The sequence below is a fragment of the Haemaphysalis longicornis genome, unplaced genomic scaffold (genome assembly GCF_048455015.1).
Source record: "Haemaphysalis longicornis isolate Haplotype H1 unplaced genomic scaffold, Haemaphysalis longicornis Haplotype H1 scaffold_2, whole genome shotgun sequence".
NCBI classification, from domain to species: Eukaryota; Metazoa; Arthropoda; class Arachnida; order Ixodida; family Ixodidae; genus Haemaphysalis; species Haemaphysalis longicornis.
Window position 1 is genome coordinate 136,718,832 of NW_027526295.1, and position 288,358 is coordinate 137,007,189.

Below are 288,358 nucleotides of genomic sequence, written 5' to 3' on the forward strand. Positions count from 1 at the left end.
CCGTGCTAAATTTGTCATTTCCGCACGTCGTTCGCCAAAGCAGGCAATCATGGTGCGTTTTCAGCACTCAAAAACGATCGGCGCGCACGTCGGTCGTGCCTGCAGACATGCCGGCGCGCCTGCCCGGAAGGCACTAAAACCGGCTCGAACCGGCACAGACCACGGCAGCAACAGCTTGTCGCCGCTCTTCGAAATCAATGTGATCGCGGAAAAGAACTTCCACATGCGAGAAAGTGGATGTTAATGTAGTGAAAAATTGTGCTATGAATTGTAATTCGCAGTTGTAGAGATAGCGGCGGTCAAATATCCACCGCGATGCTAAGCCTAATGTTCCCAACCCCGAGCAAACGCGAGAAAACCTAGCCGGTTGCGAGCTGTTGTGGAAGCCCCTCTCGCCGCGCGCGAGTGCGTTGCGTTTGGGTCTAAAGCGACTGTTTTAACAATATTTACTTTTGTCTACACTGCTTCCATTTTGTTTTTTATTGTCAAGTTAAAAGTGTGTTAATTTATTTTTGTTACGCTCACAACCAAGCGACCGCGGTCACCACACTTTGAATTTCGCGTGTAACAGCCAAAACCGCAGTTTGCCATAACCGCGGTTAGAGTTTAGTAACCGCGGTTAGACTTAACTGCGGTTACTTAGCTGCCGAGTCTCCGTACAATCTCTAACTCTATCAAACGGAACTCCAAGCCGCCACCTCGACCACGCCCGCTTCACAACTAGCAGCGAGAGCAGTCTTTCTTGATATTTACCCAGCGGAATGAACCGCTTCCGCTCATTGACTAGCCAGAACAACCACTAATTAGTGATCACCATTACGAACTACAGATGATCGGAACTCTGTCGAGGGATACGTCGGCCTTGGCTCTAGTGAGCGGTAGCGGAGCGGCCGGTTGAGTGCAGAATCAAGACCGACTGCTCTCACCGCGTCAATTGTAAAGTGGGCACGAAGTTAGCTGCTACTAAACGCTGGCACAGCCACGCAAAAAAAAAGAAAGCATGACCGGGGGGAATCGAACGTGGTACAATAGCGCCATTATCCGAGGCGCAACCTCTACACCAAATCTGAAGAGATAGCATGGCCTCGAATCAGCCGTTTTGCTTTCGTCTGGACGGAACTGTACAAATTTCACGCCGGCTCTGTCTGGACGGAACGCCAAGCTCTCAGTTGTATTCCGTCTGGACGGAAGGATAACCCGCACAGCTCTGTTCCGTCTGGACGGAACTTTAGCACTTGTATATCGTTCCGTCTAGACGGAACGCTAGCCACAGCTTTCTTTTTAGGCAGTGGCTATTTTGCCGGCAGCCGGCAGATTAACCTGGGAGAAAAGTTGCCGGCAGTTCCTTCCCATTGGCTGGCCCAGACCACGTCATTATTTTGCCGGCACATTTTCACAGTTGCTATTTTGCCGGCCGTCGGCAAATTTTAGCGGGTCCTATTTTGCCGGCAGCCGGCAGATTAGCCCGGGAGAAAAGTTGCCGGCGCCAGTGCTGCCGCAGTCGGAGATGTCAACTTTAACGTTGGGGACAGGTTTTCGAGCTTTGGCGAGCTTGAGGACAATGTTGATTAGTACTGTTCAGTGAATTACGTCAATTTATAGAAAAAACGAGTCGGCAAGATTGCGGCGGGCATGTCGAACTTTGACGCTTTGATTACAGACAGTGGCTAGTGGGGGGGGGGGTGGGTGCTGCGAAAGCCGCAATTAAAGGCAAGCAGCTCGATGAAAGTAATGTTTGATACACATGACCGAGTCATGTGTGTGTCAAGATCATCAAGATCATGTGTGTCAAGATCATCTTTACACTCTTACTGCTGCAATTGTTGTTTATATGTGACGACACTCTTCACTGCCAATGAAACATCTTCGGTAAAATAACTTCGCACAGCATTCACATCAGCGTTTGTTTCCAAAATGCGGCAGTGAGCATGCCCAGGCCTCTGTTCAACATCACTTTCATCGAGCTGCTTGCCTTGAATTGCAGCTTTTGCAGTACCCTCACCCACTAGCCACTGTCTGTAATCAAAGTGTCAGTGTTCGCGGCATGCTGTCAAAGTTCGACATGCCCGCCGCAATCTTGCCGACTCGTTTTTGTCTATAACTCGGTGTAATTCGCTTAACAGTACTAATCAACCTCCTCCTCAAGCTCGGCAAAGCTCAAAAACTTGTCCCCAATGTCAAAGTTGACATCTCCGGCTGCGGCAGCATTGGCGCCCAGGGGCGGCATTGCCGAGGAAGTGCCGGCAACTTTTCTTCTGGGCTAATCTGCAGGCTGCCGGCAAAATAGGACCCGCAAAAATGTGGCGGCAGCCGGCAAAGTAGCAACTGTGAAAATGTGCCGGCAGAACAATCACGTAGTCTGGGCCAGCCAGTGGGAAGGAACTGCCGGCAACTTTTCTCTCAGGCTAATCTGCCGGCTGCCGGCAGATTAACCCGACTCTGTTTCCCCTTAACCTAATGCATTCGGATAAACCGTAGTGCCGGTAAGTACGTAGGTTCTTCGCGTCTCCGTCAGCTATGGTTTAACGAGGTTTTACTACATTTATCATCGTTTCGCGCACTTCCGTGTCCTTGCGTTTGTTAGCCGACAATGGGCTTTACGGCGGGAAACCGCTACGGGACAAAGTTGCTTGTTTTCTTAAGATCGTGCAATCTTAAAGTTTACTATCTTCGACTCTCACGACCTCTGTCAGTGTTTCAATGGTTTTATCACACATGTTCCGCAATCGCCTTGACGTCCACTAAACAACATTTTTGTTACGGCGAGAGGCATTCTTGTAGAAATTCTGAGAGCGGCACTGAGGTGAGTCTGTTTGCCTGTTCCGTTGGATCACGAATTACCGTGTTGTTTGGAAGAACAAAAAAAAAATTAAGGAAGCTCACACTAACGCGTAAGACTTCAACGAAGCGGAGCTGTACACAGCCTCAGGACCATCACGACGGTTTAAGTCCACGATTGCAGCCGATTTGCTTCCTCGCTGCCGCAACGACCGTTACTCCGTTATTGTTTCTATAGGTGTTAACTGCTTTCACTATTTTGGTAGGGATAATCATTGGACATCACTTTGGCGGGGCGTATGCAATGACGCGCTTTTCTCGTTTCCAGCGAGTGTTGCCAGGATTACGGCGAAAGCTGCGGGTTTTTTCGCAAATTTTCAGTATTTCGCTTGACAAACGTGCGCTTGGGATACTGGGCTGTAGTCGCAAGGCACGGACATGCGAGCGCTAGGCATTTTCTTCATTTTGTTAACAGCCGGGCTGTCGGCGCGAGACCCGTGGTCACGTGCCCGCGCTCGGCCCTTTCTTTGTATTTTGAACTGCGGACGCGAAGAATGACGATTTGATAAAGAGCTTTGCTCTGAAAACGTTTTCGTTATTTTCAGAGGTGTCAAAGGAGCGAGTTCAAGGCCGTTCCTTCCTGTGGGCCCATCAGCTGCACGTGATCTTGTGGAAGAACGTGTACTTGCGGCGCCTGGTCCGCCACTACCCGTCAACCATTCTAGAGATTCTGCTCATGATCTTTCTGCTGTACGGCATCCAGGAAGAGTCGGTGGTTAGGGAGCCGCTCTTACGCCGACCTGACATGATCTACCAGCCGGTGCGACCACGGGAATTTTGGAACCAACAACCGGACATGTCCAGGATAGAGCAAGTATGGCTCGCAAGTTGCCCACGCATGACCACGATGGAAGCGGGGCAGGGAGATGCAGTGATGAAAGTGTGCATGGGTAGCAAAAGTAATTCGTAAATGCTTACACTGTCTAAAAGCTATGGCAGCTCTCGGAAGTATCTCGGGTTGGTCCGGTAGCCCAACAGGCGCCGCACCTCCTGCGGAGTCTGCAGTGCTTCCGGTAGTCAAACACCGCTGGGAGCCATGCCGCGCCTTCCATTGCCACTCCGCCAGCCCGCAGTACGCCTGAAGGCACTGAGGAGATGGACAGACGGGGGAGCCCGCAGCAGCTCTCATCCTCGCCCTTCCGCTGTCCCACCCGTGGCGCTCCCAACGCCCATGGCGGGGCCAGCTGCGACAAAGGGCATCCGAAAGGGTGCTAGGTCCGGGGGCCCCGGTCCCCTGGGCACCACTAGAACATCTGATAATGAGATGGATGTCGGAACCTTCCTGTCTGCGACGCAGCGAAAAGAATGGGTGCCTTCATCCAAATCTTTAGAGAAGCCGAAAAATTGCCCGCCAATCCGCTCTGTTAAGGTCGTTGGAAAGCGAAGCTGTAAACTACGCCCACAACGATTATCCATGCGACATCACTTGAATTCACACATGTGGCTCTACAAAGAGTGAAACCAGAGACGAGTGAAATTCATTTAACCACACCCTTTATTATTTCAAAGATATGTCCTTTGCTAAGGTTAAATCAACCCATGATTCTTGAAGGGTGGTTGGTTGAGTTGTATTGGTGAAGCACATGACTTCAAACTCTTTTTTTATAAAATTATAGGAAGCTCAAACCCGGTGTTAGACGATCTCACTTCTCCGTCTCTAGCGCCGCCGCCGTAGGCGACGAGATCAGCAGCAGAGACGGACAAGTGAGATGTCATTCGTTGATGCGAGCTTCCTTTAATTTTTTGAACCTAGCGCATGCGCAAGGCGCGCACACGGCCGCTACTTGTACTGTGGCCGAAGCGACAGCGGCGGGAGAGGTCGCGTGACGGCATCACATGGCGTTCAGCGAGAACGCAGGAGGTAAACCCGCAGATGTGCTCGGTGATGCATCATCTGTCTCCCCGTCTCCGCATGGGCTCGTAGCTGAATCGGTAAGAACACGGGATCGCTTCGTTTTTCTATTCGTTCCAGGCTCGATTCCTGGCTATACCATTTGTTTCTTTTATTTGTTCATGGGAGCTTCCTGTTGACACCAACGTGTGCGACGGAACCCTTGGGGGTAGAGGTAAAAAGCTTCGCGCTAAAAACCTCCTCCTAGAGTCCAAGCCCCGAAAGGCGATACATAACACACTCCAGTAGCTCTGAACACTTAATAAAGGGAAAAAATAACATTGTTCAGTGAAATTGTACAGGCCTTCTGAAAAATGATGACGATGTGTAGGAGATATTAAATTCTAATCAGCCGCAAAAATCTAGTGCCTACAAGAAACTCATCTGAATAGTAAACAGACGAACTTAATCAACAGTTACACGGTATTCAGAAAGGACAGCAATGGCTGCACCCACTGTTCCAATGGCGTGGCCATCATCACCCGAAAATCCCTAGCATTTCATAGAACCGCCTTAAACACTGTCCTTGAGGCTGTAGCAATTCGTACTATAATATAAACTACATCAATAATCGTATGCTCCCTATACATCCCTTCTGACTTCCATCTCTAAAGCTGTGATTTCGAGCGAGGGGAGGGTAGATCAGCTGCCCCAACCACTCATTGTGATATGCGGCGTGAATGCTTAAAATGCTCTTTGTTGCTCTTCCCGCACAGATGCTTAAGGTCGCCTGGTTGAAAAATTCTTAACATCATCGGGACCATGTTTTTTCAATTAGAAACAGCCTACGAACCAAAATATAGGACACAACACATACTCACATCTCGACTTTGCTATTGGATCTGCAGTGCCCTGTCCATCTCGAGTGGTGTGTGAACACGAACCCATATGACATACACAAGCAAGGGCTATAATAGTTCGCCTTTCCGTAGTAGGTTCAATGAAGCAAGAACGATCTGGAATACATGTACAGAAGCATCCAAACTACACCACATTCCTATAAAACATCCACACATAGAAGAAGCTACCCAACTAATCACGGCGCACCTCCTTGACGCCGCCGAAAAGTCCATTCCCCAGGCCTCCGGTGCTCCGCGCAACCCAAGAAAACCTTGGTGAAACGAGGACTGTAGGCGGGTGCAAGAGGCCCAGAGCAAGGCGCGGGGTGGGGTGTCCTTCGCCGGTACCCTAAGTTGGATAACTTAATTGTTTTCAGAAGGGCAAAGGCTTTTCGAAAGCGTGTGCACCGCGAGGCAAAACAGAAATTGGCGCTCCTTCATAAAATTCATCAATTCATACACAGACACACGCAAGGTATCACGAATACATAAACTCGAAGGACAACAGACACAGAGCATGCCCCTGGTTTGTACAACAGGGGACGCACTTGGAGACCAGGCTAACACCTCAGGGGGAAAAAAATTCCCCCACATTTTCCCGGAAGGGGAGCATGAGGAAGTGCGAATGCACGGGTGATGCTATGAGGGGGAGTTTGTTGAAATGTGGTGGCATTTGCCCGTTAGTTACATTAACACCCCCGCGTGATCACGTTCGGGCCGCGACAGCCTCGCCTTTAAACCCTCGCGCAGCGCGACGGCAGGCGAACGAAGCGGGAGAGAAGGCGAGAGCGCGCAATGGCAGGCGAGTGAAAGGGGAGAGGAGGCGAGAACGCGCAACGGCAGGCGAGCGAAGGGGGAGAGGGAGGCGAGAACGCGCAAATGGCAGGCGAGCGAAGGGGAGACGGAGGCGAGAGCGCGTGACGTCACGGCGAGCGGAAGGGGAGAGGAGGCGAGAGCGCGCGACGTCACGTCGCCTACTACGTCATGCCGCCGTTGCTACGCACGCTCTCCCCTCCGCTCCGCGCCGTTGCTAAGGGTGAGGAAGTGCGCGCGCGATAACACCTGCGGCTGAAGACGGACGGCGGCAGAAGCGTGACTCAGGGTAGCGTAAGAAGTGCATTCGCACTTAAAAAACAGCGCAGAGACGGGGACTAACGCACGAAAAGACAGTACAAGCGCTGACTAACAACTGGGGGTGCTTTATTGCGTTCTGCAATTTATACATGAGGAAAAAATGACGTCACAACCATAGGAAAGGAAAAAAAAACACGCTGAAATGATTTGCACTGTGAGCGAACAATGAGTTTTTCAGAACCTGACAAGCGCTATCTGTCGATATACGCTATTTCTTTTTGAAGAAGTGCGACTGAAGCCTGACTGACACATTTCTTTCTTCCTTTTTTCGCTATTGTGTAGGCTTCGAAAATCTCGCGTGTGCGTGATTCCGTGTAGTGCTTTAGAACCTTGGTTCTATCTAAAAATGGGACGCACCCACATGCCTTGCAATGCGAGACAAGGTGGCTCCCGCTGTCGACACGTAGAGCATACGCATGCTCGCGCAGGCGTTCATTGATGCATCTTCCCGTCTGTCCAACGTACACAGCTTCGCACTCTAGAGGAATCTCGTAGACCACGTTGGTGCGGCAGGGGACGAAGCGCGTAGCATGATTAGTGCTGCAGTCCGCCTTAGGTGGTGTCGTGTCATTCACGGCTTTGCACATTCTCCCTAGCTTGTTTGGTGCGGAAAACACTGTTCTTATTCCAGGCTTTTGTGCTATCTTCTTGAGCCCGTGCGACACTTTGTGCACATATGGGATGACGTTGATGCGCCCACGCCTCGTTTCCTGCGTTTGAGGTGCTTCCTTAGATGTCGTCGACTTCAACACACTCTCCGCAACAGTGAGCAGCAAAGTCCGCGGGTAGCCTGCGATGAGAAGCCTTTCGGCCTGCGCCTGCAGACTCTGGAACATTCTGTGGTGACAAGATCGAAGCACAGAATTTTTCAGGGCTGCCCGCACGATGCCTCGCTTAACGAGCTTCGTGTGGGCGGACGAGAACGGCAGAAAACCTTTCTGGCTTCTGGGGGCATACTCCCAGCATACATGGTGGCCACAGAAAGTCAGGCTCATGTCCAGGAAACGTATGGTTCCACGCTCAGGCACTTCCGTGGTGAGTGAAAATGGATTCAGCACTGTGGAAAAAACATCGAGTAGCTCACCCACTTGCTCCGCCTCTGCCCCACATTTCTTTTCGAAGACAACTAGGTAGTCGTCGACATAACGGAACGTCTTCACGACGCTCTTCCCTTCCAAGGCCATCTGAAGTTGTCGGTTCAACGATGCCAGCAGGAGGTCACTTACGACCGGCGCAAGGGACGACCCGATGCAGACACCTTCCTTCTGCAGGTAGAGGCTGCCACTGTATTCCACATACGTGGAGTCCAGATAGAAGTTCAGGGCTTCTAAGAATTTGCCAGTGCTGATTCCGCACTCACTTTGGAATCCTACATTGCCGAACTGGTCCACCGCATCGCTGACCGCCTTCAGTACTGAGCCACGTGGGAGATTGTAGTACAGGTCTTTGATGTCGATGGAAAACGCGTCCAGAGTTTTTGCTGACTGTGACTCGAGAAAGAAGTCAGACTTCGCAGGAGGATCGCACAAGGAACGGGTCGTCCACGCCGAGCCTTGCAAGGGGGGTCTGAAGAAAGCGGCAGAGGGCGCGCTGCCAGGAGCCTCTTTCTGTCACAATCGCCCGAAAAGGGCAACCTTCTTTGTGAGTCTTCGCTGAGAACACTTGAAGGGTGGCACCCTTACTCTTCTTGAGTATTGACGCTAACTTTGACAGTCCCCACCTCTCACACATCTCGATTGCTTCCTTTTTCTTCCGGTCAGGCTTTGCTCTAACGATTTCACGGAAGTTCCCCGATATGGCTAGGTCTGCTCTTGCCTTGTACTCAGACTCGCTGGCTACTGCGAATCCACCTTCCTTGTCTGAGAGGAGCAGCTTTGTGTTGGTCGCCCTCAATTCTCTCACCACGTTTCTTGTGCGGGAGGAACGGATTCCAGAGGGTGGCAGAACGTCCACACCTTCATGGATGCATCTTTCTTCATCCTCACACTTGCACAACACTTGCACAACACACTTGCACAACGCTTGCAACACGTGTACAGTTCTGCACACTACACGAACACCTTCATGAAACAGGAAAAATCCAATGAAAAGAAGTCCTCTTACCGCCTCTTACCACACTCCCTTTTCACTTCATGAGCCGAAGATGGCTCTCAGTTTCGTGTAAGCGTTCAGCTGAATGGGCAGACAACTTTACCTACACCTTGATGCAACAACACTTACGCGCAGACACTTGAAACACTTCTGCACCTGTAAAATAAAATATGGGGTTCGCGAAACCTTCCAATGTCTTGGAGTGTGGCCGTATCAGTGGCGTTCCTAAAGGAGGCGAAAGACTCTTCCTTGAGAAGATAAACCGGAGGCTCGTGTACGTTTTTGAACACTGGTCTTCTCAAGATCTGCCAGGCAGGCTTCACGGCGGGGCGAATCACCCATGATCAACTCGTTGGATAAGAATCATATATTAAACATGCCTTTATACACAAACAGTATTGCATGGCCGTATATTTTGATATCCAGAAAGCTTATGATACAGCATTGCGTTACGGCATTCTTGCAGACATAAAATCCTATGTTGTAACAGCAACATGTTGAACACTTGATAGTTGCTTATCCAATAAACATTTCGTGTAGGAGTCGGGTCCGTACAGTCAAAGGTTCACGTTCAGGAAAATGGCGTGCCTCAAGGCTAGGCTTTGAGCTGGCCGTTGTTTATTGTCAAGGTGAATTCGCTTCGGAAACAGTACTTCCATCAATCTCCTGTTTAGTGTATGTGGATGATGTACAAATCTTTTAAATCTTGCAACATCCCCTATGTGAACGTCAGGTCCAGCTCTGGTTAAACACTTTCTCGCTGGGCAGACGAGAATGGTTTGAACCTAATCCTTTCGGCTGTGGGGCGCTGCGGGCAGCAGTACGTAACGTCGAGGTAATGCTTTTGAACCCGGTGGGTGCTCCTGCTGCCCTCATAAACGCTGCGCACAGCTCATGCATATGACGTCGCCTTAGCGACGGGACGCGCAGGCTCCGGCATTGCAATGTACACACATGGTTGCTGGAATGCGCGCAACGCTATTGAATACAACCTATAACCACTGGGCACTAAGACGACTCTGCCGAGTTTCAATTGCTTGTCATAATTAGTTAATTCGCAGGCAAGTTGTAAACGTAACGGGATTGCTGTATTGGTGAATACAAGGCCTTCTACAGAGAGTATGGTCGCGGAAAAGGGCTGTAACTGTTATTTTACCGGAACTATCCGGAAGCAAATTCTATGACAACAATACCTTAGAGTGCTCTAACGTCACCCACATGAGCTTCGCTGGTCATCCTTTTTTCGCAGAGTAAAAGGGCGCTTCATTTTATTGTAACTTATCAGATTTTATTACTTTATCAATGACTTGTTAGCATGGAATATGGTGTACTTTTGATATTACGCAATCTTCGAGAGCTAACCGTTCCAGAATGAACGTCCTGACCGTTTTTGAATTCATGTAAAAGGAAACCTGAGGGCAATTTTGTAGTGGCGAACGACAGCGTATTAGACCCCGTTTGGAAAAGACGAGAGTGTGAAGGAGCTTGTTCAAAAGTTCAACAAGTTTGAAAGCTATTTCCTTTCACGCCTTGAAGGTAGTGCTTCAATATAGTAGAACACTTGTTTGGGCTAGTTTTATCCGGTCTCAACTACCATCCTCCTTCCTTTTCTTTTGTGGGCAGCCGCAGGAGGTGGTGTTTTTTCTTATTATCAGTTCAGTTATTAATAAGAAGTGCTGGCTGAATTGTTACGTACCAGCATTTTGGGTTTAGTGTGCGCAAGCTCAGCGAAAATAGATTGACGTTGCCTTAGCTACGCTAGGGATAGGCCATACACATGTAACACACTCACACCTACTAACTGGTTCTTCAAGGCCATTGTGTAGCCGGTGTGGAGGGGGCCTATCCGTAATACACATTCTCACACAATGCAAAGCACTAGACGCCACACGACATAAACACTTTCGAGAGCTATACTGATGCCACTTTCCACTGCATTCAGCATACTTTCTGGGAGATAACCCCATGTTTTCTCCTAAACGCACTTTTAAATTTTGACAGAGATTCACTCTTTACAACTCATCTCATATCATGTGTGATCACTAACGCGCCCTGTACACCAGCCATCTTCATTGCTTTAGGTCATTTCACGTATGTTCTTGTTAATAGATTTTAGTGACTCATATATAAACATTCTCACTAACTTCTCTTGGCGATCTTTACCCTTGTTGGCATTGCGCCAAGAAACCCTTAATTATCGTCATTATTCAATTTAAAGATGACGGAAGGAAGGAGGTGGCTATTCTAATACAGGATTCCACTGGGCTGCGTGGCTCTCTTAACCAGACATCTCTCGGAGGAAGGGTCGCCACGCGCAGGGTGACCTGCATGTGCTGCTTTGGTTTATGACTGGGTTTGGAGTTCGTGTGCAATGATATGCATATATCGTTTGGTACGCGTCCACCCTCTCCAGGCAGCGCAGGAGAAAAGGATAATATGGCTTGGTAACGGAAGTGTAGTTTAGCGACTGTGGGTAGTGTTTGCGTCTAGCTCCCTAAGGGTTCTCTAGTGAGACTTTTGTTCGGGGGTTGATACGTTCTTATGAGCAGCTTCAATATGCTTTATCACCTTTTGAAGCAATAGGTATGGGCGTAGATGATGCTAACAGGTGATTGGTGTGTGCACGCGCAAGCACACACAGACGCACTGCTGTTCACAGCTGCTGTTCCGAAGAAGGGATAAATGTCCCTTTCTCTTTCCCTGCCCATCCCGGAGACAGGGATAGTGATCCCTCTCCCCAACACGGCCAATGACGGGTTTTTATTTGTACTTTAAAGTGCACTCATTTGTAGCTCTTTTTATTGAGGACTGATGGTCTGGGCTCTGGCGACTTCTTTCTTACCACCTAAATTCACTATGACCTTGCCGTTACACTCTAAGAACTCGAGGAGTGCCGGGCACTCTGTCTAGGAGTAAAAACTTTTGTCCCATATTTCACTCCCTTTGGAAGCATTGGGCGACTCTTCCGAGGAGTAGCGCGTGGCGGCCGAACGAGAGGCGAAACACTCCCCGTGGGATTTACTTGCTGCTTTCGAAGCGGAGTAGTTGAACCCTGTGTGGGAATTGCAATGCCATCTCCAAGGCAGCGTTCCGTCACTCCCTTTAGGCGTAAATAAGCTCTATTGGCGGCGTTCCCGGATACTGCAGACAGGTACTACTAATCTCTCTTGGAAAGCATCTCGTTACGCCTCAAGAGCGTTCTGCTATTCCCCGGGAGGCAGCGTACTTTCGCTCCGCCTGCTACTAGACCCCCCCCCCCCCCCCTCTTCCCCACGATGGTACTATAGGCAGTTACATGCAAACAAAACAGGACAAGCTATTTTGAAACATGGAAAAGAAGAAAAAACAAGCTCAGACTTTATTTTTCAAAATACCACAACAATCGGTTCATTCTGCAATTTAACACAAAATGCAATTTATTGGGAATTAAAATATCACGGCATAAAAACGGTTCCTACTCCACATGCACACAGGAGACGTAGCGCCTATTCAGAATACATCCAAGAAAAATTCACAAATAAAAATGCAGCAAAGCAATTGAAAACACTGAAATACAAACATTAAAATATGACGATAAAAATGACATTAACATCCACAAATAAAAAGGTACTGGCATTAGCACGAAAAGCGTCAGTAGAAATGCAGCAGTAGGAGAATAGTTATCAGTATTAACATAAAACAAAATGGCCTTAGTACATCAGTGAGTGCTTCACATGGACTGGAAAAGCCAGCTCTTATTTAGCACACATAAAAAATATTTACAAATAAATTTTGCGAAAGAAAAATCTGGGACTAAAAAAATTCACCGTGGATTACTATTAACGCATTACAAGGTGCAATCAACACAAAGATACAAAGCCATTGACACGGCAACTTTGCAACAGATATATTTTGGTGGTACAATAGGAAACCGCAGGAAACATTCCCACTGGGTTTTTTAGGCGGGTGGTTCTCAAATGAGGATGCGCTAGTAAGATTTAAAAAGGCGCAACTTGGTATTAAGAACAAACACGTTCGAGCTGGCTGCTTCATTATGTTGGTGGCGGCCTTCAGAACAGTACCGACCAGGGCACCGTGCTTGAGCCAAAGTAGCGTCTACAGAAGCAAGAAGGTGCGCTTCGCCTTTGAAGCGTATTACACACTGAACGGCCAAAACACAGACAGCAGCAATAGGAACCCATCCACGATGGCCAAGGGTGTGCGGAGAAGTGTCTTGAATGCGACGGCCACTGCTGCTGACGCCTCGGGGATCTCCATCTCTCTCTCAAAAAAAAAATCTTCGGGCAAGTAGCGTCTTCCGTGGTTCCTACATAGACAGAAAGGGGGGGACAGCAAAGATAAGTTCTACAATGAAAAAAATATTAACGAGTTTGACAACGTTAAATAAAGTTTATTGGGTGATAGATTAGTTTTTGCGCCGAGAGCACGCACTGAACCCGTATTGGAATGCCACACTGCTTGGCGCAGTAACCAGTCTAGATGCGGATGTGGTGACCTTGGATGCCACCACGCTCATTGTACCACTTGGCCAATGTCATGTCAGACAGCGCGCACTACAGCTGTCTGCCTACGCACTGCGCCCCAAACCCATTAGTGCTTACGTGTCCGTAGCTTCAACTGTTTACCCCGCTATCGTTCCCGGTATAAAAACATTGCACAAAATTTAAGAAAACATACCTCTTTTTTAAGGTTATAATTCCTAAATAATTTGCATTGGATTTGGTCCTCAGCCGACTGCAACGTAGGGCCAATTATACGTTCACAAGACTAGCGTGGAAAAGTTGCTAATAGGTCATATAGCTACTGTTTTCTTCATTCTCGAGTACGCTTCGTTGCATGCACGCTGCAGATCGCAACATTTGATGAGAACCAATAGGCTCGTTATTGAACGATCAGAACGCTCGAACGCTCGAGCGACGGCGACAACCGACGCGAAAAAAGTAATGTAATGGGTACAACAAACAGTGTGGGCGACAGCGACAAACGAAAAAAAGTAATGCATTGCTGCCAATGCCCTTCGTCTCGTTGCTGCCGCTCGCTTGTGGGCTGCTTCTGTCCGGGAATAAACCCGCGACGGCGACGGCCCGTCGCCTGCCGCTGTCGCAGGTGGTGTTCTTCGCTCCTAACAACAGCTACGTGGCCCGACTCACCCACGAGGCGTTCGCTTATCTCGGCATCACCAACGTGATCGAGGTAACCACAGAAAAGAAGCTACGGGAAAAGGCTCGCGACGTGGAGATCCAAGGGATTCCCGCGCGAGTCCTTGTACTGCACTACACCAACATCCAGGAAGACGAGATGGGCAAGGGGATTGACGGACTGCACGTGTCCATCTTTGCGGGAGCGCTGCCCTTTGACATCCATGTAAGACAAACCTGCTCCACAGTCACGCCTGCTTCTAAAGTGCTCTTCATGACTTCGAGTGGGCTTGTAGGCTTGCATCGTGAACGAGACCGGGGTAGTATAGTGCCTGTTGCGACGTGGTGTGGAACTGTCCCTGAATTCATCGTTGCTTCCACGCAATAATTAGCAGGAGAGCTTTTAAATCGTGGGTGGTACCTAAGTTTCATGCGTGATTTATTACATAGCGTGAGGTTGAGGGCTACCAGGAAATGGGGACTTCTTAAAACAGTTGGACTTAAAATGATCACTGGCTGCGGTAGTATGGTGGTATTAGTATTAAAGCGGCCATGAAGACAAAAAAAAGTTTGCCTCATTTGAAAGACTGCCTCGTCGGAATAATACTCGCACCATATACATGGTGTCCCACCTATCATGCGCCGAGATTTAAAAAAAATGGGGGCAATGGATGTACTCGAAAAAAACTTTGTCCGTGATGTTTCCAGTAGAGTCGAGTAGCGGCCCGTATTTTTTCGGTAATGTGATTTAGTTAATTGTAATAAACTATCTAGTTTCAAAAGTACTGTCTTAATTATTAAAGTGTCAGTGAGGCACTTGTAGGTACATTAAATCCATGAGCGGCATGTAACTTCGGTAGTTTGATCGACGTAATAATTGCATGCTCAATTATGCTCAAACAGGCTGCCTCTGCGTTAGCCAGAATGAAGTAAAAAAAAGATATAAAGAAGAAATTGCGACCAAGTTTCTGCCTTATATCTACCACATGCGCCCCACGAAACAGAGTTTCTGAAGAAGTACACTAGAGAGGAAACTGCGCCTGGGAATCCATGTCGTCGTGGGGAGTTATGGGAAGACCCCCGCTTCTAGCTTGGCTTGGCATGACAATTAGATACTTCAGCGGTTTTCTGTATTTGCTTTCTTTACTATTCATTGACACGTCTACGAGGTAGCCGAAAGCTCCCTGTTCTGTGGTGGCCGTGAGCCGTGGTAACTGCGTGCTTGGTTCATTGATTAGATGGTAGGGTTTAACGCGCCGACGCAACGCTCGCATGACTCGCGCCGTAGTGGAGGGCTCCGGATTAATTTTAACCACCTGGGGATCTTCACCGAGCGCTGAAATCTCATACACACGGGCGTTTTTGCTTTTCGCCTCCGTCATAAAAGCAGCCGCCGTGGACGGGAATCGAACCCGCGTCCTCGTGCTCAGCAGCACAACGCCTTAGCCACTAAGCCACCGCGGTGGGTCTGCGTGCTTGGTGAAAGAGCAGGCAGTCCGTGATCGTACCTAAGGTTGGTCATGCCGGAGTCAAAGGAATGTATGGCTGAGCGGATAATAATCCGCCGCGAAAGTTGTAGCTGACGAAAAAAAAGAAACCAAATGTACTTCGATGAACACCAGATACGGCAGATACGGGCGCTTGCGGCCGTCAATATCTTATCTTCGATCACGGCTGTTTAACGCCACGTTTTCCTTTTTCTTCAAGTATGAACCATCTCACTCAGCAGCAAGTTTTCTTAAACTGTATCTGGCAATCGGTGCACCGATTCATAAAGAAGGCGACGTTTTCATAGGCACGCTCAAAAACATTTTTTTAAGCCAAGTTGAAGTTTATTCACCAAAAGTAAACGGTTACAAAAAAAGTTTACAGACAAGGGTCCCGAAATCAGCGACTGCACTGGGACCCTCGATGGTGAAGTACACGAAAAAGGTTACAGAAGCAGCAGTGGAAGCGAAATCAAGTACAATAAAACATTAGTGAAAGAAACAAATAAGCAAAAACATGCAGGGCATGGTTTTCATATAAAGTTTACTAAAATATTAGGCTATGTACGTAAAAGAGGCATTCAAAAAGCAAATTATCGTTATAGACTATTAAATACTAATGGTTTAGAAACGAACAGAAAAAACTACTGCGCAAGCAAATGACGAAAGTTAAACCAGCAAAACCAAGAAATCAGGATACATATCAGGTTAGAAGAAGATTTTTCACAGATTTTTAAAAGCTGTGATAGAATGTTATGGCTTAATATGAACTGGTAGGCGGTTACGCAGATTAATGGCGGCAAAAAGATGTTTGATGGCCATAATTAGTTTTTACCTTAGGTAACAACAAGTTGGTATTCAAGGCAAATATAGTATTGTTATGATTCATTAAAGTACCCACGTCAAGAAATTCGAAACATAATTGGTTGTTGAGTAATTTCCGAGGTCGTCAAAGAAGTTACTTGAAATATTGGTAAAATTAATAAAATGAGAGTCTCTCCTAAATGGGTTTTCTTAAAATATTAACCTTGTTCGTAACTACAACCTTGGCCTGCAGAATAATAGGCACAACCGTTCCGGCAAAAACACGCATTACTTCCTTTTTTCTTAGCTTGAAAGCAGCCTGCTTTATTTTACACTTATATAATGCCACACCAATATTTGCGTTTCTGTGGCACTGTGTTCTAATATACGGCAACTAAAACGTTTCAATCCAAGCCAAAGATGAAAGTAAGGCGAAGCGCATGACATACTGGCAGTGCATGACGACACAGATGGCCTTGATGTGAGCCGCATAAACGCTAGCGCCAGATTCCCCTCTAGTGTATATAGTAAGAAACTCTATGCCACGAAACTCGCCGTGGCTGCTCCTATCCTGCCATTATCAAGGTGATGCTCTGTTTCCCCGTGCGTTGGACAGGCAAAGCAATTGTTTTCAACCGGCGTATTTGTGGTGCTGGATTATAAAGCGGGTGGGAGTTCCGTCAGGTTGTATTTTTCATATTTCGCGGGGTTTCTTTATCAGTCGGAATAAATGGGTACGCAATAATTGTGCTGCTGAAAATACCGCAGTTAGATGCCTCTCCTGGGTACCTACAAGTGCCTCGCTGACACTTCGTTGATTGGGACAGCGCTTGTCGAGTTAGATAGATAATCATAATTAATTAATTAATTAAACCTTATTAACAAAAATTAACGCATTGCTCTTTTTTGAAGTCTTAGTGCATAATAGCTGAGAAACCCTGTGTAACGCAACTTCACTGAATTGAGGTACGTAGTGAGGACAACAGACACTAAGTACGCGACTCACCTGCGACTTTCCCGCCCTAAAGTTATGACGTATTACGGTCCACTTTTCATAATGGCTGAGATTTACAGAATAAAAAGCGAATTAAGCGTGGAATGTAAGCTTGCAATACCAACCACATGCTGGTAAAATTGAGTGCACATACTCCGCACGTAACCTACACGGACTGCGTACCCAACTGTTGGTGGCCGACGCTACGAATCACCGTTATCCCGCATAGTTTTTGGACACGCTGGGTATATCCGATACGAGAACAGCCAATTACGTGAGCCGGCTAGTCGCACCGATTCTTTCACGAAACGATAGCTACGAACCGTAACAAACAGTATACTGCAAGTAAATTTTCGATAAGCAATTAAGTCAACATGAAGTGGTGGCCTGCAGCGCTAAAGCACTTAGAACAGCGTTTAGATCGCTCAGGCACTCTTAAACCGTGGCCTTTGGCGAAGCGGCCTTGCTGGGGCCACCTAGGAAGGCGAACGATAACCAAGCGTGCTCGGCAATTCTTTATGCGGTTCCTGTTGGATTTTAGCGTTTGGATGCTGCGTGGAGTTAGCGGACTGGCTCTTGCTTTTAGGGACGTCGAATACGTCATTGCTGACGTCACTAAACATGAGGCTTGGAAGGAGAACTGAAATTTTTCCATAATGAGTAAATTTCCTAGCGAATAAAGCTGCTTGCTGCGGGAAAAGCGCTGACGGTATGATGTAGCTCCAAACTTTTTGGATAGAAAAAAATAAAGCATGGATGTTTTAAAGGCCGCATTTAGAGTTCTGGCATATATTACTTCATTCCTGTAGCGTTGCATGAGTAGTGCACAACGAGACTGTCACCTTTTCGGAGAGCGTTTCGGCACGACAACAATTTCTGCCACAACTTCATGCTCACGGGAAAATTCATTCGTATTTCTGAAAATACCATGGGCTTTTTTTAACGATTTAGACCTGTTGCACCTAGAAACAATTCAAGCATTTACGTTGGTGTGTTCCCTGAAGCCAATTGGGCTATACAACTAGCGGTTATAATTCTCGATGCCTTGGTGAAACAACTAAATTAGACGCTGCCAGAAATTTCTTCAGGGCAATTTAATGCGTCCTGAACCTGACTCCGACAGCTATATTTGTTGTTTTGCCCGAGTGTCCAAGCCGGCGCGACTGAACTTGCGGCCGCGGATGTTGCCTCGACGCCACTACTGGTTCGTTTTTAGGCATACAAAATACGAGCGCATGGTGCCGAGAAAGCTTGGTTGCAGTTTAGTGTGCAAGAATAGGTGCAGGACCTTGACCCATGGTGTGTCTTGCTGTTTGTGTGCAACAGTTGCACTACCCACGGCGACTCGTCGCTCAGCCCGAAGGTCCCGCGACCCAGGAGCGATTTCCGGAGATGAACACTCTGCTTCCTGTGGTGGCAGCTCTGCAGCAGCGACACCTGCAGATGCAGGCGGCGGTCTTCAACTACAGCCACCCGATTTCTCCCGTGACGCTTCAGCGCTTTCCCTACCCGTCGCACATCGAATACAAGGACACCAAGAACAACGCCCTGGTACTCACCCGGTTTTGTATCGGTATGCTCATACCCTTCTCGGTGCTCGTCTACACGATTACCGACGAAAAGTCCACAGGTGAGTGTGTTAGACGCGTCACGAAGCGCACAGGTCGCCAATTGTGTCCTGTGTTGTCCGACAGTTCAAAGTAAATGAAGCACAAGCGCAGATCCAATTCCCAATTTTCTCCAGTGTAGATCGCCGCGCCGTAGTGGCCGATAGGCGATGAATGCGTCGCACAGCCGCAGTGAGAAGAACACCGAGCTGACAGCGCGTCGCCGCCATACAGCGACAGGAAATGGCACTTCTGTTGGACTCTTAATTCCAGTTCTTGCAAAAGAACTGCTAATGCGGGCAGCGACTTGCATCGCCAGTACCAATAGTTAATTGGACTGCTTATTCTTCACATCGTTTCGAAGCTCCAAACGGCAAAACATGTCCACTGAGGTTACTCGAAACGACCGCGCGCATTGCGCGCAAAGCAAAAGCAACCCTTAAATACCTGCAGAAAATCCTCGAGTACGCTGCGGTCGGGCCTTGCTCCTGTGTTAGAACTTAACGAATATATAGTTAACGAATGTTAACTAATAAATGGTTCATAACGCATTTACCACCTCCTTCCCCTCTGCTAATTCGCGATATGCCGCTTTTTAGGTCTGAATAAACACAGGCATCCCGCTCTCGTTTTGATGTCTACGCACGCGATACACCGGTATCCTCTCCTGCAGGCTTGTGCAATGATTAACCATAAAACCGCCGCTAAGACCAATATGTGACCCAGACGTTTTGTGCGGTCTAAGTCCATTTTTTTGTTGATTGTATAGATCTGCTAATGGCCTCCTCTAACCTACTATTTGCCGCTGCCCCATGAAAAGAAAAGCAGAGACATGTTAATATCAGCGTCTGTTGCGTTCGCGTGTATTCCGTAAATTGCCCCGTTGGCACTATGCGTCTTTGCACAAACGCGCAACTTGTGTCGGACACCAGACTGCCAATTTGTTTTTCCGCGTACGATTTGCCCGTCCCCAACAACTTAGCATGGATGGTGTGAAGATGTTACCCACATAAGGAACATACTCGGGTGGAAGACACTCTGGTTCAAATTAAGCGAATAAAATGGGCATGACCGGGCCACGCCCTGCGGCTGAAGGACAATAGGTGAACCATTCGTTTAACGGAGTGGCTGCCAGCAAACCGTAAACGCATTAGGGGTCGGTCGTGTACTAACTAGGTGGAGGGATGAACTACCAAAATTAGGGGGAAGGGGATGACTCAGCGAGCACTCGATAGACGTGGCTGGAAGTTTTTGGAAGAGATATTCGTCCTGCAATGTAAACGACCAGACTGATGATGATGCCAATGAATGATACGAAGGATTAATTACAGTTGCGGATATATAATTCCCAAAATATGTGGGAATTACAGTTGGAGCTTTCTTCTCGTGTGGTTTTTACTCACAGCATTGCTACATAACACATCATGAACAGCTGGTGCCGCGCGCAGCGTCATCGGCGGAATGTTTACATTGAAGTTCGTCTGGCTATCTGCTCAATTTCTCGCTAAAATTTAAAATTAACGTTTAATCTACAAACGGTTCGGGCCGTAACAGTAGAAACGTGGGTAATTGTTCCTGTCACAAGCCAGCTGCGCAGTGCTTTAAGACGGCATAGAAGTGAACCCACACGCACAGCAGTTCTAGACTGCAACAGTGCGAAATAAAAATAATCTTGAAATTAGCAGTGTCGTGGTCCGGAAGATGTTGCTCTTGACTTCGCAGCAACCGCTACGCCATGCGGTGGTTGATCTACTGCGGGCATATGATTCCGCCTTGAGTGACCAACAGCTGTCTTGGCTCACCGCAGGAATGAGGGAGATGCTCAGACTGATCGGCGTCAACGACTGGGTCCTCTGGATCGGCCACCACCTGAGCGCCTTATTCATGCACACCATCATATCAACGCTGATGCTGCTCTTCATGATGGTCAAGAGGAACCAAGAAGGCAAACCCTTCATCTACTACAGCGACCCGCTCTTGCTGTTTTGGATCCTCATGCACTTCTGCCACTCGTGCCTGCTGCACGCCATGCTGCTCTCTGTATTATTCGCAAGCCGTGAGTAGCCACCCCAATTGAAATGTAGTTTTCACGTTCTTTCCGAGGCGAGCAATAATTTGCGACCACCAGTACGCGTGGTAGTTGTGTAGTTTTAAGGGATCAACGACCTTATTCTGATGCGCTATTTTGCACCGTTGGGCCGCGTGGGTTTGAACGAGTACTCTACAGAAATCTTCCAACCTAACTCTCCTCTGTAGTGGTCGCGCTTCATCGCATTTCTTTTATGAATACGCTCATGTTAACGAATAGTTGGCTGTTCGATATTTTAATCGTTCTCTCTGACATACCCATGTCTACACTGCACTCCATTGCAGCCTTCCTTTACCTGCCCTTGGCCCTCCTCTCCTTCATTAAGAAAACTGTCGGTGCGACAATAATTCGTGAATGTGCGAAAATATACTGTTTCGTCTGTCCATATGTACTATTATGAGCAATATGAAAGGAAGCACAGGAACGCGTGGCAAACAGCCTCGAAACAGACTCGAAGAGATAAGCGGATGGTGCTGTGAAAAACAGAGGGAAAGGAGGGCGCTCTTCCACTAACTGTTGGCACTCCCACCGCGCTGGCATTTATACAGAGACATCTTACGTCATTTCGACAATAATATGGTATCGTGCAACAGCCGATAAGACGCACAGCGGGAATGGGAACAGTTAGAACAGCGTCCCCCCTTCCTCTTTGTTTTCGCCGGCAGCCGCTGCGTATCAGTCATAGCGGGGTCTGAGGGTGTTCTCAACTCGTTCCTGTGTTCTCTTTCATATTGCTCATTTTTACATTTTTACATTTTTTACATACCTTACATTTTTCATGTGTGTGGGTTAACGCTTTCTCTAGGAATGATTGGGTCACTTACAAGGAGGTTTACATGATGGCCTATAACTACAACGTTTACTTATTGAGTGTCATATTGTGCTCGGCGAATAAACCTGTGTAGTTGGAGGGAGATGTGCAAAATCTTAAAATAGATGATTTGTTACATTTTTCTCCCCAAGCACAAAAACTTAACCGAAACACTAATGACTAGCTAACAAGCCCTCGACAACTGGGCCGGTAGTGGTTCTAGTATTAAAAGTTTTGTCCGCCTATCTGTTCCCTACACAGAAACTGTCGCTCAAAATGCTATGGCGCATAGCGCGTCACACAGCACGCACGTACTGTTGTATGCAACAAAAGAAAGCAACGGACGACACCAATGGTACGAAAATGGCCGCCGCTGTAAAGAGGAAATGAATTGGCTTCTAGTGGGATTTGAAACCAGGTCATCAGCCAAGTTCTCTAACAATACGTACAGTGCTAACCCGGCATGAAGCCGGCATGAAAAAAGAAAAAAATCCTGCAGAAATTCAGAGAATTATCTACTAATGCGTAGTATGCTTATGCCGCTTGCCTTGAGTGTGAGTTTTTACAGCCAAATTTTTGTGTTTTTGTAACTCCTGTCGGACCAATTATCTCCAATTACGCTATTACAACGATCAGAAGTTCCCGGCCGAGGCAGCTGCTTTTCTGATGGGGGCGAAAAGCAAAAACGCCCGCGTGAACGAGATTTCGGCGCACGTTATAAAGATCCCCAGGTGGTCAAAATTAATCCGGAGCCCTCCACTACGGTGCGCCTTATCGCCTGCGTTGCGTCGGCGCGTTAAACCCTACAATCAATCAATCAATCAATCAATCAATCAATCAATCAATCAATCAATGGATTTTATCTCCTGGTCCCATGTATGTGCCAAATGTGGCCATACATGTGGCCATAAATGTGGCCATACAAACATGTGCCAAATGTGCCCAGCATGATCATCTCTCCGACAACTGCACTGCAACCAACCTTACCTGCCCGAATTGCCAGGGTCCACATGCAGCATACTCTCGCGCGTGTGAAAAGTTTCAACTAGAGAAGAAAATCATTAACATAAAGGTAACAGAAAACATCGACTTCCCCGAGACGCGAAAGAGGTTCGCCTCTTTTCCTCTGGCGAGGTACGCCGACGTAGCTCGCGGGGGGGCGGAGCGGCGTCTGGTTTCGGCGGGGACCCAGTACCGCGAGTCGGACTTGGTCCCGCCCCCGCCTCCACCCCCCCCCATCTCCCCTGGGTTGCCTCTGGCAGCCCAGCTCGCCTCCGCACCGCTCGCTGAGCCAGCAGCGGTTGTGGTGGCAACCTCTTCCGTCGGGACCGGTGCCGCTCCCCTCCCTGCTTCCCAATCGTCCAGTGCGTTGGAGGGTGCCATGGACACCACGGGCCCCGGACCGGCTTCCACCACCACCGCACCGCCCGTGCCACTTCTGGTGCCCCCGACACCAGCGGCGGTGGCGGCTCAAACGAAGGGCCCCCGAAGGGGGGCCAAGTCCGGGGGGCCCGGTTCCACGGGCACACCCAGGACATCGGATGACGAGATGGACGTGGTGCCGTTCTTGCCTGCAACGCAGCGCAAGGAGCGGCCTCCGTCGTCCAAGCCTACAGATGGGCCGCCCAAAAAGCCCAATCCAAGAGTCACAGCCCCGAAAGACAACACATAAACATACACACTCCAGTAGCTCTCACACTAAATAATGGGAAGAGAAAATATTGTTCCATGGAACTGCAGAGGCCTTATGAATAATCTTGACGACGTGTATGAGATTCTGCATACCAATCAGCCAAGTGTAATGTGTGTTCAGGAAACACATTTGAATTCTAAACACACAAATGTCTTGAATAGTTACGTGGTATACAGGAAAGACAGGGATGGCTGCACACACTCTTCTGGCGGTGTGGCCATAATCGTCCGGAAATCCTTATCATGCCACCTTGTCACTTTAAACACTATCCTTGAGGCTGTAGCAATACGCTTAATATTTAATAGGTTGATAACGGTATGCTCCATATACATTCCTCCTGATGTTACACTTTTGAGCTCTGACTTCGAGGCGCTGGTTGACCAGCTGCCCGAACCGTACATTCTAACAGGCGACCTTAATGCTCACAATTCTCTTTGGGGCTCTTCTCGTACCAATGCCCGGGGTCGCCTGATAGAGAGGTTTCTTACATCCTCTGGAGCATGCCTTTTCAACAATAAACAGCCTACATACCATAACATAGGTCACAACACATACTCGTGTCTTGACTTGGCTATTGGCTCCGCAGTTCTCTTTCCTCTTCTCGAGTGGGGTGTGGGAACTGACCCATATGGCAGTGACCACTTCCCCACCTCACTTACATATATAGGTAACGGCCCAAGCAGTTCATCTTCCCATAATAGGTTCAATGAAGCACGAGCTAACTGGAATACATTTACAGAGACATCCAAACTACACCACACATCCATAGGACACCTACACGTTGAAGAAGCTACCCAACTCCTCACGGCGCACATCCTCGACGCCGCCGAAAAGTCCATTCCCCACGCCTCTGGTGCCCCGCGCAACCAGCCGAGGCCGTGGTGGAATGAGGACTGTAGGCGGGCGCGAAAGGCCCAGAACAAGGCGTGGGGTATCCTGCGCCGGTACCCCACGTCGGGAAACCTTTTGTTGTTCAAAAGGGCTAAGACGATGGGGAAACGTGTGCGCCGTGAGGCAAAACGAGAGAGTTGGCGCTCATTCGTAACATCCATAAACTCTTACACTGACTCTCGTAAAGTCTGGACACGAATACGCAAACTAAAAGGACAACAGACACACAGCCTGCCCCTGGTTAGTACAACAGGGGACAAACTGGAAGACCAGGCTAACACACTCGCACAACACTTCCAACACGTCTCCAGTTCAGCACACTACACTAGCACTTTCATGAAACACAAACAATTGGCTGAAAAGAAGTCTTTACGTGATAATGATAAGTCAACCTCCTCTTATAACTCGGAGTTTTCACTTTATGAGCTGAGGACCGCTCTGAGCACTTGTAAACCCTCAGCTCCAGGCCCAGACAACATCACATATACAATGATACAGCACCTACAGTCAGACACTCTTCTAACACTCCTCCACCTATATAACAAGATTTGGCTTTCGGGGCACATTCCTCGCTCTTGGAGGGAGGCCATAGTAGTGGCTTTCCTAAAAGAAGGGAAGGACTCTTCCTCTCCTTCCAGTTACCGGCCCATTGCTTTGACAAGCTGCCTGTGCAAGCTCCTCGAGAATATGATAAATCGTAGGCTCGTGTACTTTTAAGTGCGAAGGCACTTCTTAAGCGACCCTGAACCTGCGTCCACCGGCGATGTCCGCATAGCATACCCACGTGGGGGATTGGCCAGGAACCTCCTCGTCTTCCTTGGCAACGGGGGAGATGGGCGCGCGCTGCCTGGCCGCTGACATGGCACATACCCACGTGGGGGATTGGCCAGGAATCGGGCGTGAGAAGGGCTAATGCACCCGCTTAAAGGAGTACTGACACGAAATTTCAAAGCTGAGATCCGCTGTAGCAATCAAGTACAACGACAACACAAATAGGTGTCTGTGAATAAATGCATCTTTCTTTCTTTGTAGTTGTGTGTGTGTGTGTGATCTCTCTTTCGCGAACATTACCGAACCGTGCAAATTCAACTCGTGCATTCGCACTTTCACATTCTTCCCCTCGGGGAAATGCGGGGAATTTTCTTGAGTACAATGGTCTTCTCGAGAGCTGCCAGGCAGGCTTCCGGGCAGGGCGATCCACAAACGATCAATTAGTTGCACTGGAAACTTACATTAAGGATGCCTTTATACACAGACAGTACTGCATGACCGTATTTTTTGATATCGAGAAAGCTTATGATACGGCATGGCGTTATGGCATTCTTGCAGACCTAAAATCCTATGGTGTGACAGGTAACATGCTGAATACTCTTTCAAGTTACCTTTCTGAACGAACATTTCGTGTCAGGGTCGGTTCGGCACTTTCAAACGTTCACGTGCAGGAGAATGGTGTGCCTCAAGGTGGCGTATTGAACTGCACCTTGTTTATAGTTAAGATAAACTCTCTCCGAAAGGCACTGACGCCAACCATATCCTGCTTGATGTATGTTGATGACGTTCAGATATCTTTCAAATCATGTAACATATCCATTTGTGAACGTCAGGTCCAGCTTGGGGTAAATAAACTTTCTCGCTGGGCAGATGAAAATGGATTGAATCTTAATCCTTCTAAAAGTACCTGCATTGTATTCTCAAAAAGGCGGGGCATCCTGCCCGATCCCGACGTAAAACTCTTGGTGACTCGATTCCAGTAAAAAGAGAACACAAGTTTTTGGGTGTGGTGTTTGACGAGAAACTCTCATTCATACCCCACATAAAACGACTCAAACAAAAATGCCCAAAAACAATGAATATTCTAAAAGTCCTGTCTCACCAATCGTACGGTGCAGACAAACAACTCCTGCTTCGACTTTATGCCGCGTTGGTAGGGTCACGGTTGGACTACGGAAGCGTTGTGTATGGGTCAGCCACAAAAACAGCACTGAAAATGCTAGACCCAGTGCTTCACTTGGGGCTTCGCCTGTCTTGTGGGGCGTTCCGTACCAGTCCTGTCCACAGTCTTTATGCAGAGTGCGACAAATGGTGCTTAGCGTACCAGCGAACTTATGTTGACCTCCTATATGCCTCCATAATCTCATCAATGAATAACCATCCCTTTAAACCGGTTTTTAATGATACGTCCACAACCAAACTCTTTTTAAACCGCCCATCCATTCCTCTTCCTTTCTCGCAGAGAGTGAGGGACGAGGTGACTATTCATGACGTCTCCCTCTTAGACACATTCAAATCATCTCACACTGACCTTGTAGCACCATTGCATCTTCGTCCTGTGGCATGTGAATTGTCTTTCGTACAATACAATAAGAACAGGACACCAAGAAGTGGGATTTCGCAGCATTTCATGCATCTGCAGAATAAATACAGGGCTGCAGAGTTTTTCAGCGATGCATCTAAAACGTTCACTGCAGTGTCTTGTGCTGCGCATAGTCCCAATTTCGAAGCATGTAGAACAATGAATGTTAATACAAGTATTTTTACGGCAGAAGCATATGGCCTATTTGTGGTTGTAAGTCACATAGTTGAACATCATATTCCTACATCCGTCATTTATACAGACTCGCTGAGCGTCGTCCGTGCATTATCATCCGGAAAGTCATCGAAAAACCATGTAATTAATCTTGTCTTCAAAACAATTATGGTAGCTTACTCCTCAAACCTTGGGATGACTGTGTGTTGGGTGCCAGGCCACTCTGGCATTGGCGGTAATGAAGTGGCGGATGAACTGGCCGCCAATGCTGCACTCCGAAACACAGTAGACATGGCAACACTACGTTACACAGACCTCAAGCCACACATTATACAACAACTCCGTAAAACTTGGCAAGCAGACTGGAGCGAATAGACAGACAACAAACTACACCTAATAAAACCACACTTGGGACAATACACTACTGGCTCACACAACAGGCACATTGAAGTTACCTTAGCTAGGTTACGGATAGGCCATACGCATGTAACGCACTCGCACCTGCTCACGAGATCTCCAAGACCCCTGTGTAGCAGGTGTGGGGAGGGCCTATCCGTAGTCCACATACTCGTACAATGCAAGGCACTTGACACAACACGACACAAACACTTCAGAGAACTCTACAGACAACATATACCCCTACACCCATCGTTGTTTCTGGGTGACGATGCCATGGTTTCCGTGAAACGCGTGTTTAAGTATTTGTCAGATGTTAAGTTTTTAAACCTCATCTCCTATCATGCATAATCAAATCTGGCCCTATACACCAGCCATCACCATTATCTTTATCGATACCTACCTTTTGTGGGAATCACTTCTTTTCATTAAATAACTTCTCTGGCGCTCTTTGCCCTCGTCGGCCTTGCGCCAATAAACACCATCATCATCAAAATCTGCAATATTGTGGAAATGCAGGGCGTTAAGCGGTTTGTGATTTTCCGCAATTGCTTAATATTTTTTTTCTCTTTTGACTTTTCAAGATTTTGTTCGACGAAGTATCTCCATCTGCGCTGTTATAACGATTGCATTTGAAACTTTCGCGAAATCTGCATTATTGTGGACATGCAGAGCGTTACACGGTTCGCCATTTTTCGTATTTTTTATATAATGCGTACTATTATTTGCCGAATAACCCCACAGCCAGGACAGTGTAACGCCGTGCATTTCCGCAAAAAAAAAAAAAGCAAATATCTTGGAAGTTCCACCTGTAGTCGCTAAAATAGCGTAAATGGAGATAACTGGTCGCACGAAATCTTGAAAAACTAAAAAATAAAAAAATTACGGAAAATAGCGAAACGTGCAACACCCTGCGTTTCCACAATAATGCAGATTTCGTGAAACTTCCAAATGTAATCGTTATAATAGCGTAATTGGAGATAATTGGTCGCAGAAAATTTTGAACAAGTACAAAAACAAAAAACATATAACAACAATCACGGGAAATGGCAAAGCGTATAAGGCATGACATTTCAGAAATAATGCAGATTTCGCGAATGTTCCACTTGGAATCGTTGTAATTGCGTAAATGGAGATAATTGGTCGGACTGGGGTTAGAAAACAAATAAATTTGACTAAAAACTCACACTCAAGACAAGCGGCATCAGAATGCCAGGCATTAGTAGATAATTCTCTGAATTTCAGCAGAATGATTTTTTTATTAGTGTTTCAAAGTTTGAATCGACCAATTATCTGATTTACGCTATTATAACGACAACAGGTGGCACTGCCCTGAAATCTGCATCATTGTGGAAATGCAGGGCGTTACATGGTTCGCAATTTCTTGTAATTATTTTCTATTGTTTTTTTGTCCCAGTTTCTCGAAATTTCGCTCGACAAATGATCACCATTTACGCTATTATAATGGGTACATAAGGAACATTTGCAAAATCTGCTATATTGTGGAAATTCAGGGCGTTGCACGTTTCGCCATTGCCATTATCGGTATTTTTTTATATTAGTGCTGTTCCTTGCCGAGTATCCCCACAGCCTGTGTAAGTCACGGCATTCCCACAATAATGCAGATTTGGTGAAAGTTCCACCTGTAATCGCTATATTAGCGTAAATGTAGTAAATTGGTCGAACGAAATTTTGAAAAATCAGGAAATAAAAAATATGTAAAATATTACGGAAAATGGCGAACCGTGTAATGCCCTATATTTTCACAATAATGCAAATTTCGCGAATGTTCCACTTCGAATCTTTATAATTGCGTAAATGGAGATAATTTGTCAGACAGGAGTTAGAAAAACCAAAGAGTTGACTAAAACTTCACACTCAAAACAGGCGGCTTAAAAATTCTACGCATAGTAGATAATTCTCTGAGGTTCTGCAGACTTTTAAAATTTTTTTAGTGTTTTAAAATTTCTTTCTACCAATTATCTGATTTACGTTGTTATAACGACAACAGGTGGAACTTTACCGAAATTTGCATTATTGTGGAAATGGAGGGCGTTACAGGGTTTCTCATTTTCCGTAATTATTTTATATTTTTCTAGTTTTTCGAAATTTGTTGCGGCCAATTATCTCCATTTACGGTATTATAACGGTTACAGCTGAACCTTTTGCGCAATCTGTATTACTGTGGAAATGCTGGGCGTTAGAGGTTCGCCATTTCCCGTAATTATTTTATATTTTTCTTATTTTTTTAGCTTTTCAAAACTTCGTTTGCCGAATTATTTTTATTTACACTATTAAACCGATCACAGGTGAAGCTTTTGCGAAATCTGCATTGTTGTGGACATGCCATGCGTTATACACTTTGCCGTTCTCCATAGTTTTTAAAGCAAAGCACTCTACTTCTGCCAGCCAACGGTACTTTCGTGGTGCGCGGGAGAAGAATCTCCCAACGCGGCTGCGGAGGGAAGGGAGTTTTTCACTCGCGGAGCAGTGTAGATGGCGCGGCGAAGTTACCCCGTGTTCCCCGCGCGCTCACGCCGGCGGGCGCATGGGCGCGATCCGGCTTTGTCGTCTGCTTTTGTAACGGTTGTTTTTGGGCCTGTTTAGGCGCAGCTTCACCTCCATTGCTCGCTTCTTTGGCGCGTCTTGATTAAATTGTTCGACAGCACCTCCTGCGTTACTCGGGCTCGACGGAATAAAGTTGTCGTACGGAATTTTTTCATGTTTTTATGGCTTTGTTCTCCATCCCCCCAAAAGAACTGATCGGCCCTCAAAACTGGGCCGCATCGAAGTCCTGCAATTACAAAGACCCAGCACTAGTTTTGCAAAATTTCTAGTAATACATTCTACTAATGAGACCAAACAAATGAACACTGTGTTTCTCATTGCAAGAAACATAGGAAACATTGTAGGCAAAGAATATGATTCCAAGAAGCTGGCATCGGTGGACCTTCTCGTTGAGGTAATGAGGTTCGTAATGATGGGACTCGTTGAGGTTCCTCAAGGTGGCGTATGAAGCTGTACTCTTTAGTTAAAATGAATTCGCTTGGGGAAAGTGTTGCCACCCACAATCTCATACTCATTCTATGATGACGATGTTCATATTAGCTTTAGGTCATGCAACCAGTCCGTGAAAGGTAGATACAGTTAGGCCCCCGCACGGGGCACCTTGAGTATTCATGGTGACGGTGAGCAGTGACACCGCGGACCCCGAGCTCCCATACATAAGCCGTGTCCAACCGTGGCGAGGTGTTTAAAGGTGAAGGGTAGAAGCCGTAAACGGTGGCCGTCGGAGCCTTGGTGAAGCTTCTGCCGATGGGCTCCCTGCCTGTCTACCAGGCTGGGAGCTCCGGGACCTCTTTGACTACCAGGGTAAGGCCAAAGGAGAAAGTACCCCCGTCTCCCTGCTTTCCAATGTATCATATGGCATTTTCCAACACCCCCCCCCCCAAACGTGATTGGCCCCCGAAAAGGGGCCGCACCGAAGTTTCCTTTCCACCACTTCCCAACTTGAGTATTCCGAAACCGAACAACTACTCTCGCTTCTTAGGGTTAGAATCAGTTGACGAGTTGAACCCTCTTGCTTCAAAGTCTGTATTTATCGTCTCCAAATTTCTGGACGGTGTTATCGGCGAATCATATAAAGCCAAAAAAACAAAGAACCGGTTAAATCCTTGTTGAAGTCAGTAGCCAGGGTCAGGCTGATAAACTACTTGCACAAACCCTCATCGCCGATCTGGCCATCCGAGTCACGCCCCACCGCAGCCTAAACAGCTCCCAGGGCGTGATTTTCGAATATGACTTAATCAATGAATCTGAAGCTGACCTGCTGAAGGGCTTTCGTAGTCAGGGCGTAAAAGCGGTCAGGCGCATAACCATCCGCAGAGACAATAAACAAATACCGACAAAGCACCTCATCCTAACCTTCGACAAGTAGACCCTTCCAGAATTCATCAACGCAGGTTACATCCATTGCTCAGTCCGGCCTTCCATCCCGAACCCACGGCGCTGTTTCAAGTGCCAATGGTTCGGGCACGGCACAAACACCTGTCGCGGCCTACGTACCTGCGCAAAATGCGCCCAGCACGATCACCCGGCCGAAAACTGCAACGTGCAACAACTTCTTTGTGTAAACTGCCAGGGTCCACATGCGGCTTACTCCAGAAAATGCGAAAAGTTTCAATTAGAAAACAAAATCATTAACATCAAGGTCACTGAAAACATCACTTTCCCAGAGGCGCGGAAGAGGTTCGCCTCTTTTCCTCTGGGGAGGTACGCCGACGCAGCTCGCCCGGAGGCGGAGCGGCGTCTGGTTTCGGCGGGGACCCAGTACCGCAAGTCGGACTTGGGCCCGCCCCCACCCACCTCCCTGGGTTGCCTATGGCAGCCCAACTCGCTTCCGCACCGCTCGCTGAGCCAGCAGCGGTTGTGGTGGCAACCTCTTCCGTCGGGACCGCTGCCGCTCCCGTCCCTGCCTCCCCGTCCTCCAGTGCGTTGGAGGGTGCCATGGACACCACGGGCACGGCCGCTCGATGGAAACTAGGTCCGGCCTGCCCATTCACGCGCCGCCAATGGGCAGGCGCGTGAAAGCGGAGTTGTCAGTTGCCGCCGCTACTTTCGGCGGGGGCGCCACACATCGGTGACGGCTCCCGCGTCCCTCGCTTCACGGCGCCCTAAGGAATATCGACGATCATGGTTCCTTTAAATGTAATTCACTCGCGTTATAACACACCTATCTGTAAAATAATAACACCACGATTTACGGCAAAGATATGTCTTCAATGTCTAAGAATTTCATCTGTTTGATGGCGGTAATTCTTGTTCGCTGTTTAAAAAGACGAGTGCGATGCGGCCGCTCCCGCAACCCCGTTCTCGCGATGTTGGGGAATATGACTGTCCAACATGTTACAATGCTAATTCGGTTTAAACACTGCAGCCCGTTTGTGCTGGAAAATAAAGCTCCATTACTGCTGCCATTCACCATGCTAATTGAAGTGAAGTGAAGTGAAGTTTATTTTCCTTTTCATAGAAAAGAGGGGACCGAGGCAAAAGGCGGTTAAGCCTGACGAGGCCTCGGTACCCTAAGCCTGTAAGTAGTACAGATGCAAACGCAAAAACACTTAATACATAGAATGGGCAGCAATCAAAATACAAAAGTAATATATAAGCAGTAACACTAACTAGAATATAAAACATGTGCACAATCATGGGCAAATACAAATTGATACTTGTACGAGTTCAATTTCGTACATACGGATGAAATAAAGTAAATCATTCGACTTAAGTACTTGTGTGAAAAAGATAGAACAATAGATATATACACTTACATCCATGTACACACATACATACACATACGCATATATATCAAAGACGGTAAGCTGCATTTTTACATTAGAATTTCACCTTCGATCAGATGCTGTTTGGTCTTTTTTTTTAACATGTTTCCAGATAGAAAAAACTCATCAGGAAAGGGGAATTTGTTTAGCGCATTGGGTACCTGACAACTCAGTTTTTGTTCACCGTAATTTGTTCGCGTTCGCGGAACTCTTAGTTTTACTACGCGAAGATTGTAACCTATGTTGCTATCAGGAGCAGAGTACAAGCGATTCTGGTGAATGTATTGAAGAAGCCGCAGATAATACACTTGGTCGGCTTTTAATATGGAGTGTTTTACAAACAATGGTTGCGTGCGTAAGTTTCGTGGTGCACCATAATATCCCTCAATAGCCCGCAAGGCTCTTTTTTGCAGGACAAGTAGTTTTTGGTAATTGGAAGACGTGGTCGTACCCCAAACAAGATTACAATAAGACAGTCTTGAAAAAAACAGGGCATTATACATAGACACTTTTAACCAAACAGGCAGTAGATTAGAAATCCTATAAAATAGGCCAACAATTTTACTTAGTTCAGAAGTAAGTTTGGAAATATGAACAGACCACGAAAGATTTTCATTAAACTACACACCAAGAAATTTTTGGGAAGAAACTTGATTGATTGTTATACTGTCATAATGAATATGTATACAATTAGTTTCCACGGTGTTGATGGGCTTGAAAATAATATATTTCTTTTGCTTATATTTAAACTAAGCTTATTCCTCTGTAACCAATCACGAAGGTTCATTAAATAAGCATTGACCATATTTTGAAGCGCCGGTAATGAACAGGAAGAGAAGAAAAGATTAGTGTCATCAGCGTACATCACTAGATCGGGAGAGTTATGTATGCCAGCTAGGTCATTGATATATGTAATGAATAATAACGGCCCTAGTACTGATCCCTGTGGGACACCATGCTTAACCACCTGTATTGAAGGACAATTTTAAAACGGTCGTGTTTTAACCTTGCCAAACACAGGCTGAGCAGCCCCAGGGCTGTCTCACGTTTGAATTCAGGCACGGTACTTTTACTCCGAAGCAAATGTCCCCAAAATGCCGAGAAATTGTAGAAGGTCACATTTATTAGTAAACCGGATATTTACTCGTTAAACAGGGATGTAAAATGCTTAGATGCACTGCGCACCTGATTGCTTTGCGTGAGAGGAACACCTAGCTGTGTACTCTCAGTAATGGGTTTGTGATTTGCTTTTGTTCTTTCCGTATTTCGTTTGAATTGTGGTTTGATTTCGCATGTGCGGTCGAGTTTCCCGTATGTGTGAAATCTGATGTGTGAGGCTAGCGTTGTGCAGCTAGGCTGCTTGAGTGGATATTCATAGATTTAATAAAAACTGCTTGGCAGTGAGAACGTTTGCATATTTACGTGATTCTATGTTGTAGAGCGTTTACGCTGCTTGTCGTTTTTCATTATGAACAGCACAGAATAAGCTCAGCTTTTTAATAATCTGTACACGTTAACTTCCGTAGGGTGGAATCGGAATTAACGCGGGCAAGCAACACGGTTGGAAGGATTAATGCGGCTTGCAGCATCGCGTGTCGGCGACGGGCGATGGCATGGAAGCGCAGTTTACGGGTGCCGCTTGTACTAGTGTGCTCCTGGTTATGAAATGCCCAAAACTACTGCGTGCCGCGCTGCAAGTCGAATTCCTCAAAAACCCCGGACGTCTGCTACCACGAGTTCCCTGCCAAAGAGCGACTCCGAGACGCCTGCTTGCACATCTCCCGTCAAGGGATCAACAAGGGCAGCCAATGGAAGCCAAACTCCTGATCGGTCGTTTGCTCGCTGCACTTCAAAGAGGATGACTACACAGGGGGACTGAAGCGCAAGTTGTTGCCAACAGCTGTGTCGGCAAGATTTCCGTCGTACCCAATGTGCATGCAGCCGGGAAGCCCAAAAAGGAGGAGGGCGCTTCTTCGGCCGCTGCTCGAGGCGTGTGCGTCAGCATCTCAAGTACGCTATCAAGGTCAAGTGATCACAATGGTTGCGGAAAATGAAACGATTAAGTATTCAATTCTGGGCCTAACGGTTAATGAAGAAAGAGGTCAACCGCACTCACCGACAGAGGCAGACCCAATCCTGTATGCTCTCACGGACACGTAATCATGCGGCCAACGTAATTTTGAGACTCGAGAATGCCAGACTTCGTTCGATCTGACAGGCTTTTTCGATAACACCAATTGAAATGCCCGCCGCCTTAAAATAAAAGCAAACAGACTAAGCGAAAAACTACAAGAACTGCAAAAACGCTGCGACGAATTTCGCGAACGAGTGAAGAAGTTCGAGGAGGATCGCGCTGTAAAGGCAGTTCGGCACCGCGGACAAATTTGTAAGCTCCTTTCAAACACCATATTCCCACACCTCACAGACTGTCCGCTGATGTGGTGCGCCAGCAACAAGGACCCGTGCCACTGTCATGAGCTGTGCGAAATGTTCTTGAAAAAGCTATTGAAACGGCTTCTTGCCAACTGGGCTGGCGACGTTAATAGCTCCTTGGAGAATCTACTGAAGCTTTCGTGAAAACATTTCTCGCCGAAGGTTTTCCGCTTGTAAAGATGATTGCCGGTGAACCTTACGCGAAGAGGACTTACATATTTTCTGATAAACCCAATAAATCCCCCTTTAAATGTTGTATTAAATTTACCTTTTTATGTCCCACCGACTTAATATAGTTTAATTTACCTTCCAACTGTATATTACGTTTGCAACTAGTGTAAATTAAAGAACGACTGCCGCAGTTTTACAGCATTCCAAGTACTCATTTCCGTGTTTTGGTGGTTCCCATGTAAATAGTGTTCTTGTTGCAATAAATCAGTTCATAGTTGTGTTCGCTCTGTCCACTTCATTCGTGTGTGCTTCGTAATTTTGGTACTCTGTAACCTAACGCGCAGTCTAACAATATTTACAAAGCAAATGAACCAATGCACCCTAAAAGGTATTAATATTATTCTAGTTTTCTATGAAAACGCAGTTAAAGCAAGGTGTGAAAATATCCAGTCATATTTGTCAATCCCGCATTGAGAAATGGGCGTGTAAGACACAGCATGAAACGTTTATGCGATTTTTACGTATGCGCAAGTTATAAGCTGCTATGTAATAAACAGAAATGCGGTTGCTCAGACTAGCTTGCCGCGCCAAATATTATTCCTGAAAGCCTTTGTAAAGTCTTCAGAAACAAATCCACCTATTGCGCTCGACGTTAGCAATGCGCCACCTGCGAACGTCGCATGCGGCGCGCAAAAGGAAAACGAATGCAGCGCTGTGCCTGCTTCGGAAATTCTAGTTAGTCCGTGACGCCTACATTGAGTTTCCGTCTCATATATCACCACATATTATTATACATTATGAAGATGCTGACTTCGGCTGTCGGTGCAGCCAGGAACAACTTACACCGCATTGAAACCGTGACCGCGGCCGGCAGCCGCCGCTCTTCTTTCACCGATGATTAGCGCCACGACTGACGCTGCGGCGGAAAGGGAAACTAACGCGGTCACCGGCGGAGAGGCGCGTTCGGCAGGCCGGACCTAGTTTCCATCGAGCGGCCGTGCCACGGGCCCCGCACCGGCTTCCACCGCCACCGCACCGCCTGTGCCACTTCAGCTGCCCCCGACACCTGCGGTGGTGGTGGGTCAAACGAAGGGCCCCCGAAAGGGGGCCAAGTCCGGGGGGCCCGGTTCGACGGGCACACCCAGGACATCGGACGACGAGATGGACGTCGTACCGTTCTTGCCTGCAACGCAGCGCAAGGAGCGGCCTTCGACGTCCAAGCCTACAGAAAGGCCCAAAAAGCCCAATATTAGAGTCACAGCCCCGAAAGACGACACATAACATACACACTCCAGTAGTTCTCACGCTAAATAATGGGAGGAGAAAACATAGTTCAGTGGAACTGCAGAGGCCTTCTGAGTAATCTTGACGACGTGTATGAGATTCTGCATGCCAATCAGCCATGTCTAATGTGTGTCCAGGAAACAGATCTGAACTCCAAACACACAAATTTCTTGAATAGTTACCTCGTATACAGAAAGGACAGGGATGACTGCACACACTCTTCTGGCGATGTGGCCATAATCGCCCGAAAATCCTTAGCATGCCACCCTGTCACCTTAAATACCGTCCTCGAGGCTGTAGCCATCCCCACAATAATTTTTAATAGCTTGGTAACGGTATGCTCCATTTACATTCGTCCTGATTATGCACTTTCGAGCTCTGACTTCGAGGCGCTGGTCGACCAGCTGCCCGAACGGTACATTCCAACAGGCCACCTTAATGCACTGAACTATCTTTGGGGCTCCTCCAGAACGGATGCCCGAGGTCGCATGAGAAATTCCTTACATCTTCAGGAGCATGCCGTTTCAACAATAAACAGCCTACATACCATAACATAGGTCACAACACATACTCACATCTTGACCTGGCTATTGGTTCTGCAATTCTCTGTCCATGTCTTGAGTGGGGTGTGGGCAAGGACCCATATGGTAGTGACCATTTCCCCACTTCATTAACCCATATAGGTACAGGCCCGAGCAGTCCATCTTCCCAAAAAAGGTTTAATGAAGCAAGAGCTAACTGGAATACATTTACAGAGACATCCAAACTACACCACACATCCATAGGACACGTACACGTTGAAGAAGCTACCCAACTGCTCACGGCGCACATCCTCGACGCCGCCGAAAAGTCCATTCTCCACGCCTCTGGTGCCCCGCGCAACCAGCGGAGGCCGTGGTGGATTGAGGACTGTAGGCGGGCGCGAGAGGCCCAGAACAAGGCGTGGGGTATCCTCCGTCGGTACCCCACGTCGGGAAACTTCCTCTTGTTCAAACGGGCCAAGGCATATGGAAAACATGTGCGCCGTGATGCAAAAAGAGATAATTGGCGCTCATTCATAACATCTATAAACTCATACACAGACACACGCAAGGTATGGACACGTATACGCAAACTCATAGGACAACAGACACACAGCCTGCCCCTGGTCAGTACAACAGGGGACACACTGGAAGACAAGGCTGACGCACTCGCACAACACTTCCAACACGTGTCCAGTTCAGCACACTACATGAACACTTTCCTGAAGTATAAAGACTGTAGTGAAAAAAGTCCCTACACCACAACAACAAATCAGACTTCTTACAACTCCCTGTTTTCACTACATGAGCTGAGGGCTCGTCTGAGCACGTGTAAACCCTCAGCTCCAGGCCCAGACAACATTACATATACAACGATACAAAAAATACACGAAGACACACTTGGAGCACTTCTACATCTATATAATAAAATATGACTTTCGGGGCACATACCACACTCTTGTAGAGAGGCCATTGTAGTGGCTTTCTTGAAGGAGGGAAAGGACCCGTCGTCCCCCTCAAGTTACCGTCCAATAGCCCTGACGAGCGGCCTGTGCAAGCTCTTCGAGAAGATGATCAATCGCAGGCTCCTGTACTTCCTCGAGTACAATGGTCTTCTCAAAGGCTGCCAGGCAGGCTTTAGGGTGGGGCGATCGACGAACGATCAACTGGTTGCACTTGACTCATACATCAAAGATGCCTTCGTGCATAAGCAGTACTGTTTAACTGTCTTTTTCGACCTCGAGAAGGCTTACGACACTTCTTGGCGTCATGGGACCATTAGTGACCTCAAGTCATTCGGTGTTTCGCGTAACATGTTGAACACCCTTGTTAGCTATTTGTCAGAGAGAACGTTCAGAGTAACAGTTGGTTGTGCACTTTCAAAGGTTCACGTCCAAGAAAATGGCGTGCCGCAAGGTGGCGTGTTGAGTTGCACTCTCTTCATAGTAAAGATGAACTCTCTTGGAAAGGCAGTGCCACTAACAATCTCTTATTCTATGTATGTAGACGACGTGCAAATATCTTTTAAATCATGTAATATGTCAGTATGCGAACGTGAAGTCCAGCTTGGTGTCAAGAAGCTTGCCGGCTGGGCAGACAAGAATGGGTTTAAATTGAATACTGCAAAAAGCTCCTTGGTTGTATTCTCTAGGTAGCGCGGGATCCTTCCGGATGTAGACATTACTCTTAATGGCGTGTCGCTTCCTGCGAACAAGCAGTACAAGTATTTAGGTGTTGCGTTTGACCAGAAACTCACATTCATTCCACACATCAAGGAACTTAAACATAAATGTCTGAAAACAGTGAATATTCTGAAGGTTCTCTCCCACCAATCGTATGGTTCCGACAAAGAGCTCCACTACGGCTCTATACTGCTTTGGTTGGGTCTCGTTTGGACTATGGCAGTGTGGCTTTTAAGATTTCATCACTGAATAACCATCCTTTTTATCCTGTTTTTAACGATACATCAACGTCTCTGCTCTTTGTAAATCACCCATTCGTTCCTCTGCCCTTTTCACTTAGAGTGAGAGAGCGAGCCTTGGATCTGAGTGCTTTGTTTTTAGATATGTACAGGTCATCCTTTTCAAACATTTTACCACCTTGGGAAGTTTTCCCTGTGTGGTGCGACTTTTCTTTTATAAAACTTGACAAAAATCGGGTACCACGAGGTGCGATACTGCAGCAATTTCTGTCTTTGCAGTTTAAATACACATAAGCAGAATTTTATAGTGACTCTTCTAAAACCTCCGCTATGGTGTCGTGCGCTGCTCATGGGCCAAATGTCAATGCAGTTATAACTATGAGTGTGCACACAACAATTTTTTCAGCAGAAGCGTATGGAATTTTACTGATTGTACGACACATTCTTAAAAATCAAATTCCCAATTCCATCATCTACACAGATTCTTTGAGTGTTGTTCGCGCACTGCCATCGCACAAGCCCCCCCAAAACCACATAGTTAATCTTGTATTCAACACTATCATGTCCGTGTGTGCACAAAAGCATGGGCTGCTCTTCTTCTGGGTCCCAGGACACGCTGGGATCGCTGGGAACGAGTTGGCAGACGAGAGGGCCGCTGCTGCTGCACTGAGGAACAATGTAGACATAACAACCCTACCATATACAGACCTCAAGCCACACATAAGACAACACTTGCGCAGTACATGGCAAACACACTGGAACGGACAGACAGACAACAAACTACATGAATTAAAGCCACACTTGGGACGGTACACAGCTGACTCGCACAACAGACACACGGAAGTCGCCTTGGGTAGGCTGCGGATAGGGCACACCCATGCACGCACTCGTATCTGCTGACGGGATCTTCTAGACCCCAGTGCAGCAGGTGCGGAGAGGCCCTATCCGTAGTGCACATACTAATCACATGCAAGGCACTCTACACAAGACGACACAAACACTTCAGAGAACTCTACATACACCATATCCCCCTACATCCCTCGCTGTTTCTTGGTGACGATGCCATGATTTCCGTGAAACGTGTTTGAGTATTTGTCAGACGTTCAGTTTTTAAACCTCAGTTCCTATCACGCATAATCAAATCTGGCCCCATACACCAGCCATCACCATTATCTTTAACTGATTTTACTATGTTCGGTTGACACGTTTTTTTACCTATCTTTTTGTGGTAACCACTTTACTTCATTAAATAACCTTTTCTCTGGCGCTCTTTGCCCTTAGTCGGCCTTGCGCCATAAAAACCAAACCATCATCATAGATACAGTTAGGCGTAAACAAGCTTGTGGAATGGACAGAAGAAAAGGGTTTTAAACGGAATCCTCAAAAAGGTACATGTGTTTTATTCACAACACCCAGAACCCGACGTCACACTGAACAGAGAAGGATACCCTTCAAGAAAGAACATAAATTTTTAGGTTTTATACTTGACGAAAAGCTAACATTCATACGGCATCACTAGACACTCAAACAAAACTGCTTGAACACCATGAACATTTTAAACGTGTTGTCGCATCAGTCTTACGGTGCTGATAAAGACTGCCTTCTACGCCTCTTTGTCAGTTTAGTTAGGTCACGTATTGACTACGGAAGCGTAGCGTAGGGGTCTGCGTCTAAAACTGCCCTGAAAATGTTGGACCCAGTACTACATTTGGGCCTTCGCCTTGCCTCGGGAGCCTTCAGGACAAGTCCGATAAAATGTGACCACTGATGCCTAGGCGTGCTTATACAGCACTGATCTATGCTATTAGGACAATGTCAATGAAGAATCACCCGTGCTGTTCTATTGTGAATGACGCCCTGTCTGCCCGTTGTTATTTAGCACGCTCCTCGATCCCTGCCCCTATATCTTTGCGTGTCAAAGGCCTTGCAGAGGAAATAGGGGGGTCTTTTGATGAGGGCATGAAGACCTACAACGCCGACGTAGTCCTGCCTTGGGAAAAGTAGACGATTCGTTGCGACGCATCCTTTAAACCCAGCTCCGTGAGCTCGTGAATTGATCTTACAGTATTTTTACATTTACAACACACATATCCATATACCGCATTTTACAAGGATGCCTCCAAATCTGCTCCCGCTGTGTTGTGTGCTGCACACGGCCCGGATTTCGCTAGCACAATCACCTTGAACAAAAATAACAGTATCTTTACAGCAGATGCATATTAAATTTTAATCACAATGGAGCACATTACACAGAACAAAATGAAAGAATCAATTATCTACGCAGACTTCCTAAGTGTGGTTACAGCACTAGATTCCTTTAAACCTACAAAAATGTTGCCCTCAATCACCTTTTTTAAGTTCCTGGGACTGTTTATAAATAAAACTAAAAATACTTGTTTGCTGGATCCCTGGACACAGTGGAATTCTGGGTAATAAAAGTTTCGACCAGAACGCCACTTTGGCGGTCCCCCATAGTGGTGTTGATGTAGCGCAAGTCCCTTACCTCGAGTTTAAGCCAGTGATCCGAAGGGGAATCCATAAATTCCTTCAGCACACGTGGGACACATAGAGAGAATAAGCTCCACTCAGTAAAACCACACCTGGGAAGATACACAACAAAACAAAAAACAAAATAGATTCAATGAAGTATCGATTTGCAGACTACGCACAGGTCACCCTTACTCTACACACGCATATCTTTTAAATGGCACACTCCTACCAGATTGTGATAAGTGTGAGGACCGACTCTCCGCCGTCCATGTGTTAGTTGAGTGCACATCCTGCAATGAGGTTAAGAAAATGTCATTTCAAATCTATACCTTAAACACTCCGCTACCCCCGTCACTGTGTTCAGGAGATGAACCTCTGTTCACAAACAAATCTCTTTTAAGTTGTCTTGGAGACATAAAATTTTTGAAACTCATGTTGTACAGTGCGTGACCTCAGAGCCTGCGAGTATTGAGCAAGGCCCTGATGTTTTCTTTGTTCGCATGAGAGACCCGCTAACGTAGCATGATCCTCGGCTCGAGTTTCAGTCACGTTCCATCCATAATCCCGTTCATCCGCCATTATGAACATCTCTATGTTTTAGTCTACGGGCCCTCTACACCCATATATAGTGTTTTAGAATATATCATACTTATTTCATACATATTTTAAGCACAAACATGACTATTGAAAGGCGACGTAACATAGTTTTGGCTCTCTTTGGTCTTAGATACCCTTGCGCCAATAAACACAAACATACCAATACTACTATCACTTGGTACTCACAAAACAACGTTTCCTTCGCGCTCTTTGCCCTTGGTCGGCCTTGCGCCATGAAAAACGAATAATCATCAAATCAATGTTTTGGGGAGCGTGAACGTAAAAAATTACAGTGCGCTGGCTGGTACCAACACCCCGTAACCTCTGGAAAGAACTCATCCTTGCCTTGCTAGCTGCGCCTATTTCTGTAGTGTTTAAACGCAGGGCGGCTTGGCTGTGCATCATTGAAGGTGTAACTATTGCATTTATGTCTTCAAAGATAACCTTGTTGCTACCTTTCACAGCAGTGTGTTGATGCGGCTATCTTCTGCAGCAGCTTCTGCATCGCTTAGTGAAGAGATGAAATGGGAGCCCGTTGAAGTCACGGCTGATAGCGCGTTTTCGCAAGATGTTGGTTGTATACCAGGTGTTGGGTGTGTCAGAAGATCCCAAGAGACCACTCTTGCACTCATTATTCATGTCAAGCTGATATTTATTTTGATATGCTATTGATATGCTGTTTGATTGATATTCAAGTTTGATCTCCCCGGGTGGAGCTCTTCAACCAGTTCATCTTCAGTAGTAGAAAAACATTGAAGAATTCAAATCTATCTAGCTGTGCCGCTACAAACGAAATTCAAACTGCTTTCAAATGTTGTGCTCCTGGTTAACAACCCAGGTCTGTATTCTAAAACAAGGCGGTTGCTCCTTCAGCCTTAAACCAATGGTTATTCTCTCTCCGCATGGACAGACTCATAAAAACTCGTGGAAACGTGTTGCTATGCCACACGGCTGCATGACCCAAAAAGGGTGGCATATGAACAGTGCTAGACCCTGATATGGTATGTAGGCTGTGTGTACCGGGACGCATTGGTCACGAGGGTGCGCATAAAGTTATTTTCGCTTACTCTGCCTCTCTTGCAGTAATAGCCATGTATGGTCGGAGAGATATCTCCAAGAAATTGTTACAATAAAACGAGGAACTGGATTAAAACCGACAATTAGCTGTGCGAAAATGGAGAGAAGTTGATTTCGCACGCCTTTTTAACGTCTTGGTACAGTCTTAACACTCGTATGGGTTGGATGACAAAGCCATCGCCCTAAACCCCCGCTCTACATCTGCGGCGAAAAATAAAGCGAAAGAGCCGCATGCTGCACTTGCACAAATCTACGCATGTGAAAAGTGCCCCCCCGATTGTCTTGTTGCGCATGACTCCGGTGGCATGTGCGCCTTGCAGGCCAATCTGCTGTGGCCGTTGCCATGCTGTACTGGATATTCTCCTGCACCATGTCGTTCGTCACCCTGGAAAACGCCAACGGCATGGGGTACCACTATATACAGCGGAAGTATAAGCTCCTGACCAGCATCTTCCCAGGAATGAGCCTGCACTGGAGCTTCCGCGTGCTAGGGCGGTTCGAAAAGTTCGGTACGTTCTTGGCACGTGGCCACGTTTGAAGTTGCTTCTAAAACTGGCGGTCTATCTGCATGCGTCACTGCAAATGTCGCCATAAGACGGTAATCCCTTTTCAGTTTCTTCTCCTACCCTCCACGCTTTTGCTCTTCCCTCTCACCCCAATTGATGACGAATTTAACGAAGGTTTGTGCAATACAATTAGATTTTCCCCAATTCGAAATGCGCGCACGCCATCTGTTGTTACCGCGCGTGCCGTTTTCTTTATCGCTTGTTTGAGTGTTCCTTAAAGCTTGAAGGAACTGGAGTTTCGTTTCTTTCTTGTCCCCCTCTATACAGCTGTGAACGAATTGTTTTATATTTGCATTCGTTAAGAACTACTGCAGCGCGTATTCTGGGTTATAAGAATGCTGGTGTTGTCGAGTATGCATTAGAGGTTTCCTCAAATATGCCTGAGGTGTTTCTTTTGCGCTGAATATTGTGGGTATATGCGGGTAATGGCAGCAGATCATTTGCAGCGAAGGAAGCGGCTACGCGGCAGATTGTTGCGTGAAGTCATGTAGGGAAGTCAATTGTTGCGTGAAGTAGGGAAACAGGGAAGTAGGGATTGTTGCGTGAAGTCAAGTCAGATTGTTGCGTGAAATCGTCAGATTGTTGCGCGTTTTGCGTAGGCTGAATCGAGTGGCCTACAAACGGACGGACGGGACGGGACAGGACGGGAGGGCGGGAGGAGATAGACGTATGTACAGACGGACTAAACGTTTCGCGTTTAGCTAGCCTAAAAGGACTATTGACCTTCTAACTGACCGCTGTCTGAAGTGAAGATGTTGATGCTTCATCTTCGGGCTATCGTGCAGGAGGTAGTACTTTGGGCATCCCGATTTGCGTATTTCATGCGGCGATAAGTCAATACGGAAGACTTCGTTACGTTACACAGCAGTGCAATACTCCTTCTGCGTGTGAATTTTTGCCTCGCTTTGGCGCATGTTTTCTGCTGAACGTACCTTCTCTATATATTGTCCGGTGCTGTCCTTATATTGTCTTCTCCGCTGAACAAGGCCTCTCTATATATTGTCCTCTTATCCCTGTGGTATCCTCAGTTGAGATTCAGAGCGCGTTCTTGTCGATTCCTGCCGTGTGTTTTCAGGGTTGCTTTGCGCTGTAAGTTTGTAATAACTAGAACGGCTTAGTCGGCTTCGGGGCTTTTTGACATCAAGCATATGGACATAGCATCGGGAGATAAAATGGATAACCCTCGCTGTTAAACGCACGAAGAGTAGAAGTAGTATAGTGTCTGCTTCGGGCTACGTGTGAAAGTATTCTCCCTAAAAATTATTTCGTCCTTTTTTTCAACATTAGCAGTAATTGTGGAACGGGGACAGTAAGCGTGTCCAGTAGTTAGATAGCGCGCCAACAAAATACGCTAGTCAAATGTTCTACGCTACGCATTCAGCATTCGCGATAAAATGCGCAACGCAGATTTTCCCCACTTTACGCCATTGTTTAAATTCTGGGAATTCCTCGTGGACTATGGATCGTCACATAAGCAATATTGGAGCAATCGGTCGGCACCCTTCAGTTAAAGCAATAAAATGTTTAATTGCGGCTTTAAAGAAAATCTTTGAAAAATAAAGCTCACTCAAGAGGGTATCTGTTGAGGCGAGCAAATGAAGAAAAGAGTCGTTCTGTGGTAACTGTAACAATCGCGTTGGACAAAGCAAGTATGACGCTTTTTCTTTTCTTGCTGCCTAGTAGCAATAAAAGTTTTTGCTCATCCCCAGTGATAAAACTAGGCCAGAAATTCTATTAGAGCGTAATGCACTAGAACTTCTATGCTTCGACAATTTTCTTCCTTGGTTCAAATAACTTGGTTAACCAATAACCAGAATGATGCAGTTCTACACTAAAAGCGAAACCCTTTTCTCTTGTTTTTGTGCGTATTTTTGCCAGCTGAAGATGGAGCCAACTGGTCCAACTTCGCCGATCCCGATGCCACGCCGGATAACGTGACAATACTCGAAATTGTCCTCGTCGGCGTCTTCAGTGACTGCGCAATTGTGTTTCTGATATGGTATTTGGATAATGTGCTGCACACCGGCCCTGGGATACCTAAGTCTTATTTCTTTCCATTAAAGGTGAGAGTACGTACGATTGTTGCAGCGAGTACTGAAGAAATGTTAGATGCATGTTTAGGAAGTTTGGCGATATTTTCTCATTGAATCTATTCTATTCCACCGAATGGCATCCGAAGAAAAAGAACAATGACGTTTGTAGTCACAAAAGCACTGCTGCTCAGTACTGATGCAGGAGACATCAATACATGACTGACGGCTCTGAGAGAAAGAATGCATTGGTAGTGTAGGGAAATTACCGCGTGTTTTTGCACCCCTTGGAAGCTTGCTGGCTGGGAGAAAACTTTGTTCTGTCAATTTGGAGGTGGATATGTTTGGATAGCTTTGCAATCTAAAACCAAGAAAAAAACGTTTCGGCTTGAGTACAGAACCGTTGTTAACAATGGGGCAAAAGTGTGCATGCTACAAATTATTCAGCACCACGTGTAACGCGTGTACGATGGGGGAGGGTTTTTCATTTCGAGTAAGCGCGTGACGAGTTGATTGCACATACAGGAACTCCAAATAAAGGTGCCATTTCCAGCTCCTTCTTTCGCCGATCATTTTCAAGCTTTCTCGGCTAATCCGGTGGTCTGTAGCGTCGGCGGACTTTGGAAGAGCATTTGACACAGTTCTTTTATTTTTGAGGCTTGGACGCCGTTTTTGTGTTTGTGACATCACTTTGGTTCTGCCTCAGCCTCTGACTGAAGAGAAGTAGCCGGATTCAGCGATGCAGGCGTAGCCCAATTCTGCGCAGCGTACCTCGTGCTCTACGCCTGGAAAAGATTGCTTCAGACGTCTTTCCTTGCCGCACAGGAGCGTGTGCCTCATCTTACATGCACGTGTGCCTCATCAACGTCATACTTTCGCAGCACGCCGGACAAGATCTCACATATTTAAGGGACGTAAGGAAGGGCAGCGCGCTGTTCAGGTCGGGGAGTATACACGTACGAAATGCGGCGAACAATGTTCAGCATCATTCGAAAACGCTGTGTGATAGCCGCTTTGCGAGACATCTTTTTGCACCCTGTTAAAGTTGAATAAATGCAGGTCCCACGTTTCAGCACGGAAGCAGCAACAGGTCTCACTACACCTATGCCGGTGAATGATGGGCCAACGTTAGTCAGAGGATGAGACAGAATCAAAGCGATGTAAAAATTGTTCTGAAATGTTCAGAACACACAAACCACATCAAATGAAGAGATACAATTCTCGCAGTACCATTTGACTACAGAAAATGCAAAAAAAAGAATTAACATATTTGTGACAGTGTGCACACGACACACAGAAAAAACTGAATGCAAGGGAAAAAAATCAATGGATTGAAAACATCGCAAACATTTCAAACCCCTTGCCCAGTGAAGGAAACAAAATAATGCCTAATTACATGTGCTGCTCTGCTAGTGCTCCTGTAGAAGATAACGAAATTTTTCCTGTTCATTTTCTGCAGCAATGCCATTAGGAAGACTATTCCACAAGCGAATGGCCACAGGAAGTGCAGAGAAGTTAAACGCATGTGTGGAACCATACATACGGGAAAATCGTAAATGGTTATTTAATCTTCGGGGCGTGTTTGATGCGATTTGGATAGGTTATGTGGAACGAGTCCAGTTATAAACATATTTATGGAGAAATGATACAAGGGCGATATTGCGGCGAAGAACTAGAGGCTGGAGGGAGAGATCAAGCTTTATTTGCCTTACGCTTGAATGGTGGCTGTAGTCACTGGAGACAGAGCGGGCAGCTCTATTTTGGATCGATTCGATCATGTCGATTAGATAGTCAAGATGATGATGCGTATTCGAGTTGTGGGCTAACAGATGTCTGATAGGCCACTTTACGAATACTCGAAGGTGAATTACTAAGATTACGACGTGTATAGCCTAATGTCTTAGATGCTTTAGCACATATGGCTGTAACATCGGATGGCCATGAGAGGTTTTCGGTTAGGTGAACGCCTAAATATTTATATGAAACGCTATGCAACAGTTAATTATGATTGACATTGTAGGAAAAATGGGAGTTGTCGTCCTTACGGCTAAAAGAAATTACCTAAAATTTTGACACATTTAGAAACGTTAACCAAGTGTTAAACCAATGGAAAATTAGGCTGAGAACGTTTTGAAGCGCTTGGTGGTCATCAGTACTCTTAATTGATCTGTAAATAATGCATTCGTCAGCAAAGATGCAAATGCGAGAAGAAGTATTTACTGGCAAATCGGTGATGTAAATAAGGAACAGCAAAGGGCCCAGAACACTTCCCTGGGGCACACCGGACATATCGTAAGTTGGAGATGAAGGAATATTGTTTAATGTGAACTGTTGACGATTGGAAATAAAATTCCGAAGCCATGGTAGCGTGAAGGAGTCGAAACGAAGATCGGTTAGTTTTGTAATGAGGCGACAATGGGCAACGCGATCAAAAGCTTTGGAGATGTCGAGAAAAATGCAGTCATTCTGTATGTTATTGTTCATGTTAAAGTACAGGTTAGTGGTGAATTCAAGTAACAGTGTTTCACATGATAAGCTTTTCCTAAAACCATGTTGATTACGAAAAAAAAAAGATTTGACTCTAGGTGATTGAAAACATGGGAAGCTATTATGTGTTCGCTAATCTTGCAGCAAATGCAGGTCAATGAAATGGGGCGGTAATTTTTCGGGTTATTTCTATTTCCAGATTTAAATACGGGGATCATTTTACCTATTTTCCATTCGCTGGGCAGCTGTCCAGAGGAGAAAGACTGCGTGAATATCATACACAGAATTATACTACACGCAGATATGGTGTTTTTTAATATTTTGGAACAGATGTTAACACCAGCTGAAGTAGATAACTTTAGATTGTTGATGAGGTATGCTATGCCCTCCACTGTGACATCAATACTTTCCATGTATTGCCAGTTATAATCATCGACATTAGGTAAATTGGTATGATCCTCCCTGGTTGAGAACCGATGAAAAAAATGCATAAAGGCAGAGGTACAATTCTTATCTGAGAGGAGTGCTTTGGATTCACTAGGTAAAGATATCTGGTTTGAGTTGCGGTCTGGGGATATTACTTGCCAGAACATTTTTGCAGTCGTTTGAAAAAGAGAAGGTAAATCTTTGTAAAAGTATTTATTTTTATCTTCAGTAAGGGCAGAGTAGGTTTTTAAGCATAGCTTTTACCTTTCCCAGGCAGGAGCAGGGTTTATACGTTTAGCTGTATTATACAGACGTTTCTTTTTGTTCCAAAGCTTACAAATAGCTTTAGTGAACCAAAGATTGGAATTGTCGTTAGTTATCGAGATCAATGGGATATAGTGGTTAATTAGAGCAGGCATTTTATTCTTGAAACAAACCCAGCAATCTTCCCAAGAGCGATTATTAAAAGAGGGCAGCGCGTATTGTTAAAAATATTTTCAGTTCGTTTATTTTTAAAGAAGTTAGCTTTATTATAGTGGCGTACGATATTCTTTGAGATGCCTGCAAGGTAATGGAACATTTATGACTTCTTGAAGTAAATCGTGATCACTAAAGCCTCTTAGGTATGCTATGGTTCTGATTGTTTTGGGAGCGCTGGTGAGTAAATGGCCGACAATGTTACTACCACGGGTAGGTTCGGGAATACCCTGAAACAAGCTAAAATCTAAGGCGAGGTTTATAAATTCAACTGATGTTCGAGAGGTCGACGATAGGTTATCCCAACTAATGAGCGGAAAGTTGAAATAACCGAACAAATAAATAGAATGAGTGGGACAGAGATGAAGAGCCGTGGCTAAACTACTGCGCAGTTCGGAAACGAATGCTTCACTGGCGTCAGGCGGGCGGTAGTGAACAACGATTTGTAGTTTGGTTGTATTTATCATTACTGCCACCCACACAATTTCAAGAGATGTGTGAGAGTCGACAAGAAAAGATGTTAGATTTCCTAATGCCGTGAAGAACGCCACCGCCTAGTTTTCCACTTAGATATTTGCGAGAGATTTTGTAAGACTGCGTATGTGGTAGAATAATAACGTCTGTTATGTCAGGATTAAGTCATGTTTCCGTGAAAACAAGAATATTAGATACGTTATCGTCAAACAAAGAACAGACAAAGTGACGTTTAGGCAGAATGCTAGGAATGTTAGCAAAAGATACGGACAACAATGTCCCGGATATGGGTGGCTCCGGCTGAGCATTTGCCCCTGGGCGCGTGCTCATGACTAGCTATCTATCTGACATGACAACTGCATCAGTGACTTTGTCGTATGTGTAAGTATTTTTATTATTCAGCAAGCGATCAACTGACAGTTTGAAAGGCACTTTTTTTGGTTTCGCAAATTTAAGCAGCTTTCTTCTAGCTTGTCGCGTAGCTGGCGAGAAGTCTTCGCCAATTGAATAATCTAAACCTTTAGGTTGTGCGCAGACGACAGGATGCGTTGCTTATCTTTAAAAAAGGTCAGTGTGGCTATTACAGGTGTGTTTTTCCCTTATTGATGCTTCCCCAGCCTATCTACCCGCTCAAGTTGCGAACTGTTAATATAGACATGTTCACGTGACGTGAACAACATGGCACGCTTGTAACAATTAAGCACTAACACAGCCCACCGACTCATACAAAGTGTCTCAGTTAGACGACATTACGCGTAGTGCCCAATGCCCCATCCTGGCCACAGTGTTCATAGGCGCCTCGTTCTGCTTCTTTAGTTTCGAAGCTACCGTGGACCTGCAGCAGCGCGTGAAGGCCTCGCGCAATTCTGTGTCTGAGTCGACTGCTCCGATCGCGTTGACGGTCCATTGTGTTTTCTGTACTAAATGCCGCCGCGCTGTCTTGGGGATGGAAGCACACTCCGCAGCGTGTACCTGCGTTCTCCATAGTGAGTGGAGGCCTAGGGTGAGCACGCATTCGCAGAGTACCGAGTAATCTGTCGGGACGACTAGGTACCCAAGGCCAGACCAGTCAATGTCCCAGTATACGCCTAGAAAACACTGCACCTCGTCCGGCAAGCAACGTGTGTTGTTGCATTCCCAGAACACGTGTTTCGCCGTCTCCAGGCTTCCACACAAGGAGCAGTCTGCACCGTGCGGGAAGAAGCCAAGTTCCTCCTGTAGGGATCCCCCCGGGAAAGCCCCACTGTGGAACCGGAAGAAAACGTTTTTGGAACCAGTTGGGATCGGCAGGCACATGGCCCTTTTAAGAACGCCCTGCTTAGCCACCTCGACTGGTGGTTCCTGGTAGAGGGGGGAAGAGTGGAGCTTTGCAAAAAGGTCGTGGTATAGTCGACGAGGCTTAACCGTAAGAAGATATTCCCTCAAGAACTGCTGTTCTAGTAGGGCGCCAGCGCCAGCGATTTTCCTATAAAAGGGGGCGGCTCGGCCACCACCGTGGAATTGTACTTTTGTAACTAGCCACTTTGCTGTGTGGGCTGAGCTGACGGACTGCAGTGTCCCACGTAGGAAAGAGTTAGGTTTGCCTCGGAAATATATAAACCGCTGCACTGTGAGCTTAATCTCCACGTGGACGAAACCCAACCCGCCGGAATGTAGACCCCAAAAGAGGTTTGTTCGCCTCATAGGCTGGTATGAAAAACTCTAGGTAGATACCGCCCACTGTCGGTGCTACTTGTTTACTGATTTTGTGTCGATAGACGTGACTATATGTGGCTGTTGGATAGACGACAACGTTGCATACGCGTGGTCTGGCGACGAAGGTGATGTGGCGCACTCTCCAGGGGTGCAACAAGGGTCCCGCAGCAGCCAGCTTAGGTCTCCATGTGGTTGGGTGTTCGTACCCGAGAGCCAAGCGGCTCACTCCCTCGGCTGTGACTTTGGGTAGAGGAATCATGCAACCTGCTTGACACGTGTGATAGGGTACACGTTGCACCTGCGGGCGGCTAGTTTACGGGCGCGCGTTCCGTTCGTTCGTTCTGCTACTTCGATTTGCTCCTTCTTTGCCGTTATAGTAACAAAGATGGAGCAAATGTCGTTGCAGCAGCGAAGAAGCAGAAAATCTGCTGGAATCGTGGACTTAAACTGTCGTGATGTCCTGAAGGTTGCGTAAAGCTTCGCTATCTCCAGGTCTTCCGCGTTAGTGTGAGCTTCCTTCATTTTTTTATACTCTTCGGACATAGCGTCATACTTACGAAATAAATTCATTCATTCATTCATACAACCGCAGACGATTTTATTTGCGAAGAAACCTCGCAATGAGTGCAGACAAGCCAAGTAAATGGCCTATTTTGGTGCGGGAAATTAGGTGTTCGTGTACTTACAATTTTACTGGTTATTTTTTTTCTTCACATTGAGTAAACGTATTCCCGTGCACACATGCGTATAACACGTTTTTCCGTTTTGAAAATATAAACGCAGCCGGGCAAAAGTAATTATAAGCGGATCACCTTGCGTGCCAGTAAGAAGCTTCCCCGTTGTTTTTTATTTGTGGATCATCTGTTCAATGCAGGCCGGGGCATTAAGGTGACGTACAATCGCGGAAAGTTTTAAAGCTGGACACATGTTACCCGAGCACACTGTTAGCGTGGTTTCTCTAAGTTGAAGGAACATTGATCGCACAATCGTGTTCGAACCGACGTACTAGGTTCAATGCCTGAAACGCCACTGCTGAAGCGTATCAATGACGGCCATGGTAAGATGTGCAGCGTCGCAAGGTACGCTATAGAAAGTGGGAAAGCAGTGTCTAGAACACTCTCGAAAAATAGGCTTCGGAAACTGCGCTGAACTTTGTATTTTAAAATACGCGTTGTTTCTCTATTTGCAAACAGGGAACAGCGCAAACTCAGACAAGACACAAGAAGAAGGAGGTGACAAACACGAGCGCTGACTTACAACTGAGGTTTATTCCTTGGCTTTTTACATATATATGCAATAGTCAGAAGCACAAGAAAAACCGAACATTTCACGATAGAGGGAGATACGAAGCCGCTCGTCACGCTTCACCGACGTCATGTGCCACAAACACTTGCTGTACTATTGAGGGACAGATAATTAATCTCTTTCTGCGAGAGGGACAAGGAAGGGACGCTGACACATTTATCTTTTCTGCGCAATATTTCTGCGGCCTCAATTATTTCTCTTGTTATTTTATCTTTGTGTCGTGAAATGACCAGCGTTTTTTGAAATATTGGGGCGCAGTCGCGGCAATCCCGACAGTGGACACCTAAGTGGCCACTAATCGCCGTATGGACGTTATAGTTATGTTCTTTTAATCTTTCATTGAGGCATCGTCCAGTTTGGCCTACGTACGTTTTACCACAAGACAGCGGAACGAAATAGACGACGCCTTTAACACATTCAACAAACCGGTTTTCGTGCTTTACGGAGCAAGACTGCACTGTTCTTTTGGTTTTATTTACTCTCGAACACATGGAGGAAAGCTTGTTGGGAGCGGAAAACACAACATTTACGCTAGCTCTTTTTCCTGTCTTTTTCAAATTGTGCGCTATCCGGTGCATGTAAGGAATAACCGTAAGTTTGTCACGTTTGTTAGTTTCTACATCTGCTTCACTCTCTCGTCCCTCGCTTTTTAACCTCTGCAACATTGATTCTGCTTTCGAGGCCAACAGATGCTGTGGGTACCTCGCTATCAGAAGCTGATCAACCTGCTTACAAAAACTTTCTTGTATCGAGTGGAAACAGGACTTGTTAAGGGCGTTTTTAAAACACATTGTTACGATAGACGATAAAACACATTGTTACGATGGGAGCGGAAAACACAACATTTACGCTAGCTCTTTTTCCTATCTTTTTCAAATTGTGCGCTATCCGGTGCATGTAAGGAATAACTGTAAGTTTGTCACGTTTGTTAGTTTCTACATCTGCTTCACTCTCTCGTCCCTCGCTTTTTAACCTCTGCATCATTGATTCTGCTATCGAGGCCAACAGATGCTGTGGGTGCCTCGCTATCAGAAGCTGATCAACCTGCTTACGAAAACTTTCTTGTATCGAGTGGAAACAGGACTTGTTAAGGGCGTTTTTAAAACACATTGTTACGATAGACCTTTTCACGAGTTTAGAATGGGATGAGTAAGGGTTAATGGAGAATACCTCAGTAACCTCAGATTTGCTGATGACGTTGCCTTGCTAAGTAACTCCGGGGACGAATTGCGAAGCATGCTTTCTGCACTGGGCGAACAGAGTAGAACCGTGGGCCTGAAAATTAATATGCAGAAAACTAAAGTAATGATCAATAACCTCGGGACAGCACAGCAGTTTGAGATAGATGGCGAGGCAGTGGAAGTGGTAAGCGAATATATATACTTAGGCCAAGTTGTGACCCCAGATCCCAACCATGAGGCAGAGATAATTAGAAGGATCAGAATGGGGTGGGGTGCATATGGCAGACATTCTCAGATAATGAATAGCAGCCTTCCATTATCGCTGAAGAAGAAAGTGTATGACAGCTGCATCTTACCGGTACTCACCTACGGGGCAGAAACTTGGAGGCTCACTAAGAGGGTTCAACTTAAATTGAGAACGACTCAGCGGGCAATGGAGCGGAAAATGATAGGTGTAACATTAAGGGACAAGAAGAGAGCGGAGTGTGTCAGGGAGCAAACTGGTGTTAAAAGACATATTAGTAGAAATAAAGAAGAAGAAATGGACGTGGGCAGGGCATGTAATGCGAAGGCAAGATAACTGCTGGTCATTAAGGGTAACAGAGTGGATCCCTAGAGAAGGCAAGCGTTGCAGGGGGCGGCAGAAAGTTAGATGGGCAGATGAGATCAAGAAGTTTGCGGGGATAAATTGGTCACAGTTGGCACAGGACCGAGGTAATTGGAGAGTAATGGGACAGGCCTTTGCCTGCAGTGGGCGTAGATAGGCTGGTGATGATGATGATGATGATGAGTCAAAAGGTAGAAGCGGTTTGCTGGCTCGTGGTTCGTACGCCCAGCAGATGTGATTGGGCGAAAAATGAAGCTTTTGACCGCAATTTGCATGACCAATTGAAGATTCCACAAATAAGCAAAATTTTTCGTTACGTCGACGACTTTTTAGTAGTTTTTAACACCGACGAAGCAGGCCTTGAATCGTTGATGTTCCAGGTGTTAGATCATTTCCGTCATTGTTTTAAACCTTTGGTTTTAACTTTTGAAATTCCCGTTGACAGAACTATCCGGTTTTTAGATCTTAAGCTTCATTTTTCGCCCAATCACATCTGCTGGGCCTACGAACCACGAGCCAGCAAACCGCTTCTACCTTTTGACTCATCCCATTCTAAACTCGTGAAAAGGTCTATCGTAACAATGTGTTTTAAAAACGCCCTTAACAAGTCCCGTTTCCACTCGATACAAGAAAGCTTTCGTAAGCAGGTTGATCGGCTTCTGATAGCGAGGTACCCACAGCAGCTGTTGTCCTCGACAGGAGAATCAATGATGCAGAGGTTAAAAAGCGAGGGACGAGAGAGTGAAGCAGATGTAGAAACTAACAAACGTGACAAACTTACAGTTATTCCTTACATGCACCGGATAGCGCACAATTTGAAAAAGATAGGAAAAAGAGCTAGCGTAAATGTTGTGTTTTCCGCTCCCAACAAGCTTTCCTCCATGTGTTCGGGAGTAAATAAAACCAAAAGAACAGTGCAGTCTTGCTCCGTAAAGCACGAAAACCGGTTTGTTGAATGTGTTAAAGGCGTCGTCTATTCCGTTCCGCTCTCTTGTGGTAAAACGTACGTAGGCCAAACTGGACGATGCCTCAATGAAAGATTAAAAGAACATAACTATAACGTCCATACGGCGATTAGTGGCCACTTAGGTGTCCACTGTCGGGATTGCCGCGACTGTGCCCCAATATTTCAAAAAAACGCAGGTCATTTCACGACACAAAGATAAAATAACAAGAGAAATAATTGAAGCCGCAGAAATATTGCGCAGAAAAGATAAATGTGTTAGCGTTCCTTCCTTGTCCCTCTCGCAGAAAGAGATTAATTATCTGTCCCTCAATAGTACAGCAAGTGTTTGTGGCACATGGCGTCGGTGAAGCGTGACGAGCTGCTTCGTATCTCCCTCTATCGTGAACTTTCCGGTTTTTCTTGTGCTTTTGACTATTGCATATATATGTGAAAAGCCAAGGAATAAACCTCAGTTTTAAGTCAGCACTCGTGTTTGTCACCTCCTTCTTCTTGTGTCTTGTCTGGGTTTGCGCTGTTCCCTGTTTGTAATCATGCACCAACTCGCCAAGCCTTAACCCTTGCATTCTTTATTTGCAGATTGGATATTGGATTCCTAATATGACTTTTGAAGATATGCCCAAGAAATCGGCGGAGGAAACGCACAACTTCGAAGCTGAGCCAAGAGACAAAACAGTGACAATAGAAATCGTCCGTATAAGCAAGGTAATACTTTTTCCGAGGAGCTGTATTGAAATACCTTTCCATACCTTTTTCGATGTGGGCACATCAAAACTCTGAATGCCTTTCAAGCGCGGGGTGTTCTGCAGCCGGAGTTGCCTGTAGAACTTCCCTTAACTCGGCGGTGACTACTTCTGCTACGGCGGCACGACACACCATCCACCACTCATATTACCTCCATCTATTCCCTCGTACTCCCCTCCCTGTGCAACGCCTTGTGTGCAAGGGTACGGTTCGTGTACAATTACATCCGCAGCTATTACTTTAGAGTCAATAAACATGGAATAACGGCATTAGGGAAAAGAAATGAACAACGGCGCAACGTTTGAGACAGACCGAAGTCATTCGAAAGCGTAAAGCGGATGCGGATTGCGAGAAAATGGTGTAAAGCGGCAACTGAACGAAGCCCTCCGAGAACGCGCGGCGGAACCAAACAATTACGGCGCTTAGTTCTACAATAATGCTTTCGCATTGATAACATTTAGTGATTAGTTATCCTCGGACCACGGGTCAGTTACGATTACAGTCGGCGACCTAAATGTCGATGTAACAGAACCGAAAATGGAGGTCTTTTCGTGGTTCGCGCTGGATACATTTATTTCGCGATATCCTATAAAAACCGGTTCAACAAAGTGATTGTGAAGCTCCGCTTGTCATCCGCATTAGCAGGGCAGAATGGCCTTGAATATTTTCATCAGAATAAAGTTTGCTCTGTGAATTTTCGAGTAGTCGCCGACCGTTTATTCGGACACCGAAAACTTGGACACACTTGTTTATTCGGACACTTTCGCGGCGCGGCTACCTGTCCCATTGAAGTACATGTATATCCACGACCGATATTTCGGATGCCGCGCAGCCCGCCGTTCGATTTTTCGGACGCCAGCTTCGGTGCTCTCACGGTGCTCTCACGGGACCTGTTTCGCCACCTGGCGGAGGCGCGGACAACAGAAGGCAGTTGTCGGACTGCCCCGTACGTGGTTGCGCATTTTGGCCGTCGTCATGGTCAGTCGTTTTCTCTGCTTTGTGTACCGTTGAGTCTGTTGCTTGGCGGGCTGAGACTGATCTTCTGAAATGGCTCCGACACCACCCGCGCCACCACGGCCACTTGCACCGTCAGGACTGCGCCGTCAGGAGCTATCCCGAGTTACAAAGAAACGAGGCAACTACCAGACAGTCACGGTGGAGAAAAAAGCTAACCTTATCTGTCGAGTTGAAAGCGGCCGAACGCAATGCGAAGTCGCTCGCGATTTTTTGGTTTCAAAGCAAACCGTCTCCGATTACTTGAAGAACAAGGAGAAGATCCTGCAGGCAGCGGAAGAAGTGTCTGCGGTAAAGCAGAAGAATCTCCGAGACGGCAGCCACCCAAAGCTGTAAGAGGGACTTAACATGTGGCTGCGCGCAACTTTGGCTAGAACGGTGCCAGTTTCTGGAGATATGCTTAAGAAAAAGGCAGAGATGCTCGCCCTGCGCATGGATATTACTGACTGCAAGTTAAACGATGGCTGGCTGCGCACCTTCAAGAAAAGATATGACCTGGCCTTTAAACGCGTGTGTCGCGAAAGCGGTGCAGTCGACGTAACCCTTCTGCGAATTACCGCACCGACAAGCTGTGTTCCCTGCTGTACCAGTACACCCCAGACAACATATTAAACTGTTATGAGACTGCCTTGTTTATGAGACTGGCCGTGTTGTGGCGACGGTGCAGTGCGTTCCAGTGCCTGCGGAGGCTGAGAAATGAGCTTCAAGTGATCGCACGTGGTCCTTTGTCGTTTAGACAGGGCTGTGGTCGTTTGTTCCGTTTAGCTGGCATTGAGCGTCAGATGCCACCCTAAGGATTCTCTTCATTGTTTCCGTTGAATGGCACATAGAGTAAGCACAGTTACAGCGAGCGAGTACTGTGTGATGTGCAACACACTCTGCGTCGAAACCGATGGCGTTAGTGATTTGTGCAGAACCAACATGTCCTCATGATCATCATCATCCTCATTTTCCCCTTAAAGGCCCCTATGGGGTATTACATAAGAGAGGGGGGAGGGGTAAGGTCACGAAGGAAGACATTAAAAACATGGTTATAAAATAAAACATACCTGTTAGGCGAAAAGCAAACATGCAATGAAAAAAGATGGTTTGGAAGATTCGTGTACATAGTACCATGACGCATAGATAGCAAAATGTGCAGTCTAGAACTCGCGTTCCCTTCAGTTGCTTCAAGGCTGGTACAATGAAGACAAAGAGGTTAGCATCTGGATCACTAGCATCGAGGTGCAGAAACTGAGCACGGGTGTGAAGAAATTGGAGGTAAAAAACACGCACGGGGTGCGGTTGTAGGCAGTATGTGGCGCGGTCCTCCTTTGTTCGAAACAAAAACGCGGCGACAAACTTGTATTACCTACGTTAAACAACAGGTGCCCAGTGCACACAGAGCAGTTGCTATGTGAGGACACTGCCCTAGGTTTGGCAGCTTTGAAATGCGGATAGCCACAATTTTAAAACGATCTTAAAGGGGGTACCTCTTACCCTGTTTGTAGATGAATGAGTAAATGGATGAATTCTTTATTTCCACTTTTGTACATCTATATATACAAATATTTCGGTATAAAGTGGCGGGGCCAGAGAAAAAAGTTGTACTAAACAGCCTCACTAGCCCTTGGCTCTGTCAGGTACAAAGCAAAGACAAGGTGGTCAGACAACAAGTAAATCACACAAGAAAATCGACAAAAGGCAAAAAGGGGCCGCATTGCTGCACAACCAAAAAAAAAACTGTTAATGAGTCTGTAGTGAACTTCTCAGCAAACTAATATCTTGTATATTGGAATACATGGTATCCATGTTATGTTTACACAACCGGTTTAGCAATGAGGGTAGCAATAAAAGCCATAATTTTAGCAATAAAAGGCATAATTTGTTCTGTGGCACATTACAATACATTTTCAGGTTGCCGTGTAGGATATGAGGTAGATTTCGCTCGGTAAGGTTTGCTGGTGGGAACGGGAAGCTTTTCTATAGGCCGAGAATAAATTGATTTCGCAGAGTCAGAATACTGAATTTACTTAAGGTATTCAAGGCGAATTTCATGGATTGGTCTATTTAAATATTGAAAATTACTCCCAACGCTCTTTTTTGCAAAATATTTTTTGTTTATTTGTCTGCGTTATCAGGCCCCAGACAAGTTGACAACAATTTAGATGAGACTGAAAAAGACAGTGGTAGAATAGTATTTTTACTCCAGTTGGTATTACGAATCTCAGTTTTGATAACGCGCCCACAATGGAAGATATTAAGAATAGTATTTTTACTCCAGTTGGTATTACGAATCTCAGTTTTGATAACGCGCCCACAATGCAAGATAGCTTATTTATCACATAGTTTACTTGAATGTTCCAATTAAGTGAATTGGAGAAATGTACACCTAGAGTTTTAAAGTCGCTCACGACCTGAATATTTTGTGAGTTATATGAAAGGGTACAGTTGTCGGGTAGTTGCTTATTTTTAGCGAAAAAAGAACATAGCATCTGTTTTATACACATTAACTGGTAATTTATTGTTGTCGGACGATTTCTCCGGCGCCAGAAATGTTTGGTTCGCAATAGTTACTAAATTAGAGTATTTTGGTCCAGAGAAAAGATGGCGGTGTCCTGTTTGGCTTGCGGGGTCGCAGTAACTATATCATTAATGTGGATATTGAACAAGAACGGTCCCAAAATACTTCCTTGCGGTACTCCGGACATGGTCCGTTTTATCGCAGAAGTTACGGAGTTAATTTGAACGTATTGGCGACGTAGGCTCAAATTTGACTATCAGAAGTAACGCGTGTCCACGAAACCCATATGACTCTAGCTTTTTAAACAGAATATAATGTGATAGGGAGTCGAAGGCTTTCGTAAATCTACGAAGAGGGCTAGTGCAACGTTTTGTTTTTCTTGTGATTCTAAAAGAAATTCCTTCTGAATAATAGTATAGCCCGAGGGTATAAAGCCGTACTGCCAGTCTGTGAAGATTTTGTATTAGCAAAATTGGAAAGTCTCAACAAAATAACTTTTTCAAATCCTTTTCCGAATACTGGGAGAATTGAGATAGGACGGTAATTACTAAATTCATTTTTTACTTTTTTTATGTATAGGTATAGCTTTCGCAGTTTGCATTCGTGATGGCAAAACTGCTTGCTAGATGGCAAGGTTGAAGATAAATGAAACCACTGGGGCAATCTCTATGATAATATGCTTGACAGGTCCTATCTGTATATTATTGCTATCACAGGCATGGCTCTTATTTATACTTTGGAAAACGTGCATTACTTCGGTGACGTGAACTGGTAGTAGGCTAATAATAGAATTTTTATGCTTTCGACGTTGTCATATGAAACAGAACTTGTGGTGCCCTGAAACATTCTCGCAAAATATTCATTGAAAGCGTTTGCAAGGGAACATTTGTAAGCATAATGTACGATCTCAGACAGCAAACTATTGGACCCGCGCCGGTTTAGGAGGTTGTTAAATATTTTCCGTGTACAGCCTGTTTTGCCTCTAGAAGAATTAAGGTTATGGTAATAGGCTTCTTCTCCTTTAGTTCCTTTTAAAGGTTACTTCTCAATATTTTAAATTGAGTAAACAATTTCTTTCCTATCGACGGAACGCTTAGATAATTTGGTTTCTTGCTTGATTTTTGCAATGTCCTCGACAGTTATCCATGGTTTTTTATTTTTACTTTTACGGCGATTGCTTGAAATATTACATTGGCAATAAATGTCCTTGAAAATCTCAGTGAAACATGTATAAGCACCCTCAGCAGTGGATTGTTTTTATACGTCTTGCCAATCTATTTGTGATATCAGAAGCCTAAATCGAGCGAACGTTATCGTCGTTATAATATGAATGGAAGTACGGTCTTCTTTACGTTGTCTGACTGGTGGGGGCTGGGCTTCTAAAAAAACAAATGTGGTCATGTGGTCACTTACTGCTGTTAGTATCGTGCCTGAGAGCGTTGGTAATTTACTATTGTCGATGAGAAAAGGTCAAACGAGGTTCTGGATTGACGAGTGACTCTAGTGGGCTCGCGTATAACGTTTATGTATCCGTAACATGAAATTGTTTTTCTTAAATCACCTTAAAGGGTAGTATCTGTAAGCATGACGATATAAAATCCCCTCCTTCTACCAGCTGGCATCGATTCTAGTTTGCAAAAATAACTTTGTCTAGTATAGACATAAATTGTTCAAGGTTTCTGTCTGGGGGCGGTAAACTGTTGACAGGATTAAGTTGTTAGTTTTATGGGTTAGTAAGATTTAATTGTTGGATTTTATGGTGATCCACAGGGCATAGCTACCACATTTGTAGAACGTAGTTCACCTCCCTAGGAAGACATTTTTTGCATACCGAGTGAAAAGTGGGCAGAGTTCGCATCCCTTTAAGGAAATGCGTACCTTCCGATTGCTTTTTCATTCTTAAAAGAAATGTAAGGCCTTGTAGAGGAGGCACTGTGCTCAACTTGTACATTGAATTATCTCCCGAATGATTAAAAGTGCTTAGTCGGTATCCTAACAGACATTTATTTTAGATAGCAGGATGTTTAACTTAATACATGCGATATATAAGTTATGTGAAAACGCTCTAGGGCAATATATACCACTGTGAACAGTTATGCTCTATTAACATACTATTGTTAGAATTGACATGGTGGAACGCTGTAATGTAATTCTTACTTGAATTACTTGAAATAGTATACGAGCTATTTTCGACAAGTCATTGCTGACCTCAAACATACGAAATTCGGCGTAGAAAGATTGTGCGCTTGGGACACGCTGAAGTAAGGTAGTGTAGACACTCTGCCACTGAAAAGGAAGGTACACAAATGCATATAGCGGGTGATAATTTGTGGGGCTCAGAATTGGGGCGTTACAATATACCTTGAAGGAAAACTGACGTCAGCCTAACGAGCAATGGAATGTATGACACGAGTAAAGATTTAAAACAGGTAATGAGCATGCCATGGGAGGGAACAAAATCACGTAATGACATCGTAGCTCAAATTAACCGTAGCAGCGCCTTTTGTGCTGTGAATGCAAGCAGAAGAACGGACAACCGGTGTACCATCAGGGTTAGCAGAGTGGATATAGAGAGACCAACCTAGGAAAAACTCCGAGGCAAGCTGATGGATTCGGATGCAAACAGACGGGAGAGATTGGAGCAACAAGGCAGAGGCCCTTTTATCTTGTTGTGGTAACAAACCGTACGTTCCTGCTGATAGTGAAAATGATGGCGAAAAGAATATACTACCTGAAAAGATATCTAAAAATGTCCACGTATTCATCAATGCGCACGTCGAAATATTCGAATGACGGCGCGCCACGTGTGTTTACGTGAAATGCAGTCCATCGCTTGGCTTTTCATTGAATTGTACCAGGAATATTCCCACCCCCGTACGTTTGGCTATTTCCTGTTGTTGAGTTGTTATGCGTCCGACTATTTCTGCGTAGGGTGTGCCAATCGTGGATTTAGGTTGCGCTCGTAATACCATTTCAGTGGCAGCTAGGTTCAAGAACATTGTTTCCCCGATATAACACAGATATTTCGACATTTTGGAAATGGCCAGAAACATGTGACTAATGAAGTTATTTGCTTCATTTTCGGCGTCGTGCCTGCAGTATTATGATGGCGTCGTCGCCGTTAACGACGTCAGCCTACGCATCTATGAAAACGAGGTGACTGTTCTGCTCGGCCATAACGGCGCTGGAAAGACGACTTTGCTCAAAATGATTACAGGTGAGAGCAAGTTTCCCCTAGTCGTGAGCAGGGGCAGCTTTAATGGTGGTAATTATTTTGTGGCACCTGAGTGCAATCGGTTGAGCGAACTCTAATTTGCTACTGTATCGCGTAGAGTAACTCGCGTCGTCCTTTATTTAGCTTCAAAGCCGTATTTTTAATTCCTGCAAGTCGGAAGAGGTCAAAACATCGTGTTCCTACCACGGCTGTCCGGTCGACTGCCTTTGAAGCTACAAATAAGATCCTACAGCAGGAAGTTTTGTGACGACTTTTAAAGACGATAGTCTTTCTTGGGCTATTGAACGGGAGAATTTTGGTAGGTCTATCTGTATGTGTGTCTGTCTGTGACTTGATTCAGCCAGCCGGGCAATGTAAAACAGATGCTGCGCAATAGTCCTATATACCCACAGCCAAATCTAAACGTCTAAAGTCCGGTGGCAATGTTCATCCTTCTCAACATTGTTGAACGAGATCAAGATTAGCGCTTGTCCTGTCATCTCTTCCTTGTGCGTCGTCGTGTTTGTGCGCTGTCAACCCCTTCATGAGAACATAATAACATTACGCAAATATGAGAGAAAATGAATACGCAAGGGATAATTGCTGTGTTTCTTTATGGATGCTTGATTTTTGCGATAGCAAATGAAATACTATATCCACTGCAGAAAAAAAAATCACTCCGCCGCCCGCTGTCGTACGCGCCACTATAAGTTCTGGCGGTATTTTAAGAAGTCAAATGGCAGTAGTTAGGAAAGGTTCCACTAGTTAGGTTCCACGTTCGGCTTGGAACGCACGCGCAGAAGAGCAAGGTAGTTCTATTAGCGTTGAAGTAGGGGCGCCTCGATTCACACGCGTCTCCGGCGTACGGCAACGCTGTCATCGAGGCACCCGGCCTGGAGCAATAAATCGCGGTAAATTTAAATTGACTTGAGCAAACCTCTAGCGTCTTTATCTTAGGAGGAGTGTGACGGGAGAGGACCAGCATAAGAGGCAAGCGGGAAAGCGAAGGGTGGCATTTACTTTGCAAATATCGACGATCGTCTTTCGTCGACATTTTCAACGAAAGGAGCAGATACGCAGCCAAATTTTTTGTCTTAGCACAAGATGTCAAACAAATTGAACTGTTAAAATGTAGGTTGCAGCTTAGTGGAACCGCAGCAAGTGTCTTTATATTGACGTGTTCACTGTATTATACTGTTCGAAATATTATTTGTGGTAAAGCACCCGTAGAGAGGGCAGGTTCGTTGATGTCCTGTATTGCAACAATAAGCCACATGCTGCAAAAATATCAGATGCACCTAAATCATGAATGCTTGTTATTTTTCGCGCCATACGCAGGATTTCTGGGCTCCAGCAAGGGCAACATCATGGTGGGTGGGTATGACATCGCGACTTGCACCAGGGACGCTCGGGAGAGCATCGGCTACTGTCCGCAAGACAAGATTCTCTTCGATGAGCTGACGGTGGAAGAGCACGTCATGTTCTTCGCCATTGTACGCGCGGATTTTACGGTTATATGTATTCATTTTTTCTGCTGTTGACATCCTAGCCCGCCATTTCTTGACAACGATTTACAACTGCTTTCTGGACGTGGTAGCCGTCCGGAAGCTGTACACCCGGACTTAGGGTGCTTCGGTTCACGCATGGCCCCCCGTACAGGATGGAGACACGTATACGTTGACACCGCCATTTTGGGTCACTCGCTCTATGCCGCAATTATTGACTGCCTGAAGTGTTTGCCGCAAGGCAGTTACTCGCGAAGTTTAAATCATCTTATCTATTTCGCGTTGCTTTGTCTTGTGGGAAATGAAAACAACTATGCGTTGAGCACTTTGACCCATTAGCGGCGGCACGGGACCGTTCAACGTGTGTCTGCACCCTGGGCGGCAGCGCTGAAATCGAGGCACGCTACCCGAATTTGGTTTATAGCGTCATCTGGTGCTTGATGGTGCCTCCGCCCGGCGCGTGTAACCGTTTAAAGATCGAACTGCGTCCGACGGGTCGTGCCAGGACCTATATTATTCTGAGGCCTCAGTACTTAGCGGCAACAGTAATTACGCATGCTACTAAAGCAGTGTAATGTGAAGTGGAACAAACAGATTGGGTCAAGACCAAAACAACTTGTGTGATGTAAGAAGTTTCCCTGCAACTTCCAATCAATCCGCATGTTTTTTGTTGGTGAGCATAACCGACAGTAGGCTGACGCCGTCGGTGGCACGCGCACATTGCGTTGCGATTAATTTTAAAAATTTGACTTTTTAATAATAAATGAGCGAACACTTGTTGCGTGTCTACAACAAATTAAAGTGCAGCAAAATTTAAGAAATAAATGATTCTTTCCATGCACTTCGTTTTGTCTCTTTGTCTATGCGGCACGTCGTGTAGCCAATAATAATTTACAGCATCGCCACAAGCCAGACGTTTCCAGCTTTGCCCACAATTTAGGGATTGAGTGATGCTGTTTAAGTGGAGAAGGAAGATGGTGTTTGATGGCTTGGGAAATTACGCGGCTGTAGTATCTTAAAGTGGAGAAAGACTGTGCAGACGTTCGTCAAAAATGAAAATGGAGGCACACTCGTAGCAAATGTGTTTTCGTGAACAGAAGTAGAGTTGTTTGTTATTCATGAGCTCACTATGGTTGCTCTGTTTATTTTACTTTGTCAAGGGCTACCAAGGGGGTGGCTAGAAAGACAGCGATATAGCCTGTTATTACGCCTAGAGGTTGGGATTGTAGACAACTGAGTTTTGGTGTACCAGCTAATTATTGCACACTGCATGGCAAAGCATCCCGACAGGTGCGAGCGGCTGTTGGTGGTTGCATGGCATCTTCAATAGTATTTCGTGGCAGCAAGCGAATTAAGGTCGATTAAACTTCCTTACCTCGCAGTGGTGAAACATTTGTCCACAAAATGTGCCCGGTGGCCGAATTGTATCAAGAACAAAGCACGAAGATGAAGAATTCTTCCGAAAGTTCAGATCATCCATTTGGAGCTGTAGGAGCGAGCAGTGGGTTTCAAGAGCAGAAAAACTACGCGTCAAAGACAAGGCAATGATGATATGGGACAGGGCGGCGGGCGCAGTTTCGTTGTGATATTGCTTTGTCTTTGACCTGCAGTTTTTCTACTCTTGAAATGCAGTACCGGCTATCCCAGCAACACGCTGTACTGAGTAGTGGGGTGTCGTGTCCAAATGATGTCCATGGCATCGTTTAGTTCGGAAACAGTTTGGGAGTGTGAAGGCGGGCGATAATATGCGCCGGTAATCAATTTCCCGTGCCCAATGTCGACGTAAAACCCCATGATCACTATCAATCTGAATTGAGCGAGGTTGATACGCCTTTCCGACACCAAGTAATACATTACCATTCTGACACAAGATGAAATCGCAGTGATGTATTAAAGCAAGAAAAGGCAGAAATTTCGCTGTCATAAAAATGAGTGTGCAAGTGAGTTCCACCTAGCGCAACCATAAGCGCTAAGGCTATCAATAACAGAACTAGGACATCCACGTTTGTTAGTTACTCTGGGAATGTTTGCCGTAATGATTGATTCTGAAAACATCGATGCACCGCGTTCTTTCCGCCTGTTCAACCTAGCAACGCTGAAGGGGAGCTGGTGCATCGCACTCCAGGCAAGAAACATGAACACGCAATACCCCACTTCCACGCGCACACAAACACACGCACACACGCATCGTCATAGGCATCATCATGACTTTTCTTTGCAATTTCCAAAACTCGCCGAAAATAAAACGAAGTAATTTTCTGTAACTCCAAGTATCTTTGCGAGTAATTCTCCTAAGCCGCAACATTTTTCATGCTTGAAGAAAATTAGATGTGAATTTACATGTGGTTTTGTGATGACGTTTCTTTTCATCATTGTGTTTATGCTCTTCATTGGTATTTTACTTTGAGGCTGCATAACTTCCGATTTATCCATTCTACTTTACACATGCTTGCAGGCGAAGGGAGTACCGCGTCACAGGGCCGGGCTTGAAGTGGATACACTTCTATTAGACACAAGTCTGGCTGAGCACCGGTCTGAGATGGTGTCCACTCTCTCACTGGGGCTTCAGAGGTGCCTCTGTACCGCTCTGGCAATCTTGGGCAGCCCGAAGGTGCGCGCGTCACCCGGTGGTGATGCACCTCATTACATATTATTTGTGGCTCCTCCGATAGAAGCAAGGCTTGTTTTGCAAGAGAACGCAAGCAGTGAAAGGCAATGGCTTCGTATGAGGGGAAAAGAGCACGCAAGCTATAGCATGCACAGGGAAAACAAATATCACTCACTGATTTTTTGCCGCACTTTGTTGTTTTTGCAGTGGGCATAAGTGCGACAATTATAATAATTGTTATTATTGTTAATTTTGAGGAAATAAATTTGTACTGCAGGAATTTGTGACCGTGATGTGGCATTACTGGCTTGAGCCGTTTTTTGTTCGTGTTCAGCTCGAAAAATTAATTGTGGCAAGGAAACAAGCTGTACTTATCCTAAAAAATGTGCCAGCCTCTCATTGCGCCCAAGGCTATGTGTGGCGAAGGAAGTGGATAGAAGCATAATAATGACTGTTTCCGAGTGGAAATTTCAGGGCCAAAGTGCCGGCCGATTATTCTGCTTCAGTACAATGTTATCACTTAACAATGCATACGCATTCTTAGAGCAAAACGCAAAAATGATAAAGCGAAGAAAACCCAAAACATTAAACGCATAGAAAAAAATGGCAGCATCTCCACTCCGTGGATGATGGCGAGGGTGCGGAGTACCGGGACTTGAAATCACATCCAAGTTGCACCCTGAGTGACATCCGATTTGTGCCGCGACCGTCATTCGATTTGAGCCTTCGATTATTCCCTCAATGAAACTGCCGCTCATGGCTCAAATCGAATTTCGCTTGATTTTTGCTTGATGGTGGTATACGCACGGATGGACGCGGACGGACATTGTGCGTTCCTGAGGTACTCCGTACCTAAAATTGCTTCATTAAAATTTGTAGAGTTAGTCTAACCTATAACACACTAGCCAAGGCCTAACCATAAGCTAATGGACGAGTACTGAGTGTAAAATTTGGAATTCCTGGTTCGGTTTAATTAATTAGAACAGGACATGATTTCATTCATATACATTGCATTCCGTGCTCAAAAATAAGCTTATGCACATATTGAGAAAGCCATCCGCCCGTTATCTTGCCTAGGTAATTATTCTGGATGAGCCAACAGCCAACATGGACCCCGATGGACGGAAAGAGGTCTGGGAACTGCTGCTCAAACTTCGTCGCAGCAGCACTATCCTTCTCACAACGCAGAACCTTGATGAAGCTTCCGTACTTGGAGATCGCATCGCCGTGATAGCGTGCGGGCGCATAAGGTATTGCATTACAAAGCTTCTCGGTGTTTTTACGGACCTTTGGTGACATCTACAACACCTTTTGTTAAACATGAAAGCCTTATACTAGCCCTGAAAGAATGCAACCGAAGGGGTAACTTTTCATGTCCGTCTAATCATCTTTGAAGTTGAAGTTGAAGTTTATTCATAAAAAGTAAACGGTTACAAAGTAAATTTACAGACAAGGGTCCCGAAGTCAGCGACTGCACTGGGACCCTCGATGATGAAGTACACAAAAAACGTTACAGAAGCAGCAGTGGAAGCGAAAGCAAGTGCAATAAAACATTTGTGAAGAAAACAAATAAGCAAGAACTTGTAGTGCATGGTTTTCATATGGAAGTTACTAAAATATTAAGCTATGTACATAAACACGGCATTCAAAAAACAAATTGTCATTATACACAATTAAATACTAACGGTTTACAAAAGTACACAAAAAACTACTGTGCAAACAAATGACGAAAGTCAAACCAGCAAAACAAAAAAATTAGGAAACATATCAGGTTAGAAGAAGATTTTTTAGAGATTTTTTAAAGGCTGTGATAGAATGTGATGATTTAATATTAAGTTGTAGGCGGTTCCATAGATTAATTGCGGCAAAATGGAATGTTTGCTGGCCATAATTAGTTTTTACCTTAGGTAACATCAAGTTATTATTCAAGGCAAATCTAGTAGTGTTATGGTTCACTAAAGTACCTACGTCAAGAAGTTCAAAACAATTGGTTGTTGAGTAGTTTGAAAAAAGAAATACCTAAGTTATAAGCAAACAATGCTGTGACCGATAAAACTGAATTTTCGCGGAGTAGAGGTGATGCACTTGAATGGCGAGGGCTGCTAGTAATGATACGGATAGCTTGATTTTGAATGTGCTGAATGGATGATAGGTGGGTGTGATATGTGTTACCCCAGGCAGTGATTCCATAGTTGATATGACTGTGCATGAAAGCGAAGTAAAGTGATAACAAAGCTTTAGTTGGAAAGAATGGTCGTTCCTTCAGCAATGCCCGGATGCCAAATGCCATTTTTTTTCTGATATGATCAACGTGAGATGTGAACTTAAGGTTAGTGTCAAGAATTATACCAAGAAATTGGACGCAGTCGCATGATACGATCCGATTAGAGCCAAGTCTTAATTGTGGCAACATACCTAACACTTTCTGGTGGCTTCTAAAGATCATAAATTTAGTCTTAGTAGGATTAATAATTAAATTATTTCTGCAGCACCACTCAGTTACATCCGTTAAAGCAGCGTTTAATTTATCAGTTAGAGATACTATAGATGTGTCTGATAATGTTATTGTGGTATCGTCAGCATATAAAAGACAATTGTATCGGTGTAAAAAGCTGGGTAAGTCATTGATATAAATATTAAACAATAAGGGACCGAGAATGGAACCCTGCGGGACACCTTGGTTAATAGTTTGACAGTCAGAGAACGAGCCAGCTGCAGCTACCACGTATTGCCTATCAACCAAGTAGTAATTTTTTAATAGAGTAAGTGCTGGACCGGTTATACCATATGCTTCCAGTTTCATGAATAAAATTTTGCGAATAATGGTATCGAAAGCTTTTGTGAAGTCTAAGAATACTGAGCCAACATATTTACCACAATCAATAGATTTTTTAATAAAATCGGTTAAGGTTAGTAAAGCCAAGCTAGTGAAACTTCCCGCACGAAAACCGAATTGTGAATTATCTATCACGTTAAATTTTTTTAGATAGTTAGTTAAGCGTTTTACAAGTAACTGTTCGATGATCTTGCTCAAACTCGAAACAATTGAAATTGGTCTGTAGTTGTTAATTAACTCCTTGTTACCTTTCTTAAATACTGGAACAACCTTCGCCATCTTTAAGTTTTTAGGAAAAATGCCAGACTTAAAAATAGTATTAGTTATGATACTTATTGTTTCTGAAACGATATGAGCAACAAGTTTCAAATGACTCATGGAAATGTTATCCAAACCGGGACTGGTATTTTTGAGGTTACAAATCGTTAAGTACACTTCATTGGCAGTAACGGGGTACAGATAAAACGAGTGTGGGTAGCGGGGTAGGGAGTGCTGATCAGTAGTGGTAATGCTTGGGGTTGATAATGAGAAAAAGTTGCTGAAAGCATTAGCAACGTCGGATGGCTGAAGAAAGACGGTTCCGTTAAAGTTAATTTTGTGAAAATTATTACGCGAGGACAGTGTATTTAAAAATTCACCGATTAGTTTCCATTGTTTTTGGGGGTTATGGCTATTATTCGTAAATTCAGTTTCATAATATTGCCTTTTAGCAAGCTTAAGTAGATTACTGAGAGTATTAGTATATTTTTTATAACGTTGGGCTAAAGCAGTGTTAAAAGGTTGACATTTTGTTTTCCAGTAAAGGTTATCTTTTTTGCGTAAACTGGTCTGTAAGGCATTCGTCATCCAAGGGTTGCATGCGTGTTTGAACTGATTTTTACATTTAACAGTTGTTGTGCTCAACGATACAGCCTTCAAAAACAACGTACAGAAGTCATCGACAGCCTTCACAGGGTCAACAGCGGCATTAACAGCAGACCAGTCAGTACTGAGAATGGTATCAGTAAATTTATGTTTAGAAAAAACAGAAGTAAAGAAGGATTTATCAGGGAGTGAAGCTGAACGATCTAATGAAACAAAAGTAGGATAATGGTCAGTTATGTCAGTGCACAGTACACCAGATACTGGAGTCGGGGTTAGATTAGATAATGCGTGATCTAGAAGTGTTTGAGAACCCCTTGGGCTGCATCTTGTGTAGGTGTTAATTAGGGATTCGAATCCATAACCAGAGAAGCAATCAGTGTAGTCAGTATATACTTTAGCACTTGTATCGAGAAGGTTAATGTTTATGTCACCTAATATCAAAACGTTCTTATTTTCGAATGATAGCTTGTTAAGAATGGTATCAAGAGCATGAAGAAATTCAGGAACAGAAGAGGACGGGGAACGATAGACTGAGCCAAGAACGAAATTTCATGTGCAGCTTTCCCGCTCATGGCAGTCCTTTCAACAGTGATTACTCTGCAATTTTTTAGCGAAATGAAAATGTTGTTTTTCACAGCTAATATTTGAGGTAAATACTTGCTTTGTGCACAGTTTCAAGTCGCGCACGTTGTGCGACTGGGTTCCTGAGCCATGGGAACTATCCCATAGAAATGCATGGGGAGTTAGATTTGACAGCGAATTACACAAAAATATATTCAGAAACCTGAAATGTTCTTTTAGCGTTTTAATCTTCACGTTGACTTCTAGCTTTATGCCAAATATCATTTTCCTAAAGCGGTTTTTCTAGGTTCCGGAGAGGTTGTAATTTTGAGCGAGAAAGCTGGGTATGTTTACGATTATATGCAAGTAAAGGATCTTCTATTTCTAACCAAACAGCTTCGCAGTTGCTAATATTGAAAGATAGATCATGCCTGCGGGTGTAAACGACGGTGGGATCAAGAAAAATGGCAGCCCCTCCGTAGCTATCGGAGGGTCGATGACAGTATTCAGCCTGATAAGGTGAAAATCCATGCAAGTTATTATCGCTATCAGAAAGCCACGTTTCAGAAATGCATATTGCTGAGAAATGGTGGTCGAGGGACGTGATAAAGTTATTGACATCATCATTATTTTTTCGTAAGCTTCGCGCGTTGAAGTGAATCAATGAAAAATTATTTTTTGGTAGAATATGATTAAAGTTGTCTGGAGATAGCAGCGACATGAAAGTTTTGGGCGCGCAGTTGCGCGGGGGAAGCGGCAAGAGATGAGATGAATGATATTAGGTGAAAACGTGCAGGTCAGATTCGGATGAAATGCGATACGTCTTACTGTCGCTTGTCTTGCGCGCCAAGATGTGGCAGTTATCAGTCCACAAGAACTGCCAGCCCTTTTGCTTTTTGAGAGCAAGTGCCTTGCCGAATAGCCTTTTGTTGTCAGCGGTGAGATGGTCATTTATGAACACTGGCGTCTTAAAGCTTTCCGGAAAACCAATCTGGTTGGTACACAGACGAGCCTTCCTGGCCTTGCACAAGAAATCGTTCTTCTTTTCGCGACATAGAAAGCGGGCAATTATATTTTTGTCACCAGATTTCGCGGGAACGCGCTGGACGATGTCTAGGTCGGATGGCGCAACAGGACACTCAGAGACCTCCCCTATCAGTTGAACGATCGCCGCACAGTCCTCTCCCTGGGTAGAGGGAACACCTCTAATCTCTACATTGTTGCTTCGGGAGTACTGTTCTAGGTCGGCAACTTTCTTTTCTAGTTCGTTGTTGCTCAATACAAGTGCTTTGTTCGTGGAAATGAGCTCGACCTGTTTCTCCTTCATCTCATCAAATAGGTCGCTCATAAGCTGAACACTTTCAGCCAAGGAGGCCTGCTCACCCAGCCCTTGTTCGCTAAGCTTTTCTTTGATTTTTGTTGTTAGTTCAAGCACTAATGCATCTAAGTTCCCCTTGAGTAGACCCTCGAGCAACTCAATCCTTTTTGCGAGTTCCACATTCGTCGGCATCATTCAGCGCAGAGCAAGTACGGCAAAACAGAGATCTGGGCAGCAGCTGCGGCGTAAGCAAACAATAGAGAGACCTCTGAACCTCAAATTTCGTGGAACCAACCTGGATTGCAGAGCGCGAGAATTAGATGCGTGGACTGGTCGCCGCAACCACCGCTGCCGCCTTCAAGTTTCCTCATCGTTATAAAAAAATTCCCCTTCACCTGCGCCCTGCGGCAAGATAAACGCTTTGGAATAAACTGACGTTTTAGAGGCTTCAAGTTGGGATGAGAATAGATAATACTGCAGGGAAATGGGACGGATACAGGAGACTCTTACGACTACAATTCCTTCGTTAAACGAAAGTAACTGTATACATGTAAGTACAGACCAAATTACTTGTTCGCTTACCACCATCCTTTCTCCTCGTTACTTCTGCGCAGGCCTTTTCGTCCTCACGCGGATAAATTTTGAGCAACCTTCATTCCCTAAAGAAATAATGCAACAGTGGCCCAATGGGTGGTCCTTACGTATGTAGTGGCGCTTCCTGTGAGGGATTTTGTCTAGTTCTCCTGCAAAAACAGCCGCCTCTCGGAGTGTTCTTGCATGTATTCCCAACTGTGGCGATCAGCAGGCAAAGCATTTCGTTAGTTCCCATCGCGGGCGTGCTCTTTTGACCAGATCGGATGCTGCCGCGCCCATGACACTGACGCCTGCCGTGTAAATCCTGCGCGACTGACATTATCACGTCACGTTCGTGTGTTATGTTTAGGACAGCTTGAAGGGAACGGTTTTCCTTGCCGGAAATCCCTCTTTCATGTTTCGCCTTCTTACGCTGTCAGTTTGGCCGACATCTTACTAGCTATGGCTACTTTCGATGCTGTTAGGTGTAAACGTCAACTGGCCTGGGAACGTGTCGCTAGCAATAGTGGCGTCACTTCTGTCTGAGTTGTCGTTCCAATCGGTAGGAAGTACAGTTCTTGCTGTCGTACGACAGCAAGAATTTAATTGCGCTGGGAGGTCCTCCTGTTGTGAAAAGTAATGCGGAGGTTGCAGCTGGAAATACGTGGATGAGGGAACTCTTCACAAGGCGGTGGTGCTGTGTCACTTCACTGTACGTCAACTCAGTGGGGTGACGTAAAACGCTACACCGAGGTGCTCTGGTTGCAGGTAAATCTTGAGCTGTGGTTCAGGTTTGATAGTAGTGGACGGGATCGGTTTATGTAACTTGGCGTCGTTGCTACAGTCCTTCGATGTGGGTCCACTCAAAAACGACTAACTAGAAAGATTCTTAAGAAAAGTAACTCTCACTAAAAACTGCGAGCAGTATTTGCTTTGGCTCGTGATAGCTAAGTTTACAACTGTTCTATTTTTGGAATTTTGTACGAAAGCAGTTAGTTATGAAGAATACGAAATTACGTTGTAGGTGCGTCGGCTCGCCCACTTTTCTAAAAGAGCGGTTTGGCGCCGGCTACCACCTGCACATCAACAAGCGGCCAGGTTGTGAAGTCCACCAGGTCAAAAAGTTTCTTCTGAAGCATGCTGCAAAGCTAAGACTCCGAAGTGATTCAGATAACGAAGCCGTGTTCGTGCTTGGTCAGATTGTGTCATCACGAAAAATCATCGAGATGTTTAAGGTACGTTCTTTTTCATGTTCACTTGTTTACATGTGTATACATGCTAGCAATACTATGGGTACAAGGCAGACATCAAACCGAAATCGCTGGAAAGCGGCGAACAGCGTAAATGGGTGGAAAAATGCTTGCAGAAGAGGAATTCTAACTTCAGGAAAGCCCGGGAGTTTGGGCAGGAAAAAAATTTGTTGAAATGTTCTCTTTTTGCAAGATGCCCTCTAACACGCTAAATCATCAGTCAATTTACAGGTGCTTTGACATTCGCATTAAACCCACAGGGGGATGTTCATTGCCCACGTGCAGATTAGAAAATCGTAGCATTGAGGGTATCGCGTGTTCGATTGCAATTACCATTGTTCTACTACACGAGTGCGCATGCCAGCGCCTGTGCCGTATTCCTTTTCTTTAACCCGCGACAAAATATCTATGCGCTCGTGAGTGTTGTTTTTATGTCGGGCAGCAGAAGGCCGCAGTGAACGTCGTTTAAAGGAAAATGCTTAATATTTCTGGAATATGCCTGGCCCAGCCTATACCGCACCTAACTCTACAGCTGCCAACCAAATGTTCCAAAACACGACTTTTTTTAAAAAAGAAAAACGAGTTTGAAAGCAAAGGGTCGGAAACACGAACTGTGGACGCCTGAGACTTCGTCAAGCTTCGGCGCAAAAGCGTTAGAGTCCAGGAGACAGCTGGCAACGGGACCGTGATGAACGTTAGGGTAGCCTCAGCGGACTCTGAGTGGCGTAACCTGCTGGTAATTCCGCTTTATGGTAGATTGGAAGCTCCCTCGCCAAATGAGCAGAGCCACATGCAAGACAATCCGCAGCCATATAGTTTTTCGCACCGCTATTTGCATCACTTTTAGTACAGCGAAAAAAAATATTTTTTGTTATAAAGCCACTGGAATAAGCACCAATAAAGGAATCAGTTTTTTAATAGCGAATGTCACCGAGAAGGTAGTTTGTGGCAGGTACAAGGCGGTGTATGTTTGGGGTAATTAGGTGAAGAAGCTTAAGAGATCATCAGGTAGCCTGATAGACCTTTCGACAAATGCCTGGAGCGCTAGCTCATGAGCAGGAAATAACTCCGCCAACACCACCCCGCCATCATAAGGGAAGCCAGAAGGCAGCAAACGCAAAGAAGCTACCGTCCGCCGCGGCGCAATAATGGCATGCGCTTCTCGTAAAGTTGTTTTCCCCATAACTGGGTGAGAAAATAACCTGTTGCTCTTCCTCTATTTCAAGAGCACCATATTCTCGACTTTTAATCGAGAGGGTCGCCGACTGACAGACCCTACAAGATCTTAGAATTTCAGCGTAGAATTCTGTCGTGTGTAATGACGGACTGCAGCAAACGAATGCAGGATTTGTTACTAAGAACGAATACCGCTGCTTGCTTACCTTACCGCTGCTTGCCTGTTTAGTCATCGAGTTATAACTGTGTTTATTCGATGCGCCCTTGCCACGTGGCAGTGCCGGCCAGCGGCTATGAACCGACTATGAGGGGCCAGTCATGTGTTGGTCGCTTACTTTGCGACTGTCAGAACCTTCTAAATCACTCGCGGAAAGGACGATAGCATACATGAAAACACTTCTCTTGTTTCCGCGCAATGTTCCTAAAGCTTTCTTAGCCCTTCAGACAGTAAAATATTGTTGCTCATCTCTCTTGATTGCTGCGATCCACGCTTCCTTCATCTGTATTTCAGTTGGACACTGTTGATAGGGCACCTGCAAATAAGTTATACAAGGTATAAACTTGCAGGAATTCGTACATAAATAGCTTTATAGAAAAGCACGATTGTAATTCAGTTGGAGTATGTCGGGGTAGCTGAACGCCCCAAAAGATCGCAAAATACACTGTTAGTTCGCGTTTCCGCGTTCCCTATCTACTGCCGCCAAGGTGTGAAAACAAGCAAAGCAAAACACGCCTGCAAGCTAAAATGTTTGGCTGCACCGCCACAACTCTTCTGCCTGAACGTTCGGCGTTAAACCTGCAGCACTCGGGACCCGCACGTCAAGCTGCTCCACAAAACAACTATTCGCGAAAAAAAACGGCGGGCGTGTTTGGGGTTCACAGGTGTGCAAACGTCCGTCAGCGCGCTGCAGGATGAAGTACGCACGCAGTCTCGAATTCGCCTGCACCGAAACAACGCTGCTTCCTAAATTTTCATCGCTTATAACGGTGTCGATAGGAACCGGCACGTGAAACGCAGCCATGCAGCTCTCATGTAGACAACGATGCATTGCTTTGAACATTAAAACAGGAGACGCTGAAAAGACGAGCGTCGTACGAACCTTTTGCCCGTCATTATACACGTATCCGTACCGCTTGCAAAGATGTACGCAGCAATGCGTTGGCATAGTGCTTTTGAATGCTACAAGCACATTAGGAGCGTATACAAAACAACCAATAAAATCCTTTTATGGGGTGAAGCGAGAGGCCAAACCGTGCAGCCGCAACGGCGTTCCTGCGCCACTCTATATCATGGCATCGTCACGTTAACCACCAGTTTTGCCACAGCTGAATGATTAATGTTGCCAGACTTTCTGCAAGCGTCTATACAAACGAACAATCTAGGAAACTTTTGAGCCACGCTGCTGCTTTTGGTATGTCTTATCTTGACGCCAATAAGGTAGCTGGCGTGAAATGTCTGGTGATTTCGTTGGAGGATGAAGTCCAGATTCAAATTTTTGGTGTTTTACGCAACGACGCTACACGTGGGCTATGAGGCGTTGTGCAGTGGGGAGCTCTTGGATTAACTTTGAACACCTTACAATGTTTAACGTGTGCCGAAATCTCGATACCCGAAAGCTTTTGCTTTCGTCTCCGAATGATAAGAGGCGGCAATAGCCTGAAACCTACTTGTCGTCCTTAGGATCAGCAGCACAGCCACTGAGCCACCGCGGCTGGTGAAGACGATAGCTGCTTTATTATGATCTCTTCCCAATCATCACCTTACCGTTTAGGAATACTAACTGCACAGAGCAAACAAGTAGAGAAGGGGGAGAAGCCCGGTTACTTTTATATTCTCAACCTGAGTGTGGCTGGGGCATTGTATGCAGACCTGTTGACCTGTGAACATCGGCTCATACCCGCGCCTTCGTTTAGCCCTCTTCGATGACCGAAATGGTCACCAAAATACAGGGTTATGGAAGCATTACAGAAGGTATTTATAGTGTAATTATTTTTTCTATCCTGCGATGCCGTATTAAGACGAATGCTTTACCAATAAAAACAGCGTTCGCATAGAAGTATGTAGTGGCCGGACACGGTGACAAAAGTACTTTCCGCGTTTCCGCTGTATAGGATATTGAGAAGTACGGAAGCAGTCTGGGCATCGAGTCCGTGGGCGTCAGCATGACTTCTCTGGAGGACGTGTTAGACAGCGTAGGCGAGGAGCAGCACGTTCACCGACGCCACACAAAGAAGAGGGCAGCGGCTCATCGTGATGACGGAGGTGACGACGGGTCCGAAACTGACGCAAACTGTGAGTATTGAGGTCAAACATTCAGAATTTCAGGGGAGAGAGAGAGAGAGAGAGAGAGAGAGAGAGAGAGAGAGAGAGAGAGAGAGAGAGAGAGCCTTTATTCTAGCAGGAAACTGCAATATGAAGCTGGGGAAGCGGCAGTAGAGGGTGGGTTTTTTTTTTGGCTTGGGACATCCTGAAAATGGACAGTTCGAGCCGACAGTTCTGCTAAAAAATTAATGAAGCTTCAATCAATCAATCAAGCTGGTTGGCTCATGGAGAAAGCGGGAGAGCCCGCGTAGGATGAGGAGAACAGTGTCACGGCTCTAAACTGCTCGCGCTCGACCGCTTTTGAGCGAGTAGTGTGCAATTAATGTCCAGCGTACGAGAGTCGATGTATGAGGAGGAAGAATTTGGAGAAGAGTTGAAGGTTCTGTAGCACATCAATTTCGGATAATGCGAAATGAGGTGGTGGAGACTTTATTAAAATTTTTAATGGTTTTTGTAGCCATGTGTTCAACGCGGGGCTCCATCATCCACACCTGTAGAGGCCCTTTCGAAGTAGCAACAAAGCAGCTGATGAAAGATCCGTTATAATTTGAGATTTTCCGAGCCTTTAAGAAGAATTTTGTCTGCGGTTTACAATTAACGGAACTGCAACAAGTACTGATGCTTTCGCACAAGAGGAAAAAGAATGTCGTTTGTTTAAAAAACATCGCGGAAAACGTGGATGGAAAAGGGAAACCGCAAGCGCTGATGAACAACTAAAGAAAATTGTATTGAATTTGACGACGTAAAATGTTTTGGAGTCCACCAGCGCTTGTGGTTGACCATGTCTCCGTCCGTTTTCCTCCCTTTTTTCCGGCAGTTTGTACCCAAATCAGCTAACGTGAAGCTCTAATGCCCCTTGTCATTTTGGGGTGAATCGGAGATGTGTTCTAGTCTAAGTAGGCGAGGATTCTATGGGCATGAGCTCCGATGATTGAATCGCCTAGCACGCTGAGGTGAGGGTAACACTTAGCCTCTTCAATTTGCAGTTTCTGACTGACGAGATGCTACCACCGACGATTGGGGAGTTTTTTCTTCAGCGTTTTGTCAAACTGCCAGTAAAGTTCATATCCGTGCGGTTTATCCATCATGTGCCCAAGCTTTCAAACAATTGAAAACCACGCGTTTTTTTTTTTACTTTGCCAAGGGACACGCCGAGAGTGATAACTAAAAGTAGCTTCGTTTTTTCCTGTAAACAAATAAAGGTAGGGGTACAGATACAAAATGTTGTTGCTCAGGCTTTCCTCATAAGAAATTTTAAATCGAATTGAGGCGTTTTGGTGTCAGCGGCGTTTGTAAGTTTGTGAGACTGCCTTAAAGAAACCTGCAACATTTGTCTTAGATTTTCTCTAAATTCTAAATGCTTCCAGACTGGCCAACAAACACACCTAGCACTTATAATCAGGGAACGAAGTTCCTTAGCCCTAATTGAGTTATCTATGCCCATCAGATGCCTTTGAAACTTGCTCAAAATATTTTCCTCTTTCCCGTTGCTTTCTTGAATTGCTTGCATTACGTCATCACAATAATGTAGCGACTATTGACCGGCTTCATTTCAATTGCAGGAATAAACGTATTCGGTAGCCACTTTAAAAAACCGCTACAAAAGCCAAGCAGGACCGGAAGGTGGTTGTGATGCGACGAGCAAATCACGCATTGCCGCTTTGTGCTGGCGATAACTAAGCATTCACAGTGCTTTCAGACCCAAAGGATGGAGTGAAAGCTTTCACTGAAAGTGTTACAGGGTACTTTTAATTATGAGCCAATGCCCATAAAATTTTACAAGCTGACTCTTTCAGTCATCGTTTGATACAAACAATCCCGGAGCGCATAACTGAATCCTATCAATTCTGCGCGCAGCAGAAGAACGCCCGCGGCCACAATGTAACTTTGGCACCTTGAGATTTTCACCAAAACACATTTCAATGATGTAATGAACAATGAACTGGGGTCCGTCTTATCCACATGATAAGTCAGCTCGATCGAAAAATTCCGTTCAGTTTCGACAGTCGGATTTCAGAAACAGTACGCGTGTCTCACAGGTCCCAGAATTGGTGTGATTGTCTCTCACTCGCTTCTTTGTAGCGGAAGATCTATTACACAATTGTGGAGGTTGCTTCTTTGTAGCGGAAGATCTATTACACAATCGTGGAGGTTAATTAATACTGGCCTCACGTACGGGGTGTTGACGCGGTTAGTTGTCTGTTCATCCAATTGTTTGTTGCTAAAATGAATTCGGAGGAAATGCCATATTGCACTCTCATTATCGGCACTTCAGTTGCGGTGATCCAGATGATGGCCAGAGAGAAAGACAGACGACCAACACTATGCTCACGCGTCCGTGCCATGGTCGTCAAGCGCTCCATCCACGTGTGGCGTGAAAAGAAGATGCTGCTGTACAGTTGGGTGATGCCGCTGGTACTTCTGCCTCTTCTGTTCATCCTTGAGAAGGTGGCACTAAAGGGAACCGGCCGCGTGGTTGAGAACACAGGCAGCGCCCTGCGGTACAGCTTTCCCGGCGTTGTCGACTTCTCCGAGGTATGTATGAGTTTGAAAGTGGGTTACAAGCAGAAACATTCCGTTTCCTAAACGGTGCAGAACAGAAAGCATCTGGCGCCATCTATTGGTTCACTTTGAACACTAACATTCTCTTGAGCAACTGCTAAAAATGGCCCGGTGTCTGAACACTGCAGCTTTGAAGTAAATTTTTTTGTTACTCTATAACGGGCTAAGTTCGATCGATCCTCTGCAGTGTTGCACGATTTTTTATGTTGAGTGATTTTGATGTGAAAGTGTACTTCTAGCCCTATTTTCAGGAATAACATCGCTTCGGTATGCTTTGGGCGCAGTTTGTTGCCTATCGCCTGATTTATTTGATGCTTTCCGGCGCGAAGGAAGGGTCGGTTCTGTACTTCTGACGAAATGAGATGTCGCCTACCAGTCTCTCCATTCGGCAGGGCGACGCTGATTTATCTGAGACAAGCGGTACTCACTTCTGCGACAACTGCAAGCATGATGAAATCTGCAGTTATCCATAAGTGATATAAGCGATGTCGACAAAAGCTTTTACGAACAAAATGTCCGACCCTCGTGCTGGTGGTAGATTTGCACGAGCGCTTTCGTTGGACAACGTTGGGGAAATCCGGTTTTTATTTAAATTTGAAAAAAAAACCCACGTTCGAACAGATGCGACATAATGGTAGCGTTTAGGGGTCATGTTTAAGCTTGCGCAGGATAGGGGCTAGTAAATATAATTCTGTATCAAGGGATAGTTTCATGAGAGCTAGCTATTAATTGCTGCTTCGTGTCATGAAAATTTCGGGCAGCCTCGATTTAAGAGTCAAATCATTCCCATAAGTGCAAATAAGCACATTGCATAGAGCGATCGAGGGACAACGGAAATATTCAGGACCAAATAATTTACTGTTGCTCCTATTAGTTACGAAATCAGGGTTGCTTCAGCAAGCAGAGATAAAGTTATGTTTCGTTATGTAGTAAGCTTAAGTTGGTGCAATGCAGAGCCATGTGGGAATGCTGAAGAACGATGGTTTATGCAGCCAAAAACAACCCGAACCACGAGGTGTCATTTATTAAATTGTTTGAGAAAAGTTGAGCAGGTGATGTTTTCACTCCATATAAAAGAGCTGTGTAAGAACGCTCTTCCTTAAGTGATCGCCTGTCGAACTCAACGCCAAACCTCAGTATAGAAACAGTGCGTAAAGCACCATTCACCAGTCTGTGTCGTAAACACGCACGGGGCACCTTGAATAATCGTAGTGATGGTATTGGCGACACCGCGGACTCCTAGCCCCCAAACATAAGTTGTAACCTACAATGACGATGTGTTGTAAGGTGAAGGGTAGAAACCACGAACGGTGGCCGTCGGAGACCAGGTCAAGCTCCGGCGGATGGGCTCCCTGTCTGTTTACCAGACAGTGAGCTCCGGGACCTCTTCAGCTATCAGGGTAAGGCTCACGAAGAAAGTACTCCTGCTACGTTTTGGCTGAGCTGCGCCCGAGGCCAACGCAGAACGTCAATGCCGGACGCTGAAGAAGCCACGTTTATTGCGGCTCACTTGCCGACAGTTAAAAAAACCCAGCGGTGGAGCTCGGGTTTGCTTTTAAGCCCCGCCGTCGCGAGAAGGAGAGTGGGAAACAGCACAATCATAGTTAGCCCACGTGCGCTGCGGCACGCAAGAACGCCGCGCAGTTTTGGTCGGTGTCTCCAGTATTTAACGAGGATAGTCTTTCTTGGGCTACTTAAACCCATAAATTTTGGTGTGTCTGTCTGTCGGTCTGTCTGTCTATCTGTCTGTCTGTCTGTGACTCGATTCATCCACCCGGCCAAAGTAAAACAATGCCTATGCAATAGTCCTATATAGTAACAGCTAAGTCTACCCGTCTAAGTACGGTGTAATGTTCATACTTGTCAACATTGTTGAATAAGAACAAGCATTACGCAACTATAAGGCAACAAATTAATACAGAAGTGATATTTGCAGTGTTCCTTTATAAAAAATTATACATGCTTGACTTTTGCTAAATTAAATGGTTCTTCAACTGCAGAACAAAAATTCACTCCGCGTCGCCTGCTGTCGCTCGGACCAATATAGCTTCTGGAGCCATTTTAAGAAATCAACCGGTAACAGTTACGAAAGGTTCCACTAGATAGGTTCCACGTTCTGCTTGCAACGCACGTGGCGTAGGGAAACGCGGTTCTATAAACGTTGAAGTAGGGCGCCTCAATTCACGCGCGTCTTCCCCGCACGGCAGCGTTGGCATCGAGACACCCGGTTTGGAGCAGTGGAACGCGGGAAATTTAAAATGATTTAAGCAAAACGTTTGGCGTATTTACCTTGGGAGGAGCGCGACGCAAGAGGAACAACATGAGAGGTGAGCGAGAAAGCGAAGGGAGGCATTTACTTGGCAAAATTCGATAAAGACTATCATCTTTTGACGACATTTGCAACAAAAGGGGCAGATACGCGGCCAATTTTTTTACACCTGTGCTCGACTGCGGTTGGTTTGGAACGATGGTCTTTCTTCGACGCTGGTTGAACGCACATACAAACACACACACATGCGCTTCAGCTCCCCAGCTATCGGCCGGTTTGGCGGGTTCCAACACGAGCATTCCAGTGCAGACGCTTCGCCAGATTGGCTGTTTGGCGCGGAGTGAAGGTACGTCTGCGCTACAGCGCAACAGCTCCTCCTGCCGGAACATTGCATAGGACGGGGGGGTTGCCTACAAAAAGTTTGCCAGATGAGCCGATGGTAGGCAGAAACGCACCACGTTTGACTTCCGACACTTAGGTTGAAAGCTCTTCGGAAGGGGCACCACAGGAGCACCACCGACTATTTGTATCACGGTGCTTGAAAGGGGTTGTCTTCGGGATTGCAGGCGACCACATAGCGTCTGACGACCTTTTAGTTCATGAGACGTCAACCCTTGTGGGTAGAGGCTGAGAACTTCAGGCGTCGCGGGATGTCTGTAGGAGACGTGCTCAAGACCAGTATACTGGACATAGGCAAGAAAGCAAGCCCCCGGAAGCGCCACAAACAACCGCCGAGCGCGGCCACGCAAAAGCCTGCCCCATGCAAAGGCAGGGGAATGAATTGAGAATCGTTGTAGTGCTGCATTATTGCCGTCTTAGGCCAAGGAAGAGAAAGCCCTGCTCAAACCTTCTGCATTTGCGTGCAGGGATCCTTCCGTATATTTAACCACAAATGCATACGGCTGCAAGCCAAGGCTCCAACGCAACAATCTGCCGATTTTATTTGATATCTGTTAAACCACGTGAGGGGGCTGTGATCGGAAACAAAAACAACTTCGTAACCCGCCAAATAACATGGAGGCTTCTCCACAGCCCTTATTAGGCATGCGCACTCATTTGCGATGGCACTGTAGGCCTGCTTTCGAGGAGATAATTTTCGGCTCACGTAGAGAATTGGGGGTTCGTGTCCATTTTCGTCTTCCGCGCTTAAAACTGCACCTAACCCTCTTTCGCTCGCGTCACATTGCACAAGAAAAGGCTTCGAGTGGTACGGGCTGTCTAGGACTGGCTGACTTATGAGCGGAGCCTTGAGAGACACAAAAGCAACCTCTTTCGCTGCCCCGCATTCTACCCGAATAGGCGCGTCTTTCTTTAAGGCGTCTTTAATCGGGCTGGCAATCGAGAAGCTTTTGACATAGTGCTGATAATAACCCACCATCACTAAGAACGTGCGGATTTCTGTTTTCGTTTCTTGGCGGGGGAATTCTCATATCGCCAGAATTTTTACATCTGGTGGGCTGCGGTGTCCTTGGCCAATTCTGTGTCCCAGGTAATCGACGTCTAAGCGACCCGACATGCATATTTGAGCCTTCAGTGTAAGCCCAGCCTTCTGTAGCCTCCAGAAAACTTTGCACAGGTGATTGATGTGCCGTGGCCAAGAGTTAGAAAATCCTGCGATATCATCCAGATAGGGGAGTGCGAATGCTTCCGCGCCTGTTAGTATTTAATTCATCAGCCTTGCATGGCAATTTTTTCAGCATTTTTCAGCCCGAAAGGGAGAAGCAAACGTAGGAAGGTACCGAACAGCGTCGAGAAAGCAGCTCATTTAGTGGCTCGTTCACTGTGTGCAACTTGCCACTAACCACACCCCAAGTCGGGCGTTGAATTGCACTTTAAAGGCCTTGATCACTCACTCTTTTAAGTCAGTCCTCCACGTGTGGTAGGGGGTACACTTTTGTCACTGTCACTGAGCTAAACTTACGGCAATCTATGCAAAGACACGGTTCTTTACCTTTAGCTTCCACAATTATCACTGATGACACTAAATCACCTTCAGCCGGTTCGGCAATCTTCAGCGTCATTACCTTGTCGACGGCATGCCTCATCAGTTTTCGTGCAATGGTGAACACCGTTACGCCCTACATCTTGTGCTGCCTTGAGATGCTACCTCTATGTAATATGTCATAAGAGTGGCGCGACCGCGTACCTTCAAGAACAACCGTGAGTGTTCTGGTATCATTGATTGATTGTGGGGTTTAACGCGCCGACGCAACGCAGGCGATGAGGCGCGCCGTAGCGGAGAGCTCCGGGTTAATTTTGACCAGCTGGGGATCTTTAACGTGCGCCGAAATCTCGTACACACGTGCGTTTTTGCTTTTCGCCTCCATCAGAAAAGCGGCCGCCGCGGCCGGGAATCGAACCCGCGACCTCGTGCTCAGCAGCGCAACGCCTTAGCCACTGAGCCACCGCGGCGGGTGTGTTCTGGTATCAAAGCTATGAGATCTGTTATCTGAATTTCGCTAAGAACTGCTCTTTCTACTGCCAGATCCAGAATTTGGTCTTACAGAGACATCCATACTTAACACACATCCATAAAACACCTACACGTGGGAGAAGCTACCGAACTACTCACGGCGCACATCCTCGACGCTGGTGAAAAGTCTATTCCCCACGCCTCTGGTGCCCCCCGCAACCAGAGGAGACCGTGGTGGAATGATGACTGTAGGCGGGCGCGAGAGGCCTAGAACAAGCCGTGGGGTATCCTTCGTCAGTACCCCACGTCGGATAATCCTCTGTTGTTCGAAAGGGCAAAGGCGTTTGGAAAACGTGTGAAAACAACATAGTTGGCTCTCATTAATAACATCAATAAACTCATACTCATATACGCGCCAGGTATGGAGAGGAATACGTAAACTTATGGGCAACAAACACACAGCCTGCCTCTGGTGAATACAACAGGGGACACAATCGAAGAGCAGGGTGACACACTTGCACAACACTTCCACACTACACAAATACTTTCGTAAAACAAACAATCGGCCGACAGAAGCCTTTACTTGATAACGACTGGTCAACGACTTCTTATAACTCAGTTTTCACTGCATGAGCTTAGGGCTGCTCTGAGCACGTGTAAGCCCTTATCTCCACGCCCAGACAACATCACATATACGATGATACAACACCTACATGCACACACCTGAAACACGCCGACATCTATACAATAAAATGTGGCTTTCGGGGCACATTCCATGCTCTTGGAGGGCAGCCATAGTAGTGGCTTTCTGGTAGGAGGGAAAGGACCGGTGGTCCCCCTCAAGTTACCGTCCGATAGCCCTGACGAGCTGCCTGTGCAAGCTCCTCGAGAAGATGATAAACCGAAGGCTCGTGTACTTCCTTTTGTACAATGGTCTTCTCCAGAGCTGCCAGGCAGGCCGAACTGCCGTCCAGAGGTGGGGTGATGGACGAAAGACCAACTCGTCGCACTTCACACGTATATCAAGAATGCCTTCGTGCACAAACAGTATTGTGTAACTGTGTTTTTTGACCTCGAGAAGGCCTACGACAACGCTTGTTGTTACGGGATCCTTAATGACCTCAATTCATTCGGTGTTTCGGGTAATATGCTAAACACCCTTGTTAGTTACTTGTATGAGAGAACATATCGAGTGAGAGTTGGTTGTGCACTCTAAAATTCACGTGGCAGAAAATTGCGTGCTTCAGAGTTGAGTGTTTAGCTTTATTCTTTTTATAGTTAAGATGAACTATTTGGAAATGCATTGGCACCCACAGTCTCTTATTCCATGTATGTAGACGTCCAGATATCCTTTAAATCATGTAATATGTCAATCTGCGAACGTCAAGTCCAGCGTGGCGTCAAGAAACTCTCCGTATGGAAAGACAGGAATTGTTTTAAACTTAATCTTGCAGAGAGCTCTTGTGTTGTGTTCTCCAGGAATCGTGGAGTGCACCCAGACGCAGATATCATTCTTAACGGCATGTTGAGCTCCGTGAACAAGGAGCACAAGTTTTTAGGTGTTGTGTTTGACCATAAACTCACATTCTATTCCTACATCAAGGAACTTAAGCATAAATGTCTGAAAACAATGAATATCTTGAAGGGTCTCCCACAAATCCTATGGTGTCGACAAAGAACTCCTGCTGCGCTTGTTTACTGCTTTGGTTGGGTCTCGCTTGGACTATGGCAATGTGGTGTACGGGTTGGTTACTAAAACAGCATTGCGAATGCTTCACCCGGTGCTACACTTCGGGCTTCGTCTTGCGTCGGGCGCTTGCCGCACTAGGCCTGTCCAAAGTCTGTATGTCGAGTGTAGCAAGTGGTGCCTTGAAAACCAACGGTTGTGAATGAACTCGCTTTATGCTTTTAAAATTTCATCGCTGAATGACAATATTTTTTATCCTGTCGTTAATAATAGATCTACATCTCTGCTGTTTGTAAATCGCCCGTCCGCTGCTCTCCCCTTTTTGCTTAGAGGGAGAGAGAGAGAGAGAGAGCTTCGGATATCGCGTTTCGTTTTTAGATGTGTACATATCCTTTTCATACATTTTACCGCCTTGGCAAGTTAGCTTTGTGTTTTGCGAAGTTTATTTTATAGAACTTGACAAAAATCGGCTACCACGAACTGCAATACTGCACAATTTTCGGTCTCTGCAGTTTACATACCCATTTGCAGAATTTTGGAGTGATGCTATTAAAACGTCACTGTCGCTTCTTCTGCTGTCATAGTGCGAATGTCAATGCAGCCAGAAGCATGAGCGTACACGAAACCATTTTGCAGCAGAAGCATATAGAATTTTACTAATTGTATAAAATATTATTGAAAATCAAATTACCAATTCCATCATCTATACAGATTCCTTGAGTTTTGTTCAAGCATTTTCATTCCATAAGCCCAGAAAAAAACAGAGTTAATCCCGTTTTCAACGCCATTATGTCTGTCTATGCACAAAAGCAGGCGCTGCTCCCCTGTTTGGTGCCGTGACACACTGGGATCGTTGGTAACGAGTTGAAAGACGAGAGAGCCGCTGCTGCTGCACCGAGAAACACTGTAGACAAAACAGCGGTACCCTATACAGACCTCAAGTCACACATAAGACAACACTTGCGTAGAACATGGCAAACGCACTGGATTGAACAGACAAACAACAAACTACATGCAATAAAGCCATACTTGGGACCATACACAACTGACTCACACAACAAGCATAGGGAAGTCGCCTTAGCTAAACTACGGATCGGGCACATCCTTGCACGCAACGCACTCGTATCTGCTCACGGGATCTTCAAGACCCCAGTGCAGCAGGTGCGGAGAGGCCCTGTCCGTAGTCCACATACTCATTGAATGCAAGGCACTCAACACAACACGACACAAAGATTTTCCTGAATTGTACAGACAACACATCCCGCTACACCCATCACACTTGGCCGACAACCCAATGTTTTCCACCAGACGTGTCCTGCTGTTTTTATCAGACGTCGTTTTTACAGCTCCTTTCGTATCATGCATAATCATCCTGGCCCTATACCCCAGCCATCTTCATAAATTTTAAGTTGCTCCACTTTTGTTTTTACTGAGAAAATTTCGTAGTGCATTGTACATCTGAGTTATCTTCAAAGACCCTTGTTTTTAGCGCTCTTTGTCCTTGCTGGCCTTGCGCCATTAAACCCAAACCATCATCATCAGTCGGTGTCCGAAATTGTCACGAGGTGTAAAGTATCAAGACAGACGTTTGCGCCTATTTGTAAAATATAACACAATATTCTAGCATGGGTTTAATTAGGCTATTCCGATTTATTTGTATGCATGACTTCACCGTTTCATTTCTTTGGTGTCAGATATGTTTTTGAATGTTAGTGTTTTCATACATTTTATTTTCGGCGTTTTCATGTTTGGTACAAACATTTACCTTTTCGTGGAAAACTAGGCCCAAGATTCGACGTTGTCTTCTTAATTGGATGCATTTCTTGCCAACCTGCACAAAGCGATCTCGTCAGTTGTTAGCCGGTCATGGAAATAAAACAGAAATAATTTTATCACTCTTCAACTTCAAACCGTTGCTGTTCGGTGACTCCAAAATCCTGTTCACGGAAACGTGGATTTCTGTTTTGCATGCAAACAAAATGCAAGACCTGAAGGTTCCTTAAACTTTATCGAAATTAGTTGAGAGACCAGAGGACGGCGATAGAGCAGCTTTTAAAGAATTCGTCTACGCAAAAATGTGCGGGACACGTAAAGGGACACCACTTTATTCAGTATATTTTTGGCATAAAATATTGGCCACATAAATATTATTTGACGTGTTGGTGTCTATTGGTTTCCGTCTATTGGTTGAAAAAATTGTAATTGGGCCAGCTTGTGCATTGTGGAATTTCCGCATCAGCCCTACAGCGTATAATACACAGGACAGTTCCGGGGTGTCTGCAAAACGAACGAGTGAACGGAACGCTTTACTACAGCTGTTATAATACACTTTCTTGAACATACGAAATAGATGCAATGTCCACACGGGACTTTGCTTACATGTCAGCATGTAGAAAACAATAACCCCTTGAAGTACAAAAATAAGAAATAGTGGGACTTTGTAGATGTTATGTTCACGTTTTTTACACTTAACTGTTTGTTTTCCTGAACTTTTTCTCTTTCCACAGCGCGCAAATTAAAAGCGATGGTATGCTCGTTCGTTCGAGTTCGCGTAGTGGGAATGCTGCAACGATGTTTGCGTCTCCTATCTTTGGAACGTGATGTCATTACACTTTCCTCAAACTACAACATGCAGATGCGATTTTCACGATTTTCTTGATTTGTGTTTGTGCTCCTGCACATGCCAAGGCCAATATATCAACGGGAGCACAGGTACAATGGTTGGCATAAGAAATTCCATGAATACGAAGTACATATAGGAAAGACCCTTACAGCATGTTTACGTAAAGGAAATCTGGCACATTTAACAGAAACACTGGGTGCATAAACGAACATAACAGCGTATGAAATGTCGGGTAAAAGCGACATTGAACAGAGCGCCATAGAAGTCTAAGATTAAAAATTCCCCGCATTTCCCCGAGGGGAAGAATGTGAAAGTGCGAATGCACGAGTTGAATTTGCGCGGTTCGGTAATGTTCGCGAAAGAGAGATCACACACACACACACAACTACAAAGAAAGAAAGATGCATTTATTCACAGACACCTATTTGTGTTGTCGTTGTACTTGATTGCTAGAGCGGATCTCAGCTTTGAAATTTCGTGTCAGTACTCCTTTAAGCGGGTGCATTAGCCCTTCTCACGCTCGATTCCTGGCCAATCCCCCACGTGGGTATGTGCCATGTCAGCGGCCAGGCAGCGGGCGCCCATCTCCCCCCGTTGCCAAGGAAGACGAGGAGATTCCTGGCCAATCCCCCACGTGGGTATGCTATGCGGACATCGCCGGTGGACGCAGGTTCAGGGTCGCTTAAGAAGTGCATTCGCACTTAAAAGGATGCAAGTTTCAACGGCGCTGAGTACAAGGGAAACAAAGTGTGAGAACAGAGACGCTGGGTCGCTCTGTAGGCTCGGTTTGCGCCCATAGCAGCATTCGGTTTGATTAATCCGCATTGATCTGATGAAATTCAGTGTAGGTTTATTTAAACAAATTTCCGCGTATCTGCTCGCCTTGCAGCAAAATTTTGTTGAAAGACGGCCGTCTTCTGCCGCCCCTGTCGTGTAATGTCCGCTACCTGCCCTCCCATCAGACTTACATGGTCTTATTCTCCCATCTGTTCCCTCGCATGATGGATATGACTCGCTGAATTAAAATAATTTTTGACGTGTTAGAAATCGCGTGCCATCTTTCGGACCTTTTGCTTCTGTTGTACTTGGAGAAGCTAGAGACGACATGCTTTGTTTTTCTATATGCATTTATCTGGACTCTCTTTGACACCGCTTCTAAAGAGCTGGTTGTTTTATTGGTTATCACAAAAAAAACTGTGCTTGATTTTTCTGTCATAGGAATCGGTAAAACACGAAAGTGAAATGTGCAGCGAATTTTGCAGCTGAGCATGATTAGCGGGACGGCGGCTGTCTTGTGGGTGTGTTTGGCGAGCGACGTCCTGCTGACGGGTCGCTTCGGCAAAAGTGTACTGGCGTCATTTTCGGGACGGATATGACGTCAACAAAATCTTGGTGTATCCCGACATGAAACACTTTCGTGTCAAAATATGAAACCCGAAAACGAAAACCCGAAGTATAACGTAAACTTTAGTACTAAAGTTGGCTTCCCCGCAAAAAGACCACGTGTGCGGTGGCGCACCCTTTGCAGGCCGCTTGCATCGTTCTACTGGCGTCACTTACGTGATGGATATGACGTAGGTGACACCTTCGTGAATCCCGAATCAAACACTTTCGTGGTAAAATCATTCTAACCTGTCTATTTATAAGAAACCCTGGTACTCTCGCTGACGTTCTTATTCTTACCTAAGATTTACTGGAGCTTTTTTGGCCTGTATAATGCGGATATTTTTGAGCCGCTACAGTTCTTTCAGTAGTTTGGAACCGCATTGCCCTTATGTACTTCTTGTTCTTGTACACGTTAGTCCTTTGTTGTTTTATTTCTATTATATTTTCGCCCTTATGTTATATTTCTGCCGGTACACGTGAGCGGTAAAGTGTCTTTTTTGAACATGTGCTCCGAGTATGCGTACAAGTTGATTTTCTCAACACTGTGTTTTGAGGGTAGGCTTATGGGAGAGGAAATCAGGTGCTGCTGGAAACCTTTACCACTTGTTTAGACCCGCACCCACGGTGGTACAATCCACCCTCAAGTAAAGCTAAAATTACTAAATATGTCCAAGAGTTCAGAGACATGATTTAAAAGACCGGGAGTTTTTAGATGGTTCTCTAATGCTACCATTTTATTTGCAGGGATTTCTTCAAAGCGATGTAGAAAAGAAATTTGTTGACCGGTGGCTGATGCCGATGTTTGACCCCGAAAATTTCGACGTGGTGCAAATTCCTCCTAGTGTTGACATCGCAACGGAGCTGATAAATGTGGCCAAGACGGATCTCAAAAAATATGTTTTTGATGAGCACTTTGCTGTGCAGATGACAAAAAAGACTGGGTGAGTTCCCTAATTCGCGCATTACAATATCGACATGTTGAAGAAACCAGCAAGCAGCGGTTTGATAGCATATGTTACCACGAACTTTAAAAAAGTCATTGTTGTGGCGTCCTTTTTGGCGTTGTGGTCCAAGATAACAAAAACAAGTGCTTGTATAGATTTTAATCTAGTAAAAGGCTGCTGCGGAAAACACAACTGACACTGGTAAGCCGCAAGCCCCTGATCTGTGGATATAATTTGAAAAAAAAACAGTCAACTCCACTGATTGAAGATTTGAAGTCAAACTAGTAAGTTGAGTTGTGAGGCAGTATTCCTAGCTTACCTGTTCCTGCTTGATTCCGGACGATGCCGTACGTGTGTTCATAAGTTAAGGTGTCAATGCCTCTTCAGCATCTTTACGACCAGTGCCACGTTTCGTAACCAAAAGTGCTTTTAACACGAGTGAGAAGAGCTTTCGAAATCGGTATGCAGTACTATTCTGACAAAAGAAACAGTTTGGTTCTAATCGTGATCAGGCAATGTCAGATTGACAGGATGATAAAGCTGCAAGAGCGTTACCTATATCTCCTTTCTACGATAGTTATATGCATCAGTGTTGCCGTGCTTTTCAAATAGTTTTGCCGAATACCAATCTCGATGGGCTTCCACTCAACATTTCGTGAACGTTAGATACATTTGTCAATGTAAGCATTGTTTGCTTCCTTTAGAACGCACGATCACAACCTGATCATATTTTTGTAGCGTCAGCTACACTGGCCGATGTTGAGCAGCTTCGCGTGCACCTTGAAGGAGCGTGATACGCAAGCGCGAGAGGAATTGGCTTGGCTTGACTTGGATTGGATTGGATTGAATTAAATTGGATTGGATTGTATTGAATTGTAAGTCCACCCAAATTGGAGTACGGGAGTGCAGAGAATTGGGTGTGCACATTCGACGGTCTGCGCAATCCAGAGAAGGGACGTCATAGCCGCTGCAAACGCACTACCGCCGGCGTGCGCCCAGCTGTGCGCCTCGGTTGCGCAGTAGCCAAGTCTGACGCTGCGCCGGAGCCGCTTGATAGCCGTTTCGCGTGGCTCCTGGACAGCCGTGCTGGGCATACTCGAGGAGCAGTGACTGGACTGGACTGGGCTGGACTGGATAGGACTCGACTGGATTGGATTCGATTGGATTAAATTGAACTGGACTGGACTGCACTGGATTGGATTGAATTGCATTGGCAATCGTTTTAGCGGCAGTAAGCATGATAATCAGCTAATCCTAGACACCGAGGAAACCTAAGAATAAACAGCTGAACCTTAGTTCATGCTACGTATATCCTGGCATAGCCGAGCTAAGCCACTGTTTTTTTTTTGGAACAAAGCCCGCGATAAATATATCGATTCAAAGTAGTCGTACACGCCATGGTGGCTGAGTGGCTGAAGCGTTGTGCGGCTAAGCCCTAGGACGCGGGTTTGATCCCGGTGGTGGTGGCTGCTTTTCTGGTGGAGCGCTAAAGCGAAAAATCCATTGTATTGAGTCTTCACTGCATGTTAAAGATACCAGGGTGCTCAAAATATACCCGGCTCCCTCCACTACAGCGTACCTCAGGGCCCAGGTGTAGCTTGAGCGCGTTAAACTTATCAATAAATCGAAAAAAAATTACGTTGTCTGGTTTGTTGGTGAGCGCTTATTAAACGTTTTTCACCTTTTACCTCTCTTATCTCCTCAACCTTAATCGCTTTCCTCCTCTGGCAGTCACAAACGGTTTGAATTCGTTTCTCGTGCAACCCTGCGTAAAAAGAAATTATTTTCGTCGATCAGTATAACAGACGTTGAATAATTATTTTTGAAGTTAAATTTAGCTAAAAGAAGCTTATTTCGACATCCAATAAGATTACAATACCTTGTAGAAGGCAATGATTCACATCTAATTAGTTAAAGAAGTAACAGTTACTTATCTCTTTGGTCGTCTTTAATTTTATGTAAATATTGCCATTTTTTTGTAACGCAGTTCTTTAGGTAGCAACCATGTGTTTATTAAGCCGGGAAGTGAAACAATATTGAAATGACACTCTGCCTACTATCTGCTCATTGTTTTCTACATCGGTCAATTTATAAGCTTCCTCCATTTGTTGCGGCAGCTTTGCTTCTTCTACGTAAGATTTGTTCGGCATTGTTCACCTTGAAAATTGTTATTAACAGTATGAATATTCTAATCGTTTGCAAAATCGTACCACTGAAGACTAAGTGCAAACTTCACATTGAAAGTCGGACTAATAGATGAACGAAAGTCACGGGTGTTCAGGTTGAAGTACTCCTATCGTCGTCTCTTTAAGCTGAGATAGAGCTTGCCGTGGTTTTTAGCTCGTCGTTTGCCACCCTATGTTGTCATTTTATTGGAATGAATAAGGAGTACGGTTCAAATTTACATACGCAGCCCTATTTGGTGAAGAGCTCGAAGAAACAGGCCTGTGTAGAGTTCGAAAGGCGACATGCGCGTGTTTAGCATATTTATTAAACTTTATGTTGATTAGTTCTGTTAGAATAGAGGAGGGAAGTAATTTTTTTCCGCAGTTATAAAAGGAAACGAATTTAGACTTAAAGCGCAAATTGGATGAGTGTGTTACTTAATTAATGAACTCATACTTCTAGCGAGCGTGGCACTATAAGGAAAGAAAGGAAAAAGGGACAACATACACGCGAGACTTCAACTCAGTTTATGCCATCAGAAACGAGGAAACACGCATACGTGTACATAAAACGAGACAAAATAGACACGTTCGTTCGTGTTAACAATGCCCCGCAATCTTCACACTCTCATAACCATTGTATTGCTGAAGCACAGGGACAGTGCCCGTCCTCCTCCGTATTACAGCACATGCCTTTTATTGTCACGTGTACACTACAGTGACCTATCATTCATCACCTAGAGCGTTTCATCTCTTCTTTTCTACCTCCAGTGTGACGTTCGCCAGTATGAGCTCGAATAGAGGTCTCTTGCTGCTGTGCTGCGCCGCCAGAAGAGAAATACGACCGAGGTGGCGGAGATTCCAGGGCTAAAGAGTCTAAGAACATATAGTAGTGCAATTACTCTGCAGAAAAAACTGGTTTAAGTAAATCAGTTATTGTTTGGAATGCTTCACCAAAACCATTTTTTGTTGTACGGGGACAGAAATATATTATCTACCTAGTTTGTTGTTTATGCAAGAAGCTATGCATTCTTCATTCCAGCGGTCACCTAAGAACACTTCTCGGTCTTCTCGTACATTGAGGCACTTTAATTACTTGCGCTAAAGAGCAATTACTTTATAGTCACGTTATCTCACGTTTTCAGTAAGTGTAATCACATAAATGAAGTTTTTCTATAACTCTATTTACCCGATTTTCGCGGACGTGGCTGAACAAGATTGGAGGGAAAGGTGTCAAAGAACTAGGTAAAGCAGCCTAACAGTGCAATGTAAAACCAACAAAACACATAAATAGCAGAATAAACATTTTTAGAGGGGACTATCGAAAACATTACTTGCTTCTATTTTTGCAATGCAATCAAGTTTGGGGGAGCCATAGTTATTTTTGTGCGGTAACTTTTCAAAACGACGTTATTTGTGCGCTTTCAAATTTTGAATGGCTTTATGCTCTGCCAAAGACTATCTTTGCCAAGTACTATTTCCCCCTATGCAACTTCTTCCCTCCACCTTAAATGTACACTTTATTGACATTTGCTCCTGGTGCCTCCTCCAAACGTGCCCCAAATGCCGTGTAACCTCACAGCCCCTCGGACGCTCTTATCCTGTTGCCGTCATTTTTTACACCATCTCTCTCTCCCTTTTTCTTTTGTTTTGGTTCCCCGTTTCACGCTTCTTTTTTCTTGTACAGAAGCAAGGTTTCTCATTCATCTCCCCCAATGCAATGAAACCTAATTGCGCGAAGAGTTGGAACTCTGATGCGTGCACATGACTCAGCGAGCAATGGAACGGAAGATGATAGGTGTAACATTAAGGGACAAGAAGAAAGCGGAGTGAGTCAGGGAACAAACGCGTGTTAGGGACATATTAGTAGAAATTAAGAAGAAATGAGCGTGTGGGGGGCATGTAATGCGAAGGAAAGATAACCGGGGATCAATAAAGGTAACAGAGTGGATCCCTAGAGAAGGGGAGCATAGCAGGGGGTGGCAGAAAGTTGGGGTGGGTGAAGATGAGGTCAAGAAGTTTGCGGGGATAAATGGTCGCAGTTAGAACAGGGCCGAGATTATTGGAGATATGTGGGAGAGGCCTTGGCCCTGCAGTGGGTGTAGACATGCTTATGATGATGATGATTTATCTTTTGATGATTTATTGATTAATTCACTCAAACGCTCAAACACAAAATGCGGGCGACGGAAGTGCATAGTTATGTGCTTGCTTGCATTGTTACGTTTGTTCAGACCCTTTGGCTTCTCCCTGAAAATAATTCAAAGCAAGTCATGGGATGTTTTCCGCCGCAGGACCGTGCTATGGTACAATGGTGAGATCGAGCACATGGCTGTTTTGCTCACGACATTGTACAACAATGCTCGTCTGCAAAACATCACGCAATCGAAACGGGCCAGCTTTACGTTCGACGTGACTTCAAGTGGCTACGAAGACGCGCTTCACGAGTCCGATGAAACGAAGTACGATTCACTGAGCGTGTACCATGTTCTGCTACCGAATATTCTTCGATCCGTGTTCTTCCCGCTGTGCTCGAGCCTCATGTGCAGCAATTTTGTTCTCTTCCCCATCGCAGAGAGAGTGCTCCAGGTACGTCATGGTTGTACGCTCAAACAGCCAAAACTTTGCCCATGTTACTATGCTGTTGTCTCGCCTGATACTACATGGGCTCCAGGAACACTGAAAGTCTCAGTGACACGAAAAATGCGTTTTTCTTGAAAGTGAAGGAAAACTTACCCTTTTATCACAAGGGTGCAAGACATATATACGTCCTTGCGTTTAAGAAAAATTTCCTTCCTGTCCAACCGTCATTCATCAAAAAACGAGGAAACGACTTACTGAGTGGCATATTCCCGCAATTGTGAGCTACACGCACCCCATTTTTTCGATTGCTTCGATTGCTGTGGTTGTGCTCACTTTGACTATATCAAGCCGAGTTTATATAGGAAACCATATATAGGAAGATATCTGGGGAATATAACTTACATGTCACTCTTGTATCAAACTTCTCCCAGTATCAAACTTCGCCAAGACCGTCGCGTTAGCTCAGAATTGCGAAGATATAGAGGCTGCATCAAGGTGAGGGAAGTGTCACGAAGCCGCTGGTTGAAATATTGTCCGTCTTCTCGAATGGGGCTGATGGAATTCTGTAATGACATACGTAAGGTTACAATTACGAGTGACGTATTAATTTATAACTTGGTCGAAATCACGCTGCTGGCGTCTGTAACAACGTATCAACCATTGGCGACGCTTTGGGAGTGGTGTGCAGTGGTGGTAGCTACAGGTGTTGATTGCAGTGGGTCCTGCGGAAGTAAAAAACACAAAAGCGAGAAGATAGGGCACGCGACGCCGCGCAACAAATTGCATATCAGGGGGATATTGTTGTACCCACGCTTTTAATGCGAAGATTTAGTGTTATAACTTACGGCTTCGGTAACGTGAAAGCGCCCTGAAGGAAAGCCAACTTTCTCTGACGATCATTTATCGTAGGCGAAGTGAAAAAAAATGCTTCAGGGGCAAAAGCGAACGAAGCCTATCCGATTGCTACCCGATTGCTCTCGTGTTACGAAGCCTATCCGATTGCTCCATTTATGAATGTTCAAAACTTTCTCCAAACTCAGACGACAACCAACGAATTCTTCTCCTGAGACATTCGCGTTCAACCATCGTCGTCGTTAGGCGAAGGGGTGCATGAAATTTTTTCAATTGCATTTTTTCTGCCGGAAGATACAGCGACGGTGAAAGCAGTGGGCGGAAGGTGTACGCCGGTAGAAACGACAAATGATAAAGCGGCACAGGACAGAATCCTTTGCGCCATTTATACCACGGATGCAAACGTCTATTCTGAAAAAAAAAAGACATCGAACAGCAGCATGAGCTTGCTGATTTTTTAACAGTTATTATTCAATTTGCCATTCTGAAATAGTGTCGGTGGTAATGAGCAGATACACCAGAACCTCACACCAAAGATTTCAACTTTTAAAATAATAATAAGCACGGAATAAGCTGCTGTGAAGAATATACGGCGGTTCCTGGACGCTCCATAGGAGATGACAGTTTAAACTTATATTTAACACCAAAGCCCAAAACGTGCGATGTCACAGTGCCCTGTTACTTGTAAATCACTCGTTACTAACGTTGTGTCGTCGACACTGTTGCAGAGTTCTGCAGGCAGCGTTTTGACCAGGTGCCAAGAAATACACGAGTAAAATTTTAAAAATGGCGAAAACTGCAAGAGATATTATACATCTAGTGTAAAAAGATATCTTAAGTTCACATGGTTTGATTTGAAATTTGTGGTTTTTTAATTAGGCTTCTGTAGCTTTTTTTGCGAGTTATATCGAAATATATTGGCAGTAAAAATGTCCAATGTATTTACTAAATGAAGAGTTCTAAGCTAAGTCAACACAGAGCATCAGAAGAAAGCAATTCCTCTTCTGCAGATTTACACAAACGTGGCAATATCTTGTTGTATGTGATATAACATTCACTACTTCAAGTTCACGGTATCACGGAAGGCGACCGTGTGGAAGCCGAAACGTCATGTTTCGGACGTACGTTCATTGTGGTCGGCGTTTTTGCCACTTATTGTCCAAGATTATTCAGTTCGTGGCAAAGTTTCTGCATTGCTACAGTGAGAGCTCATGTATGTGCATTGGTGAAATGAACGAATTTGGAATTGAAACCTTATACGACGCGTGTGTTTATTATCTTTTCCGGTTATTATAATTTCAATTGACATGACCAAACTGAAGAGTTTATGATACATTGGATACATTGCTTCCACAAAGCGACTGTTAGTGAATATGCGGGTATTGCTGTCTGGGTATTGGGTGTTGCTGTCGGTCAGTTTGCTTCCTACAGAACCTTTGGTTATGAGGAACCAAGGGGTTAAGGCGTAAGCTATAGATTGAGCGCCCATATAAACTACATACTAGCTAAATGTAGTTCCGAGACATTAGATCGTAATGTACCCTAATGTCCTTTGTGTATGGTCCTTAAGGGTATTAACTTTGTGGCTTTTATGTCCTGCTGTTTTCTGGGTTCGGGAGAAGTTGTCGTGACGATGTCAAACTACAAAATTCAAATCTATCAGGTTCAAGTTCTCGTAGACGGTAGGTTCCAAAAAAACGCAGTAGAGACATTTCAAAAATTCAAATTTTTTCTCCCACATAAGCACGCACTTTGTTCAAATGTGGCAGCAATGTTTTCTTACAACTTTGCGGGTTTGAGATTATGCAGTATGGGGCGAGACAACCAAGGGCGAAACTGTAGAGCCTGAAAGTGAGTCGGCACCGGTGCCATATTCTCGTGCAGGTAAAACACTTGCAAATGGTCACGGGTGTGAACCCCCTGCTTTACTGGACCACAAACTTCGCTTTTGACTTCGTGTTCTACATGGGCACGGCGCTTTTGGTGCTGCCGCCCGTGGTCGCGTTTCACTACGATGTATTGACCACGCACGACATACGTGAGTAATGTCTACGAAAAGTGCGTTATTTGCGTCACTGCGCGCTTTATTTATCTTGCATGCAGGTAATGGGTGTTACATTTTCACAACTGAAAATCCTGCAAAAGAAAGCGATTCCGTAGGTATTGTGAATCCGGCGTCATCTTGGTTTTCATATTTGGCTTCGTGTATTGAACTTGCTATTGGTGGACTATCATTGGCAACGTAGTACATGTAAAAAAACTATTCAAGAATGCAAGATTAGTGCCTTCGAAGCAGTATTGGCAACGGCTATAATAATGAGAATGGTGCTTTTTTCTTGATTGGCCTTTGGTAAACCCCATTAGTTTTTGGTATTTTATTCAAGAAATGGCGGCCGAGTAATATATACCGTAGAATTAACGCAAAGTACAAAAAAAACGCAGTGCGGGTTTTTTACCAAGCATCAACGGCAGAATTACCCTGCAGCGGGGCAAATACAGCAGCGAAAATAGCAGGATTTCAGCAACTATTCCAGAAGATTATTTTGCTCCTTGCAATTTACACTTTTACAAATTTTGGTAAAATGGCACTTCGATGTGAAGGCTATGATTATTTTATATGAAAACGCGAAAAATGCACCACGCGTTGCTGAGAAATATTTGCATTAATAATTGTTTTTTCCTTGCAATTTTCACGATTGCAAATTTAGTGAAATAAAATGCAGTGCGAGGGCTATCATTGTTTTATATGGGAATGAGAAGAAAGCATTATTGAATACTCTAGAATTTTTATATTTATACTAACCGAATTGCGAACCGTTGGCGGCACATTTTAGTGGGCATGTAATTGTTATAGAATACGCTTGGTCTTCAAGAACTCCGCCAGTCGTTCTTGTGTGTTTTAGTGTTTGGTATCACAACGCTCTGAAAATATTAGAAAGGCGTTAGGAGAAAGAAAAATTGGACGGCATGGAATTTTCACTCCAAGAATTTTAAGCAGATTGCGGAGCTCTTAGTTTCAAATATCTATCAAGCCAGCTGCCGTCTCCGACTACCCCAAAAAAGGAACCGTTCTTTATTGTTGTGCTGCGGAGCCTCTTGAAGCGCAGGTTTCACTTTTTCCGATTGGAATCGGGCTAAAATAAGTTAAAGCTCACGCTAGCAAGGATAATGGTTACGTGTTATAAGAAGCACCGCAGATAAGATGTTATCCTTACCTTGTTTTTTATTTACTCGCTACGCAGGTTTGCTATTTTATCTCAACTGCCTTCATGGCGTTGCCGTCCTTCCTGTTGTCTACGCCTGCTCATTCGTCTTTGACAAACCGAGTGCTGGTTTCATGATACTGGCCATGTCAACCTTTCTGCTGGGTAAGTGACCGCTTATCCACTGTGTGGAGAAACAGAGTAGCGAAATTTCTGATCGCAAAAGCATGTTCGTGGTATAGCAAACGTGTAATCTAGACAGGGTAGCCCCAGGTAACCCTTTGGCTTTGATTAGAGGTTCTCATGTGGATGTCCTTACTTGTGTCGATAAACGTTGCGAAATATGCATGTCTCAACACCAATGTGGGGAGAATTAATGGGTGGTAAAAAATGCGGCTTAGCTGAGCTAATCCTTGATATGCAAGGCGAAAGCTTGGCTTAGTCTGGTTAATTCTTGATTTCACTTGGTTTACCTTTGATTTAGCTGTATTTGTTATACTATTCACCGGAAGTTTGAAGTATCTGGCACTTGCCATCACGCAATAAATCGTCCGGAGGTTAACTCTGCGTAGGTGCTCCTAAAGCAAGAGCGCAACAATTATCAGCGTCTTTCCTACTGCCAGATCTTGTTTGCGTCTTTTAGAGCGAAACCTTTCTTAGTTGTGCGGGTGGCGTCTTGCCAGAAAACTAATGCATTTCCCCATGGACGCGTTGGTTGACTGAAAAGTCCTGATAGTATCTTTGGACACACGTCGCGTGCGTGAAAGTTGGCTTCTATTGTGTCAAAACTGTTTCTTGAAAATCGCGAAAAAGGAATGTTTATGGATAAAACAATACACCCATTGATCATGAAGGAGTATACGGTTAAACCTGGATGTAACGAAGTTGAGAAAAGCTCGCAATTTTTTTCTTACATGCAGGTTTTCGTTAATATAGCAAAACGTTAATGTAACGAACCTCTATGTAATTGCTGGATTTAACGAAGATTTTCAATGCCGCATTTCCAGGCCCTTTGAAACCCATGTGTGTGTGACCTCTATGTAACGAAGGCGTTGTGACGGCTAACCTTATGAGCCGTTGTTTGTTGCACTTTTTCTAAAATATCGGCTGGAGGAATGAACTAAGTTAGCGAATTTGCCTGCGCCGGAAACTAGCGTGCGTTTCCAGTGTGAGTGTGGGGTCGGTTAGATGCCAGGACGGCCTGTCGTCGTGTAGTCGTGCTTCTTTACTGCCATCTGTGGTGTCGGTTCATTGGTGATTATTTCTGCTGCCAAAAAACAAAAACTTGGTCATCTCAAGACACGCCCGCAATTTTAAATGCCCTCTCTGCCGGCGAAAAAGAAGAACGTCACCACTCGGTACAGCATCCCAGCAAGCACCCTCTCAACACATTAGAGTGCGACAAAGAGCATCAAGTTCGCGAAAAGGCGCTTTTCAGAAAACGTTTGGTCCTTGAAAGGGTTAAGGCACTCAAAAGTGTCAAAGGGCAAAAGTAATAGTTAAGTTACGTTTGTGAACACGGCATAAGTGCCTTCATCTCTGGAGGGCCGTGTTCGTGGTAAAGTAGCAGGCAGAAATCACGCAGTGTTTCACTGTGAAATGCACTGCATTTAATACTTTGCATTGCGTTTGTTTGCAATGCATTGCGTCTAATACTATAGGGTCAGTTCAACATCACTCATGCGTAGTATTTTGGTTTCGTTTCTGTTTCGTTCAGGCGAGCGTTAACTCGAAACCTTTATGTAACGAGAACCTGCATATAACGAAAATTGCGAATTTTCGCCAATTTCGTAATATCCTGGTTTAACAGTACATGAAGGTTTTCAGTTAAGGCTCGCGTGAATGAACCAGATACAAAACCGAAATACTAGACATCAGTCAGTGACCTGACCTTTCAAAGATTTATTTCACGGTAAAAGACTGCGTGATTTGTGCCAGCTGCTTTCTGACGAGCTTGGGCACTACACGACGCTCCACAGTAGCATGGTCGCTTACCCTCGTATTCACAAATGTAACTTAGTTATCACTTTTGCCTTTCCTTTCGGCACTTTTTGGTTACAAGCGCGTTTCAAAAAGTAAACTTATGTTGAAAAGGCGCCTCTCTGCGTGCTTGATGCTCCTTCCGCACTAAATGTCGTTGAGGTCGAAGGTGCTAGCTGGGAGACTATACCGGGCGGCGATGGCGTTTAATATTCCGAGCTTGTTATGAAAAGAGAAAACGTTTCATTTTCATCAGCAAAACTCATCCCCTAGGAAGCGACACCACAGATAGCAGCGGAGACGCTATACTAGACGGTGCCAGGCACGCCTAGCAACTCAAAACACATCTAGAACAGACACCGCTGGCAAATGTAGAAACAGTAGTTTGCGGTGCGGGTGAAAAAAAGTGTAGTTACTCTTGCCACCTAGTGTCACGCTGTACGAACAAAACATCAACTGGGTGCTACGCTAGCCGTGGGACGGCGCTAGCGGTTCTGTTCGTCATCATCAGCATGAAGAATTTTGTTCTTGGCGATTCTATACGTTTTCATAGCTGCTTTTCTGCGGATAATTTTTCGTAGTGCCATTCTGCGGCCAATGTTTCAGCGTGAGTGGAACAAATTGTGACTGATCAGTTTAGCGAGTTCGTTACATGAAGGTTGCAAACACATGGGCTTTAGATCTAATAGGGGTTGCAATGGGGAATCGAAAAACCGGTAAATCCAGGAATTCGTTGCAAAGAGCTTCGTTACATACAGGTTTAACTGTAATACTATACCGTTATATCATGATCCACGTATCGGTGTACATTTAAATCGTTTGTAGATTTGTTAACTTAGTGCGCGCAAAAATCGTCGCATGGGATGGTTCCTCCTTTGCGATTTGTGTTTTTGAAGGTTTCACGATCGATTGGACGCACTTTCAGCGAAGGTTGGATGCACTTTTAGATTTCGCGCTTTTACAAATTTTTTGTAACAATCGATGGTATTTTTTTCTTTTTTTCTGGTGGTAGCTTCCAACACCAAGAATATAGGGAGCGGAAACAATTTCTGTTGTATTATCAAGAAAATTTAAAGCGAAAATTTGGTGAACACGCGACGAGCCTTCAGAGCGACGACAATGGCTGGCTCCTCCTCCTGTCTCCTGTGCGTCCACATGCTTTTAGGGGTGAAGTCCCTCAGGGGCTGGTGCTGTTGGCATCTCTTGCCGTCGTTGTCGTAATCGTCGTCGTTGTAATCGTCGTCTCATGTAGTCACGTTGCTAGAACACCGAGACAATTGTTTACGACTCGCGCTAGAACGCTTCGTAACGCGTACTAAAAAAATCGCAGGGACACTAGTGTAAGCCTTGTGCTGACACGTTTCGTAACCCGTACTAAAAAAACTCGGACACTCGTTTACGCCTCGCGCCGGAAAGCTTCGTATTTTCAATGTGCTACCACGTTCATACTTTGCATAGCAAGCAAAAGGCTAATTACTCATCTCCTATGGTCAGTGTGCCGAGTTCAAACACTGTAAACTGACCCTGCTCCTCCTGCCACCCGGATTTAAAAAAAAATCCCACAAGAATACAAACGTGTTTTCATCTGAGTTTTCTTTTCATAGCTTTTTATTATCATTCTGTTAAGCCGACGACGTAATTTTGACGTTTGGTGAGACAACTAAGGCTTTCGCCTTACAGGAGGAAAAACCAGCCACTGTCGTCACTCTGAAGGTTCTTTGCGTGTTCACCATCTGTTCGGTTTACATTTCCTTGATAGTACAACAGGAGTTGCTTCGGCTGCCTATACTCGGGTGTAAGTATGTACGGCAATAGTTCATGTAGTATATCACTCCACCGAAGCAAATGACCAGGACTTCACGATGCCTGTATATTCCGAAAGAATATTGCGTTTATTCCGTGATAACATCTGATCTTCTCACACAGTTTGTTTGCCGTCGCTGCATTATTGTATACGCAGATTATGTCAGGAAAATCACGTTAATGACTCGTGTCAATTTGGAAATACTCGCAGTAACGCACTATTTGTGCCGCATGGAGAAAGGGTTGGCTGCGGTAATGAGGCACAGGGGCAACTTTTGTTGTCGTACTCAAGCTGTACGCGAGTATAATTAGATATCGGTCCAGTAGGTACCACAGCGACAAAAGGATTTTAGAACAAGCAGGACATGTCAATGACGGTTTTCACAAGGCCCAAAATATGTCATTGGTCCATCAGAACCGCGACTGCTTATGAAGGTATACATGGGCTTTTTCTCCTGCAGGGGAGATTCTGCGCTATGTAAGTTGTGTCTACAATATGCTGCCTTCGTTATACAGCTTGACTTGTTGTCAAAACTGTAGTGTCGTTGCTTAAGTGACTCTGCAGCTGCTTTGCGTCTCCTTATGGGACTCCTTATGTTTGTTCTGGTAGCTATCAACAGCAGCATGAATGTTTGTTTATTACCAAATGGTGAGCATTGACTTCTGGTCCTTAGAGCCGTCAGTGAGAGCTACAGGAAGAACCTATAGTTTGATGCATTTGCCATTTGCATAAATAGATATTTGCCATTTCATTGGTAGTCTGATTAGGTGGAAGCTGCAGTTCAGGTTATGGCTATGTTTGGTTTAATTGTTGTATAAAAGTGTATGAACTCAGTTTTATAATTTTTCATTGGTGAAACGAGATAGACAGCAACCATTGAAGGTGCCATAGATCATGCGCTTGTTTCAGAGGCTATTTAATAAGCGTGTGCTGCTTAGTGAATATGAAATTCTGTATTTCATATCCTAAGGGTATGGAAAAATTTCTATAAATAGGAAAGAAAGCTATTTTAATCTAGCACAAGAACGTGAACATTTAGTGCTCATGGAATCCTGTCTAATTATTGTTGTTACAACTATAAGCACGCCGTGTTCTCTGAATGCTTCGTAGGCAACTAAAATTTACTTCAACCAGTAATATTGAGAAATGATATCTCGAGCTTCTTGTTCAGCCACCACTGCGTTGGCACAAAAGCATAGCTTCACTAAGACACTTCCACTGTGCAGTTACAGGAACACTTCTTTAATGGCATACTTCCCAGACAACGCCCATACATTTTAGGTAAGTGCTAGGGATGTCTCACCTGGAAGTTTGGGAACTCCTAGGGACATCCCCCTGAAGTTCCAAAACAATTCCAAGTGATACAAAAAAGACCTGTCTGGGATGTCCCAGATTGGGACTTTGCTGGGCGGTCCAACATCCCATGTAGAACAAAGACAGGAAAGTTTTGGGATGTTCCCAAAACGTGCATGAAAGTCCTTTTCAGGACGTTCGATTAATTTATGTGGTTATAGCTCAACATTTCATTGCAATGAATGTTTTCCACCATTCGGACGCAGTATTACAATTTTGTGCAGAACCTTGCAAAGCCGTTTTATTGAGCGAATTTCATTCAAAACAGCCTTCAGTGGCAAAATCAAGCAGCGCTCTAAAGGTACAAATATACTTCTAGTACCGTATATAAAAGTTCGTTGTAACATCATGCAGGACTTGTGCTTCAGTTTATGACAATAAATTTTACTAGCTGACACAGAAGTGAACTATCACATAAAAAAATTCAAAAGTTCGCACTACTTATGTACAGAAAGATAAGAATCATCTCTTTTACATCAAAAATGAGCCATGCATCTGAATAATTCATTTAAAAATAGGAGCAAGCCTAAATTCTATGAAAGTTATGGCATGAGCACTGACGTTTGAAATTGCTGCTCTTTCTGAAATACCAAAACGTGAAACATGTTATAGGACACAGGAAAAGTACGCTAGTGCACGGGAAGTTACTGAAAACCATTAAGGGAGCAGTCATACCCTCCCAGGGTGCGCAGCCACTTTTGGACAATGCGGGGCTGCCGTGGAGCATCACTGTGCACCACACACATTAAAATCATTTGAAAGGCCAGCTCATCTAGTTCTGGGTGATATAAAATATTTAAAAACCTATTATATGATAACAAAACTCATGATTGTAGACTTGGAAAGTAATAGTTTGGTTCACGTGTACCTACACTCTAAAAATTATATAAAACTATTCAATGTTAATGGAGGACGTTTCCTGTGTACTTAGAAGACACGCCAGTTAACCGCATGTAGACATCAAATTGTTTTCAGCCAAATAGTTTTTCACCTGTCTTTTTAGGGCAAAAGCTAACGAAAGAAAATTGATTAACACGTAACATTACAGCGCTCACAGCAGAAGAATAACGATGTACACGTGCTGGCTGTACGCTTATTTTCCTCCCTTTAAAATTTGGCTGCATTTTGTTACCTTTACGTAATTAGGTCTAAATGTGAAAATATAAACGGATGCATACTTAAGAGTTAGCGTTGAAAATGTAGGATCATGTATGGATGTATATTTCGATATTTAACCTTGGCAATTAACATGAAAATAAATGCAGCCAAATATTGATGGGAAGAAAGTAAGTCTACAGCGAATGTGCATAAAGACTATCATTCTCTGCGCTGAGCTATGTAAATATCTTGTAGTCAATTTTTTTTTTGTTTAGCAGCCACAAGATTAAAAAATTTTGAAGCCAATTTACTTTTCCCATGCCGCCAGAGGTTGGTATGTCTTATGAAGCAACAGCTAACTCTCCAACTTCTGAACTGTTTTCTATAACTCATAAAAAATGCAGCGGCAAGTGAACCAAAATAGGATTTTTTGAGTTGGAAATCTGAATTTGTCTCTCATGCAGTAAGATGAAAAATATTGCTACCACTCAAAACTAGACAGGGTGCACTTTGTAAGGGTACATTAGCCTTGTATGTGGTGCAAGCTGACGCACAGCAGTTACCATACAAACGTCCAAAACGGGCGGCACACCCTGAGGTAGCACTGGCCCATGCGCCCTAATCTGGGAAGATGCGCTGAATTCCGTAGTTTTTTGTCACGTAATAGCTTACTGCACAAAAATGGACATGCTTTATATGAGTGTCAGGCAAATAAACACGAACAATCACGAAAATGATATTATACGACTTTAATATCATTCCTCGGCAGTAACTGCATTCCAGCTCCACAGGTTTTTTTCAGTGCCGCAACTCTTTCCGCAGTGCGTCGGAATCGTGTTGCTGCCTCATTATCTTTTGTAGTTCGATGTGGCTAGGGTGGCTTTACATTGTTCGTGAAGCTGCATGCACAAAATTTATAATAAAATCGTAATAAGGTTTAATAACATTGCTGACACACAAGCTTCAACAATGCCAATAAGAAACACAGCTCAAGCATTACCGAAGTGGTGGGGTAAAAATGGACGCTTAGCGAGACTTTACAGCATATAGCTAAGAATATGTAGCAGCAATAGCCACAGCAAACAATGTTAATGCAGCGATTTCACACCATAGATAAAACGGCATGTTTCAAGAGTACATGTTAGTTTTAGACGTGCTAAGCTTCGCTGACCTCTCTTAACACCCGTCCTTATAAATGCTGCCGTGATTGTGCGGCAGTCAAAATAGATCTTGCGGCCAGAACTCTCACAATACTCTGACAGTCCGCTGCCATGGTCAACCCTGAAGAGCTTGCGGGTTCTTTTACGCAGGCGTTTGTTGTGTGATAGAAATTTTGCATTCCGGATTTGTGGATAATCACGTTATTTCTGTTTGATAAACGTGACCTTTACGTTCTGTGATTGCTTAAATATTTCGCCTGCTTAAGATAGAAATGAAACAGATTTTACGAAATAATTTTAGTCAATAAAATGCAGGTTTCAGATTTTCAGCTGGCTCTTACAAACAATCATGTTTGTTGGCGCTACGAATCACGCACACGCAAGATACTGCGACCATCTACCATTCAAAGTTTGTCGTCATTACATTAGTCTTCCTTGGGATCCAATGGTGCAAAGCACAATGAAATATGACAGAGTAACAATAACAAGGAAGACACTAGACACGGGAGTCTCATTTCCAGTCATTCCCACCAGGTTTATTGCTGCCTGTAAAAACTGCTAACTGCATCTCCAAGTCTCTGCCTATCGAAATAAGACTACACGAAACTTTCAAAAAAAGCTGCTCGCAGGTGAACACTGACAGCGAAACCTATATTCACAGGACACCGCACAATCTCAGAAGGATTACAATTAAAATGAGTGAAATCCAGTTTTTACTGCTCAGGACAAATTGATAAGGCCCCTTAACAGTAACTGCAGTGTAAAGACAGTCTTCGCACCCATTTATACATGATGCGCAACTACTTCTACATTGCCCAGTTCTTTAAAACGGTCGCCACATAGGTGAGTGGAGACTTGAGTGCTGAAAATAGCCTGTTCAGAACGGCCCACATCGCGTTGCCAATTGATGCAAATTTCGCCTGAATTCTCTTTGCTGTGGAGGTTTTGCAGTCGCCAACAGGCCCATTCACAAGCGCCCATAACGTTGCGGCTGCAAGCCACATTTGCAATGAAGCACAATCATTAGCACATACAAGGGTAGGCGATCACGCGAGATGAGTAAATTGAGCACATCACACACTGAAACGGTACTCAGCGAAAAATATTACACGCGTAAATTATAGCGCATAATACTTGCGCTATGCCGCTCTATCATTTCTGAAAAACACCACACTCAGTAGCGAGCACAATCTCTGGACTTTGGCACGTACTGATAAAGCCTCAGACAAAGTTTCATCTTAATACGTGCGAGAAACGAGTGATTGTGTTCCGGGGAGTGCGGGACTGGTACTTGAGGCCTATAACCACTAAACTACGCTAAAAGCTTTATTTAGTGACACCATCGATGGCCAAGAATGTCTCTTTGCCTATAGCCGTCCATATTCGGCTTTCCGGCATCTGCGGCGTCTTTTTTTCTTGCTCTGTTGCGGTGATGCCCCTACTACACTATTTGTATAATAAAGTAATGTAAAATAATCAACAGCTAGAGGTACAGAACAAGTCTAGCAACGAAAAACAAGGAAGCACAAATGCCCGTGTGTACGAGATTTCGACGCACGTTAAAAGATCCCCAGGTGGTCAAAAGTAATGTGGAGCCCTCAACTACGGCGCGCCTCATCGCCTGCATTGCGTCGGCGCGTTAAACCCTACAATGAATCAATCGGGATGTCCTTAGGTTGTTTAGTGTTGTCTGTGTTCGCGTTTTGATTACGGACACAGAGGAAATTTTATTACCAATTTATTTGTGTAGAAATAACGGCACTGTTTACACGGGAATATTTCAGTTTATTTGGGAAAATGTTTATCTAATGTTTTCTCTCTCTACCTATTTGCTTATCGTTGCACGTTTCACCAACAGCCACGAATTGCAATTTAATCCCATCTCAAAATGCGAATGTGTGACAACGTCCTCGAAAGAGCGACATTTCATTTCATTTCATTTATTTACTTTCAGGGCCCAAGGGCATTGCAGAAAGGTGTGGGGTTTTAGAACAAAAATGTGCAAACAATACATTCAAAGCACTTCTTGTTGGGTGATGACTTTGAAGTTATTTACGTCCGTGATGGAGACGGTGGCGGCGGGAAGGTGGTTCCAGTCCCTGCTAGTTCGTGGGATGAAAGAGTCATGATAAAGATTAGTTCGACTACATGGCACACCAACTTTTAAACCATGATCCAAACGGGACGAAATATAGGAGGGGTTTGTGAAAAGCTGTTCTTTTAAAATGGGGTTTTGATGAAAGATTTTGTGAAAGAGTGAAAGCTGTGAACACTTACGACGCAATTACAGATCAGGCAAATTTAGCGACTTCTTCATTGCAGTTACGCTAGAATGGCGATAATAGTAAGAAAATACGAAACGAGCTGCGCGGTTTTGAATCGATTCGAGGGCGAGGATGAGAGTATGTTTAGTTTGTTTAGACATAGTTCTTCCATTCCACGCTCAATAGAGTTTCAGCATTGCTTAACTCCACAGGTTAGCATGCATGCATAACGGCATAGCTGGACCCGCTGGAAGTTCGCCATGCGTTATTCTGCCCACGTGCACACAGTGGAGAATGCGGTTTCAAAGCCGGCTTGCGACGCGCAACGTCCCTTGCGTGCTTCCAGCGGTTCTGGTGGCGCGGTACGACGCGAGATAGCTGAGGCGACGGGAATGCTAGAGGGACGCATACACGATGCTAAAGAAAAAAGAAGCATACCACTGTGTGGCTGCGTTAAAGGGGCCCTGAAAGGCATTTTGAGCACTCTAAATGAAGTAGCGCAATCGTTAGATCGGGTCGTCAAGGTCATCTGGGCCAAGTATTACTCTTTTACGCGCAGCGGAAGGCTCACACTTTTGTTGCAAAGTTTGTCGCTTTTTTCTCACCCTTTCCTTCGTGTTTTTGGACGCCGCCATCTTCACATGTCTACATCATCGATTCCCAGATGTTCGTCATGAGCTAGACATCCTGCTATTGGGCGGCTTTTTCACGCACTTCCGGCAAAGAGATGAGTCGTCTGCTCAGCGTCGACTCGCCGGCTGATCTGCCAGGGGAGTGTCGGAGTGCTTGAACATTTTACGAGAAACGAAACAAGTGTAAACAAACGCTTAACCGTTTGTATTGAATGCAACACGGCCATAACACGACATGGGTATTCTCTTACCGGAGTACGTTCCATAAAGAAAGCGTTGAAGCCCCGTGGCACTTCTTTCGTGCAATCGCAGAGAACGCCCTGAGCCGAATGCCCGGGTTTGACGGATACATTTTTTTTCACTTCAAAACAATCCAGAGATGCGTTTCGAACGAACACAACGTCACAACATGCGTTGCAAGTCTGAACCGCGATTAACAGACGATGGGTTGCCTCCTCCTGCCCGTCGTAAATTGGGCACTCACCTCGCGCGCGGTTTGCGGGGACGAACAGCAAGTCACTTAACTCGGCGCGCAAGCCGAGATGGCTTTTAGCCACGCAGACTGCACATACCCCATGCGAGGTTGAGTCGTACGTCGCTCGAGAAAGATAATCCAGACCATGGGAAGCACTGTCCACCCGCATAAGCACAACTTCGCATTTCATCGCGAAACTAAGGCGTCCACAACACGCACACACCATCGCCTCCTGTAATGCCAAACACATCTCACACTTCCTAATGAGAGTGAGTGGTACGCCTGCAGTGCCCACATGTCGCGAGGTGGGGCCCCGAGCTGAACCGGGATCACGCAACCGTAACTGACTTATGGGGCGGTTTGTGCGTTGTTGCCAAGGCAACCGATGTTTGAGATCGTCAAAGAAAGGCGCTCGCTCCAGCGCTAGAAAGCTCAGAGTTTTGCCAACGTTGCCGCTCTCCACCACGCGACGCCCCAAGCTGAACTGGTCACATGATTGAAGCGTTTTGTGCACGGGTTCTGCATCGGTTTAAAATGTCTTTTTCAAATGGCGCCGGCAGAAATTACCACCACCGCAAAATAAGACCCGGCACCAGCGGGGCCACATCTGATACGGTGCTTTTTGGATAAACAGTGCGCGGTGCATGAAAGGGACCGAGCGCAAGATCCTCCCCAGCGGCTGCGAGTTCGCCGCCGATTAAAAGTCACGTGCTACACTGCAGCAACGCACACCGCCAAAGGGCAAGGCCAGGCCACCGCACACATGCGGCCAGATTTTTCGTTCGCTTATCCATCCTTGAGCGGAGTGCGGAATTCATGGTGTCAACAAATCTTGCCCGTAGCAGACGGCAGTCGGAGGAGCGTAATGCGGAAGTACGTCACCGCTGACTAGCGCAGCATCATGGGAGGGAGTGCTCGCGCGCCGTCAACAGTTGAAAAGAGGAGGAAACGCGGCGCGACGATAATGCGCGGTTTTTGATTTACGATTTCTCAGCTTATACTCATCGCTTTAACAAAATTCTTGCGAGAGGAGATTGCTAATACATTGTCTTATCTGGTTACATGTACATCCATGAATCGGCGGAAGGTATTTCAGGACCCCTTTAATAAATAGTGCGCAAAAGTTATTGTCCTGGGAGAGAATGAGCCATTATCTCACCAATTTACTATTTGTGGTCCGGTGTTCCGCTGGCTTCTAAAGCGATATGACGTAACGATGTCGTCTCAGCTTGAAGGTGAACATTTTGACAGACTTCTGTCTGGTTGGGAAGTTACTGAACCGAGATTTAATTATGCTCCAACCAATACATAGACAAAACCCGACGTTTCGAAGCCGGCTCCGCTTCTTCAGGGGTGACTGGGGCCACGCTGCAGCTGCGTCTTATAGTCTTTCACTTTTGCTGGCCTCGCACAAAGCCCTTCGCTGCGGCACGTAATCCGTGTGCGTACACCGAAAGAGAGAGTTTCAAGCGAGCGAGCGTCTCAGCTTGGGAAGCCGCCCTTGTGCATACGTGGGTGTGGATATAAGCGCAAATGACCTTACCGACATTCGGTATGCCCGTTTCGGTCAGCCTACCATGTCAATATAGGTCGTGCGTGTGGTCATAGGCCTGACGCGAGCAATCTCGCTTCAGGCATTTCTGAAAGTGGTACCGGTCCCTCCGGATACTCATTTCTGACTTGCGCAAGTGAGGTGGCAGGTCTGGAGCTGTGACAGGGCCGCTAGTTAGAGCGGTGCGTTTGGAAAAAGTGCGGAGACGCTATTTTAGAGCTTCGTATTGTTCCACGAACCTTCCCGTTGTTGTCTTGCGCTTGCGGGCGTTCCGCTTCAGCCCCAAACACGTAATGTCAATTTTGTTTCAAACAATTTTTGCAGCGTCTGCTGGCAGTCTTGGATCGGTGCTGATGGAGTACTACGCCGATGACATCGAGGGCGCATGGTGGGTCGACATGGTACAAGTGCTTCTTCACGGGTCGCGAATCATCCCTTCCAATGCGTACTCCCGAGGTATGACCGATATCCTGCAGTTGGCCAAGGAGGAGGAACTGTGCCGGAGCGGAGTGAAAAACCTCAGAAGACTCTGCACCAGCAAGGTCGCCACGTTCCAGAAGTCGCTTTTGATATGCTGCCAGCGTGAGTTTCCCCATGATGTTGCTGTCAGGGCAGTCACAATCGAAGCAACGGCAAACCACGTGGCTCCTAGTTAAGATGATGGCTGTAAAAGAGACTACTGCAACAAGTGCGAGTAATCTGCCCACCAGCTGCATTACACGTGCTACTCATGCACTCAGTGGTTGAGGTTACGGGTTCGCACAGCCGACCGTGGCTACCAGGACGGACACCCAGCCGTCCAAGGATTCAGGTTTCCTAGCGTCCGTGCCTGGAGTCCGGCTGGAAGACTGACTGTCCCGTGCCAATGCCCAATCCCCGTGGCGTTCCGCGCGTGGCTCGCGCATTGTGTCCACTTTATCGTTTTCTTTGTCTGGTCCGCAGTGGGGTGATTAGCCACCGCGTACGTTGCCGGTGTTGCATAGGACGACCGTGCCCTCGGTTGCTGCAAGGTTGATCCTTGAAGTAGTTTATCATCTATGAACGCGAACTTGAATACTGCTGTGCAAACGATGCAGCCTCCACTACACATCGTTCATTACTGACGTTTTCAGCAGGGGTGCTTAACGATTGATTCTGCAGTGTCTTCGCACTAGAAAAAAAAGTTGAAAGCGCGGTTCTGCGGATGGGCTTGATAATGCAGCTCCATTGTGCACGAACACCACCCGGTGTTTTCCTGGTTGTACGGCGGCAGATAGAGAATGAGCTCCCTTATGCGCATGAATTGTTTCATCCCTGAGCGTGTGCCTTTTCCACTAAGAATGATTTTAAATTGGGGGCTGAAACTCCCAGATCCGGAATGGCTTATGCATTGCTAGTATGGCCACATCGCTCAGCACCGCCGGCCTTGAGGTACACGCTTAGGAGTTCACTGTCAGACGGCCGTTAGGTGGTCGGCTGTCGTGTCCGGGAGAAGAATCCGCTGCCCGCTGGCTTCACGCATCTGCGCTTCTCGAAGCCTTTCTGGTAATGCGGGACGGGCTTATTAAGAGGAACGGCTTGGGGCCTTCTGTGGTGTCTGTGAAAGTAACGGATGGTAGTGGTTCGCTCTCCGCCAAGTGGTGTCAGCTGCTGCGTAGCGTGCCTACGTGATATGGCTGTGGTTACGTCTGTAGCATGAGCAAGCAAAATTAACAATGCTGTCTGCTGCGCCCTCACCTAATGCTGCTATACAGGAGTGACCCTTTTCAGTATTAGCCACGGCTGTGTATCAAAAGTTCCATACAAGATTAGATCATACGGATTAGGGCCGGACAATCACAAATAAAATTAACATATCTTGCTGCAATCCGACGTGGAGGACAGAGCTGCGACATCACTTTGAACATTAATAAACGCACAACTGCTTAAAGCTCCCACATATGTCATTTTCTGGGTAGCAATTCTGACGCAGAAACTATTACTGCACATTTCATGTGCACTCTGCCATTTTTAACTCTCGACTAGAGACAGCAGAGCTGGCTGTGTATGTTCCCACAAGAGGACGACTCGATGCTCCAGATTCTCGTCCGCATTTCATTGCGTTACTCAGCGGTGCGCTTGTGTTTACGGTCTAGAATTTTTCTTTCCTACAAGGTGTCGTGGACAGCTGGCTCATGAGTCTCCGGCAGCTTCTTCAGAAACAAACCAGTCACAATGATTGACCTTGAAGCTGTATTCAAAGTGGGCTCTTCTACCGTTATTATCACGCACCATATGACAGCTGCGGTTTCTTGCGGGTGCAATATGTCTGCCCCTAATTCTCTGTTACATTTTTTCTTGAGTTGTTGTTTGTCCTCTTTCTTTCTTGTATCGTAAAGAGCACGTATCAAGCCGACACCATTGCCTTTGGACTGTAAAAAAATTCAGTCGACAATCGTCACATTGTGCATAGCATTTATACTTGAATGCTTCGTGGCACTTTCTTTTGAGCGAGCAAATATTTTTGTGCGCGATACGTGCTAAATCACAAACAGCAGTGGCGTGAGTCGCGTAACCTGAACCACGTCAGCAGCGCCGTTTTGCGCGTAGCGGCAGCGGCAGTGATTGCACGCCGCGTAAAGGGACACTGAAGTTAATTTAGCAGATTTCTGATTTTGTTTTCATTGCATAGATTTGCTCAAATAAACCGACTTTTCTATATTTATCCGGTCTATAAGGCAGTGTTTAATTTATAAAGCCTGAAAGAAGAAAAAATACGACGCGACATTTGCGCCGTTCACACCAACCAACAGGAGATGCGTATTCGTGTGGCCATTGTTTTTTGGGTGAGGGAGTTGTTTAAACCAGTTTCAGTTTCGGCTCCGTGTAACAATATGCTTGGCATCCGACGTTATGGTTGATTGAACATTCTCGGCATTGTAAGAATATGCATACTGCGCTTCTGCCACAGTGTCAACTGTGAAATGGGTTGCATAAGGCCGCCAGTACCGTTCAAAATCTTAACGTTCACTAACAGATGCAAACGCACTGCATGAAGCCCTTCGCGTCATCAGATATGCTCAAATGCAAGGCGCTTCGCCCTACCGTTGGAGCTTGCCGGGCTCATCCCTTTGTCGTAAGAGGCGTGTTCGCAATAGGCCGACAATCGGCGCATTCGGCATATTCGGCACTGTACCCGTAAGCTGTCGGTGCTTATATCAAACCACGCTTACGAGAACTAGCCATCCCGGCAGTGTCAGTCGGGACGCATGTCGGCAAACTCGCTCGTGGAGCACTGAATGTTGCCGCGCAGAGTAGTGAATGCAGTATAGAAAACACTACCTAAATAAAAAGGAACCATCGAAAAATAAAATAAACGCCCAAACGATGATTCGGACCTGCGAACTGCGACGCACCACAGTTAGGCTTCAAACCATTCGGGAATACCGCCCACTGTTGCCGGGAAGAAAACATTAAGTGTCATAGGAGGCTATGGAAGTATATATCGCGCAGGTATGTATTTTCTTAGTTTCCGCATTCCCAGCACTCAAATGAGCATTTGCTTAAATAACTCTTCAGCAGTAAGCGTCCCCCAAACCCTCACGAACAACTTAGCAATAGCGACTGCGTCTCTTAGGCAGAAAAGCTATAGCAAATGTGTGGTCGTGCTGCTGACCGCTGTGTTAGTTCACCTTGCGTGAGAATTATTTCCAGTACCTTGGGTTTACGAATTACAATAAAAGTTCCGGCTGATTTGAATTCTTTATTGCCTATGTTAAATCTTAATAATCATCATTGCGGCACCGATTCAATTATCATCATAGGCGCCGATCATCACACGCAAGCAGTTCTCATCTTGGCTTCTTTGTTGTCCTCTCATCGTCATCTTTGTAAATAAAAGCACCACCGCATCACCGGGACGTCCGGACCTGGGTCTTTCCTCTTAATTTATACCATGCCGATACCCGGGATGAAGGCCTTTCTGCAACTCGGAGGCTCCCGAAAATCGGCCTTTTGAAGGAGGACCCATCGATGCCGGCAACGGTCAAACAGACCGTTGTGATGATAAGAGCGAGGATCCAGCAACGATTCCGTAAAAAGGTGAGGGGAATGCCGCAGCGCATCGCACTATGAAGGACGGACTACCTGTGTAGCACGAAGAGAGTATTTATGTGTTTGTGACCCGTTTGAATGGACTAAAGACAAACAGAGAAAAAACGTGGTTGTTCACTCGACGACTCTGGAGAGAGGCAAGAAAGGAATTAGAACAGTTCGTAATGACTACTGATGTTTGCGACGCGTTGAAGCGTTGTCTGCTTGACCTAAGGAAAGCTGAAGTTGAGTTGAGATGATTGGATGAAAAAACCGAACTGTTTATTGACATCGTTCACTTAGACCAGGAATTTGCAAGCAACGTTGAATATGAAGACGAAATGGTTCACGTTATGATCCAAATATGCTATTGATTAAAGCCCAAAAATACGACACCACACAACTGGGCCATATTATAGAGAAATTGCGTTCATCTGCAAACTTCTTGGAAATTGTCACATTGACTGAGCAATCCTCTGAACCAGAAGACTTGACAAACTCTAACGAAGCTTCGGTGACAGGAACTGCGTATCTGTCACACGTCCTACCCCAAGCAGAAAGTGAGAAGACGACCTGCTCGTTGGCAGCTCGTAACTTTCAGTCAAAAGATACCAGATATTTGTGTCCGTTTCAAGAGTTCCAGCAAAGGACCGCGATTGAGACAGTTTGCTCACCTAGTGCCGCAACACTGGCACATGTGCCGTATGCCATTTGTGCGCAGAATAAAACCACGCACACTTTTCCTCAGACAGGGAAACAGCAAGATAAATAACAAATATTTGTAATAAGCAGTCAAGCAACGCACGAAACTGAAAATCTAAATTAAGTTTTTGAGAGATATCCTAAGAAGATTGCCACTGCGCGAACACAACCTATTCTAAAGAAATCAGTACACGGCAGACACCGTTCGAAGGACAAGAAGGAATATGGCAACAACCGAACTAGGAAACTGCAGAGACCGAGAAACGACCGCAAACTGATCAAGACACAGTTTTCAGGCCACAGTGAAGAAAGCTGAGGAACTTGCATGCGAATACAAAAGCGCCGAAGTTGCTGATACATTATAAGCACGCCATATACGTAAGGGTTGGTGAGTGCCGGAGTGAAAGGGAAAAAAGGAGGCTTTCTTTCTCCTTGTTAAATTTTCTGTAGACCCCGTACATCACGGCTCCTTTTATCTGTGCCGACCGCGTCCTTCACAAACAGAATGCAGAAAAATCACGCATTAATAGCAAAAAAATGTACAGCGATTACAGTACCATAGTAGTTTTTTTACAGTAGGCCATGTGTAACACATCATGCCTCATGAAAAACTATGCAGACCTCAAAGAACCTGACCCCGCGGAGTACGCAATTCAGCCACTAGACTCCGACCACACTGACTCCGCCTACTACGAATTTCTGACCTTGAGCATCGAGGGCCCAGTGGTGTTCGTACTACTGCTGTTGCTCGAGTGGCTGCTTCCGAAGCTGGACCGGTTCATGAACGCCCCCCCTCGGTCCGCTGACACCGACGCTGCCTCGACAGGTATACGTTCGCCGGCCCCGTCCGAGGAAGCCTTCCAGATTTCCACAAAGGTACTGTGGTTTTATTATTTAAATAGTTTAAGAGCCCAGAACGTTTTCAATAAGGGCGTGGGTACATAAATGAAGTTGTAACAGTATACCAAAAAAACTGCATGTCAGGGAGCAATACTAATAATAAAGTGACCTATGACGCCAAGCAACAGTACTAATAACACAGTGGCTAATAAAACAGTGCATAATGACACAGTGAGCAGTCAGCGGTAACGGAATACATATTTACACAAACAGCGGTAAACATTGTCGACGCATATAATACACATACAATAACTGTCAGCAGTGGCTACAAAAAATTGTGAGCTTCAAAGTAAGTTGAGCAGTTTGGAGACAGGATGAACCTGCAATGGCGATGATGTTTGCGGGTAGAGCGTTTCACTCGTTTAGTGATAACAGAAGAGGTTGAAAATGGTATTTCTTGATGCGTGAGTGTATTGGATCAACCTTATGCACATAAGCAACGCAAGCAGAAACGTAGGATGCCGGGTAGAGCGAACGTTCGGGCAAATGTCGTGTCACTATGATATAAGCTATGGAAAAAAGTTGGCGGGACAACTTTCTACGCGGGGCAAGTGCTTAACTAACCATCTACTTTGTTTGCGACAATACTGAGAGGAAATAAGCGTAGCTGCTTTATTTTGCACAGATTCGACCATGTCCGATAATATAGCCGTATGTGTGTGCCATAGGGTTGACGCATACTCTAGGGAAAGCCACTTATATGAGTGAAGTTTTGTGTTTCAGTTTATCCACCTCAGGCGACCTTTAAAAAGACCAACTTTTTCCATCGATTTGCTAGTGATGTATTCGATATGTCTGTTCCTGGTTATGCCGAAGCTAAAGAAAATTCTGAGGTATTTTATTGTTGAACGCTTTCAGTTATGGCGTTGTTTAGTATACATGTGGGCGTAGAAGTAAATCTAACGTGTTTAGTTACGATTTATATACAGTGAAAAACGCCCTGAAAGGAACACGAGCGCGGACTATAGTCTAGGTGTTTATGAAAGCGAAATCAACTATTTACAAGCGTCCATTTAACGAAATGAGATAGAGAAATTATATGCAAAAACGTTGCAGATGACGTTTAGGTTTAGGTGGTAAGGCCCGTTAACACTTGCGACTGGAGGCGAAGAATGCGAGCTCTGTGTGTGACGGGAGCGACTGCCACCCTTTGTGTGCGCACTTGCACGCAACCCGAAACACGGCTGACTGCGGTGGCAGTGTTCTCTTATATATATATATATATATATATATATATATATATATATATATATATATATATATATATATATATATATATATATATATATTTCACCACTTTCTTTTCGACTCAACAAATTCTTCATCTCTTTCTATGACCCACGAGGTTTTCTTGACTGCCAACCCTTATTTTCTGTCTTATATATATATATATATATATATATATATATATATATATATATATATATATATATATATATATATATATATATATATATCGTGGGATCGTGGGTTCGGATCCCACCTGGCGGGCATTTTTTCTTCACTTTCTTTCTTTCTTTCCAAATTCTTAATCTGTTTCAATGATCTACCACATCCTCCCCTTTGCTTTCCGAGGTTTTCTCGACTGCCAACCCTTATTTCTGTGTTATTTTCAACGAGCCCCTCATTTCCTATTCTGATTCGCTATATATATATATATATATATATATATATATATATATATATATATATATAATATATAAAACTACTATTGTAATATATATATATATATATATATATATATATATATATATATATATATATATATATATACGTATATAGATATAGATATATATAAATTAAAACTACGCCCTTCGGAGACTTTATTTCCAACGTTTCGACCTGAGACCGGTCTTCTTCAGGAATGAAAGGTTTGGGAAAATATCGGGTGGATTCAGGGTGGGGGCGGCGCCCCGAAGCACAAGCAACATGGGAAACACATACAGAAACGACCACACGCACCATACAAACCTTATTCTGCTAAAGGCAAGCGAAAAGACCACCAAAAACAAACAAACAAACAAAAACGAAAAAGGAGGGGGGGGGGGGGGCGAGGAGGAACATACCGCGTGAACGCGAGTGGTGGGGATGATAGGAAATGCGACAAGTTCATGGGTGGCGAAAGCCCGGAAAAACATCCGGTGTCTGCAAGACGGGAAAACTACAAAGCACATGCCGCCACGAGCAGTGAGTGTACATGGGCGCCGCTGGTAACAAGGATTGACTACCGACCGTCTTCAGCGGCAAGTTCAAGAGTGCAAGCGGGGCCCTTTACTGTATTTAGAGCCCAGGCAGCTTCCGCGACTTTGGGTGGTCCTAGAAAAGCCAATGGGGAGCCCATTTGAGGTGTCCCCTTCCCCGCCTTCGCCTCCCTCTCTACACGGCGTCGCGTCGTGTCGCGCAAGGTTAATGTCCTCGCGTATTAACTGTTAGCACTGGGCCTGTCGCCCGCATGCGTGGACCCCTGGACTTATTCCGCGAAAAAAATTTCGCGGAATAAAACTATGGGTCCACGCGTGCGGGCGACAGGCCGAGGCAGAGAGATAGACAGGCAGAGAGATACAGATAAACATTGTTTTCAAGGCAACCACAGCAATTGAATTTTATACTGCGTGGTAAAGAAGCATTTATATATTAGATTCGAACAAAATTAATGCTCCACAGCACGCGGGCCCCCGTGAAAGTGTGCACGTAGTGGGGCGAAGTGTTGTTCGTTGCGTCCTCTTCGAGTATTGGGATCGGGAGGTATCTACCACTGCTAACGGCCGTTTAGAGCAGGTGATGCGCTTATTAAAGAGAAAGGGGTTATTCGGACCAACGAAGATGCGGATGCGTCATAAGACAGAAGCGTAATAAAAACACTGGTAACAGAGCTCTGGTCTGGTATAGTTGAGTAAAACTATAACTCCTTTTAAAACAAACGGTGTGTTTTAACGCTGAAAGACTTAGTAGTGTCAAACATTTCAGGCGATTACGGCGGCAAAAGCGGAGAAATTTATGATAACAAGCAGGGGGCCGATATCGAATAAAGGCGGAAACGATAACGACGATGGTTCGTCATGAGCACGCCGGCGCCACACTATTTACTTTGCAAGCTACATTGTTAGACACACGTCACCCTGTAATAAAACCTGTTGCTTCCCGTGTCTGGCGCGCTGCAGAACGCAGGTCAGTTGGAGGACACAGGCGTCGCCTTGGAGCGGCGACTCGTGTCGGCAGTGATGACAAGCGGAATGTCGCCACCACAAAGCCGGCCGCCCTTCATGATAGTGCACCACTTGCACCGTGGTCATGGTTGGAAGGATTATAACCAAGTTTTGGAGGTGCGTGCCCTCTGTTCGATTATTCCGGAAGTGACGTATAAAAATTAAAGCCAGTTCCACGCCTCTGATATCTGCTGAAACAGCGGAGGCAACAGTGCCTACGCTGACGGCCACGTCCTGCTGAGGTCGTTGGCAGCGCCACTCGTCGCGGGTTGTACCCTCGAAGCTCGAGCTCACCTACGGGCGTCTGGTAGTTCATACAAAGGGTACCTCGGCGGTCAAGCCGAGAAGGCGCACTGGACGGCCGTCGAGGCGGCGGCGCCATTTGCCGGCCCAGCGGAGTAACTTCGCCTGGCGTGACGGGCATCATCAGTGGACATTGGGAGCCCCTAAACAGGTCCGCTGCTAAAACCTGCCTGACGCTTGTTAAAAATAAGTTTTAAAAAATTCATACGACACCTAAACATTTCTATGAGTTGGGAGTGCGACAGCATGAATGCCGAGTTTAACGCCTGAAACACTTGGTTAGGCCTCGTGTTGTCGAAAGGCTTCGCAATCTAGCCGCTGGACACCAATAGAGGGATCCTAAATAGAATTGCGAAGGCAAGCAGGCCGGGCGCTTTTCCTCCTTGCTCGCGCCTCAAAGCGTTGTGGATTATACGACCTTATAATCTCGAAGCAAGACTACCTAGAGACTCATGTCAGGGCCCTTGCGCTCCCACATACGCGCAGTCATTGGCTCCGCTCGGCGTACGTTATGCTTTCTTTGGCAGCTCACCCGCATGCTCCGTCTACTACTGGATGCGCAACGCTGCTTTTCGCGTCGGCCGTGTTTATGTTGGCAAGTTCATTTCGAGAATAGGGGACCTAAGTGTTTGAACGCCAGATAGGGGGCCCAAAACATAACAGGCTCGCTGGCGACAATACTTGAAGATTTCCACCAACGTCTAACGGCCCGCTTACGTCTTTTGCATGCGGTGCTGTCGCGGCGAACAGGTCCCTCCGAGGCAGAGTCCCGCCGAAAAGGCTTAGCATTGCCGCAGTTATTCGACCAACGGTCTACGAATCCGCTACGACGACGAACACAGCGCAGTCTTTCGCCGCACTATCACCTCCTTTCACGCGTTTGTAAACTGATTTACGCCAATAGTCCTGCTCTAGCGGACGGCAACTTTTAAGTTCTGCGGTGTGTGCAGATTCATGCACGTTCTTTGCCCACCGTGCAGGAAGAGGATTCATTGATTGATTGTAGAGTTTAACGCGCCGACGCAACGCAGGCGATGGCAGGCAGATGCTTGCGGCGGTCAGGCAAGCAGAAGACGCAAGCACGAGTTGACCCTTGCAGAAGACGCCCGTTCTTTTAAGCGTTATTCACATCTTGTAAACGATGCCCTATATGAACAAACTCAACTAGGCTCGTTTGACCGATGTCGCCGATCCACATTCGTTCCGGCAAAGATACGCCGTGCCGTAGTGTCGCTCGCATAGGCGCTCCCCGAACCGCCGAAACCAGTGCGGCTTCCCCAGAGCCGGAAGCGTTGATTGGCTGTAGCATTTGATGGAAGCCGCCAATAGCGGCGTCGTAGTCTCCAGCTCAGATTTCAAACAACCAAATGAACAAGCATGGTTTCGTAAAGGCTATTCAACTATAAACCATATTTACACAAGCAATGAGGTGATAGAGAAATGCGCGGACTATAATCAACCCCTATATATAGCCTTCATAGATTATGAGAAAGCATTTGACTCTGTCGAAACCTCAGCAGTCATGCAGGCATTACGGAATCAGGGTGTAGATGGGCACTACGTAGGAATACTAGAGGATATCTACAATGGGTCCACATCTACCATAGTCTTCCATAAAGAGAGGAGTAAAATACCTATTAGGGAGGACGTCAAGCATGGAGGCACAATCTTTCCAATGTTATTTACAGCATGTTTGAAAGCGGTATTTAAACATTGGATTGCGAAGAGGTGGGGGTAGGGGTTAATGGAGAATACCTCAGTAAGCTCATACTTTCTGATAACGTTGCCTTGATAAGTTACTCGGGGGAAGAATTGCAAAGCATGGTTACCGCACTGGACAAGCAAAGTAGAATCGTGGGCCTGAAGATTAATATGCAGAAAACTAAAGTAATGCTCAACAGCAACATATAGGTGGCATGGAGTTGAACTGGCAAGCAAATACATCTACTTAGGCCAATTAGTAACCCCGGATACCAACCATGAGGCAGAGATAATTAGAAGGACAAGAATAGGGTGGAATGCTTTCGGGAGGAATTCTCAGATAATGAATGGCAGCCTGGCGTTGTCCCTGAAAAAGAAAGTGTATGACAGCTGCATCTTACCGGTACTCACCTACAGGGCAGAAACTTGGAGGCTCACTAAAAAGATTTAACTTAAATTGAGGACGCCTCAGCGAGCAATGGAGCAGAAGAAGATAGGTGTAACATTAAGGGACAAGAACAGAGCGGATTGGGTCAGAAAAAAAAAACGCGTTTTGAGGACATATTAGTAGAAATTTAGAAGAAATGGGTGTGAACAGGGCATGTAATGCGAAGGCAAGATAGCCGTTGGTAATTAAGGTTAACAGAGTGGATTACTTAGCAGGCAAGCGTGTCAGGGGTTGGCAGAAAGTTAGATGGGCGGATGAGATCAAGATGTGTGCCGGAATAAATTGGTCGTAGGTAGCACAGGAGCGAGATAATTGGAGATCCATGGGAGAGGCCTTTGCCCTCCAGTGGGCGTAGAGAGGCGATGATGAGGATGAGTCTCCAGCTCCCGCTGCGTCAAAGAGGCTACGTCACACGCGAGGAGCTACGTCAGTGGTCCCTTGAAAGGCGACGAGAATTCACATATTAGGAAGCAAAGACAAAACACGTAATCTAGCGATGTCGCGTTTGCAATCACCACCTGTTAGCCCCTTTACGCTTTCGAGTGGCTTCCTATGAGTAGCGCCGCTGCTCGTTCAACTATCGCGTAATGAGAGAGTTGACGACTATGGTGAATTTCGACAGTTGTCTCCCCTTTCTGGCTTTTAATATGTGGTATATTGGTAATGACAACCTTTCGCTACTGCCGACTAAGCTCGTGCTGGGGATCGCCTTGTTAAAGGGGCGTTTTCTAGTAGGATCGCCAACCCTGTACGCCGGATTTTTCGCTCAAGCTCATCACTTGGAACACCTGGTGATCCACAACATTTTGTACGATAGCACGCTTTCGAAGGAGTCGTTTTTCTGTTACGGACCCGGGACGTCATTTTTTTCGCTTAATGGGCTGTTTGAAGCTTTCGCGTAATGTGACAGCGACCTTAGGTGAATACCCGGCAAACTGCGTATTTATAACACGTTTCGTGTGGCATGGTAAAGTATTATCGTCATACCTTCAAATACCAACAAGGGAGTGCGTGGATTTCAGTACAAGCCGCCCATCAGAGCAACGAGCCGCGTATGCGCAGTACGAACAAGTTAGGAGAGTACATTTATAGCATTTCATAATATAGCTGCGTTAAAGGGCGGGCACAGCTATATTCCTCTATTTTTTTTATTTCGTCCCGAGCGCCCAACAGATAATGAAAGACGGTGGTCTTTTCATACCAAGGTTGGTAATGAACTCTGGTAAATTGTTTCTACTGCGCATACGCGGCCTGTCACCGGGATGCGCGGCATGTAGTGAAAACCATGCGCTCCATTGTTCGTATTTCACTGTGTCACAATAGTACATGGATAACAGAACCGTATGAGTGAGGCAATAAGTGTCTGCAATAAGGCCATTTGCTTTGGCAGATGCAGAAAAGATTATAATGAGCGTATTTATATCCACTGGATGAGGCAGCTCCTCTCGTAGATTGCCAAAAGCTCTTTTCCTGCTGTGCAAGAATCTGTTCTTAGGTCCCGAATTTCGTCATTTCGTCTCCTCGGCTTCCGAACGTCCTTTCCAACATCTTGGCCCGTACACTGTTAATTGGATACCATTCTGATACTCTGTTCCCCAGGGGGGTTCTCAACACAAGGAAACCGAACAGGAAATAAATCACTCTTCATAGTTATCTCGTTTTGCCTTGCACAAAAAAAGCTGGAAAAGTTTTAGGTTTAACTGGGTGTACGTTTTGCTAGCAGCAGCAGCAGTGATGTGCCATCGTTGAACAGTGTCAATTCGACCAGCAACCGTAAAGCTACACCCAGAAATGCAGTCCTCGTGCCCTTATTGGATATAGCCGTTCGGTGCTGATCAAACTTATTACTTTAGTCGGGATATGTGGGCCTGAGTCAACCACACAGGCTATCCCACTTCGCATGCATTTCGCGCTCCCAGAAAAGCTTTTGCTAGGACTTAGATCCTGGCTGAAAATTGCGGCGTCATAGGCGAAAAAAAATGCCGACATGGAATCAAGGAAAATTAAAACGGTCAGTGACGCGTGTTTTTTAAACTGGGGCTGAAAATCAAAACAGGCGAATTTACGATGCTACGGTTTGAATGAAAGGCATTGGGGAAATGCAATTACTTTGAATGAAAAGTCTACAGCCAGGTGTCTAGAGCCTGGGTGGCGAAATCGTAACATAGGCGGATGTGTGCGCCTTATACGTGGTACGGTTTGCAATACCATGCGCCACTATCCTTGTATCAGGGCGTCAGCTTCACGGTGCGCAAAGGCGAGTGCTTCGGCCTGCTGGGTGTGAATGGTTCGGGCAAGACAACAATGTTCCGGATTCTCACGGCAGAGTTGCTGCCTCACGATGGTGACGCCTACATTAGCGACGTCTCCTTGGTCAAGAACCCCAGTGAGGTGAGTACCGGACTTTCCGACAAATGGGGACAAAATATTATCTAAATGGTCAATAAAGCGTCAGTAAATGTGCTCCAGAATCAGGCTTTTCTTTCTGGGTTTCTAGGCAGGCCAAGGGTTTCTGCCTAGTAGTTGAAACCCAACACAATATAACAGATGATAAAAGGGGCCCACATCACATTACACTGTCTTCTTTAGGGAGGGTTTAAAATTAGAGGGATTCTTACCGCTGCTATCACAGGCCACGCACTAGTTGACATCAGTTTTTGTCTGTGCTGGGAAACGACTATGGAAAGGATTTTTATCGGAGGTGATATGGGTACGGCGTTCCAATATTTTGCATGCCTGCGAACGTAAAGTGGCTTGTTTGACGCACAAGATGCTTAAAGGAGCCATGAAGACAAAATACAAGTTTTGCTTATTAGAAAGAGTGCTTAGTCCCGATAACAATGATACCAATATCATCGCAATCATCGAACAAATAACGGAGATATGAAAGAAAACGTGCGAAGCAGTCGCGACCCCCTAGCCAATTTCCCGCAACTTTTCTATGACGTCACGGAACCTTGTGTGTGCGATTGGCGGCCGCTTAACTGACCTGTCGCTACGACACATGACTGGACGTCTGTAATGGGGCCTCTAGTTCCATTTGACCGCATCACTTGAATGCTAACGTGCAGTTAACGCACTGAAAATTATGTTTTATTGTTGGCCCGTGTGACGTCATTCTTGCTCATAACACGTCACTGTGGCGCAAAATTTGAAAGTTTTTAAATACTTCTTGCTTTTTTTCGTTAAAAAAACATCTTTTGGGGCTGTAATGGAGCTGAGTGAGATACTGAATCCTAGTTCGTTCAAATTAAACGAACTTGTATTTTCTCTTCATGGCTCCTTTAATGGGCGAGGTGTTGAGTGTTCCGGTGTGTATGCTATACTATCACGCGGTCATCATCAAAGTAGCACGCCGCTCGAGAAACATCGACCGTAAAGCCCAACGACTTATCACAGCATTTTGAGTAGGTTATGCAGTAGGTAAGACTTCTTTTCATGATCCAATAAATTTGGCTGACGAATAAGATACGCCCTAATGCGAAATTTGTGCGCAGCACCAGCTGCATAATCTTCCCGGCAGGGATGCATAGGTGCCGCTTCGGCGGCATGCACCGCTGAATTCTGGCGTCGGCTGCGCTGAGCTTCTGCTCGGGCAGCAAGGACTTCGTTTCAGGATGTGATCGCGTCATCAACTAACACAAGACCGCGCGCTACCCTGCCATTACCTCGACGCGTCGTTGCCGCGGAACACATCTCGTGCGCCCTCGGCATTCCGCCTCCCCCTCACACTTTCACTATTCTCTTAATCTCCGCTTGCCTCATCTTTTTATCTTTGGTGTCCCCTTCATTCTCTCGGTGAGAACGAGGCTGACGACAAGGGGAGATGCGAAAACTTAGTAGCGGGCGCTTATGAGCTGCATCTAAAATGATTAACATGTGAAGCGTGTACGTCTCGTCACGTAGATATGCATTTTGAGTAGATTAGTTATCATTAGGCACCATTTTGTAGATAAGAAGAATATCAGGTAGATAATAAAGATTTCACAAAGGCATACCGACGTGCGACTCGAATCGGCCATGTAAGCGTTCAAACCGCCCTCTGTTTTCCGGCGTTCCATGTGCTCGCGTGTATAGTTTCCTCAGGTGCCTCGGGGCAGAGGTTTTGCCATCAATACAAATTACAGGTCTCCATTTGCAATTTCACTCTTCTTCTGTACTCGCACCGGGCAAGACGCGTATGGCCCTTTACCTACAAAGATATGTATCAACCATCTCCAGTTTCAGGTTTCAAACATTACTGTTCATCCATCTTCACAGAGGCTCATGAATATTTTGACATCGTCATTTGCAGAAATGGATGCCTCACGTACATCCGGTGTGCTTTAAATGTCGCTACTTTTGTTTTAGATAGCATTACTAGGTTTCTTAACAAAAGTTCCTCTGCCTGCGTTGTTCGTTTTTATTGGTGTTTGAAAAGGAGGACAAAAATAATCCCTTTGTTTACAATTTAACATTAGTGATGAGTACGGTGAGATGTCCCTGCCCTCTACTAACAGCGTCATCAGTGTGCGGTTCCTATGCTGCCACTCTCGCGTCACGGAAAAGGGAGGATCATGCCCGTGCTCTCGCTGTGACTTGTCATAATATTGTGGACCTGGATAATATTGAACCATGTTACGACACTGGTTACATTGATGGTGAGCAAATTCACAGGCAGGTTCCTAATAAACAGCTTGAATTTTCTCCACGAACATTGCTGTAATCCAGGTCCTCACGCTCAGTATTTTAGTGTTCATGGCATATTTTTTCGTATCTGCTTCATAAGTTTGCTCTGCTACTTTGGTTGTGTGGGAGGGAGTTGTTGTTGTTCTTGTTTTTTTTCCCTCCACAAATACTAACTAAAGGTGTGTGTCCGTCATGAGGTCCGCCATATTAAAATTGTATTGCATCGTTTGAACCAAGTTTATATATCTGCGTTGAAGTTTCTATTTTTATGTTCACGTAACAATTGTTGGTGGGCGCAAAGAGATTACCTTTCTAACTGTTGCTGGGATATGCGTAAAGGTGTCGCTGATAAATTTAAGGAATTCATTCAGGAATTCATTAATTCGTAGCTGTATTTTATCTGCAGCGTGATGTGCTACTAGTGGGATTTCGCATTTGCTATATCATCCAAAGCTTCCAGTGGGCTAGTAGGTTTTTGAACATTTCGAAGCGCAAGTTGCGCAGTGTGAGACAATGACGTACGACGGACCGGAAGAACAAGAACTCGGAAGAAAATTGAGTTGCGCTTTACGTCGTGTGTTTTTGTTCTTCCCGTTCGTCGTACGTCAGTGTCTCACTCAGCGCACCAAACGCTTCTATATGCTATATCCCCTCATGGCGACAATATGGTAAGCAATCCGAATTGCCACTAGTTCAATCAACTCTGAACACGTTGCGTCAATTAACGGTTACGTTACGGGATGCAGTTCTGCCGCTTCCTTGGCTATTGTCCTGAGAAAGACGGTCTGCTGGACGTGCTCACCGGAACAGAGACGATAAGGCTTTTCGCCCGTCTTAAGGGCGTCTCCGCGACGTCCGACTATCTGCAGGACCTTCTAGACATATTCCGCCTGACCGAGATTGCTGACCAGCTCGTCAGCACATACAGGTGGGTGCGTGTATGCTTGCGTTCAGCAAATGGCCACGCTGCTCTGTCAGCATAAAGCTGGTATGGTGGGGAAAACAAAATAACCCCGACTAACCACTGGTCTCTTTTCTGTCAGTCATTTAGTTGACTTAAATTGGAGTGATGTTGAGGAACTTGCAACCGAGAAGGTGCTTCGGCGTAGCCAAATTTATTTCTGAAATCTGAGCCCCACAAAAAACGCAGAGAGACTATGGAGCCATGAAAACGAACCAAGGCGTACTCCCACTTTTCGCAAAAAGAGGAAAAGGGCGTTGGCGATCCTGGGGTAAGATATTCGATTGATTGATTGATTGTAGGGTTTAACGCGCCGACGGAACGCAGGCGATGAGGTGCGCCGTAGTGGAGGTCTCCGGATTAATTTTGAGCACCTGGCGATCTTTAACGTGCGCCGAAATCTCGTACACACGGGCGTTTTCGCTTTTCACCTTCATAAGAAAAGCGGCCGCCGCAGCTTGGAATCGAACGGCGCCCTCGTGCGCTGTAAAAGATTCGAACAAGTCGCTTTACAGAATAACGCTGCGTCAACTGCGTGATTTATACAACACATTATTTATCGTTCACATTTCTTTAACGCTCTTCTCGAGCGGCCTCTTTGGGTCGTTTTGAAAGCAGGTGTGAAGATGAAGCTTCTTAAGACATTTATTTCACACGTACATGATGGAAGAGTTCTGTTATGCTGTTCGGCGTTTTGATCGGTGTGGGATCCCGTGGAAAGGGATGACGGTGGAGGCCATCTCCAACTCAGTCGCCGCAGAAATTAGCACTACGAAGCCGTACAGTGGTGCAACTCTCCTCTTCCTATTGTACAAGGTCTCGGTCATCTCACTGGCACCACCGCGCAGCGCCAACGAAGCCTGACTGGACACACTCTTGCTTTTAAGTGCGAAGCATTTTAGGGGCCCGGAGTTCGTTTGGGGTCACGGCGTCACGCACCCAAAGAGAGTCCTCGAAAATAAACCCGCTTCTCCTTATTCATATTTAAAGCGCAGACGGTAGATACACAAGAACACAACATAAGTGCTTGTGTATCGTCTCTCTGCGCTTTAAATATGAATGAGGTCCAACTAGCTACACTTTCCATTGGGCATCCCCTCGTCTTGATGGAACGTTGGTCCGTCGGGTTACGAAGCTAATGTCTATCCTATTGCTCCACACGGGCACACGTTACTCATATCAAAATTGTTGGGGGTGAACTTTGCGCTGCGCTGTTGCCATGAACGCTGCTTTTGCTAGGTTGGAAATAATTATACAAATATATAAAATAACAAAAAAGCATAATAATTGACGCAGTAATTGCCCCACATTAATAAAAACTCAATCCAGTGTTTCTCTTCGTTGGCCCCTTCAGGGGCTGCGGTGCCCCTCATGACTAATTTCGTTGTCAAAGCCTGGATGATACTGGAACTAGTCAAGAAAGGGCCCCACAGCCCTCTCGGCGCGAAAGTAGGAGCAATGCCACCTGTGTCAGGCAATGGTATACAGGCGGCGTTCGTTATTAAACGTACGAAAATTGCAGAAATAACACAAACAAAAGATACAAGAATAACAACAAAACACTAGCAATCACTGCTCTGCACTTCCGACAGCATTGGCGTTGAGTGGAACTGCTTTCATTTTAAGTGAAGAGCACTTTAAGGTCCAGCGTTGTCGTCATAGCTCGTTCGCTGTCACGCTGGCTAGCCACAATAAGGCGGTGAAGCCATTTAATGGAACCCAAGCGGATCCCCATGGCGTAGCGGTGTAACTGACCCAAACTGAGGCTTCGAAAACAAGCGGTTTATAGATTCATAACCGTTCGAAACTCTTGAACCGCTGGCGCTTATCATACGTCTCCCCGTTGTTTAGCGCAAAGAACTCTGCAGGTACATTTGAGTGCAAAATCGTGGTAAATAACGGGCAGTTCCTGCGTCTATTTAGGTAGAAGGTTCCGTTGGGTTGGTTTTTACGATAATAACCAAAAAAGTGGCTGCCAAAAATCGACGCGTTGCAAGCTGCGAGTAAGGGTCTGCACGTGCGAGATGACAGCAGGTACAAAAAGAACATAACTCCAGCTTGCGTTGTTCCAGGTAGGGGGTGCAAGAGTACTGCGAAGGCCGGAAATTCGAAATGCGTTGGACAAACCTCCGTCCAATTCGTCAAGAGAGGAGCGAGACAAGAAGGTGAAGAGAGTGAGGTGTGGTAGCAGTGAGGGAATAACGGCACCATAGACCATTATGGCGAATCACTTCTCTGCACTTCCGACAGCTTATACGTTGAGTGGAACGGGTTCAACTTTTTATCAGGGACCCCATGGTGTGGACCAGCATCTTTTACCTGCCTAAGGGCTGGTGATGGGACTCGCACTGCGGAAGTTACCGCCGTTATTGAGGTTATGGCTCACTCCAGCTGTATTATATATTTCACTGCCGCAAAACGAAGTACAGTCCTGGATCCACGTTGTATCTTTCTTTTCTTACTTTGGGTAGGTTTGTTTTAAACCAGTTCATGCGAACCGACTTCATGACGATTTTACAAGGCGCGAAGGCAATCGTGGACAACTAAAATCGGCTTGGGTTTCTATTTTCCATGTTAAGATTTTCCAGCTGGCACAAAAAGGTTACAAAACGCTTGTGATGGGATGTCCGTGAACGGGCATTACGCCCGAGTTTCGCGGCTATCAAATGTTAAGAAAGTTCTGACAGCTGTGGCCGCTTCTCGTGCTGGCTTTCCTGTTTAACGAAACACACTTCGTGATTACGAAATAGGACACGAGAGAGTCAGGACTTTTAACAAAACAGGGGATCGGGTCGTATTCCTTAATTCTTCCGAACTAAGCGTGTACCTCATGGATATGGAAATATAAATTTGGTGCGTACCTGGTGGGTCTGATACACAAAAGAACTGGGAAACTGGTATTGGGCAAACAGACTGGGATGTATATAGTAACACAGCAAAGAAGCGAAGGGGCTAAATTAGAGATCTCACTGTATTACATCATTTTATATGGACGGGGAAACCAAAAAGGCCTGGCCAATGTATTGGAAGCTACACACGCGCGCGCACACTCACAGCACACACACGTACGCGCGCACACGCGCACAAACAGGCACACTCGCACACGCACACACACGTGCACGTGCACACACGCGTGCACACGCGCACACGCACGCACGCACGCACAGCGCACGCACGCACACTCCAACTGGAGCACACAAAGATGATTGGTGGGGCAGAATAGGACGCCGAGCAGGAGTGGCCGGGAGGGTAAGAACGGTTTCTACACGAAAAAATAAACAGCAGCGGAACAACAGCACTGGAGATGAACTTTGAAACCGACGTCGTAGCACGGCGTTCTGTTTCTTGTTCAGATATCAATCTCTATCAACCAGCTTTCTATTGTTCTGAATAGTTACATAGTACATACTTTATCCTTCGGCTTATTACACAGGGCTGAAATCGGCACAGCGAAAATGGGTTTCAAGTAAAAAAAATCCTGGGCCATCTCCACTAAAGTGAAACCGGGGTAGTGGCGAATTATGAAGTTTATCGGTGTATTTAAACATTGTAAGTATCTTTCTTGCCACATGGCCCGCGCTGATTGGGCGCAGGAGAAACGCCGGTGGTAGGTGCAATCGTGTGCTTGCTGATGCGGTGGCGCCACCTCTTCAGGGGTGAGATAGCTCCGCATATTGCGCAGTTTTGATACAAATTTGTTTTCCTGCGCCACGCTGCTCCAAAAGCTTGAAAATTGCAAGAATTGCGCCAAACTGCTTCAAAACAGTCTGAGAGCCTAGGATTTTAACGCTCAAGTCAGTTTCAGTAGGGGAAAATGCATACTGATGGCACAATTTTTCAAGAACCCCAAGGTGATGCTGTTTGTAAAGGTTTAATTGATTTATCATTCAATAAAAATTGGCATTATATTGTCCTCGAGATAGATGTTTCAAAAGTCATGATGTCGAGCTGCACGTGTTATAATATGTGTGTTTTTAAGGTTTTCCCATCGAAAGCCACTGCAAAGTCCCGTAGAAAAAATACTTATGTGTACTGAGGCGACAATAAAGTACTTGTGCAACTTGATAAAAAAACGGCAGTTTTCGGAACGCCGTATCTCCGGAACGACATTACCGAGCACCGCTACCTTGGTGTGGTGAAGATGGGAAAACATGGCCGCCGGGCGAAGCTGTTGCTCGTGGTTCAGGCAGAAGGCTCTTCGCAGATTTATACCGTGGTTTTGGTTGTGGGGGTGGCTGGGTTTACATTTAGTCATCTGATGTGTCGCGGGAAGTCGCGTGACTCGAAATACGGGAGTTCATTGAAAACAACGAAGTTCCCGCGAATTCGCCGTGTTTCGGCCTTGAGTGTGAGGCGCGGTGCGTGCTTGAAGGAAAATTTCAAACTCATTGCGGTGTTATAAAACGCTCAATTATTGCTGCCTTTGACGGCGAGCTTGCGAGCGGCGCGAATGACTCGATCGACAATACCGAAGTGGCCGCGCAGGCTACATCGCCGCAAAACGTTCAAGCAGGGTCCGATAATGGGACGGGCAATTATCGTAAGCTAGTAATAATGGTTCATCGGCCTGAAGTGAAATTTAATGCCAAAAGTGAGGTGGCTTAAACATTAAAAGCTCAAATTACGGTCGTAGTTAGCGTGAACCTTGGAGATTGAAATGGGAGGGCTGGTGGGGTGCGGCGACTGTCACCTCGCTTAGCGCAACTTTTGCCATGGCTCTACAATTGTGCGTAAAGCCGAGTCTGGGATTACATAAATAATTTCGGCATACACATGATAATAAAAGTGCCGTACGATTGCTTAGTTTTTTTTTTTAATTCGACGTTTTCAACGGCATTCCATACTATCTATGCATAGAGCTTTAGAATTTAAAAATGGTTTGTCAAAAGCTAATGCACGTCGTGCCTTATAATACTCTGGTAGAAAAAAATTTCTTGAAAGGCTTTTTTGGTAAGCTAAAACCAATTAAAAAGTGCACTTTTTCCTCCTAGTGGCCAAAAATGTGATTTTTAGGCTCCTAATAAACGTCGAATGGGGGGATGAGCGCAAAAAAAGACGAGGACGGTGGCAGACAAGACAAGCGCCTGTCTCGTCTGCCACCGGCCTCGCTAAGCCCCCATTAAATATGTCCCAACTAGCCCAACAGCGAGTTTTAATAAATGTCGTTCTTCTGCTCCAAATCAATGTTCTTTTGCTCCAAAATCGAGATTTCGCTGCTCTATAAACTGCTCCCAAATCTGGCTCAGCTGTCTCACCCCTGCCTCTTGCGTTGAACTGGATTTAAACAATTAAATGAGAGACGAACTGGCCGTAAGTTGTCTGCATGTCACCCGCCACAGCATTCTAAGAAATATGCTAAGTGGCGCGAGGCGTTGGAAAACGAGTGTCCCAGTGTGTTTTTGGTGCACGTTTTTTTCCCATGGAGAAGAAACGTTTTAGCGCGAGTCATTGGAAAACGAGTGTCTAGGTGTGTTAGTTTAGTACGAGTTAATTTCCAGAAGGAGGCGGAGAAAAGGAGTGTCCCACTGTTTCAGTACCGTGAATATATGAGATGACAGGAGATGCCGACAGCCCGGGCCCCTAAGGGGCTTTGCCCCTAAAAGGATTTTGGTGTTATAGAGATTAGAGGACTTGGAGCGAACGTGTGCCCCTTCTTGTTTTTATTTGGACTTGTGGTTGGGTGATGATATTTATTGGTCCCTCAGCTGCCTATTTCGGACAAAGCTGGGCCCAGAAAAGCTGAGCACGACCTGCACGCCACTACACTGCAAGACAGGCAAGCAAAGAAAGTACGAATATGGCCTTGATATCGGCGGTTAATAAACTTATCCTATTCTTTCATTACACGCTAAAGTTATAAAAAAAACCATTTTCGGTGCCTGAATATTCTGGTAAGGAATTAAAAAGGGGAACGCATAGAAAAATATAATTTTTACTAATGCGTAACAATATCTATAACCTCAATTTTTATCAGGGTATTAGCAGTTGGATGCCATTATTTTGCAGGACTTGAAAGGAGACCGCCTCCAAAATCTTGTTATAAATCTTGCAGCTTGCCTTTTGTTTATTAAAGGTTCATAAGGTCTGGCTCTTGAAGCATACAATGAACTTTTTTTGTAAGTAAAGCAGACTGCTGCTTTATTATGCGCCATTGAAAGGAAGTCGTTCTGTTATAAGTTAAAACTAAGCCCCAGAGAGCATATCTTGAAGTAGGTGTCAAGGTCATTTTTGATGAAGTAGGATTTGGGCGTTCACGCAATATAAAACTAATGAAAAATTAAGCTATAAACGTTAAACGTTTTAGGCCAGATTTATTTCTTCGACCGCTTTAGCCTATGCTCTCACGCGCAAAGCACGCTTAAAATGTTCGCTTCCCATCCGCCGTCATCCTTACAGCTTTGGTGGCGTAAGCAGTGACGACGCAACCAAGTGTCATCGGGGCCAACTTTACCAGATCGTGAAAAGATTTAACCGGTGTGTAAAATAAGTGTGATGTTATCCGAGTTACGGTCTAATATCCTGAATTTTAAGACATACCGAGGCTCCAAACGGGTTTGAAATACGTTTGACGTGATTGCCATGGTGGGTGGGGTGGACAGGAAAGAAGCCAATTGTTTTTCTTTCTGAAAGCTTGGAACATGAATGGAGCTGGAGCGGACGGTTGGGCTAGTAAGCGCGGAACGAGTGACTATTATCAGAGCGAAGACAAGAAGCTTAAAAGGCGGCGCGAACATGATTCTTAAGCAACAGCTTCACACGACCCCACCTTCAGTTGAAATTTAAATAAGTGGTTGCTTGAGTTTAACAATACAAAGCAGCCCACTATCACAGGTAGACAGGGCTTTTTGATTTCCCGTGCCATTGAAACGACCGCTCCGACTGTTTTGGCTCTGCAATACTGGTCAAAATGTTTATGTCGTCTCGCTCAATTCCAGTGGTGGAAACAAGCGAAAGCTGTCGCTGTGCGTCGCAATGATGGGGCTACCTCAAGTCCTGCTGTTGGACGAACCGTACAAGGGTATCGGCAGCTCCGCCCGTCGCCATATCGTCAACTACATCAGCGCCTTCCAGAGGTTGACCAAGGCGTCCATCTTGATGAGCACACACAAGTGAGGCGTCAATATGTAGGGCACCGCAGATTTTTTTAGGCGGCCACGTTTAGTGGCCTCTTGTGCTGAGTAGAAGTGGAAAAATTGCTGAGCAGCAACTGGTTGGCGCATCTACATGGCAACAACCTATTGAGCGGTATCAGAATTAACAGCACTGTCCGCAAACAAGTTGAAGGCGGGCCAAAAAAATGTCGGTTAGTGGACGCAGCATAGCAGTAACAAATGTTGCAAGGCTGGTTACCATGCATAGGTTTTATTTATTAACCCACCTTATGAAATTCAGGTCAAGACAAAATGGGAAAAGCCAAGCGGGCTCTAGCGTAGGGCATAGTAGCTCGACAGAAGAAAGGAATCAGAAATTAGAGGCAAATGAGGATTTAAAATTTTGAAGTAAGACCTGCTTGTTGCGCTCCATTTATGTGCGTATTTGTGAATGGTTTTTGTAGTGTTATCGCTTATTTCTGACATCGTATGACATCAAACTGGGCAGATGAAATGACTTTATTTGATATTTGTGACGCTGTCACTTGCCTACTGGTAAATCCTGGAGTAATAGTCATGTCAATATTTCTAATTCTCAAGTATACCTGAACATTTCCACAACGAGGGCAGTACTAAAAATACTTAAAACATGGTCACTTGATAATGTTGCGCAAGGTATTCGTTTTTGAGGTACAAGTATTGCAGTGGGTATGGCAGTGTGTAGTTTTACCAGTCTTCCACAACGAGGTACGTCATAAAAGTAAGTTAAAGTAATTCTTGTATACTGGCATGCCCCTACTTGGTAGCCACCGAGTCACGGTGTGAAAGATACGAGACTTCACGTGGCTATTTCCTGCTTAAAAAATTACTGCGATAGATTATAAAAGTACCTATCTTTTACATGGTTTGAGCAGTACCAGTCACAATGTCACTTCTACCGTCTGTAATAGTGGCACACTTCGATAATTTTCCATATCCATTGTGAAGTGCAAACTCGGGTTGCATTAGTGTGGTGATTCGAAGCCGTAGCACGGAGTTTCATATTTGAACGCTATGTAGTAACATCTACGTGTTCATTGTTCTTCTCCAAAGAGAGCCATATCATCTCATCGGCCACTGAGAAACAGTGTTAAACGCCTTCATAGGCTAAACATTCCAATTCTGCTTTCTGACAATCATAATTTATACAGATGCGCATCTAGTGCAGCATACGCTCATCGGCGCAGACAGGGGCCAACGAGCAACAAAATACACAAATATGCCTTTTTTTCAAAAATTACATGGTGCCTCTTTTGCACAGTCATATTAAATTGCATTCACGACCGCCATACGTTAGTGGTTGTGGAAAGTGGGAGGGTAAAGTCCCGCATAAAAATATTGATTTCCGAAAATAAGGGTTGTTTGTCAATCAAACCTTTATTTCTAGGTTTGCAATTTGGCCCTCTGTGATCGGATTGCAGCAGTAAACGTGTTCGAAGCGTCTTCAGTGCAGTACGCAGGAGGTTCAATGCCGCGAGGAGTGTTGTATTGTAACTCTCTTTCTGACCCGCAACGCGTGTTCTGACCCAACGCGTGTCAACAGCAACTGTCTGTCCACGTGCTGTGTACTGCCGCGATGCTTTTCCACCCTTTGCCATGGTTAAAGCAGCAGCAAACTTCGTCTAACTTTCCGGGCCACTGGAATTCTTGCAGCATGACCGATGTGGAGTTCCTGTGCAACCGCATCGCGATCTTGACCGAAGGCCGGTTGCAGTGCCTCGGCACGCTGGCGCACCTAAAGGACAAGTTTGGCAAGGGCTACACCATCACCATTAAGACCCTTCCCGATCGGCGGGAAGACTACGACTACCAGTATCAAGTGATCCATGGTGTGTGCCGACTATTTCCCCACGCCGAGCTGGTCCATAATTACGAGGTACTTCCTTACGAACGCCAATATGCACGGCGCTACTTTTTGCTGGGCACGCAGTTAACACTCAAAGAGGCTTTCGTTATAACGGACACTGAAGATATGAGTAAAGTTTTAACGTTTTAAAGATTAAAGTTTGGGGATAAGCAGTTGGGGTTTGAAGTTCGCTCGCCAAGTTCGCAGGTATTCTTTGCAAGGAGTAATCCTGAAAAAGTGCAGTTTTCTGTTCTTTAAGTTCCTTGGTGGTTTGCGGGTGGCCGCAGCAATAGAGTTTTAGCTGACCGTTTCTGACAGTCCGCTCCGCTCCGATAGCAAGCAGGAGCGCCATTGCGCATGCGTGGCCCGCTAGCGCGCTACTGGCGATACCGGAGCGGGGCCACGCTCGGCTAACCGGGGCCTCCTAGCGGACCGTCGCGGCAGCTTACGCTACCGTGCGGAATTTTTGCATGGCTGCCCCCGTGGTGCGAGCGCACTAGGGCGAACTTCGTTTCTTCAGTTGAAACGCGACCGACGAAGACGCGAAAGCGATTCCAAATAGGCAATGGTGCCACACACCTCATAGATCTTTAGAACGGAAGCGAAAAACGTCGACCGAAGCGCGGGGCTGCTTCTATGCAGCGCCGAGAAAGACAGCCTTGGCTTGGCTATTGCAAAGTTTATCGGCTTGTTTGTTGCTATTTAGAAAAATTATACCATGTCGCGACTACATTATACAAAAAAAGGTTAAATGAGGCCATGAAACACGGTATTTTGCTTTGTTTGGGCGACCAAATACAAATTCCTATATTTGCTGTAGGATGAAGTTTTGGTTTACACACGCGCGCGAAACGACCAGTCACGCGAATCATTCCGCGTCGAGGGAGATACGGTTATCGCTTAGCTAAAAGCCTTTATATAGGGTGTCGCAGCTATCATGCTCCCAGGTTTTAAAAAAGAGCAATGGCGTTACTCAAAGAAAACCGAGAGCACAATGTTTCCACGGTGGGAATCAGCTTGAATAAAACGAACACAAGAGGAAGACGTAACACGACCAGCAATGTGTCGTGTTACTCCTTCTTCCTTTTGTGTTCGTTTTATTCAAGCTGATTCCCACCGAAGATGTACCAACTAGCACAGACCAGAGCCATTTTACAATGTTTCCAGTTCAGTGTAGTAGCGGTCAGTAATTTCGTCGTTAATGAGATATAAATATAATTAGTCATCTACCCCGAGAATTACTGTTCTAATCAATAAAGTCTCACTGAGATATTTGTAGGTACCCACGCGAGGCATCTAACTGCGATATTTTCAGCGACAAACTACTTGTGGACTCATTTATTCTGGATAATAACGGAACCTGGCGAATTATGGAGAAAAAAAAACACGTGACGGCGCTGCCGCCCACAGCTTAAAGCAGTGCCCTCAAACAGGGTGCCTCTGAGTTGGCCACAATGAAATAATGACAAGAAAGAAAGAAAGGAAGGAAGAAAGAAAGAAAGAAAGAACACGTGAGCTGTTTAGCCGGGCCTTTGTCCCTCCATTGCGCCAGGAAACCTCGAAGAATGAAACAAAAATGTGGCTAGATAGGTCCCGGGAAAAGAACCCGGGACCTTTACCCCGTGAAACGGCGACCTAAGCACTCGTACACCCCGAAGGCCCGAGAGGTACGGGGTTAGCAGCGTCGGGGAAGAATAACATGTGAGCCATTTGGAAAGGAAAAAGAAAAGAAAAAAGCTTCCCGTGGTCTTAATACAACGGGGCCCCCTCGCGTTATGAAACCGGAGTCTATCCGATTGAGCGGTCACCGCATTCCGAGCGTGCAGCGTTTCCGCTGGGTTCGTAGTGCGGCGTTGGCTTTGGACTTGGCCGCGGGTTGTATCGTGCTTACGCGGTTCCCCTGGGAAGAGACGCATAGCGTGCGGACGAAACGATGCAGGCCTGGCAGTCATGGAGAACTTTCAGCGGAATGTTGGGAAATAAATGTAAAGGGCAACAGCCGTGACTCCGACGAAAAGAGAGGAACCGCCAGCTCTGCTGTTTCTACAAACTTGCACCATTAGTGCAAGCTGCGCCAGTTGGTGTCAACACAAAACTTATACGAACAAATAAAAGACGTTACTGGCAACACCAGGAACCGAACCTGAAACTAATAGTGAAATGGAGGGAGTCTTATCAATCGAGCTATGAGCCAACGCGGACACGGGAGAGACAGACGGCGCACTCACCGAGCACATCTGCGGGTTCACCCCCTGCGTTCTGGCTGAATGCTGCGTTATAGCGTCACGCGACCTTTTTCGCCGCTGTGCGCTCCGCCCACGGCTTGTGTAGTGGGCGTGTGCGCGCCTTGCACATGCGCTAGGAGTTATTAATTGCTGAATTGCTTAGAAACAGTTTAACAGAACTTTAAAAAGGATAAACCAAGGCGTGTACGTCAGGATTAGTGTTTAATGTTTTGTAATATCTTAATTTGTTTTCTGATACCCGATGAACGGAGGCGACATGAGCCTGGTACAACTCAGGGGTAGTAATGATTGCGAAGCCTGGTTGAGGAAAGTTTCCAAAAACACAAGGAAAGCTGCCTCATTCTTAAAAATTCCCATCGACGATTTTGCATTCAAACTAATTTTTACTGGAGACTGAATATGTCATGTGAAGGACAGCGTGTTGGCGCATATTTTATTGTTCTGTGACGTGAGACTTAAAGTCATTGCGAAGACGAGTGTGTTCGAATATTCTGCAGGAGGTGTTGGAGTTCCGCCTGTCCCGAGTGCAGATGTTGTGGAGCGACATGTTCACACAAATGGCACGGATCAAGAAACACTTCAAACTACAAAACTTCTTCATCACCGATACCTCTCTCCAGCAGATCTTTATAAGCGTCTCGCGCAAAGAGGCCACCCAAGCAGCCGTCGCAGCGGCGGAAGCCGCCGTCGCTAAAGCCAAAGCTCCCACACTCCCACCCAGCGTGGCGTCTGTACTGGGGATATAATTTGAGTTAGAGGAAAATAAACGCAAGAAAAAGTTGTTCGGGTTGGCTGCTTCATTATTTTTATAACTGGGCATCCAATGAAAAGTAAAAAAAGTAATTGTAGCTTTTCTTTGAACTTGCGAATTTCTGGTGTGCCAATGCACGATACATTAGGCATATGCTTACCCCCTTACGTATTGCGAAAGGAATCGATTTAGAACGACGCTTATACCAAAACAAACTCTTCTTAAAGAAAAAAATTGGAGCATTTACGTTGTTGTGGTATATTAGTGCAGCGAAAAATCAGTTTCATCTACGTCATGAATGGGAAGCTTGTTGCAAAATCGCCGGGCTCTGGTTGTCCTGTTGTGGCTGCAATCCCAACGCCGGGTGGGTAAGTAATGAATGAATGCAACTTTTTAAGATTCATTCATGGAGGACCATGGGGTTATGAGCGCCTTGGTTCGGTCACGTAGGTTCCACGGTCACAAGGGCCAGGGCATTGCTTCTATGGACAGGCTGACAGAGAAATCCTTACAACTGCTTAGTGTGAAACATAGCTTTTGCGGTAAAGTTCACTCCGAAAGTGACTGATCTCCATTGTGGAGGCAGTGCTTTGGTGTGGAAGAATTTCATATGAAGTACCCTGCCGTACTTAATGGCACTTGAGAAGGACGTGCTTCTGGGCGAGTTGGTGCGAACTTTGCGACATGGTTTTAGTGCTACAAATGGACGAACACAAGATAGAGGACGGGACAGGCGCTGCTAGCAACTGGTTTTATTGCCATGACGTGCAACGAAATATACAGGAAAAAGAAAGAAGCAAGATGCGGAGAAGAGGTGTGCGCAGACCTTCACTAACCAATGTAGGAGGCTACAGAAGGGTGGTGTCAAACCAACTCATCTCGCAGGCATACAAAGAAATACACAGTTCGATAACACAGTCGCCCCCTTTTCTCTTTATGTGATAGGCCTCTAAAAGTTCACGGGCTGTTTGGTCCCGGCTTCTGCCCAGAATTTTGGCCTGGCGAAACATCGGCTTACACGTTGTGCATTTATGCATTTGCGCGTCTCACTACAATAAATGCACAACGTGTGATCCGATGTTTCGACAGGCCAAAATTCTAGGCAGAAGCCGGGACCAAACAGCCCGTGAACTTTTAGAGGCCTATCAAGTAAAGAGAAAAGGAGGCGACTGTGTTAGCGACACGTCTATATCTCCGTATGCCTGCGAGATGAGTTGATTTGACACCACCCTTCCGTAGCATCCTACATTGGTTAGTGGAGGTCTGCGCACACCTCTTCTGCGCATCTTGCTTCTTTCTTTTCCTATATATTTAGTTGCACGTCATGGCAATAAAACCAGTTGTTAGTAGCGCCTTTCCCGTCTTCTTTCTTGTGTTCGTCCGTTTGTAGCGCTAAAACCATGTCGTACTTAATAGCATACATCGCACCGTAAGAGCGCCATAATGGAAAGTTACAGCCTAGCGTGCCGCCGTGTTAACGTACCGTTTCTGTTGTACCGGGACCTTACTGCAAATGCCTGGTGGGGAACGTCGAGGCGGGCCACCGCTTACAAGAACGAATGTTCGAACACGGCGAGGTAAGTTCCCGTACCGGAACGAATGGGTACATGTCCAGCCGGGTCCCGACACTACAGAAACGGTACGGTAACAAGCTAAGCTAAAACTCTATAATATCGGCGATGGGGAAATTTCAGCTATGGAACTATCATCGGCACTGATTATTTTGTGCTACGTTTTAATACGTTGGACTACTTAGACGGTGCGAATGATGAAAGTTCGGTAGAATAAAAGGCAAAACAAAGGAAAGGGTGCAAACAAGCCATTTTTGTTTGCAGCCTGAGGCTGCAGGCCAGATAAAATAAAATGGAGAAGTTGACTGCGAAGCTATTTCTTTACATTACTTTCATCCATTTTGGCGAGGGCCATAGCGTGTTTTGCAAAAATGCAATTTCGTAGTTGCCTAGAGGCGGTGACAGAGTGCTAACACAAGCAAGCACCGGAGTCGCCAGATACCTTGCTGTATACCTCTACAATCTCTCCTATGGGCTAGTTTCTTAAGGGAAAAAAGTCCTGTATCTGCTCGAAGACAAAGCCAGGGATGGGTTCGCTCACTTCGCCATGCGTCGCCAATTTCACTGGTTCGCTGTTTCCTACAAGCGTAGCGTTGCTTTTTTAGCCCAGTGTTTGGGCACCAGCCTGCCTTCCCAACGCTGCTCGTACAGTAGATAAAACTACACAAACGGAGCATTTTAGAAATTTTTTTGGTCTTGTCTCCAGCTAAACTTTCGAAGGAGCCTTACACTACTCCATGGTGCACTTTTTGCACAATATTTTCGTTGGTTGGAGATAAAAATACTGTTTTTACTGTTACTATTTAGTTTTACTATCACTATTATTATTACTATTTGGTATTACTATTATTATTCCCAATTAGTACTAATAAAACACTATTTTACCTATTTTAACTTCAAATGTTGTGCAACAAGTGCACCAAAAGTAGTGTAAGGCTCCTCCAAAAGTTTAGTTGGAGACAACACTAAAAAAAATTTTTGAAATGCTCCGTTTGTGTAGTTTGACCAGCTGTATGGGCAGGCTGATGCCCAAACACAGGGCTAAGAAAGCAACGCTACGCGTGTATACGAAACAACGACCAAGGGAAATTGTGGGCGCAAGGCGAACTGAGCGAACCCCTCCCTGGATTTTTCTTCGCTCAGATAGAGGTCGCTTTTTCCCCTAAAGAAACTAACCAGAAATACATAGGCCGGGCCTATGTATTTCTCCGTTTATGATTAATTTTGTGTTTTTTATTTGTCATTCTTAAGGCTTTTTGTTTGGCTTCGACGCCATGGACACTAACGGTTTGGACACACTACATTGCGAAGAATATAACATTGATAGCAAATGTGGCAAATGTATACGGAAGCTGTCTTCTGAGAAGACACTAAATCACGGTTTTAGGCTTGGAGGAAATAAACTATAGCTATGGCCCTTTTCACTAACTGGGCGGCCTGAGTTGTAAGGGTGCATACGCTTCTGTCCTATCGCAGTGTACGAACAGGATGTATGGTGTTTGCAAAAGTGTTTAGATATTGTCATCATTTTAACGTCCTTTTCATATTTTCAATGTGGTATTTAGAGATTTTTATGTCTGAGTAATGAAGCCTTCTGCATTCAGGTGTCCCAGAAGTGAACTGCAGCCCTTGTGAGCTATGCGGAAGAGTTCAGTGTAACAGGAAAGTCTTAATACACCACAGCTGCTCACCTGGTGGCTGAACTGGCTGCCCTATTTTGCAATGTACAAGTCAGTAATACACGGTACGAAAAAGGGCTTGCGTATTCTTCCGACACTTCCATTGGCCTCACCCGCGCCACCCCCTTGGTAACTCCCGCCTGTTACTGTGGCCTACCAACGAACCGGTATCCTCTGTTCCCATCCTGTTGCCCGTGCGAAAGCACTCCAGCACGTCCGCACCCCGAAATTGCCAGATGAACACGGCCTCCAGCCCTCCTCCGTCTCATATTGGCCTCGCCTGGCGCCGCTGCCCAGCTCGAAGGTACTTCGCCGGCTCTGTCACTTGCCCAGGTAACCACTCGTCCCTCTTGGAAGCAGCCCTACAGAGTAGTATGACAGCTGTGGATCACTTGGCTCAATTACAACAATTGGATCAATATTACAACACCGCGTCCTCACCATTTTTGGATTCTTACGGAGTTCCATCACCACTTCAAGAACTCTGAAAGTCCTTCAGCAATCACCCAGCTATATACAAAATACAACGCATGATCTTCATTCCGACTCGTAATGGTATCCGTTTGGCATGGCTTTCGGGTCACATGGGCCAGGATGGGGGCAACCACGCTGCACACGATGCTGCACGGGATTGTCTCGCTAGTTCTCTCCGTTGGACGACGACGCGTCGCGCCCTTCTCCTGACTCTCGTCTTCAAGTTGACCACGCACGCCATGCCTGGAAAGTTCGTCTTGAGTCCGTGATTTCCGCTGGCTACTTGGTTCTGGCTGCCGCGATACCTCTCTGTGTGAAAATCTTCGTCAACAAAACTATTGCCCAGGGATCTCTCTCACACACAACATGAGAAAATGAAATCACCAATCATGATCACCACCTCCTTACTTGGCCTACTTTTAAATGTCAAGAGTTCGCCACCCTGTAGAAATCCAATCCGTCCTTTACACTGTAAATGTATTTACTACGATTAAAATCAGACAGACTGTTTTTCGGGCAACATATGCTTGAAGGTATTCGAGAACCATTAAGGAGATTCTACTTCAGTTTTTGAGAACTCTGATAGCTCTGACAATCTTGAACCGATAGCGTGAATGAGTGTTATCTCAAATTGTTGTGTTGTCTTTTCCTAAAACAAGGTATTTAACAAATCCCTTGAAGCTACTAGCCCCATTTAAGTACCTAAACATAACCAGTGAAAAGGAGGCAGGACGAGAAAAAGGAGGCACACAAACACCTACAACAACCAACCAACACCAACGCCTAGATCCTTTTGGCTGCTTCTTTTCAAGTACATTATGCACCACCTTGCCCAGCCAATCACTCCTCATTGAGGTGATCGTAAGTCCGAACCAGAAATGAGCATTATTTGCACGCAGCAGAATTGAAATAATGCTGTCTGCAAGCTTCGCACTTGCAGTAATCTGTGTCGGTGTTTGGTGTAACTTCGCCACCACTGCTAAGGTACGAGAAATGACCGACGACATAGCCCGATCACTTAGACATGAGTTGGCGACATTGGTTGACGAATTAGCACGCTCGCTAAGAGAGGAATTGCATCAATTTAAGGGCGAGCTGACAAAAGATAGGCAACGATTCCAAAACGATATGCAACATGACAGAGATCAACTGAAACAAGAACTTCAACAATACCGGCAGGAGTTGTAGGAAGAGCTCAAAAATACCCTCCAATATATGTTCGCGGATCTCGCCAAAGAACTTAAGCAACAGATACGATATGAAAAGCAAGCAATCCCCTATGCCAACACCCATAGTCGCACCCGGACTAGCACGCAGGACACACTTGATGATACCATAGTACACCCATACGCACGCCCTCATCCTCAAACTGCACGCAATAAACCATGGCTACACATGAAAGAAAAGTACAGACAGAACCGATCCGACTCTGGCAGTGGAACTGTCGCAGTTATAACAGAAACGCGGAATTCTCACGCAATTCATACACGCACAAACACACACACCAGATATATTGGCATTACAAGAAACATACGTGGAACCAAAATTAGCAGGTTACATCAGTTTCGTGTACACAGGCTCCCAAAACACTCCTATTAAAGCGGCGACACTGGTTTCAAAGAAATTAACGATAATAAACCATACGCTCAGCACCAAACGTATACCGCACGTGCTGACTGAAATCTTACCAGCGGATAGAAATAAGTCAGCTTCTTTGAACTCAACGTCTATAGTGCGCCTAAAGATAGGACGGACTCTTTTGGCCGACGTTTCACATACGCTCGAACAAAAGCTAAGGAGAGGTTCGATATTTTAGGAGACTTTAATGCAACCCACCCTACATGGGGCTGTCAGACAGAAAACCCAAAGCGCCGGCGGCTAGCTTTAACGATTGCAAAGCATGGCTTGACCATCCAAACTGACCCCACACAGCCGACAAGGGTGGGCAATGGTGTCAGTCGGGACACGTGCCCGGACCTGACACTCATCAAAAATGAGATATTAGGGATGGCGTAACCTGTAACCTAGGCGAGACCCTAGGCAGTGACCATAATATTATAGTAGCTGAACGTATGGCAGCACGATCAAAAATCAAATAGCGCAAAGTAAAAATAACTTACTGGGGCAAGTTCCGGGAACTGCGCGAGCTCCAACGTGATAACGAGCCAGACGAGGATGAAACAAATAGATTAACTCTTCAGAAATGGGTCCGTCAGCTTCAAACAGACTTAAGCTAAACAACCAAAGTCATAGAGACGTCCCCGGAGCACCCGGATGTAGAAAGGCACTTGAGGCAGATGCACCTCTGCGATGTCCGCAATAGCCTGAAAAAACGATGACAAAGGCAAAAACACAACAGAAAGCCGAGGCAGCGAATAGCCGCAATAGCAGCACAAGCAGAAAATTACGCAATGCAACTGACGCGAAATAATTCGAAAATCTTCTGCGATCGCATGCAGGGATCCCTCGGCACGGCTAAAACGTGGGCGCTGCTTAGAACCCTTATCAATTCCAATCAAACAAAGGCAACGAAGACCAAAAGTCTTCAAATGATTCTCAGACACCCGGGGACGAAGCAGGCATTACAGAGGAGCTAAAGAACACCTACTTAGACGCTGGCGCCACAACGTCCGACAAAGATTATCCGCACGCGGAGACCACAGAATTAAAGAGAGGCGGAACAGAGCAGGAGAGAGCCACTCCCCCGGATAGCAAGAAACACCGCGCGCCGGGGGCAGGCAGACGGCATAAAATATCGCCTTCTAAAACATCTCGAAGACAGGTCGAAAAAGGAACTAACCACCTATTATCAATACCACTGGCAGGAGACAACGCTACCACAAGAGTGGTGCCACGCTGACATAACCATGATACTGAAACCGGGCAAGCCACCGTCCCTAAAACAACAACGGCCCATCTTCCTTACGTCGTGCGTGGGAAAGTTACTTGAGTCTATCGTCTTAGCAAGACTGCACCCATACCTAGACGAACGCGCGCCGCTGCCACACACAATGTTTGGGGTTCGACCGGGGTTATCCACACAGGATGTACTAATACAAATTAAAAAAGACGTTACTGACCGAATTAACAACAAACAAACGACAGCCATACTCGCCTTATATCTTAATGGCTCTTTCAACAATGTTGCTCACGGTCTTATACTCGGCAACCTCGCAGGAACCAAGGGTGCCCCAAGAACGCACGAACAATTCTAAAAGATCGCACAGCAACAATACGGGTGGGGGACATTTGATCAGACACCATCCCTCTAGCAGGAAAAGGCACGCCACAGGGGTCGGTTCTTTCTTCAATGCTGTCTAACTTAACAATGAGCTGACTTCCCTCGCCCCTACCCTCATTTTAGATGTCATACCGGGATGATATTACCATTTGGGCCTTCAGCGGCTCTGATGGAGGAATACAAGACGCGTTACATGAAACAGTGAACGCCACCCAACAGTATGCAAGGGCAACAGGACTAACCTGCACCCCACAAAAATCAGAACTGCTCGAAGTCAGAAAATGCCGCTGCAAAACCGACCCACCGCCCGACATTACGGTCACTGTCGAGGGCGCGCGAAATTAACAGATGGCAGACTACGGTTGCTAGGGATGCATGTGAAAACGAACGCGAAGGCCACATTCACCGTGGAACTACTGAAAAACAAATTAGTCAAATATTCCACATGATACGAAGGATAACCAATCGCCCCCATGGCCTTAAAGAAGCGGACGTATTACGCATCGTGCAGGCTCTAATCATAAGTTACCCCGACGCCCTCTATACGGATGCAGAAAATTATCCAGCCATAAACGCCAAGGTGGCAGCGGTAGCCGACTGGCCGGGTGAGGCGATAACATCAGCCACCATACGCTCCGGGAGCAGCACGGAAGCGGAAGAGTGTGCAATAGCACTCGCCCTTCAGGAAACCCAATAAATATTACGTCCGACTCGCAAGAGGCATGCCAAAATTATGCGCAAGGACGTATCTCCGCGACCGCCCATCACATCCTCCAGCGAAACCGACACATTCCACCAGTCCGTCTGATCTGAACACACCATGCTTGTCTACCTTGCAATGAACGCATTCATGCGGTAGCCCGAAGCCTCATCCTCCGGGTGCCAGTGGAAGACCAACCCAAACCAGACAAGACAAAGCATCCCACTCACATACACACATATAATACAATAGTAGAGATTCTTCCGTGGGACACTACCTCCGCCACACGTGCAACTCACTCGTGAGATAGCCGCTCCATGGCGCCAGCTGCAACTAACACGTTTCCTAGCCGCTCACTCGGGCACACATTCTACCCTGCCGTGTATTAGGGAAAGATGCCCATTTTGCTGAGGGCATCGAAACCTGTATCACTATACATGGGAATGCCCCAACACCCGACCTAATTACCAGTTACCTATGCCCAGCCCCCCTCCCCTCTCTGTATGGAAAGCCGCCGTTTCCAGCTCAGCCTTGGACGACCAGCGCGGACTGATCGACCGGGCAAGACGGATCGCAGCAGTAAATGGGGTCCTGGAGTAAGGGCAGCACCCTCTGAGAGCTAAATAACATGACTTTTTAATAACAAAGTTTTCTACTACTACTACTACTTGCAGTAATATCGTCTCCCTTGCACGTGATTAGGGTGCAGCTGTTGCAAATGTAAGAAACTCGAAAAGCAAACTTGGCGATTACCGGATACCGAAGCTGACACGACATCAGCCTTAAGTGGCCATCGAGGTCGGGCCACCTTGTGGCGGTACAGGTGCAGTCGACGGCGCTCTTGTGATATCACCACAGAACATCTTCCGCCGGGTAACAAAGGGTAACATGCTCGAATATAATTCTGAATGATTTTGGGCACAAACAGTGACTACTGCCTCATTTTCCAGTGCAACTTTAGCTGCCCAAGTCGCGCGGTTCCAGCTAACCACGACTATTTCATGTCGCTAGACGTGAAGCAAGGCGTTTGCGAGCAACCCCTAATAACGGGATGTCTTACAGTAATCCGACCTATGGACCACTTTACTGGAGAAACTACTTGCTGGATGCAGCCGAATTTCAGGTAGTACCGGCGCCACTTTGATAATGTTATAATGCCTGCAGTGACTCCGCCCGATTGAGATGCCGCTCCCGCCATTCGCCCAACGCACCTTTAAATTTGGGAAATGACTTCGTCAGAGACGTCATCGCAAGTTTTATGTCCCCAGTGGAGGCAAGTTACAGTCAGTAATAATAATTAGTTATTAGATATAACACCTCTGATTATATCATTGCCCACAACTCACGACGTTGATAATATGCTGATCTGCTGATAACACAGCTTTCGTGCGTATAAAAATTGTTGAATAGTGTAGCGTCATTCAGAAGTAGTACTCGAAGAAAATGCGTGGCCTTTTTGAGTACAGCTAAAATAGGAGCAAAGATAGTGACTTTGAAGAAATTTATCTGCATGCGCGAAATTTGTCCTGAGGAAAACTTCCAGGGCCGTTGTAATGCTATCGATGAAAGAAACTGAATGTACTAAAAAAACTGGGGTAACAGAGGGTGAGTAACTGCTCACAAGGGTAGCGGTGGTGACAAGACCATGTCTGCGAGTGAGCTTCAGTGCTCTTGTCACGGCCGGAACCGGCATCGACGGCTCGGTACTGAGCAACGCGGCTTCCTACGGCATGGTGTAAGATAGTTCCACACCGCTAGGAGTGCTTAATGAGAAAATGTTTAAGCATGTGCGAAAACTGTTGTAAGTTCCCACATCTGGGCTAGTTGGTTCAGTCCCGCTGTTTCAAAGCGGCGCAAACAAAAGAGAACACGAACGGGTGTTCGAGCACGACCCGGATTCAATGTTTAATTTTTGTAAATCAATAATTTGAATCTCATTTTGTTTCAGTAACCTTTGGCATACTGTGTGTACGTGTATGCCTGGCATGCCTGCTTTGCTTGGCTTGGATATAATATGCACAGTACAGAAGATTGCGGAGGCTCTGTTTTGTCAAGAACTCCGAATTCGGCATCTGTAAATTCGCCGACTAATTCTGATTGAAACCCTTTCCTAATACCTTGTAGAGCAAGCCATTTATTGAGCTTCTTCCTGGCTGTGCTGGGTTCATTGCGAAGGAAAATTCAGCCCAATAACTGCAGTCGTCCATTACGTGGTAAGAAAAATTGACGAACCCCACTCCTACGAGAGAATTGACCAAAAGCGTAGTAGCGGCGAGTGCGTCAAGAAATATCAGTCGTAACAACAAAACGTTTGATGTCTTAATCCCCCCGGCGAACACATTTTGATTGTCTATCACGCCATCGGTTCTTGACGTGTGCACACATGAGTGACAACTCATGGTGAGAACTAAGACGACGTACGTGTAGATGTTTGCCGCAAAGTGTGTAACTACCGGCCTGATAGTTTTACAAGGGATGCTCTAAGCAAATAAGAAAGTCCCAGTTGAAGGGCCGTATTTCTTTGTCAACAGTTGTGGCATTCATAATTAATTTTTCTTGCTTAATGACTGGAGTCATTAAACTCCTAATGTCAAAGACAGTTAGTGCAATGAAATAATGGTCAGCGACCTTCTCTTTGATAACGCATCCAAACTTCTCATGTTTCGGCAACCCAGTGACAATGTGATCTACGCAAGTCTGTGTTAATTTGCTACCGAGAATTTCTTCCCTTGTGTAATCTTGTATAACGTTCTCCAGACCATGACTTGCTATAAGGGTGAGGTAATCATTTGCTGCTGGGGTACGTTTGCCAGAAATATTATTGTTGAAGTCCCCAGCCAGTATAACCTTGTCTTCTCTTCCATGTTTTTTCAAGAGGTTTGATAGCTCTTCCAGAAACAATGCAATATTGGTGCTCGGAGGTCTGTACAAGGCATAAACTACAACTTCTGGTTACACTTACTAATGGACACTGCAATGATTTCTGCCTCAGTGACCAGAAGTTCAATGCTTTCACAAAACTAGCCACTTTTAACGAACCCAAGTACACCACCTCCTTTTCTGTGTTGCCTACACAAAGAAAAACACTGAAATTCAGGTATTGTAAGCAACGCGCACTCTTCTTCTGTGATGTTGATCTCCGTCAATATCAGAACGTCTAACTTACGCAGGACTCTACCTAGCAATACAAGTAGCGTGTCCCAATTTTTCTTCATACTGCGCATGTTTAGATGTAATAGTTCTAAAAATAAATCACTGGATTCCTCCTTCGCCCATTCTTGTTTTCGTTTTACCCAATCAGACACTGTTTGAATTGTCTCAGCCATACCTAGACTATTTTGTTTAGGTCATCTTAAGTGCTCGGAAGCATGAGGTGTAGTGCTCGGAAGGGTGAGGTGTAGTGACCACCGTATGGTAAGATCCGAATTAGGCTAGATTTAAGGAGGGACCGTAACGAACTAGTACGAAAGAAGCCGATCATTGAGCTAACAGCAACTCGGAAAGTTGAAGAGTTCAGGATCGCGCTGCATTACCGATATTGAGCTCTAACCGAACAAGCAGAATTTACGACACAGGAAGCCAGCGACAATGTTACACGTATTATCACGGAGTGTCAGTAGAAATCGGAGGTACGATCACTAGACAGCGATACTGGTAAACTTTCCCAGGAGACGAAAGAATGAATCAGGAAACGGCAAAGCATGAAAACATCCACCTCAGCTGACAGAATAAAGCAGCGGAGCTTTCGAAGTTAATTAATCAGCGTAAGGCAGCTGACATACGGAAGTATAATATGGAGGGGATTGAGCATGCCGTAAATAATGGAGGCTGCCTGAAAGCAGCGAAGGGGCGTCTCGGCGTGGGGAAAAAACAGATGCATGCAATTAAAGACAAGCGAGCCAATGTTATCGCAAATAGGGATAAAACAGTTATAGTAGCCGATGAGTTCTATAGAGATCTGTACAGTAAGCGCGACATCCCAATACCTTACAAGGAAGTAGTTCAGAAGAGATAGAAATCCCGCCAGTAACGACAGAAGAAATAAATAAGGCTTTGAAAAAAATGCCAGGTGGCAAAACACCTGGTGCGGATCAGATAACAGCAGACCTTTTGAAGAATGCAGGGCAAATCTTACTAGAAAATCGGGCAAAACATGTATACACAAGGTCTAACGACCGCGAGTATACCGGATTTTAGGAAGAACACGAACATCATCCCAATTCATAAGAAATTCACATGAAGGATATAAAAAATTGCAGGCCAATCAGCTTACCGTCAGTCGTCTACAACGTACTTACCTAGGTAATCGCTAACAGAAGCTCTTCCACATTAGATTTCAGTCAACCTAATGAACAAGCAGGGTTTCGTAACGGCTATTCAAAAATAGACCATATTCACACGACCAATCGAGTGACACAGAAATACATGGAGTATATTCAACCCCTATATATAGCCTTCATAGATTATGAGAAAGCATTTTGAGAAACCAACAGTCATTCAGGTATACCGGAATCATGGTATAGACGAGCATTACGTAAGAATATTAGATATCTACAATCGGTCTACTGCTACCATCGTGCTAAATAAGGACAGCATTAAAATACCTGCAAGGAAGGGCGTCAGACAGGGAGACACAATCTCTCCAATGTTATTCACAGCATGTTTACAAGAGGTATTCAGAACATTGCATTGGCATCGGGTAGGCGTAAAGGTTAATGGAGAATACCTGAGTCACCTCAGATTTTCTGATGACATTACCTTGCTAAGTACTCGCGGGACGAATTGCAAAGCATGACTACCGCACTAGACAGGCAGAGTAGAATCATCGACGTGAGAATTAATATGCAGAAAACTAAAGTAATGCTTAATGACCTCGGGAGAGCACAGCGGTTTGAGATAGGTGGCGAGGCCATGGAAGTGGTACGCGAATCTATCTACTTTGGCCAAGTAGTGACCCCGGATCCCAACCACGAGACAGATAATTATAAGGATAAGAATGGGGTGGAGTGCGTTCGGCAGGAATTTTCAGAAAATGAATGGCAGCGTACCATTGTACCTGCAGAATAAAGTCTATGAAAGCTGCATCTTACCGGTACTCAGCTACGGGGCAGAATTTTGGAGCCTCACTAAGAGGGTTGAGGACGACTCAGCGATCATTGGAACAAAAGATGATAGGTGCAAAATTAAGGGACAAGAAGACAGCTTAGTAAGTAAAGGAAGAAACGCGTGTTAAAAATATAGTAGAAATTAAAAAGATAGGTGTGGTCAGGTCATGTAATACGAAGGCAAGATAACCGCTGGCCATTAGGGGTAACGTAGTGGATCCCTTGAGAAGACAAGCGGGGCAGAGGGCGCCAGAACGTAAGATGGGCAGATGAGATCACGACGTTTGCGGGGATAAATTGGTCGCAGTTAGCACAGGCCCGGGATTGACGGAGGTCCATGGGCGAGGCCTTTGCCCTGCAGTGGGCGCAGATAAGCTGACAATGATGATGATTATGATGATGATGACGATGACTGTTAAGCTGCCATATCACGAAATAAGAGGTATTGCGCTCGAGTTGCTATGGAGTCTTTTATCTAACCGAAGCAGTTTGAAGTTTTTCATCGTATGTTGGCAGATATTGGGTATATAAAATTTGGTGTCCCGAAAAGCTCAATATCGAGACCAAAATAACGTATTTTAAATATCAATTGCATAGTTACTGTCCCACACGCACATGAAAGTGTGCTTCACGAAGATGACACACGTCTTCTTTTCATTGCGGAACGTATCCTCTCTTGCTACCTGAACAAATGCATGGCTCGACAGCCTATCGCGTCGGTTTAGTTCCAATCAGCTTCAGCTGAACATTAAATAAACGATATATTTATTTTTTTGCTCTAGGAAAAAAAACTATTGCTCTTACTAATCCACTTACTTTTGAACCTACACCTTCGGAACGAGATCCGGAACACAAGTTTCTAAATGCAGTCTTTCATTAGAGCAGTGGTTGGGGATGTCATACTACTTATTTAAAACGGAATATTGCGTAACACATTGGCATGTCGAATACATTTAGAGCACTTTTTCTCACGAGAATAAAAAGCAAATTTCTTTTGCCTATGTACACTCACAGTTACATTATTGCTCACTTGTATGGGGAGTTGCGTCAAAATCGTTCATGGTTGGCTTGAATCGCATGTAAAAGTATGGTTTGCGGTTTACCCATTATTTCTCAAGCTATGCCAACACATTTCTATACTTTCAACGAGATTGCATACATGATGTCTAGCCTTTGTTTAATCAACGACTGGCTGAAACGATTTTTGTGGAGTTCAAAGCATATGAACTTTTATTTTTTTACACTAACACTGATGTGGCATATAATATCCGGATAAAAACATAAAGGTACAAACGATAATGAATTACGACTCTCAAACACTTCGATGGCAAATTTCTAATATGCTGAACAATCAGCCTATACAGTTTAAGGGATATTCGTACGACGGAGAAATCCGCCGTTTTGCTCCTAGGAGTGCGCGCCACGTGACCCCTACGTCACTGTTTCTCTCCAGCGCACCGCTCCGATTGGAAGTCGGAGTTTCTGCTCGCGAGCCACAAAAGATCCGATGCTTGGCGGCGGAGGCGGCGGGATTTCGTCGGCTCGTCGGGCAGCTGGCCGCGACTCAGGTTCTAGAGCGGTTGAGGGACTCTATTTGTATTGCTTCTTATTACATTGGAGGCGGAAATGCGCCGCGCACACGACAGGCGCACTGAGTGAGCCGCGTATACCACCAGCACGGTCGCTGGGCGAGCGGCGGCCACGGCCTCGAAGTGGCGCAGTCCGGCGCAGGTAGCTCGAGCGATCCAGAGCTGCAAACGCTCCAGCGCGCAGACTCTTACTGTCGCATTTTAATCGACCGCCTTCATGGATTTATCCAGCCACCCAATAGCCGCTTGCGACGTCAACTTCATCTATTTCGGATCATTAATGGAGTTCTCTACCGCGCCAACCACCACCCTGCCGGCTACGAATGGGTTCCTGTTGTTCCCCGTCACCTCCGGCGACGCATACTCGAGGCGCTTCACGATGATGCCACTTCTGGACATCTCGGGTTTCAGAAGACATATGATCGCGTTCGCAGTCGATTTTTCTGGCCCGGCCTCTCTGCCAGTGTCGCACAATACGTGGCCTCTTGTGATTCGTGCCAGTGCCGCAAGCGATCGACGTCACCCCCTTCCGGTTTGCTTCAACCAGTTCCATGCCCCTACGCTCCGCTTGAAGCCGCAGGCATAGACTTGTACGGGCCCTTACCTCCAACAACCGATGGTTTCCGCTGGATTGTGACGGCTGTGGATCATTTGACCCGCTACGCTGAGACCCCTCCCCTTAAATGGGGTAGTGCTCATAGGTCGCTGAATTTGTATTACGCAGTATCATCTTGCGACATGGCGCACCTCGGGTCCTGCTGAGTGACCGTGGCAAGACATTTCTTTCCCACGTCCTTGCGGAAGTGCTTCGGGCTGCCGACACCGTCCATAAAACGACTTCTAGTTACCATCCCCAGACGAACGGGCTCACCGAGCGTTTCCACCGCATTCTGCCCGACATGATCTCGATGTACGACAGCCCGGACCACCGCCACTGGGACATCATCCTACCTTGATTGATTGATTGATTGATTGTGGTGTTTAACGCGCCGACGCAACGCAGGCGATGAGGCGCGCCGTAGTGGAGGGCTCCGGATTAATTTTGACCACCTGGGGATCTTTATCGTGCGCCGAAATCTCGTACACACGGGCGTTTTTGCTTTTCGCCTCCATCAGAAAAGCGGCCGCCGCGGCCGGGAGTCGAGCCCGCGACCTTGTGCTCAGCAGCGCAACGCCTTAGCCACTGAGCCACCGCGGCGGGTCATCCTACCTTTCGTGACGTTCGCATATAATTGAGCTGTCCAGCGCACCACCGGTTACTCGCCCTTCTTTCTTGTTTACGGCCGTCCCCCCTCTTTTGCTCTGGACACCGCCTTTTTCTCGGCTCCGATCCCCGCCATTTCGCCTTTTCACGATCAGTTCACCCAACGGATCGCTCACTGTCGTCGTGTGGCCAGAGACCGCGCCGAATCCAGCCAGCTAGAACGGAAGGCCCGGTACGACTCATCACACCGCTCCGTTCAATTATCCAAAGGAGACGAAGTTCTTCTTTGGACCCCTGTTCGTACTCCAGGACTCTGCGAAAAGTTTCTTCACCGCTACCTGGGCCCCTACGTTATAATCGAACAGACCTCCCCAGTTAATTATCGCGTGTCTCCAGTGGGCACTTCACCGGACCGTCGGCGACGTGGAACTGAAATAGTGCACGTTTCACGGTTAAAACCGTTCACCCGTCGCCAGCTGTAACCCCGTACGGCCAGGCGGCCGCCTTCAGCAGCGGGGGGAAATGTGTGGGCATTGGGGGTGTACTGTTGTGATATTTATGCGTGGAAGCGACATGACCATTGTTATATCCAATGTGGAACACGGCGGGTCACTCCCTCTGTTCCTTCTACCCATCCAAACCCATCGCCACTGTCATCTGTGTATAACCATCATCATCCCCGGACAGTTCCGTCTTTCGGTGGCCTATGCTCGGAAGCCTAATTAAAAGTGGTCCTTCAGCATCTCGGAGCTCTGTCTCTCAATATATTTTTTCTACGTGATGCGTAAGGTGTTCTTGTAATTTTGTGTTTTTGTAAATGTTTACGCTATTTTTGTTTCCTTTGCAAGAGCCGAGTGGTTGCACGGTAATCTTATTTTAATTTCGTTACGCAAGAAAAGCATGTATCTCTCGTCAGTTATATGTCTTTGTACTATGCATTAAAATTGCGTATGCATATTTCTATTTATTTAGGCATGTATAGCTGCTTCTGTTCGTGTTGCTTGCACTGTCAGGTGGTGGGGGCCTATTCAGGCGGCTATTACAGCGGCCCCTTGCCTCAGTACCTTGGCAATTTCTGATTGTCAAAGTTCAATAAACGTTGAGTGTTGTTTTTTCGCAGACAATTATCGACTGAAGTGAAGTTCAATTACAACCCAAAATCATTGAGATGGATCCGACTTTCCATGGATTCTAAGCGTTACTTTTGTTGTCAAGTCACCCCGCATTTCTAGTGAAGCTGTTGAAATAGCAACTCTTGTGTTTCTACTTTTCACAAACTAGCCGCGGAGGCTCACTCCCTAAAGCTTTGTGCAGCTGAGCCCGGCAACACGGGTTCGATTCCCGTCCGCGGCTGCCGCTTTTCTTATACAGGCAAAAAGCTAATACGCCCGTGTACGTGTTCAAGATTTCGGTGCACGTTAAATATCCAGAGGTGGTCAAAATTATTACGGAGCCCTAGACCACGCATGCCTCACCGCCTGTGTAGCACAGGCGCGTTAAACCTCACCATTTTTCAATCAATCAAATAAATAACATTACTCTCAGTACAAAGCGTACCCGATAGTTCTGCTGGAAGTCAAAAACGTTTTGTAAAATAAGCTTCTAAAGTAATGATGAAGTGAGGTTATACGTACTTAAACGATAGTATTTGGTGCCTCTCAATCCATAAATAGAACTTTTCAGCGCCTAATACAGGCGCCTAAAACCTTGATTTTTCGTGCCTAATGTTCCAGCCTCTACTCATGACCTGGAAAGAAAACTTTGGTAGGCCTAATTAACCATGGAAAGAAGTAGTAGTAGGAAAGAATACTGATAAATGCTGAAAGATAGGAAGCGACCGTCTGTATTAAGGACGACACTTTCGTGGACCGGGTAGCGAGGCATGTAATGAGAACTGATAACCGGTAGACAGCCCAAAGTGGCTACCCCTTAGGCGGATTTGAAGAATAGGAAAAGATAACTCGATGGAGGGATAAGATTAGAATATTTGGTTGCAAAGCGTTTATGCGGGTAGCACATTGCGAGGAATGAGAGGAGGTCATCCTCCAGTACACGTAAAACTGAATAACGATTATGTAGATTCTATGCAAGTAGTAAACTAGGTTTTTCTGTAACGCCGAAGGCAAAGGGGAAAGATTACGATGAATAGGCCCGGAATGGCTTAGTCCATCGCACGATGGAGTCTTGAATACGCTTCTCGAACGCCTCTTGGACAAGAACCCCTTCACCGCGCAGCCCTTGGTCTATCGAACTTTAGGAGCACACTGTAGATGGCGCGGCGAATTTACCCAGCGTTCTTTGCGCGGAGGTGCCTTCTCGCCGGCGGCGCTTCGTCGGAACGGCTTTGTCGCCTGCTTTAGCGACGGTTGTTTTCCTTTTTTAACGCAGCTTTGCGTTCATTGCGCGCTTCCGTCACACGGCTTGATTAATTTGTTCGACAGCACCTCCTGGGTAACCCGGGCCCGACGGAATTAAGTGGTCATGCGGCAAAGATACGTTAAGGATTGTTTTGGAGGGTAGGAAAACAAAATGTAGAGAACCACATACAGATATCTGGCCGCTAGAGAATAGCTACCTTTTGCGCACTGCTTGCCACGCATGGGACTCCGTTTTCTGAATTGGTGATTACCAATTCGGTTGTGCTGTAAAAGGTATTACAAAAGGCGAAAGTAGCAAGTGGTTCTGATAAATGGCGATTATAAGAGCTTCCTCAGCTTTCTCGCAATTCTCAAACTTACTAAACTAGCTTGTTTAAATCGGTATAATTCGGAATCACTAAGCTAACATGCCTAACTCTTTCGGTGTCTGCGCTTGTGCCTCGCGGTGCTGTAGCTCGAAGCCAGCACATCAGGATGGCTAGGTTCCGCTGTCTAACCATTGGAAAGACGGTCCTCTCAGTTTTCTTTCACCCCACTCACGGCCGGGATACAGCGGCGGCGTCCGCCACTCTCGCGCGCCCGTGGCCGATGCTGCTGCTGCGTTCGGGATGCCGCCCCCGCGAATTCCAGGTAACGGCTGGCAGAATCTCTGGTTTCACTGTTTGTAGAGCCACGTGTGTGAATTCAAGTGGCGTCGCATGGGCAATTGTTGTGGGTGTCGTGTAAAGCCTTTCCAACCACCTTTTTTTTTCTTCGTTGGCGGTCTTTCACACCGTTTTTCTTTAGTTTACAGCACCCTATATAATTTGTAGCTTTACTCCCTCGCGGGAAAAGGGTGCTGAAATACTGAACACGTTTCTGGGTGCGTGCCGAAATGGTGTGGAATAGGTGTGTTGTATTTAATAAACTTCTATGACAATTGAACATAATATCCACCTCAATATTTAGACGTTTTTTTAATTCCCGGTGCTGACATGTACCCGTACGCTTACATTACAATGTATAATTCCAAAACTAGCGCTAAAATACACGATTTTCGCGAAAAGCTCACCGACTGTACAGGAGGACTTTCCTCTACTGGCTATAAAAGCAAGAACAGCAGATGTATTTGTATGTACCCACTTTCCTCGTGCATCCCGTTGGTTTCCTTGCTCAATTCATTTGTGGTCCAAGTGTACCTTGTGCGTGTTGAATGTGTCTATGTCATGCTGCGTGCTCAGCCGATCCTAATTGTCACGAATAGCTGTGCTACCCCACCCTTATTTTAGGCTGTTAAGCAATGGTACACCCTTTTTTCAGTCCTACATCGGTTTTTAACCAAAACACCTGTTAAACGTATGCGCCATCGGACAGGAGTTTTAGGCCCTTTTTAGCCAAAACGGGTGTAAAAAATTTTAGCGTGTGTTTATTAAGACCTGAAAATTATCTTGTATGAATTCGCAAGTTAAAGCCTGGTGTTCTGGAAGGTGTGTCGAAGCAAGATCGAGTGGGGAGTGCGGGCTCAACGATATCGGCACAGGCACTCAACTACTGCCATCTGGTTCCCGATACATGCCCCGTCGAAGACACCCAGTGTGCTTTAGATGCAATCGTGACTGCGAAGGAGCTCGCGCCCACATGAATGTCAAAGGGTAGCACTCCCGCAAAGATGGACACGTGTAGGCTTACGGAAGCCTTGCTTCTATTGTCGTCAGCGAAGCTGTTGTAGTCCAGCACGAGGACTCGCTTGGGCATGGATTGGTTCGCCACTTCGCGTACCTTTTCTTGCCCATGCTTCTCTGTGAGGACCTCGGCCACGTTGGTGACGCCGATGTCAGCGAATATCCCGTGGGTGAGCCAGCCTGCGTTGCTGTTATTCGGGGCGAAGAACACCACTTTCCTGAAAAAGGCCATAACAGAGTGGCGTGCTCAATATGGTCATTTGCGTGCAATCGTTTTTATATGCAGAAGTATTGTGGAGAAACTGTCGGGACTTCACCTGGTGCCGTCCTGTGTGACGGCTACTTGAGCTTGCCACCAATTCAATTATTGCGAAAACACTGTGAACGAAGTGCTTCTAGTTGATGAGAAGAACAGCTTGCAAAACGCTTGCGAGCGGTATGTGTTAATTTGTATGCGCTTCGATCGGTTTGTTGCCTTGCTGTGAAAAGAATGGTTTTTAAATGCTTAGGAGAATCTGTCATTAGATATGGTCTAACTATTTGTGGACACCCGCCGCGGTGGCTCAGTGGCTAAGGCGTTGCGCTGCTGAGCACGAGGTCGCGGGTTCGATTCCCGGCCGCGGCGGCCGCTTTTCGGATGGAGGCGAAAAGCAAAAATGCCCGTGTGTTCGAGATTTCGGCGCACGCTAAAGATCCCCAGGTGGTCAAAATTAATCCGCAGCCCTCCACTACGGCGCGCCTCATCGCCTGCGTTGCGTCGGCGCGTTAAAACCACAATCAATGAATCAACTATTTGTGGACATGCATCTTCCTATAAACTGAACACTCTTAATAGCATCCCGCACAAAAAAAAACCCACAATATTATGTATGGCACTAGACATCATGGAGACCGAACAGAAATTGTTGTGAAAGAATCAGATATTGTACACGTGAGAAAACAACTAATTTTTGATATCTTGTTAAAAAAATTCGTTTACAGTCCTTTCAAAGTTGATAATGTAAAAACAAGATGCCTCCGTTAAACTGAACGTTTAGTGCTGCCTCGAGTACTAACCGGCTATGGAAAGAAAACACGGTTGTTCCACATTCCTTTTTACTTTAATAAAATAGACACCCCCCCACAAGCAATAACTGTCCCTCCCAAGCCAAAAAATACTTGAAGGCGTGGGTCCGCGAAACTGCTGTTGAACAAGACAATGGTTTTAGACTGTGCTTCAATGGGATTGGGCTCCTTTTATTCGAATTGCAGTTTGGGAACCAAAACAAACAAACATTTTATTCTTTATGCTTTTATGGGGTTTATCATCATGCATCGCAGTGTGTTTCCTTCTTGCTTGCTTAAGAAGGCTTAAGAAGGCTACGAAATTGCCTTAATCAGCGCGCCTGATGCAGTTGCGATCGCACCGTCATGTGGAGAACCGGCGCAGAAGAGGCACCTTGTCTACCGAAGCATGGACGAGGTCTCTAGGGTTAGCTCGTGGCGTGTACATGCTGGTTCTAGGCCCGCAGTGGCCAGGGGCGTGGGTGATGCAGACGTGCGGAGAGGAGGAAGTGAAATGTAGGCATCTGAGCAAAGTATACCAGAGTAGCATCATAAAACCTTGCTTTGCGTCGAACTGTAAGCTTGGGCGGGAAAGGGAATGCCAACTGTTCAAGGAGAAATTCTATGGTATCGAACGATTTCGTAGAGTGTACTTATACAATAAAAGCGCTATTACGAGCCTTTTGTACGTTTACCGCCGTTATGAACTGCCGTAGGAGCTGATTAGGGCGTTTGTACAGAACGGCAGTTTGTTCAAGATGAGGCCTACATGCACACGAGCGACAGAGATCAGACAGTAGCGATGTAGGAGTTCACTTTAAGGAAGTGAAGTATTTCCTGCAGTGCGAGTTCGAATACTGGCCCCTGTGGCCAACATAAGCATGACCACGTGGTGAGGGTATATGTTAAACAATACAGTGCAACCTGGGGCGTATTTGACCAAGTGGTTGACCGAATTTATGTAGCCGAAACAGTTCCAAACAGCTGAATCTGGAAGCACAGTCGCGGGAAAAGTTTCAAATTTAAAGTTTAAACATTGCGTGTTGTTCGCTAAAAAGAAAAATATATTAGAGGCAACACATAAATTCATAACAGGTACATGTAGTATTATCTTTTTATTAAACGTGTTGGTGCAATTCCCGCGATAGAAATCAGAAAAAATACATTAAAGTTATAGTTTAGTAGCAAAATAAAAACAGACTTGCCGGCGTGTCTCAACCTTGTACATTGACGTTTGGGCTCGGGGCTCGAGTGCCAGGCGGAGCATTGACAAAAGATCTGAACAGGTGGAAGTGGAGCCATAGAATGCGGGAAAATCCAATTGAATTGAGCAAACGTTCACCGCCTTTGTCATTGGACTGGTGAGATGGCAGGGGAAGTACGTGAATGGTTTAAGGGAGAAAGAATAAAAGAGGCATTTACGCGGCAGAGGTGACGGAAGACTATTGCCTTTCGATGACATTTGCAGATACACCAGCAATTTCTGTTCGTTGCTCTGCTTGCTTCTGCGCGCCATGCTTACTGAATCCTCTTGTCATTTTTATAAGATTTTCGTACACTGATACCAATGTACTAGTTGAAAATACTGCGTCCTTTAGTTTTGTTGACCTCTCCCGTGAAACGTCAGGCCAACCGAAGGTGCACACGACTTTAACAAAGCTGAATAAAGGCTCAAAAAGGGTAAAGAATTCACTCAGTTTTTATGTCCTCATTGGTAGTTTACCAAGAGCTCGAAGGATCTTGAGGGGAATATGGCACGGATCGAAGCTTTGCAAATGGCGGAGAAGCCCGATAAAACTTTGTTTTATGTCTTCAGAAGTGAAGGTTAGCCCTACACTTCTCTCTTTACAAAGTTTTATAGCATCTACGTTGCTCTGAAGGGCGCCATTTTTTTCAACAGGAAATAAATAATCATTAACCTATCAGAAAACGTTTCCCAAGGCTCGATCTACGTTACTGAGAAAAATGTGACGTAATAAAAAAGCAATTGTCACAGCAATATGTACGCCAGATTTCTGCAGAAACGCCTCTTCAATAAAACCCTCCTACGTAGAACTCACGCTTATGTCTCCCTTTTTCCAGAACGCCAATTTGTCATTGTCAACTTTAAGATATTTTTTACAGCAACAATGACATAGTTTTGAGTCAGAGAATAATACATGGCTCTCACGCAATACTAAGAGCACCAACAATCGCATGTTCCTCGATTTTGTGAAATTCTGACTACTGGTATCCGAGAGGGCCACTTGGCAGCTTCATTTGTCTATTTTCTTGCTAGGTTGCCTCTCGCCTTTGCTACTTACATTAAAAAAAGATGAAAATGCAAACGTCGGTGCCCTTAGTATTATTATCATCTACTCTCTGCCTTTGTATTACTGTTTACCTCAGAACGACCCCTCGGTTGCATTAGCATGATGTGGTAATGTTAACAATTTTATGAGGAGAGAGAGGAAAAACTATCTATCCCATTCATTTAATGCAGTCACTCCGGACCAGTTAGGGGTGTGTCAGTCCAGGACTCCCTGGCTGTAGCCGGCCTATCGTGCCCTATTCACCAGCCAAAGCTGGAAGCAGGGGTCGGAGCTGGTCAGCGCCGTCGCCCACTGTGTAGGGGTTGGGCAGGGATTAGGAGGAAAGTCTGGGATGTTCGGGCATGCCCACACTATATGGTATAGTGTTCCTGATGTGGGGCAGAAGATGCACTGAGGGGAGTATTGGGTGGGGAATATTTTGTGCCAGAGTGTATTGTGGGGGAACGTGTTAGTTTGTATCTGGCGAAGTATCACTCCTTCCTCTTTGGTGAGTTGTTTATGTGGGGTAGGAAACTGTTGGCGGCATAGTCGGTAGCGAGAGAGGACGTCGTTGTATGTTAGCAGGGGTTTGGGCGCATAGTTAGTGGTGGTGGTTCGCAGAGGGTTGTGGCTGTACGCAATGGCCTGGTGTACTGCTTCTCGAGCTGCGGTATGTGCCGCTTTATTGCCGACTATGCCTGAATGACTTGGCGCCCAGATAATGCAGAAGTCAGGTGGGTGAATCTTGTTTTCGAGAATATGGAGGGGTGCTGGAGAGATAGTGTCTCGCAGGAAGTTGCGACAAGCTTCTGGGGAATCTGTCAGTATGGTAACATTGTAACGTAGTCTTCCTGTGTTGTGGTGGCTGCCATGGCCATTGCTGCTTCCTCGGCAATGACAGTGTCCGTGGTCAGGACAGTGGTTGTGGCTTCGGTCTTAAATGTATTATTCACCACTGATACTGCATAAGCGTTTTTGGTTACGTAGGGAGATTCATCTGTGTACAGCACATCCTTTTGATTTTGAATTTTTGCCTGAAGATACTTGGCGCGGGCCCTTCGTCTTCCAATGTGGTAGGTAGGGTGCATATTTCTAGGAATTGGGGTAACGCGGATGTGTTTCCGTATAGACAGTGGAGCACGTATTCTGCATCGGGAGACCGGAGGCGATGAATATCCAAGGCGCACCAAAGTCGCACTTCGAGCATTAGTGAGTTGGATCCGTTGTAGTTGTGAAGTGCGTTGCGCCTCACAGAGCTCTTCCCAGGTGTTGTGCAAGCCTAGTTGCAACAGCTTGGCGTTTGACGTGCATGTAGGAAGTCCGACGGCCGTCTTGTATGTTTGTCGGATAAGAATATTTAGCGTTCGCCGTTCGGCTGGGTTGAGGCACAGGTAAGACGTACCGTACGTAACACGACTGGTAACAAAGGCTTGAATGAGACGGGTGAGGTCTGGTTCCTTCAGTCCGGTCTGTGTGTGCGTGATACGGCGAATTAATTGGGTTAGCGGAGTCATGGTGCGTTGAAGTTGTAGGATTGTATGGGAGCCCAATCCGTCCTGTGGGATGGTGAGTCCGAGTATGCGCAAGTTGGTAACTGTTGGAATAAGAAATATTTGAATATGGAGTTTAGGGTATGGTACTGGAGAGATTCTTTTGTCCTTTGTGCATTGTCGTAGGGTAAGGAGGGCCAATTTTTCAGGTGCGCATGTAACGCCGCGTTCCTGTAAGTATCTGCACCTGCAATCAACAGCTGTTTGAAGGGCTTCTTGCTCGTCTCCGATGGATCCTGCGGTTGTCCATAAAGTTAAGTCGTCTGCGTACAAAGCATACTTCACGTCGGGTATGGTAGAAAGTTGCATAGATATATCTTTGAGAGCGATATTGAAAAGGGGTGGGGAAATGACGCACCCTTGTGGGGTACCGCGTGGAATAGCGGTAAACGTAGGAGAGCGTAGGTGTCCAAGTCCCACTGTCGCCGTGCGCTCTGTTAGAAACGCTTTAACCTAGTTGTAGGTGTTCGTACCGGGGTTGAGGGTAGAGAGGCCATGTAGGATGGCGTCGTTAGTGACATTATCGAAGGCTCCTTTGATGTGAAAAGCAAGAATGCAGTATTTGTGGTTTTGGGGAATACGAAGGGTGATGTCTTCCTTTAGTTGAAGTAGAACGTCTTGAGTGGACAGGTGGGGTCTAAAGCCGTATATGAAATTTGGTAGTAATGCGTTGTCTTTTACAAATTCAGTCAATCGAGTGTGAACCAAATGTTCCATGAGCGCACCAATGCACGAGGTATGAGAAATAGGACGAATGTTGGAAAGGGAGACGGATTTCTGAGGTTTTGGAACAAGTGTGATGTCGGCACAGTGCCACTGTGGTAGGAGCGTGCCGTGGGCCCAGTTGTCATTGATGTATTCGAGGAGATTCTCAAGAGCCAAGTCGTCCAGATTGTGGACGAGCTTATTGGGGATGCGGTCGTGTCCGGGCGTAGTGTTTTGAATGAGTTGACTCAGTTAGGTTTCGAGTTCTTGCATGGTGAAGGGTGTGTCAAGTGCGGCATTGTGGCTGCCCGAGTACAGCGGATATTGAGAAGGTTGTGACGGGTCACGTGTGAATTTCCTTTGTAAGGAGTCAAATAATTCTTGCTCGATGCTTAGATGGTTGTGTACAAGGCGGTGTATGCGCTGTTCAGTGCCCGATTTTGTCTCTTTCGTTTCCATTTGGGAGCGTATTACGTGCCATGTTTTACGGGTGCCCACAGTGCCCTGTAAGCGATCGCGGCATTGCATCCAGTTGTGTTGCCTTAAGGATTGTGCATATTCTTCAGCTTGCCGTGTAAGGTGTGCAATACGTAATTTCAATTTCCGATTTGTTTCGTTGCGCTTACAACGCTTGATGAGGCTCTTTCTCGTAGCCCACAAGTTGTTGAGGCTTTGGTCGATGGCTGGATAGTCGGTGGTGAGAGGGAATTCTTTTGAGTGGGCTTTCAGTACGTACGAAAGAGCGGCCGTCCATCTATCGAGGTCGTAATTTCTTCCGCGGGTAGATGTTCGCGAAGGGCTTTCCAGGCCGTGAGTCGGGTTGTGCGTATGCGTGAAGGGGCTGCATATGATGTGGTAGTCGCTACCAAAAGTGTCAGGGAGGCATTGCCACATGTATTCCGTCACGTTGCAAACAAAACTGAGGTCTGGCGTAGTAGCCCTTGATACACTGTTGCCTATCCTTGCGGCAGTGTTCGGGAGGTTGCAGAGCGTAAGCGGTTGTTGATTCAGAGTGTCCCATACGATGGTGCCTTTGCAGGCATTACGGGGGTAGCCCCAGGCCATATGCGGTGCATTAAAATCTCGTGTGATCAAACGTTGGTGGTGTTTAGCAAGGGAAAGTACTTGTTTTAAAAGGGAGGGGAAGTCGGCCAGAGTGAGTTGAAGGGGACTGTAAACGTTTAGCACAAAAATGTCGTGGTCACTTATTCGAGTTGGTAATATTTTCACGAGAATATTTTTCACGAGGTATACTGCTAAGCACTATATCGGTTGTGGACTAGCGTCGTTTATGAAGTCGTCGTTTACGACGATGAGTCGTTTATGAAGGTAGTGTAGTCTCGAAGGGTCGGCTTATGTGCGCCAGCTTCTTGAAGGGTGATGATGGCAGGGAGTTGTTGCGATGTATATGGTTGGAGGGAGGCTTTCTTTTTACAGAATGATCGACAGTTCCTGTGCCATATTGTGAAGGGTTGGGCAGGCGCGCGGCGGTTACGCGTAGTGCGCGGAAGAGGCATCGTCGTCCATAATGGCGTCTGCGCATGAGGTAGGGGTGAGAGCAGTGCCCGGTTTACGTTGTTTCTTCCGTTTGGTGGTGTCAGTTGCTTTTTCTTCCAAGGCATGAATTCTGACTGGAACAGTAGTTTAAGGTCGGAAATGGAAGAAGTAAGGGCTGCCAGAGGTGAGGTAGAGGGAAGGGCGTCGGCTGGTGTGGGTGGGCGACTGGTGTGTACGCTGGGTGCTTGTGTGAAGTATTGTTCGCAACTCTGTTATTTGTACTTGAGGTAGGGTTATTTGACATTTATTGTCAGCTATTTGCGCTTTCCACTGGGCGTTTCAACGGAGTAAGGTGTCTAACTTTGGAGTTGGCGTTGTTTTCTGATGGGGATCAAGGGGTGGGAAGTCGGCTGTAGTGGGAGGAGGGGGGCGGCGACGCATAACCAACTGACCTGTGATTTCCGTTGGGAATCCGGCTTCAGAGGTGAGGGTCTTCTGGTGGTGGAGAGGGCGGGATGTCGAAGTTCTTGTGTTTGCTGACGGATGCGTACGTGTGCAGGGAGTGGAGGTGGTCGTAGTTTTCAGTGGCATTCCTTACTGGCAGTAAGGTGTTCTAGTCCGCAGAGCTTGCACGAGGGGCGGCAAGAGTGGTCGCGAGAAGGATCCTGTGTGTGGCACTGTGGGAAGATGCTCGGCCAGGGAGAGGTGTTCACATCGGAACGTTGTCCGAGGTCATTAGAGCGCGCACAGCACTGGTAGGTGTTACGGTAGGGTTTGCAGCGCACAAGTGTTCCGTAAGCACGCGCGTAGAAAGGCACTTGGGGGCCGTTGAAGGTGATGGTCGCCTTGTCGGACATACCGAGCATGCCAGCTTCCAGTATCTGAGGTCCTGTAGTTGTGATGAGTGTTATGATGTGCCGGTATCTATGCCTTGTATGACGCCACGATAAGTACCCGGAGGGTGCTTAAGATACGTCGTGATTTTATATTCGGGGGTGCCCAAGTGAATGTTAGCAAATTTGCGTAGTGCGTCTGCGCAGGCTTCGTTGGGTGCGCTGAGCGTGATGAGGTTCTAAGCGGCTTGAGGAAACGTGATGACTTCTGAACAGAAGACCTGTATAGGAATGTTGCTTGCTTGCTGAATACTGGTGGGTAACTGTCCCGCTGTCCAGGCGTCGACTCGCAGGCCGGCTCGAGGTCGAATAATGGTCTTGTATCGTTTGCGGGCAGCTTTGGGAGTGTGGGCTTGCGTGGGGCGGGAGTAGCTGGAAGCGGTTGATCGGCTAGCGGGGGTTCTTGCGTTGATGGCGGGCATGGAGCACTTGGTGCCACGGATCATAGCGCGGGAGTGTGCGTCCACTGGCGGGATCATGCGTTGATGAAATATTGTTCGATTCATTCATTGCAAGTTGAGGCGTGAACGAGGAGTATAATGCTGCCGATATGAATCGCGACGTGCCCGGAGGCGTGCGGAGCTGCTGCGCGCACTGCCAGGAAGAAATTAGGGTTAACAGCGTTCTCTCACCTCAAATCTTGAAGCGCTGGTTGTGGTCCACCGGATGCTCACACTGGGTAATGGGTGGTATCGGCGAATAGCTGGTGACGCTACAAACACCTTCATAGTAAATTTGCTGCGGTGCCAGTTGTAGTTTTGAAACCAAAAAGTCAAAAATAATGAACAAGGCATTACTGTAGAGTGGACTACTCCCTCTCTCCACCACCCTTCATCCCTAACTTGTGCATGCATAAAGCGGTAACCGGTGATGTCCGCGTGTTTAGACGTGAAAAACACCGGCGAAAATGTCGCCCCGGAAGCTTTGAAGCTGCACAACATGATAGGCATACGTCGGAGTTCCAAGCGGACAAATTGCTCTTTACTCACAGGCGCTCCTGCACATACACCGCCCGAAGAACCAGCCGCATGTACTGCTAATGATGGCGGTATAACAGGTAAAACTCACCCTCTCGCAAACACACCGATGTCTGACTGACAAGATCTGTGCCCCGCTTTTTTATGTGATACGCCTCCAAAAGTTCGCGTGGCTCAGTATCTATGCTGCGGCCCCGTACCTTCAACTCAGAAAATAAAGGCATACATTTACACACTAGTCCAGTCTATTTACACGTCCACTCTACTTGTGTTCCTTAGTCCTCGTCCTTTGTGCTTTTCTTCATTTCTTTGAAGCCATGAACCAACTCGCCGAACAAAGCATTTTGTTAAGCGTTAGTTTTGAAAACAGTTCTGTGTGTCTGTGCTTCACCTACTGCAATGGACTGTGAAGGGCCTGCTCCAGCAGCAGATTGGGGACGTAATGGTCCCTGGTGGTGCGAATCTACATGGCATAGGCATATATAGGAGCACACAAATGGCCCACTGCAAACAAAGAGGAAGGTGCTGTCTGCAGCCGAATAAACCATCCGCCGACACCACCGCATCTGTTAAGACATAGGGCCTCCTTGATTAGCAGCCCCGGATCGTTCGCCGACTGCCGCAATTTACGACAAGCACGGTACCCAAAACTGCCAATTTGCCGCATTTTATGTATCTACAGGAAAACTATGACACTGCAGAATGTTTTAGCGATGCGTCAAGAACTTTCACATCGGTGTGTAGTGCTGTAGACGGAGCCAACCTAAATGCATGTAAAACCATGAAAGTACCAGCATTTTTACAATTCAAGCATATGGGAATTTCTTGTTTTGTATAATATTGTCGAAATCATTTCGCTCAGTGCTTAATTTTTAAAGATTCACTAAGCGTTTTGCGTGCATCATCATCCCATTGGTTTTCGAAATATCGTCACCACTCTCGTTTTTAGCCCTTTTATGACGGCATATACCTGAAATATGAATGTGCCTGTGGTCTGGGTTTTAGGCCACGCTAGCATTAATGGCAACGAGTTGGCCGATGAGGGAGCCACTGCTGCTGCACTCATAAACACAGTAGACAAAACAACGGTAGCCTACACTGACCTAAAAACACGCATTAGACAACACCTGCGCAAAACACGGCAAACTGGCTGAAGTGAACAGACAGACAACTTACTACATGTAATAAAGCCATACACAACGGACCCACAAAACAGACACACGGAAGTGCCAACAGAAACGTTACGGATAGGCCGAACACATGTAACACACTTCCACCTGCTCACTGGATCACCAAGACCAGTGTGCATCGGGCGCGGATATGGCCTATCCATAATCCACTTACTCATGCTGTTGAAGAGCGCCATTTACAAGTGCTCTCCATAGTCTCCTGCTTTGCTGAATGCCTCTTTGGCTTTTCTGATTGCTTTCTCTGGTACACGCGAATATATGACGTGTGTGATGGCACATGATACATAGAAACCTGCAAATGTATTGAATCACAAGAGATCGGCATTGCCCGCATAATTAATTCGCAGAAATTCCTTGAATCGACACCAACCACTCCCATAGAAGAGATCGAATAATGGGCACAGAGGATGCTAGAAAACGCTAGAAATGCCCATGACAGAGCAGTCCTTCTCCAAAGTGAAGTTCTCGGAAGTCCGTGAACTTCTGTGTTGAAGGATGTACTTGCTGCCTCGCTGGCCAAAATTACTGTACGTGCTGGATCATGCGCTGAAGGATGGGGTCAGCAGCCGTCTGTTGGCGGATGAGGTTCAGCGTCTCACACGAGGCAATAACACGAAGGCAAACTCACTGGCCAGTGGCCACCAATAATGTTTCTAGGAGCTGCTCTGGTCACTGCGCTTGCTTGAAACCTTAACAATACAGCGCTACAGAAACAACGACTTAAGCTGAGGCACACAGGACGAGCGCTGACTTCCAACTGAACTTTTATTACAGAAACATGCGATACTTATACACACGCATGCACACACCTGCGATAAAACATTCGAACCGATAAGGAATCTACATCAACTGTGCCGGAAACATGACATTCAAAACACCCCAAAATGATTATGGACCAATACTACACTCTACTGTAACAAGTTCTTTTTCAGGCACGAACACTAGCTGTGCGAAATAGGATTGTAGGCGTTTCAGGGGGCGTTACAGTCTTCGAGACACAGCATCAAACGGCTTAGGTAATAAACTCAGAAGAAATCGATTATCAGTTTCCACGGCGAAAGGTCGTCCATACAGAAGATAGAGGAAGTGTTCTGCACCATAGACTATGGCCAAGAGTTCCTTCGTGTTCTGCGGGTAATTTTATTGAGCCCTTGATGGCGTTCCAGATGTAAAGGCGACAGGGTTACCAAGCTAGAGCAATACCACTTCCAAGCCGTACGAGCTGGCATCAACTGACAGTGCTGTTTTCTGAGCCGCACCATAAAATGCGTGGAGAGTGATAGTTTTACCTCTTGGATGCATTTCTGTGTGTTTGCGTTCCACGGCCAAGGAGTTCCCGTCCGCAACAGCTGCCTGAGTTGGTGAGACCACTGAGCTAGTTGTGGGGCACACTTGGTCAAGAAAGTAGCCTTGCTCATGAAGCGGTGGAGGTCTTGCCAATTTGTTGGTTGAGGTCACCTGTGGTGCCTTTTCCGCCAAGTGTGCAGCCTTTGCGTTGACTGCTTCTGCAGTGAGCACGTGACCAAGGTAGTTGACCTTTGGCACTACCAATTTCAGCTTGTCCTTGTCGATCTTCAAGCTACTTCTATGCAGCTTTTATCCTCGGCCATGCGATGTACTAAAGACAAAATGAAATAAAAGATACCTTACCCAAAAAACGTTGTCACTCCGGGCCTTCTTCAACACCTTCCTAGGTGCGTGTGATGGTCGGACAGGAAGTTTGAGGCGATTAGGATGTCATCAAATTATGAGTGAATTTCTTCGTCCGAGGTGAACACTTTATCCATTTTTTGCTGAAACATCCCCGGCACATATTGCATGCCAAATAGCAGGACCAGAAATCTGTACCGTCTATACGGAGTTGTGAATGTACACAGCCGAGAGCTGGCATCATCGAGCCGCATGTGATGCCTAGGCCGCATCCAGCAGAGTAACTACGGTAGAGTCATGTCGCCTCGATAGAAAATTTTTGAATGTCGGCATCTGGTACTGAGGGCGCGTACGACCTCGTTGAGTTTCTGGAGTCGAGGCAGATCCGCAGGAAGCCATTTTTGTGCACAACAAGAGGGCTGACTTATCCAGGGAGCTCAGTGACCTTAACGATCCCTTGCTCTTTTTCCAGACGCTGCAGGTCCTGCTTCATCTTATCTTCTAAGGCTGAAGAAACCTTCTGAGGTGCCGAAATCACAGGTTGTGCGTTTTCTGACAGAGTTATTGCAAGCTCTTTGAGGAAACAACCTATCCCTTCTAAAACATCCTTGTATTCGTCGATGATACTTTCCGCTGTTTTTTTCTTTTCCTGAAGGTGCCCACCCGTGTTTTAGTCAAGTTTGTCAAGTCGCTGCATCAGATTAAGTCTTTGGCAGACATCCAAACCCAAGAAAGCAGCAGTTGGCATGCCAACTATGCAGAACGTAAATGTTGCTGATGCAACGGGTGTGATGCACTGGAGAAAGCATTCCCCTAGTAATGACAGTGGCTCCCCGGTATAGGTGGGTACATGGGCTCCAGGGCTGCGCAAGGCTGGTGGATCTCTCCACCTCTGCAACTGCCAAGCAGGTACAAGGTTGACATATTATCCGGTGTACAGTTTAAATAAGATGGGGTACAGATGACCGTGACTGGTTGAAGCCATGAGGAGTCCCCTGCACAGCGCAAACCGTCAGCACGGCCAGGAACAAGGGTCTATCTTCCTGCATCTCTCGAACGACACCAGCAGCGCGCGGGTGGCTCTGGTGGGGCAGTTGAAACAGTGCCGCATGGTGATTGGGTCTGCCGCAGTTGTGGCACTCTTGTACAAATGATGGGCACTGCCGTGCGTGATGTTGCGGGCCACACAGGCTGGAGAGGTTCCTCGCACGTAGGGCTGGTGCTGTGGAGGCAGGCGGCCCAAGGCTGTTGCTGCTTGGGATTGGTCCTGCATGACTTGAGCGTCTCCTGGGCTCGGTGGTTCCCGAAGATACACTGCGACCACTTCTGGTCTCGAAGGTTGGATATCCTTGGCGTAAGCTCTGGGGAGCTGAGCGGTCATGCACTGGTCCATTACCTTGTCGAGAGTGAGCATCCTGTCGCGCAGCAAGTGCTCTCTTAGAGCAGTGCCCCGGATACCCTGTTGAGCTGGTCGGTGATCATTCTGTGGCGTCCTTCGCCGAAATCGATCAGCTCCTTTGTTGAACGCCCGTGCGAACATCTCAAATGTTTAATCTGTTGTTTGCTTCATGTTGTTTTAAAAGCCGGATGGATGCGGTGTATTTTAGTTCCTTTCAAAGTGAAGGTCGAACCGCTTCAGGACGTGTTGGAATTTCGTTGGTCATCAGAGAGCTAGAAGGTGTTGTACGTTAGACGTTCTTCCCTGCCGACATGAAGCAGCAGCGGTATCCGCGTTTCATCCTCTTTCTTGTGATATTTCATGGCTCGCTCGTACACTTTGTGCCTTTGTTTCTAGACGCTCTCACGCCTGTGCCGGGTCGGAGCTCTCCAAGATTGGGTAAATCAACGGAAGGAAAGACGCCATCGCTGGAAAAAATCCGTTCACTTCGTGGCACATCCCACTAATGATACCACGTTATGCGCGGTATCACCTGCCTCACTTGCAAGTCACCCAACTGCCCTTCCCATCCGTTATACGACACCTTTACTAGGCGGACTATCCATCAGACGTATCGCTCCACCACAGCTCCCGCATCGCTTCCTCGTAGCACTGACTGAAATCGGGTTAGGGCGTACCGTTCGTTGGGTCGACCCAAGAACGCGAGGCTGCCTATTGTTTTAAGTTTCGTGAGAGACACTTGGAGAGGTACGGACCCGCCATGTTCTAATGAAGAGACTGTGGCACGACGGCCCGGTCCAGAACTGTCTAAACAATAAACTTTTCTATAGCTCTGTAAAAAATAACCCATCCTTTGGTATATTTCGCAGAATATCTGTTTTTTTTCTTGCATAGTAAGCCCAACTTCTTGAAAGAGATGAAAAATATTCTGTTTTTATTTTCTGTGGAAGAAAAGCCGTTGTGCGTGTACCAAAACCGCAGCCGGGTGGTTTTCACTTGGAAGAGTGTATTTTACAACTTTAATTCTCGCGAAAAAGTGCCTGTTATTTCGAGGAAAACGCGGACTGCAGAACGTGGAAACAATTCGTAGAGCTAATGTTTACGTGACAGCTGAAAATCATCTATTCCCAGTATTTCACCAGAACAAAAGCTGATGACGTAGTGCGAATGGATACTTTAAAACAATCTGAATAAATACACAACTAATGTAAAGTCGAAAGAAAGGCAGCTGCGCAAACTGATACCATCAGTGATTGAGTGCGTTGTCTGACGGGAAAAACGTATTGAAAAATCAGTTTGTAAAGCACATCCACTTGTTGAAGTCAAAGCCTACGAGGTAATCCTGACCCAACGTTCAAAACCATTATTCTGAAATATGATTAAACGCTTGAAGAGCCCTGTGACTTGCGAGTATATTGCACTGGGTAAAAAAGGGTGTACCAAGAAAAGTAAAAGAATCGATATATGATAAGGAGGCAGGGCAAGAACCTTTGTGATGACCACTACAATTATTTGCCTAGCACCGAAGTTTGTCGTGTGTGCAGTCTCGCATCAAGTCTGTGAATGCCCCATATTTTAAGTGCAATGTTGAAGCGCGTTACAGTCGCTTGTTCTACCGAGGCATACTCACAGAATTTCTTACCGGCTATTCTTTTTATAGGTATCGTGACGGCACCGAGAATGTTCCGACAGATGTGAGCCGCTCGTTTTACGTCCGCTGTTATTGAAGCATTGTACCCTGGGTAAATCACATAGAAGATCCATTGTCCTTCTTGCAATATAGGCGGGAACAATGGCGAGGCGCTGACTTTGCGGAAACATGTCTCTTCAACTAAGGTTCGGTCTGCTCATTTTATGTTTGTTCATTTCGCTGACTCATTATAACGAAGCAAAGCGCCGACACCGAGGTCTTGATGGCTGGCACGTAAGTAAAACCTTATTATGCGATCGTAAATCATGGGGCAAACGCCTCCCGAAACACACTTGGTCAGTTACTCGTCAAGGTTGCTCAACTGTGTTACTCAAGCTACTTTGTTACTCAACATCAAATTGACGGTTCGTTTTTGTTTGAGATGCAGTGCTTTTAATTGAGATGAAAACATATCATTGTGCCAGACGACCCATGTGGTTCGAAGAATTCCGGAGGTGCCACTTCCGAGAGGCTTCATAGACCACTTGTAGCTGCGGTCCGTAGAGTACATTTTAGGCATTGTTTAGAAGACTTATCGGCCCACGAAACATTCAAGATTTAATATAAGAATTTACCATAGGTCGGCGTACTCATTCATAAGCACACTCATTTGTACTGAAACTCACAAGTTAGTACGACGATGAGTGAGCACAGACAGACAAAAAACTGGCTACGACGATGACTGAGTACAGACACAGACAAAAATGTAGGTATGATGACGAGTGAGTACACATGTGAGTACATGTACCCGCGAGTACAGTACTCATGGGTACTACTCGCGTGTGCATGTACTTGGGATGACAGTAATCGAAAGTACTGTACTCACGAGTATAGGCACATGAGTGCAGTACGCTCGCGAGTACTACTCACGGGTACATGCGCTCGCTAGTAGTACTAATAAGTACTGTACTCGCTAGTAAAAAGTGGTAAGTTTGGTCCCGCACTCTCACCGCGAGGTGCCCGCGCTAGTCTCACGCATTTCGCGACGCTCCTTAAAAGGAGGTAAAATAAAGTGACATGGAGGTAGTCTGCAGCTCTCTCCTTACCCTCGTACGTGGTGTTGCAGATCTCGGCAACCGCTCGTCACGTGGTTGCCTAGTGAAAACCTGGGCAAGCATGGGTGGCTTTTCTGCCGTGTCTTAGTTCAAATTGTTCGAACTGAAGGGAAGGGGACGCTGCTTGCATGTGCAACGCGCGTTGAAGCCACTATTTCTCCGTTTTCAGAATAGGTAGCCAGAATAGCTTTTGCATCTTTCAGTTAGGTAAAATTATGCAAACAGAACCGGGAGAACCAACTGGGGCAGGCTGGAAATGATCTCTAACTATGGCTTAGTGCAGTGGTTAATTGCTAGAAAAATTAGTAGAAACACTTGTGAATATGAGTAAATGTGAGTGCAGATTGAGCGCAAGTACAGATAAGTCTGAGCGGATACAGAGTGAGCACGAGTGAGTACACATTGTGTACGAGTGCAAATGAGTACGGATTCAGTACGAGTAAAAGTAGCTACCGATTGAGTACTAGTACAAGTGAGTACGGATGACTTCAAATGTATGAATGCATATTGAGTATGAGTGCTTAGAGTACACATTGAGTACGAGTACTTGTGGGGACTAACCAGTTGAATGAGTACGATTTCAAATGAGGATGTGATGAGTGAGTACGAGTTATTTCTAGTACAGATGAGCTTTTCGAGTATGAGCTTGTGAAAAAAATGTGAAAGAAATGTTTGAGTGAGTTATTTATGTTTTGCCTACGTGTGGAATTTACAATATCTGTTTGAAAGCGTTGGTATCACATAGGGTTAAAGAAAGCCTATCTAAAAGCGTAATTATTGAGGCTTTCTTTTGCTTACCTCCTAGTTGCATAAGCAATAGATAGAAGTTTTTACAACACCTACTTAAATGAGATCAATGTTTCCCGCATAATTACATTGACTCACCGACGATATTATCTAGACTGAGGCTGAATTACAATGCAGAATAAACACATTTTGCCTCATTAGCCAAATTTTCTCAAGTTCCAGAGGGCTGAAAAACGTAAAAATGTTTGAAGATCCATAGTAGCGCATTTATTAGTGCCTAAACGTCTCATCCTTTTCACTCTCAAACGGGATGCTCAGAGCAAAACGCACGCCTTCTTCCCGCTTTCGAGGTCCGCAATGCGGCGTTGCTCGCCCGTCCATCGTACACCTCCAGAACCATACTTAGTGCTCATTCCGTCTCAGTGGTTATATTTTCTCGCTTTAGCAGCTGCGTTTGGGGCCTCTCGCCCTTTCGGTTTGTCATCAGTATGGGCATATTGTCGTCTCCATTGCCATCACTTTATGTTTTCCCGACTTGCATTGGCCCTGGACTCTATTTTACAACGCGCGTAGTCACTGAAAAAAGTCACGACACCCGTAGAGACGGCGCACGACAGAGGCAGTGCGTCAACAGAGGCTGGTGTCAAACTCTGTTTCCAATTATATCTCCTTGGCAACGCCGCTGTGTTGACTTTCGAAGGCGGCCCTTCTACACTCTATTTCCATATCTACAGTCTATCGATCTGTGTCTTCGGTCAGTCGTTCGATTGCAAAGCGACGTGATCGACGCAAAAATGTTTCCGTCGGGCTCTACGTATCCCTCAGGCACTAATAAATTCGGCGGAATCGCCGCGCACGATGTCCGTGACATTGATACATTCCTATACAAAGAACCACTGACCACCAAATTGCGCATAACATACGAGACGCCGCATTTGAACGCGGCTGTATCACCTCTACCTTCCCATTTTCAGTTGCTAATGGTTTATACCAACGTCCAATATCGTCGTTTACAGTATACTTTTCTGTGGCCATCCAGATCTCTCAGCTGATCCATAACAGCCATTTATTTCTTGCCACACTGCAACAGCATACACCGACCCACCGGACAACAACAGCAAAAGAGTAATTCACAACATTTCCTACTGCAATAAAGCATGTGACGTCACCCGCAGCCTGGTCTACTCCACGAAAAAGCTCGACGCTTGGGAAGGCAAACTCAGACCTCATCGTTTTTGACGGCCGACGACTTCCATTTTATGTATGTTATAGATGTGCTGAATATCGCTTCTTTATTCACAAAAACAAGCTCGAAGTATGCACGACCTGCGGCGAGGCCTGGTACAGGGCGTACGTGTGCCCGCATCCCTCCAGTGAGTACCGTCGAACGTGCAATAAAACTGATACGCCACCAGGTCATGCCTGCTCACCGAAATGTGCCCTGATAGGCAAGAAATACTTAGCTGGGGACCGCTAGTGCCGCCAACACTACAAGACGCCCTTCATAGAAAGCCAGCGTCGAGGGCGTTAACCGTCGCCACGTGTCCGTGGATCCAATGAAAGGTCTCGCGACTCTTTCAATACGGGCAGTACTGCGGCACCACCAGACGCGGGAATGCTAGTTAGGGACGCCCAATTTTCCTGTACCAGTTCGGAAAGCTGCAACAATGTCTAATGTGGCCTCGTTGAGCGGACGACGCTCCCGCTCTGAGACCTGTGCTACGAGCACAAAGGAAATTGGCTCGAGGTCCCCTTCGGCCAATGAAGCAAGAAAAATGCTTAGGTAAGCTGGGCGAATCAGGTGTCCCACTCTCACACCAAGCAGTCCCCGTCTACCCACACAGTACACGACCCTCTCGCTACGATCAAGGGTGAACCCAGGCAACTAAAACAAATGCTAGAGATATTGGCTCAAGATAAAGAACTCAAACAAGAAAACGCTCGACTTCGCGCCAGAACACCAGATGCCTCCCTCATAGACGCAACAGCAACCTCCCCACCAGTCACCACACCTGCTGTTTCTCACCCCATGGCTATAGCAACGGCATCCACATCCGAGGCGCCTCGCCCGAAAAACGCAAAGCCGCAGCACCTGTTGCTAACGCTCAGCAAGCTCAAAATCTGGGACAAATGGCTGACAAGTGGGATAACCGCTTGTGCAAGCTCGAAGCCATGCTGTCCACACTTGCCGAAACGTTTACGAAGCAGCAACATGCAAATCTCAGCACGAGGAGGGATTCTCGCCCGAGAAAAGCGCCACGTGGTAGGGCACAGCCCATCAGGCGGCGGCCTGCATAAAACCAAGACGTACCACCGGCCATCAGTAGTCGACAATCAGACACCACAGAATACCCCCGGCACCGAAAATGGAGCGGAGAACAACTGAAAGTCAGAACAAAATCTGGCAATGGAAGTATCGAAGGCACAAATTTAAACGAGGGCTTCTGCAAACGTATCCTAATGCCATCGCACTGGCGAAACAGAAGTCATTGCGCTGCAATAGGAGGGGAAATCCTGCTTCATTATCGGGATATGCCTCATTTAGTAACCGTCCATCCCCGAACCTTCATCAGTGGTTAAGCACCCGTGTAAAATGTAACAAACCGGTCATGCATCATCCCCCTACTGAAGATAATACTGAATGCGTCCTCGCCGAAGTCACATCCAACAAAAAACGAGGAGGATAGAGCCTATTTATTCTTAACTTGTACAGTAGCCAAAGCCAGCAACATTCTTTTGCGAAAATATTTTGGCAGATGCTTGATATTGCGCAGCTTAACACACTGATTGTTGTTGAGGGATTTAACTCTCCTCATACAGCCTGGGGCTACGTCAAGGACGCCAAAAAGGACGCATCTTATAGCAAGAAGCACAACAATTGGGTCTTACGGTTCTCACTGATCCCACATATGCTACTCGTCTTGGCAATAAGGCACCGGACACTGAAGTTTGCCCGCGACTGCAGCGCCGCCTGTCGCCGCCGCTTAGCAACTTTGGGCCGGTGGATGTCGCGACCGGCCGTTCAGCGCACGTGAAAACATGCGCGCTGCGTGTGGTTCGACGATGTGTGGCAGACGTTTTTTTAAGAAACATAGTTATAATGGCAAGTTGCAGTGTTCGAAATGATCAAACTGCTACAGGAAAGAATTTTGGCAGCGCAGCTTCTGCTGCGTGAAGGACTGCCACAATCGCGAAGGGCAGCCTGGCATTGTTTTGTACAGGTTTCCCCAGCAGCCGTGGGAGAAAGAGCATCAAAAGAAATGGATTTCTGTAGTACTAATATTCAAGCAAGTAAGAAAGCCATGGGAGTTTTTGTCAGTGAAATGAGTAAAATTGTGCGTACGATTACCGTTTATCTGTAGCGAAGGCGCGAAGTACTGTTAAACTAAAACGTTTGCTTTCAGTGTTCCATGCACATCGCAGACTGCGATATTTGTGAATCTCATGCTGCAGTTTTTGCATAACACAAGGTTATAAGGTTTCTGCCACTATTGTTTTACCAGCAGTAACCTTTTTTTCAGCGACATTCACGGCACCGAATGGACGCCAAAAGACAGCACAAGAATATGCTCATGACACTTCGCAGGTGGTGCCAAAAGCAAAGTGAAGGCGCATCTCGCCTACTGGCCTACTTTGTTCCCCAAAGTGTACACAGTTCGGCCACGTATTTAGAACTAGAGCGTGTTAAGACATCAAAAGCAAGGTGGCATTCACACGCGTTATTTGACTCCTTCAATGCGATTTGCGTACTCTGAAAGTAGAGGTTATTATATTTTAAGCCAGAGGAGAGGGAGGACGAGCAAATAATTTTATGAAGAATTCTGAATGCCCTGAACAAATTGTATCACAATTCGCCGCTTAGACGACTCTAAGATTACTCACAAGAAGTCTAAACTAAACGTAATCTTCGTAAATAACGCGCAGCTCGATCCGCTGTATCAGCAGATTTCACACTGGGTGGAACTTTGTTTTGGTTACTTTGTCACCAGCTAATAACGTTTAAAATGCGTTGTTAGTTAGTGACAACACCAACCGAGCTGAAGAAGGGCCACAGAAAAAGTAACTGTAGGGTGGTGGCGCGCGAACAGAGAATACAACACAAACACGCCGCTGTCGTGGAGCGCCGTTGTATACACTGGAGTCATTTTATTAGGCCGCGATACACAAAAAAATGGTACTGACCTGGATAAAAGTGCTGCAGATACGCTTTTCGCTTGCTGAGATGCACACTTCGCAACGATGTCTATGCTGTCAATTTCTTTCACGGCGTACGCGTGCCGAGCGACGTACAATTTCTATCCCTTCTCGTGCACACCAGGCCTAAACTGGTAGCCCAGCCCCGTAATTGTCCGGAAACCGCACAGAAGCACTTGAGACATGGGGAAACAATTTGCCGGAGCAGTTTTCAAGCACGAGACAGTTTTCAAAAACAATTGCAAAATTGCAAAATCATACAACCGAGTGGTGTCGAACATACCAACGCGCGGCCGGCGTCTGGCTCTCACCGACCCAAAGTTTGCTCAAGCTTCGACGAGGCGGCTCTGGGTGTGCTTATTCGTCGCGCCCTCTGAACAGTGACCGGTCCCTATAGGGTCACGCGAGATAATACCCCAGATCTTACCTTCACCAAAAATGCCACAGAAGCCACCTGGAATAATAGTTACGAAAACCTAAGCAGTGATCATCACATCGTGGAAACTTCAATAGTGGCGGCCCACCCACGTCTCCAGCGTGGCAGAAAGCTGTACATTACCGACTAGGATACGTTCCGACTTCTGCGCTCGGCGGTCCCCGACCGTATGGTGGCCCCATCAAGGATATCAAGAAATGGGTAGCAGAACTTCAGGAACACTTCAATCTGGCAACCAAAATCATACCAAAGAAGGCTGGGCTGACAGAAGTTGATAGTCGTCTAGTGCACATGTCGTAATTCCGGGCAAGCATACAGAGCTGACTATAACACCAAAAACACAATCGCTCTCACAGGAAACGATTGCCTCGGTCCCATAAAGAAACTCAAGCCCATGCAAGCCGGCTAACCGAGCAAAATTGGAAGGTTGTTTGCGATCGCATAGAACATAGTATGGCAGTTGCGCTGACATGGAACACCTTCGGCTCTTTATTAAACCCATAAGGTCGCAGAACTACACAGTGGAACAATATCAAAGCTCTGCTGCACAGTTGTTACGACTCCGATAAGGAAAGTGTGCGGGAATTACAGCGCCGGTTTGTGTGTGCTCAGCCCACACAGCCCCTAACCAAATACACCGGTAGCCCTAATCCGGAACTGAACAGTTGTCTCACCGTGTCAGAAGTGCGCGTGGCAGCACGAGGGCTACGCAGCAAATCCGCCCCCGGAACGAATAAATTTCGAACAAAATGCTTCCTAATCTACATGACTCATCCCTGAAAGCTCTCACACAGTACATGAACCATTCCTGGGACTCTGGTACCCTCCCACCGGAGTTGAAGGCAACCAAGATCACTCTCACACGAAAGCCCAGAAAGAGCCTTCACATGTATAATTTACGGCCCATCACGCTGACCTCCTGTGTAGGGAAACTTATAGAGCACGTCGTCTTGACCCCCCTACATCGTTACATGGAAACTTGGCGGCTATTTCCACCGTCTGTGTTCGGTTTTCGGCCACGACTTTCTGCACAAGCTGTCACGCTACAATTTCAACATCAGATCACTAACCCCGAGTGATGCTCAGCAGGGGACACTAGAGCCATCGTGGCTCTCGACCTAACTAAAGCTTTTGATCACGTACGGCACGATGCGATCTTAAACAATCTGATAGACCTCCATGTGGGCCCTAAAACGTACGAGTTCATTAGGCCTTTCTTACGGACCGCACGTGAGAACTTGGGGTTGGGGGCGTAGAATCGGCTACCATCGCCCTAGGTAATCATGGCACCCCTCAGGGATCAGACCCATCGCCATTTTTATTCAATGTACGAATGATAAAACTCCCTCATCTTCTCTCTATTATCCCGCATGTACATCACAGTTTATACGCGGATGACATCATAATATGGACGGCTGGAGGCAGGGACGTGCACATCCAAGACCCCCTACAACAAGCTGTCTACATAGTGGAAGCTTACGCCGAAGAACCCAGTCTAATGTGTTCTCCGCAAAGTCCAAACGTCTAACGTCTTCTTCACAGTCATTCAGGCAAGCGACATCGTCCAGGTACTCCAGACATTCAGCTGACATGACAAGATCGCGTTATCCCCACCGTACCGTGCGTACGTGTTCGTCCTTCGACTCTGCATTCATCAATCAGGCTACAATACGGACACCATCAAAGCCCTCTCTGCAAGTTTACTACAACTAAGCCGCCTTATTTCCCGAATTGCGCACCGCCACCACGGACTTAAGGAGCGCAACCTCATGCGGTTAGTGAACGCCTTCATTATAAGGCGTATCACGTATGTCACTACATACCTGTACCTCAAAAGAGCTGAACAATGTAAAATTGTCTGCATAATACGCAAAGCCTATAACAGGCCATGGGAATTCCCATCACAGCATCTACCAAACACTTCATGGTTATGGGTATTCATTATACTTTAATGGAACTCGTAGAAGCGCAGCGTACAGCGCAATACCAGCGATTATCTAGCAATCACACAGGACGCCTTCTACTACAAAAACTAAGCACCGTACGCTTGTTAACATAGAACCAAGATTTCACTCTCTCCTCAACTTCAAAAGGCCATCTCCGTTTCCCCATACCCAGAAACATGTACCCGGTACACCACCAGGATCGCCGTCACGCTTGAGCGTCTTCCCTGAACCAGGGTTTCAGAGATTACCCTTATGTATGCTATGTTGCGCTGCTGAGTACCACTTCACGCGCGCCATGGTCATCGTGGCAATAGATGCTAAAGGCAACTCTCTAGCATACGCCTCTATTTACACTAATCACGCTGAGGGAGGAGAAGAGGCCGCCATTGCGCGTGCCATTGCCTCCACAACGGCTAAAACCATCGTGAGCGACTCTAAAAAAAGCTCTCAAGAGTTACGAACTTGGCAGGATCTCTATACAGCCCTACGCATCTTACACTGCGTTCAAGCCGGTCGTATGCGTAACGTTTAAATAGTCTGGAAACCGGCCCATGCCTATCTCTCAAGTAACGACCTAGCACATGAGGTGGCCCGACGTTTCAGCTCCCAGGAATGCCCTGACGCTGCTGGCACAGACCAGGGGGCTAGGGACAGCCTAGTGACCTACCTGGATATCACACAACACTATCGCATGGAGCGCCAGAAATATCCCGCAGCGAATGCCACGCTCAAGAGACGTCAGTATGTAGCCTGGCGTCAGCTGCAGGCTAATGCAACCCCCAATCTTGCACTATTCAGCCACATTTATCCTGAATTTTACAATGATGAATGCAAGTGGTGCACCCAATGAGCCACACTCACTCACATGATTTGGGCTTGTGACGCTCAGCCGCCAACTCTACGAGCATGCTTACGAATCACCAGTGCGGAGCAGTTGGGGACCTGTTTGCTTAGCTCCGACACCAAAAATAGACCAAAGTTAGCCAACTGGCCGACAATGCCGCTCGCGCCCAGGGCCTGCAGGTAGCCATCTGAGGGGGAGGAATTCAGGAAGGCTCCCACTTCCCCTTCCTCCTTTCACCCAGTTTTGGGCAAAATAAAGTTATCATCCTCAGCCTCTCTTTTCTATCTGGACTATGGCAGAGATTGGACAGAGTGGCTGTTTTGCTATAAAGATGGCCTATTTCGTAGGCCAGTCAGAACATCGCGCAAAAGGGGATAAAAAAAAACTCGTGAAATATTGTGATCTTATAATATTCAAGCAGCCTGCTTACACGAAGCACAGTTATTTGAGGTTATCGTGTAGTTTAATCATCGGGACTATTATTTCTATTTGATACAGCTCCAGTGAACGGTTTTTAGATGTTTGGGTATATTCTCAATCCTTTTGTTACTTATCGACATAGAATGGTTCTTTTGAATCGCAAGGCTGCACACGTACACTGCGGCTTTTGTGCGACAATATGGAGTTCCCCGCGACAGTTTAAAGTAACAGCAAAGCAAAAGAAGTTACCCGTTGACGCAAATCTAACCCGTTCTCCTGTATGACCGACACGGGCCTGAGGGCGAAGCCATTGTGTGGCTGTGATAGAAGGGTTGAATGAACCTTGTAGCGGCAGAAAATAGTATTCCAAAAGATTTTCAATTAGAATTCGGGGAAGCCAAAAGTACTGTAACGGCATTATTCGCCGAAAAGAAACAATATTCTGGAAAATGTAAAAACGTATCCCCTTACAGTACGCGTATTCCTTGGTTAAGCAAAGCTTTTTACAGCAACAATTGGGAAGTCGTCTAAAGAAGGTTTTCAAAAAGGCATCTGTGAATAAGCTATATTTTCGGTGAATAGTTTACTCGTAAACAGACGACAATGCGTGGACATTCATGATCACAAGTATTCTTTGTTTTATAATTGGCTTGCAGTGTGCCTCAGGGGAGTGTTGTAGCACGATTTTATTTACTGTTTTAATACATAATGTAGCTGAGACAGACACCGACAATGTTACTCTGCTTTGGTCAGGCGCAAACTTCTGTTACATATAGGTTACTTGTAACTAAGTTCTTTTAGAACTCTTGGGATGGTTCCATACAAACGATAGCACAGTAATACCTACAGAGACTGAGGGATTTATATTTGTGGACTAACTAATACCATTAGGGTAAATAGCAGTTTTCATATTAGTAATCAGCTTAGAAAATAGTCCATGAACATTAACACCAAAGACTGAATGAAACTTTGGTTTAACTGAAATACCATACGTTTCGTAGCTCTCCCGTCTTTTTTTCGAGGAGAAACGATATATTCTTTGTTGAGAAATGAATAAATAAAGCTGGCAGCTGCCTCTCCCATTTCCCTTTCGTTTTTTCGGGACGTAGTCATTGCGTCACAAAGTAGGAGCGTGGCAGCGGTGCGGTCTAAGCGTAAGAGTTTGGCGCTAGGCACTCTCACGCTGAAAACGGTAGTGTTTACGTCAACAAGCCATGGCTTTCCCACAATAATGTTTCTATGCAGAGGAGGCTAACTTCAAAGTTGGAGTTGTCACCGACGGAACGAGAACTGCTTTTAAATCTCAAGCGGCCACTGTGCACGCCTACACCGGCCACCCATGCCCTGTCGAGCCCGCCGCGAGTGAAACCACTTCTGAAGCGACAAAAGCCATATCGAATATCGTGACATGTGAACAGGAGACAACTGTAACAGGAACCAATCCTTAGATTTTTATTTGCCTCAATTTTAAACATTTCCATAATGCGTATTTGGGAATCTGCCCAATTACTTTAGGAGAAAAGTATTCCCTGCGCTTCATCTTTGGTTTTCTGTCAGTTATAGTGTATTTTTTGCTTTGTACATTTCTTACTTGTTCTGCTTGGCTTGTAAATGCAGTGTGCCTGTACAATCTGTGCACACACGTCGGAAAATAGGCGTGTAGACACCAGTGTATCTCTAAATGTGTGCAAGTCCTTCAGTAAATGTGCGCGGAAGTCTGGTGTCCATCAGAAACCCAATCGCGCTGGCTTCTTGCCAGGAGGCTTATGGCGGTGAAGATATCGAAGATGGTGCTGGAATGGGCGGACTTCAGATGTTTTTTTCATACGATGAAGGGACTCAACAACTTTATGTGAAGAGTAATAAAAGAAAAATTCAAACTGAAGTTACGGAGCGCCTCGAAGTCTGTGTAGCTCTCCTGTGCGCCATGTGTACCCAAACCACTTGAGCGGCAGCGGCCGGGACTTTTTCTTCTGCAACGAGATCCGTCTGGTTGCCCGGTCGTGTATTCGCAATCCATATCCCGTAGGAGCCCACGCCTGCTTGGGGTACGTTTAGCAGAGAAACTTTACCAAATGAGGATCCTAATTGATATAATATAATATTGATATAATAATTGATATAACATCCTAATTGATATAATAACAGGCATAGCCAACATAAAACTGGTAAAACAAAGCCAGTATTAAAAAAATATTCATTCATATATGGTTAACTGCAGCTGGCGTTCTCTCAGCTAGCTACGGGACAATTCAAACTGACCTAAATGGGACAAAACAAACTAAAAACATTTCATCCAAAAACAATCTAGCCATGGATAAAAGCACGCCAATGTCTAAATTCATTCAAAACAGTATCACAAACCCACTTAAATAATAACAAGACAGTGAAACGTACAAAACACCCGCCGTTGTGGCTCAGTGGCTGAAGCATTCTGCTGCTGAACACGAGGACGCGGATTCGATTCCCGGCCGCGGCGGCCGCTTTGCTGATGAATGCGAAAAGCAAAAACGCCCGTGTTCGAGAGTTTGGCGCATGATAAAGATCCAGAGGGGGTCAAAATTAATCCGGAGCCCTCCACTACGGCGTGTTTCATCGCCTGTGACGTGTCGGCACGTTAAACCCCACAAGAAAAGAAAGGTACCAAACAAGAGATGGAACTGACGCAAAGGAAACAAATTATGCTGAAACGTTGTTTAGTGTGCACAAATGTGCCATAAACAGATAACACGTGTTATGAAAAAAGGTTTCGTCTAAAGGAAACAATTTAAAAAGATTCGGCACCTGCGGCATTATTTGAACCTGGTACGTACAATTGGTAGGTAGGAGCGGAACCTTTGGACCACGAGACCAGTAGGCCCGTTATTGCTTGGTCTAGGCGTAAAGATACCATGGATATATGGTCAAACGTTCTTCTAGATGAAGCAATGCGCTCTTAGTCCCTACGGGATATGTAACGTGAATGCGCTGCCCGGTGAGCAGCCACACCAAACTTGTTTTCTACTGTCGAGACCCCATTTGTCTACTTCTCTTCGGGATCGGCGTAGCTTGAATGCTCATACAAAAACTCCTCTCTTGTTTTCAAAGTTCGCCCTTATAAAACCTCGTTATCTATTTCGCCCTGTTACATGTCTCCAGCTTTCTCTATATAGGGAAGGGGCGAACGTCACACGGACAGCTGTCGCTCACAGTCGGCTGCCGAGCAATTATTTACCCGCCACCGCTCACGGGCCACAAAACAATTGGCAGCGTATCCGCTCCTTTCGTTGCAAATGTCGTCAAAAGATGATATTCTTTGTAGACATTTGCCCCCAAAATGCTCCCCTAGCATTCCCGCTCTCCACTCATGCTGTTCCTGTTCCGTCGCGCTCATCCCAAGGTAAGCACACTAAAGGTTTTCTCAAGACGATTTGAATTTACCGCGTTCGACTGCTACTGGCGGGGTTCCTCGATGCCAGCGCTGCAGTACGGCGGAGACGCGCGTGGATGAAGGCAGCCGACTTAAAGGTTTATAGAATCGCGTGGCCATGCTCCACGCGCGTTCCAAGCAGAATGTGAAACCTAGCTAGTGGAACCATTCTTTGCTGTTTCCGCGTGATTTCTCACATGCTGCCAGGAGGTGGCGAGGGCAACAGCTGGCGGCGGTTTTCTGCAGTACATGTAGAATATCATTTGGTGTTGAAAAACCAAGCATCCAGGAATTTTTTAATAAAGGAACACTAAATATCCCTTGTGTACTAATTTCCTGTCTTATATTTGCGTAATGTCTTGTTCTTGTCCAACAAAGTTGACAAGTATGACCATATAAACCGGGTTTAGACGTTTACATGTGGCTGTGAGTATATAAGACTGTTGCGCAGTAAGCATTTTACTTAGGCCGGGTGACTGAATTGAGTTACAGACAGACAGACATAAGACAGGCCAAACTTTCTGTGTTTAAGTAGTCCAAGAAAGGCTACCGTCTTTAAAAGCCTGCACGTTTCATGCGGAAGCGAACAAGCACGTGGCGGTTGAAACGCACTGCGACTCTTGAGGAGGAGGACGGGGGGGGGGGGGGGGGGGTGTAGCGCAGACGCACTGCATAACTCAACCCTACTGTTGCGGAATGATTAGCACAAAGGTGATTGTCAAAGAAACTTGTCCATTCTGGCTCGAAAGCGGTACCCTAAGTACTTGGGCTGATGCGCAGTGTCCGTCGAGCCTGCCACGGCGATTAACTCCACTAGTTCTCGCGCCGGCGAATTCCCCTAACTCGATGGGAGCCGCTTCCGTCGCGACGAGCCACGCTAGCCCTGCGGGCTCTCCGTCATGGGGAACGACGGGACGAGACGCTGCGACGAATCTAACCGCACATCTAGACAGGGTGGCGGGAATCCATCTTTTCACAAGCAAGGCGGGGTGGCGTCTGGTGACTGACTTTACGACTGACTTACACCGTTGTAACATTTGTTTGTGCTACCAGAAAATGGGTTGAGACTTATTCTGGGTGATTTGAACTTTGTGGATTTCTAGGTACATATGAATACCGAGGAAATTTACACTCGTGGATAACAAACTTACTCAACATTTGATTAAATTTATATAATGCGGTGGCGGAGATTGAAGAAAAAGGTAAAAGGGGGCTACTTGAAGACGTGGCCGTCAGTTCATGGTTTCGAATCGGTTTATAAAATTAGCAACGGCGGATGCAGCAGTAATTGTTTGTGATTGAAACCGATGTCTTATTTGTAACTTCTACGTAACCCAACTAACTGAACACAAGTGGTGGCGTCATGCCAAGTTCTCGAACAGATCGTGTAGAGAATACGGAGCTGGAATACAGGATAAACTTCAGTCATATTGTTACAACTCGCTCATGCGTTTGGGCAGAACTGCTAAAATCCCCTCTCTCCAGCCCCCCCCCCCCCCCCAAAAAAAAAATTTCTACGAAGAAAAAGTTTGAGTTGCAATGAAGTTTGAGTCTCGTTGCTCTCGGTTTCTGTTGAAAAAAGACTGCCTGGCCATCGAGACTGAAAATCTAACTATAACGATGAGTTCCGGTGTGGTCGCAAGGAGGTCTATTTTTTATCTTTCTGATATCTGTTGAACCTTTAGCTCGGTGTCCATGAACGGCTGACAGTTACCTTGTACGGTCAAATGTCACCTGATACGCATGAATAATTAGTCCACATCTTGAACGTACTACACTAGTTAATTTCATCAGAGATTTAAATACAATTTCGAAACTACTGTTTATGGCATGCATACCAGTGGAGCACATATGTCGTAAGTAACAAGGCTTGCAGGATTTAAGAATTTAGTATATTCACCATTACAACTCAAGTCTTTTTGTTGTCCTTCGTTTCGCGCCGAGTACGTTGTCTACAAAAACAGTATCCCCGTGAGGGATACTGCAGCCCGCAGCTTTGCCACACGCAACCCACATTGGAGACTAATTTACATAGACTTTTTTAAGGATTTATAAGGCTGAACGGTGGATGACAGCCAACATCGCAATTTTGTTTTGATGTAACGGGATTTATTTAAATCGAAATTCGGCAAGCGCTCAAAAACACTAAAACTTGTGGATTCAAATTTTGTGCTTAAAGAAAACGAAATCTTAAGTGGTACTTCTTTTCGTATGTCTTTTCAGAAATCATGTTCTCTTTTATAGCCCGGCGTAACATAATGTCATGATAAATAGCACACGCTGCTTCGTGTAAGGTTACATATTTTAAGTTGGTGGTAGGTTTCGGGTTTTCATTATATTACTACTTATAGACACGGCAGAAAACCTTGAATGAAAGAGCCCTCAGGAAGAAGTGTGCGTACGGACCTGTGGGCGCAGAGGCAGAGGAATAGCTGCCTCTCAGCGATGAAGTCTAGTAATTTATAAAAGCAATGTAAAACACTTTAGATGCAGCACTAGGCTATCACGGCGCTAAGGACAGTTAATGTACGAGTCTCATGTTATCCGTACGCATTAGTGATTTTGACAAAATTTTTTTAATGTAATTTCATGGCGGTGTTAAGTCATTATCCGCTGCCATCACCACTGTACACATCACAGCATATGACCAACACAAGAAACATAGTTTTGCCTTGTTTTTTTTTCTGTTTGAGATTTTCCTCTTTGTATATATTATGTACATTCGAATTACCAAGGCCAGTCAAACGGATAAATTTCTACTGCATCTGAAAGTTTCTCGTTTATTTCTGGTTTTATCTCTATTCCTATACATGTTCCTTGACTGAATGTGTAAAGAAGCTGCTGTGTTATTTTAGTACTGGGTAAAAAGTATAGTTTCTACGCAAGAACGTTTGCGTAGTGCTGTCATGTTTTTATGCCCGCGCGTCGCCCTTAAGCCAGAATAAGAACACGTGATAATTCTCTTGCGGGATCTCAGCGTATCAATTCATATTTCAAAAACTTTCATTGCAGTTTCTGCGCCCTGGACAGATGGTGCATGACGTCTGGCAAGATTATGACCTCACTAATGGAACAACGGCCTGTTGGAGGCTTAGAACAGTGCATAAGTGCCTACATACCCGGCGTGTTACTGTGAAGCTTGAATACTTGAATCTCACAAACTCTAAATGGTGAGCAAATTTTTGTATATGTTGGTTTTATTTCAATATCAGTCGCTTACAGTTGAAAAAAAATTTTGAGCATTGAGCAGGCGACCACGAAAGTCTCAAATAATATGGCGCGTTTTCTTATCAGTGATATTCCCGGAAAGCGTTTGCTGATTACATCTGAATGTGCTTTTACGATTGATGATACTCTTATACTTACGAAAGGAGAGTATTTCATGATTGACGACTCTTGGGTAGGCAACGTTTGATCGAAATTCACTCGACTGGGAACAGTGCTGTCCCGTGCCAGTGAGGTATAAAACAGAGGTGACTTACCGTTTTTATATATTAACATTATCTCACACAACCGCGTCTGCTGGTCGTAGCATCCTAGCGCACCAAAGGAGTGATTTTACGAATCGGTTCTCTCAAAAACGATCAACAAAATGCCGCAGCTAGTTCTAGTGGTGCAAGGCTGGAGAAACAGCAGAGCTGGCGGCCGTCTTCCCTTCGTCGGAGACCCGGCTGCTGCACCTAGCATGTATTTGTGAACTTGCCGGTGAAATTTCTCCATTACTGGCAGAGCTAGGTCGTTTTGCTAGCAGGCTTTAACATCTCTCCCAAAATGCACCGCTTTAGCACGCACTAGAGCACGCGGCAACTGTCTTCGCGAACTCGGTGTCTGTAGCGCGCACTCGGCGTCAGTGCTTCCCACTTGAGGCGCGAACGCACGTGAACTGGCGAGAAAAACAGTGCCCGATAGATCATGCCACGAAAGCTGGGCAGAGTGTTCTGGGAGGTCAAGCTGCCCGGCGCCGACCAGTCTTCACGAGGCGCATGGTCACGTGCCCTAGGCATTTTTCTGTTTTTTTTTGTGTGTGAGCTCCGCACGTGGCGCAGGCCCACGTAAGCCTGGACGGCGTCGGGCCCTCCTCACGAGGCGCACGCTCAGGGGCGCTCGGCTAGGCGGAGTTTTCTCGTGACTCTCCAGGGCGGAATTAAAGCTTGAACAGGTATGCTGTTAAAAGGGCGCTCAATCTCCATTGTTTTCATATAGCAGACAAATGTTTCAAGGAGTGAATTTCTCTGCATGAAAACCCTCGATTCTTTTTCGCGGTACTGGTCGCAGTGGTAGTAGCCCCCTCTAAAAAACGTAAGGGCATAACTCGCCGGAGTTGAGAGACCTTGGCAAAAAAGAAAATGGCTCCTGTTGAGCCGTATATCCACAAAGAGGCTCATACCTTAAAAAATGTTATTAGCTTACCAACAGAAGTGCGTAAAATATATACGCTTGAAAAGAGGGCTTTTGCGGGTTCATCATTTATGCTCAAAGAGGATGCCGTTTTGTACAAGAACCATTTGTCTTAATTTAGTGTCACTATGTTTCTGAGCTCCATAATTAATTTATATCGAGTGCGTGCAATAGAAATGATAATCTTTCTGGTTGGCAAAAATGGTAGCATTATTTACGACTCATTCAACATTTGCGGGAATTGCCAGGTACATCTGTACTTCACACTTGAAGAAATATGTTGATGCCATATTTAATTGTGTAGTGAGATAGTCTAGGAGAGGGTATGTCTGCGCAGTGTTGTGCGACGAATTAGTTGGCAGATATTGTTTATAGGTATTTAAGCCCCCTTTTCTGACTGAATGTTTTTACAGGCACAGCTTCAAGGAACACTTGCAGTTCTACTCGGAAGAACCAGGACGATACGATTATTGGAACACTACAGAAAAAAGCGACAATTTTGAGAGAAAAAAGGGGCCCAATATTGGTAAGACATCACAACTACCCTTCTGCTCAAACTCTTCTTACACGAACGAGAATTTCTGCTGGAATTCAACAACGGTGATTGGCGTGTCACGATTGTCTTATTTATGTCTTAAGTGCATAGAATGCCCATTGCACTCAGGTCACTTTGAACCAGCCATCCACCAGAGAAACGTTTAATACGACGAGCGAAAACGTCGCAAACGCCGAGCTAAAAGAACTAAAAAGCTTTCGTACGCAGCACTAAAAAGCTTTTTTTTCTTTTGTGCTGTTTGAGCGTGGTGCTTCTTGGATATAACGTATGCCGGCGAGGGCATCATTACAGCCTCGTATAATAATTTTTCCCGTACGCCTATACCGCTCACCTTCTAACGTTAACGAGAAGTACCACGTTTTACGTATCTCCAAGCCAATGGAAACTGCTGTGACCGACTTAGCAAGTGGAAGTCATTCTAGGAATGCATTTCTTTTGATTCGACGAATGAATTGGGGTTGAGGCTGGGTTTCTTTACTTATTATGTGTATGGGCGATGAAGGCAGATGATAATAAGTGCGTAACTAAATTGTACCTTGCCTATTACGGTGTATTGTCGGTGTTCCCCTAGATTTTTCTTTGTGATTTTCTAATAGGTTAATATTTGATGAAGGGAAGATTATCTAGGCCTGATACGGGGTACACTGGGCCCCTATTTGTACAATATTCCTTGTACTATTCTAATCGGCGGGTAATATTTGACGAAGGGTACATTGTCTTGCCCCGATATGTTAACGCATCCTGTAGTTTTCTACTCGCGGTGGTTTTGAAAGTAGATTTGAAACCTATGTTTGTTTCCGTTCTTTTTCAGCACAGGGTCCTGTTTTCGCACGAAGATTTCTGTTCACAGGCAAACATTGTTCTGTGGTAGAACTCGTCTCTTTCAACAACACAGTGGTCGGTGAGTGACAAAAGATGTCGCGCGATTTGCAGAAGTGCTTTGGCGTGTTTATGCTGCTGTGTTTCATCTTGTTTTAATAATAAGAAAAGAGGTTGAATGTGTCACTGTTTGTTTGAGTTTCGTATTTGTTTTGTGGCTGGTTAAAACGCGGGACTTACGGCAATGATTCGCGGCACAACAGAGCAATTGACTTGTCTGTTTTTACTTGGTGCGCTATTTCTTCCTAGCACTCACAGCGACAGTGCAGCTTAGCGAGCGTTGAAATTTGCAGAAATAATTCTCTATGTTATAATGGAGAATAGACGTCGCCAACCTCCTGTCTTCCTTGGGGGTGTTTTTGTTTTGATATACGCCACATTATCCTGTAACCTAATGGGTACGGTCGTTCCAGTTCATTTATTCGATATATACATCGGAATTCCGACAAAACACTTGTTTGTTGTGACTAGCTTGCGTTCGTTCTTACGGCACCAGAACTATATCCTAAACATTTCTGAGGCTACTCAGAAACAGGCCTCAATTATCCGCTTCTGCTTACCAGACTCTCGGATAATTCTTTTTTGCCGGTCAAATGCTTGTAGATGTGACGTGCACTACAGGTATCTTTTTTTGTGTCCTTATTTTTGCAGAAACGCCTTCAGGTGCTGGTATTGCGGAGAAAAAGTCTATCAAACCCCTGCCCTTTTGCAGTATTTGGGTGAAGCAACATAAAAAAGGAGAAGTTGGCAGGGTGACACGGGTGTGCGAAGAGGTCTTCCTTGCATTGTGTGACGGAAGAAAAGTTCGCAAAACGTACACCAAGAAGATGTGTGAGCGAAAAAGAAATAACTGTGATAATAGCCAAAAAAAGCAACCACAGGAACAAGTGGAAGTTTGGAATAAAGTGAAGTAAAATTATTTACATTTATACGACATTTTAAAGGGGTCAATCGTGAACAATTCGATGACTTAGGAACTGGGTTGCGTCGTTTCAACGCCTTTATTTAATATTTCAAGAATACTACGTGATCATTGGCGTGCTACTACATTTTGTACAAGTCACCAGCGAGCCTCAGTCACGTGTTAAGCGACAGCGAGTCACCAGCCAGCCTGACCACTATCCACGGCGGTTTCCGTGATTCCAAATAAACTGCCACTACTACTACTTCTACTGCTACTGCTCCTGCTACTGCTACTACTGCTACTGCTACTACTACTACTATTATTACTACTACTACTACTGCTACCACTGCTACTACTACTACCACTACCACTGCTACTACCACTACTACTACTAGAACTACCACTACCACCACTACTACTACTACTAATACCACTACCACTACCGCTGCCACCACTACTACTGCTACTACTAACTACTACTGCTACTACTGCTACCACTAGTACTGCTACTACCACTACTAGTACTACTACCACTAGTACCACTACTATTACTACCACTACCACCACTACTACTACTACCACCACTACTACTAATACTACTACTACTACCACCACTACCACTACTACTACTAGTACTACTACCACCACCACCACCACCACTACTACTACTACTACTACTACTACTACTACTACTTCTACAACTAAAACTACTACTCTATTACGACCACTACTACTACTAGCACTACCACGACTACCACTACCACTACTACTACTACTATTACTACCACTACTACTACTGCTACTACTACCACTACCACGACTACTACTACCACTACTACTACTGTTACTACTATTACTACCACTACCAGCACTCCTACTACTACTACTACCGCTACTACTAGTACTACCACTACTATTACTACTACTACTACTACTACTACCTCTACTACTTCTACTACTACTACAACTACTACTACCACCACCACCACTACTACTACCAACACTACTATTACTACTACTACCACAACTACCACCACTACTACTACTACCAGTACTACTACTGTACCACCACTACTACTAATACTACAACCACTACGACTACTACTGCTACTACTACTACTACTGCTACCACTAGTACTGCTACTACCACTACTAGTACTACTACCGAAGGCGAAGTGGTAGAACAGCATATTCCGGGAATGTTATACGCAGACGACATTCTTTTAGCTGATAACCAAACCGATATGCAGCTGTAATAAATATTAGCGGCCAGGAAGCCACTGACCTCGGGTTAAATTACAGTGCAGAAAAATCAGGAATAATGGTTTTCAATGACGCTACCACCGACGTCGTGTCTATCCAGCCAGGCCAATTATCTAGAGTGAAGGAATATAAATATTTGGGAGTGTGGATAAAGGAAGGGGATAACTACTTAAGTACTCACGAGGAGCAACTTAAGGTTAAGGGAAAGCGAAAGGCAGCTATAATGAAGCATAGAGCTCTGTGGGGGTATAACAAATATGAAGTAGTAAGAGGAATGTGGAAAGGAGTAATAATTCCGGGTCTCACGTTTGCGAATGCTGTACTCTGCTTAAAATCAGACGTTCTATCAGTCCTTGAAGTAAACCAGAGAACGCTAGGACGTTTGGCCTTAGGCGCGCATGGAAAAACAAGTAACGAAGCAGTTCAGGAAGATATGGGCTGGGCGTCGTTTGAAGTTAGAGAAGCTCAGAGTAAAATATGCTTTGAGATAAGGTTGAGGGCAATGAATTAACGAAGGTAGGCAGCTAAGGTTTTTAGGTACCTATACTTGAAAACCGTGGACACGCAGTGGTTAAGAAAGACTAGAAGACTAACGATGAAATACGGAGAGAACAGTGGAGAATCCAAAACAGCCAAGGTAACCAAAAAAGAGGCAAGGCAGATTGAAACGAATCAATTGAGGGAAAAAATGGAAGCTAAAACGTCGTTAGAGATGTACAGGGCTGAGAAAATGAACATCACAAAGGAAAATTTCTACGATATTTCCCAGGGCAGTGTTTTGCTTTTTGAGGCTAGAGCAGGCTGCCTGCGAACTAAGAGTTTTGTGGGGAAGTATTCACAAAATGATGGGGTATGTGTGGTCTGCGGAAAATAAACAGAAACTATGCGGCACATAGTGTTAGAATGTGAGGATATCCATCCAAATCTACATGAAGGGAATATTGGGCTTCCAGAAGCCTAGGATTTAAGGGTATCAGAGAGGAAGTTAACTTCAAGGCTGTCGACGGGACGAAAAGAAGATTAGAATGCTGGTGGACGAAAAGCAGAGAGGGGAATATTGCCTAGGACAGTTACCACCTGTAACAGGGAAAAGAAAGTATTTCGGGCCTAATAAGCTTTAGTGCCTGCCCTAAGCAGCGCTAGTAATAAACCAAGAGCGTAAAACATGGTTATATTAGTCCTTTTTGGTAAGATGACATGTCATCACCCCGCTTCAAAGGGGAAACCAATAGCAATCATCAATCATCATCTATGTGTTGGCACGTTTATAAGCATTGCCCGATAATTTCTGCATTCACGGCTACTTTAGCGCAGTTCCGGACCCACTGCTGCGGCCGTGCAGTGTATACCCTCACGCCATTGGCGCGACGTCCCCGAGAGAGACGTCACTAGAGCAAGAATAACCTATGGTGACGATCACTTGTAACTTTATTTGCGGTATGCCGTCACATTGTTTCACTTCATCACATGTGCCCCCGAGCATCATCACCCTCACTCCGATCGTACCCGATTACACTATATGACTTTGAAGTAGCCTTTAAAGAGGCCTTGCAGCAGCGTTGAAGTTGCAGTGCCACATACATAAATAACCCAGATTAGTGAATCTTCGTTATTATTTGTGATTATTGATTGATTGATTGTGGCGGTTTAACGCGCCGACGCAACGCAGGCGATGAGGCGCGCCGTAGCGGAGGGCTCCGGATTAATTTCGACCACCTGGGGATCTTTATCGTGCGCCGAAATCTCGTACCCACGGGCGTTTTTGCTTTTCGCCTCCATCAGAAAAGCGACCGCCGCGGCCGGGAATCGAACCCGCGACCTCGTGCTCAGTAGCGCAACGCCTTAGCCACTGAGCCACCGCGGCGGGTTATTTGTGATTATTAATATCTTCGTTATTATTAATCTATGCAGAGCAATACCGCTGATAAACGCTTCGCTGCAAGGATAAAAGACATTACAGGGGACAACTCTCACGGTCGCCCAAAGCCGCACAGTGAACGTGGGTATTTTAGATGCGAAGCATCTCTTGCTCGGGGGGATGTCCCGCGTCCGTGCCTCGTCCGCAGTGCCTCTGATGATGATTGTGGCAGGATGCCCTAAGGATTGGCCAACCAAAAAATTCATCACGAGGTAGCTTTGCGTTCAACCACCGTCATCATCTTCCCGTAGGGGAACCGCTGAAGAAGAAGACAAAGCTGCGAAGAGGAGGGCGTGTACGTTGCTCTCAGCAGGTGCATCAACGTCAACAACCACTACCTCACCAATGCTGACGGAGACTACCGATTCTACCACAGGGACGACAACATCGACACGAACGTGATGTACGAGTTTCCGCGCCTCGAGAACCACTGCCTACTCACCGTAACACCACAGTACTTGCGTGCCTTTGCCACCGGTGTGGACCCAGACGCGGAGTTTCCTCTGGCGCTACTAAACACCAGATCACTCAACATAACGGCAACACAATAGAACTACACGGAACCCCATGATGCTTCGCATCCTCATCAGGGTTCCCCACGGGAAGATGGTGTAATTTTATTCTTTGTGCTCTGCCTAGCGGACGATAACTTACCATACAAAAAAGCGCTGCCACATTTCATCATTAAAGCGGGATTTAACTGTTCCATGATGAATGTGATGATGTTCCCGGGTTCCACCAATATTTGAAAACGTTCCCTGCTAGGCCCCAAAATGAATAGACGCGACGTGGATGGATTTTGTGAAAATTTGCATTGTCACCTTCACCTCCTGGCGTTTGAAAGAAACTCACAACGAGATTAAAATACCTTTGCAGTTGATTTCGGCTTCAGATGGGCTCACACTAATTCTGTGTAATGATACAAGTGTGGAAAGGCGTGCTGTACTAGCACGAATATTATAACAGCTCTTTAATCACCTTCGAAGGCTTGTAAAAACTGCAGACCTGCAACAACATTCTTTTGCTTCTATTTGAAAACTACGAGCGGAAATAGCGAGATTTGCGAATGACGGATGTATAAGTAGTATTTTATCCTGGGGACCCTGTACCGCAAGCCGCATTGCGCTAACGCTGTTAAACGTTCGTCGGCTGTAGTGTTTTCTGTGTCTGAGAAAAAAAAAAACATTCTTTTCGGGGAGTGATACAAAAGCCCAGAAACAGAAAGCCCGCCAAAGGCACGCGCGGCACGCGAAATTCTCTGTCCTGAAAAGAGGTGGCGCGCGTGTCCCGGATAGGTGAACGTCGGACACTTCTGCCGCGGAACTTGAAAGACGTCTCAGCCTAACTGAAAGCGACTACATGCAATTCGAGCTGTGCAAATAGCACTCTTCCCAACCTTCGTCAGCGGGAGTATAGCAGATTCGGGATGATTATTAGCTGTACGCTGTTGGACTGTTGCGCAAGCGAAAACTGGAAATCGGCGAAGATTTTTCTTTCTTCGAACAAATAGCAAACGTTAACAATGCCAAAAACAATAAGCGTCGTGTGTACGAAATGTGAAAGTAATACCCCTGTCACACGGGCACTTTCAATCGCGATTGAGTCGATCCGGATAGAGCTCAATCCGGATCGGGCACCTGCTACACGGCAGTTTCAATCGCGACCGAGCTCGATCCCGCTCGAACTCAATCCTGGTTTCTCAAGCGCGATCGAGGATTCCAAGCGCTATCGAACGAAAGCGGCGATACCCTCGTTCCCGCTCAGTAATGGCACAGAATGTGACAACTTCAACTAACACCACAAATTGTGTCAAATAACTTGACCCATATAAGCGTGAGGTAATATTTACATAGTTACGTATACCTACGACCGCGCGAAGTTACCAGACGCCGGCCGCAAGTACATGGTTAGCGCCATCTGGCGAACACGAGCGCAACCCGTGCAACTTCTGAATCGCGATTGAAACGTGCCGTGTAGCCGCAGCAGTATGTCGAGCGCGCTCGAAAACTCGATCGCGATTCACTTCAATCGCGATTGAAAGTGCCCGTGTGACAGGGGTATAAGAGGATAGCGCGCTAAGGTGACGTTATTTGAACATATTTCGGCGCTGCAGGCAGCACGTGTAGTTTAAAGGATACATGCAGACAAAACATGTTTATTTTATTAGAACGAATTGGTGTTTTATATTGCTCCCAGCGCTTTTACGACACCATGTGACACTTTATTCACTGATTAATAATCAATTTAAGTTACAATTTTTATTCTCCCTACAAATAGCGTGTTTCGTGATGCCTGCCATGACTTCACATGGACGGGTCTTCAAGCGAACTCCAAGCACGCTGTTCAGACTGCAGCGGACTGCGGAGCCTTGTTTACCGTCAGGCCTCCTAGATGGCGCAACCATACTGCTCCGCACCGCTATTCACCTTTTCTTTTTTTGTGACCGTATTTGCACTTTGTTGTGTTTGTTACGATACGTAGTAATTGTTTCATGAAACATGGGGTATGTTCGGCAAATATGGTCACGTAATACAATGTCGCTTACTTCAATAGGTGAGTGGCCTCTGAGGCAACTTCAAAGCGCTGCACTGCAGTGTAGCTACAACAAGCATAATGCGCGAAGTAAAAAGAGCAGTACGCACTGGCACTTCCACGTTAAGGGTACTTTCGCAACATTCATTGTTTCACTCCGAAATTCTTACTGTTTTAGAATGAATAAGCATTAAACTTAATTGAAAGTGCTCGTTCTGCGAGCTTATAAGCCCTGCCAAACTTTCATTTGATTTGGCCGGCCTCAACCAATTGCAGAGCTGGCACATATGACGTCATATGTCCTAGTGCGGGAAATGAGATAGTGAGTCGCATATGGCCATTCCCTTTTTTCCAGATTATGTGGCTTATTTGAGGGAAGTTTACGTTAAAAGTGGTGAAAGTGTGATTCTAATGAGGCAATCTTTCAAATGAACCCAACTTGTGTATTGTCTGCATGCCCCTTTAAGGAGACATCTCGACCTGCCAAATCGGCGATAATGAGTCGCAGTGGCGTAGCCAGGAACAAAGAAATACTTTTATTTCCAACAAGAGGCACTGTCAGCCTTCGTGCGTAATCAGTAAGTTGTACTGAAGTTAGCCGGTCCATTGCAGTTTCTTTCGAGGGAAAGCAAATTAGCGTGGTGTTGCAATCTGCTCTGCAACATTCGAACTCTGGACGCCTTTTAAATTTTTATCACAACCAACCCGTGGAGACACCGTCGTAAACGGCATTCTCCATCTCATTCTTGAAAGCACTGTTCCCACCGTCATAAACGATAACGTGCTACCCTCATGTCGTTCCAAATATATTCTCGCCATCAGCTAAAACGTGCTTCCTGACAATCAATAAAACATAAATAGATTCGTTGCTTGGAGACGTTTTAAAGTACCCTAAACACATTCACGAGCACATCATGCCTGCACAGCATTGTAATGTTAGTGTCACACATGTTTATCTACTACTGGGCGTTGAGTTTCAGCGCCATGGAGACTTCAGGAGCGCGTCGACGTGCTCCTCTAATTTGGTGGTCGTTGAGGGCACAAAAGGGGGTAAAATGCTATTTAGGTAAATAACTAAAGTATCTTAAATGCATTTCTTGCTTTACCGGAGTACACACGATGAAACTATGCGGCATATTGGCACAATTACCCCTCATGTGACGCAGTCTCTCCTTGCTGGGTCACGTGTGTGATGACTGGCAGCAGAGTATTAACGCGTAAGCACTCCTTGTTGAGTATCCAACTGAATCAGTGTAACACCTTGCTTGTGCCCAAAAGTGGGTAATAGCTGAGTTACGCTATTTAACAAAAAGAGTAAATGCAGATAATCTGGTTATAAAAACATGAAAGTAAAAAAAAACAAGCAATATACAAGCAAGGGAAGCAAAAATTGTCGAATTTGTCGATTAGTAGCCAAGTAGGGTGGTTCCCGGACTTATTGACTAATCGACAAATCGGGATCATTTTTGTTTCCTGAGCCTGCAAAAGACGAAAAAAACCACGAAAGTAAAAAAAAAAACTTGGAATGAGGTAACGAAATCGCAAAGGTTAGTTCAGTGCCCTTGAGCGATAGAACAAAACAGCTGAAAATGAAATATCGAAACCACAAATATGCCTCTAGTCGAGCGCCCTCAGCCATAACCCAAAAACAAGCAAAAGACAAAGAAGGCGTTGTCTGCGCTGTAGTGTTCCTTCAAAAGAGTATACCTAAATTTATAGAGAATATCCAGAAACATGTTACCCATTAATGCCTAACGCGTACACTGACCACGAGGCCGCTGCTGAGTTATTGAGTCGTGAATAACGTCTTGGTGCTGTGCGCTGTCGCCGCGTTGTCCGCACTTTTATCGCAGCTTAGGCAGCACATAAGTTTGCCAGCCTTTCCCGCTGCTTCTAATGCTCTACAAAAAAGGCAGTCACGCCTACCTTCAGACATCTCCGGCACGGCCGGAAACGTAACATAGGACGTACGGGGTTTCGAGGCTCTCAACGTTGCGCAAACTTCACTTTGCTGAGCGCGGCAAGAGTTACGGACCCACACGATGTGCGGAGACCCGGCTTTCGGAAGAGCCAGAGGTCACATGTTGGTACATGTGGCCAGATGTGGCCATAAACCTCCCACTTTTTCTAAAGAGCGTAAAGCGGTGTGTAAAGCGGTGTGTAAAGCGGTGCGTAAAGGTCAAGAATGTGGTTTGGAGGTTAAAAATTAGTAATTGCAACTACAGCGCCACACAGTAATCGCTAAATTTTAATAAATCTTGGGCCGTAAGAATTAGGTCACGCTAAAAGGTTCTAACATTTTCTAATTTGGCTTGTAGCCGTGGAAATGTACGTTGGGGGAGTATATGGGTAGCAATAAAGGTTACGTCGTTTTGGGTGTAGTTGGGTTATACTGCCGCTCGTTCAGTGCTCAGACACGTGCAATTATTACATTGAAGTGTTGTAACGCATTTTCACAATTGAGCCCGCCAGGAATGCATTACGCGATCAAACCGATGCGCAACTATGTGCGCTGCTCGGGATCTCTTTCCGAAAGACGTCTGCCGAGGGCTGGACTGGACATCCCTTACGCGGAGCACGGGTAACCCACAGGAGAAGAGCTTGCTCTGGCCGGAAGCGCCCCACCACCAGTACTTTCTAAAAGGACCACGTGGTCGTAGAAGATCGAAGATCGCATTTAAAAGATTCATTTGGGAATTGTAAACATAACTTCTCGTCAAATTTCTGAGATACAACGCAGTTGCAATGGGTAATAATGACGTTACACTGATATACCATGAAGATGTAATAACGTTTAGGCAACACCTTCCTAAAACTTCACAGGCAGGTTGTCGCCGGCCTAATGCCTGGCCGCCGCATGCCTACTCGTACTCCTTGTGCTGCACAGTCCGCAATTAGGCTGATTTCCAAACGATGATAACGCTGCTGCCCGCAACGTCACACTTGACGCCATGCGGGCGCATACTGCGTCCATACTTCCGCCGTGCCTCGGCAGCTTTGTCGGCTTCTTATCGATGATGACGTCGTTGCTGTGGAGCCACACAACACTTCGGAGCCGATAGAGACGTCAGGGCAGCGCATACCGGAGTTCGTAACCACGCTGCGTTTGTTTGGAGCTGCATAAAGTCACTGCAAATGATAACGACATAAAACAGCATACCTTTGTTCGCATACAATGGGAGTTGTGTTGCAGCCTTCCCACAAGGAATGGGTGTCACTAGTGCGTTGTTTGGCCATTCGGCGTAGCAAAAAAATGTTAATCCGGCACACTTGAAATCAAATCAAATCAAAGAAGTTTATTGAAGTGAGTTAATACATAACTAAAGGCACTACAGACAAAAGTCCTAATGTCAATGACTGTACCGGGGCCCTCATGCGAATTTTTTTATTTTGAATTTCAGTAATCAATCGTTAACTCGAAGTTGTAAAAAGCGCTGAGAATTTTGAGAGAAGCAAAGTTTCGAGCTAATCGAAATGCAAAAACTTTGTGGCCAGTGCCCTTAAATAGGCGCTAGTGCTTATGCGCTAGTATAATAAGCGCTAGTGCTAGTGCTTAGAAAAACATTAGCGCCATGAACGTGACAAAAAACGAAGTTTGAAGATATTCACGTCTTTGAAACAGAACCTTCCGTCGGCTGTCTCGTCATTTCCTCCCTCCCCATTTCTTATTCGCGGCGTCGGAGACTTGTATTGGCTGAAATAAGGGCTTGAATCAATCGATCAAAGCAGAGGAGGGTATATGCGATAGCATGGAGAACAGAAGTGAGAGTGTTGCTGTTTTGAATGATTTATTGCTGATTTGATTTCATCCAGTTCCTAAGTCGCAAACGTAAAGGGCATTCAGAGCTGCTAAGCAATTTAATTACCAGGATGTCGAACAGGAACCGAACCGAACCGTAAACCGGAACCTAACCGGTATTTTTCCCCGAACTGAACCCGAACCCGATTCGCTATTTTTTGAGCACGCTGAACCCAATGTGGAACTGAACGTAAAAAAGAAGTAACAGTTACTGGCTCACGACGAAACCTTTACTGGCTCACGACGAAACCTTCCGGTGTTCCGGTGCTGATAATGAGCGGCAAACGCCATTCGGGGCTTTTCTCTTTCACGCACCATGAACTCTGTAAGTTCTCACCCACTTTTTTTATATCAATGAGAACACTGTCAACACTGTCTTCGCCGTTAGAAGATGAGGAAAGGTATGTGAACCAATGTTACAATGATGTGCGGCTTCTAACAGCGCGAGCAGAGTAAAAGGCTGAGTAATCAAAACTTCACACTCTCGGCAGCCTGCAGGCGATATGAAGCATCGACTTTTCTCTTCCCCCGCTGCGACTCTTTACAGACAATCGGGCCTCAGTTTTGATGCACTGCGCAACAGCGAAGGCCAACACCCGAAATGTGCGTGCTTGTTGTATTTCTGAATTTACCTTAAAAAGGTCGCACAGCTGAAAAGTGAAAATACTTGACGATTGCGACCCCCAAGAGCTGTTCGGTGGCTGAACCTTCGGCTCCTGGTCACAAAGATGCGGGTTCGATAACCTCACCCGGCTGCCGTTGTTCCGACGAAGACAGAAAACAAGACTTGCGTGGTCCCAGATTTCGATGCACGCTAAAGATCGCCAGGTGGTCTATATTTCTGTGCCCGCCGGAAATATCGTGTGCTTTTTTGCAGAGGAGAAGCTTCGGGGCATCAAACGCGCGAGTAGTATTTTGAGAAATGTGTTTCCACGGGAAAACAAAACAGAAAAGGCCTACCATGTGATTTTATTTGTTCCGCGCCGATTTCCGACTTGAACAATTTCTCCTCTCCTTAGCTGCGTTCAACCACCAAAAAAGCAATACATGAAAAAGGACATTTTTCTCTAGACGATCCTTTCTTTCGCCACTTTTTGGCACATTTAAACATGTCATCACAGCAAAGGCAGCGAGCGCCGTGGTGCCTGGTATAATGGTCAGTTTTATAGATATTTGTTTTTTGCCTACTCAAACGAGAAAAGTTTGGCGTGCACATGTGTCTGTGCGTTCCTTTTTTCAGCTATCGGGCTGAAGGTTAAGAGAACTCTTGAATAAGACGACTATATAGGCACAACAATTTTCAAGCAAATAAAGCTGGAACAATGCTTCATACGTGTCAAAATTGTACAGAAAAAAAATCGAGCATTGGGGATATTTGAGGTAAAGCAATGATACATAACTGATACTTGTAATATTCTTTTAATTCAAAAAAGACGCCGGCGTAATATTTGCGAAATGAAAACGAATAACAACGCCTTAAAACAATATTTCAGCCCCAGAATACAAGAAGCATGGAGGAAAGAAAAGGTTAGGAGAGGCCCTGACGTCACATTTGTGAAGCCGAGTCCCGCCATGACTTGAGCCCACGGAGCCCAGCACTCTATCCCATCATCCTTTGCTATCTCCGGTTTGATATGACTAACATGGCGTCGCCCTGCCCTCCCGCTTCGAAGCGAAAACAGCTTCGTCGCTAATTCCTTGGTGCGATGTCATGTTCTAAGCTGTTGATTTCGCCTTCAATTTGCCCATTCTAACCCTCAACCAAAGTTTCAATCGAAAAACGGCCTTCGCTTTTGAGATAGAAGGACGATTTTTCAGCTCTTAAGCCTGGCAAAGTAGCGTTTGTCGTCGCCATAGCGACAGGCTCGCGGGATGGCGAACGCACACGACGGGAGCATTGTTTGGGGTGGTACATCACTGCGGACTTTGCGCGCTACGTCTCAGCAGCGATAAATTTCACTTCACTTCACAACGAAGAAACACAGTGAGCAAAGAACGAACTGTGGCTCTCGCCAACGCTGAGCGAAGGGAATTTTCCCGGCACGTCGCCGGCGGCGGCAGCGGCTCGCTCCGCCGATCTCGACGCGACGTAAGCGCCGCTGCGGGGTATGAGTTAAGGCCGCCTCCGACGGCGGAGTTTTCAAACTGGCCTAGTCTAAAAACGTTTGTCGTAGCGACTGCGCTAGTTTGCAAGCGTAGCGAGGCAGCCACATAACAAGCGCCTTAAAAATTTGTCGGTTTTATTCGCCCAAACTTGGCCGCCACAGTTGTAAACAAGTAAGCAACATTGTCCATGGGCTCAAGAAAAATGACATCACTTCCTCCACACTTTTCGCAATGCATTGGGATGCTAGGGGCCTCTCCTGAGTATTGTTTCCTCCATTACAAGAAGGAAGCCTTAAGCTCGTGGCTCGCAATAGTAACAAAAGGTCCCAACAGATGGCGCGGCGGCAGTGCGAACGCGGGAAATTTGAATTGAACTCAGGCAACCGTCATTCTGTTTGTTACGGGACGACCGAGACAGGAGCGGAACACCGTGAAAAATAGGCGAAAGAGAGAGGGGAGACAGTTACGTAGCAGGAACGGCAGAAGACTCCTTTCCGGGGGAAATTTGCAGCGAAGAAGCAGATACGCGGTCATTTTTTTAGGATGCATAGACTAAATCTCCGCTTTTGTTACATATTCAAATAATCATAATAAATAAACCACACAAAACTGTTAGGGTATGACATGAAATTGCTCCTTTTGCAATCGATTGTATGCCCCAACCTTGAAGGCGTACGTATTTCTTCTTCGATAAAAAACAGCACAAGTAGATGACACGTGTATAAAACCAGGCCGGTCGCGCACTTTCACATTCGCCCAATGTTGATATTTTGCGTTTGTTCTGCTGTTTTTTTTCTCGTTAAGGGCTGTTTTGTTTTCGGAGTTCCACTTCACTTAGTAGTTAACTCGCTACTCTGCTGCCGCTGCTTCTGGTTTCAGAGTGGAAGTAGTGCTGTCGACAAATTAAAGAGCGCCTTCCCAAAAACGTTCCGTATAGGCTTCACGCGTTGAATCACCCGTTCAGTGTGTAAGCGCATAATCTATTAGAAGATTCCACAACCTAGTGGACGGAAAGGAGGCGATGGTTAGCCGGAACGGAGACGTGTTCGTGTTGACGCGCACATCGATGAAAATTCATTCCATTTATCACAGCAATAACGAGGGACTGGGCGTTACTAAAGCTCACTTTTTCACAAAATTTTGGCTCACTTTCTCCAGAAGATGATTGCTAGCAAATTACTTAATGCGGCCAAAGTACCGAATTCATAGATAGCTTTTAACTGCCTGCTGTTGTATTTCTTTCTGATGTTAGAGCTGATGAAAAAAAGTACATCGCTGGGTTAAAAGCGCGTCCTCTGCTGATGTATGGAGGTGACGCACCGGCACACAGGCCCGACCGCAGGGGTTTTATGTTCAGTGTGATAGGAAGAACAGGAGTGTTTTTCAACTACAAAACAAAGGAAACGGGAGAAAGTATATCCCACACATTCGGGACAACTGGTGGTTGCCCTAATAGTCCCAAGGACAACATACGGGCTTGTCATAAAACCAGCTCGTCAATCGTCACTACAACCGTTGTCTTTATATGGCCGAATTGCTTGCTATTGTATTTAAAGTTGCGCAACGTTTACATTGAATAGCAGTGTCTCGAATGCATCAGAATTGTATACAGTTTTTGTGGTGGCTTTAAACTACAAATTAGTTTTTCGTATTTCGCTAATAATTTAACTCTCCAAAACGGTTGGCGAACCGGTTCGGGTTGTGATTTCGTCGAACCGGAACTGAACCGGACCGAAACAAATTCCGCTAAACCCGCACTGTAACCGAACCGGTATTTCGTTTTTGGTTGGACACACTGCTATGAAACTTCACTTCACCTCTCTCGGACAAAAATAATAAAGTGTTTGTCCGTAACTTCCTGTCGTAAAAGATTTCTTAAGGTGGTTTTAAGAGTGCCCATGAACTCGCGCAGTGGTAAGCCTACGTGGTCGATGGCACTTGTTCTCAATTTGCTCTTTGACAAGTGCTAACAAGGTACCAATTACGCTGCGCACTGATAACTCCCCACATCATTTATGAGCCACTAAACTGACATTCCTACGTTTCGTCTGCCTTTTTTGTGCACTTCTAGTGATGCCGAGAGGCTTCCGCGCATCACCTGCTTTCCACCAACGTCTGTGGTTTCCGTTCACTATTTTTGCTTAAACCACGCTCACGCACCCACGTTATGAAAATCTCGAGGTGTGAAGTCGTGGCGCATTCACGAAGCCTGTATGTAGACGACAGTCCGACGACTTATACCGCTATAGCATTGGTCGTACGCGCACACATGCTAACAATAATTTAGCCCAAACAAAGCTTTATGAGCACTGACAGAAATACAGTAGCACGCAGCCAACTATCGCGCGAATATTTAATTGAAAATATTAAAACTGAACAAAAAATCAAATCACCACGCCAGGATAGAAAAGTCTTTCTAAAGGCGGTGAGATAACTAAACACAAAAAGTGACTGTCACGTGGAAATACAACAGCGGAACTGTTTAGATAGCGCATATGATCGAAAAAAATAAATAAATAGGTGAAAAAAAACGACTGTCATAAATTTCTGCTTAAATGAGTTTACTGCAGCTACTAAAATTTCTACGAATACGATATCGCAAAATAAATAAAAATGTCTCCTGCAATTTTATTTCGAGATTACTTAATAGGCGCGCGCTTTGACCGCGTCCGTCCGAACAAATATACCCCACTGCCATGAGCTTTGTTGTTGTGTTTGTGTTTTTTCAATAACAGGACAGAACACAGTTTTAACCGACCAGAGACGTGATGGGCTCTTCGTTTCGCAGGCGCTTTTCGGAACGTGGTTAGGTTGTTTGAATGGTTTGGAAGCTGTGGCGTCAAATGACTAACCCTGAATGCGCACCCGGCTAGTGCCCTCAAAATTCTTTTACGCGATAGCCGCACGCTCAATTCACAATGGCTCAATTCGCATCAAAATACGGCATCGCGGTCGGTACCCATCAAAATATAGCATTCTATAGTTGCAAGTAGTTGGCGAAAAACTTGTCGGAAGGATTGCTGCAATAAATATATAATGGTTCACATGCGCAGACAGAAACAAATACGCGTAAGTGTTGTACGTACTTGCTGGCTAATTGGTACGAAGGATCAAAACAATAGCAACAGTCAACAAGACAGTTTTAATTTACCTATTCTAATGACGCGTTATTTTTGTCTCAAAAATCTCTGCAAAGTGCTACCAGAGTACCCTTTGGCGGATTTGTTCCGCGTGCCGAAGCAAAGTCCCTCTCTGGTTACTTTTTATGCCATTTATCTGATTGGTCGACGCTAGCACTGTCGCCGCTGCTTTTCTCTTCGTCTTGGCCTGACTATCCGTCACGGAAATCGTCTCATAATTTTATTTGAGCGACCACAATCCAGGTGGGCTGCAGCAAATTACAACTTGAGGTAAAATTATTTTTGTCAGAAATTATGAAATGCGTTCTTGTCGGATGGAACCTTTTACTGCTGGACACAGTTTATTTGACAATTCGTATATAGAGCGTTGTCTGGAACACATGGGCGTGGGGGGGTATGCATTCATCTGCGACAACGCAGCTCTGGGCTCGGTTCCAATATGTGCTCTTAACCTTCATGCCAGTCGCTGTTTGTTGTTTGACGTTCTCATTGGAATAAATAAAAATTATTTGTTTAGTTGATTGGTAAATTCACTGATTGATTGGCCAATAATAATTAATTAATTTATTATTATTGATTGATTGAATTATTAATTGTTTGAATTTGTTACCTAGTATACATTATTGGGTTTAATCGGCGTTCTATAATCTGCTCTGAGGTACACCTTTGAGGGTATGTGCGTACCTGTGGGGGTGTAGTGCTACTAGCCATGATAGTATGCTCACAGGCTTCAGGGTGCGCGCACAAATTTCTTGTGGTCGACATTCGTAGAACATTCCGGGCAACCATGGCACGCGAACGTATGAATTCAATGTTTTATGCATTGGGTCTGTTCTACCACTGTCCAAATTAATCGAGTTGCCACTCGAAGGTTCGTCAATAAATGCTTATTACTACTATTGCCACTCAGCAATGTAAAGCATCAGCGTGAAGATAATTTGGGCCATAGGGATCTCAACTGTGAGGTCACAAGAAAAATACCGGGTGACCTTATACCTTCCAGGAGGCATCCAGTGCATTTTTTTTTTGCTCCACCCAACATCTCAGTTGGTTATCCACCACGTAGAGTTTAGGCACTTTATCCATGCGCGCACACTACCCAGTAAGTCAATCTTTTCTTGGGCTCTCCAACTTCGAGAAAGTGGACGTCACGACTAAAATGGCAGGATTTTCTGTCAGTATCACCGTCACCACTTAGAATTTCTTGCTGAGAAAACGTCTGTGCACAAAAGTTCACCTGAAATGTCTCCACCGCGGGGTACGTCAGAGCAAGCTTTAAAAAAAATTATGGAGCCCTAGTTAGGAGGCGATCTACCAGTTCGTTCCCGGCTCTTTAATTCAGAGATTAGCCAGTAGGAATGAAAAATGGCGACCGACAGAAGTCACTGATGATGAATCGCCAAAGGAGGGAAAGTGTCAGTACTGATGAGCGCGTACAAGGGATGAAGAAGGGACGGCAGCAATATTGAGGAACAACAACAACAATACTGGCGGTGATAATGGTTGCGGTCCACAGTGAGGAACCACGTTGAGCAGAATAAACTCTCACCATTTTCCCATTTCCTGTTTCCCAGAAACCGTCAATCTCCTTTTCCCAAAGAGGAAGTGCCAATGACCGTACAGCTATTTAAAAATGTTTACAAAAAAACGAAATTTAGTTGTAGGATTTCTAAAGCATCGCTGTGTGTCGTGATTATCGAAAAAGTACAATTTTTCTCCATCTTAAACTTACGTAAACGGTCATTCTCCCCTGTACGATAACCGGGGGTGACTGCTTCAGTTGAAGCTGAAGAAGTGAGGATCATTTCCGCCTGTGCGTCAACAGCGACGGCATGAATCGTTGGCGCTTCTCCTTGTCAGCGCCGGCGTTCCGACCAACGTCCTTGAACCTGACAAGACCTGCCGGGGACACTGAAGAACCCCGCGATACACCGGCCTCGCGGGACTCGTGCAGGTCACCGACAACGTCGCTGCTTTACCATTTTTGGGCCCACGACCCCACACACCATGGATTGGAGACTGGGGCCGGAGACCATGAGTTTCTCAAGAAGGCTCCGCCATCTCGGCCACAGAAGCAAACTGATATCAACTCCGCGTATTTGAAAAACGCGGCCACAATCACGTGCATGCTAGTCCTGATGGCTTGCTTTGTGCTCGTCGTTATTGTCACGGGAACGCTCCATCCGCCCAAAGATCTCGAACAAGACAGGGACAACTTTACAGTGAAAGCCTCCTTGCTTGATAAAGAAACTACAACCGACCATCGAATCCGCCTACTGCAGAAGCTGCACGAAACGAGAAGCTTCAAGCCTCCAGCCTCGACGACTACAGCTAGCGGCCCGTTACCACATGCAAACGAGAAGGCTCAACCGTACGGCAAGACTTTGCACACTGTTTCTATTGAAAATTTTCTGAATAGCGGTCGCAATGCACGATTTTATAGGCCGCCATTCGTTATTTATGCCAAGAACGACACTGGTAATGCTCCAAGAAGAAACCTGACTTTAACCGGGAATTAGTGATGTCGCAACAAACTGATTTCTCTCTAGAAGGTTCCTATGTTATTCAAGTCTGCTATAGGTTCTAAACCGGAGGCGTCGAATACTAAGTAAATTTGCTGCGGAAGGAAATGAAACCTGCAAAACTTACCCGAGAAACAACATGATAGTACTTGGTGCCAACGCTCCTGCGTATCCATCCTGTTTAGGCATTTCATATAATTAGGAATATTTTTGAGCGTGTACGAAGGCAAGGTTTGAATATTGGCGGTAAAGTAAAGTTAAGGTTTCAATATTGGCGGCAAAGTGAAGTTAGGGCGTTTGCGTGCCTGTACACCTTAGAAGATCTGATTATTTATTTGCCGTTTGATACCGGCAGCTGCATCGCAATAAGTGGTTTCTTTAAGTGTATAGTGATTAATCAAAATAAAGAAATTCAGACACACACTCCATACTCTTCATATGTGCAATTATGGAAGAATGATATTTGATTTTTAAATATGAGATCATTTATGTGAAATGGTAGGTCGGTCGTAATTATGTTATCCTCTGTTGCGGCAATGTCTTCGTCATCAGAAGGACGAGTCTGGTTAGTGATGTCTGGCGAGTGATGTTCGCTTTGTAACTATGGCGGTGCTGCCGGCTGGTGGTGGACTTAGCTGTTGCTAGCGCCTGCATTTTTGCTCCCCGTGTGGCATTTTTGTGTTCCCTCACACATTCTTCCCATGCGCAGTTCCGTTGTCTACCACGTGTCACAGCTGCCGCTGAAGTAGACTCTTCGTAGTCCATCGCAGTAGAGACAACAATGACACACTGAAACGTGTCCGGTGGGCGTGATTCCGTCTGGCTGTGGACGGAAGCTAGGAAGTTTGGGTGACGTCACCAACAAAAAAAAAACACCAAAATAAACCAAAAGCTACGCAATCAAGAAAGTTAGCAAGTCAGGTTTATTTGCAAACCTACAATTGAAATCAATAAAAACCTACAATTGAATAAAACCTTTCATTTTGCAAGTACCTGTGGATGTCGTCTACGCAAGTTGCGCCATCTGCTGAGCACTAGATAAAAAGGTGAAAAACAGGAAAAATAAAAACCGATAGAGAGCTCCGCCCACCAAAGCCCGGCTTTATGAGTTAGCGAGTTAGCCGCTCTTCTTTTGAAAGGGTTATTTGACAGTGCGACGGTCCACTTTTTACCTGACGGAGTAAGGGAGTACGCGCTGCCAAACAACCTTAAAAAATGTACGCTGAACTCGAAGATGCGCACATCTTCAGGTGGTGCTGCGGGTGTGATGAATCTCTAACGAAGGCTAAAACCTCTTCTAGTGATGTTTTTGTCTTACGTAAACTGGGTGAAAACTTTCTGTCACAATGGAGGGAGAGCTATAGGGGAGGAGGAAGGGAAGCTAACCGCTCCGTGTTAGTGCACCAAAGTAGTTCTCAATAAACTAGTTCCGGTTTCAGTTTCAGCGTGACAGATAGGCATTTGATACAGTTCATTTCTTCGCATTAGCTCCCTAGTGAGTGCGCTGAACCACGATCACCGAGCATTCAGGCATATCGGCGTCTTCTTCCCCACGCTTCATTTCTTTGTAAACACGAGCCAACGCTTTGACTGGAGAACTCGGACCGACCGTGGACTATACCACCCAACACTGTACCGTTCAGAAGTGAAGCGAATTTTGTCAGCGCTGCAGTTCTGACGGCATGCGCTGATTTGTGAACTGTTCTGGAGCTCAAAACTGGGCAGTATCACCGATATGTATCGCGTACTTACATAGCGCGGGCGCGGTACACCGAAACAGCAGCGTGCACACATGTTTACGTACATGCTCGCTTACGCCGGCAAAGTGGCTAACCGAACGGATTGCGGTAACGGCGGAGAGCCCGGGTTACATCACTCGCACTTGGGCGTACACTTTGCAAACCACTCGCTTCGTTTGTTTGGACAGCGACGCTTCTTGAAAATCCTATGCGGAGAATGAAGTGGGGAGCCGCCGAAAGCCGTCGACAAGAACGCCGTATTTTCTTCATTCGGGAGGGAACCATTGCAACCCCAGCGGTGACAGCCTCGACCAAAAAAGTCCAAAAATAAAGATTAATGCTACCTGCTTAACATATTCTGGCTAGTAATTTAGCCGAATTATCAATTCAAGTCTAAGGCACAAGAATTATATATTCTACAATTGCTCAGGTGGCCACCAGACAATTTTATTTGTGAACTACTTCCACGTGCGCAGCGAAAAGGCGTGGTTCGGCTCTGTAGCCTTGACTGTATTGCTACAGAAAGCTCATCTGAGTGGGTGAAGCGCGACGGCATGCCTACAAACACCCAAATTGTGCCACTGGCGTGCCACAGTGCTTACGCAGCTCATTAAAAGGCGTGAAATGGTATGGTTGATTCCCGAAGTTTCGTCGATTTTGTCGTCCGACGCCCGTGCCGAGCAATACAGCGGACATTCGACCCTTTTTTCTCTATGTATTAACAGATGGCGCAACACGCGTAAACGACCTCTGAAGGTACTCGTAGAAAGGAAGGTTTTATTTATTGAAAAGTTCTTAATCAGTTTAAAATTTAGGTTAACAAGTAAACCTGACTTGCAAACTTTCCTGATTGCGTAGGTTTTGTTTACTTTGGTGTTTTGTTCGTTGGTGACGTCAACGGTACTCCCTGGCTTCCATCCACAGCGAGACGGAATCACGCGTCCGGTGCTGCAATGTGTCATCTAAATGCTATAATCATGGTACCCATCCGGCCGAGTCAATTTGATCTGGTGCTATGGCGCCATGACGGACCAGCTTTGCAGAGCGTCATTCTTAGCCCTAAAGATACGCTGTTATCATAAACGTGGATGTCTCCTTTTGCAGTCGACGTAGTCAAATTACTCCTGTAGGCCACGATAGATATCTGAGGAACATTTTAAACTCGAAGGCCAGAACGCATTCACGAGGTGCACCTCCAGCTTGCTGGAGCCAAAGGTCGACCATTGTGTACAGGACATGTGCTCCATTCAGAATTCATAGACCACCAGTTGTACTCCTGGACTTATCTTACCCAATTTTCTTGTTTTTTACATTGAAATTAACTGTCGGTAATTTTAGCCGGGCTTTGTCGCAAGAGCACAAAGGGCCATTTACTGACTTTGCATTAGAGCGCGTAATTGTGGGGAAGCAATATTTCTTCATTCATTAGGTTCCAGCTAAGTGACATAGCAGTTTATGCGGAACGAAAATATTGGGTTTTCCCTCGAATGAGTATGCCTTCGGGCGGCCCTGTGATGACGATAATTGTGGTATTCCAAGAAAAGAAAATACGCGGGTGTGAGCTGCGGACAGTCGGCGTGGTAAACATGTGGCGCTTTGATATGCAAAGTACGTACATCATTGGCCGTGAACGCATATATCTCGAGAATCGGCAGTTCAGTATAAAAGCAATCATGAAAGCACAATATAATGCGCCAGCAATGCATTTGTAGGAAGTAGTAGAGCCAACATTGAAGAGGTGGACTCGGGGTGTGGCGGTAATATAGGAGTACTGGAAGTGCATAGTTTCAATAGGAGGCCTCCCTGGCCCCAGGTAAAACATTTGCCCTGCACCATGTCTTTGTAAAATAGTGAAGACGAAATTAAAGTAGTTCGGTGTATAGACAAGCGACTTGAAAAAATGCTTACACGGGAATAGAAAATTCCCAGAATTTCGGTAGCATTTTAACCCTGTATCTCGTCCACAATTAAAGTTTCCTTTGTACGTGTAAGGCCGCGGTTTTCACACATTTATTACTGTTGTCTAAAGCGTTCAATGCCGAGCTGCCGCGCTCCTCTTGTGGAATCATCACAGAGCCAGTATACCTCGATATACAGCAGCATTTTCTTATTCTTTACTTGCATCCGCCGCAAACTATATGCGAATTCTGGAAAATCTGGCTTCTGCAGTAAAATATTGGTTGCCGGACCGACAGGGAATTAAAAATGAGCGTCAGCTTCCAACTAGTTTATTATTATGGAGAATCCCCCAAATGTACCAAAATTTGATAACTCGGGAGAAGCAACCAGGCGGGGGAAGTATTCTGGGGTCCCCCTTATGTATTCATGTATAAGAGTTTCATCTTAGTAGTCGAGACTGTGGCGGTCGTTACTCTAACGGAAGCGTCTGTTACTTCCTTTATGTTGTACAGCTCTACGACTTTAAGTGCCGCGCAATTCGTACTGCCATCGAAAGTATAGTGAATATTAATGAAGACGTCGCTTACAATTACTGCTTATTAGCATGAGTCGGTAATTGCGTATTCGCATTACTCTTAAGTGACACATCTTGCTCTCGCACACCGTTATCGACACAAAGCCAAGTTTTACGTATTAGGTATTTTAGCAGGCCAGTCCAGATTCATATACGACGTAGTGCCATGCTTTAGAAGCGAATGGCGGTTTTTTTCTCACAGGCAAGCTTTTTTCTCAGATGCAGGGGGTCCGCAGTGCTGGGTGACCTCCAGAAATTATATGACAATTAGCCGGTAACACAAGTCCAACATTGATCACCACATCTTCGTTGGTGGACCTTCTTCAGAGAGTTTAAGGGCACTGTATTTTTTTGTTCCGTGTTAAGTTAATTGGATCAGGCCGTCATAAAGTCGCGCTTTAATAGGTATCTGTGGCTTTGAAGTATCGTTTTTTATGCCTGCGCTACTCTATGCAAATCTCTCGCAAGCGACAGTGGCTATTGAACATGAATGTGAGAAATGCGGTTGTTGAATTTAGTCAAAACGGCTATGGTCAAGTGTTGGCACCATTGTGCCATTATAAACAATAACATTTTGTCTTCACTTGAAGTTTTTTGAAGTTCTGTAAAATTCATGGTGCCTATATTTAGGACGCAGGAGGTTTAAAGCGTTGTTTTTCCTGCGTATTTCTTGACGCGTAAAATGCAGTTTTTATGCCGCAAAGTCACGCCTCAAGACATTAGCATGTTAACTTCAGCTGCTATGTGGTTCGTTTGCGCCAGCCAAAAGTGAGGACAATGCTTCATCTGGTCCGACACTTGCAACAGAGGTTGAGTGGCTCCTGCTCTATATCGCCCGTCTCGTGGAACGGTTGGTACTACAACCACGACTTGTGTCCAGGCTCCATTCCAGTATCTGCTTGAGACAGAGTTAACCCAACTTGAAGCAATCAATATTGCAGCAATGTGTGGGACAGAAAGACCTTTGTCAGAAGAGAAAGCCGAGATGGCTGCCTGAATGTGGCACCGACATGCTACCCGGCGGGGAAGGGTAAGTAACGAACGTAAAAACCCGATAGATAACAAATCAGAACAAACACTGAAAAGAAAACAAAAATAAACACAAACCAACCGGTATGCAGAGGTCAGCGGACTCACTCATGAGTCCGCTCACTCAGACTCATTTGGACTCACAATCACGCGTAAGTTTGAGTTTGAGCGAGCGCGAGACTAGTGTGGCATGGTGAGTTCGAGCTTGAGTGAGCCCGACTAAGTTTGAGTACGCCTGACACCGAGTGAGTTCTGAGTACATTTTGAGTTTGAGTACATTTTGAGTTCTGAGTACATTTTGAGTTTTGAGTACATTTTGAGTTTGTAAATTTTGATTTCTGAGTACATTTTGAGTGAGTACTTTTGATCTCAGAGTACATTGTGAGTTTGAGTAAATTTTGGGTCTGAGTACATTTTGATTTTGAGTTGAGCTTGAGTAAGCCCGACCAAGTTTGAGTACGCCTGAGACCGAGTGAGTTGTGAGTTCATTTTGAGTTTTAGTGCATTTGGAGTTCTTAGCACATTTTGAGTGTTGAGTAATAGTGAGTTTGAGTACATTTGGAGTTCTGAGTACATATTGAGTTCTGAGTAAATTTTGAGTTCGGAGCACATTTTGATTTTTGACTCCATTTTGAGTTTGAGTACATTTTGAGTTTTAGTCCATTTTGTGTTTGAGTCCATTTTGAGTACTCAGTACGAGCAACCTAGGAGGCAGCTATGGTTGGCTGTTAAAGGAGCCATGAAGAGAATATACAAGTTTGGTTCATTCAAAAGATTGCCTCGTTAGAATCATACTGACACCACTTTTACGTAAACTTTGCTCAAATGAGCTACATCATTAGGAAAAAAGGGAATGGCCATGCGACCCACTAGCTCATTTTCCGCAACAGAACCTATGTCATACCAGACAGCTCTGCGATTGGCGGAGGGCGGCGAAAGCAAACGCAAATTAGGCAGAACTTATAAGCTTGCCGAACGAGCTATTTGCGCATAAATGTAGGGCACATTCTTTTATATCACTATGAATGGTGGGACAAACAGTGGAAGTTACGAAAGCACACGTAAACGTTTAAGTACCGATGGGTATACTGCTGTAAAGGAAAGTTTGACATCCACCTAAATGCAGCCTTAGGGCTACAAAGGAAAGCTATACAGCTTTCTTGGAAACTTCGCAGTTGAAGAAAAATTCGTCCTTCTCCAGGATTCGAGCCCGGGACCACTGCTGGCGGTACTGCGCGCACAATGCTTGGTTTGGCTGCACAGGACTGCGGGGCTTTGGGCTTGTTTCAGACGACACTGGCCGACTCCTGCGTAAGCACCCTTTCGAGTCGCTCGTCTCTGCGCCGAACTACTTTAATATCGTATTCACTGTTTTACAAAAAAAAAACGCGCTGCAGGAAAAATGCTTTGCCAGGGGCCATGCAGGCCTCCTATTCTGACTATGCACTCCCAGTATACTCTTATCACCGTCACACCCCGAATCTCTTCAATGCTGGCTGTACTACATCATACAAATACATTGCTGGCGCACTATATTATGCTTTTTTGATTGCAATGATGGTTCTCGAGCTACCAACCATCTAAGCTTGCAGTATATGTTTTCACGGCCAATTATGTACGTGCTTTGCATATAAAAGCGCCACAAGTATACCACGCCGACTGTCCGCAGCTCACACCCGGGTATTTATGTTTCTTGAAGACATACCCAATAAAAGAAATTAGCCTATAAAGCACATAATCCTCGTTACACATAACCCCTTACGTTCCTTAAGTAACACCCAATTGAAGAAGAAATATTGCTTTCCCACAATTACGCACTTTAATGCGAAATCAGTAAATGCCCCGTATCGCCATTGTACAAGAATCCAGCTAAAATGACCCACAGTAAATTAGAATATAAAAAAAGAAAAGAAAGTTGAGTAAAATCAGTCTGGGAGTCCGAACCGTGGCCTACGAATTTCGAGTACAGCACATGTCCTGTACTCAACGGTCCACACTTAGATTCAGCAAGCTGGAGGTGGACCTAGTTAATGCATTCTGGCCTTCGACTTAAAATTGTTCGTCAGAGATATCTACTGTGGCCTACAGGGACAGAAGGAAGGAAGGCTACACACTCAGCGCTGTGTGTGTAGCCTTCCTTCCTTCTGTCCCGTCTTGAGCGTTGTTTTTTGTGTGAAGTATGAACCAACAGGCCCAAACACTTCCATTGCCTACAGGGGTAATCTGAGTAGGCTAACTGCAGAAAGCGGAGGAATATTCCCGCTCCACATCCCCAGTTATCCAGACAAGAAGCCACCAGCATTTGAAAAATACAAACTCCTAATCTCATCGCACCCTTCTTCATGCCATCTACTCCACACTATACCCGGCCGCCTGCAATTGCTGTCCCTTTCCCGGCACCATGTACCATCAAGCATGGGAGTGCGGACACACCCTCAGGCCTGCCCCGAATGCTTCCCCCTCTTACGAGCAGTGGGTGGCCTGCCTGAAAAGTCCGGACCCTGGGTCCCAGCGCATAGTGGTGAAGAGGGCCTGGACTTCCAGCCAAGGCCAGGCATCCCGGACCAGGGACGCCCCCCCTCCCCTCCGGGCGGGTGCCCTAACAGCACCCAGAGCTCAAGAAATAACCATTTATTCCTCCTCCACGTTTACGCTAATAGCGTATATTTAGGACAAAAAATGGCGCTCTGCTAAGCCTGGCAGGCAAAGCGCAAGGAGAATAACTTGACGCAGTGGGAAACGTATCATGACTATGGTAATGATAGGCCACATTCGCGTCACCGGACACGTTTCTGTGTGTCATTGTTGTCTTTACTGCAACGGACTCCGAAGCGTCCGCCTCGGCGGCAGCTGTGACATGTGGTAGCTTACGGAAGTAAGCATAGGAAGAAGATGTGAGGCAACACAAAAATGCCACACGGCGAGCAAAAGGCAGGCAATAGTTATATCTAAATCCACCATTAGCCGGCAGCACCGCTATAGTTACGACGCTTACATTACTCGGCAGTCATTATGTCCCACTGATGACGAGGACATTGCCGCAACAGAAGATGGCATAATCCTGACAGACCTTCCCTTACACACAGAGGAACTGACAGGAACGAAGTATTTTTCCATATTTGCACATATGAGCAGTATGGAGTATCTGTATAAATTTTATTATTTGACTAATCCCTATAACAGTTAGAAGCGCCAATTACTGCGCCACAGCTGGTGTTGTCAAACGGCAATTAAATATTCATATCCCTTCAAACGTATGGGATCGCGTACGCACTAACTTTCCTTTACCGCCTGTATTTAAATCTTGACATTTCCCAAACAACGCAAATGACGAGTACTATGAAAGAAGGCACAGACAAGCGCTTGTCTGTGCCTTCTTTCTTAGTCCTCGTCATTTGCGCTGTTTTGGCAGTTCAGATTGAACCAACTGACTCCACAGGAGACGCTAATTCAAACCTTGCCTTTGTGCACGCTCAAGATTATTCGTAATTATATTGCCCCGAACCATGCATTGGGTTTGGTTATGTTGTGTTTTTGCCGACCGGCTGCGCCGGGCTGTGGTATCTGTGTTATCGGTGTGCCAAGTGAAGCCCGTGTTCCATTCTCTATTTTTATGCCGCACTTGTTATCTCTTTTGATAGGGAGAGCGTTTCGAACTAACGTCAACAGCCTAGAATAATCTGCTTTGATCTACAGTGTTCTGTATAAAATCGACGGTTCGAGAAACACTCGCCCCCAAAGATAAATAACCGCAGTGCAGACGCCGCGGCATTCGACTCGCCGACGCTGGCCTGCACAAGTTACTTTGTTGACTGCTTCTTCGCCCACTGTGTATTCTTTGTGCTGTTAGGGGAGCACAAGTTCGCTCCAATAAACTTGTTTTCCTCGAAGTCAACTGCGTCGTCTTTGGCTGCGTGACAATAGGAAATACCTAAATATGGTGAATACGAAGGAACATTGGAACCAAGCGTTGTGAGATTTTTGCTCAGGTTAGTTTTGCAGGTTTAATTTTCTTACCAAGCAAATTTATTTAGTATTCGACTACTCCGGTTTAGAACCTACCGCAGACTTGAGTAACAGAAAACTTCTCAGAGAGAATTCAGTTTGTTGCGACATCACTAATTCCGGTTTAAAGTCAGGTTTCTTCTTGGAGAATTACCAGTGTCGTTCTTGGCATAAATAACGAATTGCGGCCGATAAAATCGTGGTTTGCGACCGCTATTCAGACTTTGTTCAATAGAAACAGTGTACAAATTCTTGCCGGAGGGTTGAGCCTTCGCGGTGGCATGTGGTAACGGGCCGCTCGCTGTAGTCGTCGAGGCTGGAGACTTGAAGCTTCTCGTTTCGGGAATCTTGTGCAATAGGCGGCTTCGATTGTTGGTTGTAGTTTCTTCACCAAGCAAGGAGGCTTTCGCTGTAAAGCTGTCCCTGTCTTGCTCGAGATCTTTGGGCGGATGGAGCGTTCCCGTGACAATAACGACGAGCACAAAGCAGGCCATCAGGACTAGCATGCACGTGATTGTGGCCGCGTTTTTCAAATACGCGGAGTTGACATCAGTTTGCTTCTGTGGCCGAGCAGGTGGGGTCTTCGTGGGAAACTCATGGTCTCCGTCCCCGGTCTCCAATCCATGGTGTGCGGGGTCGTGGGCCCAGAAATGGTAGAGCAGCGACGTTGTCGGCGACCTGCACGAGTCCCGCGAGGGCGGTGTATCGCGCGGTTCTTCAGTGTCAACGGCAGGTCTTGCCAGGTTGAAGGACGTTGTTCGGAACGCCGGCGCTGACAAGGAGAAGCGCCAACGAGTCATGCCGTCGCTGCTGACGCACAGGCGGAAATGATCCTCACTCCTTCAGCTTCAACTGAAGCGGTCACCCTCGGTTATCGTACAGGGGAAAATGACCGTTTACGTAAGTTTAAGATGGTGAAAAATTGTACTTTTTTGATACTCACGACACACAGCAATGCTTTAGAAATCCTACAACTAGATTTCTTTCTTCCCGTAAACATTTTTAAATAGCTGTAAGTTCATTGGCACTTCCTCTTTGGGAAAAGGAGATCGACGGTTTCTGGGAAACAGGAAATGGAAAAAATCGTGAGAGTTGATTCGACTCAAAGTGGTTCCTCACTTTGGACCGCAACCATCATCACCACCGGTATTATAGTTGCTGCTGGTCGCAAATATTGCGGCCGCCCCTTCTTCATCTCTTGTACCCTCTTGGTCTCCCTATTAGTGCCAGGACGGAAAAGGTTGAAAGACTGGGCGTACACAACAAACTAACAGAGATCATCGAGGCACAAAGGGAATCCAAAAGGCAAAGACTCCTAACTACGAGAGCAGGGAGGGCTATATTCCTCACCACGGGGAATATCCCCGAATATTGTGAAGCATACCAAGTGACACTCGATAGGAAAACCAGGGAGACCTTCGAAACCAGGCCCATCCCTCGCAACATACACCCGCAATTCAACGAAGGCAGGAGGGCGGCCAGGGCCAAGGCGCTACTGAAAATTGCACAAGAAGGCCTGCGAACGTCCACGTTCGTGGATGCAGCACGATACGGCCGTTCCAACAAATACGGGGCGGTGGTCACCGACCCTGCTGGAAAACTACTGAACGCAACATGCGTAGTTACCCACAAACCCGCTATCGCAGAACAAGTGGCGATTGCCCTGGCTATGGCCGATCCTTCGAGACCGAACATCTACTCGGACTCAAGGGAGCATTACGTGCGTTCCTCAAAGGAACGATAGCCAAGGAAGCAGCGCGAATCATTAACAAACGAAGAGAGGACGACTATCACTACATTACGTGGTTCCCTACCCACATGGAACATGAAATACACGAGAACATTCCCAACGCCAACGAGATGGCCGGCGACTGCGCGCGTGCAATCACCCGCCGCGGCAGCGGAGGACGCTCGTCGAGCAGTGACTGGGAAGAGTATAGGCATACCCTACAAACTTTCAACGAGATAGTAAATATGGCTGTGGTTCGTTTTCCCGAAATCCGGTGTCGATCAGGAACCCAATCGCTCGGGCTCCGGTTGATTTGGCAGGGGGCTGGCAGTGCGATGGTGTTGAAGTTCTTGGAGACGGCGGTCGAATTGACGAACTCCAGGCGTTGGGGTTTATTAAATGAAACGAAGAGTTTATATACAGCTATTTGCAGTAGGAAAACTGGGTACATGAGTAATAAAGAGCAACCCTTCAAACTGCGGTTAGACGCTAGCTCTACGTGCGTACAAATCACTGGAGCTTCTCAAACTTCGTCTAACTCTCCTATCCTCGGAGCGTACACAAACCGCTCGAGAAACGACAGCCGAGACTCTGTTCTCGCCGCAAGATCCGTCTATTTGCCCGGTACGGCGCTGTACCCTAAACGTCCGACACGATCCTAAACCTCTAGCCTAGGGGGCTCACAAATCCCAACCTAGCTTTAATAGTCGAGACACCTTGTCCCGCCGGGAACTGCCCAGCTCAGCGGTCAGACAAGGACAATTTCTAACGGCCAAGTTCGGCCTTATAACGCCTCGAGATCACGCTCTCTCGGGAACACCCCTGTAGTGTTTGTACCCGCGTAAGGGAGGGCCCAAGTTCACGTAGACAGCGGTCACTCAGCGCACTACGGAATATTCAATGAGGCGTCACCATCTTTGGTCAACGGCCCGCACGCGGGCGAGCAAGCAAGCGCGACTCCGAGGTGTGAGGGCGAAAGGCGGCGACTGTGCTCCGTTCCGACGGGACCGCGTTAACAATGGTGTCTTGCGCGGCGCGCGCTCCGACGCTGGACTTCCACCTCCCCCACGTGCCACGTCGAGGATTCTCGGAACCCGGCGGCGCCGTCTGCGTTCTCAATGAGGGATTATTCCCGCGGTATTCCGACGGCTAGACAATCCGTCTCCCGTGCGTGCCGTGACAAATTGGTGTCGACTGCTCTGCAGTGTTGGCAGTGCTACGCCGCCAGGCAGAGTGGCGAGTTCTCAGTGGCCGGGCGCCTGGCCACTGACCTCATCAGTGGGTCTTACAAGTCCGGCGACACCGACTGCGTCCTGAATTGGGAAAAACCCCAGCGGAATCCCGTTGGCCGGACTAACCGGCGCGCATACGTGCCGTGACGAGTTGGCGACGGCAGCCGCTTAGAGTCCACAGTGTTGAGCCACCAGACAGAGTGGCTGGTTGTCACGCGCAGCCTGCGCGCCTGGTCACTGACCTCACAAGTGGACCTTACAGAGATCACGGCACACTACAAGTTAGAGAGAAATATCCAGACACGCACACCAAGCTTCAGCGATCACAATCCACTGCCTTTAGAATGCTCCAAACGGGTACATTCCCCTCGAGAAAAGTATTTAGCCACTTCGCACACGACATCCAACCGCACTACACAAAATGTAGTAGCACCACATGCTCGTTAAATCACATGCTCTTGCAATGCCCTGCGTTACCGCGCGGTGACTTTATAACAGAAGAAAAGTGGGAAGAAGCCCTACGAAGTGAAGAGTACATGACTCGATTCCGGGCTGTCTAGAATGCTTGCGAGAGAGCGGAGGAACAAGGACTTCCGCCCCCTGCGCTCGTGCGGCCCGCATCCGCAGGACGCATTCCCTAAGACCGCCACGGATTTTCTGGACCTCAATAAAGTTCTGTCTGTCTGTCTGTCTTCTCTTGTACATGCTCATCATTATGACACTTCCTCTTCTTAGGCGAATTATGATCAATCACCTCGGTTGGTCGCCATTTTGTATTCATGCTGGCTTTTCCCAGAAAAAAAGAGCCGGGAAGGGGCAGGTCTATCGCCTCCTAACTAGGGCGCCACAATTTATGTATTTTTTTATATGAAAGCTTCCTCTGCCGGACACCACGGTGGAGGCGGGGGCGGGGGCGAACTTTTGTTTACCCAGTTTTCCCCAGCGAAAAATTCTAGGTGGTGATGGTGATACCGCCAGAAAATCTAGCGTTTGTAGTCGTGATGTCCACTCTCTCGCGGTTGCTGATCTCCAAAAAGGCTTTATTTACTGGGTGGTGTGCCCACACGGATAAAGTGCCGAAACTCTACGTGGTGGATGACCGACTGACATGTTGGGTAGAGCAAAAAAAGCATTCGATGCCTCCCGGTAGGTATAAGGTCACCCGGTATGTTTCTTGCGACCTCATTGTTGAGATCAATGCGGCCTAAATTATCATCGGGGTGATGCTTTACATTGCGGAGTGGCAGTAGTAGTAATAAGCATTTATTGACGAACCTTCGAGTGGCAGCTCGAATAATTTGGACACTGGTATAGCAGATGCAAAACATGAAATATCGATATCATACGTTCGCGTGCCATGGTCGCTCTGAATGTTCTACGAATGTCGATCACGAGAAATTTGTGCGCGCACCCTGAAGCCTCTGAGCCTACTATCATGCCTAGTAGCATTACAAACCGACGGATCCGCACATTCCCTCAAAGGTGTATCTGAAAGCAGATTATAAAACGCCGAATGAACTCAATGATGTAGACTATGTAACAAATTCAAACAACCAAATAAAATCAATCAGTCAATCAATCACTCAATCAATAAATCAACCAACCAACCAACCAACCAACCAACCAACCAATCAATCAGTGAATCAACTAATCAACCAAACAAATAATTTCTCATTTATTCCGATAAGAACGCCAAACACAACAAACTGTGCGTCTGGCATGAAGGTTAAGCGCACACCTTGGAGCGGAGTCCTGAGCTCCGTTGCCGCCGATGGAAGCATACCCAACCAAACCCAGGTGTTCCAGGCAACGCTGTATAAAACGTATTGTCAACTTAACTGTGTCAGCCAGCAGAATGTTTGATCAGTCAAGAACTCATGTCATATTTTCAGTCAGAGAGAGAGAGAGAGAGAGCAACTTCATTGAGTCGCCTTGAGAGTGGTTTCGGATGACCCTCTCATGAGAGGTTCATCCTAGCCGTGACGCGGCCTGGACGTCGTCCCGGTTGGACCCCAGGGCCTCCGCCCTTGCTTCCCCGCTCGGGTCGGAGAGAGCCACCGCTCCCCCTCCCCTCTGCGGGGTCGCTCGGTCGCTGCAAGCCTAGGGCCGCCGGGACCTACCAGAGTGGCTGGAGTTGCACGTCGTAGTCATAAGTCCACTTCGCTGCCTCTAAGGGTGGTGGAAGCGTCGTTTCTTCCGTTGCCTTCGTCGCGTTGATTCTACAGTCCCACATGAGATGGGTCAGCGTGGCCCGCTCAGTCACAGAGTTTGCACACATCACTGTCGTACACCATTGGGCATATGTACCTCGCAAGCACCTGGCGTTATCACGGAGTCCGTCTGTAATTGTCTGTATAATGCGGCCTCCTCCCGAGTCAACCTCGGGTGGGGAGGCGGCATCGTTCGTCGACATAGTCTGTACCACCGCACAACCTCGTTGTAGCTGCTCACCATATCCTTGGTTCCGTCGTAGTCTTCGGCGCCTGCGTCCCTGTCGCCCGAGGCGACCTGGTCGCTGTTCGTCCGCGGCATTCAAGTCCTCGTGCGATGGCGTTGGCCGTCTCGTTGTGGTTCGGGTTGCCCTCCTGGCCCGCCATGGTTATACCGCTGTGGGTCGAGAACCACTTGAGCACCACACTGCCTCTACTGAAGCTGCCGTTAGCTTCGGCTTTGCGCAGAATGCGCGCGGCCTCAATGTACACTCTGTTCTTGGCATAGTTGCGTATCGTCGTTTCAGAGTCGCAAAGAACCGTCGAGCACCCGGGGTCTGTTAGGGGAGTTCCATCGCTACCTCCTCGGCCTGATCTGTTTTCTTGGCGCGAACGCTCGCCGCCTACCATGGCCTTCGCCCGAGCGGTCCTTCGTTGCCTGTTATATTCTCGGTTCATATTCCGAGGGATCGGACAGACAATGAGCCGTCCCCGCGTTCCCTCGGGCAGCGGTTCCCCTGCTGGTTGTCCTCACTCCTTGGACAGGTACCCCAGGCGTCTGACCATATACTGTCCCGTTCTGGTGCCCGATAGGCGCTCAAACTGCGCCATCTTCTGTGCTTCCCCGATTTCGTCGAGGGTGATGTGCACCCCAATCGCCGCGAGCTTGTCCGTGTTCGTACTTCTGATGAGGCCGAGAGCTGTCTTGTACGCCTTACGTATGGTTGCCTCGATCTTGGCTTTCTCGCACGCCCTCCAGTTGTTAAACGCGGCGACGTACGCGACGTGGCTTATGACGAAGGACTGGACAAAGCTCATCAGGTTCTCCTCCTTCATGCCTCCACTTCTGTTGGAGACTCGGCGGAAAAGGCGCATGGCCACGTCGGCTTTCGTAGTGAGCTTGGCTACCGTGGCACCGTTGACCCTCGTTCGTTCGAGAAGCATGCCCAGCACCCTGATTTGGTCGACCTCCGGGCTGACCTCTCTGTTTGCCGTGTGTAAGACGATGCTTGACCTGCCGTCTCTTTTGCGTTTCCTAACGCCCTTCGGTTGCAGTATCAGGAAATCCGTCTTGGTCGGAGAGCAGACGAGGCCCGATCCGTCGAGCTGTTCTTCGACTGCGTCTATAGCTTCTTGCAAAGTGGTCTCGATGTGTCCGTCGCTGTCTTCTGGGACCCACAGCGTGACGTCGTCGGCGTAGATGGTGTGGCGGACGGCCGCCACCCTTTCCAACCAATTTGCCACGCCGATCATCAACAGGTTGAAGAGCAGCGGGGAAAGACCTAGCCCTGCGGCGTGCCGACGCTGCCGAGCTTGTTTTCGGGCAGCTGCAGGTCTCCCGCGCATATCTTGGTCGTTCTGTTTGTCAAGAAGTCCCTGATGTAGTCATACGTCCGTCGTCCCATGTTGAGTTTAGAGACTTGTCCTAGGATTGCCGAGTGTCGAACCTTGTCGAAGGAACTCTGCAGGTCCAGGCCAAGCACCGCTCTGTTGTCTCGGGTCGTCGTGTCGTCGTCGAGGATCTCATTTTTTAGCAGGATCATGGCGTCCTGCGTGCTCACCTTATTTCTGAATCCTATGAGGGAGTTAGGTTAGAGCTCTAAGTCTTCTAGGTAGCGTTGCCACCGGTTCATGAGGACGTGCTCCAGCACCTTCCCCACGCACGAAGTGAGCGTGATCGGTTAAACGTTCTCTATTCACGGGGGCCTGCCAGGTTTTGGGAATAGGATCGTCTTGGCCTTCTTCCACTGCTTTGGGAGTTAGCCTGCGCGTCAGCACTTGTTGAAGTAGCGCGTCAGCACCTCCACTGCCGCGTCGTTTCGGTTCCTGGGCCCTTGTTGGTGACCCTATCAGGTCCCGCCGCCGATCTTCTGTTGTGGTTCTGCAGCGCGTCGCGCACTTTCCAGGGTTCTATGTCCTTGTCTAGCACCGCGTTCTCCTCTCCGAGTATAACCCGGGTGGTCCTCGGTGGGGGTGGTCGGGAGGTACTTGGCGTCCAGTGTTTTCTTGACCTCGTCCTCTCCCAGTTCCTTGACGGCCCTGTGGAGCATACGGGCAAGGTTGTTGTGTTGAATACTCTTGGTCATGGTCTCGTCCAGGAAGTGTCGTAGCATGTTCCACGTCTTGCCCGTGTGCATCATCCCGTCCGCCTTGTTACATGCCTGGTTTCATTGCTGGGTGCATAGCACCCTGCAGTGCTTTTCGAACTGTTTGTTGAGTTCGGCGACCCGTTTCCTCAGCCGACGGTTGGTGCGTTGTTTGAGCCAGCGGGCTTTCAGTGAGCTCTTGGCTTCCAGAAGGAGCGCCAAGCGCCTGTCTATCTTGTCAATGTCCGCGTCCGTTTCTATTTCTTGAGTAGCGTAGTCAACCATCTTTGTGACAGCAGTGGTCCACTCTTCTGTCTTCCATGTCGTCGTGCGTTTCGGGTAGCGCCCTGCGAAACGCCTTCCAGTCCGTGAGCTTGCGCGTTTTCTTGCCGTAGTTGTTCCGGCTGGCGAGCGGGATTCGGGCCTCCACTATCATGTGGTTGCTGCCATGGTCGGCTCCACTGTTGCGCCATAGCGCTTCACGCGAGCACGCCGCCCCATCTCGACGAACGTCAAGTCTGGGGTGGAATCCCTCACCACCAACATACCGGTTCTTGTAGGTTGCGTCGGGTCCGTCACCATGTTGAAGCCCGCGTCTATGACGTCCTGTAATAGTTCTCTTGCCTTAACCGTCGTTCTGGCGTATGGGGCGTTGAAGTCGCCGCATACCACTACCGTGTTCACGCCGGCGAGCCGGGCAGCCTTGTGCATGAGGGCCTTTAAGCGCTGCTGGTGGTGGAGCGGGTTACTGTATACGTTCAACACGAATGCACTTTCCTTCTTCCTTTTACCCGTAACCAGCTCGACAATGCAGTGTTCTGCCGTGCTGTTGGTCAGGAGCGTGTGCTCGATGAAGGCGATCCCCCTCCGAACCAGAATGCATGTACCTCTGCTTCTGCGCCGTTTGCCGTTGAGCACCACGCTGTGTCCCGTAGTGGGTTCTTCGTGGGTACGGTACCCCTGTAATCTCGGCGGGAGACTGCCGCAGTGGGTTTCTTGCAGTAGTATTGCGTCGGGCTTGCGCTTGAGCTGCCTTGTGTGTTGTAGCACCGCTTTTCATTGTGAGAACCCGTTGCAGTTCCAGTGCCAGCCCAGGAGGTCCTTTATTGGCATTGGGTCTGCGGAAGTTGCTGTACTACGGCGGGTTGTCCCATTCCTAGTTGCTGGAGTTTGGCAATGATCTGGTCCTCCAGTCCCTGTATCTGGTCTTGAATTTGTGCTTGTAGTTGCGTGAACGCGTTCTGTGATCCCTGCACTGCTTCCTCGAAGGCCGTGAGGCTCTTGTTCATTGCGTGAGTCGTTTGCTCGAGGGCCGTGAGTCGCTCGTTGCTGATCTTTGCATCGGCTTCTAGGCGATCCAGGCGCTCGTCTTTCTTGTTGAGTCTTGCGTTGATTTTGAGGTCTCTGGCGCTCTCCACCGCCCTTGTTTGGGGTTCGGCTGCGACGGGCGCGCCGCCCTAGAGATAGTTTCTGGCTCTGGTTCGTCTTCGGTCAATATTTCTTGGTGTCGCTGTAGCGTCGGTTGGGGTTGTGGTTGCGGCGTTTCTGCCTGCACGGCCTGCTGGTGCTGCTGTTGGTGCATAGAGATGAGCATGGCGAGCTTATCGTTGATCTCCTGGGTGGTGGCGTCTTGCTCGATAATCTTTTGCTTGAGCGTCTCGTTTAGCGAGCGCAGAGCCGTAACGGCACCGCTTTCCTCCTGGGTCTTGGTCTTAGCTTGCTGTTGCTGGGACTGGAGTCTCGTCGTGGGCGCCATCTTGACCGCGTCGGTCCACGCTACCTTCTCCCGGGGCTAGGACGGCGATCTTCTCCGACGGCTGGCGCTCCTTCCCCACCTCGCGTTGTTGCTCCTGTCTCGCCGGGATGGCACTTCACTGACGCGACTCTCGCCTCGGTGCGAGTGGCGGGAAATCTACCGGTTCTGGTACCCGTTCCTATCGCTGTATCTGCAGGGTCTCGATCTTGCGTTCCCACTGTCTCGTGGTTACCACAAACGGCTTCTTATATCTGTTCTTGCACTCCTGTTGCTCCATCGGGTGTTGCCCCCCGCAGAGCTTGCAGTGGGGCTTGCACACTTTCTCCTTGTCGGCGCCGGGGTTGGCGGCTCCGCACGCGAAACGTATTCTGGTGTAAGGATATGGGCACACGTCGCTCCTGTGTCCCACTTTGCCGCACTTTCTGCAGATTTCGAAGTGCTTGCGGTATAAGCCGCATCGCCCTAGCATGGAACCGTACTTCACGTAGTTGGGTACCTTCTGCCCCGCAAAGAGGACGATCACGGTCGTCGTGTTGCCAATCCGGTGCGCCTCCACCGCTAGCGGCTTGTACTGGTTAACTATGTTGTCGTTGATTTCTGCTGGGGTGTCTTCGATCGCCACGCCGCGAATGACTCACTTGACCATGCCTTCGGGCGCCGTGCGGTACGCGTTGATCTCGCAAGAGGACCCTCCGATGTTAAGGGCATTGATCTTGGAGAATACGTTGGCGCGGCACTCGTCGGGCGTGCTGACCACGATGATATTCTGCGCCGCATTCGTGCATATGGTGTCTTTCTTAGCTTCCTTCCTCCTTCGTTACTCGGGCCGCCGCCATGACAACCGACATGATGATCGAGGCTTCGGTTCTGGCCACGTTGAGGCCGCCGCGCGGTCGCATCACTATCTTGATTTCCTCCCTCGGCATGGATGCCGTCATGCGTGCTGCCTTCGTCATCGTCGCGGCCACTCGCTTCGCGAAGTTAGCCCTTTCTCTAGGCCTAGGTTGTCGGTCCGACGCGGCGCGGGGCTCGTTGAGACGCTCACATGGCGTGGTGACTTGCCTGAGTCTCTTACCGGCCGCCATCCAGCTGCTCGTTTCTTCGGGTTTAATGTCGTGGCCGTGGACCTCGACGCTCGTTCTTCCTCCGTGACTGCCGACGAATAGCGCCGGCGTTGCACTGGGCTTCTGTGGCGCGCACACTTCCATATTTGCGGTTGCCACCGCTATCTTGGTCGCACTCATCGGGTTAGGCCTAGCGGCCGCGCCCGGCGGCCCCGGGGGCCGAACTCGTGGGAAGCCTACCGTTAGGCTTCGCTGCACGCCCACACCGTGCAGCTTTCAGTGCGAAAAATCTGAGAGAATCACGTACTGTTTTGGCGAAACTGGTATCGGTCGATGCAAGTACCTTCACGAACACTCTGGTACCAATTATCACGCGTTAACTAATGATTGCGCTGCAGTAATTGTGAAACTTACGGGAGCCGTGGTGAGGCACGTCCGCTCACTCCCGCATTGCACTATTATTTTATTTACAGTCAAAAATAATTTTACCTCAAGTTGTAATTTGCTGGAGCCCACTTGGATCACGGTCGCTGAAATAAAATTATGGGACGATTTTCGTGACGGATAGGCGCGCCACGAAACAAATCAAAGCAGCGGCGAGAAGGCTAGCGTCGACCAATGAGATAAACGTCCTAAAAAGTAATCAGAGAGGAACTTTGCTTCGGAATGTAAAACAAATCCGCCGACAATCCTTCCATAACACTTCGTAGAGATATTTGGGACGAAAATGATGCGTCATTAGAAGCAGTCAATTAAAATTGTCTTGTTGACTGTTGCTATTATTTTAATCCTTCGTACAAATTAACTAGCAGGTACGTACAACACTTGCGTGTATTTGTTTCTGTCTGCGCATGTGAACCATTTTATATTTATTGCAGCAATCCTTTCACCAATTTTTTGCCAACTCTTCGCCGCTATGGGATGCTATATTTTAATGGGTACAGAACGCGATACCGTATTTTGTTGTGAATTGAGCCAATGTGAATTGAGCATGCGGCTCTCGCGTAAAATAATTTTGAGAGCGCTAGTCGGGTGCGCTTTCGGGTTAGTCGTTTGACGCCGCAGCTTTTAGCCATTCAAGCAATCTAATCACGTTCAGAAAAGCGCCTGCGAAACGGAGAGCCCATCACTTCTCCGGTAGGTTAAAAATGTGTTCTTTCCCGTTATTAATGAAACGCAAACACAACAATAATGTCATAGCATTAGGCTACCTTTATTCTCAAATGATCAGCAATTGTGTTTTTTACTAGAAAGCAGTATATGTTTAAGCCCCCCTTCACCGGTTACCGGTTTATGCGTGCATGGTCTGGGGGTAGAAAAGGGGAGGGGGCGTGTACACATAGCTAGGCTTCATGCCGCTACCGATGAAATGCCGGTTGTGCTGGTATTTAGATTTCAAATTACATGGCTCAATGCCGTTAGTCCGCGGTCCTCTTCAATCTAGTAGTTCGGGTGTGGGTTAATGTGTGACGCAGACACCTTACACACACAGTAGTGTGCATACGAGGGGGAAGAAAAACAGGCACCACATGTTTGTACGCGAGAATAGAGCTCAAGGGCTTCCATGTTTTAAATCGTTATGGAACGGATGCAAGCCGTTCGTTTGTTGGAAGAAGAGCAAGAATCGAAGCGTTCGCCCGAACACAAGCGCGAATGGCTGCAAAAACAACAAGAAGTTGCTGGCACCGCCGTTACCGCCTCAAGTTTAGCTCGTGGAGTACCGGCGAATCCCTCCGGAGGAACAGCAAATTTCCCGCTTGGAACGCCGGCGCGAGCCAATATCACTTCTTTAGAAGGCTTTCCGGGGATATTTTCGACGGCCTCTGTCACTTCTAAGCACGCGCACATGACCGGTTGCCCGTTTATGCCTGCGCAGGTTTGTAGTTGAGAATAGTGGGAGGGAATAGGGTAGGCGTGCACGCGCAGCTTTAGGATTCATGACCGTGCTGATGGATGGCCTGTCCGTTGTGCCGGTGCGAGATTTAAACTCAAACGTTAAACGGCCTGATGGGACCTGTCCGGAGTCCTTAGTGGTAGAGCGGATTGGATTTCTGTGTTAGGCTATGTTCAGATTACCCACGCAAAACCCGTATCGTTCACTACAGACGTAAAAAAATGCCATTTCACACAGTTCTGTCATCTGAGACGTGAAATAAACTGATTCTTTAAAATTATTACGACAGTTGCAGCAACAGTCTGAACCCGGCGTTACACAAACAGTAAGATGCTTACGGCGTGGGAGGGAAACAGGCAGTTCCATGTTTATCTGCAAGAACAAAGCGAGGTTCATTCAGCTACCCAGGCGGCACAGAAAGTGTGTCCCAAGACCGGCCCGTCTATGGCCGCTTTCTGGCATGTCCGGCCAGCATCCAGGTTCTGGCAGCCACTGATCATACCATGAGCAGCATGTCTCCGGTCGCCCGTGTTCAGACGCCCAACGGCAGCTACCCGGCTGCCAGATATTGAGTGCACTTTCGGCTGCCGATGTTGAGAAAGAGAACGGCCGAAGAACGGCTTTAGGGCATCCGTTTTTCTTACGGGAAGCGGTGTTCAGCCGTAGCACGGCAAGCGACCGGCCACAGCATATCCGTATTCTTGTGGCAGTTGGGGTTCGAAAGGAGACCGGCCGGAGCGCGGCTGCCTCGCATTCGCTCTTTAAACGGTGAACCGCGCGTTCGGAGGCAGAATATTCGTTTTCTTCGGGCAACTGATGTTATACAGGAAACCGGCCGACGCACGGCTCCAGAATATACATTTTTCATTCGGTTAGGGGTCCTCGGCCGATTTACGGCAAGCAAACGGCTGCAGAATTTTTGCCAACCGGTGTTAAAGAGGAGACCAGCCTACCTAAGGTTTCAGGTTATACGTCATTCTTTCGGAAAGCGGCGTGCAGCCGAACATTGGCACGACTCTGGGCGCCGAGAATTCATGCACAGTCGTGTTTTGAAGGAGACCCGTCGATGTAGGACCAGTTTTTCTCTGGGTGAAGAGCCGTTAGGGAGCCGAATAACGCAGACACGTTTTTTATCAGCTTGGTGTTTCCACCTTTTAAATGAACGAACTTCGTTTGTCAAACAGTAATAAGTAATCTAGGTGAACGGGAAATGTGCAAGGACTCACTGGACATTACCAGGGAACCTTTTATGCCTTCGGAATACCATTTATTGCCACAAGAAGATTGTGACACACCGACGGGTGAGCTAAGCCTCGCCAGTCGTAGCCGCTACCATGCCTCGCCCGCCGGCTTAGTCGACGCATCAGCTCGAGGCTATTCGCCCCCTCAATAAATGCACACCATTGGAGACATCGACCCGGCAGAGATGTTCGGGTGTAGCCCGAAACAACCCATTCCCGTTTGAACCCGCCCCGCTTGAACCCATTCCCGAAACGCCCTTCCCGTTTGGCCCGTCCCGTGTACGCCCGTTCCCAAAACGCCCTTCCCGTTTGGCCGCTTTCTGTTTCAACCCGTTCCCAAAACACCCTTCCCGTTTCAACCCGCTCCCAAAACGCCCGCTTCGAATAGCTCAGATAAGTTTCTGAGCTCGCAGTTCACTGCCCAGTGAACGCAAGCACGTCTTGTAGAATTCTCAAACTTATCTTGTGTAGCTGTCCAAGACATCTTGATCTGCACATTAGGACAGCTACCACACTTCTATACGACATCTGGGCAAGACCTCCAAGATGTCTACGCAACACCTGAAGATTTTTATAGACATTGCCAAGACTGGAGATAGCCATCCTGTAGCTCGGCTAACGCGACGCTATGCCTGAGCTACAAATCTTGCAAGATATTCTTGATGATATCTCAGAGACTGCTAAAAATTACAACAAGACGTTTACAGGACGAATACTAAACACCTCATAGCTATCTGGATTGAAAGCAACAAAACGTTTATTCTCCGTTTTGACGACATTCTCAAAAATTTTGAATAGCAATCGACGAGAAGACTTCTAAGCATGCCAGATAGAGACATAATGTCTTGTGAAGATGTTTTCTAGTAATTGTGGAGACATAAAGGAAAACCTCTCACAGCAGTTTACGCCAGCGGCATTGTAGCCATCTTGCTATCATCTTATTAAGATGTCATCAAGACGACTCTTATAGCTCTCTTCCTGTTTTACGCCCACGGGTATATAGAAATGTGGTTATCAGAATAAGAGTGCACATATATAACTTATTTCATCTAAAACAACTTTGAAATTGTATAGATGAGACAGCATAACCACATTTTACTGCATTTCGTGTGGCCTGACAAATCTGACTGAGCTAAAGCGTCTAGACACACCTTAAATGCAGCAATAAGCACCCTCAGCAACTTTTGCAAGACTAGCAATTTTATTATTCAAAATACACATGACAAGTCAAAATAGAATAAAAGGTGGCCAAAAGATGTGGGAGTAAAAAAAAACTTGATATGCATAAAAGGCAAAAATTAGAAACAACCCGTTCTATTTGGCTGCCATAGCAATTAAAACATGCTTATAAAAAATGACTAGATACTGAATGCCTTTCAGCCTTTCAATGTTATAGCAAAAAAAAGTCAACTGCAAGAATTAAAAAGAATGATCATAAAAATTAAGTTAGGGATCACCGAAAATATATCAAAACATGTGCATTACAGTGAAAACCTATTCAAAGTGGCCTAGTCTTGATGATGTTTGAAGTGCTGGAAATCCAGGTAGGCTGATCCGATGACGGAGGGTTAACCTTCCTGCGATGAGGTAAACACACTAATCTGAGTATACACAGACACGCACCCAAATGAAACACCCGATGGACACATTTTTGTGTAAGGAGACTTTTTTAGACCACAAGGCAGGGCAAAGGTAAATGCTTAAGGTAGCTACTATTTTACAGGTAACCAGTGAACTCTTGCTGAAAAAAATTTTAATGAACCATTCTTTCCTTTTGATACATGGAAGGCCATGGGTAGGGGAAGTCCACAGCGACTGATGATAGGGGAAGGGGGCTAGTGGGTATACATTTAAGAGGCTTCAGAGTGCCACTTATGCAAGATGCCAATAATATGCCCAATATGACAACGTCAGGTTAATAATCCAAATTAGTTGCAGGAAATAGTAAAACGTTGCTTGACAACTATTTTAGGCAATATAAAGCAGCATAAAATCATTTCACCAATTTTCACAATATTAAATCAAATTTAGAAGAGGGGCAACACAAACACAGGGGGTGTGGAATATTGGCTGCATTCTCTTTCAGGCTACTGCCCACAATGGAACATTTTTTTAAGTGCGAAGCACTTCTCAGTCGGGCCTACTCCTGCTTCCACCGCCGTCCTCCATCCGCAGCCTAGCAACGGAGCTAGCTACCGTGCCTAGCAACGGCGCCTGATTTCCGACGCGTGAGGGCGCTCGCATAGCGCCTCCTCTCCCCCCTCGCCTACTCTCTTAAAGCCCTTTACTACTCTCCAGCTCGCAACACCCTCTCTCGGCGCGCCAGCCAGGCCACTACACTATATAAAAAAAAACAGCATCCGGCGCCAGGTTTCGATCCGAGGACTTTGCGGCCGCAGCGCGACGCTCTACTGACTAAGCCACGGACGCGACTTTTTTTTTTCCCAAACACAATTTTTTATTTACAAGGATATACATATATACATAATGCACTGGCACGCTCGATGCGGTGACCAATGCTAATACGCGTACATACTGTCGCCGCAGGGACTCCAATCACCTTTAGGCGTGCCTTCACTTGAGCCGCAGAGTAAGCAACGTAGTGGAACTGCGGTGGCAACAACGAACAATCAAGCAGGAAAATATGACATCCTGAGACAGTGTAATATCAGAGTACATGAACTGGGAATCGTGTGAAGGTAACATGTTCACATATGAGTGTAAACTCTGGGCAAGGATGTACAAAGCCTGTTCAGAGGGGAAAAGCGTCTCTACAAAGTACTAGTGAGGCAAGATCACAGCCGTTGCCAGCGCTGCATTTCTTTTTCTTTAAAGCGCTGCAGTGCTTGGCATCCTTTTTGTAGTGAGTCGCGGAGCTCCGTGTCAGAATCTGATGCCCCCAACACGCTCACTGTCCATTCAGCCTTTGCCGTGAAGTGCCTCCAGGTAGGCCTGGGGTTCCTGGCGCACTCCACTGCATCCACTCGAGCCCTCCACAGCGAGTGGAGCCCCAGGACAAGCACGCAGTCCCGAAGCGCCTTGTTCTCTGTGGGCGCACTCAGGTGCCGGAGGCCTGACCACGACAGGTCCCATCGCTCGGTGTACGCGGTCTGCAGCTCGTCCCAGAAGACGGCCGCGGCGTTACAATCTGTGAGGACGTGTTCTGCCGTCTCGCGTTTTCCACAGAGGAGACAACCCGCGCCGCCATGGAGAAAGAAACCCGTATCCTCCAGACGTGCCTTTGCTGGCAGCACCCCCATGCGGAGGCGGAAGAAAAAGTCCTTTGAGGCGGTTGGCACAGGGAGTCGTCTTACTCGCTTCAAGACATCGTTGGGTATTGGGGGTTGTCGGTAGAGAGGGGGCGGCAGGACCTTCTCCACGAGGTCCCAGTATAGTTTTCTGGGTTTTGTTTTGAGCAGATAATCCCAAGAGACATGCTGCTCGAGCAGGGCTAAGGCTAGCGCGATTTATTTGTATAACCTCGTTCCGCGCGTGTCAAAGCAGAGTGATGCTGTCGTGGCAAGCCACGGGGCCAAGTGTCTGGTGCGCAGGCACTGCGTGGCTGCCACTAGGAACGGATCGCGTAGACCCAGAAAGTACAAGAATCGTTGGATAGTGAGTTTGAGCTCCGCGTTGACGAGCCTAAATCCACCCTTTTCTAGGCTCTAGAAGAGGTTTGAGCTGCGCATGGGCTCGAATGTGGACCGCCAGAGAAACACCGCCCAGGACCGGTGCAGCCTATTCAGGGTGTCTGCGTCGATGGAAGTTATGCGGGCCCCGTACAGCACTGCGGGGTATGCAATCGCATTGCACACATGAGCCCTCGTGAACAGAGCAATGTTTCTATTTCTCCATGGTTGAAGCTTTCTTTCCGCAGCTGACATCTTGGGTTTCCACCGATTTTTGACTGCGACGCTTTGGTTGAGGTTGACTCCCAAGTAATTGGACATCTCCTCTTCCCAGGCCATTCAAATAGGTAACTTGGTTTGGAAGCCCAATCACCCACCCAGGCTCCCCTGGACTTAAGTAAATTTATCTCTGCTCCCGAAAAGCGGCAAAACTGGTTTGCTAGTTTAATTACCGCGCCCACTTGTGATCCACGAGTGCAGATGAAGGCCACGTCGTCCGCATAGGCGAGAACACGGAGCTCCTCGTCTCCCATCTTCAGGCGCTGATATCAGTGTTAGTAACGCGCCTTATATCTTTAACGCATTCAAACTACGTCGTCAGCGTCGTGCGTTGGCGACTCAGCGGCGTTATAGCGGCTGCAACAACCCTTAACGGTCCACTTTAGCGACCACAAGGCGGTCGTAATGACCGTCGCATACAACGACAACACAAACAAGTGCTGAAATAAATACTGTCGTTTCACTTTACTTTGCGTGTGTGTGTGTGTGTGTGTGTGTGCGTGATTACATTCCCTCTCGAACATCTCTCGAACATACACGTTAATTCACCAAGATTTCCGCAGAGGGACAAACGAGGCGTGTTAAGCCGAACGTGATCACGAGGGGGTGTTAATGTAACTAACGGGCAAAATGCCACCAAACTTCAACAAACTCCCCCTCATAGCTTCACCCCGTGCTTCGCACTTCCTCATACTCCCCTTCGGGGAAATGCGGGGGAATTTTTTGTGTGGTGGACACCTGACCATTTGGAAAAATTGTGCATCTTGCAATGACAAAATATTAGGCTTGTGCGAAGAGTGTTATTTTAGTTCGAAGCGAATTCGAAGCAAATAGTCCTGGGGTCGAATATTTTCGAAGCGAATTCGAATAGTCGCGTAGAAAACCGGGCTAGTTGGTACAGATTCATCTTCGCAGCGCACAAATGACAGGACAAAGGGGAGGAAAGGCAGGATTCATCTTCAGCGCTTGTCCAGTGTTTTCCTCCTCTTTGCCTGTCATTTGTGCGCTGCGAAGATGAATTCGAATAGTTGTCAGGTGTGCGAATAACAAAACAACAGTTGAAGTTGTTCTATGCAAAAGTTTTTATTTGTGAGGTTAGAACATACAAAGGCATCACAGAGAATCCTGTGATAACCTGATAAAAAAGATTTCTATATACAGACAAGTCGTAGAAGGAGCATGCTTCCTGCTACACAGGTAAACAACCTACAACACATACCTGCATAAAACATCACAGAAAATCATTTGATAACGTATTTCAAGTAAAATAATAATGGCTTAAAGGAGCCATGAAGACAAAATACAAGTTGGGTTTATTAGAAAAACTGCTTAGTCCCAATAACAATGATAACAATATCATCGCAATCTTCGAACAAATAACGGAGATATTAAAAAAGTGTGAAGCAGTCGCGACCCCCTATCCAATTTCCCGCAACTTTTCTATGACGTCACGGAACCTTGTTTGTGCGATTGGCGGCCGCCTAACTGACCTGTCGCGACGACACATGACTGGACGTCTGTAATGGGGCCTCTAGTTCCATTTGACCGCATAACTTGAATGCTAACGTGCAGTTAACGCACTGAAAATTATGTTTTATTGTTGGCCCGTATGACGTCATTCTTGCTCATAACACGTCACCGTGGCGCAAAATTTGAAAGTTTTTAAATACTACTTGCTTTTTTCGTTAAAAAAACATCTTTTGTGGCTGTAATGGAGCTGAGTGAGATACTGAATCCTAGTTCTTTCAAATTAAACGAAGTTGTATTTTCTGTTCATGGCTCCTTTAAAGACTAGCAGCTCCACACGCAGTGAAGAAGACGTTCCCTGTGACTAGTTTCAAGGTTGCAACACAGAACAAAGAAAATCTGAAAATTTGGCTACATATTTTAAGCAAAAAAAAACATTGGCATATAGACTAGCAGCTCCACATGCACCCGCCGCGGTTGCACAGTGGCTAAGGCGTTGTGCTGCTAAGCTCGCGGGTTTCATTCCCGGCCGCGACAGCCGCTTTTCTGATGGAGGCGAAAAGCAAAAACGCCCGTGCCCGAGATTTCGGTGTACGTCAAAGACCCCTAGGTGGTCAAAATTAATCCAGAGCCCTCCACTATGGAGCACCTCATCGCCTGCGTTGCGTCGGCGAGTTAAGCCCTACCATCAATCAGCTCCACATGCAGTGAAGAAGACACTCATATCTACTAGTTAAAAGTTTACACACACACACACAGAAAAAAAACAAACAGGAACTTGTTTGATGACGTTTCAACAAACATATATCACAGATCTACATGCAAGTAAAAGGTACAGTTAATAAAACAACATTCAGAAATTCTCATGGAGAAAAACTAGTTCTTCCACATGCTGGGGAAGGAGGTGCTCCCTTCTGCAGGTTACAATGGCACCCGCTGTCGAAAACAGCGTTTCACTTGTTGTTTGGGTTGCTGGCACTGAAAGGCAGGCGCGTAGCCAGGAGTATTGTTCGGGGGGAGGGGGGGGGGGGCTAAGGTTGTTTTCCGCCTCCTCCCCCCACCCCCCCCCCATAAAGAAAAAAAGCGCGGTAGTTTGCAAGCTCCCTTAAAGGCTATGAAGATAAAATTCATGTTTGGTTCATTAAAAAGTCTGCCTTGTCCCGACAACAATGATACCAGTTTTATCGCAAACTTCAAAGGAATATTCGATATATAAGTTAAACGTTTGAAGCAATGGCGAATCCCCGCCCCCTTTCCGGCGGCGATTTCACTATGACAGTTCAGGATCTTGTTTGTACGATTGACGCCCAACGACTTAAGTCACCGCCAAGTAACATGATTGCGCGATTGTATCTTCCATTGATCTTATCATTTGAATTCTAACGTGCAGTTAACACACTCATAACTACGTTTTAGTGCCAGCCTATATATATACCACTCCTGCCGATATCACCTCACTGCAGCGCTAAATTTGAAGATTTCTGACATTTGTTGCATTGCTTCGGTTGAAAAAACGCCTGTGATTGGAATGGAGCTGTGCGAGTTATACCAAAGGCTAGTTGCTATTCAATTGAACAAGGTTGTATTTTGTCTTTAAAAGGCCCTTTAAGGTTCTCTCATAATATTGGTGTTGATTATAATTGTATTTGTGCCAGGTTAAGTTGTAAACTGGGCGAAAATACGCAGACCGGGTGGTACAAATCTATGCCCGTGATACGGGACGTACATTGCACGCACGGGAACCTTGCGCAGGCATTGCGTTAAACGGTCATAGTTTAATGCAATTACTTGTTTTATTTCAACGTGTGTAGTATGATGAGTGTGACATCAGCAATACAATGACGTAGGCCGTAAGAATTAGATTTTTTATTTAGTTATTCTTGCCCACAATGCAAAGTAAAATGTTTTTGCATTCAACGTCCGTACATTAGCTGCCAGTGTAAAGCCAATGGAGCTCATTCTGTGCAGTATACATCGAATCTTAGCACTTGAGTTATGTGTAGCGCTAGTCTTATGAATTATGCATGCTATGAGTTATGCATGAGTGGCTATGAATTATGCAAGCAAGAAGCGTTACATCACCAGCAATATTTCAACAAATATCAACCCTAAACAGACAGACACCACGCGCAAGAACAGCGCTGTTAAGGGCGAAAATTACACGAACCTGGCAGTAATAGTCCACACGCAAAGCGGAATAATTCAGCCATCGGCATTTGTTAAGTCATGCCAGTTTAAATTTGCGCTTCTGTTTTGAGTCTCAACGTGGTCCATTTCGTATACTATAGCTTCTACCAGGACTCGGGACGCACATGAGAAGCTTGTGCTTTGTAACATAATGAATCTGGTTGACATTTCCGCACAGCTCAAATGTAGAGTCTGCTGTAATGAGCTTGGTGTTCTCAAATAGTTGCATTACTACAGGTCAAGTTTCCAATGCTTCGTGCATAAATGCCCTATTATCTGCCTGAATGCGTGTACTGTCAAGTTATACCTTTTCTGGAGCAGCCACCCCCTTTAGTTACCACTCCCAGATGAGATAGAGCAAGTCACTGCAAAGTTCGCAATTCAATGCTGTATCGAACTTTATATTTAGCAAGAAAAAATAATAACGCATATACGGCGATGTCTGACCATACTGTTGCGGTTAGGCATGTTCTGTGCAAGCTGAGCAAAATATTGCTGCGTTTTGAATTTTGTCGTGAGATCTGAGGAAAGAGTTACAGTCAAACCCGTTGATAGCGAACTGCGATATGCACCGTGATTTGTTCGATATATCCAATTGTTCGATATAGCCGAACCCGCCTATACTAGCCTATTGTTACGAGTTCGCATTGTGCGGTAGCCCCCTCCCTTCTCCCCTCCTCAACTCCACCATCCCCGCATGCAGAAACAAACACAGTAAGGTAGGTATTAACCATACCCAAAATAATCCATTTATTGCAATTAATACAGTTTCTTTCCGCCTTAACTGCCTATTTTGAAAAACAAAGCGGTGATTTTTGTTTTAACTTTCGTTTGGGCGGCTACAATTAGCATAGCATTCTCTACACGAAACATATTTGCAGCAGTACGAGTCTGCGTTCTCCAAAATCGAAGAAGCATTGGCGGACCACATCAACTGCCGAAAGCGCTTCAGTATAAGCATCGGACGTCTTTCCCTCGCGACACCATCGTCAACGTTGGCGAGCTCTTCCCACAGTTCACCGATGCTGCTGTCTTGGTCCGGATTCGCTGACAGGGCGGGTTCCATCGTAAGTCCCACGCGTCGGAAAGAGTTACGGAAAGTGTCGGCCGTCAAGGCGCTCCGTACAAGGCGCAATGACCCAGTCGCGGCTCTTGCTCCGTGGTCGCGGCCAATCCACATCTCAATCGCCGCTCCGAGACCATGCATTTCGGCGGCCATTCTAGGCGCGCGTAGTTCGATATATCGGATGTGAACTTTGTTATAAGGAATATGTTTCCCATGTATTTCCGTAACTGAAGTATTTTTGTTCGTTATATACAGTTAAACCCGTTTATAGCGAACTGCAATATGCACCGCGATTAGTTCGGTATATCCAATAGTTCGATATAGCCGAACCCGCCTATAACGAGCTTATTGTTACGAGTTCGCAATCCGCAGGAGCCCCCCGCCCCCATCCCCAACTCCGCCATCCGCGTATGCAGAAACGAACACAGTACAGTAGCCATTACCATACCAAAATAATCCATTTATTGCAAGTAATAAAGCTACTTTCCGCCTTAACTGCCCACGTTGCAAAAAAACGGTGATTTTTGTTTTCACTTTCGTTTTGGCGGCTTCAACTAGCACAGCATTCTCGACACAAAACATGGTTTGCACCAGTTCGATTCCGCGTCCTCAAAAATCTAAGAAGCATTGGCGGAGCACATCGACTGCCGAAAGCGCTTCAATATAAGCGTCGGACGGATTTCACTCGCGACATCATCGGAAACGTTGGCGAGCTCTTCCCACCGTTCACCGATGCTGCTGTCTTGGTCCGGACTCGCTGACCGGGCGGGTTCCCGGTCGCGAGTCCAGCGCATCGGAAACAGTTACGGAAAGTACTGGTCGTCACGTCGCTCCGTGCGAGGCGCAATGTCTCAGTCGCGGCTCTTGCTCCGTGGTCGCGGCCAATCCACATCTCAATCGCCGCTCGAAATTATGCATTTCGGTGGCCATTCTAGGCGCCCAGAGTTCAATATGTCGGATGTGAACTTCGTTATAGGGAATATGTTTCCCATGTATTTCCGTAACTGAATTATTTTTGTTCGATATATAGCATAATTCGCTCTATCCGGGTTCGTTATAGCCGGGTTTGACTGTATAATGCTGTCCTACCATTTTGGTTTCAAACTTTAATGAAAGGACATAGTTTTTTAGCTGACGCGTGCATTGCCATTTTTCAGCCGAGAACACACTGCCGGTTTTAAAGCTAAACGATAAAAAAGTATTTGCAGTTCATGAGCATGGGCGGCTCTGGAATGTATAGGGCGCACAGAAGTTTTGTACATTTCGTTGCAGAAGCGGGAAATGGAAATTACGTTTGAAATCTCCTTGGTCCACTAGAAAACGGAGGATTGGGCAGCTGTGCAGAGCCAGCATGACCTTCGGGCATGGTGCGATGCCCGAAACAAGTCAGCATTTTGTTTCCCGGAGTGCACCAAAAAACATGCGTATTTGCATGGCCCCGAGAAAGACCAAAGACTACCATGCTTTAGCATGAAGTGGACAGTAATGACACAGTTACACTATTTCCTTGGTTGACAGCGACCATGATGTTGAAACTAAAGCATGGTTTCAGGCTACGACAGGATAGATTGAATGAAAATTGCAAAGTTTTTACCGTGGTAATTCTCGGTTGTTTCGGTTACTTAAGAAATGCTGACGATTGCTCAAAATGTCCTTCATGCAACATTTTAGAATGTATACGTAGCAGTTGTGGACCCAGGAAGAATCACATCAGCGCGCACCCGTATGTGTGTGTGTGTGTGGGGGGGGGGGGAGTAGAGGGGAGGAGGCGGGTGGAGGTGTGCTGGTGCTCTTGAGATGGCCTGTTGTATGCGGCCCGTTTATTTAATTAGAAAATTATGTTGTCATGCACGACCGATTGAGCCTTGAAAGAACGATACTCCTGCGCCCACAGAACTTCAAAGAAGGCCAGGAAGAGTTAAAGGAAAATTCTATCAGAAAGGCACGCTCGTTTCTTCGCCACCAGTACGAAGGTCCTTCACTTGCGCTGCGCACGCTGCTTTGGTTTTAAAATTGGGTGTAGCAGTAGATGCACGCGTCGATATGAAACGCGGTAACAAAAGTCCCAATAACGGGCACACCATGCGACAGCGGCTATCTCACATGGAGTTTCGTCCCAGTAAAAGCAAACTATTAAAACTGCAGCCAGAACAAATATATTTTTCACTCTTCATGTACTGATACTAACGCTGTCCCGATACACTCTGAGTAATCCTCTCCAACTTCGTGCATAATAAAATATTTGGGCGTTTACAGGAGTTGAATTTACGTTTTCCCTCATTAAAAGTCGCCTATCCGCTCCACCGTGGGCGCTTTCAATTACCTATTCAAACGCAAATACTGCATTCGAAATAAAACGAGATAGGCATTTTTTATCTCGGAGACACAAGGTACTGTGGTATCGTGTAAATATTAGGAAATGAATATTTAAATATCAAAGAATGCATAATTGATCTGCGCCGCACAACTTAATGTACAATGCAACCTCCATCGTCAAAAGACATCAGTGATCATGTAAGGATATTATTCACTGGAAGAAAATGACTTACAATTCGATATCGCCGTTGTGACTCCGGCCCGAATATACACTGCTCTGGGCAGCCGCCGTCCAGGGAAAAAGCGGTCGTGGACGCAACGGAGGGGCTTTAGTTGTGATCGAGGTAGAATATGGTCATCTGATGGTTGTTACTGTCGCGACGCCGTCTGCTTGTGGCAGGACTGGTGACCGTCGTGTCTTCATATTTAGGATAAAGTCTGGGACCAGCTCAAGGAGCCGCAGCGCGCCTTTTTTGTCGACCCGCTGTTCTCCAGTTTCCTAGGTTAGGGGAGAATACCGCCCAACAAAGCTGCCTAATTGCAGGGGTGAAATTGATTGTCGCAACATCGCCGTCGGAAGGGGACAACACTCAGTGCGCGCAATCTGAGTCTACTCCAACAAAACCCTCCCGGGCTCGACAGAAACGTGAAAAAGGAAGAATGAAGGGCTGACGCGAGGAAGAGGGGCGTACCGTGCTGTGTGTCTCATTCGCAAAGGCCATCTGCCCGCGCACGGCATTCATCCAGCTAAACTGCACGTTTCAACCATAACGTAGCCCCGTCGCATTCTTAAAGTTACCTTGAAGGAGTATTGAATGTGTGCCCATGGCCGCTTGATCTCTCCCTTTCTAGGAGATGGAGCGGCCGTAGTCAGCCACTCCCGTTTGCACGTTGTTCTGCTTAACACACAAAGATCGTCTGTTTCCTATCGGACCTGCATTGTACCAGTCTTCAACCATCAATGGCCGGCGGTCCCTCTTTTTTTCCGCCGCGAGTTAGTGCGGTCCACTCCTTGCTCCCCCTGCAGAGCCAATCTCCTCTGCTGAGATTCTCTGTCTTGCTGCATGTCTCGCACAAGGGGTACAACGCATGCCTTTGGCGTACCGTGCGCTGAGCTTACCCGAAGGCACCGTCGCTTTTGGGGCTGCACCCCTCCGAAATCATCCCTCAGCGGTTCGCACCCCTCGGGCGCTTCGTTTTGTCACGGTCGGACTCGACTCCCTTTCCGCAGCGCGGAAAAAGAGTCGAGTCCGGCCGTGCTTTTGTGTAAACACCCATGGGAAGGGCAGAGATGCACTTTCGTGGCATTTTCGTAGTATTTCGTGGGAAGTGCCATTGGTGGCACTTTCGAAGCATATGCAGCTTTGTTCACAGGCGACGTACCACGCATACTGGCAGCACGGCGACGGCCGGAAAAATTTGGGGGGGGGGGGGCTGAAGCCCGGTCAGCCCCCCCCTCGCTACGCCACTGGTGGCATTATCCCAATCGATGGAATGACCATGATTATTGGCGTGCTCGGCCAGCGTGTTCGGCACTTTCCTGTTCTTGCCTGCGTCCCTTTGATGTTCCTTTATCTCCTGATGAAGTTGCCAGTTTCGTCGATGTAACTGCAGCTGCAGTCTGCATATGGTATCTTGTAGACAACACCGGGGTATCTCTTGCTGTCCAAGCAATCTGTCACGTTCACAAGCTGATTCCTCAGCTTGTATGACGGCATGTGCGCAACGCGAAGGTCATACCTTGCAAAGATACGGCTTAGCTTCGCTTTATTTAGCCTAAAGGCGCACAATCAGAATACTAATGGAAAGGAGGCAGTTACGTCGCCACCAACTAAGAACTGCGAACACGGCGTTATGAAAGCGGACATGCTCCTCGAAACAACTTTTTTTTTAATAATGAAGTTAGGAGGCTGAAATTTTCACATCTTGTAGAGATTGAGCTCCTCTGGTCATATATGTAATCAGATTTAGAATAGCTGCTCCGGATAAAATGTTATGCAGCATGACTTGCAGAAAAATGGCTTTTTTGTGCACACTTTCTTTTATAGTAAACATTTTTCCTGAAACTTTTAAAATAGCCTAGGTGGTTCCTTAGGATCTGCAGAGTGCACAAAACTACCTAAAAAGCCTCATATTCATTTTCCTCACCACGAAAAAAAAATGACTGGTAGTGTGCCTTTTTTGTTCTGTATATTTTTGTTTTATGACCGTCAGAAATATCTAAGGACACAAATTGCATAATGAACACGATTTGTGCCCTCTACGTGTTATAATGAACATCTGTGCAAAATTTCATCGTGATACAACAACTTTAAGTGGGAAAATAAGTGTGCACAAACTCAGAAAACGAACAAAAACATCAAACTGAGAAAAACGAAATTGAAAGTTTATTGCTTTGGCAGATTCAGAAATTCTTGCTCAAACAACATGAAACTTGGTGGGGATATAGTCTGAAATGTCCACATTGAGGTACTAAAACTAGAACGCTCCTGCTGCATAAGTTGCGCCCTCACGGTTCTTGCGGGTGGAGTCCTCGGTACAGGCCCGTTTCACCAGGCTGTGGCGATGGGACCTAGCCGCAGCAGTCAGCCTGGCAAACATCTGCCTGATCCTCCGCTGGTCACTTGCACTGCTTAGTCTAACCAGTTCTTCTGAAGGGAAGATTCCCAGTTCTTGGAGAACTTGCTCAAAGCTAGTGTGGCCCCTGTTGAACCACAACACCGTGAGAGCAGTGGCAGTCTCCACTACAATGAACTGCAGGTTGTACGATACCTTCCTGTGCCAGATGCGCAGTGCTGCTTCTGTCTCCATGGGTGAGTAGTCGACATTTTTTTCACGCACAGGGGCATGAAAGGCTTGCCACACTTCCTCCTCTTGCTAATCAAGCTTTTGGGGGTGGCTGCAATCTTGACAGTAGTTTGACAGCACCTCAAAATCCAGGCAGAAACCAGTGTCGAGAGAAATGGCAGTGCCAACACAGTTCTGGATTTTGTGTCCTCGTTTCTGCCAAGTACAATCAAACATCACACTGACGCCAGTCTGACCAGTTTGCAACACAGTTACTTGCCTTGCTTCAGCATGGTTGTCAGAGATGACTTCTGTGGCCGCGGCATGAACTTTACTTTCTTGGCAATGTTGTGGAACGTGTTTTGGTGCAGTGGTTTTGGTAGACCAAGAATAGCACAAAACCCGCACAGCTGATCGTGTCCGATGCCAAGCGCGCGTGCAGCGAGTACCGCTTTCACATTGATGGCGAAACTAACACGGGGACTTCCCCTGCAGAGTTCCGGGTTGCGGCCTCCGCGGCCGATGGCGGCAGCGCGCTTCGACGAGTAGATAGAAGAAACTACTCCTGCAGGGCACTCCACGTTTTTGCAATTGAGTTCCAGTACCAATGCGAGGCCCTCCCGCTTGTTTGCGACCTCAAATACGACGAGTTCGTACTTCCCACACATCGCGCACACGGCGCCGCTCACAAGGTCACTCAGACCGTCGACTTCGGAGATAACTGCGCTAGCACCACTCCCGTTGCCGACTGTCTCCCCGCCTTGGAAGGCTGAAACTTCTCCGATGCGCTTACAAAGCTGATAGTGTCACTGATAAAACCAGCCTCGCCTGGTTGATCCGCGCTCACAGCGCTTGAAGGCGGGTCGCCGTTAGGCCTCGCCGTGCCGGTCGTGCCGGCGTTGGCCGTAATCGTCGCAAGGCCGCGCCGCTTCCGCTTTCCCTTGTACGGGCGTGAAGTCCAGGACTTGGGGCGATGAAAGTCATGCTTCTTCTCACCGTTCATGATTAACAACACACGATAGAAAAGATAGCGCGAAGTAGCGAACGGAACGCCACGGGCGATGGCGGCTCACAAGCGGCGAGAGCCAATGGCGGTCCCGATTTCGCGTCACGTGATTTAAATACCCAGTGGAAGCTCCCAAAACAAGCGGGAAGAAATGTTATTTTTTTTTACGCGGAGATACGAAGCTGGCGAGCGGTTCGATTGAGAGAAGAAGGCTCAATTGTCTACCTCATTGTTTCCTCCATGGTCTACCTCTGTCAAGTGACTGAAATGGCGGCCAGCGGCGCTGCCGTGCAGCAAAAACTCTCTAAGACGACCGAAATTCCACTTGATTGCGTGATTTCTAGGCTCACCGCGAGTCATTCAGACACGATTTTCACTAAGTTCTCGTTCGTATTTCGTTTTCATTTTTTTACCATGAAAGAGGGATAGTCAAAGATGATAAGGCAAGTGAAAACAAAAAAACAACATATTTCGAAAAAATGGCGATTTTTTCGAAATATGGCGATTTAGTGAAATGGCGATTTCACTAAAAAGATTGCCTCGTTAGAATCATACCGACAACACCTTTATCGTAAACTTCGCTCAAATAAGCTATATAATTAGGAAAAAACTCCCACCTCCCCTCGCGGAACCCCTGTGTAGGTGCGACGCATAGGGGGTTCACAGCACGTTTCCATTGAAGGCAGCGTAGGACAGCGGAGGAACGGCGCTGGAACGATGGAGCGGAGCGACGCAGGCACCGCGTTTTATAGCGCGCATAACGTTGAAGGGATGCGCCGGTGCCAGTGCGTCTGCCGCGGCTAAGACGCAACACAATCCAACACAATCCACTTTGATCCAAATCCAAATCCAATCCAATCGAATCCAATCCAATGCCCCTCGCGAGAGAGTGTTCGCTATCGGAGAGGAGAAGCTGGCGCGGCGAGGAGAATGGGGCAGGGGTGGACGCCGACAACGACGACGGCTCCGGATGCAGGGACGAGGCGGGTGAATGAGATGCCTTCGCATCTAAAAAGGGAATGGCCATGCGACCCACTAGCTCATTTCCCGCAACAGAACCTATGATGTCACATGAGACAGCTCTGCGATTGGCGGAGGGCGGCAAAAGCAAACGCAAATTAGGCAGAGTTTATAAGCTTGCTGAACGAGCATTTGCGCTTAAATTTAGGGCACATTCTTCTTAAAGGAGTACTGACACGAAATTTTTATGTTACGTTTTTTTCGCTGCTATGCGTGCCTACCAGCCCACTAATCATAGAATGACAGATTAGGCGGTCGAGCGCAGCGTAAACATTCATTTACGGCGTCGTTTATTCGTGCCAGTTTCGGTTTCGACAAAAAACGCCGAGCGGCCGCCATGACAGCATGTATCACATGGCGTCACCATTCTTGCCGTATCGCTGCCTCTCTGGAAGCGCGCGCGAGCGAGCGCACGCGCGCGCCCAGACCGGCCGAGGTCTTCGCCGTCCCCACAGGCCCTGGCAGCATGACGTCAGTCCCAAAACCATGACGTGTACACACGCCCGAGCAGCGCGCGCCAACCACAGCCAGCGCGTCGGCTTCGTCACGGGAGCCCCGACGTCGACAGTTTGGGGCACGTAGCAGATGATGTCACGTCGACCCGCTCTGGCCTTTCTCGTGCGGGCGAAGATTAAAATGGATTTTAAATATGTTTCGCTGAACGGTTGCTGTTGAAACTTGCTGGGAGATATCTCCTGATAAAAAGGAAGCGTTTGACATAGTTATCTCAGCTTTGAAATTTCGTGTCAGTACTCCTTTAAAGCCGTAAGAATGGTGGGACAAACAGTGTAAGTTTCGCTATAAGAGAGGAGAGGGGGTGAGCGGCGGAGAGCGCAGCTGGCGCGGCGAGGAGAATGGGGGAGGGGTGGACAACGCCGACGACAACGATGACGACGACGCCGGAGGGACAAGGCGAGTGAATCAGATGCTCTGCATCTAATATGCAAAGGCAGGAAGCGGTGGCGGGATGAAACTTAGAACCACGAGGGGTGTGTGAGAGTTCGGGCTGCGAGACGGGGCGCGCGCCGGAGAGCGAGTACGGCAATTTCTGCGCGCCTTATTTTTGTTGCCGCGTTTCAAGAGTATGGCTAGCGTCACTAAATAGTGACGCTAAGTATGGCAGGGATATCACGACGGCGGCAGTCGGATATTCACATGTGCAGTAGCTGTGGCGCATTGCATGTTTGGTCGCCAGTCTTGGGTAGGGGGAGGAGGAGGAGGGGTAATTTCACGACACCTGCAAGGCGCCAGCCATGGCAAGGCTCGAAAAATCGCTAAAGTCGAAAACTTTTTCTCACCGCTCAATTATATATGGCTGCTATAGGCGATATGTATTTGTCCCCCTTTGTCTCTAAACGTTTTTTCGGGAGGCCACGAATATTTTGAAATGTAGAGAACACAAGGAAAACTCCGTTACAGACAGCTGATAACGTCTCCGTTTGAACCCTTAGCTCCCAGTATGCGCGGAACGTTCAAATTTACGCTGAATGGTGAATTTACGCGGGGTACACGCTGTAGAATGGTGTCCCACGCCGACATCGTTGAGATAGCTGTGCACAAATGAGCTGATCATGCGGACGACGAGGAGCCCTCGGATGTTCCTGCAACGGCAAAAAGAACCAACATGCTGCGCAAGCTTTGCTACGCAGTTGAATGTAGCGACGGCGACCAACATGCGATGCATTCAGCAGCTCGAGAACGCTTTTCTGGGAATAGTTGCGAACGAGAAGTAGACCGAGCACCACGCGGTTCTTTCTTCCTTAATAGCAAAAATGGTTTTTCCTGCGAATTATTTTGTCTGTATACGAAAGCTCCCCTAAGCAGTAGAGCTTCTGTTACCGTAACTACAAATTTTTAGCGTTTCAATTAAATCGACACTCCGCTTATATCAAAATTTTCAGCGGATTTTACAACATACTGTTAACGAGGGATTACTGATTACCTTCACATCGAGAGAATTCGCTCATTTACCTAAAGAACTTTACTTCTCAGCATCAGTGCGGTACGCTTCCGCGCGTGTCATGAATTTTTCGTTTCACGAGAGAAACCAAAGAGATGTGCTAAACGATACAACATGCGTGCATGCCTAAAAGTGAAATAAACAGCAGACAACATGTTTTCATTTGTGAACTTGGTATATTTTGTATACATACAAGGGTTCTTATCATTGGAAACAAAGAGACAAATTTATAAGATAATAAAAGTAAATCGTATTTACAAACTAGTGTGAGGCTCATTCGAGAACTGTAACAATAGGCTCAAATCACCTGAAATAACTGACATCGTCACACGGGACCTAGTTCAAATCAAGTCATGGGAGTCTCTCTACTGTGCTCTTCCTTAACGGTACGCATTTACATGCATAAAATGCTTACACAAATAATAGCGGGAAAGACCAGCCCTTCCAAGCATGCGACCTAGTTACACCTCCTCAGCTTCAGGTGCTTCAGCTGTTCTCTTTTAGACGCTCTCTCCCGGTTCAAAGACTTGGCATAGAAGCGGAATCGTAAAAGTATGTAAAACTTCACTATTGCAAGTGTTAGTTCCCGCTCATGGTCGCAACAGCCAACTTTCGTCAACTGCACGCCCTGCAAGAAGGTGGCAAGGTCTGTCATGCTTGATGCGGTGATCTTGTTGTGGCTAAAAAAGACGGTAAACGAGTCCTCCAGAGTTGTTACAAGCCTGGCAAGCTCGCCAGACGGATAAAGAAGGCCACCATGGTCAAACTCTTCAATAAACTCGTTCCGTGCATCTGACCGAGCAGATTCCCCAGGAATAGTGAGTCTTTCAGAGCAAGGTCGGCAGTCTGTCTTCTGGATCATTTTTCGGGCTACGTATCCTGCTACATAGTAGACAAGGCGAGCCGGACTATTCTGGGTGATGTATTCATGGTCCTGCGATGCAAACGAGTTCATGGCGTGCTCTGCATCCTCAAGATTTCCCACGTCCACCAGCTTGTCCAACTTACTGACGACATCAGGGCAGCTTTTACGGCACGTGGCGTTTGCCTCACCGAGCAACGCTGTTATAGTCTGGGGTCACAGTTTCCTCCCTTTGGTGGCCGTGCCAAGTCGTAGAACGCTAGGACATTCAATGTCGCCAGAAACTGTGCTGGGGTTGGGTGATCGTTAGTGCCGTTGAACTGCCTGACGATTCCAAAAAGATTCTCCAGCTTGTCCTGGCTGAGCTTCGATGTGAGTACGTATTTAAAGTTGCAGTCGGCGCAGAGGTAAGCAACAAGATTTAACGTTGACTGCACAGTCACGCGGAGGCCCTCCGCCGTGTTCGCACTTAGGAACACCTATTTTCAATCGCGGATATGAACGAGCTCCCATTCGTTCAGAAAAATCAGAAACTCCTTCAAGTATGCGGCGTTGGCAGAGTCCGGTCTCAAACTTGTCTTTGCACACCATGATGTCATGATGGCGATCAACTTCGACATCCGCAAAATAAATGCTTCCGTCTCACGCGCAGGCCCATAGACCTTTTCTACTTGGCTGCGGTAAAAATATAGGCCTTTTAATACTTCTTCACTGAAGAGGCGAAGAGCTGGGCCTACCCTCATCTTCTCGAAGCCGTTCGGGTAGAGGTGCAGCCTGCTTATGTGAGGCATGACCTTGAGTGTGGCGCTGCTGCGGTCATTCTCCCATGCTTCTTTTATGAAGCCAGCATGCACGTTACCCTTCGGTGTATCGTCGCCGGTCTCTAGAAAGCCATTGCGTACGTTTTTCATCGAATGCGGGAAGTCTGAAAAAAAATCTAAAAAGCGGCGTTCATCAGCTGGGTGGAGGCATTTGCACTTGATGCTTGCTGAGGAACCTGAATGCAGAAAAAAACAACAACAAAGTTTTATACAGCCTGTTAGAATACACCGAGTAAATAATTTTGAACTCGACACATGACATCCCATTACCAACGTTACCAGCGCGAGGTGCATTGTGCTTAAACGTACCCCTTATGCCGAAAAGCTTCCATATGCTGCCATTCCAGCTGGCAGCATCGCACGACACACCATCGACAAAAAGGCCCGCCTGTTCACAGAGTAACGTCGCCTCCAGCACAACTTTCGACAGTGCAGCCGCCTTGACGTTGCCCCTTGACGCAAATACTCCCAATATGTGCATCCACTGTCCTGGAAAATGAACACAGTAAAGCAGAATATTACAATTTAACTTAACCGCAGAAATTGATATTGTAACTTAGTTCAATTAGGCAAACGGATATATCGCACAGTATCGATCCCGCATGGTGCATCGTCCGTGTATACACCATACCTGTGAAAGGCTGGAACACGACCGCCAGGCCGTGGTCAGCAAGCTCGCCTCCAGAACTCTCTTCTCCCAGCCCTCCGAGGTCGACGAATCCCTCGATGGAGCCTGCGTTTTAATCGTTTAATACGGTAAGGAACAAAACTGATTGCAATTATTTGTGTGTACCTCAGAAAGACCAACGCTTTATTTCTGTTAATTGGTATGGTAAAATATATGAAGAGAACTTGCCTTCGATGTTCTCGGAAAGTTTCATCTCGTCGAATACTATTAGCCCATATCGGCTGAAGTCGTCCATTGTCTTTGTTTTCTCACGCAAGGCATCAAAGGTACTTGGATTGAATCCTAAGCCGCTTTTGAAATGCTGCATTGCTTTCCTTATGCAGCTGCGGCCAGGTAGAACCAAGATCTCGTGGCGCCGCAAGTGCTCGTACAGCTGCGGGCTTCGCATACGCATTAGTATGCACTCGAGCAGCCAGTCATTTCGGTACTTCATACCCTTTGTAGACTTTCTCCTGGCTGCTTCAAAGCATGCTCGAACGGCGGCCTGTTGTTTAGAGGGGAGGCCTTTGATTTTCTCTGAGAACTGCTTTTCCGGCAGTTGCTCATTCATCGCCTTCATCTGGCTTATGCTAATTTTTGCTTTCTTTAGCTTCGCCCTCATTTTTTTCAGGTTCCGCCGAACAGCAACTGTATTGTTCCTAGCTTTTACTCGGTATCTTATTCGCGCAAGCTGGTTAAGAATTAGCTTTCGCTGATACTTGCAGTGAATGCAACTCGCCTGACCATCTTTGACTGTGCGAGAACACTACTTGGAAAAAAAAAAACTTCCCGTTGAAGGATGAGCATTTGCTCGCGACCGGGTGTAGCCCTGCGCCAAGGCATAAGGCCATTCTGTTCACATCGTTGATGAGGGCTTCAGCCTCTCCTGGTGTTGCGACCTCTTTTTGTTGCGACTTTTTACCGTTCAGGTATACGGTAGCAACTGCCCTTTTATCCTGTCTTGAACCTGCCACTTCAACTCTTACCATCTTCTTGAAAGCTACTCTGCTCTCCTCTCCAGAAGCATCGGACTCACATTCGGCGTACTGGAACAAATTTAGGCAGCTGGGAAGGGTGATTTTGGACCAGGACTGGGGCATTTTTAGGTTGCCGAAGGATACCCTTTGCCTTTCGGCGACCCAAGCTTCTTCACTTTCCACGTCTTGAGTTGGTTCTGGAGAATTTTCCTTTTCGAGGCGCAACCCTTTCTTTCGTTTTGCTGCCGGTAGATGCTGGTCGCACAGGTTCCTTTTTTTTCTCTTCCTAGGAAGTGACTTCGTCATGTAGCTTGGTGCGTCAGGAAAAATCGTAGGAACGGCATCATTTGTAAGCAACGGCCCCTCTCGTTCAATTTCCACGAGCTCACCGGTCACTGTTGTTTGGAATTTCCGCTTAATAAATTGGGGTTCAAAGTGCCTCTCACAGACAACGCTGCCTGCGTCTAGTGGCCTGTCAACTCTTTTTATATACCTGGACCACAATTCACGGCGATCGGGCTCCAGGGGCACCCGAAAAAGCGACCTTTTTTCTTTGCATGATCGCAGTCCGCTGTTGCAGAGCGGCACAAAGCAAGAGCTGACCCTCTTATCCCGGCGCCTTTCCGTCATTTCGTGCACAAATCACACTCCTGAGACTTTTCTCACACACTGTGTTGAATCTACAACGACAAAACGATGCGCGAAACGGCTGTAAGTTTCCTGCACCAGAACGACGACGCAGATACGCAGCCGCAGACGACAATAGACCGAGGTGGCAGATCAGTTCGACAAGTATCATCTGTTACATCGCCTGTGAGGATTTTTATTCATTTATAACACTAGAGAGTCTTATATATCCATTTTATTGCATCAAGTTTCATAAAACATGTCAAATAACGGGAAAGAGCACTCTTTGGAACAATCAAAGTGAAAAGGAGCCCGCGTGTCGTCTGCTACCAACCCGCGGAGCAAGCAGGCACACCAAGCGGCACAGCGCCGGCGGGCCGTCGCCTGGGAACTCCTGTTGCAGCCAGCGCCACCTACAATTTTTCATCGCAAAAGGGACCCTCGCGTTCCATTGGTTTTCTCCCCGGACGACACACCTCTACCTTCTAGTACACCATACCCATGCCTTCATGGAGGCCATGCAGGATGCAGCCTCGGGCCGCGAGTCACCTTGGGTTCCCGTGCAATGCGTGTGCGAGTGATTCGATAGTCAGTTGTGCCGCGATAGTGTGGTGGTTAGCGATAGCGTTGGTTACACGAAAAGTCACGATTCCGCTCATGAGTGTGACAACCAAATCTGCAATTCAACCCCAGCCTCCGCGCACACCTACGAGCGAGTGCGAGTCGGTCATGGCACAAAGGTTGCAACGTGAGCGCAGTGGTCCGCTTGACAGCAGGAACTACTGCATCATTAGCAAACTGTTGCCCTCTGAACACAAAGTAATACGTCGACGCCAAGTGTACTTGAGTGCAGCACAGTACGATCTACCTACCGCCAGACGCGTATGAAGTAGCCGCCGCAGATCGGCTGATTGCCAGCCGCCGCGCTCTGACGTCAGACGTGAGTTGTTTTGCTGGGTGTGAAACATTTAGCGCACGAGAAAGCCAGCGCTAAATCTGTGTACGCGTGAACCATTTCTCCAAAGAAAGTATTCGGTTTCTGTACTCAACCACGTATTAGAGGGCACCTACCAGACAAAGTCGTGGATGCGGTGCGCGTGCACTTGGGTCGATATCCGCGGCGGCAGCCAAATGCAGCGTCGGACTTATGCCGTTCGCCGCCGCGGTTTCATCCTCCGCAGATTCGAAGTGCTCGAGGGTAGGAAGAGCGCCACCACTTAATGTGAGTGCGAATAATATTATACCTGTTGACGCCACTACCGATAATCGGTCTGAAACGCAGCAGACGACGTGCGCTGGTGTTTCTTTTTTCTTCTTCATCGAGATGCCGGCGCAAAGAGCATGCGCTGGCACGGTGGCCACCGACATGGCGGTTTTCAGTGTTGCCAGGCGGAGAAATCCCCGCTAAACTTTTCATTGAATACCGCCTATACGTGTCGCCACCCTGTACGGCGGACGCGTGAATCAAGGGACCCTAGGCTGCAGGGCGGTCTGTGATGTCATTGCGGACCACAAAAACACACGATTTATAGGGGAAATCAAACTTTTAACATAAATTGATTAATTTCCCGGTGAACAAAGCGTCGTTTGCATTCGGACAAGCGCTGGGGGCACTACAAAACACGAAATCGTTCGAATAACACAAGCCTCACACTGGAAGCTGCTGGAAGTTCATAGTCTGGCAGGGAAAGTTTTTTAAGCGTACACTCACCTGAAGTGTGTCCCAGAAGAATTACAACAAAACATTTTCCCGAAGCCGCGTGTGTCCGAGCTGGGAGCCATAAGTTGCACACCTCTTTCTTGAGACGACGCCACTTCTGCCACCTTGACTAAATTCTGAAGGCGTCATTTCACCAATACACTGTTCACACTAAAATCGCTACAGTGAACGAGAAGCCACCGCTGAGAGCGCAACGAACTTTCCAGTTTTCTTTCACACACACTACCAGCGTTATCGCTGCTGACAGTAAACCTACTGTAGTCGCTGGCACAGCTAACGACAGACGTCGACACGGAAGGACGGTTTCAGCTAAATGTAATACCACAAAAAAAGAAACGGTTTGAAACACAGCTACAGCGCATTCCCGGTGCAACACGGCTTCCTGGCATGGAGGCTTCCCGGCATTCACTGCCCCCCAGATTTGAAAATTTGAAAATAATCAGTAAGTTGCATCTTAATTTCTTCCACATTTAAATTTATAAAAGATTTGCAAACTAATTGCAGAATTCATAATAATTTTCTACGGCTTTATTAGCAAAACCTACTTTTCTTTTTGTGTGCGGTCCTAAAAAACACCGCCTTCACAATATTCCCTTCCTCACGCATAAGCTTCGCAAATCTGCCACAGCTTCGCACTTGTTTTGTTGTGTAAAGCAGCCGCTTGTGGCGCTAGTATCTGACCCCCTTTTTGGCGCGGTTGTTTGAATGTGGAATAACGAGCTGCAATGATTGATAGCGGTTCTAATCAGGAAACACTGTTGAGACTGGATTTTGCCCTACCTGATAAGCATCCGTGTAAGTGTGACGCCGGCATTCAACGAAAGATTTATGCCGGTGTGCAGTCAGTTCGTTAGCAGCATCGTGCGAGTATATCAGTGCTTTGCTATAAAACAAAAAAACTTTGCTATAAAATGTGTCAACATTATACCAACGCTGCCTATTTGAAGATGAAACAAGGGTACATATAGACGTTCAGTTTGTTTTAAGGAATAAAGAGTTTTCGCGCCTGAAAGTGGATCAGCTTGAGAAAGCAGCTTGTCTCGATTAAAACGAACAGCGACTGCTTTCGTACGGGTACGCCGTTGCCCGTTGCAGCGCAGCGCGTAAGGTAAAATATACTTTGCAAAATGTTTGTGTGGGCGTGTGTGTGAAGAAGGGGAAGCACTCTGCACTACCTCTGCACCAGGCCAGAATTCTTACGCAATATGCATACGTGTCGAACAATTTCAGAGCTTGCCTATTGGCCACTATTGCAAAACGCATCTAACATGCTCAAAATAGGGCAAAATTATTTTATATAGCACCGCCCAGGCCTAAGCGACGCGCAGGCTGAGATTTGGAAGAATAATTGTGCGGTAAGTCGGCAAGCTTTACGCCAATTCACTCCGTACGCGTGCGAGCGAGTACATGTGATAGCAATCACTTACCCCCTACCTACATGCAGAGCGCCCATATCGTATATAGGCTACTGTTTCGCGATTCCAGTGCTTTGGGGATGTAATGATTTGGAGTAGATGCACCTAGCACTGAAGGTATCAGCTAAAAGATTGCGTGCAAATGCCTCCTACGTGCAAATCACCGAGATTCTAACTGCGCCAGCGCTGCGCTCCTCTCACGACAAAAGCAAACGTGCAGCGAACTTTCGCAAAGGCGTAGCGACGACTTGAGCAATACGTAGCGGTGCGCGTAGTTTGTCAAAGCACGCATCCTGGGATCCAAAGCAAGCGCAATGCCTGAGAGCCTGAGACGCCACAGCAGGACCGCTTTCAAATGGGCGCCGCCATTTTGGCTACAGCTTCAGTGGAAGTGACGTCGGTGACATCACGATGCTGGGGCGCTATTTAGGGGGGGTCGGCCTGGTCCCTTACGGGATATGGTTTGGGAATACGCTGCCGGGCGCTTACGGAAGGGGGTGTGGTTTGACCTCTAGCGCGCAAGATACTGCTCGAGGTAGCGTAGAGTAAAAACCAAAACCAAAACGCTTAGACGAGCCACGGCATGAGGGAATAAGCGCTTTGTACGACAGATAGTGTCGCCTTGTCGCTGAAACTGACCAAGATCAAGCCGCCGCAACCTTCACTCCCACATGTTCAGCCACACAAGCGTAGATGGCGTCTGTTATTTGTGTGTCAGGGCAATTTAAAACCATCTTGGCTAACCTTCGGTAACTGGAAAGCAGAAATTGTAAACGAAGCAGTTCCCTTCTAAAACGCTCATTCGGCGTCAAAGTAACGCTATCGCGTCCAACATGTCACTGCAACTTTTTCTGATGCAAAAATAACTGTCGGATGGTCTTCTTCATCCTGATCGATAGCAACGTGGTGTTGGAATTGCGCCTAACTTCATTAGCTTGGGCAGACGTTAGTGGGACTTCTTCTGTGGAAATAACAATGGGACACGCGGCGTTATCACGCGCATTTGGAGGCTGCTGTGAGCGGCCTCTGATTCTGATGCGCATGCTTCCGTTCCATCACCTATGTGACGCCCGGCCGCCGGTAATGGCCGCATTTTTCAGTTTAGGTTCCCAAAACACCAATCTTCACGAGCTGTTTGCGTCGCGCGCATTCACGCTTGAAACGCAGTATATATACATGTCGCACTCTTTTTATTGGCCCTGTTGGATGGCCTTATTTTTACGCCGTCGAAAATGTGAGTGCAGTTGGCCTTAGGGAAAAGCTTCAGTATAACAAGCAGCGGGACTGCATGCTTTGTTAGGCAAGCGGATGTTGGATTAGCAGCAACGATGTTGTTTTAGCCCACTCCCTCCTCTGCTTCGTTTTAAGTGGATTGTCTTCGTCCTACGCAATCCCAGTAGGCTACTTCTTCACTAAACGTCCAACGGGTAGTCAGCTTCCCGAGCTAGTACTCTTTGTGATGAAAAAAGGAAAAAACCTGTGGTTGCCGCATAGTGCAACTTGTCACCGACCACCACCGAGTCAAAATGAAGATGCTGGACCAGGGCACTCTGGCGTTTGAAGTAGAACCCCCGTGCGACTGTAACAAACCTGTACTCCTAAGTTTCGACTCCTGCGATGTGCTGAAGAATGAAGAACGCACGCTCATGACGTAGGACCTAAGGGGAAAATTTAGGTATCTTACCTAAAGTATGTGTATGACCTGCAGGAGAACCTGACGGTGAAATCGGTCCGTTATCTACACCGAAAGCCCGTCCATACGAATAATATCGAAAAGATGAACGTGAGAAGGAACATTCAAGTTCTGCCTCCGGCTGTGACCGCTGCCTTGTAACACCTAAAAGAACAAGTCAGGCACACATGCAGCCCATTGTTCGCAACTGCAGGCCACACCATCACATTCACGAGGAACTTCTATCAGGGGTTCATACTTCTGGACATGAGCAATACAACCCGGCACCTGCGCCAAAAGTTCCCCGATGTCCGGCACTACGGCGATGCTGACTATGACAGGCTTGAGTGGCTGGAGGTTACTATGCCTTTGTACTTGGAAGATGTTAAAAGAAGTTGCGGCGATCCAAGCGAGTTCCTCACGAAGGAGACGTATGAGGAATTTTCTATCACCACCTGCTCTAGTGTTTCCTGCATAAGGTACCTTCTGAAAACCGATAGCTTCCTGTTCGTGTATATACCGAATAGAGAAACGGAGCGAGAGCCCGTTGTCTTACCAATTGAGCTACGAGCACACGCAGATACAGGGGAGACAGACGGTGTATTCACCGAGCACAGCTGTGGATTTACCCCCTGCGTTCTCGCTGAATGCCACGTGATAGCGTCACGCGACCTCTCGCGCCACTGTGCGCTCCGTCCACGGCACGTGTGGCGGCCGTATGCACCAGTGGTTTGTCCAGGTAGACCTCGAAAAGTTTGGACTCGTGTGCAATACCGATACCAAACAACCGACTACCATACGTGGAATGTGCTTTGAGTTAACTTTCACGAATAATATAACTGCGCTGAAAACGCAAAGTCTGAGTGCGTATCACACCGATCATCAGTCCGTTCTGAACATTGTGCTGAAGTGAAATAATAAATAACGTGTTACAGGTACAGTGTAACGTGTGAATAGCGCAACCGGGCCGTAGGCACGGTGGTGTATAAAGCGTCGCTTTCGAAACGCGCCCTCCACAGGGTGAATTGGCCCGCACGTTTTTGGAACGCAGTGCATAACGCAGAAAAGTCTTGCGAAAAGAAATATGCTCGGTTGTGGAATGCAGGCACAGAATTGTTTACAAAATCCCGCAGTCTTGTCAGGACGTTGCATTGACAATCGCCTGCGTGACTACGAGAACTATCTCAAAGGGTCATGCTGGCAGTCAGCTTGCTGTGCATTGGAAAAAAAAAGAAGAAAGGGCACGCGTGACCCACGAGGCTTTCTGTATCGCACAATGCTGCGACGAGTGTATTCGTATGCCCAGTGTCTCGCGTGAACGGAAAAGGGATCGCATATCTTTCGAATTGATACAGGTTTCCTACCATCATTGTGTGCTTTAGGAATTCGTACAGCACCGTCCCCTTCTTCTATTTGTTATTTATTGTTGCGTAGATTTGACTCTTTCGTACAAAGGTTGCGCCCTAATGCAATAAAAAAGATGTGGTTGATAGTCAGTGCACATGTTTGTCTCCTCCTTTCTCGTGTCCCGTCTTCGGGCTGTTGTAATCGCTTAGTTCGTTTTTTTTATTTTGCCACCCTCTGATTGGCTAGGTAGCGCACAAAATAGGCGTCGCTGAAGGAACGATGGGCATTGTGTTGCTGGAACTACGTGCGTCGCCTCCCTTCTTGGGCAAGCCGGCGGTCGTCCAGGCAGCTGGTGGCAGCGGTGGCGACGGAAGGGAGCGTATACGTCGGCGTTGGTCTTGGCGTCGGATTTGGTGAGAGCACGGTTTTATTATTATTATTATTAGAGTACCCTCAGGACCTTTACGGCGTTACAGAGGGGGTGGGTACAGTGCATGAAAACAGGTAAAGTGTAGAAGTACAGGCAGTATGTAAACACAAGCATATTTCCGGAAACCAGGTTACTGCATTACATGTACAGAAAGTGCATTCTTGAATGATGCCGGATCTTCAATGGACACAATGTGGTGGGGAAGGTGGTTCCATTCCTCAGACATTTTGGGGAGAAATGAATCTGAGAATGCGTTGGTGCGGCCAGATGGAACGTTGTTGCCTTGAACGGATGGTCGATGCGGGATGATATGTACGTGGGCCGTGAGAAAAGGTCGCGTCTTATAGATGGGTTATGGCAATAGATTTTGTGAAACAGAGAGAGTCGTGAAATTTTTCTGCGATGGTGCAAGCTTGGTAGAACCAGGTTATTTTTCATTAGTGAAACACTGGAGGTACGGGAGTAGTCGGAAAGTATAAATCGAGCTGAGCGGTTTTGTACAGATTCCAGAAGAGAAATTAGGTTTTGTTGTGCAGGGTCCCAGATTGCCGAGGCATACTCTAGTTTACGGCGAATTAGTGTCCGAAAAAATGTTAACCTGAGGGGGGATGGATCATGAGAGAAATTACGGCGAATATATCGTAAGGAACGGTTTGCGCTGCTGCAGACATAATTAATGTGTGTGTGCCATGTTAAGTCATTGCTGATATGAACACCAAGATACTTGTAGGATGTAACGTATTCGAGAGTGGCTCCGGTAATTTTGTAATTAAAGGACTGCTGGGAATAACGTTTGCGCGTAATGGTCATGCTTTTGCATTTGTTTGTGTTAAGTATCATGTGCCATTTGCTGCACCATTTAGAGACAGTGTCGAGGTCGGAGTGTAAATTAAAGTTGTCCGTTCGGTCACAAATTTCGCGAAATTACGCAATCATCAGCGAATAATTTTATGGAGGAATTTATACCATTACGAAGGTCGTTAATAAATATCAAAAATAGCAGAGGACCTAACTCCGAACCCTGTGGTACACCGGATTTAACATCAGTAGGGGGAGAATTGCATTCGTTAGCAGTCACGAATTAGGTGCGATTGGTCAAAAAGCATTCTATCCACCTAAACACATTAGGGTCAATGTTTAGGGTACTGAGCTTAAGAAGTAATAATTGATGAGACACTTTGCCAAACGCTTTTTGAAAATCTACAAAGATGCAGTCTACAGATGGACCGCGTTCCAGAGCTGATGCAACGTCGTGTGTGAATGTTAGAAGCTGAGTTTCGCATGAGTAATTTTTCCGAAAGCCATGTTGAAATGGGCTGAAAAAGGAGTTGGATTCCAGGAATGATAGAAGGTTAGAATAAATGACGTGCTCTAAAAGTTTACATGAAATAGACGTTAACGATATTAGGCAGTTTTAGCATATCGTTACCGTGTTTGCGTTACCGTTTACCGTGTTGCCGGAAGCGCTGGCGACGGTGAAGCCTGTGCCGGTAAGTTGCCGTTCGCGGCAACTCTGGCGCTGCGCAGTCTTCTCCCGCAAACACGGTAAACGGTAACGTAAACACGGTAACAATATGCTAAAACTGCCTATTGGCCGGTAATTTAAAGGAGAGCTTTGGATACCGGATTTGAAAACAGGGACGACCTTCCCCACCTTCCAATCAATTGGCACAGCACATCACTGAAAGGATTGAAAAAAGATGTGTGTCAGGATTATTGACGAATAAATTTCGGTGTTTTTAAGAGCTTGGGATTAATTTCGTCGACGCCACAACTGGAAGGTTTAAGGTCATGAATCAGCTTCATAATTCCAACAGGATCTACTACAATAGGATCCATAGGAAAAAAGTTGTAATCGCATAATTGCGGCACAACATCCGCAGGACAATTCGAAAACGACTTGGCGAATACTTGATTCAGAACGCGACAACATTCGTCACTGCGCATGACCTGGTTGTCAGCATATCTAAGAGATATAAGTTCTTTTTTATTAGGTCTAATTGTCTTCCAAAACATGTTTGGGTTACTTTGGAGAAGCGAGGGGAGAGTGTTTGTAAAAAAGACGTCCTTTGCTTTTTTTATGGCTGCACGATAAGCGTCGGAAATATTTTTGTAAGCAAACCAGCGGGATGTCTCATTTTTGCGTTTGGCTACACGAAATGAGCGTTTCTTTCGGTTTTGCAGTCGTTTTAGATCAGATGTGAACCAAGGTGAGCGTTGCTTGCCAAAAATAACAACTAAAGGAATATATTTGTTAGTCAAAAACGTAACTTTTTCTTTAAACAAGTGCCAACTGTGTTCAACCGTGCGATCAAAAAAGCCTACCATGTAGGCATCGATAAAACATTCAAAAAAGCCTACCATGTAGGCATCGATAAAACATTCGAGTTCTGTATTAATTGAAGCGTAGTCTCCTTTGGCGTAATACCTTATTGCTTTGCTGTGTGTTAGCCGGCGCGAAACCACAGCTTCTAAGGTAAAATGAATGAAACAATGAGCGCTTAAACCAGGAAGGAAAATTAGGAGTCGCACAAGATCTCGAACATTTCTCAGGACCAGATCTAGTATGTTAGCGGACGTCGGACCCACTCTGGTTGGTATGTCAACTAGCTAAGTGAAATTAAAGTTTAGACACATGTTAAAAAATGAAGTACTATCTCCTGATAGATTACCGTAAGCAGAGCAGGGCACTGACCAGTTTATTTTGGGTAAGTTAAAGTCCCCGAGCAAGAACAACGGCGCATGTGGAAATTTCAAGACCAGGTTGTTAAGAACGTCATGTATTTTGTCACAAAAGTCAGATGTAGCATTGGGTGGACGATAACAGGCGCAAAACAGGGCGTTTTGATTATTTAAGTGTATCGAAACACAGATAATTTCTAAGACTGAATTTGTTATCACCTTACTGGAAGTGAGACAATCGGCTGCAGCGATCAATACACCGCCACCAGGTTGATTACAACGATCAGCTCGGTATACAAAGTAATTTTTATCGCAACAAAACAATTCCGAGTTTGGCGTTTCATTTGACAACCAAGTTTCCGTTAGGACTACTATGTCTGCAGCGCAGTCATCAAAAAGGGAAAACAAGCATCGCGCTTGTTAGCGACGCTGCGCACATTTGAAAATAAGACTGACAGGTTCTTGTCGTTATTTTTTGGGCGCGGGTCAGATGTTAGGATGACACGGTATCTGAACTCCCGGACGTATCATCGATCTGCCTTGGCTTGTTCGTTTCCAGTTCGCATATGCTATCGGTAGCAGGAGAGTAGACATAGCACTTTTTGTTCAGGTAAAGCTTGTTATAGCGAATGGTAAACTGCTGGCCGCTATCCTTTCCGTACTCGTACAACTTTTTTCTCATGCTCCTCGTTGCCCTGCAGAAATCTTCGTTCACGACCACGTCAGACTCATTCAGCTTTTTTTTTTTTTGGAATTCAAGATGCTGTTTCTTCATTTGGATGAGAACTTTACAATAATTGGCCGACATTTACCAGGAATGAACTTGCCTAACCTGTGGGCGCGAGATATTCGGTCGTCGCTAGTAGTCAAGTTTAAGTTCAATACGGAATTCAGAACTGCACAAACCTTTTCTTGTGGTTGTGCCCACGTCTCGGAAGAGCTGTCTGCAAGGCAATGAAATATTAAATTCTCCCTTCGTGAACGATCTTAAAAGTCATCTAGCCGTTGGTTCAGCGCCATTACTTGTGGTTGATAATTTTGCGTGGGCAGCCCTTCGGGGCAGCTGACATGTTTTTCAACTTCCGAAAGCCTATTATCGAGATCCGTAATCTGTTGCTCAAGGGATGATTGCGCCTCTTTCACTTCATTAATAGACTCCATCAGTTCATCGTGCTTTACATCTATCTTGTTATGCAATGAGTTAATAAGGGAAAGCAGCTCGTTGTAGTGTTTGTCAGGAACATCCTTTGGGGGGCCGGGGTTTGATTCAATATCGCCAGACATGATCAGCAGTTTTACAACATGAACACATTCGCTTGTCACAGCAATCATTACACAAGAGCATGGAAGCAGCAGCAAGCAAACATTGTTTGATCTTTTGCTATAAAGGGAAGGAGCAGAACCCACCTGCACAAGAAAAGCGAAAGGGTTGCTGTAGACTCGCATTGTTGCTGCACTTCCATGCCCACTGAAGGCGATCCTCGGGTCCCAGCTGTTTAAGTAGAGCTGCGGTGATGCGTCGGTCACTTTGGATATTGCGGTGCGCAGAGGGCCGGGGAGTCGTTCCACAAAAACGGTTGCTGCGCTTGGCAGTCCGGAGTGTTTACTGCAGAATGCAACGCCTGGAAGCCTTGGCCGCCGAGTTGCGCAGTTGGCTGCAGTGTCTTAGCCGGGAGCGGAAGAATTTTCCACGAGGCAAGGAAGGTCAAAATCTGCACATCAAAAGCGAAAGGGTCGCTGTAGATGCGCATCGTTGCTGCACTTCCATGCCCACTGATATCGGCTTGTTTGACTTCATGTGAGCACTAACGCAATTTGCTTGGTAGTCGAGGATTTTTGACTTTTCTAGATATAAGCAGTACATCTAAGAGCGGAACTTTTGTTATCTGCAGTCATGATGGAGACGTCGGTAACAAAACCCAACCTAATGTTGCTCACCGAAGGGCTAGGTATCACACGGAGAGAGCCCACGCGGGAGACAGACGGTGCACTCACCGAGCACATCTGCGGGTTTACCCCCTGCGTTCTCGCTGAATGCCATGTGATAGCGTCGCGCAACCTTTCGCGCCGCTGTGCGCTCCGCTCACGGCACGTGTGGCGGCCGTGTGCGCTCATTGTGCATGCGCTAGGATGCGGTTATATAAATATAAAAGGAAGCTCACAACAACGCATGGCATCGCACTTCTCTTTCGTCTCTGCCACCGATCCCGTCGCCTCTGTCGGAAGCGACGGAAACAGAAGTGAGATCGTCTAACACCGGGTTTGAGTTTCCTTCATTTTGCAAAAAAAGTGCCCACTCATGTGCTACACCGATACAACTCAACCAACCACCGTTCATAAATCCTGCATTCATTTAACCTTAACAAAGAACATGCAAGAAAGGGTATGGTTAAGTGCATTTCACTTGTCTCTGGTTTCATCTTTGTAGAGCCACGTGTGTGAATTCAAGTGACGTTGCATGGGTAATCACTGTGGGTGTCGTTTACAGCTTCGTTTTCAAACCACCTTCATAGGGTGGATTGGCGGGCATTTTTTGCCCACAGGGATCATTTTTGCTCACGTCGATGAAACCGTTGGGGGGGGGGGGGGGTAGAGGTATACAGCTTTGCTGTAAAAAATGCCTGCAGTATGTGTTGTATTCCACTCCATGCCCATGATTCCACTCCATAGAGCCAGTAATGCGCAACGGCTCCTGGCCTCCCTGGAGGTGGTACCTACATTTATTAATTGGTGCTTTCTACAGTGTTGTTTTTGTCTCTATAATAGTATATCACGGCTGTGATAGTATTGTTTCGCGTGCAGAGTATGCTATCCCAACTACAAATTCAGGCCGACCAATTACAAGCAACTTCTGAATAGAGTAGTTCCATATGATAAGTCTCAAGCTATGAAAGCTTTGAATATGGGCCGTTTGATTATCCTTGCTCCTGATTTGTTCGTATGCGTGCCAGCACGAATCGCTGCGTAGTTTATGTAACTTTTGCTGTGCTCATTCATACCTGACTTACAGAAGCAATAGATGCATGCGTCCTCAATTATTGCGCGGCCTTGATAGTTTCCGCGCCACAATACGTTTCCCCATTACATTTAGCACGCGCCTTCTTACAAGTGCAACTCATGGTGCATTAAAGTGAGGCGTCTTAAAGGGACAGACAACCGATTATTGTCGAATATATATTCTCTATCCCAAATGAAAGGGCATCACTTAAAGCACCTTGACGAGAAACGGTTTTGCTGATAACGCCCTAGAACTTTTTAAATCGAAATTTTTAGATCTGCGAATTTTGAAACTGTTTAGAAATACATATACAATTTAACTTTGTACAAATACTTGTGTTGAAAGGTTTTCATTACGTACATAAAAGTTTCAGCAGTTACAGTAGCTGCTAGGTTTGCAGGTCGGCTACCGAGTCGGCTTTCTAAGTAGAAAGCCACAACGCATTCACAAGGCCCACCTTCACCTGGAACCATAAAACACACTGGCGACGGGGATGCGTACTGGGATCGCATTTTAGGCGTGTGTATTATTCCCATCCAATCCCGAATTTTAATTTTAAAAAATCTGAGAGCTGACACTATAGCTGATTAGCGATCGCAGTGACATAGTTTGTCTCGGGTGTCTGCTAGTTTCTGCATAGTGTGTCTACTAGTTTCTACCTTTAATTTTATGCGTGGTGAATAAAACTTCATGTAAAGTTCATTTCAATAGCCAACACGCCCCTTCATCAAGTGTGTAATCATTTCCTTAGCCGGTGCAGTATTGCATTCTGGGTCAATTTTCCTGCTTGGAACTTCTGATTATGCTAGGTGGCAAGTTGAAGCTGAACTTGAGTGAGTTTGTGTTGTGGGTGCCCAAGAGGTTTTGTGAGGGTGTAAAGGTGGGCAGTCGAAGGGCCGTTTTGTAGGCTTTCCATTTAAGGAAACACTGGTTCCAGAAACATCTTTTTTTTTTTGCTTTCCAACCAATTCTGATGAAACTTTATAGGCTTGTTCAGTTTTTTAGCTGATTTCAAATATCTAATTAGTTTTGATGTGAGGCAACTAGTTTCTGTGTTAATTATAAAAAAATTCCTTGATTGTTTATGAGAACAGTAGAAAAAAACTATTCAACAAGATTGCCAGCAAGACATGAATAGATACCAGAAGTTGTGGAGAATGAAACATGGGAAGCAGTTTTTTGTTTTGCAATCACATACAAGTTTACACCAATTCTAACTTCTAGGTTTGAACTACTACTGCTAACCAATTAAAAATAATGCTAATTAAACAACTACTGAAATGCAAGATCTGCTTTCCATATCGCATGGTTTACACATTCAGCTTCACAGTGCGAAAGAAGTGATCATTTCTAGTTGCACTACATGCTGGGATGTACTGTCGGCATCAAATGATACGCGAACATGAAAATATGGACCAGAACGTGCAGAACCAGAACGGGCTAGGGCAAAGGCCAATTCTTCGTCCTCCTTCGGGTGTTTGGTTTGGGTGGAGCAGGGGTCAAGAACTTTGCTCGAGCAGTCGGTGGCGGCTGAAACCATAGCTCCACGTGGCTGTGTCAATACAAACAACGTGCAGATTTCCTCGAGTTCCTGGACTCGCAGCTCTCTCCGCAGGGGTGGAGATCTTGTCGAAGGCGGTCTTCTCTTGTAAAATGCGGAGGCTGTCTAATAGGTGTCTGCTCGCGGTCATCTCGGTGAGGTGCTCCAGGTGCGCAGTGTGTTGCACGGCTTGCACCTTGATTTGTTCTTCGAAAGTGTTGCGCGCACCCAACGCGTCATATTTTTCGTTTGGAGCATGCATTGGTATTCCTAGGGCTTAGGCATGCTCATTTCTTGATGAGGCTGCTTGGTTTGCAGTCATTTTAAAATATTTACGGAATTGCGGAGTTGTTAGGGGTTTGTGTGAGGGAGAGGCTGGAAGATGGGTACTTGTTGTTAAGGGGGGATATGGCGATCCACCCGCCCCAGTTGACTGAATATTGCTTCACTACAGTTCGCAAACTGGGGTCACTTCAAATGTAAGCTGAATAATCTTGCGCAAGCGCTGTTGTTACCCAACAGCGCTTGAGCAAGATTATTCAGCTTACATTTGAAGTGACCCCAGTTTGCGAACTGTAGTGAAGCAATGAAATTGTAGGTGTAAAACTATATTGTGACCATTGATCTAAATTCCTGCGTAGGCTAAATAAATGGTGGGAAGCGGCAGCGTCCCGCGGTGTCCTACGGCTGCGGGTCGACAAGCGTTAGGCCGGCGGGGGAGCGGGGGCGATGCTACGATATGAACTAGACATTCTAGCTTCACCGTACTATCAGATCCGTTCGCCCCTAACGAGATCCGCGGCTTGTTTGGTTTTAATAATCAGTATCCTGGAGTAGCTACCTAGCGATGATAAATAAGAGTATCTAAACAAATGGCGTAAACATGCACAAGCAAACCGCGGTATGTACGTGCGTTGCTTAAAATAAGCTGCCGACAGTTTTTACCTACGATTGCCTTTGTGCAGTCGCGCGGGCGCCGGCTGGCAGCTTGTTATGTAGCTTTGTGCTTTACACAAATATTGACGCCCAGGTGCAACATACGACGCGGGGCGCTGCGCGTTTCTCGCGCAAGCACGACCATTGCCCAGGTCAGGTTAGTTTTTCCAGACTGCTCTCACACTATAGTTCGTGTAAATCCATATCGCGCCCTCTCAACGCCGAAAGTGCACAACAAACGTCTTCGAATCGAGCACGCATTAATAAAAAAAAGTAAAAGCATTGCACGCACGGTATAGGACTCGCCGGCCAATAAGATCGCTCTAGCGGCGCCGGAGTGCGCGGTGTGCCGCAACACGACCGGCTTTATAAGTAGCGACCTGCGCACGCGCCCTTTTCCTACGGGGCTACGCGGTCCTGTTTTTTCCCGCCGTATACATTTTAGGGTTTGGGCAATTTATTAGGCTTTGTTGACATTAACAGAGCGATGACAATGCTGACAACCTGGCAGTTGTCATTAGCATCGCGCCACAAAGGCGGTGCGTTCGGAGAGCTATTTTTCTGCCCTACACTTAAGGTGCGGGGAGTTTCTTTGTGCAGCTGAGCCACCCAGGCTTGGACCACATGATGGAGCGTGTTTATGCTGCTGACTACTGCGCCGGACGACAGGTCGTCTGCAGCTGGCGAGCCTGCTGAAGCGGCGTGGTGCAGCCTGGCCGAGGGAGTCGGCAGTCTCTACTTTGCGGCCACGGGCCATCACGGATGCACCGCCACCTTAGCAACGCTTGCTTGGGCTGGCTGGTGCGATTCTTCACGGATCTACCTGCCTGCAGACATCAGCGGGTGATGACCGCGCCTGCTGGAACACTGCCAGCGGTGGCATTGGACAAGTGGAAGCCGGCGTAGGGAACGCTATGCAGTGACTAACGATTTAATCGACGAACGAACTTTCCGTCGCCTCTAGTCCTGTAGTCAGCTCTCGCCGGCGCACGCAAGAAATTTAGGAGGGAGGGATGTGGGGATCGCGACTTTCACGCGAACCCCTTTCTGGCTAGCTTCCCATCGCGGCTGGCGTTGCACAATGGGCCTCGCTCGCGCGACGGGAACCATACGAAAGGGCACCAGCGACCGGAGTCTTTGTTGTCGCCAGGGTGGAGGCGTTGACCCTTTTCCCCTCTGCCTTACCTGAGAACCAGTTCTTCCTCGGCACTAGCGCCACCAAATGGCGAGGTCTGGTGGGTTGTCGCATGACGAGAGGACGCTCTCTTGTTTTGGGGATGCGGTGGCGCGCGGACGTTTCGGCGGCCAGTCCGGACCTGGGAAACGCGCCACAATGGGACGTGTCCGGGCGAGCTGCGAGACTGCAACCGCGCTCGCACGCGCAGCGCTCCGCTGCTCCGGTATGCCATTGGTGATTCATACTATCTCGATCTCTAGCGTTGTTTAATGCCACGCTCCCAGTGTTACCGTTATGGCCTACGAGTAGTCTGTATGCAGTATATTTGATTTGCACTTTGCAATAAATGCTGCCATATGGTGTTTGGCCCTCTCCGCCTCCTGCCTTTGTCTGCCTCCGCAAACAACGGACCCGTACGCAGCCAGCGCTCACAAGGCATGTTTGCTGAGCGCGGATGGCTGCGGGGTGGAAAATAACTAGTGTGTGAAATGTAGAATCCTATTATATATATATATATATATATATATATATAATGTATGTATATGTATATTTATGTATGTATATGTATGTATATATATATATATATATGTATATATAACACCACGTCCGATTCTCAAGACGCCATGTTTGTTCTCCCCAGGACGGATTCCCCGCTTCTTCCTTCGCTTCCACTCGGCGGCCGTCCTCCTCGGTTTGGTAGTGGATTGGCCGGTGACCTAGGTCTCAGCTTTTTGCTTGATGTTTTACGTCTCTACACTCGGCCACACTGCAAAGAGGTGCACCACCGAGCTGTTTGCGTGGGCCCCTGGCTCTGTCTCGACAGACCCACGAAAGGCTAAAGAGTCCGTTGCAGGTCTCTTCCCGTTGGTTATGTCTCGTGGTTCGGTTCTCTTTCTTTCTGGCCAGTGCTAGAGCAAAGCTTGTTTCCATTGATGAGGAATTCTTCACTGCATATTCCAGAAAGATCCTCTCCGGCGTTTCTAAGCGGCGTGTTCTGCTGTCAATGCTGTCCGTTTGTTTGAAGGTATTCCTCCCTCTCCTGGTCATTTAATTCTCGTTTTCATTTATGCGTAAGTCCGTCTTTTGTCCACGTGCTTGCCTTCAAGATTTTTGTTGTCGGTATCGGTAATTGTCACAAAAGCATCCATGTCTGTAGCAGGTGTATCCTTATGTTAGTCGTGCTTTTCATCTTTCGTTCGGGCGTTTGATGCTACCTCGCCGGTGGCTTCGGCCTCATCATTTTTAGCTGAAACGATGTCCTGATCCTCAATGGATTCTTCATAAACGTTTGTGGATGAGTTTCCCAAGATGTTGGTATCGGTCGTCTTTTTGCCTTCTGGTCGGCACAAGATTCTCTTCCTGGGGTAGTTCATGTTACCCATCGTGGTCAGCGGAATGTGGTCTTTCACCGGCACCTTGGAGTTGTCGCAGGGCTCCATTCTAAGGCTCACGGTATCTTTGTTCAAGGATGTGGGCGTCGTGATGTCTGAAAAGTGGTAGGACCCGTCCTCACTTCGTTCTCTGGGCGGGGTAGGTGTGAGCGCCACCACATGTGGCTGCTGCTCCGCCAGACGTCTTGATTGCAACCGGGAGAGCGAAGAACGGTGAATGGTGCTCCTCACATTCATGTTGTCGAGCTGCTGAGCCGTGCCCTGGGGATGCTGCGGAAGCACCTCGTCGCCAACGCAGCTGTTGACCGACGCGGGACGGTGGCGGGACAACAACAACAACAACAACAACAACAACAACAGCTGGCACTGCGGCGTAGCTGTCTTACTGTGCGCTTGTTGAAAGACAGCTGCCGCCATCCTGCAGGATGGCCTTCGTGCCATCCTGCGGCTGGCACTGCGGCGTAGCTGTCTTACTGTGCGCTTGTTGAAAGACAGCTGCCGCCATCCTGCAGGATGGCCTTCGTGCCATCCTGCGGCTGGCACTGCGGCGTAGCTGTCTTACTGTGCGCTTGTTGAAAGACAGCTGCCGCCATCCTGCAGGATGGCCTTCGTGCCATCCTGCGGCTGGCACTGCGGCGTAGCTGTCTTACTGTGCGCTTGTTGAAAGACAGCTGCCGCCATCCTGCAGGATGGCCTTCGTGCCATCCTGCGGCTGGCACTGCGGCGTAGCTGTCTTACTGTGCGCTTGTTGAAAGACAGCTGCCGCCATCCTGCAGGATGGCCTTCGTGCCATCCTGCGGCTGGCACTGCGGCGTAGCTGTCTTACTGTGCGCTTGTTGAAAGACAGCTGCCGCCATCCTGCAGGATGGCCTTCGTGCCATCCTGCGGCTGGCACTGCGGCGTAGCTGTCTTACTGTGCGCTTGTTGAAAGACAGCTGCCGCCATCCTGCAGGATGGCCTTCGTGCCATCCTGCGGCTGGCACTGCGGCGTAGCTGTCTTACTGTGCGCTTGTTGAAAGACAGCTGCCGCCATCCTGCAGGATGGCCTTCGTGCCATCCTGCGGCTGGCACTGCGGCGTAGCTGTCTTACTGTGCGCTTGTTGAAAGACAGCTGCCGCCATCCTGCAGGATGGCCTTCGTGCCATCCTGCGGCTGGCACTGCGGCGTAGCTGTCTTACTGTGCGCTTGTTGAAAGACAGCTGCCGCCATCCTGCAGGATGGCCTTCGTGCCATCCTGCGGCTGGCACTGCGGCGTAGCTGTCTTACTGTGCGCTTGTTGAAAGACAGCTGCCACCATCCTGCAGGATGGCCTTCGTGCCATCCTGCGGCTGGCACTGCGGCGTAGCTGTCTTACTGTGCGCTTGTTGAAAGACAGCTGCCGCCATCCTGCAGGATGGCCTTCGTGCCATCCTGCGGCTGGCACTGCGGCGTAGCTGTCTTACTGTGCGCTTGTTGAAAGACAGCTGCCGCCATCCTGCAGGATGGCCTTCGTGCCATCCTGCGGCTGGCACTGCGGCGTAGCTGTCTTACTGTGCGCTTGTTGAAAGACAGCTGCCGCCATCCTGCAGGATGGCCTTCGTGCCATCCTGCGGCTGGCACTGCGGCGTAGCTGTCTTACTGTGCGCTTGTTGAAAGACAGCTGCCGCCATCCTGCAGGATGGCCTTCGTGCCATCCTGCGGCTGGCACTGCGGCGTAGCTGTCTTACTGTGCGCTTGTTGAAAGACAGCTGCCGCCATCCTGCAGGATGGCCTTCGTGCCATCCTGCGGCTGGCACTGCGGCGTAGCTGTCTTACTGTGCGCTTGTTGAAAGACAGCTGCCGCCATCCTGCAGGATGGCCTTCGTGCCATCCTGCGGCTGGCACTGCGGCGTAGCTGTCTTACTGTGCGCTTGTTGAAAGACAGCTGCCGCCATCCTGCAGGATGGCCTTCGTGCCATCCTGCGGCTGGCACTGCGGCGTAGCTGTCTTACTGTGCGCTTGTTGAAAGACAGCTGCCGCCATCCTGCAGGATGGCCTTCGTGCCATCCTGCGGCTGGCACTGCGGCGTAGCTGTCTTACTGTGCGCTTGTTGAAAGACAGCTGCCGCCATCCTGCAGGATGGCCTTCGTGCCATCCTGCGGCTGGCACTGCGGCGTAGCTGTCTTACTGTGCGCTTGTTGAAAGACAGCTGCCGCCATCCTGCAGGATGGCCTTCGTGCCATCCTGCGGCTGGCACTGCGGCGTAGCTGTCTTACTGTGCGCTTGTTGAAAGACAGCTGCCGCCATCCTGCAGGATGGCCTTCGTGCCATCCTGCGGCTGGCACTGCGGCGTAGCTGTCTTACTGTGCGCTTGTTGAAAGACAGCTGCCGCCATCCTGCAGGATGGCCTTCGTGCCATCCTGCGGCTGGCACTGCGGCGTAGCTGTCTTACTGTGCGCTTGTTGAAAGACAGCTGCCGCCATCCTGCAGGATGGCCTTCGTGCCATCCTGCGGCTGGCACTGCGGCGTAGCTGTCTTACTGTGCGCTTGTTGAAAGACAGCTGCCGCCATCCTGCAGGATGGCCTTCGTGCCATCCTGCGGCTGGCACTGCGGCGTAGCTGTCTTACTGTGCGCTTGTTGAAAGACAGCTGCCGCCATCCTGCAGGATGGCCTTCGTGCCATCCTGCGGCTGGCACTGCGGCGTAGCTGTCTTACTGTGCGCTTGTTGAAAGACAGCTGCCGCCATCCTGCAGGATGGCCTTCGTGCCATCCTGCGGCTGGCACTGCGGCGTACCTGTCTTACTGTGCGCTTGTTGAAAGACAGCTGCCGCCATCCTGCAGGATGGCCTTCGTGCCATCCTGCGGCTGGCACTGCGGCGTAGCTGTCTTACTGTGCGCTTGTTGAAAGACAGCTGCCGCCATCCTGCAGGATGGCCTTCGTGCCATCCTGCGGCTGGCACTGCGGCGTAGCTGTCTTACTGTGCGCTTGTTGAAAGACAGCTGCCGCCTTCCGAAGCTGTCTTCCGAAGTATAATCGGTTCGCGCTTCATGAGCTGCGCTTTTTTTCTCGACTATTGTGTTTCTATGTGCTTTCGTGTTTGTGTTCCTATTCTTGCCACTGTTAAGCCAGGTTTCCCGTTGTAAATATTATGTGCATAATAAAAACAACTACACAGAGGTACCTGGTGATTTGTTTCTGAATTGTTTTGCAAGTCCCGTAATTGCTTCGCAAAATGATTGCATTTTGTTTATTGGGCCTCCCGGTCCGATTTCTGTTTTATAGATGCATTGTACAGGAAAATATTTAACGAGTGCGCTATAAATAAACGAGTAACGTTAAATAAATTCCTGTTAAAGGGCATGTATAAAGCAGAAATCGGGCAGCGAGGCATACCATAAAATAGGCATTGGTCATAAAGACTGGCCACAAAGCCAAAAATGTGCATGAGAATTCACGGGGTGCACCCATAGGCATTATCATGGTAACATACTTTGCCAAGATTTGTTCAATATTGGCCTTCCAGAGCTTGGCCATTTGTTGGCTTGTCAACTTTCCCAAGCGCCAGTCAATAATGGCGGCCGAAGTATTGCCAAGCTCGGACACATTGGGATTTGCCACTGATGATTTGCCGTGCTTGGGCTTGGCAATTTCTGCTGCTTGGGAACGTCTTGTACACATTGAGGTTCGTACGTCTTCTAGTCATCTTAGTAAAGATGACTTATCAACATCTCACGGAGCTCAAGACGTAGGAGATCTTGCACAATTGTCCTGTAGATATCTCTCTTAAGACATCTTTGAGACATAAAAAAATAGACGTCTTATAGCTAACTCGCATTGTGCAAGATGTCTAAGACCTTGCAAGACCATGGTGGACATCTATAAGACCTTTTGTGTTGAGTGGGCTTTTCGGCCTCCAAAATTGTGCTGGGCAAGGTAGTGTAATTAAGTTACTGAGTAGTTACTACAACATATTTTACTTATTTCTTGCCTAAATATTTAGCGCGTGGGCAAATTCTATTTTGCAATAGGCAGTTTTAGCATATCGATACCGTGTTTGCGTTACCGTTTACCGTGTTGGTGCACAGCGCGAGAGTTACCGCGAACGGTAACTTGCCGGCACAGGCTTCACCGTCACCAGCGGCTTCCGGTAACACGGTAAACGGTAAAGAAAACGTGCTGGAAGGACCCTTTAAACCTAGTAGAGTTAGAGTCAATAGGCAGTTTTAGCTTATCGTTACCGCGTTTACGTTACCGTTTACCGTGTTTGCGGGAGTCGACTGCGCAGCGCGAGAGTTACCGCGAACGGTAACTTACCGGCACAGGCTTCACCGTCGCCAGTGGCTTCCGGTAACACAGTAAACGGTAACGCAAACACGGTAACGATATGCTAAAACTGCCTATTGACTGTAACTCTACTAGGTTTATAGGGTCCTTCCGACACGTTTTCTTTTTAAGCTCTACAGGTGATGGCTATATTGTCAAAGCAACTACAGTTATTGTGAACGCTTCACCCGAAAAGTGAAATATTCCAGCTACTTTAAACAAAAGCAAATAGATATCAGCAAAAAAAATTATGCGTGATTTCCTTTGACACTAATTCATCAGATGTCGCTACTTGCGCCGCGGCGGCCGAAATACGCAAACCGCAAACGGTGTGCTAAACAAAACAGAGTTTTAGCATAGCGTTACCGTGTTTACGTTACCGTTTACCGTGTTTGCGGGAGTCGACTGCGCAGCGCGAGTGTTACCGCGAACGGTAACTTGCCGGCACAGGCTTCACCGTCGCCAGAGGCTTCCGGTAACACGGTAAACGGTAACGCACACACGGTAACGATATGCTAAAACTGCCTAATACATGCCGTTTTCAGCGGCAAACGGAAACTCCCGCTCCCGGTAACACGGTAAACGGTGACGCAAACACGGTAACGATATGCTAAAACGCTATTACAGACGGATAACTACCTAAATGTGTGGTTTTGCTTTTCCACGCACTGCGTGCCCGCTTATGTATTACCCGTAAAAAGTACACGCAAGAGAAAACGGCTTGGGGTACGTGTTCTTAACGCCTGGATGAAAAATATGTGCGAATCGTTTCCTCCGAGGAAAAATTTCAGCTTTAGACTTCAATGGCCATTCTTCTACCCAGATAACGCAAAACAAACCTGGGTAAATCCTCAGGCTGTCCGGCTCTGGACATTTCAGCATCCTCAGGTTGTCCATATCTTATCCTCAGCCAGTCCAATCGGGGTCCGTTGGTCCGTCCAGCGTGCATCCTCAGAACGTCGTCAAAATGATGCCGCTGGACAATTTTCGTACACTTCCAGGATGCAAACTAATGTTCTTTTTTCTCGGTCTCTTTTTCACAAGCTAACGCAACAGGCCTCACTACAGAAATCAGGCACATCTTAAATGATTACAGTAGAACCTGGGGAAGCCGTGCCTGGCAGGGAGGCAAAAACACTGCATCCGAAAAGACTGCACGGGTAACCCAAGAAAACTAAAGCGGAGTATATAGGCTAGCTGAACCCCAACAGAGAAAGCCTGGAAGTTCGAGCAGAACCACATTACCAGTTCTCGGTGTCAAATTTTGTTTCAGTTTCAGGCAAAGGGAAGAATCTTTCAGGTGCCCCAGAGAGGCGTGGCTTGCACGAGCACAATGTAAGCCCCCTGAAGGTGAAAGTCTTCACGGGACTTCTCTAGCTTTGGAGAATCATGGCAGCTGCATGAAGAGTTGAAGTACTTTTCCGAGTTTTTGAGGATATTCCAAGATAAAGAAAAAGCAGCTGTTGAACAGGAAGAGTGCGGATGTTGCCAAGAAGACACTTCTGTCCGCATCAATCGTGCTCTCGACACCCAGTGACCTCAGTTCCAGAGCAGCAAGGCATTGCCACTGAAAAATGGCAGTCATATTACTACTTTTGTGCAGGTTACTTTAAAAATCCCTTGAGCGATATGTTTCCAGCCGTTATTCACTCACAAAGACCTGTGCAATTAACAACTTTTCATCCAAAATTGGTCAAATCCTGCATGTCACATCACTGTGTGCCAGATCCGAACTTTACAAGTACTTACCATTGAGGGACGTAATGCAGCCACATTTCTATTTCAGTGCTCAAATAGGATCCTTTCCTTTAGGAGGGTTTGTAACTGGGCTAGTTGGTTCATTGCATGAAGTTGAACTGCGCAGGGACGGGACTAAGAGCAGAGGTGCCCGTGTTTGTCACCTCTGCCCTTAGTCCCGTCCCTGCGCCGTTCAACTTCATCCTTTCCTTGCTTCTACACCATAGCAAAAAATTATTTCAGCAGTTGCCACCATTATTTTGGGGGCAAAAAACGACGTTTTCCTTGATTCCACCCAAAGTAGACTTGGCTAATTTTGAAAAAAAAAAACTTCTGATAAACTTTTAACTGTTTTTCTTTTATTGGCGAAATTCTGCGACCAATTCTAATACACGCACCGACTTATTGCCGCTAATAGACCTATCAGTGTGTATTAGTCTGGTAGGTCTACCAGAGTGTACTAGTTGTATCAGAACCAGTGGCAAGTTTAAACAAAGCAATGAAACATGGCAACACGTTTTATTATCAGGGTACAGGGGGGATTAAAAGAAATGCGAACAGCAGAGCACACAGCTTCCGACGCATGCTACACCGTCTGGCTGCAAAGTCAGTAAACTGAGCGCACGCGCATTTCTGCGAGAGCGTTTGAGAGTGTGGCCTATATTTATTGGAAATGCTTGATCAAGACGCGACCCTGATCGTTTATTGAGAGGCGTCTTTTCACGCTGCGTCGCCCCTGAGTAGGGTGATCGTTCTAGGGCATCATGCTAGCTGCAATCAGCCTGCTGCGAGCTTGGCTCCCGAATGTAGTAGATAACAATATGCTCAGTGGCGACAGAGCATAAGACACCCCAAAATAAATGGCCGGCGTCCCTTCTTTATCAACCATTTTCACTAACAGTAGGCCACACTCTCAAACACTCTGAAAGAATTACGCATGCGCGCCGTTTACTGACAGCGCAGCCAGACGGTGTGGCATGCGTCGGAGGCTGTGTGCTCCGTTCGTATTGCTCTTCTTTTAATTCCCCCTCTACACAGGCAAATGTTTCTGGCTGAATAATTTAACGATGCATACTTTCGTAACCTGATTAAGAACGAACGAATAAATTGCAATGCGAATCCACAAAATAGCTGCAGCATGCAATCAAAAAAAGTTCAAGTCAAACCTGCACGGTCCAGTCACAGGCACACATCGAGCGCATTAATGGCCGATTGAACACCATTCCCATTGTGATGCAACTTCAAAACGGCATTCACCCTTCCGCAACACGCGATTAGAATGGAATCTCTTCGTCGTGAGACATTCCCTTGAGAATCAACAAAAATGTCCGCAGCGGTGAGGTGATGGGTGAAAGATGGGTCGGGTGGCGGCCCGGATTGTATTTGTAAATGTTAGGCGGGCGCTACACATCTCCAACACTTCTCGATGACGTGATGCGCACGCTTTCTTCCATGTCAGGCGTTCGTTACACAGCATAGCAGAAGGAGCAAAGATGTTAGAAGCGGCGAGGTGACGGGTCCAAGATGGGTTGCGCGGCGGCCTGGTTCATACTTGCCAAAGTTATGCGAGCGTTAGACACATCTCCAACACTTCTCGATGATGCGATGCACACGCGTCTCATGTGAAATAACGCTACAAGCTGTTTGCTTCTAGCCGTCTTCTTCCTGAACGTTCACACACGCCAACCGCACTTTGATGTTTGTCGCCATATTGGCTACCCAACGAAGACCATGGCATGGCTTGGCTTGACTTCGTTGCAGTCTTTCCGGGTTAGATTTCTTGCTTCCCATCAGCTCTCTTCATGTCTGATAGCAGCGCATTTTTTAGGAGCGAAAGTGAAAAAAAATGTTGACCTATTTTGCATAATAATTTGGTTAAAGATTTGCGGAGATTTAAAACTGAACAATACGCTTCATAATGTTATAACAAATAAATTTTATTGCTTAAGGGCCTTCATTTCAACCTTCTGTCGCGTGATTTTCGGGAAAAAATAAAATTCAGGAAATCGCACTTTGTGGGTCCATTTGTATTAGTTTTTATTTAAACCAATACGTCTCTACGTATTAGACTCATACAAACTAATAGCTATTATGTCTATTAGCGGTCTTCAGATCTATTTGTACTAATACATCTTATACGCGAAACTTATAGAACTGATACAAGTTTGTATAAGACTAATACACACGTCTTATACACCCAATGCAAAAATGTATAAGACTAATACAAGTCTCTATCATAATTTTTGCTAGGGATACGATAACGGCAGCGTCAGACGTCCATTCGGATTGTGATCCCAAAGAAGTAATACAACGGATCATTTTGGGATTATTCGCAATCCATTGTGGTCCAAAATAAGCTCTAGGATGGACCATTGAAGGATCATTTACAATATCTAACCCTGTGGATGTCCCCTGGACGCCCAGTAAAGGATCCAGGACGTTTAGACCATTTGAGGACGTCCTCAGGACGTTTTGCGTTTACTGGGTACAGACATTTGCATATAAAGTGACCGTTAGCGACGTACACATTAAAATGGATCGTACCACCATGGCTTGGCCCTTTCTCGCTTTCATAAAATAAGTTTTTTCTGTAGTTAGTTAAGATTTGGTAATAATATTTCGCGATATCTTTTTTCTGCAAATAAAACAGTATACCTGTACTACCCCTAATAAATTAATAGTTGCATTTGTTAAAACCCCAACTTCATTCTTGAGAAGAGCTGCGGGCGCTACAGACTGGCACTGCGACCGCGGAAAGGTTCTATTTTGTTAATTCTCGCTCTTTCTTTTTTTGTGTGCGTTGCATATAAGTGCATTCATTTATGCAACCGTACGGACTGGCACCATCACCGCTGCCGCGGCGTACGCATGCGAGTAACACGTTCCAGACCGCGCTCGACCAACGCAGAAGCAGACGGAAGGTGTGCTGTACCGGGTCGGACGTAACGCAGCAACCTACGTGTTGTTTTTTAATTGGCGCCGCGTATCGTAAAACGGACCATTGCAAAAAGGTTGCAGGTTCATAGGGCGTCTTCATACTTTGGCTCCGCCAGCCGTAACTTTTTTTTACGGTGAAATACGTTTGACGTAACTTCAATTTAATTTTCAGGTTACGGCGGGCGCAAGTTTCTGACTTTCGGTTACGTCGAACGTAACTCAAAACATGAGGTTAAAATACAGTCGGACGCAACTTTAATTTTAAAAATCGCACGCCTCCGTTCGAGTCACCTGAGTCGAAACTGGGTGCGTTATTCCGGGAAGGGGCTAAATGGGAAAATACGAAACGGGAAGGGCGTTTTGTACCGGGTTGAGGCGGCAGGGAACAAACGAGAAGGTTCAAATGGGAACGGGTTCAAATGGGAACAGGGGAAATGGGAAAGGCGAAGAGCTCTGATTCTCATCGTTTTTTCGCGTTCGTTGTCATCTGCATGCAATTTTCTGCAGCCAGAGCACCGGACCGGAGCTCGCCGGAACATCAAGAGCGCTCGAATAAAAGGGCTCGTTTTGGGGACGCAGGGTGCGCTGACGCTTCGTCAGCTGTTACATCTCGCTCTATCCCGCTTCCGTGTGCTGCCACAACAGAAACCCTGCCTGACGACGCTCCCGTGGACACGCTACCGATGGATATTCAGGACAGCCTGGAGCGGTGATCCTTGAAGACAAGCATGATGGAGGTGTTTATGTTGACAGCAGATCGGCGTCAACCTTGTTGACTACAGAAAAGTTAAGTGGAAGAGGAAGGAAAGCGACCTCATGAGTCAAATTGTGCGACTAAACCGCTGCAACAGCTGAGAGAGGATTCCTTCAGTGCGGACCTTTCGTACATACGGCAAAAGGCCGCTGAAAACGGGTCTTCCGCATTATTCTTGCTTGAACAAGTAAGGAATTTTAAGAAAGTAAGGCCGACATGGTCCGCGGAAACAACTTGTCGCTGTGTTGTTCTCAGCCCCATATATCTACAAAGGCATATGAACGTATACGAGGTGAAGCACTTCTGAGGCTGCACTGCAGAAGTGCTCAGTCCGGGCTTATCTGCATCCAAAGTGGCGATATGGGCTTCACAAAACTGGTTGCAGCTCGCCTTAAGACTGAGGCAGAAATCCTAAGCAAGCTACAATCAATGGGTGTAGCCCGAAAGAACCCATTCCCGTTTGACCCCTTCCCGTTTGAACCCATTCCCGAAACTCCCTTCCCACTTGACCCGTCCCGTGTGCGCCAGTTCCCGAAACGACCTTCCCGTTCAGCTGGTTGGCTGCCTAATAGTCTTACTATGATGTCTTCTCGCTGAACGTCTGAAAGGCCCTTAGAGGTAGTACTCCCGCGACAATTTTAAGTTTCTCTAGTAAAGAAAATACAGGCTAGAGACGAACCTGCGCTGCTTAAGTTTTTGAAGGTTTGCCCTACTATGCAAACTGAGTACGCTAGAGTGACGGGAATAAACAGAATCAATAAAACGCAAAGCTAAGTTTATATTTTTCGCCGCTTCTCATGACTGCGATTTTTTATAGCCAGATGTGGCATATGTATCCAGATACATAGGGTTACTTTATTTTTATACATCTTTTTATCTTTTATAGTTTTCATCTGTTTCTTTTCGACATTGATGTACACTTGCGCTATTATAACGATTACATGTGTTAGTCCGCCAAATACGATTTCTTTCAAAGTGAGGGTGTTTTTGCGATTTTTTATTTGTGCTTCCGCGGCGCTTTTCTGGGCTTTTTTATTTTATCATTTTTTGGTTTGTTAGTTTAAAAGACTTGTTTGTTAATTTAAAAGATTTGTTTATTAATTTGTTTATTGTTACTTTGCTTGTTAGGCTTTGTTAATTTAAAAGATTTGTTAATTGGTATGACGAATTGTAACCAAATGTCGTCGTCTTTAGATTCAAAAAGTGAAGCCCAGGTTTGAAAAGCAGTCAATTGAGGACTCTGGATGTACTGAGCATGCTATCGCAGCGGCTGTGAACAAACGGAAATAAATGAAAAACAATATGAAAATGTTTTTATAACGTTTCATAAACTGGGTACGTTATTCCGGGAAGGGGCTAAACGGGAAAATGTGAAACGGGAAGGTTCTTTCGCCCCGGGTTGAAATGGGAAGGAACAAACGGGAAGGTTAAAATGGGAACGGGTTCAAACGGGAACGGGCCAAGTGGGAAAGGGCGAAACGGGAAGGTCGTTTTGCGCCGGGTTGAAACGGGACGGAACAAGCGGGAAGGGTGAAATGGGAATGGGTTCAAACGGGAACCTCCCAGATGTTCGACCCGAGGTGGCGCTGGTTCACCAAAATAGGAGGCCTACAAGGGCGTCCAGCAAGCGGCCCCCACGCAGGAGCTTGCTCAACCGGCGCCATTTCAAGAACTCCCCACCAAAGAAAGGCAACGGCGCACAAAAGCGCAAGTTTGCGGCTATTCTTCTTACATTAGTACTGCGAAAAACAATGTTGCACCATTCTGTTGGTGATAAACTTAGAAAAGGCTAAGCTCGTTCATTGGTAGGCTCAACTTCGTGCCCTGCTTCATAGGATTTTATGACTGTCTGTTTAGAAACACGTGTTATTTTAGCTTTCCCATTACAACAGATCGTTGTGAATGACGAAGCCTGGATGTTAATTTAGTTGCGTTGTTTGAAGGTGAGCTTGACTACACTTTGGAAATGACTCATTTGTTTAAACATCATCGCCAGCATCCTAGCAAACACGGATTTCGTCGGGTTTTTCTTCCTCAACGGAGCTTGTTGAGTTCACGCACGATTTGGCTTTGGCAAGAGATAAGGTTAAAGTAGCTGACTGTAATTTCTTGTACTGCAAGGAAAGCCTTTGAAGGTGTTCCATAGCAGCTTCTTGTTAGCACATTGCGGGCTATGAACTGAATGAATGGGTTATTGCATGGATAGCCGAGTATATATCTCTAAGACAGCAGTCGGTCGCTCTCAATGGTTGTTCGTCGGGATATGTTCCCGTGACCTCAGGAATTTCCCAAGGGTCAGTTGCGGGCCCTCTTTTGTTTCTGTTATATATAACTGTTATTACTATTGGCCTCAAATCTTTGTTCAAAATGTTTCCGAGTGACTGTGTAGTTTACAGGTCTATGGCGAATGAACGTGATTTCGAATACCTAGCATGATTCTAATTTAATAACATCCTGGTGTGCTGATTCAGAAACATCGTTGAATGTTAAGAAATGTGTTAACGTCACTTTTACAAAAAACCTTCATTCCAATTGAATACGTATACCGTAAATTACATTGCTTTAATAATGTCCGGGGAATATAAATAACTAGGAGTATATTTAATGAGTGGTTAGAGGTTAAATAGGCACTCTCACAACACAAAAGTTACGGCTGCACGTGTTTTGTTTTTCTAAGTTAAATTGCATGGAGCCTCCATCTACATTTAAAGATCAACCGCATTTTACTCAAGTGCGCTCAATGTTGGAGTATTTATGTGTTTTCTAGGACCAATACACCAAACAGCTGGTTGATACGCTCGAAAACACAGAATAGGGCAGTGCGATTCGTATTAGGTAATTGGCACGCTCAACTTAGCATGAGAGAAAGTAAAAGTAAACATGAATAGTAAGACGGGAAAGATCAGAGGCGGAACCTAAGTTTGAAATTTTTTCGTAATATCTATCATTCAAAAACGGGAACAGAAGGGGGGAAGTATATCCAAGCGCCATTCTACATATCCCAAAGTTGAACCGCTAGCTTAAAGCAAATTATTACTTTCCTTTAAAGGTGACGCCTTGCGCGATTCATTTGATCTTAGATCAATACGAGAGTGTAATTATCTTTCAAGTATGATTGTACCAACTGTTTATAATGACGATTTTCACCGCGCTTTCTGGAAATATTTTGTTATTTAGTTTCATATTTGATGATTAGTGTTATGTATGTCCCTGCTGTAATGCATGCAAAGGCAAGGAGGTATAAAATAAATAAATAAATAAATAAATAAATAAATAAATAAATAAATAAGCACATAAATATATAATTAAGTAAATAAATAAATAAATAAACTTGCGGAGCCGCAAGTTCGCCTCCGACAGGTTCTCTGAGAACATTACGCATTAAACTTGACAAATGAAATATTTATTGTTTCATTCGTTGCAGTATGCCAGGTTTGCTGTATGAATACTACCATTGCTATGTCGTTGGTTTTAAACAAAATATTAAACTCTATTATTACGCCTTTCCCTGCGTGAACACAGAGGGATACAACTGCAGCCACCTGAATCAAGGCGTCATTGGCAACGCGTCTAGAATTTTTTTAACGTAGTGCGACATTAGAGAAAAATGAAGTTCTTTTGCACTACCAAGTGGTGCTCACGTAACTATGAAAACAATATGAAAAATAGATTGAGAATGAAAGCACTTGTTCGATCTTTCCTAGGATCAGCCCTGTGGAAGATCATCACAAAAGTGTATTGAGTAGAAAATTTCTT

At 46.4% G+C, this 288,358-nt stretch overlaps 2 protein-coding genes and 1 long non-coding RNA gene across 3 annotated transcripts; all 3 read left to right on the plus strand.

Annotated features, from left to right (window-relative positions):
• Window positions 1-2,333: 2,333 nt before the first annotated feature.
• Window positions 2,334-57,366, plus strand: LOC144168308 (phospholipid-transporting ATPase ABCA3-like). The gene is made up of 8 exons (XM_077697318.1): window positions 2,334-2,388; window positions 3,384-3,652; window positions 13,900-14,157; window positions 18,543-18,846; window positions 20,631-20,879; window positions 43,381-43,569; window positions 45,505-45,689; window positions 57,256-57,366. Exons 1-8 carry the CDS (start codon window positions 2,334-2,336, stop codon window positions 57,364-57,366), a joined length of 1,620 nt encoding a protein of 539 aa, XP_077553444.1.
• Window positions 57,367-57,426: 60 nt separating this feature from the next.
• Window positions 57,427-141,689, plus strand: LOC144168309 (phospholipid-transporting ATPase ABCA3-like). The gene is made up of 20 exons (XM_077697319.1): window positions 57,427-57,540; window positions 62,633-62,750; window positions 64,086-64,240; window positions 66,708-66,863; window positions 67,938-68,110; window positions 74,037-74,247; window positions 77,551-77,731; window positions 80,037-80,296; window positions 91,446-91,642; window positions 96,105-96,399; window positions 99,130-99,283; window positions 100,488-100,613; window positions 113,091-113,348; window positions 118,138-118,394; window positions 121,580-121,741; window positions 126,309-126,467; window positions 129,491-129,672; window positions 136,641-136,814; window positions 138,489-138,711; window positions 141,425-141,689. The coding sequence occupies exons 1-20, from the start codon at window positions 57,427-57,429 to the stop codon at window positions 141,671-141,673; spliced, it is 3,804 nt and encodes a 1,267-aa protein (XP_077553445.1). The 3' UTR covers window positions 141,674-141,689.
• A 34,426-nt stretch (window positions 141,690-176,115) lies between these two features.
• On the plus strand, window positions 176,116-195,971 carry LOC144167419 (uncharacterized). Its single transcript, XR_013321991.1, has 5 exons — window positions 176,116-176,400; window positions 192,230-192,387; window positions 194,029-194,141; window positions 194,983-195,072; window positions 195,702-195,971. It is a non-coding gene; the product is annotated as an uncharacterized LOC144167419 (long non-coding RNA).
• The last annotated feature ends 92,387 nt before the right edge of the window (window positions 195,972-288,358 follow it).

Coding starts and splice junctions, on each gene's coding strand:
- LOC144168308 (XM_077697318.1), top strand. CDS start 2,334: ATGTGCCGGCAGAACAATCACGTAGTCTGGGCCAGCCAGTGGGAAGGA. Junction 3,653..13,899: donor ACATGTCCAGGATAGAGCAA/GTATGGCTCGCA, acceptor CCGCTGTCGCAG/GTGGTGTTCTTCGCTCCTAA. Junction 20,880..43,380: donor CTCTGTATTATTCGCAAGCC/GTGAGTAGCCAC, acceptor TGCGCCTTGCAG/GCCAATCTGCTGTGGCCGTT.
- LOC144168309 (XM_077697319.1), top strand. CDS start 57,427: ATGCTTAAGAAAAAGGCAGAGATGCTCGCCCTGCGCATGGATATTACT. Junction 80,297..91,445: donor GCGTTGTCGACTTCTCCGAG/GTATGTATGAGT, acceptor TTTTATTTGCAG/GGATTTCTTCAAAGCGATGT. Junction 118,395..121,579: donor CCTTCCAGATTTCCACAAAG/GTACTGTGGTTT, acceptor GGCGCGCTGCAG/AACGCAGGTCAGTTGGAGGA.